Source organism: Columba livia, chromosome 3 (assembly GCF_036013475.1).
Source record: "Columba livia isolate bColLiv1 breed racing homer chromosome 3, bColLiv1.pat.W.v2, whole genome shotgun sequence".
Lineage (NCBI taxonomy): Eukaryota > Metazoa > Chordata > Aves > Columbiformes > Columbidae > Columba > Columba livia.
The window spans coordinates 77,660,861-77,904,653 of record NC_088604.1 but is presented as its reverse complement, the minus strand read 5'-3'; the positions used below and the strand labels follow the sequence as shown (position 1 = coordinate 77,904,653).

General features: G+C 39.6%; 1 protein-coding gene and 1 long non-coding RNA gene across 10 annotated transcripts; both read left to right on the top strand.

The window, feature by feature from the left end:
* The first annotated feature begins 337 nt into the window (after nucleotides 1-337).
* Nucleotides 338-137,431, top strand: SIPA1L2 (signal induced proliferation associated 1 like 2). Of its 9 annotated transcripts, none has more exons than XM_021296142.2 (23): nucleotides 569-825; nucleotides 30,956-31,030; nucleotides 57,659-59,365; nucleotides 65,208-65,341; nucleotides 66,706-66,894; nucleotides 72,662-72,836; nucleotides 78,179-78,282; nucleotides 84,829-84,986; nucleotides 86,499-87,075; nucleotides 90,525-90,799; nucleotides 101,200-101,457; nucleotides 105,672-105,755; nucleotides 107,050-107,153; nucleotides 107,538-107,641; nucleotides 110,397-110,785; nucleotides 114,282-114,506; nucleotides 117,065-117,218; nucleotides 119,954-120,173; nucleotides 126,975-127,106; nucleotides 132,423-132,476; nucleotides 133,428-133,551; nucleotides 135,243-135,324; nucleotides 136,192-137,431. In XM_021296142.2, the coding sequence occupies exons 3-23, from the start codon at nucleotides 57,901-57,903 to the stop codon at nucleotides 136,336-136,338; spliced, it is 5,154 nt and encodes a 1,717-aa protein (XP_021151817.2). In that variant the 5' UTR covers nucleotides 569-825; nucleotides 30,956-31,030; nucleotides 57,659-57,900; the 3' UTR covers nucleotides 136,339-137,431. The 9 variants fall into 9 exon arrangements, with proteins under 9 accessions (XP_064913839.1, XP_021151817.2, XP_064913831.1 ...); XM_065057759.1 differs by having other exon boundaries at nucleotides 135,228-135,324; XM_065057767.1 differs by lacking the exon at nucleotides 57,659-59,365 and having other exon boundaries at nucleotides 338-825; nucleotides 135,228-135,324.
* A 38,279-nt stretch (nucleotides 137,432-175,710) lies between these two features.
* LOC110363443 (uncharacterized) lies at nucleotides 175,711-234,817 on the top strand. Its single transcript, XR_002421534.2, has 4 exons — nucleotides 175,711-175,994; nucleotides 229,782-229,877; nucleotides 231,864-232,028; nucleotides 232,589-234,817. It is a non-coding gene; the product is annotated as an uncharacterized LOC110363443 (long non-coding RNA).
* The last annotated feature ends 8,976 nt before the right edge of the window (nucleotides 234,818-243,793 follow it).

The following is a 243,793-nucleotide window of genomic DNA, read 5'->3' as shown; positions in this document are numbered from 1 at the left end:
AGAGGCCTGGCGCGGCCAGGCGGCGTTGTCCAGGGTCTTGAAAGCGGGGGCGAGGGGCCGTGCGGGGCAGGGGCCGTGGCGCCACGCTGCACTGGCACCGCTCGGCCTCGGCGCTGCGCTGCGCTAGGGCTCGGCTGGGCACGGCAGCGGCTGGGGGGCCCCATCCGAGCAAGGGACCGGGGCGGCAGCCCGCGCTCACCAGCTCGTTGCCGGGGCCCTGTGCCCTGCCCTCTCTCCGTCCATCCACCCCACCTGTTGCTGCCTTCCGTTCACAAACTCGCAGCCCGGCCCCAGGCGCCCCGCTAAGCCCCGCGATCCCCTCTCGGGACGTCGCCGCGATGGGTAAGGGGTGGGGGGGGAGGGGGAAAGGAGGCGGTGGGCACGCCGAGGGGCGGGGCCTGGTTTTTTGGTTGCGCGACAGCGAGAGTGGCCAATGCGGAGTTGGCGTTCCCCCGGGGCCGAGCCGGCGAAGCCAATGGAAGGCGGGGCCGGCAGGAGGGGCGGGGCCGGCAGGAGGGGTGGGGCTTGAGCAGAGGGGGTGTGTGGAGGCGCTGCTCCCGCCCCTCCCTCCGCCTCTCCGCCCTGTCCGGCGGTGGAGCCGCACTCGAGACCCAGCGCCCGGCAGAGCGGGCGACAGCGGGACGAGAGGAGCGGAGAGGGCTCTGGCGCCCCGCGGGAGAAGCGGGCGCCGCTGGCGGGGAGCGACGGGGGAACGGAACGGAGCGGAAGGGAACGGAGCGGAACCTAGCCTGTGTGCGTGGAGGGGCCATGGGGGTCCCGCGGCGGGAGCAGCCGGAGCGCGGGCAGCAGCAGCGGCAGTACCAGGTAAGGAGCGGCGCTTGCCGTGTCCGTGCCCCGGGGTGGCGGGCGGGGTGCCCGGGGGATCGCGGGCGGACGAGCACTTTCCTTCCCGGGAAGAGCTCGGGAGCAGTTTGGGGAGTGGGGTGGTGGGGAGAGACCGTTCTCTCCCCTCCTCAGGTGCCGTTGGGAGTTCCCTTGGTCCCATAGTGGTGAAAGTCTCGGCTTCTCCGGGCTCCTCGGGAGGGCTGCGGGCTGCGGCGGGGAAATGGCGAGGAGCCGCGGGCCCCCCCTTCTCCACCGGCACCCCGTCATCGTCCCCGCCGCCGCACCGTCCCCGCCACGCCGGAGAGGGGTGGCTCGCTGCCGCGCGTCGCCTGTGTCAATAGCGTTGTGTTCCGCTACAGAAACAAAACCCCGGTGTCCGTGGGGCTAGGAGGTTTAAATGGAGTGTCCGTGGGGCGGGGGGGGTGTAAATGGAGTGTCCGTGGGCCGCGGGGTGGGGGGGTGTAGGTGGGGTGGCCGGTAACCTTTGGGGCGGTTCTGCCACCGGCTGCAAGAGCTCTGCGCCCGATCACACAGTTTCCGTGTCCGAAGCCCGCTTAAAGAATGCTGGTAATTGCGAGTAAGTTTGCTTGGATAGGTCGTCTCTGGGGTAGAGCTGGATTTCAGAGCGGAGATGGTGCGGTGGGGGCCGCCAGGCTTTTGGGGTAACAGAGGGGAAGATTCTTTAGCCCATGTATTTTCTTTAAGTGACTTTAATGCTATTTATTTACTTCTCGTAGACGAGGCGCCAGATTTATCTGTTTGCACTCTTTGTTTTCTTGTAACACTCTGCCGTATAGCAGCGTTTAATGGTCCGTTCTCCAAACTTAGGATCTGATTCGTTAAATGACGGTCAGTTGAGATCAACTTCGCTTTAGGTTTTATTCTTCTGGGTCTGTACCTCTTCTGTGGTGCTCCGCAGCGTTTTGCCGAGGGGGTGTATGTCCGTGTGAATGTGGAAGTAGCATTACGCAGTCCTGACAAAGACGACTCTGAAGTTGACAAATTTCAGAGGTGGCTATTAACGTTCACCAAGTAGGTCAGTAAACTAGCTTAGGACTTGCTGCTGGGTTATTTTAACAAGTTAGTAGTCTGAATATTTGCTTTCAGCCTGTCTTTTTTAGAGGAAACGAGTTTTAGTTTTTATGATGCAGAGGACATGCAAAGTTAAAGAGAATTGCACATGTAAATTTTCCCGAGCTCTTTTGTGCGCAGTTTTCACTTCTAGAAGTTAACACTAGATGGCTTTCTTATATCAAATATCCAACAGAGAAGGAAAGCATGTAATCTGTCTTTGCAGCCTACTATTTCTGTATTTGTCTGGGGTTTTTTTCCCTTCGCATGAATAGTAAACTGCCTTCTCGATCAGTTCTGCACTGATTAGACCAGAGCAGAATTTGAAGTTTGCTTACTAGCTGACATAATTGTTTTGATCAGCTCGTCTCAATGCTTATAGACGTTATTGTATATGTGTACTACCAATAGCTGTAGGAAGTTTGTTTAGTTGGAAGATAGCTTTGCAAAATATTTAGGTTGCTTTAAAGGAAGGCAGCTACATAAGGTGGGATGTTTGAAAATGGGAAAAAATGCACAATAATTCAATCTCTCAGTTACTACTTAGTTTGCTGGGCCTATTTTAAAAAGGACTGTAGTGCATTAATATTGTTTGTTCAGCTATTTTTTTTTTCATGGATCCTGTACCCTAACTATCTTAGACTGGAACATTTTGGAGTTCAGAAACGTGGTGCATCACAGCCTGCTGGATATAGGAATACCTAGGCCTGATGCCTTATTAAATCTATTTCTTGTGTTTTTCTGAAATGGTGCCTGTTGTCAGTGGAATGTGTTACTTGCCACCCATTTGCTTCTTTGGCAGTAGCTTTGAAATACTTCAATCTTAAATTTGATCTTAGAAATATCTTTTTATTAATAATGCAAAAATGTTTAAATCTTTAAGAGCTAGAATACATTGTGGATATTTAGACATCACTTAGGCTCCACAACAGTTGATTTATCATTTATGTGCCCTTCATATAAACTAGACTTCAAGGAGGTTTCTAAATGTATTGTCTTGGTTTTGCATGCCCAGTGGGTTACCTTACCAGGTTGTGCAGCACTTAGATGTAACAAGGAGGAATACTTACTTATAAGGATGCTAGACTGTTTCACCGGTCATATTGGATCGATTAAAGATCATGTCATTCACATATGCCAAGGGCATAATGTGCAACCTAGAACTTGAAACAAACCCTCAATTCTTTGTAGCTGGCATTTGCTTAATGTGCAAATCAGAGTATTTTTAAAGGTTTCTGTTCTGTGTTCCTGAAAGAAAGATTATGTGTTGGTTTTTTTTTTCTAGACATTTACTGACTTACCATTACTCAAGCGCATTGTGAAATACTTGCAAAAGAAGGGAGTTAAATGAGGAACTAAGCAAAGCAGTGGTCAGACAGGCAAAACCATCCCTTTCTTTTGCTGTTTGACCTTTACAAGTGAACCAAGGCAGTTCGTTTTTTCACTTTCGGCTTCATGTTGAGCATAGTAGTTGGGCATTGTACCTAAGCTTTTTATGTGCAGATCAGCTGTTCAAACTGCAGGAGAAAGTAAATATTTTCCCCTTGCCTTGGATTAAGATTTTATTTAGGTGGTTGGATGTTAAAATATTTTCAATAGGTTTGTGCCTTTTACTGATGACTGATCTGGTTTGGTGATATTGAGTGAGAAATGCTAGATTATTATGAAAATATAAGATAAATTACAGATTGTGGAAAGAGGGTGGGGCGTTGGGTTATCTAGTTTCTCACGTTAGTCATCCAAGATTACCAACAGTAGCTGTATTGACAGCTTGAAATGAAATCATGGTTTGACGAATGCTCTTTTTTCTTTCCATGCAATTTTTGCTTTGCAATTTAAAATGCTTTGCAATTCTAAAACATTTAGGCAAGCTGGCTTATGAATAAGTGAAATCAAAGGAGATGGCTTTTATTTTATGCATTGCAATATTGTACTCAGTAGAATTTTTTTTTGCTATGTTAGGTAACATAATTTATATCCAATTCTTTTGAACATTACATCTTGCAAAGTTAAGACAAAATTCAGTTTATCTATTTTTAAGGGAACTTCCTTCTTCTTATGCATCTGAAGAGTTCAGGACGTTTAGGGTATGGCTGTTCCTCACAGTCTTCTTCTACCCTGTTTTTTCTACCTGAATTATTTTGAGGAAACACTGTGAGGACTGTCTACCAAATCCACAAATCCAGTAAGAAGTCAAGAGGACTATTATGATGCATATCTCTGACTACAGAATTTGTACTTGGTAGTTTGAAAACTCTTTTTTTTAATTTTTAAAAATACTAGTTTTTTTACATAGATTGCATTAAGAATAATGTTAATTCCTTATGACATTCTGTGATGGTGCCATATGACTGGTTAGATTTTTAAGAATTGCCAGGGCTTCACAAGAATAGGTGTCTTATTTTTTTTAGTCTATTGTGAAAGGGCAAACCTAATGTTAAACATCTGATTTATCCTGACAGAAGTAAATGAAAGAGTCCTAGGCTTCCTTTGTAGTAAAGCACTGACCCCAGATTTAAAGCCATTTTCAGGCATAATTGAATGAACTGAAGATTGAGAAGGATTATTATAATTGGTGATACTCTTCTTGTTTTTAGCTAGAGACAGCGCAGCAGTAGGCAGGAATGTCATTGTGATTATTTTGCACCATAGTTCTTCCTAGAAGATATGTAGGCTCTTGTTTGGATCATGAAAGTGTAATTACATCAGCAGTTAGCTACTCATGATTTACAAGTGGATTCTTCTGGTTTTCTGGAATTTCTTAAATAGTGATCAGTTCATACATAATTAAAGGTTTTGTTTAAAAAATGTCTTGAATCCTTATGGAGATAATAATTGGAACATGTAATAAATGTAAGCAGCTGCTGTCACATCTTTTTGGATCTGCAAGCAACAGCTTTATTTGATCTGATGCTTGTAAAACATTTAAAGAAAAGTGAATGTTTGAAACGGAGAAGGCATTTGTTTTAGTTGCTGTTAACAGGGGATTCTTTGTTCCTTAGTAAATAACCTGTACTTTTTTTATTTTTTAAAGCTGAAAGATGTATTCTAGAAAGATACCACAGCTGTTTGGGCAGTAAGGGAATCTAGAAGGAGAAAAAGTAGTAAATAGATAGTCCCGTAGTAGCTGGGCTGTGACAGTAGCTGAAGTTGTCATGTTTCCCTTCCCCCTCAGCAGCTCAAATGAAATTCTGAGCACAGGACTTGGAGTTTTGCCATTGATTTTGAATCTTTTCTTACATAATGTCTTCATTTGTTGTCCTGGATCTTGCAAAGTGGCATCCAGCTCTGCAGATATTTGCATACTCCTGCTCTATTATTTGCCATTCCTTCCTTCCTTCCCCTCTCCCTTCACTGCTCACATTCTCTCTGGCACAGTGGCTGGGGATTGTGATAATGCCTGCCTGCTACCTCCTCTTTTAGGTAGGCTTTTGAATTGTAGGTATTTCACCATATGACCTCTAAGACTTAAGTTATATGAAAATGATTTAATGGGATTTGTGTTAGAGGACACATAATAGAGATTCCAAGCTCTTACACAACTCAACAGTTTGCCCTTCTGTTTCCCTTTTGGTTCACCAACCTTTATTTTAAACCTGATACAATCTGTGTTGGTATTACAGGACTATTTTACGGATTACATAAACAAGACATTATAGTACTTAATATTTATAAGGAAAGGTACTCTGAGAACACTAGAAGTACTGTGGCAGCTTAATTCAATTGGAATAAATTTGGGTTTTTTGTTTGTTTGTGCGTTTGTTTTTGGTTTTTGTTTTTAAAAATGTATGTGCTCTTGAACATCTTTGTAATTTTCTTCTGATTTTTTTTTTCCTGACCCTTGTTTCTTCCATAAATATATGAGAGGAAAAGGAGATTCTGGGTCACACTGTATTTCATGTGGGATTTCTACATTCACTTCAGTCCAATTTCATGAATTGTGAAGTTATGTGAGAATGAAATAGCAGTTAAGGTGACTAAGGACTGAATAAAGCTTTCTATAGGTGTTATAAATGCACATGCTGTTAAAATACTTTTGCTGGCTTTTTTTTTTCCCTTTCGCATGGGGGAGTAAAAAGCAATCTTACAATTAATGCATAGTTAGCAAAACTGTCACTGCAAAAGCATTTCTGTCTCCTATATTTTACGGTGAAGGCATTTGTGAAAGATATGAAATTTAAGTGTGTTATTTTGTTTTTCCTCCTTTTTTTTTTTTTTTCACCTGAGGGTTAAAAGTTAATTAATCTCACTTCTTCTGTGGTTGTTTTCACTTGTGGCTTTCTGTTCAAAACTAAATATTTCCTACTTCTAGGTACCAAAAGCACATTCAAGGAAAAGAACACTCAAGTATTTTTTAGCCTCTCAGCACTGAAGAATACCTGACATGTTTTAGCATGAAATCTCATTCCTGTATTAATGTGACACAAAGCATGTGTGTGTGGGAAGTGTGGCTGTGTATATGCATACATTCTCATGCATAATGTGCATATCATATATGGTGTGTAGGCAAGCATATGTATTTTGCTGTGCTGGTCTTGTTTATTGCAGTGGCCAGCTGCTCGTGAAGAATCAGGAGCAGTTCACGGTGGTCAGGTTATCCTTGCTGTTCTGCTGTAGTAAAGTGAGCCTTGGTTTTGCTTTGTAGGGTTGTCAGGACAACAGCTTATTATTATTGTTCCTGGTAGTTTTTCTCTATAGCAATGGAGGGAGCAGTTTCAAAGAGAGCAGCTGCCGTGCCACGTTGGGCTGCAGGATTGCCAGCTGTGATTTGGGTTCAGCAGGATGCTCTGGGTTTGTAATGTAAAAATTCTAATTGATGATGAATGCAAACCCAGTGTGAGAATAATTTTGTTCATTGGACTAATGCAAAACAACCCATTGTATTTGCAAACCCATGGCCTATTTTCTCAGCAGTATTGTTATTACTCCTCTGTTCTCTTCAGTCCGGGGCTCACAGAACAATGTTTTGTGCTTGACAGTATGGAATCTATGATATGAGTTGAGACAAGATGGGAATTAGTTGAGGCTATATTATGTCAGTGTGTTCCAGTCTGACACTGGAGCTAACAAGTGAAACCACTGGGGATTTCTGTTAGGTTTAGTTTGTGTCTTCAACAAAAACATTGTATGAAGTTGATGTTCAGTGATAAGCCATGCAATAATGTTTTAGTGTTGGCATTTTGAAAACCTCCTATTCTTGTTACATGGTAAATGAGAAAAGAATGACCGTTATTACATATAGCAAGATAAATGACTAAAAAGGAAAGGAGCTTTTCTGCCTGCGGTCATTATATGCAAAAGATTGAATAATTTCAGCTGACATAGCTTTTAGATGGTTGACCTGTTCAGGGGTGGGAAACTTGTTGGGACATTCATCAGGGAGAATTATATGAAGAAAACTTTCAAATAACTTTGAGGATTTTAAAAAAAAATATATATATGCTAATGCATGGGACTTGTTTTGACACTTCCATAATATACTTTATATTGCTAACATAAAGATATCCTTTAGTTTGATTTTTCAAATTCTTTGACCTGGGTTGAGCTGTAGTAGTCAATAAGTGATGTCCAGGTAGTTAAAATCCTTTATCAAAACAGTAACCTATTTCAGATTCTCTTTCAAGACAGCTGAAACAGCAGTTCATTCATAATGTGGCAGAGATACATAGACATCTGCATTCAGTTGTGAAAGTTGACAGACAGAATTAGGAGCTATTGGGATAAACCTGTCAGTGCTCAAAATGTCTTCTCCTTTACCTGGCTGCCAGTTTTTTGAGATCGGGCAAGTACTCAGAGGTGGGAGGTGGTTGTCTTGCCCCCTCAGATTCTCTGCTACTTGTTGCCCTCTCACTGACCAACTCTCATAGTGTATTTGTACATTGCTTTGAATTGAACAGCCTTGTTTGTGTAGGAAACCATTTCAAATGATTATTTTTAAAGCTGGTGAGACAAGGTGGGGTGAATACAGGGGTCATTATAATCCATAATGATGTGAGAAGAGGTTTGCTTATTTCCACTTCTCTTCCCATGTAGAATTTGACCAGTTTGCTACAGGAAGGAAACAGGATAGATGAGATGATCTGAGTTTGTCAAGAACTGTACAGCTTACACTGCTACACTGAAAAAACCCCAGGCTATCAAATAGAAATTGAGCTCCAACATTGTTTTCTACATGAGATGAGGTTTCCAGTGTTAGAGCAGAAGGTTTTTCAGGATTTTGAGCTTCTGTTGGTCTCTTACTCTGGACCCCTGAAAATCGTTATTTTTGGCGGTGATTTCTGAGTGAAAGGCAAGTAGTACTTCATTAGGCCGTGAGATTCTCAGATTTGATAATTTTGCTCATGTCAGTATTTCTCTCACACTTGGGATGCTTTGTGCTTTTTTTTTTTTCCTGTGGTTGTGTAACTTTTAAAATGAAGTTTCTGTGAGCATAATTAAAGTTTCTATGAGCATAATTACCCTTGAAACTTTATCTTCTGACTCAGCAAAATTTCAGATAAACAACAGGCTCAAAAAATCTCGAGGCAGAAGGAAATGTTACGCTGTGTGATTGCATAAGGCTTATTTCCTTAGAAAATAACTCTTAAAAATAGCTGACCGTTCTTTCCATTATACTGATCTACAGCAAGTGGATACTGCATTTGGTAAATTGTTTTGGTTTTACTTTGAATTTTACTGCTGCATTTTTTAAGTACTGTTAAATATAGAAGATTATATTAATACCATAAATGTATCGAGTGTACCTTTGTGCCTGGTAATGTGCATACAGACTGTCTTTGTATTCACAAATAGTTAATTGAACATCTGCCTTGCTTTGTGCCTATGAAAATATTGTGGCCAAGTGTTAAAATAGAATATTTACATATATGTGTAGTAATAGTCATTTTTACTGGGAAAAGAGATACTTAATGGTAATGTTTTTCTCTTTCTTATGTAGACTGTACCCCCCAGTGTCAATGTTCCTGTTCACTCATTTTACAACATCCAGTATGCTTGTAGGTCAGAAGTTTTTAAAGTTGCAAGTTAGAGATTCTCATGAACCACTTTTTTCCACACCAGCTGTCTCAGCCACATCTCTCAGTACAATTATATGAATTCTTTGTGGCAGCTACAGAAATCACCGTGGGGAAAAGTAATAATAAGAGACATCTCAAATATGTTGGATAGTCCTCTCTGTGACTTAACAACAGGTTACAAGGTTGAAAAAACAAATCAGACAAATAATTCTTCAGGGACTCTGAGCAAGTGCTGTCCAGACTCCCAGTCACCTGTAGGTCACTGGGTGAAAACTTGATAAACATTAAATCCCCTAAGCAGAGGTCAACATAGCTGTTGCAGCTGTATGTGAAATACTAGTCAATTGAAGTGATAAATAAGTTTAACTTTTGTTTATGTAACTCTTTGTATTGCTTTGTTTGTGATAGCGTGACGTCTTTTCCCTTTCATTGTTCATGTATAAGGGGGATAATGATTTTGGGTTTCCCGGCTTGGGTGGTGACATTATTTTTGATTTTCATGTAATATAGTTACAGATTCTGAAACTTAAAACCTTTCTGGTTTATGCATAAACGTATTTTTCTTTAGTCTTATGTTTTCTTCCCCAATATGAAGAAATGTAGTTCTTTTTTATTCTTTTCTTTGCATAAGCAGTAATTAGTATGGTCTTGTGTGGAGTTCTTGAGTATCTTTAATATGCTCATTGATAGTTCTGGGACCTTTCTGTATACTGCTGAAACTGTAAATGCCATCAGATTAGATTTAATATTGCTTATGACAGTTTGCCCATTACCTACCTTGAGTTTATCCAGGCTTTTAGCATGGTTTTCACAGCATCTGTATAACCGAGTTGCAACGTTCTGGTTTGGATGGGAGAACTGGCTGGATCATCAGGCTCAAAATGTTGGTTGAGATTTTTTTTTACAAGACTAAGAAATAGAGTATTATGTACTTGTCAACTGGTTTAAACAAATAAGGCACAAGTATTCCAAAATAAATTATTGGCAATTAAGTATTTTATAAGTACAGTACTTAATAGAAGAACGAGCACTTAAAGAAAGTAGCATCCTTTCAGGTTTGACTTCAGATGTACTATGCTCACCTTGTCACTGACTGCTAAAGCGTGATTAGCAATACTAGAATTTGAATGTGTGAACTTGTATTGAGTGATTCAGTTGGATCTCTTCCAAAAGACTGTTCTACTGTTAAAGGTCAGGGCATTTGAGTTTGAAGATGGCTCTCAACCAGTCAAACCTATATTTGTATTTAGTTCTTTTGCTCTGACTACTAATTTTAGTACTGTGAAACTTTTTATTAAAAGGAGCTCATCAGAAAGTTGGGGACGGACTTTTTAGCAGGGCCTGTTGTGACGGGACAAGGGTGATGGTTTCAAACTAAAAGAGTGGAGATTCAGGTTAGACATGAGGAAGAAATTTTTTTCACAAGGAGGGTGGTGAAACACTGCCCCAGGTTGCCCAGGGAGGTGGTGGATGCTCCATCCCTGGAGACATTCAAGGCCAGGCTGGACGGGGCTCTGAGCAACCTGATCTAGTTGAAGCTGTCCCTGCTTATTGCAGGGGGTTGGATTAGATGACCTTTGAAGGTCCCTTCCAACCCAAACTATTCCATGATTCTATGATCTACACTAGAGTTATCCATGTGGCTGGGGAAAAAAAAAAAAGCAAACTGTTATGATTTGTCCAATTATTTAGAAATCTAAGTGATTCAGCTCTGAAAACAGCTGCTGTTTCCACCTTTTTATGTTCAGTCTGAACCTCTTAGCTTCATTAACTGTAAACAAGAGGCAGCAGAACCTCAGAAGGCTGAGATGATTCCTGTTCTTGCTCATCCAACTTCACAGTAATTATACTTTTAAGTATTTCTATGTTTATGAAAGCATGAACCAGACCTTCAGATCCTTGTTTTTGTTTTTATAATCCATTTTATGAAGTGTTTAAAAATTCAGGGCTTTGTATGACATTCAGCTTCAGCATGAAAGAGGTTATAAATGCATGCTGGGTTAAGCATAACAAACAGGAAAGGGAATGGAAAGAATTTCCTTTAGGGTAAGATTCCTTAAAGTTTAAATAACCCTGATAGATAGTGCTTGTCAGTTGGCAGAGAAGGTTATGACAGCTTCTCAAGATCTTTTTTGTTAAAGGTGAGAGGACCTGGAGAAGCTCGGTCTGACATTCTTTTGAGTCATATTTTCAACAAAATGAGTTAAAACTTTGGAGATCCGTCACTTTAATAAAATCAAAATTGTTGAATTAAGGCTGATGATGGGTACAGGCGGATTGGAAGCCATAGCCTGAAACCTCCTTTGCCCTGAACTGAACTACTGGTATCCTTTCCAATCCAGTTGCTATAGAAAACAACTGAATCTTTCATGTCTTTCATAAGTCAGTTGCACTCAGTTTTGGTTTACTGATGGGCTGCTGTTATTTTGTTTTTATTTTGTTTTCTCTCATCTCGTACTGGAAGGCTGGTCCAGGGACTCGCTTTACTGAGGACTAGAACTTTCTGCTGCCTTTGATCTGAAGCACATGCTGAGGTTGCAGCCCATTTGTTTGATTTTTACCAGTATAATGTTCAACCTAAATACTTTTTCTTTCTTCCTGATACTTATAGACAACTTGCTCTGTCAGACCTCGTTTTTCTGAGGTTAATCTGGGCCAACTTTTAGCCAGTCTTTAAACAAGACAAACATTAGCTTCCTTTTGCACAGTACAGTGGATAGGGAACAGAAGACCCTTCTCTACACTTGTCCTGTTTGTGTGTTTTTGTTATGGCTAGTAAGAATTTAAGCAGCATTCTCCACAGGTTTGTCTGTGGCAAATAAAATGGTATTAACACTTTGTCCTTATTGGAAATACTGTGTAGTTGTGTCTTTGTGTTGAGTACAATGTCATGGTTATTCTCTTTCTGGTGTTTTCTGCTGATGAGCTACCAGACCGATCACAATTTTACACTGTAGTTCTTGAGGGAGTGACTCCAAACATAAAATAACAACAGAATGAAATTGTTCCTCAAAGCTTAATTTGTTTTTTCTTGGTTATATTTTTACCTTCCTCTGCAGTGGCAGTGCTTCTCAACTTTGTGTGGTATTCAGATTTCATAAGAAACTTCCACTTTGTGTCAAGGTCATTATTGAAAATCTGAGGCAAGACTGATTACAAGGTTGATCTTAGGCTTCATCTAAGAAACCTAGCATGTGTTTCACCTGAACATTTGAATGGTTTGCCTAGAATTTTCATAGCCGTGAAATGTGAGCATCCTTCCTCTGAACTGTACTTTTTCATTCAGTCCAACAAACCTCTGGATTTTATCAAGGCTGGCACACTTGCAAATGGAATATATAGGACAAAACAGACCTTCTTGGAACTTGTGTCAAACCAAGTTCTGCAGCTGGCCAGCACACAAATGAGGTAGAGTTGTTGCTTTTTATAAGTGTGTCTTCTAAAACTTTCAGAACAAAATCATTCCAAACAAGTCAATAAAACTCTGTGGACATCCAGAAAAAATGGTAAATTATGATGAAATATTATATTACAGAGAGCAAGGAGTTTTGTTTTTTTTTTCTAAAGCTTTTGACTTGGATTCTTAAGTCAGTTACTTGTGATTTCCATTCATTAGTAGGTTTAAAAAGTCTGTTCATTGACATTTTATTTTCAGAGAAGGACTAAGCTTTTAAAATTAATCTCCTGATCTTCCACTTACAAATATTTTGTTTACCCAATGGAGCAGTTTCAGAGAATGTCAATTATGTTCCTTTGCAATGAAACTGGCCCGAATAAAATGCTGACCTCAGCATAAACTGTATTTCTAATTCCGAATACTGTGTGACTGAGTAATTGAGAAATAGAAGTTAAAAACAACATGGATGAAGGTGACATGCTTTGCAAAAATTTTGAATGAATATGTGACAAGAAAGCAAATAGCAAAAGGAAAGTAAGTTTTTGGAGGAAACATTTCTAAGTATTCAGGAAATTTTTGGTTTGTTTTTTTTCTTGTTATGACTTGAATAGAATTATTAAAAGTATTGTCTTCATTTTGACCAGCTCACTAAAATTGAGTAAACTGAGATGTGGCTACTCAATGGTAAGGGTACTTAAACAAAACAATCTCCATTAAACCTCCCACACTACTAAGGAAATGTGATTGAGAACTGTTGTACTGGAGGTTTAAAAATATTATATCAGCAGCACCTAGTTAGTTCTTTGGGTTTTTTTTGTGTTATGTTTGCCTTTTTGTTTAAGGTTCATCTTGAGGTGGGAAAAACATGCATTCCTTGAGCTGTTCCCTCATCTATCTTGCCTTTTCCCCTTATGAAGTCAGTATGTGTGTCATTTAAATTATTAATGGAAAGAACACAGATTGTTGTCTTGTAATGGTTACTTTTTTCACTGTTTCTTTTTTTACACTTTTTGCTTGCTGTAGTAGTTTGACTCACAGATCTGATCACATACCAGTGTTTTGGTTACATACACCAAAATAAACACACAGCATTATATATTTTGCTCTTTACTGTCTTCAGGGTGGTGTTTTTTTTTTTCATTTAAACTATATTTCATGTTCATCTCATGTTCAGAAATTAATAGAACATATGAAATTTACTTGAATGATGTGGAACAAAATTTTAATTAAATATTATTTAAATAAAAAAGCTAGGTCATTATTTGAAATTCCAAAGATAACTATTTTAAGTGCAGTTAGAAAAATATATAGGTTCAAATCAGAATTGTATGTTTGATTGGGTTTTTCTTCCCTTTTCTTAAAGTTGCATAGTTTTAAGTTTTTGCACTCTGCTAACTTTGTTCTTGTGAGCATCTCTTTAAACTGGCTCGAAGGATAGTGGAAGTGACAATATAAATAATCCTTTGTAGTGTGTCCATGAACTGATAGCTTTGAGGTATCTGTGTTTGCTATTATGGGAAAGGACAGAGCCTTAAGGGAAAAATTCCGTTAAGTATTATAAAAATGCTTTATATAGGGGCTTCACCAGTAGCATAAAGCCAAACTCACGCAGAGGCTGTCAGGAGCCGTAGTTTGAGGCTCTGTGATTTCCCAGCTACTATGCAGACTGCAATATGACAAAATGAGACAAAGATCTGTTAGTTTTTGCTGTTAACATCTGAATAAGCTTTATAGTGGCAAACTATTCCTATCTTTGTTTATCTAAACATGCAGGTAAAAATTAAATGATAGGTTCAAAGTGAGAAGCCAAAGAGTTGAGCCCTTTGAAAACAGTTTGTGCCAAGAGAGGCTTTTATGCTAATTGTTGAATATCTCAAAGCAATTCATGTTGTGTGTTTGGAAATGGAGTAGGATGTGGCACCACATTGCCCAAGGACTGATGGCCAAAGTGGCAGCAGAAGTCTTTATTGGTGGTGGTCTGTTGTCTAAGTTTGTTCCTGAAAGATCAAAATCAAATACTCAAGGTTGACTGAAAGTGGTGTATTTTTGTGCTCACCAATACAGGTAACCATGGATAATAACTTGATTAAGATCTCATTTTTAGTTTGTTATCTGGAACTTCTGCTGGGATGAGAAAGGAACTCCTGTCCCGGTCCTTGATACAGCTCAACATCATGCAGTGCTGTGCTAACGGTGTGGTTTGTGACACCCCGACTCCTTGGCCGTGATGTGCTCCTAGGACAAACTGATTAACTTTGTAGAGTAATGGTCTGGTATAGCAAGTCCCATATTTGTAATGCAGCAGGAAAAACATGTATGTAGAAGATACCATTTCAGTGTTAAATAAAATTGTTTCCTTTGATTTCAATTTTCTTAACATAAAAAGCCTGTGGCAACTTAAAAACAAATAAACCAGAACATCTTACGTGTTGTGTTTTAAATGGAACTGACCAGTAAGATGTGCTGAATATAGGAAAAAAAAAAGTGTACTCAAAATCCCTGGTGCAGTACTAGCAAGCTTGGAAACCATTAGCATGTTTGTAATTGTGTTTTCTCACACAAAGCATATTTTGCCTTAGCCTTTAATTGCTATTACTTCCAATAGTGTTTTTTTTGTGCTGCTGGCTTTTTCTGCCTGTACATCTGAATTGTTGCTCCTGTGAAGGAGATCAGGGTACATTAAGCATTTTGGAGAAAAGTATCTCTGAAAAATAAATGCTGATAGAGAAGGTGGGATATTTTAGTGAAAAGTTTTATGCTTAGGCTTGGTTTGTGGGTTTTTTTGTGTTGTGTGTGTGAACAATGAGAAGACAAAGTAATCATAAACCAGTTTTTACACTAGGATAAAATTCTGTTTTCAAGGTACTGTTTCCGCAATAGGTTGAAGCTCCCATAGTGTGAAGTAAAATGGATAAACATTTTTTTAAGGACTGGAAGAATCATTTCAGTTGAACTCGCTTTTCTTTAAATTGTAATTTTCTTCCTCATGCTGCTGTATAAGAGAAGAGCACAAATGGCAAGACAATTTCTTCAGGTATTTTAAAATTCACAGCAGAAGGGTGTAGAAGTGGGAGACTATCCTCACTATACTGCTCCTGATCTTAATTGTTATGGAAATAATTAAAAGCAGCCTTCAAATAGAAGTGATTTATTTTTTCCTTGGCTCATAGATTGCTGGAGGAGGTAGAGAGGGACTGAAACAGTAGGTGAAGAATGAGGAAAGGTGGAGAACACTTGAGTACAAGGTGTGGGGTTGAAGCGTGTCCCTCTGGTCAACCATAGATGACTTTTAAGGAAACAGCTGTCAGTCAGAGCTCTGCTTTCTGTTCGTTCCCCAGGAAGCTGTTTTCTTCACCTCTTCTTTGAAAGGGGAATATTGGCACCCACATGTTTTATCTTGCTTTCAAGTTGTTTTATTTAACCATAATGCTCTGGGTTTTGGTTTGTTTCTACTCTCACCCCGAAAACTGATAAACTCGATTCAAATCCTAATGGGGTTACTTGGGACTAAACTGATAGAAACTGCTGTTCTAAGCCTGTTGGAGAGAAGATCTTAGGGAGTTGTGGATACGCTGTAACAAAATTGCAACTAATTGCCACTAGCCCAGCTGATTTATAGCAATAATATAAAAACGTTCATAGCTGAGCTGACCACAGTAAAACCTTGCAGTTATGAGATGTTATGAAACCTAACACCTGATCTTCCAATAAAACGTTCATGGCCTTCAACCTTTTTGGCAATAAATGAAAAAAATTGTTTATAACTCATTTTTTCCTTAAACTGTAATAACATAATTTCTACTCTAGTACATTCCTCCTCCCACATACAGTCTTTCATTCTACAGTAGAACTTTCCATGCCTTTCACTCGTGCTCTGCTCTGTCTCCCACACCCCTCTGCTGACTTGCCATTACGCACTTGTGGAACAAAAAATCGCTTCTTCTTGTTTCAAAAGCGTGGGCCAGCGGTACAACAGCATAACTCACTTAAGCCCTGAGTGTTTTGGTGTTGTCTCTCCAGAGGCTGGAGGCAGCATGTACCTCCTGGTGACGGACAGCTGGCTGTCAGCTCCCCAGTACCTTCTGCTGGGAAGTGTGTGCTCAGATGTGGCTCCTGCCTGGGAGGCGTCACATTCGCTGGTGTCAGGAGGACGTGTTCGCAGCCCCCGAGCAGGCCGGTGACACAGGTTGCACTTCGACCACTGGCAAGTTATTTTCCCAGCTATGAGTTTGATGGGACTTTTAGAGGATGTAACGTAGGAGATCTCAGAGTGTTGGTGTGTGTTTGTTTGTTTTTTCTCTTTTGTTTTTAAATTATTTTTTCTGTGATAGCATGTCCTTTCAATAAAGGAATATATGGTAGTATGGTGGTTTTTTTTAAATTTATGGAGAATATTTTGTCCTTTAAAGCCAGTTAGACTTTCAATGATTTTCTGTCTCATCACTTAGAGTGAATAATTGCAAGAGGTTCTAAAGATGAGGAAGCCAGTATATGGTTCACAAAGATAATGGGGGTCTTTTTGTTTGTTTATTCAATGGATTTTAAATGCCTAAACACTTTTCAGGATACAAATCTTGGCATTTTTCTGTTTGATACCCACAGGATTAGCACCCTTTATCACATGGATGAAATATTAAAATAAATAAGTAATCTGACATTCAGGTATGATGGTGATGAAAGCCTCTTGAGGTCTGTATGTCATCAATATTTCGAATAATTTGACAGATTTTGTCTTCTGTAGAATCAGGTGTGGGGGCTTTCTTGTTTTCTTGTTTTAACATCTTGCCTGGCACATACAGGCAGTATGTAAACTCTGGAGGTTATTCATAAATTTAATCATAACCCAGATATCCTTGACAGAGATTCCTTGTTCCTTCATTTTCTTTTTTTTCCTCTCTTCTATGTGACTACCATAGCCACTGGTATGTTTTAACAATATTTCTATAACCAAAGATGAGACATTTTTAAAACTTACAAACTACTAGCACATGGAGTAAGTAAGTTAATAAATATGCCATTATCTTATAAGAAGGATCAATAATGTTCACATTTAAGAGGTAACAAGATGTAAGGTTATGTTTTATGGGAAGTTAATATACTAACAGCAGTTTTGATGTGCTGTGGAATAGGTCCTCTTTTGTTTAGCTATCCGTATTTATATACATTGCATAAAAAGTGGGTATTTGTTGCCTTCATGATGCTCTTAAATGGAGAGTGAGAAGACCAAGTGAATGAGCACACATGTGGAATATGAAAATACTTAGTAAGAATACTCTCCATATGTACAAAATGCTCTCATTTTTTTGGTTATATTAGAAGAATTGTTCATCTAAAAAAAAAAAAACCCCAAACACTTCAAGTTTCGTGTTTAGATATTATGCTCTGTACAAGATGAAATTAGATAGTGTATTTTTTCTTACATAAAAAGAATCCCCTTCAGCTCTTTCCTGGCTGTTCTTTGACTAGTACAGATGGGAGTGCAGATCTGTATTTTGTGATCATTGATATTTTGAGTAGAATGTTTGAAAATTTGGACTCTATATTAAGCAAACCCCAAGGTTCCTTTGTATTTCTTTCCATATTTTCTTTTCAAGTCTACATTTCCATTATTATATTGGGAGCAATTTATGACAAAATGATGACCTATTTGTATAGGAGGTCACAAGTGGGTAACTAGTCTGAATGCCTTAACCTTGTGCCCCTAACAGAACAATAAAGATGTGTCTGAAACTTGATGCTATCTTTTGTGGTTGAGTGATATATGAGAGAAATGAAAAACTTGCCAAGTGAGCCTCTTTTTGTACAGAACTGTCACTGAGCTGCTCAGCTGATAGAGACTCTTTTCAGCTGTCGCTTTCAGTACAAAAGAGACAAAGCCTGTGCCTGGACTTACTCCTGCTCTCCTAGTCTGGTTTTCATCTAAAGTCAAGTCTGATGCCTGCAAGGTTATTGACCACTTGTCCCACCAGATTGCCAAGGTCTAGAATCCTGACTTTTCTGTGTTTCGTAAGTTCATTGCCAGTTTTTAAAGTATCTTTGTTTCAATAATCAACGCTAGATACTGTTTTTGTCCAGTTGTGAGGCATAAAAAAATTGTCAAACACAAATATGCTGCTCTTTTCGTACTCCAAAATATATTAGATGGTCTTTTCTTTTTGCCCATACATCTTAGAAGTATGTTAACTTGAAAACACTCTTGGTTTCAGCGAAAAGCAGTCGTGTACCTATTTTACTCTTGAAAGTATGAGCTGCTTAAAAATTCTGTAGCTGATAATCATGACTGCAACAAGAAATACTAATCCCTTTGTGGGAAGGGAGAGGAAGGGCTAGGTGGTGTTTAGGGTATTTGTGATAGCTGCAAAGTGTATTGCAATTCTACAGTTGTCTCAAGCCTTTTTTTTTTTCCACTACTGCTAAGTCTTGATGTGCTGTTGTCTTGTCAAGACAGTCTCAGCATTGTAGGTAAGTGGTAAGAATTTCTTGGGTCGAGTCTTCTACTAAGGAGGAATAAAACGAGGGTAAAGCTCTTGGGTTGAGGAGTGGGGAACTCTTTGCCAGGCAAGAGAGCAGTGAGTGAATGGGATGTATATGTCTGCATGTCTGTGCACACATCTGAAATGGAGAAAGAGAAATAAAATGTACTTGTGAGTGACTCTTGTATTGCCTGTTCCACATGTGCAAAAGAAGCAAAACACCCTCTGATCTGAAATAGAGCACTGGTTCTTTTTTGTTCTTTTGGTGATCTTGGTTTTGTAAGTCAACAGAAGGAAACAGGTTATCCTTGATCTGTGGTGTTATGATTTAGATTTTTTTTTTGTTGTTGTTAGATATCTGTTTCTGGTGGAAATGCTACACTACTTGACAGCTGGTTTTCATTGCTCTCATGCTATTGTAGTTTTTAGAATGGTATATCCTGTAGGTGTCATTCTTAATGGGTATAAATCTTTATACAAGTGCATTATTGAGGTAAAAATGTATGGTGGCACACACAGTTTCAAAATACTTAATAAATCAGTTGATATTTTACTCCAACCTTCTTCCTAGTAGCAGTTAAAGCTTTATAGTAGAAGAGTTTGCTTGGTTTAGTTTTGATTCAATGGTTGAGATAAAGGATGTGTTTTTAGAACTTTGGCAACCTTGGAAGTTTGTTTCAGCTCAGGCTAAATTCCTCTTAGTTACTTAACAACAGCACTGAAGATCAAGGTTTTGAATGAGTGAGGGAGACTTTTAAGGCAGAAGATGTGACGTGGGATGGTGCCAAACCTATTCAGCTTTGCTCAACCCGCACTAGTCAGCAGAAAGCATGAAGGTACGGAGGAGCCTTGCCGTCTTTCTCAAATAAGATAGTCTATAAAATGTTTGGGTATAAAAGATGGTGAGAAACTTTGTCCTTTTAAGTCCCAATTGAGGTACACAAACCTCATTACTTTAATTTGCACTCTCTCCTATTAACGGACTAGGAGCATGAACCTTAAGTTAGAGCTGTTATAACTAATGTTTGGGGGGAAAAAAAAGTACAACCCATATTTGCATTTTGTTTCACAGAAAACTTATTTGAATATGTTGAGCTATATTATCGGAATGTAGTTTCCTAATTTTATATTTATATTTATTTTGAAGCTCTTAAATAAGTATGTCCAAAACCTTGTTACTATTGTTTTATTTAGACGTAGGCTAGATCATATCTGAATCATGTTGAAATCTATTAATTCTCAACTGGTGAAGTTTTAAATTGATATTGTAAATGCCTGTTTAACACACTCTTTATTTCTGTGATACGTGCTGATTTCTGTGGAGGGGTTTTGATAGATAAAGATTTGTTGCTGAATTAGTCTGGCTCAAAGGAATCTCAAGGCCGCTTAGAGAAGCTGAGAACAGAATCTGCTGTGGGAAAGAGGGGCGTTCCACAATCACCGGGGTCCTGGCGTGGCGTGAACCATCGGACGTATCATCAATGAGACTCCAGAGCACGGACAGCCCACGATACTCATTTAGCGAATCCATGCTTGGAGCGTGGATGCGTGATTAGAATATGGTTACGTATATAAGGAGACTTGTTTCTGTAATAAATGGCTTTAGCGTGATTCACATTGAATCGACTTGTTTTGCTGAGTCCTTATTTCGCTCCAACAGATTTCCAAGCTGTGTGCAGGAATACGGGGAGTGCATTTAACTCTTGGCCAATTTTTTTTTTTTTTCCATGTGATAGGTGGCTGTTACTCCCGTTTCACAAATACTGAAGAGCTGTAACTGCTCCACAGTTAAGGGCACTTATTTAAGTTCAGCAGCAGATGGCCTTTTAAAATACATAAGCCCAGGGACTATCTTACTGAAGATGCAAGGAAAATTATTGTATATGGCACATAATGAAGTGAAACTGTTATCCCTGCTAATTATTCAGTAATTTAGATCTGTTGTATTTTTTTTCCTTTTCCCCAGAGAGCAAAGTCTATAAAAGTCTGACAAATACTGCTTTCACATATTTCTGGTACAGGAAATAAACCTTGCTCTTAGTAATTTTTTACTTCACGGGAGGCAGGTTATTATCTGTGCCTTTCCTCATCTCTCTTCTTGTGCAGTAGTGCATTTGGGATGCTTTTAGTTTGATTGGCAGGCTGGCATATTTAGGCATGTCTGAAATAGAGATTTTGTTTTTCATTCATAACCACACAAACTATGCCATGTTTCAAGTAAGTTACGTAAGCTTCATCTGCAACCATAATGGGTTTAAGATTTTTACCTGGAAATTTTGTACAATTAAAGTTCTGTGGGTTTTTTTTTTAATAGAAGAGAAAAAAAGACATCAGTCAAACATAAATGGAAAAGTAATCAGAATGAGGCAGTCCTCACCAGAAACCAAGTTTTACATTTCTTCCCTGACTCTTGTGTTTTGCCATTCAGTAAAGAACAAAGGCCTGGGAAGAAACAGCAGAGTGGTAATTGTATGTGCCCATATGAAAAATGGTTGTGAATGAGCCTTCTCTGCAGCTCTGTCAGGGAGATGGGGGAGGTAGGGGGCAATGGGGAACAACAGCAAAAAACCAAAACCAAACTAAACACAAAACCAAGAACTTCCTCTGCCTCCCAGCAGGGGATATCAATTATGTAGTAATGGTTCACAGAAACACTGGATGAGTGAAAGAGTGGTGAGTAGTGATTTCTGTTTATGACAAACCTTCTTTGACTTCAGTGAAACTAGAATCGACATTTACCCAAAATCTGTCACCAAATTATGTTGCTCTGTGGATATGGATTAATGGTATTTGGGGTGCTGAAAGTGTTGAGCTGATTGCAGTTTAGTACCTCTGGACCTGAAAGAGGGATAATGGTCTTGTTATCGTGTACTTATCAGCTCAGATACTCCTCAAAAGGATCATCATAAATTCTTTATTTACTATTGTGTATTTACCTTTTATACTCCTCTGATTTTGCATGTTGTGTGTGTTTAATCTGGCTTATTCCACTCTACTATTACATCATGTAATTGAGTGTGGACCATAAAAAGAAATGGTAGTAAATTGAGACTCATTCTTGGAATTAATTTGATGACCAATTATGCTGGGTTTTGTCTCTGATATTCAAAGGGAGAGAGGACTGTACAGAATTTTGTACAGGATTTTCAGTCAAATGCGTAAGTTTGTGTATGAAAAGAACTATGAGGTTACAATTGTGTTGAACTGAGAAATGTTTGCCAATTCAGAAATCAATTTGATCAAGTTTCTTTAAATTACTGGGTGTTTCAGTCATAGAGCTGGATGGTATGTTAAAGGTCTTGATTTATATTAAATGAAGGTGCCATCACAGAAACACAGTGGCATGACTTGCACAATGAGAGTGCTGCAATGGCTGGCTATCAACTCTACAGAAGGGACAGGGAGGAAGGAGAGGAGGTGGGGTAGCCAGGTATGTGAGGGAGTGTTTTGATTGTCTAGAGCTTGATGAGGGTGACGATAGGGTCAAGTGTTTGTGGGTAGGATTCAGGGGCAAGGCCAACAAGGCAAGTATCCTGATGGGATTGTGCTACAGACCACCCAGCCAGAGAAACTGAGAGAAGTCTCATGATCGCTAGCTCTTGTTCATGTGAGGAACTTCAACTTACCAGATGTCTGCTCTGAGCAGAAGGTTGGACTGTGTGACTTCCAGAAGTCTTTCTTAACCACTCCAAAACTTAAACTCATCCTCTAGCTGACTTTTTTTTAAAATCTGCTTTTCTGTGGATACCATCAATGATTTCTGCCTTGGTTACTAACTTTAGTTCCAGGCTGGTAACTCACCTTTATTATTACTGTTTTCAGCATTTACATTTACACAAGGTTACATTTTCTTTGTGTTTAGGGTGTATGAAAAGCACTACAAATGTTGTCTTGCTGTACTCTGAAAATACAAGCAAGTTAAGAGCCCCTATGTCTTTGGTTGTGGGGTGTGCTACTCAATTTTGCTGTGGATATACCAAGCCACTGACATTTAAGCTGTATACGTCTTCATTTCTGTGATGAAGTCTGGCATAGTACAAACTGAAAAAAAAAAAATAATAATAACATGAGAAATAAATGTAGAACTATTCCCAGCAGAGAAGGAAAAAGCAACAAAGACAGAATAGATCTGAAAGTGACTATACTATCTACTCTATATTATCTACTGTATTTTCCATAATTTGTGGCTCAAGCGTGATATTTTGCAATGCCAGAATTGATACTGTTTCATGCTCTCTTTGTGGTCTTGATTATTATATACTTTTGCTATGTAGTCAAAATGAGATGTTGCAAAGGCAGAAAAAAAAAATATCCCTGGAGCTGAACATTGTTTCATAGAAGAAGAATAAAAAAAGATGGGAATGAAGATAGTTTTCACATTAGGTATATGAATGGCTGTGTGTGAAGTGGCATGTTGAGAATATAAAGATTTTGGTTTTTACCTTCTATTTAAAAATCATTATGTTCCCTGTTAATTGCCAATATATTGTAGGCAAAAAGACAGCTAGCAAAATGATGGGGCAATGTGGTATGTTCTGTTCATTTCTCACAAAATCATTTTGGTGTAATGCACAAACCCTTTCCCAGTTGAAAAAGTTCAAAAGGTAGAGCTGTCTCTAGCTTCCATTTTCTGTTTTCATAATGAGGAATATTCTTTACTTGAGGTGATAATCAAAATGTTACAAAAGTCTTCCACGTTAGAGCAGGGCTGGTTGATTTTTCATATTCAGGATAAAGGTATAGTTATGTTTGAGTGTATTGAAGAAAATACGATAGCTTAAGGATAGACCTATTTGCACTGCTACTTATATTGGAGAGTTGAACCAATAGTGTATTTTGCTAAGAAATATAGAAGGTGGATGAGGCAAGTGCTCTTCATTATCTGTGTCAGAGAAAGGATCATCCAAAGTTACCGTTTGCTCAGCAGGTTCCATAAACATTTTTGCTCAGCAGTCAATCTGAGACTTAAGCAGACAAAAGCAGAATGGATATTGCTTTTCAAATTAGTACTGCTGTGTAATTAATTGCCCTTAATTAGCAAATCTTTCTTGAAGTATTCAGACTGCGGTGATGTAATTTGTTTTCCCAGGTAACTGATCACATAACAGGACAATTCAGCTTGCTTTTAACAAGCTGCTTTTAAGAAACTTCAAGTAATTACATGTTTGATTGAAAGTGTTTTGATTGAAACAGTGGTGGTATGTCTGACTCTCAAATCATCTTGGGCCCGCCTAGTCCTTCCAGCTTGCTGTTGCTTCAAGGTAGGAGATGGGTGTTTGGGCTGGGGGCTCCCCAATGACTGAATGCGGTTCCCTGTGCTACACTTGTCTTGATGCTGAGAGCTCAGAAATGCATCCACTGGGGAGGCACCTGTCCTTCGCTGCAGGCACAGGGACTGGTGTGTAGAACTGAGAACAGTGTTTACTGTGATGGTGAAATATCTCCAAACTGACCTGTAGCTGGTGATGTTAGGCCAGCCTGGATCAAATAAAGTGCACCTTCCATAGAAAGGCAAATTTAACTGTGTGACAGTATTTTTATATTTAATATAATTGTGTATTGTGACTATGTGTGATAGATGTGCTGTGATAGTACATGATAGTGATAAAATTCCCATTTTCCTTGTAAACTGAGTGGTGTGTGTAGCCTGTTATATGATTAGTGCCCTCATCTGCTTGACTTCTTTTAGAATTTGAATTTTCCACACACTACTGGGCAATAGAGAATTATAGATCTTAGTGATTAATGTAATTCTTATTATAATGGATGTTGGTATTTTTGAAACTCACAAACAAGGGTACAAACTGAGGTGCCAGCCATACTGAACCAACAGAGGTTATTTTTCATTGTGCTAGTGGCTTTGGTATAGCAGTCCAAGAAAAATTTGTAAACAAGGAATTCCACTTTGTTTTAAATAGACATTGTAACATTGCAACCAACATGTTCATTGAAAAAAGCTTGTCAAATAAGGGAAGTTTTGTGGGTTTTTTTGTAGTCAGAGGTGGCTGAAATGTTGATTTGTATATGTTTATCTGGGCAGCATAAAATTGAGAAAGAACTTAAGATGGATTTAGAAGGAAAACCCAGTTCACAAGTCAAAGTATGAAAGAATTACGGTGTCCCAAGCCACGGAGTTTACAATTTCAAAAGCAAAGATACAGCCTTGTATAGCTTACATTTAGGGTCTTGAAAAAACACTTGTGTTGTTATAGCAGTAGCTACACAGAAAGACAGAGGGTTGAGTTTGGGGAGAACTGGAACACAATAGAAAACAAGTGAATGCCCAATCAGGTATATCTGTTATTTTTCTTGAGTCAATGCTTTTGTTATATTTCACTTTCGAAGTCTTGGTGCCTTTTGTTTTTCTGTCTCATTATACACAGCTAAGGGGGGCAAAAATACATTGTCAATCTTGTTTATGGCTTATTTTTTGTATATCTTTGGTTTGTTTCACAGTAAAGCATGCTCCTGCTTCCTGAACCACATTGTTTTCCATTTCTCAGTTTGTATTTCCAAAAGAAGCTGTCTGTTTTCTCTCTGAAATGAAGAATTACAATAGATTTCATGTGTGAAACACCTGCACAGTAGGAAGTGAAACAGAACTTTTTAGCTCTCACTGTTTTATAGCAAGATTTCTGTTACCTTTCCTTCCTGTAAACAAAAGGAGTCACTTGGAGAGTGGGAAATAGGGTGTTTACAGGATATTTTCTGTATGAAAGGAAGGAAAAGTGCCTTTCCAGAGATCAGCCTATTGTGTTGGCAATATTGAAAATTATGTGGAGTTAAACTGAGTTTAGTGTTTGGAGGGAAATAAACTGCAAAACACATGTAATCACTAGAGTCTTGACCCTGAGAAGTCCTAGATGCCCCCATTAGTTGCTGAAATCAAATCAGGAGTTAGGACATCAAGTGTTGGTCCCAAATACTGTTTGTAACTTTTGATCATTGTAAGAACTTGATCAGATACAGACTACACTTCAAAGTAAAAGACAAGAGTTTATGGTGTGTGGCTTTTATTTAAAAACAAGGACTTTTGATACTTGCACTTTTAATTACTGGTTCAAATTACTTTCGCATACTTGTCTTCCAGCTGGCTATCTTTGAAATACAGTTGTCTTTGCTGGCAAAATGTCATAATTGGATTTTTTCATGAAAGTAGCGGTTTCAAATGTACATGTAGAGCATACATATTATCAAAGTTCTGCTTCACCTGTGAAATGTATTAACTGTAACTGTGGTGTGAATCAGGATATCTTATTCTTGCCTGTGTTATAAAACTAATTTCTCTGCATACTATTTGATTTTCATTTATCTTTTGTAGCACCAGCCAGAACCTTTAGCACCAGCAAGAATTGTGGATAAGGTATTTAAATTCTACTTAAGCACTGTACAATAATCTGGCTTTCTTGAAACCTCAGATATATATATCTGACAGAACAGATGATAGCTTTGCTAATAAAACTTAGAGAAAAATATGCATACAATATCACTTGTCACTAGCTGTATCTATTTTATCTGCAGTTCTTTAGTCACACTTGAAAATGGAAATTTATTGTAGCAGTTTTTATCATTTCTTTGCTCCATATATTAGAAGTAGTTACCCTTTCTTGGTGTTCAAGTATTAATTGTAACAATGGAAATGAAGAAAGTAAAAGTTCTTGGTTGCTTAATAGATATTGAACTCCACTTTGGGTTTCAAAATGGGTGCTTAAATACAAAAAGCCTTAACAGCAGTGTTCCCTGTTACAGAACTAAATTTTTTTCCTGCATGATGGATCCAGTTCCTCGCACAGAATATTTCAGTCTAATTTGGCAAATAACACAGGAGTGTGTATATGTCAATGGCAACTGAGAATGAATGATATTAAGAAATTTCTTGCTGAATGGAGCATGTGCCCTGTCTTTGTCCTTAGAAGAAACAGAATGGTTCCTTTGCTTGTGTTTTTGTGTTCTTCTGGGCCAGAAGTGTCTGTCTGCTTTTTAACTTTTCCTCTGTAGTTTTTAATTCTTTCTTCATTCTAGGTAGAGTGTTACCAAAAGAGCTACTGCAGTCACGAATGAGACTTTGTCTAGGTGTAGAAGGAAACATAAGATTTCTTCTTAAAAGTTTGGAGTTTTGAAAAAACAAATGCCAATAGTATCCTACAACCTAGACCAAATGGCTCAGCAAGGCATTGGCTGGTCTTTGTGGTGCTATGTGGAATTTATTTTGCTGGACTACTTATGATTTTGAACATAATATTTTTTCAAAGTGAATGTGATCTCGGATGTAATTACATTCTTGCCCTGAGTATTCTTTAATGAGGTAACTAGCAGGTGTAGATTTCACTTGTAATAAATTATTTCCTTATATCTTGGAAATGTAATAAATTGAGCTTCCTTTTGTATGTGTGGGAGTTTGAATCAAACTTTCCTCATAGATTTGCTGGACTTATCTTTCAGAGATTCACTGCTGTTTCTTCCTTCCCAGTTCTGTTTTCCCTCAGATATCGCAGCAGAAATATGGCTCCTATACTAGGAGTTGTGCATGTCCAGGGTACATCAGACTTACGGTATAGATTGATTGCATCAGGTTGATACTCTGGATGTTCTGAACTTGCTGTGGAGCTTATCTGTGCAGTGACCGTCTGTACAGTGTGTCAGAGCACTGGGAAGCCTGCTGGGAACTGGCCTCTCCTGACTGGGATGCTGCCTGTTCCTTCTGGAATCAGTTTCTTCTGCATGGCCAGAACTTTTTAGGTAGAGAAAAAAAACTTGCTTCCTGGAGAATAAAGCAACCCAGATGGACTCTAAGAACAGTAATAGATGGAATGTCCAGGCAAAACAGGTGTATGATAATTGCCTTAGGTACAGGAGTCTTATGGTGTCTAATGCTACAAATAAGTTTTAAAGTACACTTAAGAAAATGGGCATAATTTTTCCTGATTTCCAATTTAGAATTTATTAATTTACATGAGTTTAAAGGGTGATACATTACTTTAAATTTTGAGTTTGTTTTTTTTTTCCATTTGTAGATCTTCATGAATGCAAGGGCAAGATGTTACGAAGAAAACTCTTAGAATGCTGGTCAACTGATGTATTGTTTTTAAAATATATTATTATTTTTCTTTTAAATTATTTTTCCCCCTGATGCAGTGTTCTGCATAAGAATATTGGATTAAAAAATATGTGGACAAAGCCTGGTGTTTTCCCATTTGGCTGCCTCACAAAAGAATTACATAATCTTTTAAATCCTACTTTACTTGATGGATCAGTTGATTCTGCTTTCTACTGCCATAAACAGGCAGTCTGGAAATGGTCTTTGAGACAGGTAGTTTTTGAAGCTTGCTCTTCCAGTGATTTGCAATGTATGAAGACATCTTAATTTTTTTTTTTTTTGTGAGAAAGACAACATTAATAATGATAATATTCTTATAAAATTATTTCTAGAATATGGAAATGTTTGTTTTGGAAAATTGACCAGATTCCATAGCTATTCTAAAAAAAAAAAAAAAAAAAAATCAATTTTTGCAAATTCTTGCTTTTCATAGATGTACTTTTCTTATTTCCAAACCTGTGCTGAGTAATGGCTGATATTTCCTCTTATCCAGATAATATCAATATAATATATAAAACTAGAGGCTCCTATTGCAAAATAAGAATGGATTTTGGTTATTCTTACCTGTCTGGAGAGGCTTACTGAACATTTTTTGGTTTATATGTCTTTATTGTATATAAAAATATCTGATTTTTTTATTACTCAATTTCAGTTTTACATTGAAACAGATGTCTGTCACAGTGATGCTATGAGATTACAATATGGACTTGTACCTATATAGATGTGTGTCATTTATAAATTGTGATAACCCTTGTTGTAAGTTATTGTCTCCAGTTTGTCAGATTAGACTAAAATATGTGTCAGTGTACAATTTCTACAAGGATATGTAGTTTTGCTTCCAGTAATAATCTACTTGAGAAAACAAATCTCTCTTGCTGGACTTCTTTCATTCTTCAGCTGTTTCTTTTACCATATGCAAGGATTGTTTAGGATTTGGATACTCTTATTTCTTACAGGTTTTAGGTGTTGTTACTGTGTTCTCAGGTTCTTTCTTCCAGGGCTCATGAATAAAGAAGTTAAAATGTTTGTCTCTGGCTTTAGTTTCAGCTTTTACTTGAGTGAGGTTTGTTTGAAATCTGTCTTTGTCAGATAGTTTCTAGGTTAGGAATGAGATTTTTCTTAATATCCAGGTTTTTTTAATTGTGTCTTTTGTTAGCAAACAGATTAGCTATCTGATAACGTTGGTCAACACTACTACTGGTATGGTATACTTTAGTTTTGTTTTAGCTCTCCCACAAAAGCTGCACTGGCAAAAGTGTTTGCTCAAGCCCTAGGTTATCACTACACAGGGAAGTTTTTGCTAGTGTGAGCATACTGGTAAAAGTAGACTTAAGTGGCTGCCTAGTTTTGATTAGGCCTAAAATGAGGATAACAGTAAACTGTCCTGCATTCAGTCTCTGTGGGCTATTTTGTTCATGTTGCTGGTGTCTATAATACCTAGATTTGCAGCTGATATAGGATTTTGAGGCTGTGTTGTTTTCCATTGTATGCAGTATTCTTTAAAATTCTAGAATTATTTTTATCCCTCTGGTGGTGATCTACTATAGGAAATAACATCTGTTCCTCCTGTGTGTGCTTTCTTTTTCCTTTCTTTCAATATGAATGTAACATTGTGTATTTTGAAGCTAGACTTTACTATCTGAGGTCATGCTAAGCTGAACTCCCTTTGAAACTGTGTTAGCACAGATATAAAATAGAAAGCCAAATTGCCTTATTGGTACATGATATTTTTATGTTCTGTATCTCTATATGTTGATCCAACAGACCTGAAATATTTTTACTTCACATATACTTTTATTTTGCTTCATTCATAAGTACTCGTATTTCCCTGTGTGAAGTTGAGTTTTCTGTAGATCAGTTGCCTTTGTTGATGTTTCAACAATTTTTATTATTTTTTTTTTTTTGTCTATCAAATTTAAAGTTTGCAGTGTTACTTTATTTGCTGTAAATCATCCCACAGATTCTCATAGAATGTTTCTAAACTTTTTGGATGAACTGTTATCTTCCCTCAAAACGTTTTATGGAACTTCATGAATTTTTCTCATACTTGTAGTTGAAAATATTATTAAGCCACTTGCTTTTTATATTATGGCTCTATGAACCCTTTATCATGACCTTTGAAGCAGAGCCGTAATCAAACAGTCTGATGGTTGAGCAGCTACTGGTTTATGACCTCTTCCTCTAGCAAAGCTTTTTTCCAGTTATTGCCAGGACCTTACACAGTGTTGTGGTTTAACATGGCAGACAGCGAAACACCACACACAGCCATTCACTCACCCCACTCTGTCCAGTGAGATGGAGGAGAGAACTGGAAAAAACAGGTAAACTTCGTGATTTAAGATAAAGACAGCTTAATAGGACAGAAAGGGAAAATAATAATAGAATTTGTAAAAAAGTCATGCACAATGCAATTGCTCACCACCTGTCAACCGATACCCAGACAGTTTCTGAGCAGTGGTACCCTGGCTAACTTTACCCTAGTCTATATACTCTTTGGCCTGGGTGTCTATTAGGTTGTTTTGGAAATGAGTCTCGTTTTCTGACTCAGTTCTTTCTGAGGTGCCACATTGCCACAAGACTTGTTTTTCAAGGCCCAGAATAGTGTTCTGGGTGATGACACGAGACACAGCATATGTTTCCAGCCATCTCATGGCTGCTTTCACCATTGTGAGCACATGGTGCTTGCCTTGGTGGGTTATACCAAGTCAGGCATTGCTTAGTGACAACCAAAACATCAGTGTATTATCAAAGTTCTTCTCACCCTAAATCTGAAACACAGCACTATACCAGCTACTAGGAAGAAAATTAACTCTACCCCAGCCAAAAACAGGACACACAGATAATATTGCAACATGTACACATGGTCTGTGTTACACTAGGCTGAATTTTAAAGCCATTGAATTGCTCTTTATATTTTCATGTATAAATTAGTAGATTCTCATTTTACACAAGCGTTCATTGAAGATTGGTTGGTTTTACTTATGCCTCAGTATCATAAGCGGACATGTTCACCTAAAACCAAAAAAAGCTCAGCCCTTTCTCATTTGACTTGCAGGTATCTCCATTTTACTGATATCGAGGAAAAAAAGTGACTCAAGTTGGTATCCTTTGGGAATCCTTCTAGCCAAAGGTAAGAATAATTTCTAACCAGTCACAAATATATTTTTAGTATTTATGTAGCATTACCCTGCCATTTAAATAAAATGGCAGTTGTGCTACTGTCTTTTTTCATGCTTGACATCTCACAAACTGAATTTCTTTGGGATGTTTAAAGCATCTTAACAAACCCATAAGAGAATAATTTATATGGCCCAGCATACAAGTGAAGTTCAGTCTTTTTTTTTGAAATCTGTAACTTGGCAGGTTGCCTCTCATTAATATTAAAGCATATGGTACAATCACTTTGAGGCAATGGTTATTATACAGAGAGATGATTACATTTCTTAATGCATCAGATAAGCCAAAAATAAAATAATAATTTTGGTGGTCTGGAAATTCTTAGCTTGGTCTTCCTCTGGAAAAGAGCTAATATGACCAGAAATGACACTAGCATAATGTGTCCTTTGTGAAGGCTAATTAGGCTGCCTTTAGAAAATCCTGAGCCTACACTGGCCAAAAATCATGATCTCTTGATGTTTTGGTTTTTTTTTTTTTTTGCAAAAGGAGTTAGAGGTGCAGTCATTCTCCTATGCAAAACCCTTGATCTAATCCAACTCAATTGCTTTATGGTTCTAGCATATGGCTCAGGTTTAGAAATACTTCTTGTTGGCTGAACACAATCTGTCATCTAATGAAGACATCCTCCCTTCAGCACAGTGAAAAAATGAATAATTTATTAGAGAAGGAACACCTTCCTGTCCATGTGTCCATGCATGTTTACTTCTAAATAAAACCCTCTCTTGTCTTCACTGAGCCAGGTATAGTCATGCAAGTCCCATGATGGAGATCTACAGCATAGATGAGATATCTGAGTGGAAAGCCAGCCAGGCACAGGAGGCAGAGCAGACAGAGGACAGAATTTCTAATGGAAGCTGCTTGTGAAGTACCTGTGCCTATTGAAGACAAAGGACACCATCCCTGGAGGAATTTAAAAGATGTGTAGATGTGGCACTTAGGGACATGGTTTACTGGTGGACTTGGCAGTGTTAGGCTAATGGTTGGACTTGATCTCAAAATTCTTTTCCAACCAGACCAATTTTATGATTCTATGACAACTGTCTTTCCAGAGTATTCTAGGTGTTCCAAATTCATGCTTGAAGATAATTTTTGCTTTATACATCATAATACTCTACCTGCAATTGCAGTTTATTCTTTTTTCCACTGCAGTAGTTTTCTGTCTGTATCTTATTGATGACACCCATAAAACTTTTAACGTTCCTTTCCAATTACATATTGTCTCCAGGAGAAAAAAAAAATCTGAAAGAAGAATTGATTGGTTTTTAAATTTTATTTCAAATTTATTATGCATTCAGAGATTTGTGTGAAGTAAGATAATTGCTTTTGGATTCCGTGCAGGTTTGTCAATCTATTCAAAGAATCATAGATTTAGGAGAGTCTGAATGATTGACCTTCCTTGCCAGTGGCTTGGCACGGTTGGCTTATGCTTTGATGCAAGAAACAAAATTGAACTGTCTGTCCAGCCACCTGAGCCCCTCTGTGCTACAGCAGTTAAACTAGGTAGATGCTCAATAGCTACATGTTATTGTTTATTAGGTTTTAAGTGACTTCATTTGCTCACATCAACTTAATAGTTTCTTTCCCCTTCTCATCTAAGGCTGTTTTTCAATAAATGGTCTGTTCTGTAATATGAAATAAGATCATCGGCCTCCTCTGTTACTGAGCATGATGAAGCTCTGCTATATTAACCGCAGTGTAGAACACACCTCTGAAAATCTTACCCGCTACTTTTCATATGCATAGTGTGGCAGACTGAGGGGACAATATTGTAATGTATTTTGTGTCATATGTTGCCAAGAATACCTGCATTTGAATAATGCTAATTATGTAGTAAAAGAGAACACTGGTAAATCTAGTCTAGTATTCTGTGATAACCACTTCTAGTATTGAATTTGCTTTATCTTTTGGCTGTATAGTTAGCCAAGACACAGTAGCTGTTTAAAGAAATCTGGAAGAAGCTGAAAAAAGTGTAACTTGTAATTATCTTTTGCTCTTTTTCTATGGTTTGAATTAATAGTAGTTGTAATACAGTTTCTTCATTATGAGGGTGAGGAGGCACTGGAACTTCTCTTCCCAGAGAAGCTGTGGATGCCCTGTCCCGGGGAGTGTTCAAGGCCAGGCTGGATGGGACTTTGAGCAACCTGATCTATTGGAAGGTGGCCCTGCCCGTGGCAGGGGAGTTGGGACTAAATGATCTTTAAGATCCCATCCAATCCAAACCATTCTGTTGTTCTATGATGCTACAATAATGCTTTAGAAAGAATGACAATTACAGATGTCTAATCTTGCATGTGCTGATACATTTGTAGGAAAAGAGGAGAAATTGATGTGTTTTTTCAAAGCAGAAGAAAACCTAGAACATATTGATAAATTCAATGAATTAAAAAGATTAAGGTGTCTTGCAGCTCTTTCTTAATCAAGTTGTAGGGAAAATGCTCAGGCCATTTATTCCTTTGTTAATGAGCTTAGGTAGCAGGGTAATTTTTTTAGGTAGCATCAGAATTTTTTTCAGGCTCAGTTCATTAGGGGGGAAAGATTTAATGAGATTTTGGAAGCATTTTTCAGGGTCAAAATGGATTGTCTGAAAGAGCCACCAGTGCTTTGAATTTTGTGAAACTGACTATGCTTTAATATTTTTACCTTGTCTATGGAATGTCTGAGGTTTTGTTTTCAGTAAATTTCAGTCTTAAAATATTGATAATATGATACAGATGACCTCTTATATTTGGTCTTCTTTTATTTAGCCTGTCACATCCACTCCTATCTAAAAAATGTAGACAGCTTAAAAATAATCTCTTGCAGGCTGACCTGGTCTGGTTATTAACCCAGCACACTCTGAGCCCTGTCTATTTAGAAAGACCGTGGGGGGAGAAGAGGAGGCAAGGGACGAGAGCAAGAATCTAGTTGCAAAAATAGAAATCTCAGAAGTACTCTGCTTATCTTTGTTAGTCCACTAAAGTCATTCATTTGCTCTGAACAATACTTTGTAGTTCTTACCTGTTAGACTTTCTGAAGTGTTTACTTTGTCTTTCCAACTCACACCTGTCATTTAGCCTAGTAATCCGATTTGCTGCCTCATCAAATTCCTCCGTATGAATGGAGGGTGGACTCTGTCAGGCATGGCAGCCTGGCTGGGGTGGGGAAGGAGGAATACAAAATTCTCCCAGATCCTCCACTTCATCTGTTGTCTGCTTGCATGTGTTTTTTTCTCCCGTTTGCAGTAAGATGAAACAGACAGTGATATGGATGGAAAGTAATTATATTAAAAAAAGAGTGTTTTCTTGAAATTTCTTGAGATTTCTCTGTCATCTTTCAGACCAGTGAAATTAGCTGCTCTGGGCAGTTTCAGGAAGGGCAGGGCTCCATGCCAGCAAACGCTGAGGATCAAAGGCCACAGCAACAAAGTCTTCTCAAAAATATAAACTAAATTTGTAAACTTTTTTTTGTAGAGGTTATTTCTAAGAGAAGCAGGAACACATGCTTTAATTTCATGTACTTTGTTACGAATATATACTGGCTGTCTTCCTAGAAGAAAGGAGGAGTTCAGCTGTTTCTGTGTGTGACATCCTTCCTTTTGTCATTTGTCTCTTGGAGATTAGAGAAAAGTGATCTTCATTGTTGTTAATGATAATAACAGCTAATTATGTTTGGGTGACTGACAGATTAGATAGACTGCCTGTTTCTACTTCGCCTTTCTTTATTTTTCATTTGGCTCCAAAGCACTGTTCACAGATATTTACTTTATTTCTCTTACGCAGTGATCAGTGTTCCTCTTGTATCATGTTTAGAAGCCAGATATAAATAATATTACTTAGATTTTTGACTGTAATTGTTTTTATCTTTCTCTAAAGTAGGATTGTGTTTTAAGAGAACTTCTAAAAGTATTTTCCTCCTCATTTTAAAACTGAGAATACACCTGTAAATGTCTTGTTTTATTCTCTGTGGCAAGTTGGTTTTGTTTTTGACTCAAAGGTCAAAGTGGGCTGCAGGCTCAATTCCGAGCTATTTTCTAAGGAGCAGTTAAACTGATGTCATAGTCTAGCCGTTTTGCCGTTTTGCTTTACATATGCTAATTATTAGAGTACATTTGGCAGTTGGTAGCTCTGTCTGAGGAGGAGGAAGAATGTGGATGACAGCTGTATTCATTTCAGCTAACCTCCTCTCAATGGCATTTATGGTACTTTTAGCCAGGTAATGTTGGGTCTCTCTTACTTTGTATTTGATATAGTTTGACTTTGAAACAGTGTTCTTAAGCTGCACAATAGAAATAAGTGTTTGAAATACTTTTCTTTTTTTCTTGACGAGGTTAGTGTATGCAGCCATGACAGATCTGAAGTTACTGGAGTGTGATGTTACTGGATGAGGTGGAAGGAGACTTGTTCTGTCACAGGATTATTACCACTAGAATGAGTTGTTGCGATTGACATTTTGTATCAAGGTAATTGATGTAGCCAATAAATTAAAATGAAGGCTATTTTTAAATTTTAAGCTTTTTTTTTTTTTTTGAGGAGGGTTAGCAGAGTGACTCTAAAGCGGTAACTGAAAATATAGAAACTGACAGACTGCATACTAAAATTATGTTGGAGTTGGTGAGTATAGTTTATGAAATAAGGTGATTTTGTCTTGGGCCTCCATGTTTATGTTCCTGTTGGCCTTGTACTTTTTTTGTTATTAAGCTCACACAGGATAGTAAAATAGAATTATCTGTTCTGTTAAGTGTGTGTGGCTTACTATGAGGTGTTGTGTGCATGGCTTCTGGAACTATATGCTGAAGTAGTTATTTCATTGTTAGAAGCCTCAGGTTTCCTGGTTTGACAAAAGTGAACTAAAGCATAATTTGAAGTGAGATATGTTCCTCTGTCATGAACGTGACAGTTGCCAGTGTAACAACTGCAAGCCTACAGAAGGTATATGGCCTAGCAAAGTTATACCTGTGATGGTTATTTCTGAAGCAAAAATTGGAAATTTAAGAACATTTTGGTGCTGCTGTGATGCAAGGTATAGTTAATAATTTATTGCAGATATATGGTTTGTTAGTTTCTAAAGTAATCATCCAAAAAATTAAAATCTTCCTTATAGTTCAGGGAGATTAAAACTTAAAAGTTAGCTTTAAAATGAGAATGAATATATGTAAGTATTTTAGAAGGATCCTGTAGAAACATAAACAAATACTCTGGATGGACATAAGGTGTTTTGTTCAGGGTCATGTGAGGTATAGACCTTTCTGTAGTGTACTATCAGAAATAAGGGTATCTTGGAGTATTGGGATAAAATGAGTTCCAACCCAGTAAAAGCTCCATAATATCTTGTCTCTCTTTTTTGTGAATATCCAGCTAAAGTGGATGATGTAGTATTAGTGCTTCACTCCTCTGGTTGATTTAAAATTTGTTTGTTTTGTGGTGGTTGTTTTTTGTTTGTTTTGTTTTAAAACTGTTAATTTGGTGCTGAGAGAAATATGAATAAATCTTAACTAAACTGATCTTTTTTAGTTCTTTTGCCAGAAAAATTAGTCCCTCATGCTACCCCCTCCAGTGTGGGCCATAAGCTCAATGGATGGGTGATGACAGGCTGCATTCTATTGGGACATGCATTCTACTTAATACCCTTCATCGCCCAGATGCTCCCTTTTCTAGAGCTTTCTCGTACTCTTTCATTCTCTTTGTTTCACCAACTAATGTAATACTCTCCCCTGTCTTTTATGCCTTCCCTAAAAGAATTGTCCAACAGCTTCTTTTCCTTTTGCTTCAGCTAAGTCACAAGGTTATGCACACATGATCCACACAGTTGCTAAAAAGAACTCAGCTCAGTTGTATCACAGGCAAAGCTCCTGGCCCTACTGGTGCATACCTTTCTCTCTGGTATGTATTTTAGGCATATGTGTTCATGTGCTTCCTAACCTGAGTGATCAAGCAATCCAGTCTTTCTCAGGCCATGGATAGAAGAAGGGCTGCAAAACTGCTTTGTTTTGGATGCTGTATAGAGAAACATAAGTTTAGTTAGAATTAATTGGTAGTGCTTAATTTAGTTGTCTAGTCCTATTAAATTATTTTCTCTAGCAGCTCTCTTTATATTTAATTTACTTACTTCTTTGTCCTTTCGTGTGCTTCTCCAAACTCCCTGCCTGGACTGGTAACATAAAACTTAAGTTTTCTAACTGACAGATTTTATTTTTTTTTTAATTGCTCTTACTGACTTTTAAGTGTCAGCTTTGACTTGAATATACTTACTGTCCCCTTTCAACCCCTGATACCCATGCTGATTTGCATGCAGGCAGCAGCTGCCATTATTTTGATTCAAGTATTACCACCTTGATGCTCTGTCCTTTTTACATGGTACATTTCCCTTAAGTATTTGGCCTGGCAACCGCCCAGCTATGTTGGGCAAACTGCTCAGTGAAGATTTTGCTAAAATAATTTTTTACTTGTGTTTTCTTCTCAAGTTAGCGGAAGTAGAGCTAAGCATGGTATAAAGAGATGTTTCTCAATTTATGTTTAAATTATAGAATGTTGTAAAATGACCTTGTTCCATAGCAGAGAAGGAGGCCTTCCTGGTATCCCATTCCTCCTATGAAGCCTATCTGTATGATGGATTTGGGATGGGTGGTTGGTTTTGTTTGAGCACTTTTAACTCTTGTGTTCCCTTACAAAGGCAGGATAGAAGTGTCTGTATGTATTCTATGGATGAAACTTTGCAGCGTATCATTTACACTTAATTTATTCCATAAGGTACATGCTACCTTCTTTATTCAGTTGTTATGAAACCTACTTATTAATTGAATCAAAGGACATCTGGTTTTGATGCTGATTCATGTTTAAAACAAAATAAATCTTTCAGTTGACCACATATGTGGTTTGTCAAGTGGTGGTCATTCCTTCTTTGGAAGCAAACATTTCCAGGAACATGCTCCTTATGTGTCCATTGTCCAGACTCAGAATCTACTTCCATTGTCTCGTCTACAGTTAATTAGATGTCGATGACAGTGACAAATGGGAAGCTATTTTTTTTTGTTGTTACATGAGTATTCTGGTTTGAGTGTTTCTGTATTTGTTGAGGATGAAGTGGAGAACTGCAGACTTTCCTCTAGATGCCTCCCCACTTCAGAGTAGCCACTTGTTTGGTAGTTTAGGTATTTCACTGGAGTGTTCATTGCTGAGGTTGTTTTGTAGACTTATTGCAATAAGTTTTAATTTACTTCCCTGTATCAAACAAAAGTGAGAATTTATTTCTTACTGGAATCTGACATTGCAACACAGCAGGAATACATAGTTATATTAATACGTGTTGCTTAGAAAACAAGCTGTATATTGGAGAGGCTGTATTCATTATTTTAATTAATAAAAAACCCCTTTTTTCTAAAAACAAACACCTCTATTGCGCCCCTCCCAAGAAAAAAACAAACCAAACCCCAAAAATCCCACAAACCACCAAACAACCCCAAACAAACAAAAATCCAAACAGACAAGGTGGGGGGGCAAGAAACGCTACCACCAAAATACAAACTCAAATTCAGTTCCTTCACAGAGTATTTCAGGGTAGGAAGAAGTTTCCTGTGTTGTACGGTATGGCTGATCTCGATAATTTTTTTTGTATCTGTATTTCAGTTCTGCCATTTTTCACAAAGCTGCTTTTCTCCAGTAGACTCAGAATTTTTATGTTAATGTGTACTCTTTCCACAGTCACTTCACACTGTTACTGGGGTTCAGTGGAGTTCAATGGAAATAATGCCTGTCTTGTTTAGCTTAAGCACAATACACTACTGTAGTAGTTTTACTCAACTTTTTTTATCTGCAAAGCTCTTTGCATGGTATATTGGATTCTATCTCATTCTAATGTGGAGTCATTTGTGTGTGTAGGAACAATGGAATTTTTTTGTTTGAGTAATGTGTATTTTTTTTCTAAGTTAGTTTTAAATGCTGTTGCTGATGCCTGCTTTAAAAATCTGGTTTGTTTAAAATGTATTAAAAATTAAGATATTCGACAAATACTCATTAAAGTTATACCTTGTTTGAGCACCAAGTATGAACTGTTGCATTAAGATGACCTGTTTATTTTCTTTTGCAGCTTTTGATTGCCTTTGCCTAACTAGAAAGTCAGTTCTAATAACTCTTTAAGGCAGCATTCATCTACTGATATGTAGATGAACTTAAGTAGTTGGGAGGGAATTAGATGGACAAATCACTTCACCTCCAGATGAGTAGGCAGGTGTGTCTCACAGCACGTGGCCTTTAGGCAGGTGTGGTGTCAGCTGCTTGTACAGTTTTGTGAGGGAATTTATGTTCCTGGAGAAAACACAGTGGCAAAGAATACCGCTTCCTAATATTCTCCCTTGAGTGGTTCCTACACGCAACAAGATTACCTCTTATGTCCAGTCATTACTAAATGGCGTCCATTCAGATTAGAGATACTCTTTCATCTGAAATTGGGGAAGGTCGGGGGATGGAGTGAAACAAGGCAAATAAGGAAGGGTCAGTGTTTTACTTGGGAAATGTGACTATTGATTTGCTCTTAATATTCTGCAAAGACTAACAAATTGGTCTGCTACTTCTTGCTATGGCTAGTTAATTTAGTTCTATCTGACTGGCATTTATTGACAAGGAATAATATTTGGCTTAGTTTCAAATATTTTACGACTTCCATGATGATTGTTAGAATGGAAGAACTGATTGGCTCATGAGTTGATAGGCCTTTATTTCTTTCACTAAGAGTTTTATTGATAAGTGTAGAGAGCCCCACTTTCATTTAATCAGTGAAAGAGTTGTTTTGACTGGAACACTAAGTCTAGTCTTTACTATTAAAAGGTAATTTTGAAGTGTCTTAGCAAGAAGAAACTAAATTCCAGTTAATGCATTATTTCTTTTATAAAATGCAGGTTTCCAGGAAGATTTAGCAAAACAAAATAGCATTACCGTTTTCATCTTCTAGATGAGTTCTTGCATTCATAAAGTACTTTGATCAAGAACAGTTATTTTAGTTATTCTCTTGATACAGGTATTATAACTTTCTTCTTCATATGTTATCCATCTATTCAAACTATTTTGTGTCTTTGGTATGAATCTTAGAGGGTTTTACACAGTGATCTCAGTGTCTGAACTCAAAGATTAATTGAACACTTTTAAGTAGCTCTAATAAATTTCTGAAGTATTATTATTAAAAGCAATTGGTAAACATTTCTATTATATTTCCTATAGAAACAATAGGTGAAAAGTGAAATAGATTAGAAAAAAAAGTTATACTTAAAAATGTATGATACAGTACCACAAGACTACTATATATTGCTTTCCATATTAATGTCTCAGTTTATCTGTACTAAAAAAATGTGTAATTTGACCTTTAAGATCTTATTTGTGTTCACTCACTTTCTCACTAGGCTTGTCAGTTTTTGTAATTGCAGGAGGGTTGCTGACAGAGCTTCTCTGATGGGCTTTGTTCCTTGGAATTCTCTCTAGGCTATTATTTGAAGTAGGTCATTTGCTGACCTTAAGGGCACATTGAAGTATGTGTTTGTTTTGCCTTAGTTTTGACAGGAGGTGGATGGATGGATAAGCACCTAAGTGTAATGAATAGAACTAACTGTTGAGCATAGGTACTGACCCTTCTTATTCAATGGAAAACAAACAACATCTATATAATCATACAGCATAATGTATGGCTTTAAAAAAGTCCCATAGCTTTCTTGCTCTCCTGGAAAGAAGGATAAAGGTAACTGATGCTAGTAATGCTGTACAGTGTGTCATATGGCTGTCTTGGATACTACAAAGATGTGTCTTGGTAGAATAGAAAGGAGTGATAAATGACTCTTTAGGAAGATATTATTAAGAAGGAAAAAAACATTGAGATAGTGGAAGTGGCAGTAGAGGAACAGTAGAGACATCATAGAGGACAAAGCATTCAGTGAGGAAATTAATTAAAAAAATGCAGAATTAAATAGAACCTGGAGTGAATATTTCTAGATAAGAAGGGTAACCAAAGAGACATGCTTTTAAAGTCAGCTGAATTTAAACACTATATTGTAAAGCTGGACTTTTGCCAGGGTAGCAGGCCTTGGAAAGGACAGGGAAAAGTTTTTTTTATAAAAAAAGAGGAAGAAATGGGCTTGAGGGAAGACAGTGACATAGAATGTTTCTTTTGATTTCAAGGTGTTACAGGAGGCTGAGCTTGCCAGGACCAGATAGATGACTTCTTGATAACAGATGATTTTTAACAAGGGGTCAGAGTAAGTCTGAGTGTTCCAGGATGAACATCATCCTGGATCAGTGAGGCATCAGTGAGTAGAAACCAATTGATTTGGGTGGAAAACAAACAAGGTAGTGTGGACATGTGGGAGCTTTTGGCTGGTGATTAGCAAAAAGCTGCTAGCTTTGCCATCTCTGTAATTGCCTGCTAATTAAGTAAATGCGTGATGACAACCATCACCACACTAACTTTACCGGCATCTTAATTTACCTTATTGGCGTGTTTACAGTCTGAATAACTGTTATCTATGACCACACTCATTCCAGACCCAAGGGCTGTCATGGTCCTGGCACACATGAACTATCTGGCTTGTACTCCTTGAAAGGAGAATGATATAAGTATGGATTGAGAAAGTAAATGTTGCATAAACATGATTTGGTGAATACTTGGTTCCTAATGTGTGGAAGTAGAGAAAAGGGGAAGTGAGGAAGCACAGAGAGTCTTCAACCTGTCAGGTAAAAATGGGAGACTGAAAGACTCCTGCATTAGAAGGAGAACACTGGAATATATAGAGATGGGAGCTACATCGTGACAGGCAAAGGATTTCCAGTGTACGCAGAAAACGTGGTGTGCAGATGCACACCATCACTTTTACGGAAAGTTAACAAATCCTTGAAATGGAAGGAAAACCATATATATGCTGTTTGTTTTGTAAATATACATTTGCATAATTAAATCTTCCTAGTGAAATGTGGACAACATAGTTAGTGATGTGATGAAAGGCTGCTGTGTGCTGAAACAGCAGTTCTTGGGACTGGCACTGTTTTTTCCCTCAAGACCTGGCATTTTGGGTAGAAAATGTGAGTGGATTCCTGAATAAGACTAATATAAAAAACAAGACTGAAACTGTACAACCTTCTTTTAAGCAGAAGGACATGATTCCTTAAAATATAGTTTTAGTGAGTGTCCCCCATGCTCCCATTCTCAGAACAGTCTTCTACAATTTACTAGTTTGAATTTGTCGCTGCCAATGCAGGCCTCATGTTATCAAGCCTTCTCAAGTGCAGGTAGCCTTTTGATTTTTCTAAATATCATTTTAGGTGATTACATAGCAAGTGTGACCCCTCTGTTTTGGCCCAGATTGCTGCCCAAGCTTTTGATTTTTAACACAGTTTTCTAGCTAAGAGATGTGTAGGGGGGAAGTCTTCCTTCATGTAAAATCAAAACTGTTGACCAGAAATTAAGTCTACATTTTCAGAAAGCTATTTATCCTCTAGGAAGAAGACGTGTTTATCTTCCTAGACACCATAGACTTAAAAATATTCTAGAGTCTATAAAATCTCTAAGCTCAATTTAAGTCTATAAAACAGTTTTTAAGTAGTTAAAGAACAAGGTGAGAGGGAATCTGTGCTTACATTTAACTTTGAAGATAGTACTAAAATTTACATACACTTTTTTTTTTTCAAATAATTTTTAATGTGGAATTAAACTAATGGAATTATGGATGCATTTGTATGCAAAAATGTTTTTGCTTTATGCACACACTGTAGTGTGAATGTCCATATTGAGGAATGCAGCCTTGGACATGCAGAAAAATTTGTTCCTATACAGCTTGTCTGGAAGAAATTGAAACAACTCAACTGTACACTTGCATAGAAACATAAGTATTTATTAAAATTCTAGGTTTTTTTAAAGTGAAAAATAATTTACCACAACTGATGGTTATTAAGTCCCTGACTATTTTGCTTTTATTGCCTTTTGCATTACAAGAGACTACTGATCGTACTTTAATCAAGCCAATAAAAATTCATGTAAACTTATTGTATGTTTTTTTTAGTGCATCTTTAACTGCCTTGTTTGGGTTTTTTTTTTTAATTCTCTTGTATGTTAATTTGTTTAAAAATGCAGAAAAGCTAGCTGAGCAGATTCTGTAGAAAATTCTTTAAAATGACTTGCATTATGAATTGTCCTAGATAAGCACACTTTTCTTAAAGGGTCATACGTAATGTTGGCATAAATAGCTGAGACCTTTTGTAAACCATTTATAATTTGTTGACAAAAGTGTGATCAGAGTTCAGTTTAGGGGGAAACATTTCTCTAGGCTATAAAGAAAATAAGATTTAATTGATAATGTCCTGAATTTTGGGGAAAAATAATCTATAAATTTTATTGATAAAGTAGGTGAGTATGTATTAGGAAGGAGAAGGAATGCCATTTACTTGGGCTATATATCAAATGTATAGTTTCTCTTATTATCTAATATGAGCGTTCTCAGGGTCAGAAACTTAGCAATTGTGATTGTTCCTTTAAAAATTTGGATTTGGAAATAAATGTGTAGTTTCTATAATGCAAATATGCTGAAGAAAACAAGAGGGAGATACACACTGACACCAAGTAAAAACACAGTTCCAGAAATTTGCTGTCTGTATGAATGATATACAGTTTGTTGGCTGACCAGAAACTTTGTGCTAAATCAAGACCAATAATGAAATTCAGAAGCAGATTTTTAACAGTGCCTACACTGCATTGCTATGCCTGTCTGTGAACGCTTTGGATCGGTTGATTACACCCTCCTTTTTGAATGTTTTCATTTACATAAGGAGCAGAACTTGATAGATCAAATCTAAAATTCAGTGTCTGAATTATTGGATGGGGTGTTATGTAATCAGAATTTTAAAAGCAAAAGTTAGAACAAAGCTGGCCCTATAAAAGCAAACCATTCCAGAAAAATGTGAATTTATAATTAATGTTCCCCGTGCTTATCAACAGTGGACTGCAACTATATTTTTTTGTACTTCCTAACTGTGTTATTTCTTATTAGTGTATTCAGCGAGCTATTAAAATCTAAATTGCTGATTATTAAATTACTGAGTATTTCAGTAAGTCATCTTAAAGCAAGACTTCTTTTGCAAAATCTGTACCTTTTGGCCCTTTATCATAAAGCAGTCAGGAAGATGAAAGCATGCGTATGATAGCTTGTAGCTATCATTTCATGTGTCACTCCATACAATATTTTCTCAGAATCCTAAGAAAGATATAAGAATGAGAGTAGCACGGGAGATGGGGGTGCAAAGACATAAGATTCCTGAATTATTAAAAAATTATTTAGGATTGTAGACTTTTAAAGGCCAGTTTACTCCATTGTTGAGGCTTATAGGCATTTAATGTCTCAAAAAGGAATAGAATCTGCATTATCTAACCCCAGTCATGATGACAGCTTTGTCTGGAAGATGCATGTGTACAACCAGAAGTCATCTTTTCAGTTTAGGAAAATGAAGCTTGCTGATCTGACTTGGAATTTTTCAAAGATGTGTTTCCACACTATAATTTTGAAGACACTTATTTTCTTCCTGTTTAAAATGAAAATACATAGCATATTTTTCCAGCAGGACAATTCCAGAAAGTTCTCTGATATGTGCTTTAACTGAACCAAAGGCAAAACTGTAGAGCAATGTTTAAGCTATGTTGTTGAGGTTTTTTTATTTAGATTTTTTTTTTTTTGGGTGCGGGGAGGGGGGGAGAGTTGGGTGGGGTGATGGTGGTACAAAAGGATTTGTTCCATAGAGTTTACTTGAAACTTTAACCAAAATTATTTTCCATTATGACCCTTTAAAGTCTCATTGATAACAAGGTGGGTTTTTTTAGCATGACAGCAATTTGATTCTAGATAAGATATCAAATGATCACTGAACAGATGGCAATGACTTTTTATTGCTGTCAGGTTGTACTGAATTTGAGAGGACTACTGAAAAATGAAGAACAGTATTCTGCGAGCAACTCTCTTGTTCCCACTACTGTTCTTCTGTCTGTCTAGAATTTTGGGAAAATGTTTTATTGACTCTACAAAACTGTAGAGCAATTGTCCTATAGGTTGGCTGTTTCAGGGGTGCTTGTTTGCCCAAGCTGTATGATTTGATGCCAGGTGGTCCAGGCTCAATTCCATGTGCTTGGAAATGCTGTGTGACTGTGAGCTACCAATTTATTTGGTAACTACTAAGGTATTTAATGCGTTTTGTTAATATCATGAAACATTTTAACCAAATTTACATTGTAAAATTAAGAACAAAATTGATTTTATGTAGTAAGAGTGTATGAATTAAATGTATTGTGGTCACCGTAGATTTCAATAGGTTTTCTTTCATATGGAACTTCTACTCTTTTGATTCAGGGAGAAAGGATAGAAAAAAGTGAAATATCTGTTTTCAAAATATAATTTTAAAAGATCTTCTTGTGCAGGGATGTGAAATAATACTTTAAAGCTTTAATGTGATGCAAAAATATGTGAGAAGCTACTTAGTGACATCTGAAACTGGAGGACACCAGTCAGCTTGAAAGATTCAGAAAACTGGCCAGTGATATTATCAGTTTATGCTACCTCACAGTTCATGCCACTTAATAAAGAGCCAAGGTCAAACTAAAACAGTTTCCATAAAAAACAATGAAGATAAAGGCTAATGTTTCCTTTTTTTAAAAAAAAACCTTGGTTTAATTTAATGAGCCACTTCTTTCATTACTACTACAAATAATTCAAAACTATGACATCAGAGCCATTCTTCTGTCAAAGGACATGGCATAAAACTTATTTTCTTATTTTCTTCAATGAAAACATTAGGAACAGAAGCAAAGCTAGATTGTTGTTGTTGTTTTTGGTTTTTTTTTTCCATAAAATGTACCTCTGTGCTCTCCTGCTACTGAGCAGTTATCTTCCACACTAGAATGTTTTGAGTTTTTGAACACTCCCTCTGTTGTAATAGTTAGTGTTCAATGTTTGTTTATTAATTAGTAAGACACCATATCCTTTTAGGTTTTCTTCAATGTTGTGAACTTTTATGATGGGTGAGATTATTCAGATTCTCTTTAACACTGAAGTGGCCTTAAGCTCTTCTGTCCCTTAGAACTGAACTAACTTGAATTTTTAAAACTGCGTTTATCTACTTTGTGATTCCCTCTTTGCCCAGAGGTTGCAAAGTGTTTGAAAAAGTGGTAGCAGCCGCAGCAGCAGCTCAGTTTCTAAAGAGTGTGTAAGTCAATGTCTATGGTTGCATTTAGTAATTACAGATATTTTTTTTTTCACCCATCCTTGAGAAACGTGGCTGGTCAGGATAGCACCAAGACAGGACACATTTAGCACACATTTTCTCAAGCCTAATTTTAATCATTGCAGTTTCTTCTCACCTATGTACAGCGGAGAATGGGATAAATTAGTACGTGTAATAAAATAGGGTAACTCTGAAGACATAAAGCGTTAGTGTCATGCGAATGTTCTGTGCTATGCAAAGTTCTATACAGTTGATGGACCTTTGAAAGATTATCTGTAAAATATGTTCTTGTACGTGTGCCTTAAATGCAAAAAATCTAATTATAATGAGCTAGTAAGGTATGTTGCAAGTATGTATCTGGTGACCTGTAGTATGCCTTATCCATTTCTCATGAACATAACTGAGAAAAGGTTGGACTCTTGTTCTAGTTATCACTTACAGCCCTTGCCATTTATACATTGAAATTTCTCTGGAATGTCTGTTTCTTTTGGCACTAACAGTCTTATTGATGGTAATTTGTCAAAAAATAAGGTTTTTGGAATAGAACTCAGACTCCAGCTGTTGTGGTCCCATGATTAAAGTCCATGCACCCTCTTTTGTTATCTCTTTCTCCAAAGGATGTACTGGGTATCTCTCTTGCTTTAAGTAGGCTCTTTCTACTTCAAAAAACTAGATGCCCTTAAAAGTTACATGCAGTATGACTTGAGAGAGTATTTCTGGTGGAAGTAGCATTAATATTGTTCTAGCAATGAGTGTTTTGCTGTTTGGAGGAATTTGGTGATCTCTGGAGATTATGTCCGATGTATGGGTTTGTGAGCTCATGCCACGGAATCCAAGTCCATGCTTAGGACAATGCAAATGGTCTGACCTCTCCAAAGTGAATGTGGCAGGCTTGACATCTGCTGCTGCCTGGAGCAGCATTTTACTATGAAGCACAGTTGTAATAGAAACATACAAAAGAACTTTCTTGTTCCAGCTAAAAAAGGCTTTCTACATTTCAAAAGCTCTTTTGAGTCCTGTGTCAGAATCTGAAACCTGCTAGATGGAATAGGCAGCCTCAGCTGTTTAATAGATTTATTGTTTTATCTTTTTAGGGAGTGGATAAAAAAAGCTTTATTTTGGGCCTTACTGTAGTAGACCTATTAAAAATGGAATTGCCTCTTAGGATTTTTTGTGGCATACTGACTCTGAAAAGTCAAAGCTTGCAGTCTTCTCTCCTTATGAACAGTTTATCATCCTCCATTACTTGATTCATATTCAGCTTCAGTGCAGCCTCGGAAGCTGCTACCAAATTTCTACCTGTGAATGTGAAATAACAGTCAAAATGTTAGCACGTTTCTCCTTTCTCATCAACCTTTCATTAAAACCCATTTCTTCAGATACCTCAGGAGGCTCCAACTCCAATATTCTTAGGTTTTTTTCAGAATAATTGGAAGCAATTGTATGCCGTAAGTGAAAACAGCCTTTTATATCCCCAAGAAAGGTTTGAGATATTTTGTTTATAGGCCTAACACAGTCAGAAATTTATGTAAACATACTTTTCCCTTAAAAATCACCTTTTGTTCCTGAAGTTTTAAATTTCTGTAGGCTGATTTTTATGTGTATAGATAATGATATTTAACTACTACTAACTTCTCTATTTCGTCATTCAATCTGTAGCAAGTTGTTTTATGTTGCAAAGGCAAAAATTTTTACTGTTACTTTTTTCTTGTATGAAACCAGACAGCAAGACGTTTCTTAATATTATGGGGAGTTTTGGTGCGTGAGGTTTGTTTTGTTTTTTGTGTGTGTTTTCTGGTTTTCTCTGTGGCTGCTCTTGGCCAGAGTGCTTTTCTGTTGGAATTTTGGTAACCATTTTGTGTACCAGGTTTATTACAAAAAATAATTTCTGATGTGACTAATTCTGGGAGAAGGTAGAATATGTTCTTTTCATTGTTTTAAAATAATGGAATATACTTCCATTATTTCTTCTAAATTGCTGAGTGGCTCTTTGTTTGTGGCAGTATTTTACAAGAACTGTATTAAAAACTTCTATCATTCTTAGTATTTGTTAATGTGGTTTTAGAACCTGAAGGTAAAAGGTCTAGAAACAAAACACGTGCAGTATATTCCTTTGTCATTATATAGTATGAATATTCTACTTTCTGTATAATCTTCTGCTGTTCGGTTTCCAGATGTTGAATTTCCCTTTTGAGTGTTATCCCAATGCATACAATTGGCTGTCAAAAGCTCATTTTCATGCCACAGGTTATATAGCAGCTCCTGACTTTCTTTTTGGATTATGCAGATGGATACTGAGGGTCAATACCCTGTTGTCCTTTTCCTTGTGTTCGAATGATGCAAATGTGGTTCACATGTCCTATCTTTAGCTTTCTAAGCTTTGCCTCTGAAAGTGAGTTGGTACACTTGTTATTTACCAACTGGATTATCATAGTATTTAGCATCCTGTACAGTGGGGTCATCATGTGAGGATCCTGTTGGGACAGGACAAAGAAATAGTCCCTGCCTTGGGGATTATAAAATTAGAATTAGAATACATTTATTCAAGCAGGAAGGGGACATTCAATAATCAGTGGACGTGTGACAGTTTCTGAGCCTGTAGACGGTACTGTTTTTACTGTGGATTCAGAGGTTGTCCAGGTTGCTTGAGAAGACCACTGAAAATTACTTTTGTATGGAACTTGCTTCAATGCAGTATTTCAGTATTGTAACTGAAAGTGATTCTGGAAGACTAAAGATGATTCATTCATGCTGTGTCTAATCTGAACTCTCTTACTGAATCAGTTCTACTAGCTGAGGAAAGGTACATGTCACACAAACAACTTTTTACTCCCTACTTTGTAAGCTGTTGAACTACACTGGATATGTAAAGGATTATACACAATTTACTTGTGTTTATCTGCTGACTGATACCATACCTATATCATTATGTGTTAAAACTCTTAATTCTCAAAGATGAAACTGGAATGAATATTTTCTATTATCAGTATTTTAAGGATAAATACAGGGAAATTGTAATTACTATGAAATGTTGTATGCAGAGAGATAAGTACATCTAAATACTTCGAGGTAGGGAAGTGTTTTAAAATCATTCAGTCTGCCATACTTCATTTTGTCCTGAAAAGATAATCTGCATGCATGTAAATTATGGTCTGGATATAATTTCAGCCTCCCTGTCCGAAACAGATTATTTAATGCTCAATTAATAGGATTCTTCTTTTGTTGTCCTGCCCTTTGACACCTAGATTCATGAATAGGGAGAATGAAGGGAAACAAAGGCACTTTGGATTCTGTTTATTTAAAACTTTCACTGAGAAAAGAACTTGACTGACAGGTATATAGCTGCTATTTGCAATTAGTAAAGAATCAGACTGACAAAAAATGGTATTGGTTAACAATAATCTAGGAGGAGTTTGGTGCTTCTTTTTGTTTTATTCTCTTTCGTGGGTAGTAAGCAGTCAGTGCTTGCGGATGTTCTTTCAGCTTTTCCCTGGAAAAATTCCTTGGTCTAAGAATTTCATGTTAAGACCTTTTGCTTTACCTCATTAATTGCATTATGTTATAGGCTTTAATGTATTTTGTTAGGTTCCAGAATTTCAGTTAAAATAGCTGAACTGAATTGGAAGAGTGCAAAGGAAAGACGGTAGGTTTTGCTATTGATTTCAACATAGTGATTTTACTCTGCTACTTTACATAGTTCAGCCTGAACAAGATTTAACTTCAATTCCAGTTTCATAGTTAAACTCTGCATAGCCTGCATAATGGAACTGTTTATAACAGAGCTATAAGAATAGGAGGATATCCAGTTTGCTCTGGAAATCAAATTAGCCTTAATGTGTCTGTGTCAAAACTTGTGCAAATGGAACAATAGAATATTGGTATTAGCATTCTAAGAAAATACAGTGCTAAACCAGTCCCAAACTCATCTAAGCATATTTTTCTGTAACAGAAGGTGATTTCTAACAAATTTTAAAATCGGTGACAGTAATACTGTGATCAGTAATATTTTTATATAAAACATGGTTTTTCACTTAAAGATAACTTAAATTCACAGAATGTTAGGGATTGGAAGGGACCTTGAAAGATCATCTAGTCCAATCCCTCTGCCGGAGAAGGAGCGTCTAGATCAGTTTGCATAGGAATGTGTCCAGGCGGGTTTTGAATGTCTTCAGAGAAGGAGACTCCACAACCTCCCTGGGCAGCCTGTTCTAGTGCTCTGTCACCCTCATCGTTAAGAAGTTTCTTCTCATATTTAAGTGGAACCTCCTGTGTTCCAGTTTGCACCCATTGCCCCTTGTCTTATCATTGGTTGTCGCTGAGAAGAGCCTGGCTCCATCCTCATTTGCTTGAAGAAAAACTTGAACAATGTTTTTTAATGATACAACGTGCATTAAGATACGATGTGTAAGAGCAAATATTCAGGAAAAGTAATAGAAGATATGCTAAAGAGAGGCTGGTGGATAGGAAGTTGGCTGGATGGTCACACTCAAGGAGTTGCGTTCAAGGCTCGCTGTCCAAGTGGAGACCAGTGATGAGTGGTGTTCCTCAGGGCTGGTATGGGACCAGTGCTGATAGGCATCTTTGTCAGCGACATGAACAATGTGATTGAGCGCACTCTCAGCAAGTTTGCCAACAGCACCAAGCTGTGTGGTGCAGTTGATGTGCTGGAGAGAAGAGGTGCCATCCAGAGGGACCTTGAGAGACCTGAGAGTTGGCCCTGTATGAACCTCTTGAAGCTCAACAAGGCCAAGCGCAAGCTAATGCACATGGGTCAGGGCAACCCCAAGCACAAATACAGGCTGGGTGGAAAATGAATTGCGAGCAGCCCTGAGGAGATGGACTTGTGTGTATTGGTTGATGATCAAAGGGCTGGAGCACCTCTCTTACGAAGACAGGCTGAGAGAGCTGGGGTTATTCAGCCTGGACAATACTCTGGGGAGACCTTCCAGAACCTAAAGGGGACCACAAGAAAGCTGGAGAGGGACTTTTTACAAGTGTGCATGTAGGAATAGGATAAGGGGTAACTGTTGTAAACTGGAATAGGGCAGATTTAGATCAGATAAAAGGAAGAAATTCTTTACCCCGGGGTGGTAAGTCACTGGAACAGGCTGCCCAGAGAAGCTGTGGATACCCTGTCCCTGGAAGTGTTCAAGGCCAGGCTGGATGGGGCTTTGAGCAGCCTGGTGTAGTGGAAGGGCAACTCCCCAGGGCAGGGGAGTTGGAACTACCTGATCTGTGAGGTCCCTTCCAACCCAAACCCATTCTATGAAGCTGCTGGAACTTTGTGGTAGGTATTCTTTGGTATAAGGAATTATACCAGAGAACTACTGGAACTACTTTTTTAGTTCTTTTTAATAATTTACTGTAGTATATTAAAAAATAAAAAATAGTAGTGATTTTAGAAGTTAGGTGTGATTTATTAAATTTTCCCTGGAAAGTCCAAGATGATGGGGGGAATCTTGACCATAAGACAAATTCAAGACAAACGTTTTTGAGGGGTCTGTGTTTTACTGTTTAAACTTATACAGTTATTCTTGTTGTTGATGATGAGATATTTCTCAACCTGTGACTGAAGGAGAGTTGTTATGATTGGAGATGTCTCTTTCTTAAAAATAAAACACCTTTAATTGAGTACCGAACAGCTGTGGAACTCAGAGATCTGTTCTAAAGATCCATTGCTCCAAAATTACATGTTGCATTTCTGTCTCAATATTTACATGTATCTGCCATTTCCCTTGGAGATGGAAACCATATTTGAAGAGCAAACAGAGTAAAATTTTATTTATTTATTTATGTATTTATTTTTATTATTATTTTTACCCCAAATCTTGCACCAGTCCCGAACTAGTGCAATTCTGCTATTTTGATAAGGAATGTGATGGTCTTACAGCAGCATTGACAATCGTGTAGGCTGTTGTCACTCTTAGTTATAGCTCCTTCCATCAACCCCCAGATCAGATCAGCTGTAGTGTGATTTCTGGTTGATTATTCTGTAGATACATTTCTGTAACTATTTCATTTCAGCCAAGGATTTTTTTTGGTTTCTGCTCTTGCATTTCTCATAAAGGCAAAGACTATAAGAAGAAGAAGTAGAGCACAACTAAGGGAGCATGCAGCAAATATTCACTACACAGCAGTTCATATGTATTTCCATTAGTCCAATGAGGAGCTTCTCATCCTTCTGCCTCTTGTCTGTCTGCATATTAATCAAGTATCTGAAATATGCATATGATGAGTAACCATTTATACTGTAGCAGTTATAGCTTTAATTATAAATTTGATGTATAATAATTTGAACTATTTTTTTTGAGCTGTGCTCATAGTTTGTTCATTGTAATATTTCCAATCCATTTTCCACAGCTGCAATCTGAATAAGTGGCTCAATTATAGTTGGTGTTATCCTTTAATATTCACTGTGCCTCATGGAAAACTTTGACAGAAATATTCTATTTAAAGACAATTATGCTTAAATATCATGGTTTTCTAAAGACATTTGCATGAAAACACATGCTTGAAGAACTCATTTTCTTCTTTGATACTCTTGTCTTCTGTGTGACATCATCATCATCAACTGTCATATGATATGATATCACAGTTCAGTGAGACCAACGTTTTCTGGCTTGGACATGCAAATAAGTAGCATGGCTTGAAAATCAGGCATAGCCATCATTTTGCTTCTGAAAATTGGATTGTTCTGATTTAGGAATCATTAAGATATAAATGCTGTTAATAGGTATACTGAAAATATGTAAATCTAAAAACATTTACTGATGTAGTCTTCTTTTAAAAAATAAGCAAAATGGAACAAGTTTGAACTTAAAGTAAAAAAAACACCCAACTTTTTATATTATTTTCTTCTTTTTCAAAAATTACTTGCCCTTTTTCTAGAGACAACCTTAGCTTTAGGAAATGATACCTTGTGACCAGTTTGTTCAGTGTGTTATCTGGTCCAGAAATTGTGAAAATTCAGGCAGGTTATGAGCCATGTTCATTTCTCCTTTGCATTGTACTTTTTCATTGCACTCAAAAGTGTGGGCCCGAAGGCAGAATTTTCTTGCAAACTTTGGATTCCCATAAAGCAGCCATTGTGTAACTGCTGCTCTGCTGTACTGGCAAAATACACAACACTACTACCCTGTTATGTGTTCCTTTGAAGAGCGGAAAACAACCAGACTCTGAGCACACAGAAGATGTTGTGCAGAATCAATTGAATGCAAATTAAATGTCTGATCTTCAGCTTTTGGCATATTATTCCTGCCTATACGCCTATTTTATCAAATTGCACTTCCCATTTTTTAAGATTAGTAGAGCTTGAGAGTCATGGTTTATAGAATTGTCATCTTGATAAATCGTAGAGATTAATGCTTTTGTCCAAATTATGCATTCTTTTTAGGATGATAACATTACATAATAATAAGGGCAGATTTCCAAAGTCTTGATCAACAAAGTGATCACAGAAAGACTTCGTAAATAATTCATTTCCATCTATCAAGGCTGTCATGAGGCAACATTACCAAACAGCCTCCTTTTGACAGGATAGTCCAATAGTACACTTCTTATTCATTGCTGTGCTGCTGGCACAGGAACACTTGTGGGCACGTATCCAGGTCCCCAGGAAACTTGGAATTGTTCCACGTTAAAGAACTGTAACTGTGGCTAACAAACCAGCTGCTGTGTGGAGCTCAGAAGGAAGGCTTTGTAGCCCTGTGGAAGGAACTTCAGTTATTTGCATCACATCCAGCAGCCTTCGTGGGAAGGGTTGGCAGGAGCAGAATAGCAGGGTGTGGGCATCCAGCTTTTCTTTTCTGACCAAATCTATCAGTGATTCCATTCTTAAATGCTGGGATGGAAAGAGACAAGTGAAGAACTTGACCAAGAGGACTGTACAGGTCGGAAGAGAAGGGTGCTCATGATCACATTGGCAACATTCTTTGTGAAAGTAAGTTTGTTTACTTTCAGCAAACAAAATTGGTTGATAATATATAATATTAGCATCTATAGGGAGATGTTTGAGATGCTAAATTCTTACTATGGAGAGGGGAAAAACCTTAACAATGATTGCAGGAGAATATAGTGCTATCCATTGGCATAGGTCAGCTGTCAACCAAAATATGCTTTTGTACTGAGTTACGGGAATGGTAATTTATATTAAAAACAGGCAGATTTTGTCAATTAGGCCAACTTCAGATTTTTTACATAAATATTTGCTAGTGTACCTTAAATATACTGCATTACATCTTTACATCTTCAAATACTAACATTTCCAATAAAAAGTCAATCTACAGTTCCAATACAGGCATTTCTTTGGTCTTTTATCCTAACAGCTTTACACTATAAAGGCAAATAGTTATCTTATCTAGTTACCTTTACAATATACCTTTGTTTTAAAATACTCAGGCCATACTTCATGAAGTATTTAAGGTAATGCCACCCCCCCTCTGCCCCCCCCAAAAAAAAGCCTTGCTTTCTTGTGGCCTTCAGGCTCTCTGTCACCTTCCACAAATACAGCTGTTTGTGAGGCCAAATGGTCAATCACATTGTGGATCTGGATTGAAAGGAAATGGGGTGATAGTGTACATTTGTTACTCTTTCCTTCTGCCTTCCACCACCTCACCAGTAATTTAATTTCAACCTGGATTTTGTTCCTGGTCCAATTCACTACTTCTGCACAAATGCTTATGACAGAAAAAGGGTTAACACAAGGGAAGAAAATAATGGAATTTTTGGAGGATAGTCTTCTCTGACCTTATGTATTTTTCCATTTTCTAAGAGATTAATTTTAATTTTAAAAAATGCATATACTAATGACTCCTATGAATGTTGTTTTTGTAGGAAAAGGCAAGAAGGCTAAATGGTGTAATTCACCCTAATTTCATAGAAAATTTAATTAATCTTCAATAAAAAGTTAAATACCTTTCCTGATATGAAATTGACCTTTCTGCATTCTCACTATTTTATATTCTTGCAGAAACAGAAAAGGTGATTCTGGGATAGTTACGTTTCCTTCGGTGTTTTTATTTGGCAAACATTTCTCAGACTTATGCAATTGTATAAAGAACACTCTAAGACATAATAAAAGTGCTGTCAGCTGTTTGTGTTAATGTGTGTACCATGGAAGTTTTCTTGTATTCCATCTTTGGAATATTACTTGTGCCCCCAAAATAATAAGTGTGTTGATATATATATGAGAGCAGCTCTGCAGAGAATGACTTGAGTGTACTGGTGGATGAAAGATTGGACATGACCCAGCAATGTGTGCTTGCGGCCCAGAAGGCCAATTGTATCCTGGGCTGTATCAAAAGCAGCGTGGCCAGAAGGTCCAGGGAGATGATTCTGCCCCTCTGCTCTGCTCTGGTGAGACTCCACCTGAGTCCTGCATCCAGCTCTGGAGCCCTCAGCACAGGAAAGACATGGACCTGTTGGAGAAAGTCCAAAGGAGGCCGCAAAGATGATGAGAGGGCTGGAACAGCTCTGCTGTGAGGACAGGCTGGGAGAGTTGGGATTGTTCAGCCTTCAGAGAGAAGGCTCCAGGGAGAACTTTTTGCAGCCTCTTGGTACTTAAAAGGGGCCTTTAAGAAAGATGGGGACAGACTTTTTAACAGGGCCCGATGTGACAGGACAAGGAGTGATGGTTTTAAACTGCAGGAGGGGAGATTCAGGCCGGGTATGAGGAAGAAATTTTTTACAATGAGGGTAGTGAAACACTGGAACAGGCTTCTCAAAGAGGTGGTAGATGCCCCATCCCTGCAGACATTCCAGGCCAGGCTGGGTGGGACGCTGAGCAACCTGATCTAGTTGAAGGTGTTCCTGCTCATTGCAGGCAGGTTGGAACTAGATGATCTTTAACGTGCTTTCCAACCCCAAACCATTCTGTCATTCTGTGACTGATCTTTTCCTTTTTGTGTTGTATTTTTATAAGTCAATATTTAAAAATCCTACAGGCTAATTTTGAAGTACTGTTGCTCTGAACACAGTTGTTTAAAAAAGGAACAAACCCATTTTTTTTTAAATTTATGTTATTGGCCATCAAATAGGAGTCCTGAGGAATTCATATGTAGCGAAAGTAAGCTGTATTGTTATTGTTACCCATTTCTAATAACAGTCACATAGAAACAATGTTGATTGTGATGCTACTGTACCTCTAGCTTGTGTTTTTATTGACTGATTTTGGTAGAAGGGTCCTGAAGTTTGCTCACCTGCTTCACACTCTTGGAATTTTTTATGGCATAAATTATAGGTGGAAAAAAACCCCACTTATCTTCTGAGCTCCTTTAACCGCTTTGTATCTTCCCTGAAGTCAGAAGAAGATTCATATTCCAGACTAATTTGACCAAACCTTTTTTTTTTTTTTACCTCTAAATGCATAATATGCTTATTTGCAGCATCTTAAAACATCATTATGTTCTTTTAGTTCAAGGAACAAAAGCTGAAAAGGAAGTACATAACTTGCTTCTTATTTTAGTCTTAGTTTTGTGCAATGGGTTAAAGGATGGGCTCTGCCTGCAAATTAATCTTCACAGCATGAGTCATGGTCATTCTTAGGACCATTAAAGCCATTAAAGAATATTTTTATACCCTAACAATTCCAATTTTGTAAGCAAATTAACAGTTATCAATAGAGCTACTATTTTATTTGTGGAATACAGCGGATATGTTCTTCAGCACAGTAACTGAATTAACAGTCTAGGTTTCCAACCAGAGGAATATAATGTAACAGAAGAAACTATAACTGTTTTATGCAGCTAAATAACAATTTACACTCCAAGTAAAGGAATGTAAGTAAATTTCCCTTTGGGGAGAGTGAGAAAGAAAGAGCTAGATAGACTTATGCACCAAATTAATCATAGTGGAGAGATTACTTACCTTTAAAGTGTTCTTTTAAATGGGACAAAACACTTTTCTTGGTCTAGGGTCCTGTTTCATGTATTTTGCTTACATTACCTACCAGTCTTGCACCATAACTCCTGTGTGTGTTAGCCAGTTTTAAGTAAACTTGAAGAAGTTATCTTAGAGCTGGCTGTGCTATGATTAGATGGAGAACAGGGATCTAAATTGATTTCAGCATTGAAGGAAACACAGAGAGAATTGTGTGTGGCTGTTCTGCTTGGCAGGAGCTGGCCTGCAGTTCAGTGTGTGTGTACAGGTTCGCCCATGGGAGATACGCGGATCCTGTAGGGATCACATGGGAAACTGGGATTATTGCATTTGTTGCGTTTTAGGGAGGCAGGGGATACAAAACCATACAAAGCAAGTCTCATTAGTTCTAGTTTCATGGGGTGTTGTGTATATACAAGCAACATTGGAAGCTTACTGTTATTGACTATAAACATTTTAATACTTCTTTTTTTTTTTTTTTCTTTAATGAACAGATAAAAGAAATTTGTCTGGATTAATACTGAACTGAATGCATCTGAACCGAAGGAAATGTTTTAAGATTGCTCTCCTGACAGAAGTTGTACAAAAATGGTACACTGAGGTTTCTGCTTGCACTACTGGGAAGACTGTAACTGTATTTATATATTGCAGTTTATTGGCCCATAAAAGGCAATGTAATAACAAAAGTACCAGTCAATTTATGCAATAGTAGCGTTTCCTCTCCCACTGCCTGGACATGAGTGATCAAAGGTCTTTGCAAGAAGATAAGCACAAAGTTAGCAGAACTTCCTCCAAGTTCAGGGAGTCTTCAAGAAGCATGCAATCTGATGATTATTTTGCTAGAAAACTCAAAGCTCTGAATGGTAACATGGGTCCTCCTGTTTCTTCAACTGCATCTGGTAAAACTGAAAATAATCAAACAAATGGTACACCAGCTGTGCCTAAAATGGGTGTTCGAGCAAGGGTATCTGAATGGCCTCCTAAAAAGGATTGCTCTAAAGAGCTGAGCAAAGCTGCTTGGGAAAACAGACCTCCAGCCAGTTACGAAAGTGTTGGCTCAGTACTTCCAAATGGACAAAATGACCAAAGTGATGGACAGCAAGAAGAGCTAGAATTGGAATTTACAGAGGGAAAATATTCCATAGGAGATCTTTTTGTTCATTCACCTCAAAGGGGACTTCATCCCATAAGACAAAGAAGCAACAGTGATGTGACAATAAGTGATATTGATGCTGAAGACGTGTTAGACCAGAATGCTGTTAACCCAAATACCGGAGCAGCTCTTCATAGAGAATATGGCAGTACCTCTTCCATTGATAGACAGGGCTTGTCTGGAGAAAATTTTTTTGCCATGCTAAGGGGATACCGAGTGGAAAATTTTGAACATAAAACCCTTGCTCCGTTTGGATTTTCTGAGTTTTTCCACTGTGACCCTGCAGTTTCTCCAAGTCTCCATGCTGCTGCACAGATTTCCAGGGGAGAATTTGTCAGGATTTCTGGCTTGGATTACATGGACAGTGCCCTACTTCTTGGTCGAGAGAGGGAGAAATCTTTCAAAAGGAGACTAAAATCAGAAGCAGTAGAAACATCTCTATTTAGAAAATTGCGAACAGTTAAAAGTGAGCATGAAACTTTTAAGTTTTCGTCTGATCTGGATGATAGACTTGACAGAAATGTTCGTTCTTGGAACTATCAGAAATGTTTTGCACATTATGATGTTCAGAGTGTTTTGTTTAACATAAATGAAGCAATGGCTACCAGAGTAAATGTAGGAAAAAGAAAAAATATAACCACTGGGGCTTCAGCTGCGTCACAGACTCAGATGCCAGCAGGCCAAACGGGAAACTGTGAATCTCCTTTGGGAAGCAAAGAGGACCTCAATTCAAAAGAGAATTTAGATGCTGATGAGGGTGATGGGAAGAGCAATGATTTAGTACTGAGTTGCCCTTACTTCAGGAACGAAACTGGTGGGGAAGGAGACAGACGGATTGCACTTTCTAGGGCAAATTCAGCATCTTTTTCTTCAGGTGAAAGTTGTTCTTTTGAGTCCTCTCTGAGTTCCCATTGCACAAATGCTGGTGTTTCAGTACTGGAAGTACCAAGAGAAAACCAGTCCATTCACAGAGAGAAAGTGAAGCGTTACATCATAGAACACATTGATCTCGGAGCATATTATTACCGCAAGTTCTTCTATGGAAAAGGTAAATTTTTCTAATGCAATAGTTCTGATATACTCATGCATCAGATTTAAGTTGCTTAGTGAAGATTATCTTTTTTTCCTTCTTCTTGTCTATAGGGAAACCTAAGTATTACAGGGCATCCTGAAACTCTTTACTAAAATTAAGCCTGTTATTCTTGCTTTCCCAGGGGGATATTCAGCAACCAGTGGATTATATATAAAGTTATGCCATACTTGTCTAAGTTCACTGAGTGTGGGGTCATTTAAATTGGTATGTAAGTTAACTGCTCTGAACCAAACTTTCTCTGTAGGCAGGAGGAAACAAATACATTTATATCCAGTAAATGCATGGGAAATACCGATACCCAGAGTGGTTATCATTATTTCCTAAAAGTACCTCCGAAAGAGAAGGTTTTATTATTGAGGCTTCTGACTTCCTTCTTCTAGATTCTGCTGTCTTCAGGTGTTTCTTGGGGCCTTTCATACTGTGTGCATGCATACATACTCCTTAAACAGAGAGCTTCTGATGATATGTAGTTTTTCAGCTTAAAGAAGGTTGTTCTATGCTGTTCTCCGAGCCCTTTACCCTGTTCTTTTAGGATATGTTCACACTGCGAAGTGCCAGGGTATTCTTCGCAGCAGAGCGATTATCTTGACTTGACTCATTATTCGGATACACTGTTTCCCCTTTGTGATCCGCTTTGGCTGTGTTCAGTGCTGTATTCAGTATGTGAAATCTCCATTTTTCTGGGGAGAACCCCAAAACACCTGTCTCTGTTCTTTCTGTCTTAGTAATTACAGCTCAGTCTTTTTGCTGTTATTAAAAGAATAAAACAAGGCGTCCTTAAAAGACTGTTACTGCCCAAGTCTTCCTGAAATTACACTTCCTCTGCTTTCTATTATAATTATATTTGAACAGCAGGAAATAAGCTCTGTACTGCGCTCCTTCCTCTTGTGACTCTTCACAAGGGACTTGAAAGAGGATCCAGTACAGTGCTTGTTTACACAATCCGGTAGACACCTAGAGCATATTGTCTGCAAAACATTCTGTTTAAAAGGCAAGGAAGAAAATAATGTAGATCTGTCATGGAAGAGGACAAAAGAGACTCAGAGATATAAGCAAGGAATGGGCAGTAAATTCAGAGGTTCAAGATGGCTTTTAAGCTTGGCGGGTTGTAAAGGACTAAAAAGTGTTGAATGAGTTGAAGTTGAAGAGAATTAAGGGAAGTTTGTAACAAAAGGGTGGCATACTTTTTGAGGGACAGAAAGAAGGAAGGATTGACATAGGTGGAAATGAAAGGAAACTTTAGGAAACTTTAATTGTTATTGTCCTTTTTACCAATTGTTCTGTAGGTAGAGTTCTTCAAAAGTAAATATGATGTGGTGCATTTAATATCCAGTAATAAATTGTTACTCTCTCACCTTTACAATGACATATAAGCTGCGCCTTGTTCCACATTATTTCTATAGAGCTACAACAGAAGCTATATGAAAGAAAGCTGTATTGGATGGCTCTTATGAGACAGGGCAAACAGGTTGATGGAACTAAAAACTTAATTTTCAATACCTATTATCTCAAGGGACAAAGCATGTAAGGAATCTCCAGGTTACTTCCAGCTGAACACAGTTCTCACCGAAGCAAAATTTATTGTGAATAGAGGAAATAAAACAGGCATTTTGCCTTGGGCATCACAATGTCTTGCTGTTGTGTGGATCTCTCTTATAAGAAAAAGTGACATTTCTATGCATATTGAGTCTTACTTGATGCTCTTCCATGACAGCGAGCTCTCCTAGCTGATTGTTCATTGAATTGTAGATTCACTAGCACAGTCGAGTTTAGCAAAATAATTGTGGAAGCATAAAATAAAAATTTAGTAAACAAGAGTAACTTGTATATAGAGACATATGTAATACTACAGATTTTTTTTTTGCCTTTTGCAAAATATCTCTGGAAAAGAAATAACTTTCTGAATATTTTATTTAGTTCACAGTTTTATAATTGGCACTTGTCAGCATACAAATTTTCTTTCTGTTTTAAGATGCATGGAAGAAACACCCTGGCATGTGTGGCACTAATTATTCCGTTCCCTTTCAAGAAATGAGAGATTTCGAATTCAGTGTCTTCTGAAATGAGCTGTAGTTTTATACTGCATATTTATAAGCGTTGCAACTATTGTTAAAATCAAATCCAACATGACTGATGTAAAATATGTTAATGTTTATGGAAAATATCTTCTCGGTTTTCAGTTAAGGTTTGGAAAAGCCAGAATAATTTATTTTGTCTTATGGCTTTGATTTATTAATGGTGTCCTTTAGTGAACTATATTTTTGTGTGATAAAAAGGGATGAGAAGGAGAAAAAAAAAAGCTGTGTTGATTTTTATAAAGGATAAAAGAAATATGCTTTTATTGTAATTGATTTGTCCTTTTCCCCTTGTGCAATTATCCTCATAATACCTTGAGACTTGACATTTACTAACATGCTTTTTATTTGAGGGATTTTTGCAACCATTTAATATGTTATTGTATGTATCTGCTGATATCAAACTGAATAAAAATGTCCTGGAAGAAATGTACAGGCTTAGTAAGCTTTTAGTATTAACTCAGTTTTGTGTAAGACTTTTGTATTAGAAGAAAAGTTGACAATTGTTCCTCAAAAATAAGTAGTAAAAAAAAAAAAAAAAAGAATATTTTGCAGTCTTTCTTTAAACAGCTAGAAAATAGCACTACTTTTCTCTCCAGTCAATGCTTTTAAATCAACACAACTACATTTAAATGAGCTTAATGAGTTTTATGAGATTTGGGGAAAAAGAAAGTGCCTTGAATTCAAAATGTTTTTCCCAAATGCCAGAATATAGTCATGCTATTCTTTAATTTACTTAAACTTTTTAAATTTCCATTCTTGAAACTGTTTTATCTATTATTTTTTTAAAGGGCATAAATAATGTATTGGGGTTTGTATCTTTCATATTGTACAAGAAATAAGCAGGTATCTGCCATGCTTTTTTTACCTTTTGTCTAAACCTGAATATGCATCTGTGAGGAGTTTTTATGTTGTTGAAAGTGTTTGGCCCCCGACTCTCTCTCTCTGGTCTGCAAAATCCTGTTCCATTTGATAAATTTGCCCACTAAGACTCAAAGTTTTAATTGAACACTGGGAAGTCCATGAAGTATAATTCATCCATGCAGGTAGAATGCTCAGGCTGGGCAAAGAATGTAGTTGGTGAGAATGAGTGAATAATTTAATGTTTATACCCCTTGGATCCCAGGTGTTCCTTCCAGAAAAAGGTTACTAGTTGTAACGTGCTGATACTCATTGTCTCTCCACTGGGAGATGGGCTGTAACCACCAATATAGATAGGTTTTTGAAAGGCTACTGGACACTTCAGTTGCACTTGGTTTGTAAAAGAAGACTGTCATTTATGTAGAGATAACGATCTTTTTGTATCCATTCTAAGAATATGGATGACTTCTCAGTGCATGACATTTTGCAAAATCTTCCTTATAAATTTCTGTAAAAGCACTGTAAAAAAAAAATCAAGCTATATCAAATGTGCTAGCAAAATGTTTTCTCATCCAGACAATCTTAAAAGGAGAAATTAGTATATTACTTCATTGCTATTTGAAATACGGAATTATAGCATAAATTGTATTGGAGGACATTTCTGGAGGTTAGCCAGTCTAATTCTCTGTTTAAAGCTGCCTTCCAAGGTACATTCTGATAGGTTGCTCAGAACCTGTTCCCCTTTAGCTGTCTCTTTAGCTTTTGAGCATCTAAGGATGGAGATTTCATAAACTCTCCTGGCAACTTGTTCCTGTGTTTGATTCCCCTCAGTGAGGGGCTACATCTTGTGTTGGTTGCCTTGGAGAAGAGTCTGGGTTTCCCTTCTGTATAACCCTTCACCAGCTCCTGGGGTCCTGCAATTATTTCCCCCCTCAAGCTGCTTTTCTCTAGGCTGTGCAAGCCCATCTCCTTCAGCCTCTCCTCATCTGTTATATGCTGCAGCCCCTACTTGTCTTGCCAATTGCCTGCTGGCCTTGTCCCATTCTGTCTAAAACTGGACACTACTCTTCCTGTGGCCTCACAAGTGCCAGAGAGGCATAATGTCTTCTCCTGACCTGCTGGGCTGCTCTGGCTGGTGCAGCCTTCACCTCTGCCTGGGGGTTCTGCTGGCTGCTCTGCAGCCTGGTGCTCACCAGGGTCACCAGTCCTTTTCCACAGAGCTGCTCCTAAGGCAGCTGGTTCCCAGCCTGTGCTGTTGGATGAGTTTGGTCTGTGCCAGATGCAGGACTATGTTGGTCTCCATAAGATTTTTGTCAGTCCATGTTTTCAGATTGTCAAAGGGAGTTTGATTTGACGTGCTTCACGTGCAGGTCAGTTGCCCCATCCCAGCAGCTGCTGCCTCCAGGGGAAGCAGGGAGTGAGCAGCGAATACAGGCACCCTGCTGCTATAGGACTCTGCCTGTGTGGATGGATTAACCTCCTTTGCCTGCTTTCCTAAAATACTGCAGGGTTTATGCATTTCAGTATCTGCCCTATGCACATATTTATTAAAAGCATGCCAGTTATTCCCCTTCATCTGCTGCACCCATGTACAGCCCTAACCTCCAATACATCAACTGCTCTCCTTCAGCTTGGTCATGTACGTGAACTTGTTGCAGATGCATCCCATTCTATCATTTGGATAATTAAAAAAAAAATGTTAAACAGTAACAGCTCTACTAACCTTCTATAAACCTTTTACTAACTGGGCACTAATTGGAATTCGTAGTACTGATCACAGTCCTTTGAGGCCAGCTGGCCAGTGAGTTTGTGTTCACCTTATAATCTGAATGTCCAAACTGTGTATTTTCATTTTAGCTACACAGATACTGTGGGAGACTGTTTAAAAAGCATTGCTAAAGTACAAGTAGGTGACATTCATAGCTCCTTCCTTGTCCACAAAGCCAGGCATCTCATTGTAGAAAGCAATTGAGTTGGTCATGCATGATTTGCATTTGGTAAATCTATGCAGGCTGTTTCCAAGCATCTTTTTGTCTTTCTTGTGCCTGTAAATGTCTTCCATGAGAATTTTTTCCTTAATCTCCCTGGGAACTAAGGGTTATGGTGACTAGTCTATAGCTTCCCAGACCCTCTTTCTTGCCCTTTTTAAAGGTGGGTGTCAGCACTCACTGTGACCTTTCAGAGGTGATACAGAGTGGCCTTACAGTGGCACTAGCTGGTTTCCTCAAGATGCATTCTGCTTGGTCCCATGGACCTGAATGTGTCTAGTCTGCTTAAATGGTCTCTGACTTGATCTTCCTATTCCGTGGTAGTGCTTTGCTCTCCCAGGCTGAGCCAGGTTGCTCAAGAATGAATTTAACTATTCATCAAGGGCTGAAGAGTTACTAGGCTCAGTTTTCATTTGTTAAAAGCGAGTTGCTGCTTTGAATGTAAAGCTTTAAAGAAGAATAAATTGTATGAAATTAAGGAACCTATATAGCACTTTGTTTGAACAATGTTGGCATTTGTTGAAGACTTTATGTAGACATGGTTTCTCCAAAGTAGTTTCTTACAGCATCAAGCAAAATTATTAATTTCATCATACCAAAAAATGCAAAAAATATTATTTCATAGTAGCAGCAGGTGCAGTCAGTTGAATTATGTGCCATGAGTGATCATTCTGCTCATCAAAATTAACATTTTGTCATTTGTGTTTATTGTGCAGTTCAGAAGATTACAAGCCAGTGTATTTACAGATCTTATAGCTCAATTAAAAATAATACTTTTCTCTTGCTGCAGAAATTTTTAATAAGATGTGAATGTTTTCTAGGAGACTCATACTTCATTATTCTCTTTTATCTTCATTCACTCTTGTGCAAAAGAGCATCAGAACTACTTTGGAATAGATGAGAATCTTGGACCTGTAGCAGTCAGCATCCGGAGGGAGAAGGTTGAAGATGCCAAGGAGAAAGAAGGATCTCAGTTCAACTATCGTATTGTTTTCAGGACAAGTGAGGTAAAGTTCTTTTGGTAGTTCTGCAAAGGAATGGAAAAGTTCCTGTAGAGCTTTGGATACTAGTTGTTTGTCTGTGAATATGTTGCTAACTTTGAAAGTAAATCTGTTAATGGGAAAGGGTGGTTTCTTGTAGTGGTAGTACATGAAATTGCTTCTGCAACAGTGTTCCACTTCTGTACTGCATGAGCTTTTTCTCATTTTGAACAGGCATCCCTAAGAAGGTAATTTCCCTGAAAGTAACTGCAAGGGAACTGATGAAAGAACAAAGCTCAATAAAAGTTTGGATCAAGCTGCTTGACATTATGTTTCTAATGACAGAAATAAAAGATTAAGGAATGTAGGGAAAAAGGGAAGGGAAAAATGTGAAAGCGAGTACTATGAATTGCTTTATTTTTGTTCTGTTTCAAAATATTTTCTTAGAAGCTTTTTTGTGAGATATTTTTAAACACTTCTACATACATGATTTGTGGAAGGAATATTAATATGTTGATTAAAATAATGGTCTTACTTGAAAGAATTAGCTCGCTTCTGATTGTTGTGGAAAGACACGTCTCATAACTTATTTCAAGCATATTATCTCTTGCAAAACTAATTTCTTCTTTATCACAGCAACTAGCTTTGATTTGTATGAAAATATGCAATGTTATTATTGTAGCAAGCAACTTTAAATTTTCATAATCTTTAGGACTATTGCTTTTTATTGTGATTAGGACATAGAGAAGTTTTAGCTAGACCTGGTATCTCTGGGCTCGTGTGCTTTTAGAAACAGATACAGAAACATATATGTGTATATATATACACATATAATACTTTCTTAGGCTAGGTTTTTCTTTTCTTGCCAAAAAAAGCAATCTCTGTATGTATATGTGGAGAGCTGACTCACTTCTAAGAAATTACTCACTTCTCAGAAGTTACTCTCTTTGCCAGAGCCAATGAAGATAAAGGAGCATGGTTTAAAAAGTAGGTGGATGGGTTAAGTGAAGGTGCCGTTAGCTGTGGCTTACCTTACCTGTTCAACCTCACATTCAACTACTGTGTCTACTAGGGTAGTATGGCATTAAAATTATCAATTTTTAGTTTTCCTGGTGTTTTAAATATTTTTTCCAAAAATGTAATAGTCTTAGGAATTAGAATAAGTTCATAAGATTGTTGGTGAATTTCTTTCAATAAAAGGCATTTGTCACTGAGACAGTAAGAGCCTATCTCCTCTGTAAAAGTTATTTAGTAATCTTTTCACAGATTAAAAAAATTAAAAATAGGAATATTTTTCTTCCCTGCTTTTGCTAAAACCTGAATTTTATAACTTTCAAGGCCATTGTAGTATTAGAACTAAAAATGTTTTGTGCGTTTTACTTCTGCTGTAGCTTACTACACTTAGAGGAGCAATTTTAGAAGACGCTATCCCATCCACTGCTCGGCACGGCACAGCAAGAGGTCTGCCACTCAAAGAGGTGCTGGAGTATGTGATACCAGAGCTGAGCATTCCGTGCCTGAGGCAGGCTTCCAGCTCACCCAAAGTACCTGAACAGCTGCTTAAACTAGATGAACAAGGGGTATGTAGCACATAACTTTTCTTTAAAGAATAGTCATTAAAAAAAAAAAAAAAGTCTTAAATATTTTGGAGGTGATTTTAATAAACATGGATCTGTAATGCAAACCTTTCACTTTCATGGGTTTGGAGATGCCTGTGTATTTTCATAGATAATATGAGGTTTGCTTTACTAAGCAAATTCTTTTTAAAGTACATTGCTGCTTAGGAAAAAAATCACTGGTCTATGGAGAATCTCTTTAGATGAGTGAGAAAGATTATAACTAAAGTTTTAACATCGGTAAGACGTGATTTTAACAATCTGCATTTGCACTTTAATGCGCACAAATGCTGAATGCAAATAAAGAGACATCTAACATTTTATTAATGTGCATAGGTAAGGAGGCAAAAGGATATAACATTAAATCTCAACATCTAAAATTTTGGGTTGTTTTTTACAATAACATTTTTATTAACTTGCAGTAATCTTACTAGAATAGAATACTTTGGAGTTCAAATAACTGAAATTGTCATTGAGCCTAATGAATTAACCACATGGCAATGAAATATTAATATTGTTTACATTTGGAGAAAAAATGGTGAGGTGTATTGGGTTCTGTACAGCAAATCTGCTTCATTCAAAGCTAGTGATTAAATTTATAGCTTCTGAATATTTTGTGAAGGACAAGCTTGTGATGGCTTTTAAATCCATTTTTAAACCCATGTTTTAAAAAATATTCATTTAAAGTGCAAATTCTAGGCAAAAGTCTGTATCTCTCTGTTCAAGTTGAATCAGCTGCTGAATTCAGCTGATTATGATGGTGGTGTAATTAATTTTTAATGTTAATTCAGTTTGGAATGTAGTGATTGTGTCTAACATTGGTGGTATCTGTCAGAATTCTGTCTTGTGGCTATAAAAATAGTTCAAAACAGAGTAAATGTAGACAGGGGAAGAAAAATGCTTTTTTGAGTGGGATGTTAAGCTAGTTTTGTATATATATTTTACTACTTTTGTTCACTGTAGTCATTGGGGAGGACTTTTAATTGAAAATTCATTTTGCAAAATGTCTTTATTTTTTTTTCCCCTCCGTGTTTGTCAGTTTTTCTGGTAAAACAAAGGGAAATCAGAAGCACCAAGTTCTGAATCTAAGAATTCCTGATGTTGCTCTGTCTTTACTGTTTGAGCTTCAGAGTGAGTTGGGTTAATCTAGTAGATAATTTTCACTGCTTAGAGGGGCACTATGTTCCAGGCAGTCTACAGTACTTCTTTATTTGACTTGGCCTAAATATTTCCCAAATTCACTGCATTTTGCAGAAATTTCAAATGGAGATTGTCCATTTAACTGACCAAAATAATTCTTTCATCATCAATTCCTAATTTTGAGAAACAGCATACATAGCACTTCTTTTTGGTTTGGGTCATCAATTCTGAAAATTCAATTCTGTTGTGAAATGGCCTGTCACCAGGCAAAATGTAATATTAATGTGTGTTATGTGCTGCTTATTTTGAGATAATTACTTTGAACATAAACAGAAAGCTCTGCATAGAACTGGCATGAGATCCATTTATGCTGTTAATCCTCTTATGTACTTGGTGCTTTGAGTTTATTAATCAAGCAAATATAAAAAGAGTTATGCTTGGAACTGAAGGTGATGGCTGGCTGAAGTGTCATGAATTTAAAAATATGAATCTTAATCTAGAGGATTAATACTGTCACCAGGATAAATATTCATTTTGTATAATGGTGTATTGAATGTTTGCATAGTTCCTTAGGAGACTGAAGACTGGTGTTTTGATTTCATTTTCTACCTGTTTTGTAGTATTCAGTAAAATCTAGTATGGATTATGGAGACGTGGGTAAAACTGTGTCTCTAAAATGACAGTAGGAAGTCAATGCAAATTCGATGGTTGACCTAATTTGAATATATAAATAAATAGGCTGCGTTTTCCCAGTTTATTCTGGTATATGATAGTCAGCATTAGATTTGGCTGTAAAATTACGTAAAAGTCAACTGTCTGTAAGCTGGACAGGATTTTGTTTGGGTTTTTTGTTGTTGTTTTGCTTATTTTCCTCTCTAATTCTGCTGTAGTTCCTCCTCCCCATTTCTTCTAATCATTGCTTTATTATGCTTTTTGGCTCCCCTCACATTCCTCTGGGAATATTTACTTCTTTGTAGGCCAAAGGCTGAAGTTTACAAAAAGCCCCCCAAAATTAGGAGCTTTGGTAGCAGTGATATTTAGTGGCTGTGAGTGTCTAATCTCTTCAGGTTCCTTGCCAGGAAAACTCCAAAATCCTCACGTGATGAAAGTCGATGAGTTGTTGTTACATGATAAAGAATCTGTACTGCTCAAGACAAGATGGCAAGGTTCAGTATGAGTGATTTTGACTATAACACGGTCATTTTGAGTCAGGAAGGACTTCTGTGCAGCTTTAATACATATCTTATACCCAAGAAGCTGAATGGGTTTAGAAATTAATTTATAATGTCACATTATTAAGTTTTTCTCAATATCAAATTAGATGTAGAATTTCTAGTATAGAAATTACGAAATCAGAACCATGTCTGCAGTTTTTTACTTAAAAAGACTTGAATAAGCAGGCAGTGCCATTTCAAAACTGGGATACTTCATCAGGTTTAAATATTCTGATAGTTTTTTCCTAAGATCCTGCCAAAGCTTATTTGACATTGTGAAGGTATCTCGATTTCTGCTTCTGTTCATTGCCCATGGTCTTGTCATGAGGGTTCTTTTGCTTAATTCTTCTAATTTCACAGTCATGAAGGTTCCAAGCAGAGGGGTAGGCGGTTCAGATTTCTGCAGTGAGCTTGTAGCTGCTGCCTTGTTTAGCAATAGTGGTATTGGTAGAATCAAATTTGTACGCAAGTGCCTGGAGTTTACGGTACTTGTTCATGAAGTGAAAACCCTGGATGAATTCCTTCCTTGAGCTCCTAGAACAATGTTTGTCTCCTAGGACAATGTTTAAACCATGAGATGGTACATTGTTTTGGAAGATACTTCACTTCTGTTTGGAATTCTATTGGTGTTTTTGAACAAATTCAGGAGTGACTGGTCTCGTCAGAAAGAATGAAGGAGTGTAACTGTGTATTTCTAGGTTGAATATGTTGCCCGGGTGCTTCTTTACTGCTGTTTGTTTGCTCCTGTTGTTAGTGATTCAGCATTTAACGTCTCCACTTCTCAGTTCTAGTGTGAAGTCAAGGAAATTAACTTAAACTCCATGTGGTTTAAGCTAAGCTATTTGACACAGAGCGGGGGTAGAAGTGGAACTGTGGTCACAATCATTTTAAGTCTCTGCTGGGAAATGTCAATAACAGCACTGCTGCCTGTAGTCTAGTTCTTGTATGAACAGTTTTCTTCCAGTTTCCTCCATTACATTCACGCTAGCTTTCCACTGAATAAAATAGTCACCAGTGAGCAATCTGGAGCCTTTGGTTAAATACCCAGCTCTCTCCAGGCAGTGCTTCAAAATGGGCATCAAACAAGGAAGCACTCTGGATGGATGACAGCATCCAGTGCCAGTCAAAAGGAAATGACAAGAGCAAGCTGGTGTCTTCACCCTGCCCTTCTCCAGAGTTCCGTGGTCTGACTTGGGCTGCTCCTAGAGTGCATCCATAACCCAGAATCTCCTTTTATTTCACATGGTCCCCCCTGCCATTCTATACCAAACTTTGGCACAGCTCCTAGTTCTTCCGTGTTCTGTGCTGCCCAGGTGAAACCTTTTTGCAGCACCATTCATTCCTGTCCTTACTGCGTCTGTTCTTTGTTCGTGACTGGTGCCTGGTCAATGGCCTCCTGCCAGGCTATGTTCCACAAGGGTTCACCCCAGTATAAAGCAAGTTATCAAAGGGAGAAGATGGATTTACATCCTGGGCTCACCAGAGGGGTAGGAGGGTGGCCACCTTACATTACTGTTATTCCTGCTGAGCTGCAGGTTTTCTACACCAATAAACCAAATTCTGTAGTGTGCATTGCCCTGAATGTAGATCTGCTGAAATCACAGAGTTAGGCCTGTTTGTACAAGTTAAAACGAGAAGAAATTGCCCTACTGATAGGCTTAACTTCATAGTAAAAAATGAACTCTGGACCCAATTGATGTTTGAAGTGTTTTGCTATTGACTTCGATAGTCTAGCATTTCCCTGTTACTTCATTTTAATACATTTATCTTTTGGTCATGAGATTCTTAGTGTCAATGATTCTATCTATGGCCTTCAAAACTCCTCATTAACTTGGCTATGTTGGGGATTTTTTGTATGTTAGTTGTAGATGAAGGTAAATAGTTAAACCAGGAATGCTGTCAAGTTAAATCTTGAATTTAATGGAAGACAAAAAAAAGAATACTAGCTTAGAAAAGCAGTAGCATCATGAAAGCACTAGGTTAGTAAAAGCATAGTGAAAGCTTTTACTTCTTCAGGGGAGATAATGATTTGGATAGTGGGTTTTTTGTGTGTGTTGTCTTTTTGTTGTTTTTTGTTGTTTGGTTGGTGATTTTGTTTATTAATTGAGTGTTGGCAACTGCTTATATACAGCTCTCCACTTAAAATGGAGAAGCATACCATTTATTATAGAGGGAAGGTTAAGGATTATTTGAAGTCTGGAATGATATTTTTGACACTTTCTTCTTTAATGTGTGTATGTTTTCTTGACCTTTTAGTAATCTCATCTGGTAGCTTTTCATCAAAATTGCTGTGGTAAAACATTGGTGCAGTAACATGTCTAGGTATTTGGGTTTTACAATATGCTTAACACAGCAGACTGTTATGTATTTCTAAGGTGATGCAGACTGTTCTTGTCACCTTTGCTCTAATAGGAATAGAGTCCTTGCATAACATTCATTTTAGACTCTAATCCTGAAGTTTGATTAAGAGAATTCCGTACAGCTGGAGAGTTGATTTAAGTTGTGAATATAGATAAATGTCCTAAGGGAATCTGGTGTGACTGATGGTCTCTGTCAGTTTGTGAAGCTCTAAAAGTTGTCAGGTAAGAACAATAGGACTAATCCGTTCACATGGAGTTTTCCCATTTGTCATCTTAAGTATGTATAAAAGGCCAGTAAACAAGACAATACTCTTCTCAAGAAGTAACCATCTCTTTTACACTTCACTTTTTATGGTTTTTATACTTCTTTTTTAAACGAAGTATTCTATCTCTTTTTAATGTTCTAGAATTGAGACCTTAGTTTGTTTAACAAAATTATTCAACTGCAATCTTATTTCTAGCTCAAAGTATGCTTTTGAAAATGGGGAATAATTTTTAACAATGGACAATTTTATGGAGAGGGCAAAAGGTTACATACAACAGAAATTACTGTTCTGAGGGTCTGTTTTAACTGAACTGCACTGAAGTTTAAAGGGTGGAAATAAGAGATGATAAGCTCTTCTTGTTTTGAATCTGAGAGAAGACAGTTATACAAAAATTGCCAGTTGAAGTTGTCATGCTGTAACATGCTTTTATAAATAACTGACTGAGTTAAAAGTCTGAACGTCTTCATGTGCTGCTTTTATCTATCCGTGTTTGGATAGTGACAATGCATTTTTCTTTCAAGTTGGTTGTTTTGTGGGGTTCAGTTTTGTTTGTTTTTCTGTAGTGACTTAATTTCCCAAATCAGAACATGTATTTTTTTTCACTTTCAGATAACTTCTGCCAGGGATTTATAACAATGTTAATATTTTAATAGTTGATGTTTGTTCTAGCGATGACCTTTCTCCTGTAATTTTTCCTTTATTTTCCTTTCTTCCTTTTTTTTTCTTTTTTTATTATTTTTTTTAATTTCAGCTGAGTTTTCAACACAAGATTGGTATCCTTTACTGCAAAGCAGGCCAAAGCACGGAGGAAGAAATGTATAACAATGAGATGGCAGGACCAGCTTTTGAAGAGTTCCTTGATCTTCTGGGCCAGAGAGTACGGCTAAAAGGATTTAGTAAATACAGGGCTCAGCTAGATAATAAAAGTAAGTTATGTTTCTGATGTATGGTAGAAATATCCATTTGATCTTCTGCAAGTCCTATTCTGTCTTTTCAGGCTCTTGACTTTGGGTTTTGATTAGTAATATTACTTGATAAATGAGGAAGATGAAGCATATGATGAGAGCGTGCATCACACCTTGTCTGAAAGGTTATTTACATTAGTACAGCTGAAAATCAAAGCAACTTATTTGATTTGTTTGCACTTAGTTAAAATCATACTATGTGAGTGATATTTTTTATGTATTTCAGAATTTCCCAGCTACCTGGGTAATCTTATCCTTAAAAAGGCAAAAGAAAATACATATATTTCAAATATGGAGTCATGACGAGGTCCATTTTCCTTTTTCATCTAAACTTTTGTGCTTATTTCTCATCAACATATATGTCATTGTGTATATTTTGAGAAGCAATCAAGTTTTCTAGTTTCTCACACATACACAATAAGCATGTTATCATTTGGCAACTGATAAATTTTAATCTACCCAACCGCTTCGTTATTACTGCCATTTCCATAGGTCTTTCAGTTTCCCTAAGTGCAATAGTATAATAATTTAATTGTACAAATTTGGTGGGTTTGGTAGCAAAAAGAGGAGCTGAAGTATTGCTGTTAAAAAAGTCAGTATGTTAACACACTACTAGTACTGCTTTTCACTGGCCTATACTTAAACCTAACTCATTCTTAGTTTAATGCAGTTTTCACAAGATTTTGAACAACTGATCACTGTGAGCACTGATCTAAGGATATCTGGTTGTTCTTCTGCTTTATTGTAACATACTATTTTAATAGATATAAAGACTAGGCATAAGAAAGATGTTTTTTGCAATGAGGGTGGTGAAACACTGGCCCAAGTTGCCCAGAGAGGTGGTGGATGCCCCATCCCTGGAGACATTCCAGGCCAGGCTGGATGGGGTTCTGAGCAACCTGATCTAGTTGAAGATGTCCCTGCTCATGGCAGGGCGTTGGACTAGCTGACCTTTGAAGGTCCCTTCCAATACAAACCTTTCTGAGCTATGATATGATTTGTATCCTTATTTTTGCTGTAGCTTGCCTATAACATCCTGAAAATAGATAGATATATATGTACATACTGGATGTTGCCTGTGTGTAACAGAAGAGGGATATTTTTTTTAAACTACTAAATCCTGCTACTTCTGTGTATATGCTGCTTACTCTTCTAATCAAATGATAACTTCCTTGAACTGTTAAAGATAAGCTGCCAAGAAGGAGGCTTAGAAAGATGTACTTAAAGGAAATTAACAGAATATCTTATTTTTTTGCAAGGGATTTTTTTGCCTTTCAGATAATCACAGAGATCTAAGAATTTCCGAGTCCTATTTGGCAGGAAGTCTTCCTCCTGCCACTTATCCACCTGATCTAACCTGGTTCTTAGCAATCTTTTGCATGTTTTTCTACTTCAACATCAGTCTTCATTTAACTGGAATACACCTGGATTTTTATTTTTTTTTAAAGTAGTATGTTTGAACACTGATAAGTGTCATAGTCATAAGAGTATTTCTCTTATCAAACTGCTAGTGACCTTGATGGACTGTCATCTTCTGTACAGCATTAGAAGAGAGACTTAATGATTAGCATTAGAAATTTTTGGAAATGTCTGGTGTGTGTGCATTGTAGTTGGTGCCCAGTGCAGATAAACAGCCCATACACCCATCTACAGTGGGAAAACAGATACACAAAGCTGGTGAAAAAACCTTATGATTTCGCAGTGAAGGGAGACTGGCTTTGCAACTCGCTAAGTCTTTCACATTCTCCATCTCCAATAGTGGTCAGGAACAGTGAAAAAAGGGAGCTGAATCTTATGACAGATTCTAATTTATTACTTACAAGATGGGAAAGCTGCAATTCCATAGCCCTGTCAACCTGCATAAGCACCACATTCTTTTTTATTAATATTATTGTCTCTTTGCCTAAATCCATGCTTGTTTCACTTTAATAATGCAGGCTTGGTAGAGGCTATTGAATCCTATTTCAGTACAGAATAATAACTCATTTTTCAAATTAATGTGAGAAATATTCATTAACACACTATGGTTGTCAGATTAAATAGGGATGAAAAAGTCAAAGGAATAAGGGGTGTTTTGGTTTTGCTTTTTTTTCCCCAATCAGAGCACTACCAAGTATCACCTACTAATTTTTTCGTATGAAAAACATGTGCACATCTGTCAGCATATTCAGTTTCTGTGTTTGCTGTGGTTCAGTATGAATGTACATGGCTGATTCGTATTGTATACAAATCATGTAGTAACATAATTTTCATGTTTTGCTAATGCTGTGTGCCATTAATGATATTGGCCTGTCATACGTTCTCATAGTTTGCAGCAAACAGTAGAATTAGGAGAGTTCACACAGAAATATTAGTAGTCTTCAGTTCTGTATGTAAAATACTGACTTAATATTTTCTGTTATACTTGTTTTTTTAATGTAATGGCACAACAAGTATTACTGCATGTCATATTTATAATTGGATAATACATTAATCTGACCGACAACAGGTTCAGTATAGTGTAAAAATTTCATATCTGATAGCTACGTTTTTGTTAGGAATAATGTTTCAGTAATATTTTTCTCAGTTTTTATAGGGCTCACATTTATTAAATTTTTCTGTTCTCAAATGTTTGCTTAGTTGTGGTGTTTTTCTTTATTTTTTTTAAGTTAAAAATTTGGTCTGTTTATTTAATATTTTGATAGGAAATGAATGGGTCCATTTCTCATGGAATATAGAATGTTGCAGTGGGTTGTAAGCCCCCACCTACCTGCTTGTTTATGCCCCCAGCAGAATGGGGAAGAAAATCAGTAGGGCAAAAATGAGAAAAACTTGAGTTCAGATTAAGACAGTTCAATAAGTAGAAGAAAGGAAACACCCTTACCCCCTTCACCCCCCAAAAAACCTCTAAACACCAAGGAAAAAACACACCATGACAACAACAAACCAACAAAAAGCCCCCACAAAAATGTGCTGCAAAGACAACCACTTGCCAGCTCCCATCAGCAGACAGGTGCACAGCCAGGCTCTGAGCAACAGCTACCATGGAAAAACTGCCCCTGCTCCAGTTTTACACAGAGCATGACATTACATGGTATGGAATATATCTTGGCTCAATTCGAGATCCCACCTGTGTACCCCCAAGCTCTTGTCCCTCCCCAGCGTAATTCCCAGGATGGAATGACGAACAGCTTGAGAAACAGAGAAAGCACTGATGCTGTGCAATCTTGTGATTCAGAATGGCATGACATTAAAGCACACTAAAGAAGGGCAGAAAAGAGTGTGTAGTTAATATGTTCCACATGTTGTTCACATTCGCAAGATCAAGAAATAAGAATATTAGAGGAAACGTTACCAATTTGACACTGTATAATTTGTCTAGTACACGTTTTAAAGCGTATCTATTGATTAGGAATGAGGAATTAAAATATTATTTTTGGAACATTAATATTCTCATTTGTAGTGTTCACACTTTAGTTATGGATTTGGATTATGGATAAATTGAATTATATTTGCATTTAACTTTCTTATACCTGTAAAGAGAGAAATTAAGGTGACAGAAATGGAGGAAACATTGCAATTTTATCTACAGAGTGCTGTTTCACTTCCATTTGATAAAAGGTGCTTTTCTGCAAAAAAGCAGAAATGTTTCATGACTGAAAGTTTTGCCAATTTTTCTCAAACTTTGTGAAATAGAACTAATGTTTAGAAAGGTGCAAAAAAAAGTCAACCCAGATATCATTTTTTTTCACTAAAATTGTCAGCAGAGTAATGTTTATAGTAACAATTGTTATGTAAATTTAATTAGTGGTCCTTATTAGGTGTTCAGTAAAGCATCTATTGAGTTAGAAGTTTTCAGCTTGCTTAATATAAGGGACTATGTTTCAGAAGAAGAACTTGCTAGCTCATTTCTGAAGTCAAGTTGCTAAATCAAAAGTATTCAACTAAGTAGTGTGTTGTATCAGGAAAGCATTGATTTAAGGGTAAATAATCTGTCTTTCTGTAATAAGTAGTTAAAGGGACTGTTTTGTGTAGTATATGTTCAAGATAATTTGACTTCATTTAATATCTAGTTGCAAAAGGAGTTTGGGAGTAGGTTTGCAGAGATCAGTGTAGTTTAGGCAGATATTTGTATTTCCCAGTGTAACTGATTCCCTCCTTCTATCTCTTCAAAATAAAATGCCATGGAAAGGTTGTAAAGTAATTGTATTTTCAACAAATAATTTAAAATAAAGGAGTGCAATAATGTTTGCGGTTTTTAGCAACATTTAAGAAACAAACTTCAGTGGAAATTGTGCTCCGATTTTCTTATGTAGCTGCAATTTATATTACATCAATATGAATAAAGGAAGATCATTTTATTACTGTACAAATGTAACTGATGAAGCCATTTGTAATGTTAATGTATTCAGAACGATACACACACATAAATATTTTCAGATTTAGGGCAGCAGATACAGTACGGTCACTGAATTTTAGAATTAAGTGTATGTTTATATACTACTAACTGGAGAATTAACATGGCAAATAAATTTATTTCTGGAATACTATTTAAAACAAAACAAAATGCCCAAACCTTGAATAGTGTGTGGAAGAGGGTTCTGGAAAGTTTTTATTGGTGTAGATAATATAAAATCATAGAAAAAAATGAGTGAACATGGGAAAGGATAAGAAAATTTGATAGTTGTCGTGACTCAGCAGGGTGTTCCCCACCTCCTGCTTTAAAGTTAATTGTACTTAAGTCATCCAGACATATTAAAGAGGGTGAATAAAAAGGTGTAATTAATTAGTATGGAGTAGTCATCTAATTTGCTGTAAACATTCTGAAATGTTGACTCATACCAATAAAATGCTGACATTATACTACAGTGTATTATGTACATGTTTTATGTTTTTTAAATGTCTAATTGGCAGTATGTGTTTTAATTCAGATTTGAAGTAGCATTATCAGTTTATTTTTGGTAAAGTACAGGATTAGTAAATTGTCCTTATTAACGTTTCAAATAATGAAAACGTATCATATAAAACTATACTCAAGGAGCTAAGTGCTTGTTCTATTTTTTGAAATGCCAGTACATCAGAAATTAGATCATTTAGGCCTCATAGACAGCAAACTCTTTGGGCAATTTCTTGCAACACCTTTCTGTGTCATAATATGAAACTAAAGAGTAGATCTTTAGCTGATGCAAACTGTTTTTGTTCTATTGAAAAAAGTTTTGAATTGCGTTAGTAGATTTAAATCATAGCATAAAAAGAGTAGTGTCCTAAAAACTAGTATGAATGTTTTATTTTACTGACCTTCTTGTCATTAAATCCATTTTCAGCTGATTCAACAGGAACTCATTCCCTTTATACTACCTATAAAGATTATGAATTGATGTTTCATGTATCAACAATGCTTCCATACATGCCCAGTAACAGGCAACAGGTATGTTTTTTAACTTTTCATTGTAATTTTACATTATAAATGTTCGACATGGAGGGTTTTTTAAAAAGTAATGCTGATTTTAAACAGAATTGTTTTATATGAAGGCTCAATTTTATGGGTTTGTTTTGGTTTGGTTTTGTGTTTGTTTTTTTTGGTTTGTTTTTTTAATATTGTAAGGCGTTGGAAATCTCAAAGGATTTTTGTATTATGTAATTCAGGAACTTATCTCTCTCATTTCATGATATCATTATATTAAAAGGCAATGTTGCCTGTGGTAAATGAGTTATTTTTCTGTTTGGACTGGATTTACATCTTATGTGTATCTTAAACACTGAATGGAATGAAGCATGAATACAGTCTTATGGTTAAAATATGCATGTGGTAAGATTTTTAAAAACTATTCCAGTTAATCTTTGTATTACACATCTTGAAATGTTTATTAATGTGTCAGCTTAGCAATAAATGCTTAACTGTGTCTTTCAAGGTGTCTGCTTGTGAAGACAGAAAACTACAATTTATTTTATTTCTGGAGCATTCTCCTTGCTTATATAATAATTTAGAATATCTTTAAAGCATTAAGGATGGCTAAAAACCAGCACAGCATCCAAAGTGTGCAGTGCACCAGTAAGGTTGCTCTGTCTTGCCTGTCTTGGATATTTCTTGCAACTGAATTAAAAAGTACAAGCACATTTGGTATAATATATCAATATGAACACTCAGAAGAAAAAAAGGCAGTAGAATTGCTCATAGGTCAGACTGACACTAGTTCATAACGTTGTGCGCAACCACTCTGCAGTTTTCTAGGTCTGCAGAAATGTGTTGGATTTATTTGGTTAGCTTAAGAATATTCTCTCATTGCCATGCGAGATATAAAGATTTCAGTTATTTTGGAGGGTTTTAATGAAATAAAGATGTTATCTCTCTTTTTAAGCAGCGCACAAAAGATGGTTACTGATTGTTGAACCGTGAGTTGTGTCTTTCATATCTACCGTATCAATAGGTCTTGTGGAAGAAAAGAAGATGTGTCAAGGCAGAGAGAAAACGATAAAAGAAAGTCATTAAAATTCTTGAGAAATAAATGAAAATTAAAATAGAAGAAAGTATTTAATGTATTTATGTATTTTAAATAGTTGATGCCTAATGTTCTGAACTGTTTGAAGAACTGTTTCAAATGAACAGTTAAAACAACTGCAAATTGTACCCCACTGAACTTAGGATTTAGATGTGGTTTAAAGAAACTAAATTAGGTATCCAAAGACAGAAACTCTTCCCCATATGAATAATATGAATGTTTAGATGACTCGCATCTTAAAATGTGTCGCTTTCAGAAGACAGAATGCTCAGCTATATTGCACACTCAACTGTGCCAATAGCGAGTAATCAAGGTGTGGGATCATCATCACTGATTTGAGATTGCTCCACTTCTCTAAACTTTCACTTACACCTTATTACTATACAGGATTAATTTAGTAAACACACTAGGAGTTATTCTGTCTGTAATCAGTCATAACAAACTTTGACTGGAAAGCAAATGTGAATAGGGAAAATATACACTGTTGAGAAGATATAATACACTGAATGAGCTTGCCTTAAAAGGACAAAATGAATATTTTCATAGCTAGTCACAGGCACTGACAGTAAATATGGCCTTACTTGGAATTTGTTACTTTTTTTGTTGTCTTTCATGACTTGCCCTTGTTTGTGAGAACAGGATGTCCTCTTGCCATGATCCACTAATTTTCATAATTGTGTTTGCTGTTTGTCAGCTTCACTGCTGTGTTGCTCAGCTCCCCCACATTACTGTCCTTCACTTCTTCCTGTGCCTTCCTTTCATTCTTATAATTTCCTTATGTGTCTTTCTTTGTAGTGAGTTGTTGATACTTGTGTATAGCAAAATCTTCTGACTTGAACTCCATGGTTTTCCCCAGCAACAAGCACTCTTTTTCCCACAGTGTTTTAGTAAGCTGTCATCATTGTCACTTCAACAGGTTCAATATTTAGTAGAAGCACTGTGTTGTTATTCATGGCTTTCTTGGGATCAAAATAATGTGGCAGTTTTCCAAGTTGAAATAGTATGCTTAGTTGAAGACCCACCACATTATTTTTTTTTAGGTGCTGGGATCTAGCAGTATTTGCAAATCATGGACGCTGTCTTAATGAGATGTGACAAGTGCACCCATATGACCAGAATTTAGCCAGCCTTAATGTGCAAAAGGGATTTATAATCCTTGTTTAATTTTCTATTACTGTTCAGTTCCAAAACACACACACTGAAGTGTGAATGTATCAACAGTGCTATTTCTCACAAGCTAGGATAAAATTTGATTAGGTCTTTTTCCTTGAGATATTTTAGATGCAGAAGACCACAGATGCAGTTGCATCAGTTTTGCTAAAGACAGAAAGAGACTTACAGGTGCTGTGGAATATGAATGTTTCTTCTCTCTTCAGGGTTTGGCTCACTTAACTCTATGTACCCAAGTAAGGGGAAGTTAGGGACCATGGTGATTTTTCTTTTAGGTTCTGTTAGAAATGAAGACCCCCATTTAAGAAGGTTTTTTTTGCTAGCATATGGTGTATGTACTGGCAATGCGGTTATTGCATCCTATCCCTATGTCTCATGTTTGCTAGTGACCAGGCAAGGTACTGAGTCACTCTTCGTCATCTAGAACCACAGTCTTCAATGAGCAAGCACTGAGCATTGCTTGTGTTCCAAATACCTGTGAGCCAAAAATAGGCCACACCAGAATTGTTTGTTGCTTCTTCCAGGACATAACTACGCCCTGCTCGATCCCTGATCAGGACATCCCTCTAGTTTTAGAGCCAGCAGGAGATCCAAAGAGCAAGGTAATTTTCACTTTGACTGCAACATAGGCTGGGAGCTTTCAAGTCAGCTGCTCCTTCCCTAGGACAGAAAAGACTACCAGCCCTGGTGTGGCCAGTATCTTTACCTTTACTGGCCTTCAAATCATAGTTCAAGGCTTTCCCCTTCAAACTGTACCTTTGTGATGCCCCTTTCCAGATCATTCCTTTGCAAGTTTCCCGTTTGCACATTTACAGTCTGCTGTGTACACATGGTCAGACCTGATTAATCCAAACCAGTTTAAATAGTCAGTTTTCACTTGGTTTGATGAAAACTTAAAAATGAAACAGATATGCAATAATGAAATAAGCTTGACTTTAAGCTACTGTCAAAATGGTTGATATAAGAAGACATGGTTATGCCAAACTCCCTCTAACATGATCTGATGAAATATATTTTGCTGTTGGTTTCTAGTTTTTGTACTGCTTAAGAACACAAATTGAAAATAAAGCTTTTGAAACTACTTGTCTTACAAATGTACTAAAATACATTTGAAGATTTTTCTCATGTCTCAACATATCATCATTTAATTGAAGAATATATTTCACTGCTATTTCAACAAGAATCCCTTGTTGTTTCGCAGCTTGACTATACAATTAAAATTCCACAGAAGTGGGTAGATTTTCGTGGCTGGGCATAACCTGTAAATATGCTAAGTTTTCGGCCAGTACTTTTCTTCAGAGATGCATATCTGAACATTAAGAATTAAGCAGTAAAAATATCAAAATCAATATAGTAACTTGTTTGGTACAAATAATTTTAATGGAAACGATTCTGCTTTTCTAACATATTTTCCTTAGTGGACTCCCCTTTGCATGTCTTGAATTATTACATGAAACTTAACTGATTTCCTTTTGTCTGTTTATTGTACTTGATTGGGTTCATTTTCAAATTCTACCATGCCAATTTAGAGTGATACTAGAACAATCTCAGTGTGTTTGTCTCCTTACTCTAAGTAATCCTCTGTAATCTGTGCACCCTGTTGAGAGTTCTGATTGTGTTCTGCATTGGCATGAGACTCTTCGGAGTATGTTAGAAAGGCAGATTAAAAAAAACAAAAACAAACAAACAAAAACCAAAACAAACAAAAAAAAAACCTTCCAGGACCCCAAACCTGAGCAGACCTCAAAATGGGAGAGGAAGGGGAAACTGAGAACCTGAAAAAAAACTAGGACAGAAAAGTTGGGAGGAAAATCTAGGTTATAGTACGGAAACTAGGAAAGGGTTTCTTATAAATCTTTTTGCTTAGTTCCAGTTTCCTTCAATTCCTTTTTCATTTTCAGTATGCTATCCTTATCTCACATTTCCCAGGGAAGTATGTGATCCCTCCTCCTTGTCTGTTCAACACTTTATTCTTTTCCTGTTCCTTTATCCTATCCAGAGCACTTCTTTCCATCTTCCAGATCGCTCCACCTTACTTCTCTCCCCTTTCCAAGTTCTTTGCATTGTGATACTCTGTGCACAGCCCCGACTGTGCTTTGCCTTTGCATTGTGTTGAAGTTCACTGACCACTTATGCATGACAATTATTTATAATGGTATTACACTGATTTTATTTTAAAATGTTGAAGAAGCCACTAAGATCTCTGCAAGCTTGGTAAGGTTCTTAAAAATGATGACCTGACTATTTCCTGTTTTTGTGGCTCTTAGAGAATTCCTTTTTGTTTTGCAGTTTGACTAGACAATTATAATTCCACAGAAGCTAGTAGATTTTTATGGGAACTGTGGTAATTTTGAAAAGACTAATTTTGCTAGTAAATCTCACATTTCTAAAACGTCCCTGTTATGTCACTGCTATTCTTGCCTAAGCAGCCTATGATGGCAAGCAGAACCCACTAAAGAGGTCTACAAAAGGAGAAAATATTATTGAAAACAGTGACTATCTTGAGAAAGAAATATAGCTTTAAACAGGATGTTACTTTTGAATTTGTGTGATTTTACTCTGTGGATATGTATAGGCATAGGCATGAATCACTATAGCAAGAGCGTGTAATTGGGCAGTTATATAACGAAGGCAGAAATGAATTGCCTTGTGCCTCATAATTGGAGGGTTTCTTACAAATTTAACTGCGGTGTAAATTCTGACTTGGGAGATAATAATAACCTCTAAACATGAACTTGTGCTTCACTACTAAGATCTAATTGTATGGTTCACTAGCTCAGCAAATTAAAGTATATCTGACACAGTTCTGTGATCAGTTCGCCATAGTGTACTGCCAGTGTAATTTGTATGCAACAGGATGTGGATCTTAAATTGCTTAAATAGCCAGTTACTGTCATTGTAGTCCAAAAAATCTGAAGACTTGACAGAGCCACATGAGTTACACCAAATATTACATTCTGTTCTAATATCTGTTTTGAAGTGTCATCGGAAGTCTTATTTATTTGATCTGCATTTGGGATTTTGTTTATGTTTAAAATAATACAGATACAGTGAGAGCTTTAAAATAGTGGCTTTAGCCCTCCTTACTATCTTTAGAATACCATCCCTTGTCTTATTTTACTAGCAGGTCTTAGGCTTTAGCATGTGCAGCTTTGCTTTTTTTGTTGGTAGCTGACATACTAACTTTTATTGGAACTGAGAAAATATAAGCAAATACTCTTCTATAAGGAAGATTATGTTCTGTAAAATTAGCTCAATAGAGAAAATTTTACTTCTTGTTTTAGAAAGTTTTCAAATAAATTTTTCTTGTTTTTAGTTACACATGAGCTAAGGTCAAGGTTTAAGTGTCAGTATGCGATTAGTTGACAATGCAAGGTCTTTGGCAGACCTTAGGTGAATACTTAAAATGTAGCACATGCTAATCTGCTTTTTTCCATCTGGTGGTGATATACATGGATGTTTCATAAGCAAAGGTATTTAAGATAATAATGTAAACAATTTGAGAGGTACTATATACTTCTGTGAGGAAAATGGTCATCATGTTACTGTGTTGTTTTGTTAGGGTTTTTTTTGAGAGAAGTGGTCCCTTTTTGCTGGACATGTTTTTTAGTTTTTATGAAGTTTTAGCCTGTAACTATGAATCAGTTCATTTAAATTATTCCTTAAATATATTTGGATGATAAAAGCTACCAATAACAAGAATAAGTTTTTAATTAATGAGTTTCTAATAGCTGTTGTTTCTCCATGAGTATTCTGTCTCAGCTCTGTTAACAACACTTTAAATTTGTCATGAGTATTCATGATATTCTATTAAAAAAAATAGCATAATATTGTGGACAGTGTTAAATAAAAATGCAGTATGGAAAACGAAGGTTTATTGGGAAAGAAAACAATATTATATCTTTCAAATAGAGGCAAATATTACTGTTACGAGGGAACATATGTACAGTTCTCTGGACAGTGAGAAATGTCAAGTGATAGAAGATTTTTTTGTTACCGAAGTGATGCACTAAAGTAAGAGAAGTATATTTTTTCTCATAGGATGAAAGATAACTGAGCAGGAACTCTACAGAACTAGTGTGGGTGTGCAAGAAAACTCTCAAGTATTTTTGTGAACTTAGCTGATTTTCCTTTCCCTGTATTTTTGCAGTCCAGTCCAATATCCTTTATTTGTAGGTGTCCAGGATATGATTGATTAAGTTATTTTTTAAAAATTAAGCTTCATTTATTTCTTTTTTTTACTAAAATGAAGAAACTGTGATTATTTTTAATAACTAATTTTTCAATGCGTGTTTCTTGTCTAGCTGCTAAGGAAAAGGCATATAGGAAATGACATAGTTACCATTGTCTTCCAAGAGCCAGGAGCACTTCCTTTTACTCCAAAAAATATTCGTTCCCACTTTCAACATGTATTTGTCATAGTCAAAGTGCATAATCCTTGCACTGAAAATGTGTGCTATAGGTGAGTAGAGCCTTATAACTATTCAAGTTTGTTGTTAAGACTACAGTTGAACTGCCTCTTCTACCAGGTTTATATTTCCTAGAGATATTATGTATATAGTTCTAGAAATTCTGTTAAATTTTCTGTGAGTATGAAAACCCAGTGTCTCTCGTGCACACATCTAGAATGATGGAGCACAGTTTGTAGATGAAATGGGTATATGCAGAACTCTGTGCTGATTTATTGGCACCAAACAGAGATATAACAGGTTACTGAAAATAAGATTTACAAACATAGCAATGGAAATTAATTTACAGTTGGTATTGAACATTTTCAAAGCAAGTGATTTAAAATAAAGTATTTTAGAAGGCTATTAACTTGTATAAATCCCTGAGTATGACAGTATGATGTCAGGATGAGTCGTGGTCTTTAAGAACAGAAATTAGGACTTTTGGGGAGAGTAAACACATCTCAAATTCCAGATGACCTTAATACTTACGTTACTGCATCATGCATTCTAGCAAGGTAACCTGGGCAGAAGCATAATTATTATCTGAATTGGGAATTGTGCAAATACTGATATGGCCTTGAAGCATAAAGGTGCAGCTTTAGCATGTATGAATGTTATTTATTCCTTGTTTAGAATTAAATTGAACTACATCATGAGGTTGGGTCACATTACTGTCTTTCAGCTGTCTTGTAGAACCTAAGCTATCTTTTAGAACTTGATTTTGTTTCAGTAGCTCTTTTGTGTTTAATAATACCTGGCATGTTATGAGTTAAATTTTTTTCACATTACTCAGTGATGTCTGTCTGTCATCCCAAATGTGACTGCATTTCAGTCAAGCTCGTAGCCGTTGTATGTAGCTTGCACAGTATTTTAAAATCCTTTTTCGATTGAAATATATTATATAGATATAAATTGTAGGTATAATTATATCAATGAGAAAATGTTCCTGTTTTTTTTTACATCTTGCTGTAAACTGTCCATATGAAGAATTTCAGGTATTTTGAAACTTTATGAACATAGAGTAGGCAACTTAAACAGGTGCAGAATACTCCCATTATAGTCACATTTGACACCAATACTTTTTCTTCACACTTCATTGTAACAAAATGTCTGAGGATTAAAATATATTGTTTCTACTTATATATTTTTTTAGTTTCAAGTCATGCAACTGAGTGACAGCTGAAACTGATAGAAAAGAAATTTAAAATATTTCTCAGTTGTCTCACAAAGCATTTTTATATTTATTCAGTTAAAGAAAGGAGACAGGGAAACCCGAAAAAGTCATCCTTGATATTTTTTGTGTTAGTAAAATACACCCATAATGTCTTTTATATGTTTAAAATAAAAAAGTCATTTTAATCCAGACAATCCAGTTGGTTTTCTTTGGTTTTTCTAAAATATCTGACAACTGACATGTCAAGCCTAAACCCAACTGTGTAAATGGACTGCATAGATCACAGTTCTGCTTATCATCTGATCTTTTGTTCAGGCATTAACCAGTATTTTTTTCTTCCTGTTTCCAGTGTTGGTGTTTCACGATCAAAAGATGTACCTCCATTTGGTCCACCCATTCCCAAAGGAGTAACTTTCCCTAAATCAGCAGTCTTTAGGGACTTCCTTTTAGCCAAAGTTATTAATGCTGAAAATGCAGCACATAAGTCGGAAAAATTTCGAGCCATGGCCACGAGGACACGTCAAGAATACTTGAAAGATCTGGCAGAAAATTTTGTTACCACGGCTACAGTGGATACGTCAGCAAAGTTTAGCTTTATTACTTTAGGGGCAAAAAAAAAGGAAAAAGTGAAACCAAGGAAAGATGCACATCTATTCAGTGTTGGAGCAATTATGTGGAATGTGATTGCACGAGATTTTGGCCAGTCTGCTGATATAGAATGTCTCCTTGGAATCTCCAATGAGTTTATCATGTTGATTGAAAAGGAATCAAAAAATGTTGTATTTAACTGCTCCTGCAGAGATGTTATTGGATGGACGTCTGGCTTAATGAGCATAAAAATATTTTATGAAAGAGGAGAATGTATTCTTCTGTCTGCAGCAGATAATTGTACCGAAGACATCAGAGAAATTGTTCAAAGACTTGAAGTGAGTAGTTTCTAAATTGGAATTCTAATTTTTTAATGAAGAGTTACTTGTCTACATCTCCTTTGAGATAGAATTTAAAATGTCCTATTTTTATACTTCAGGAGTGTTTTCAGTATTCAGAGAGCATTACAAATAATCTTCATAACAGCATATGAGATAAGTGTTATCAACCCATTTTCAGTGATGAGGAATCTGATAGATTTGCCCAAGGCCATGGATGGTTTTGGTGTTGAAATAAGGATGGAAAGGCTAAGCTTTTGTCTTCTCTTGCCATAGCCTGTTCTCAAATCACACCTTTGTAGGTAGAAATATACCTTAATATAAAAATATACAGACTCTTAATGTGTAAAATATACTCACTTTGACTTTTCTGCTAATATTCACATGGGTTGTTATAAAATTCGTGTAAGTGGTTCTGCTGATTTGTTCCTCTATACTGAGTAACTGCAGGGAGTAAAGAAAATGAGACCCATTAAGGCCAGTTTTTACAGCTGACCAGATAAAGTTTTTCAGACACTTGACCCTGTTAGCACAACTGTAATGTAACTATTTCAGTCAATACAAATGAACTGACAGGAACTCCAAGGTCAAAGTGCTGATGCATCTACTTCATGTGCTTACACTTCACCCTTTGATTGTAATTTAAGTGATCTATATGGTTTCAGTTTTCTTTATATTAGAAAGCCCTGTACTGAAAATAAATCTTTATGCTTACCATTTTCACACTGGAACAGTTGGATTGTGGCTGATGTTTTAGGGCCTCTCTAGTTTTGCAGTCACATTTAGCATTGCTCAGTATCATGGTCTAAATAATTACCTTTCTCTTCCAAAGTACAGTTGATCTTTCAATAGATGAATGACTTTAAAATCTTCTTGCCACTGTTATCCTCTTCACTGAAGTCTTCAGTTTCACTTTCTTTACACAGATATTTCCCTTCTGAAAAACAGTTTACATATAGTTCACTCCTATTAAGTATTGCTAAATTAACAATATGAATTGCTTAACACAGATGGAAGACAAGATTCAAAGTTCTAGTGAAAACTTTTGCTGTCATCAGTGACAACAATTTCTTTTGCTGTTTTTCGTGGAAATATCACAGTTGCTGAGGATAGACCTTTAAAATTCAGTAATTAAAAATGCAAAATTAAATGGCTATCTATATTTACTTGAATACTTCCTTCTTTTTTATGGTCAAATTTGGGGTTAAGTAGTGACAAATTGGCTTTAAGCCTCAAATTTAGCATCAGTTACTGCCAAGTTAACCCAAATGTTAGCTTCAAGTGTCTGTTCCAAAGAACTCTGGCTGCCTTCTCTCTTCTAATACCACCTATGCAACTTTCTATATTGCTTAAAAGAATCACCTGTTTTAAAACTTTTTTCATCCTCCTTTCTTAGCTTATATTTTTCTCCTTTTCCCTGCTGCTTCTTTTCTTTCGAAAGCTGCATATTCATTTTATTCCTTAGTTGGTTTAAGATGTTGACTGTTTTCTAAAGAGTCCTTATATATATTTTGATACAGAAGCTCAGATTGACCATTAAAACCACTAAAAGAAATTTAAAACTATGATTCTGCACTTCATATGCACCCTTTAAAAACCTTTTAAGTGACTCAGAACACAGATAAGGTCAACAACCACATGTGTGAGCAGATGCTAAAGATGAGGGCTCAAACTGACGTAATATCAAACTCAGGAACCAGGTGACTAACTCTTTTCTGGCACTGGTAAAAGCATTTTTTAAAACCAGTGTGTAAAATGCTCCTGTTACTAAATGAAATTATCAAATAAATAACTACATTTTATTGCCTGGGTTTAAATCATGCAGGTGAATAGGAAACCTATGCAAATATTCAGATAAAGCAAAGATGTGAAAAGCTGAGTCTCAGTTTGAACTGAAAGAATCAATTAATGACTGAAAAAAAGAGCACCAAGAGCAAACTATAGATTAACTTGGTGGGCTGTGTTTAAAGGCAGAAAAGAAGCCGTGGTTCTGAGCTTTAGGGTAACAGAGAATAGCAGAGTGGTACAAGATTAAACAAAAACAGAGAATGGATCTGTAGAAAAGAATCAGATTAGACTCAATTTCCTTAGGCCTCTGTACTGAGAGCTCTTCACCTTCTTCATGGGACTTAAAGGATCCCTGTCTTTTCCTCTGTGCTTTCAGAGGAGCTGGCTCTTAGTTCATACGCAAGCACGTGTTCATGAAACGGCACCCAAGGAAGCAGAATGGCCTGTTCTAAGTGGAGCAGCACTATATTTTTTGTGGCATTACTATGTGTCATGCAGTGTCACCTTTTAGGGGATATACTTGTGGAGGACTTGATCTCCTGGAATCCTTTATGCTGGGAGTAGACGAATCTTTGGCAGGAATGTTTATCTTCCATCTCTTTTAACCTTTGAATATTTAACTAACGTGAAGAATAGATTCTGAGTGCTCTCAGTTGGGGAAATCCATATACCTTGGTGCATTCATTCTGCAGTATTTTGTAGTTGTGATGTAATAATAAAGAGGTGTCTGCCCTCCCCCCCAATAATATTGTGTAATTTCATAAAGATAAAATTCCATCCCTCAGCTGGCCTCCTGACTCTTAATAGCATGTTCTTCTTTTCACTGTATGACTAAATATTTTATAGATTTTGGAAATTTGTGACAGAAGTGTAGGGAAATGAATGAAGAGCTGAAAATTTCATTTTCACTTTTCTAGCTCATAAATTATGAAAGTCTTGTTGAAAATTAGTTATGACTCAAGGTGAACCTCAGAGCTGGAAAAAAATGAGTTAAAGCTTAGTGCTTCCTGCATGCTGTATAGCTCTAATACTATATGCACAGTTTTATAAACAGAAAGTTCTGTTTAAAAGGGAAAGCTTCTAAAGGGTACCAAAAACTCAGAGCTGAGGAAATAGCTGCTTTTTTTGATAGGAAGACCCAGAACATGATCTTGTATACAAAACCTCCAGAGTACATTTTGGACCTCTCAAGAATGACTTTCACATTTTAACTTAGAATCCTGCATCTTCAGAAATAACTGGAAAGTTTAGGAAGTTGAAGTGCTGCAGTTTAAGTCGCCTAAATTTGCCAGGCAGTGATTCTCAGACCATCAGATCCTTGTGAGATTTTTCTCCAGTGTTTCCCAATTTAGTGAAGATTAGCCCTTAATGAATAAGATATAAATGGTATTGTGCTAATGTTGGGCAAAGGGGAAGGATCTTGAGATGGGTCAGCTACTTCCTCTGGGGATGTAAGATTTTTAGCATTGTGAAACGTTCTGTTCATTTTGTTCTGTGCAGGAGCCTTCATTCAACCACAAATGTGAAAATATTTGTTAGTATATTAAAGAAATGCAGTGCAAAGCCACACGTGGCTTTATAGTGTTTGAAAACAGATCTGTTTGTGTGTTCAAAGAAGTGAGTGTCCTGACAGTAGCTTAACAATCTTGATACTTCTTTAGATAGTGACCAGAGGATGTGAAACCACAGAAATGACCCTTCGGAGGAATGGCTTGGGCCAACTTGGATTCCACGTGAACTTTGAAGGGATAGTGGCAGATGTGGAGCCCTTTGGTTTTGCATGGAAGGCGGGACTGCGGCAGGGGAGCCGCCTGGTTGAGATCTGTAAAGTGGCTGTGGCAACTTTGACTCATGAACAAATGATTGACCTGTTACGTACATCAGTGACAGTAAAAGTGGTGATTATTCAACCACATGAGGATGGAGCACCCAGAAGGTAATGAGCAACAATTCTCTATGTGACATTTGTATGTTTGTTTGTTGTGGTTTTGTGTGTGGTTTGTTATTGTTGTTGTTTTGTTTGTTTTTTTTCTTTTCTCTCTGCTACTGCTTAAATGATGACTTTTATTGAAGGCCCTCAGGAAATTGATGTTGTCTCTCATGTTTGGTGATAATATCATTGAGGCTCTTACAGCAATCTTTTCCTCAAAACCCCTGTTGGCTTGAAAGAGATTATAAAATGGGATCCTGTAAGAAAGTAAACTTTAGTGCATCCTGACTGAGCTCTTTTGAAAGCTGATGTGACTTCTCTTCTTCCACAGGAGGATTTTATATTTTATTACTAAAATTGAAAATTGGAAATCTTTCTCTGAAGAATGCTGTATCTGTCTTTTGACATTTCTCTGACTCTTGACAATTTAAAATGTCTTGGTTTATTTTTTCTTACGTTGAAATTTTAACAAAAGTGGTGAAATACTGGATTCTGGACATCTACAGTATCAAGTCTTAGAGTCCTTTTCACTTTCCACAGATATCTAATTTAGTGCTATTAAGTAGTGAATTACATCAATGAAAGCATCAGTTAAAGCAAAGAAATCTTGCTACAACATGAAATAAATGCTCGCACACTGAGGAAAAGACAAAGGTTTATTATAGTGACTGTACGTTGTTTTCAGGGATGAAATGCAATTTTCTTTCATCGGTGTTCATTTTGTGGTGACTAGAATATTTTTCCTCTTCTCATTTTTGAATGTTACGAGGTAGAGAAAAGTAGGGAAAATTTAAAACATTATACTTCATTTCTCACATATCTTGTCTAGGTACTGTTAATTTGCCTCATTATAAATGAGAACTGTACCGGAGTAAATTGAATTACTTGTCTTCTTGTAGAAGGCCAACTTTAAATCTCTTGTTGATTTTTAATTTAACAGAAAAAACATTAGATGTGTTGCTTTTGGCAACACAACAAGCCATAAAATTTTACGTAGCATGCAGCACTGTGAAGCTGGTGCCAACTGTACACGAATACTGTTTAATTGGTGGCAATTCTCCAAGTAGTCATTGGCCTGATGAATGATACAGAAGTGCCTCCCCCCTCCTGCCTCAACCTGCATGTTGAAGCATTGGGTTCCTTTCTGAAGAAAATGCCTGTGAATGTAGAATACCACCGTTTTGCTTAGTTGGATAGAATTTGCAATTAAGCCTCTCTTTGCTTAGCTTTGCTATTCTCACCATCTGCTTCTGGATATGAATTTTCACCGACTTGTTTGGTATACATTTCCAAGCTGTTTACAGAATATGAGCCTAATGAGCTGATCCTATTATATTGAAGGTAAAAACGTGTATTTTATGGGCCCTGGTAAAAAATACATACTGTATGAATTGTTTGTATCTTCTTTGATACATTTTTAGAAATAATATGTTAAAATCCCAAATCAGTGTGATATATGGCACTCACTCTGTGTGTAGGAGGAGTTTTAACTGAGTGCCACCAAATCTGCAAAACCGTTCTTGTTTATCATTTTTTTAAACTATGTTTCTATTCTAAAATATGAAAAACATCAAAGCATTTATTTTAAAGTTCTTTTAAGCCTAACCTCTCTAGTATAAAAAAGTCTCCATTAATGCCTCTTTCTCTTAGATATCAGCTTCTCACTGAAACAGAAAGCTCCTAATTTTTCCCCTTATATCTCCAAAATATGATTAATCATTTTGATTGCTCAACTTGAAAAGGATCCAATATCCAGAGAGTTTTGAGCTTGCCCTTTCTCGGTGTTTATTATCTAAACAGAGCAGATAGAAAGCAATATAGATATAACGTGACAAGGCTGAGAGTTTCGGTTGATAAATGTGACCTGTGACATTGTTTGTAAAATATATTAATGAGAGGGGGAATGAGGAGAAGGCAGACAGGCATAAATTGCCAGAGATTTGGAAAAAGAAGATAGTCTATCACAGCTTCTTACTAGTTAAAATTTGTGCAAATCTATCTCCTTGTCTGTTCCTCAGTTGCTTGTCTTAGCCATCTGCAATGTCTTATCTTGCAGAAACATAGAAACAGAGAATAGTTGAGGTTGGAAGGGACCTCAGGAGGTTCTTGAGTCCAACCCCATTGCTCAAAGCAAGGTCAGCTAGAGCAGATTGCTCAGTGACATGACCACTAACTTTTGAGTATCTCCAAGGATGGAGATTCCACAACTTCAGTTCCAGTGTTTGATCATGCTCACAGTAACAAATGTTTTTACTTACGCTTAAATGGAGTTTCCCATATTTCAATTTGTGCACCTTGCCTACTGTGCTTTCACTGGGTTCTACTCTGAAGAGTCTAACTCTGTCATCTTTTCTCCCAATCACACCATCAGGTATTTATATCATTGATAAAATCCCGCCTGAGCCATCTCTTTCCCAGGCTGAACCATCCCAGCCCCCCCAAACTCTTCTGGCGTTTGCAAATGCTCTGATTCATTAATCATCTTTGCAGCCCTTTGCTGGACTCCAGTATGTTCTTGTCTCTCTTGTACCCTGGTATCAGGTTTACCCAGAAATTTACAGGCAGTAGTTTTGCATGTAAAACAAGAGTATCTGGAGAACTAGAATGCATTTCACCTTTGACAAGAAATGTCACTGTCCTTGGAGAAACTGTGCATGGCTGTATAGGATAGAATCAGGTCTCAGAGTGATTTCCAATACGTATCTATGAGCAACAATTAAGGCAGGTGTGCCTGTTCGTCGGGAGAGAACTTATTTACTGTTGAGTAGCTCTAGTAATTATCAAATAACACTCACAACAGATGTGCAGATATTTCCTTCAAAATTGGGCGTTCCATCAGTCTTTGGTCCTGCACGTATAGAAGAATGATAGTTCAAAAGCAGGAGACAGCTTCACATGTATGCTCCAATAATTATTGCTTTCATTTCCAGCTGTTTTAGAGCTTTTCTTTCAAGAAATGATACTTAATTCTGTCTCTCATATGTAGAACAGTAGATTTGGAGGCTGAAATAAATACCTTGAAAGTTTGACTCATTGTACAGAGCGTATGATCTTCTGACAGTTGGGGTTTTGTTTCCTGTATTTCAGTGTTATTTCCCGGGGTAGATACTGGTAGTTTATAATAAATTTTCTGTTTATGCATAATTACTTTAAATGCCATAATCTGGGGTTTCAAGTTCAGACACAGGATTTTTGTTCACAGTGCATAGGTATAAAAATACTTTCATCTTTATTTCTACAAGGATCAGTTGTGTTAAAAATTTACATGCATTTACAAGACTGTAAATATTTTAGCAAAAAAATTACTAGTTTTATGAAAAATCTGCATGTATCTTTTTATTAATGCCTGTTTTTCTGTTACTGAGATAATAAGCTGATTTCTACTGCTTGAAAGAGTAGTTTCTGCTTAGCTCTGTCTGCTGGATTTTAGGAATACTAAGCAATGAGGACTTTCTCTTTAGGTTGCTTATTAACACTGGTTCCTTGCTGGGATCAAGTTCTGAAGTGAGATTACACAGACTGGACATGACTGCAATGGAGTGTCTTGGGAATTATACCTTTCAAAAGAAAATGAGTTTCAAGTGTGCAAGGGTGCTTGCAAAGCAGTCCCAGTGCCTTGGAAAAATATCAGCTGAAGTGGAGATCTTTATTCAAGCTCTTAACTTTATTTTTTTCTTTTCCCCCTCTCTGATAGCTTACCCACAAATAATCCTCAGTCCATCAGCCCTTTATATATTAAAAGAAAACCAATGAAGTGAAAGTAGGCATACACTGAGAATATTAACAATGAATTTTTTTTTTGCTGCAAACTGTCTTGTATTAATTTATTTCAGCATGGAAATAAATTATTTGGAATGTTGAAGGTGCTTACAAAGGAATGTTACAGAGAGATTAGGAAATGAAAGAGGAAAATTCTGCTCAATAAGTGCATTCCATTACTTGAGGTAGATTCTCCTACTTACAGTCTTGATAGCAGTATATGCAAAAGCAATCATGGAATAATCATGCACAAATTGAGAAATCATAATTATTTTCATGGCACCAGGCTGATATTTGGATAGAAAGAAGAAATTGCTATTTAATACGTGAATTATGTAAATTACAAAGCAGTCTTAGAACAAAAATGCTGGTTAGTCTATTCAGATCTGAATAAGTATACTTGTGTCATTTGTTTCTATTTTGTATCTTTCCCTTCAGAATTATTGATTTGTTCTCCTGTTGTTGTCAATATTACCTAGTACTGCAGTGCAGTAACTAGAATTGTACACATTTGAACAGGAGAATAATGATGTTCATTCTAATTTGCTTTCGCTGGTGATGTCACAGTAATGCATGAGGACACTGTATTTTATTTATATGTGTATATATATATATCAGTCAAATCCAATCAAGGCGTTCCAGTACTTCCAAATCCATTTTAAACTGTAGATTCTGCTAGAATCTTACCGCATTGAAACTTATGTGCCTGCCTTATTTCAACTAGACTTATATGTTAAGAAAAAACTGCTTAAGAGAACTGCTTAAGAAACTGTTTCTGGAAAGTTTGGAAAACAAACAAAACTTTAAGAAAAATTTCCAGGGATGGGCAAGAAACAGAAGCTCAGGTACAACCAACGTGAGAGATGTAGCAGCAGTAGTTTCCACCTGTTGGTCTGAACAGGTAACAGACTTTTTTCCTGCTGTTATAGGTAATTTTGGAAACTGAAATATTCTACTAACTATGACTGAAACTGCCTGTGGGCTGTTATTAAGTAGTGCTGCATTTCTTTTGAGTTTGTTTTATTCTCTTGAGCTTTGCAAACTCTTTCGTACAAATAAAATAGGTGTAATGACTTCCTGTATTTTCCAGTACTGATGCTTGTTGCTCCTAAATGATTGTGATCTTACTAGGCAATTATGTTTCTAGGGCTTTTTTTTAGAGTAACAGATAACCAGCAGAGTATACAATGGTCGGAAAAATGTTTTTAGGAAGTGAAAGGATTTACTGCGTGAAAAGTTCAAGTCTTCTCCTGAGGGTGTTTGCCATAAGCTGGTGGGATAGTTCATATGGCCTTCAGATTATTTAATTACGATTTTCTTTTAAATTAAGCCTTCTGAGCAACAATGCAGGTGTAGAGGCTCTTAAAGAGGCCTCTAAATTGTGTGTCTACTCATCAGTGCAAAGACTGTTTAAAACTGAATAGTAACGCAGATCAGAAGAACAATAAGTATATCTTTATAGAGGAGGGGTAGTCAGCTTCAGCTCTCCGAAGGGACTGCAAGGAAGTTGTCACTCACCTTAAACCAGGAGTGAGAAAGTGGGCAGCAGCCTGATCTGAGGTTGCTGTACACAATTGCATACATGTGTTGTGCTATGAAATTATTTTAAGGTGAAGCTGATCTGCTGTTTTTCAAATGGCTTCTCTTTTTTTTTTGATGCAATGTGACTACTGTTAATAATATGGAGATGTCAGAACTTGCAATTTTTGTCTTTCTGACCATTGGAATCTTATCTGGTGTCTTGAACTTGCACTGTGGGTGGTATAGGAGGCACTTCAAAGTGTCAGAGAAGGGGAAATGTATGTATGTCTCATTTAACTACAGGGTGAGTCTAAGAAAAAATAAGCTACTCAATTCTGCTTTTCAGTTAAGTCTCTAAAATTATGTTAACCTAATCTATATTTTATTATGTGGATTTCATAGGTTGCATGATGGGTCCTCAGGTGTGACACTTCATAGGAACCTCTGTAGTTTAAGAACAGATGTGCACTGTAGTAGAAGTGATTACTTTCAAACACAATGTTTGGGTAAAAAGAATGTACTTGTTGTACTCTTAGGTATAAATAAAGATTCCGTATTGAGCAAGATTAAGTGTTTTGAATTGAAATGGTGATAGTAAGGGATAATTTATCAGTGTAATGCAACTGCTGAACACCAGTGATTATTTCTCTATCCCTACCCCTGTAGTGGTTCAGATCTGTGACAGGCTGAATTAAAGTTAAATTGTAACCAGTTACACTAGTTTTGTTATTACCCTGGTAAATTGTTCAGGATACATGAAATCTGTAGATAGTTGGGCTCCAAATACCAAAATCATGCTTACTAGTTGGTAGTGGTATGATACCACTAAAAAGAAGGCTGTTGTGCAGTTATCAAGATGGCAAACTGCTGGTCATAATATATGAAAGCTTCTAGCTTTTCTGTGGAGATGAACATTTACCTTTTTTAATGAGGTAAATGTAATGTAGGACCTTCACAGCCTTTTATAGAACCTTTATATGGAATCTTAAACTAATATTGAACGATTTGGTTAATGTAGTTTGAAAAATGTAATGGACTGCTTGATAATTGTTTGAGAATATAATGCTCCTTGCAGTAATATTTCAATATTGCAGATTTTTATAGTGGACTCTTAAATTTTAATATGCACTCATAACCTACTGGCTGTATCATAGAGTCATGCTTTATGTAATTGTAGAATCATTTTTATTAACCAAATTTTTAATAAGGTAATATGACTCTTGAAACCAAATATATTAGTAAGAGTCTGTGCTTTGTTGAAGGATTGATTTAATTAATACCAAACTCTAGCGAAGGACAGGAAGTGCGACCATTTCTGATGTGTGGCTAAGACTTGGTCACACTTTCGTGATAAATAATGAGTCTGTTTTTCAAAGTGTTATCTAGAACATAATTGGAAAAGGTGCTTGATATCCTGGACTTGTTTAACATAAATTTAAATATCTTTTAAAGACCATGAGATATAGAAATGTCTTTACATATTATTTGAAGTGAATTAAAAAAAAAGTGAATTAAAAGCTATCAGTTAATACCAGTGTCAATGGATAGTCTTCATCCAGTGGAATAAGTAACAATATTATAAATTGATATTAGATAATGGGCAAATTAATTATTTAATAGGAAATTGCATTTCAGTTTGTGGGTTTGATCCATGGTGGGGGGTGAGGATCCTTATTGGATTGCAGGCATGAAGTAATTTCTTTTCTTTGTTTCTGATACAGGAGGTAGGTACAATTATGACTTTACATATCTCAATATACTGCAGTAGCTGATTTTTAGGCAGTGCTTGTGAAGCAGTGAAGCATAGTTTTTCATATAAATGTTGAACTGATTGGTTTGGCACTTTTAAATTAAAATTTGAAAGTGTGTGACAAAGGAAGCCATATAAAGTAGTTCCATTTTAAGCATGGAAATTTGGGGGGGACAGTTACAAAGTTCACATTGGATCTCTGTTTTGAATTTTAAATTAACATTGTTAGATTTCTATAGTGACTTGAAATAGGGTTGTTTTGTAAGCCTTTTTTTGCAGGAATACTGTCCTGACTAATTTTTTCATTTGTCAGAGGAATACCTTGTTGTGATGAAAACAAACACAACATTTTACAAAGTTCTAAATTCTTCTTTTATGTGGGAAACCTTGTTGTTTTTGGATTTTATATCATGCTTTAGTTATTCAGTTAGCAACTGAGTCAAACTAAACCATAGTAGCAGTCCCTTTTGCCTTCAAAAACCATGGCTATTTTTACAGCAACTTTTTGGGGGGATATCTAATAAGAGATGCAATAACAATTATGTGCTATAACTTTCTCAATTACAAAGATGAACTGTGAAGTAGATATCTTAATAATGAAAGTTGGGAAGGGAGTGATTTGTTCCTAACACTTAAGGTCTATAGGAATGAAGGAGGGAGTGAAACAATACTAAGAAGCTAGCAGAGGGATGATTGAAATTGTAGCCTACGTAATTGTTCAATTCCTAGTCAAAAAATGACAAAGTGTGTGTATATGGCCACATGAAAAATTATGCTGTGCACTGAACTAATATTAACCTTGGTATGTCATCTGTGCATTCTTTGTTCTGTTAGTTTTGTATATAAAGCTTTATGAAAGTCTTTAATTGAATAATCAATCTTAGGTTATGTTTTTCCTTTAAGAACTTTCTGCGTTGACATAATGTGGACCTGCTCTGGAAATGAATTGAGATTGCATGGCTGGAGGCTACTGTCTCCTGCACCTTGCTCTTATTTGTTGCAGGCAGTGAATGTGACAGGGAACTTTAGGAAGAGTAGAATGGTCTCGGGATATAAGTAGTTGAATATTGCGCTGGAGAAATGTATCCTCTTTATGGTTCAGCAATAGAAATGTTTGCACGATTGTATGCAACGTGCTAAACTTGGCCTTTATATGGTGTTCATCATTCTAGGAATCCGACATGTGCTTTGTGATTTTTCAGAACTGTGAAAGAATTTTTTTTAAATAGATACATGCACTGATGTAGTTTGAAGTGGTGGTTTGAATAACATTGGCATTTTCAGGGCAGGAGGAAAGCTATAGATGTATCAAATTGACCTTCTGAAATGAACTGATAGTTTTGTAACATTGGTTTCTGTGTAGCTCCATTTCTTGTCTGTGGAAGGAGACTATTGGGGTGGTCTTACCTCTACAGGGAGGCTAAAACCAGAAATTCATTACTGTGAAATTCTCTGTTGCTTCCAACATGTCCAGCTATGATTTGTCAGCAGAGTTTACACATGCCAGATTTTACTGGTGCATTTAATATTGATATTGCTGATCAGAGAATAACCTTGAAAAAGCAGGAATTCTGAGATCTGTTTTGGAGCATTCTAGTGGTTCCTCTTCAGCTCATCTTCATCATGGTGTCTTCTACTCTTCTTTGACTACTAATCTCCACTCTCAATGCTTTATCCTCTATTTTGGGGGTGTCAGACTCATTTTCACTGGGTGCTACGTAAGCCTTGCAGTTGCCTTCACAGGGCAGAGTGCAATTTTAGGACTGTATAAATGTAGGAGTAGCTGTGTAAATAAGTCTGACGCTCCTGCTCTATATTTTATAGTTCGTTCTTTACCTTCTTCATACGTTTGAGTGCCAGCAGGGACTGCGATTTAATGCTACGGGACATAAACAGTTAGCCTATTTAGTACCACACAATTCAGCAGCCTGAAGCATTTGGCTGGATCAGACTGGGTGTCTAGAACTTAACTGCTACAGTTGCACATGCATCTACTCTTGAACAACCTAGAATAACACAGTTAACGGTTTTATAATATCTATTTTGTTTAATCTGCTTATCAGAACACCGACAATGAAAATATTCTTTTGGGGTTTGGTTCAGAAGCTTTGGGGCACAGTAATTTAATGTATGAGAATCTATACAATTTATTTGAACTGCACATTGGTGGTGTTATTTGTGCCAAAACATTTTCAGGATTAAGAGAGTGCGTTACACACACTCTTATTACACTTTTTCCAGGTGATTTTAATTTAGTCGTAAATGGTGAATGTTGAGTTTTCAACAAAGCAAAACTTGATCAAGATTCAGCTCAGGGGATAAAGGAGAATTGTAGTTGAGACAGAGAAGCAAAGTTTCAGTATTTTTTACTTAGTGGATTGCATTAGAATAATTTAGGGTGTTTTTGTTATAGATGTTAATTTAGTATGCACTCCCTATCATACAGATAATGGAGGCAGTATGTCAGAATAGAAAATATCTGCAATGATAATCAATGCTGGTTTAAAATGGGTGGGAAGCTTCTGTTAACTAGTATCTGAAACAGTAACCCTTAATTCACATCCAGCCTGAGTCTACAGAAAATATCCCACAGACAAACTGATCATTTGGAGAACACTGTTGCTACTTTTACCAGACTTTACGCTTTCTGGGAATGCTGTCAGTATTTCACCATGCTGTAAGCTTCAAGGAGAAGGTGTAAGCCAGACTGGTTCTCCTTTGCCCCATACTTCTGCCTCTGCATTTCTCTTCCAGGCATAGAGCGCCCCAGGAAGAGAAACATTAGAAAGTACAGATAGAAAACAAATAGAAAAATAGTTGGATGCCACATAATCATTTGCATCACAGTGTATGTGCTCTGTCATTGCATGGGGACAGGGCAGGATTCTAAAGGAAAGTTCTTAATGCCACTAAGAAGCGTTTAGTTTGCTGCAAAGCAGTAAACGTGTTTTGTAATTTTGGATATGCAAATTTTTACATTAAGAAATTATTTGTATTTATGAAATTTAAACAAACTAAGGCTGTTATAGAAGAACTTGATGTTTGCTGACTTCTAAATATGCTTTGCTTCCGTTAGTTTTTATAATGTAGAATTCAAGCTGCACATTAATTTATAAAAGCTTAATATTTTCGCCTTTTGTAGAGCAAGGAGAGCGTTCAAAAACCTTCGAGCATATGAGAGTAAATCCTTTGTTTTGAAATGTTTCTTACCTGGTTGCCATGATAGTTTTGAAGCACTTGGAGAGCTGTACGATGCTGTATGAACCCCTTCAGGCACTTAGAAGGAAAATATACACACACTTCTGACTGCAGAATGCAAGATTTATTTTTCTGTTCCCTCCAGTGAAACTGACCAGCATTTTTATTTGTCCCACAGGGGTTGTTCAGAACTTTGTCGTATCCCCATGGTGGAATACAAACTAGACAGTGAAGGCACCCCATGTGAGTATAAAACCCCTTTCAGAAGAAATACCACTTGGCATCGGGTGCCGACTCCCGCTGGGCAGCCCCTCTCTCGTGCCTCTCCAATCCTAGGAACACCTGACAGACTGCCCTGCCAGCCGCTGCTCCCGCAGGCTCAGCCAGCCATTCCTCGCAGCACCTCCTTCGACAGAAAGCTGCCAGACGGTGCAAGGTGAGAGCCCATCCGCTTCGTCGTTGAATCATAGTATCGTTTTGGCTGGAAGAGACCAACAAGACCACTGAGTCCAACTCTTAACGTAATATTGGCACTGAACCATGTCCCTAAGAATCTAATCTGTGTATCTTTAAAACACTTCTAGGGATGGTGACTCAACCACTTCCCTGGGCAGCCTGTTCCAATTGCTGACAACCCTTTCAGTGAATAAATATTTCCTAATATCCAATCTAAATGTGCCCTGGTACAACCTGAGGCCATTTTCTCTTGTCTTTGTTACTTGGGAAAAGATACTGAACACCCTCCATGCTACAGCCTCCTTTCAGGTAGTCGTAGACAGTGATAAGGTCTCCTCTCAGCCTCCTTTTCTCCAGGCTGAACAGCCCCAGTTCCCTCAACCGCTCCTCATCAGACTTGTGCTCCCAACCCTTCACCAGCTTTGTTATCCTCTGAACTAGCTCCAGCACCTCTGTGTCTTGCTTGTAGTGAGGGGCAATGCCTGCCATTTTCCTAATGTGCCTTGCCCTAGATATCTCTGCTTTCTAGAACTTCAGTAAACCTTATTTTTAAGCCTTATTTTGTTGAGCTTTGGCAGTAATTGAAATTCTGAGGTGGTATTAAAGAGCCATCACTGAACCCAGTTCCCTCTACTTGAGGAAACAACTTCTGTTGTTTGTGATGGAAGTGGACTGGGCTGAGGACAGCTGACCTGAGTGGGAAACTGCCTTGTCACTTTTTGATCTACATAATGTCCTGTCTCCCACCTTTTGGGAGCCTATTTAAACAAATAATGAGCATAAATAAGATGAAGTCATTCCTTTAAAAATTAATTGTTTAATCTAATTACTTAGCTATTGGCATAATTTCAAAGGATTCTGTGACTCATTACCAGTCCTTATACTTTGCTTTGCTTTTAATTAAACAAAGCAGAGCTTGTGATTTGAATATGTAATACCTCTTAGATGGTGTGATGGTATCCTTAAATGTTAGCTCTGTTCTAATTTAATCATAATTCTTCATAAGACAAAAATTTATTTGTAAAGTTACTGATTGAACACAAATTTTTCGCAATGAGAACAATTAAACATTGGAATAATCTCCCTAGAGGAGTGGTGAATTCCCCAACAATGGACACTTCTAAGATTCAACCGGACAGGGTGCTGGAACGTCTTGTCTAGACCGTGCTTTTGCCAAGACTGGTTGGACCAGATGAACCTGGTGGTCCCTTCCAACCTGAAATTCTATGATTCTGTGATTAAAAATTTGTAAATACATTTGACCTTTGAATTGTTTAGGAAAACCATATATCTTGAACTGAACTCTCTGTCCTTTATTGTTTGCAATTATTTCTGCTTATATCCTTTTTCCATGGGGTGAAGTAGTTCTAATTTCCAAGGAAAATGCATGTTGAATATATCTAATTGATATGAAAATCTAAAGTACTAGTCTTAAATTTTAAAAAATTCTGGATGAAATAATGAAATACTGCTATTGCTATACTATCTAATTTAGTAGGAAAGAAGAATTAGTGAGTTTTACATTGTTTAAAACATATACAAGTAATAGTAGTACATATTTGCAAATATGTCTGGGGAAGCCTGACTCCCAGTTATGACCATTTGATCATTTTCATTCTTCTTGTCCTCAACTCACCTCCTCACCCCCTGAAAAAAGGAGAGGTGCGTTTCTGTAAGCATGTATGTATATTCCATTATCGGGCTTAAACTTTTCCTAATGTCTTGTTACTGAAATTCTCAGTAACATCTAGCATAAGGAGACAATGTATCAAATGTCTAGAGATACTTGGATTTATGGAGTTTTATTAAGCATACTGTACGTCTATACAGAGAAAAAATGAAAGCTTTCTGACATACTACTCATTTCCAAAAGCTTCACAAATGTAAGTTGTGCTTCTCTTAACACTCAGTGAAGCATGTGAAAAGATGTTAAGACAAAGGCTATCTCTTCCTGTGAAGAAATTCCTGTATCACTTAAACAAAACAAGTGCAATGTAGAAGTGCTATTCTTGGGAAGACATGGTACAGATTGTAAATAATGAAAAGAGAGGAAAATGATGAACTGTGATGTGTGGGTCTTGAAACAAGAAAAGAAAGGTACCCTAATTGGCAAGGTCTTTCCACATGGGAAGAGGCATAGTTGATGACTTGACAGAGGGATGGGCTTAAAACAAGAGGGTTTGAAGCAAGGTTGATTAGTACTTATAGGTAGTCTTGGAAGGGTGAAAATGTATACTCAGGCTAGGAAAATTATGAAGAGATTTTAAAGGGTCAGAGACCCAGTATCAGTTTAGACAAATTGAAGAGTGCAGGCAAGGAAAAGCAGGTTGATAAAACCAGGAAGATAAAGCAACTGATCTGAAAATGAGCTAGCACTGAAGTCAGTGATAAAATGGTTGTTTTTTAAGATAAAAAGAGGAAGAAGCAACAAAAATGTGTGCTAGATGTAGCAAAAGATTTAAGCAGCAGCAGTTCAACTGCTGTGACATGCAACAGTTAAGTGCCAACTCCCTGGAGTGACATTAAAAACTGGGAGCTGAACACCTATGCTCCTAGTGCAGTTCCTGAGAAGTGTTAAGTGCTTTGAGAAGGCGATTCAAAAGTTTTTGTGTTGATCAAGGGGTTTCCTCTAATTAGTCACTAAGAAATACAAGGATATACTTGACCCTACTTCTGTTTTGGCAAAATTTCTAGTTCTGTGACAGCTGCTCATAGCGATTGCCTAGGACCAAAGCTTCAGTCAGACTCACTTGGTTTTTCACACCAAGAAGTCTCTGTGTGCTTGAAAGCGAGTGCATCCTTTCACCTGGAGTCTAGAATTCATTCCTGAGAGCAGGCAGCTGCAGCCCTTCTGTACAGGACCTGTGTGAGGCGTTCACTGGCTGCATTGCTGTGGTTCTCCTTTTGTGACCACCTTTGTTTATCAGGTTAATGGCTAAACACTTACCCAGCAAATGGGAGGCTTGGGATCTACACATTCCTCAGCCTGGGATAGTACAAACCAATGTCCTGGTTTTGAGGACAATGTCTGTTTCCAGTCTGGAGACCAGAAACATACAGGATCATAACTTACCCATCTCTTAATGCTAATTCACTTAAGCTGTGCAAGACATACAACGTTCTTGGTGGCAAGAAGCAAGAACATGCAACTGCGTTCAACTGTAGCCTACAGACTAATGTACTTGAGAGGCTCAGTCCTGTCAAAACTTACCAGAGAGATACATGCTGAAAAATTAGGGACTACACTATCTACTTATTGTATGCATGTTTGGCTGTTAGACAAAATATAATAGCTAAGGTCTTAATTTTCAAGCTGAACACTAAAGTTGCTTATTGAATGTCATGTCCTTGGGAGAGTGTTGCACTTAAATCCGAAACTACCTCTTTTCACCTCGTCCCTGAGTACATACATTCATTTCTACACATAGCCTTTAAAACAAAACCAAAACAAAACACAAACAACAACACTAAATGAAAAAAGAAGGGAAATGCAAGGAAATGTCACTGAGGGAAATTGTGTTGTAGTTATGGACTGATATGCACAGAAGTGAAGGATAGGAGAATGATCAAAACCAAATTCGAACACTGCATTTCAACTCTCTGGAAATCCGAGGAGAGTAATTAGAGACATCATTAAGATGAGGCTAAAAAGTTTCAATAATCAGTACAAAAGAATACTATTCATGAAAATGTTTACTTATTGTTCTTCTACATCAAGTAATTTATAAAATAAAAAGATATTGCTGTTAATATTTCTAAATTACTATGTTCAAAGTTGCAATACATGCAAAGTGACTAACAATCATTTCTGATCCCAGCATGAGAGCTTTCCACACAAATGTAGAGGCCTAATCCAGCTCCTCTGGCTCCTGAATTATGCCATTTGTTCAGAAATAAAGTTAGGTGTAAGGAAAATAGGATTTGGGACTTAGTCTTTCTCTTTTTGTGGCTTTTTAATGTTTTCAGCTGGAAATATTTATTAATGATTAAATAAATAACATACTTTAAAAATATTTGTTCAGGTTTTATGAAATTGAGCTAAAACTGTAAATTCACAAAATGAATATAGTTAAGTGATCATACTGCATCCGCGTTATTTGTAAAAATGAATGTATTTGTACAAATATATTTCTTCAAATCTGAAGTCCCACAAATAACTTGGTGCACTGTTAATGACTGTGGTCAACATTACAGAAGTTCTCCGAGCAACCAGTCTTCCTCCAGTGACCCAGGACCCAGCGGGAGCAGCCAATGGAGGCAGCAAGTGGCATATGATGGGTATTGGTGAATTATTTTTTTTCATAACTCTCGCCATAGCTCCCATGCATCTTCTTTCTGAAGCAAAGTTCTGTAGATGTTCTATATCATAGATGTATTGGCAAAATCTGCTTCACTGGAAGAGTGTTCAGTTACAAAATCATCTTTATGGTCTTCAAAGGTTTTATTTCCTCCTGTTCTTATTCCAGTGGCATCCATTCCCTGATATCTCTGCTCAAAAAAGTAGTGGTCTTCCAGAGATCTCCCTGAAGGGTTGTTGCAATACACCAATGGGTCTTTCACATCCCTGTTAATCCCTTGGTGCTGAAGTTTCAGAAATTAGTTATCTGTGTATGTAAGACCACCCCAATAAACTGTCTATGTTATAAGAATATTATGAGAGAAGTGTTCTAAATTACTTTAAATGTATCACTTTGTTTTATAAATAACAAGCTGCCGAGAGCACTCCTGTTTATAAAATATTGAGCTATGGCAGGATCTACATAGCATGACACAAAAGCATTCCAGACTTGCCACTTGGCTTTTGGAAGCTACTTTTCAGAAAAAAATGTGAATATTGAAAACATAAGCTTGACTCCTTGTCTGTAAGCTTAATATTGCTTTGGCATGACTGTTTGTGGATAAGATTTTCCATGTAGCAGATATATATGCAATATCTTGGAGACTCCTCAAGGAATTTCAGAATACTCACTGAAATCTCTGGCAGCTAAAGTGATGCTAATAATTCAGATGAAACTATGACAATTTTTTTGACAGTAAACACATGAAAATGCATCTCGTGTCATTTTTCCAGTGTGGTTATTTCTAATAACAAGCTTGTTTTCAGTGTGTTGCTTTGTGAAATAATTTAACTTTTGCAATACAATGCAAGGCAATGGATCTGGTACCAGCTGATATGTTCAGAGTGTGCAAACCTGCAAAACTACAGAGATACTTTCTGTGGGGCTTAGTTCATAAAGCAGTTAAGCATCTGTTACCATAGTTTTCCATTGCAAAAACCTTTGGCTATATAGCCCCAATAATGCATTTCTTCTTAAAGTTCAGTGTCTTCTTGGCCTCTTCACACTTAAGATATAACAGTGTGCTGTTGAAGAAATTGCATGTAAATATTTCCTTGCAGTGTTTGGAAACGTTACTATACTTGGGCACATTAGGTAGGGATAGTGATTGATTGTTTAAACAAATCACTTACAAAATATTTGCTCTGAAGAATAAAATGTGTTGTTGTTCATCATGTAACTAGTTTCCTAGGGAAGAAAACCTAAACAACTTAATTTTCTGCTTATGTTAAAAGGTGCCAGTCCCCTTTGCTCCATGAACACCACCAAGGTTCAGGCTCACTGGAATGTGAAGGAGGCAGAGAACGAGAGGAAACTTTGGAAGGAACTAGGCATTCTGGTAATAAAAACCACTGTATCTCAAAAGTAATGTTCTTTGCTGAAGTGCAGCCACCTTCTGATGCGGAGGTTTGATACACAAAGAGCACATAATATGATGTGAAAGCAGACAGTCTAACAGAATTTGGTGTGGGATATTTACAAAATACTTGGAATATATCTCTTCTGAACCTTCAGAAAATGTCCTGAATGATGAAGAGCAGGTAGAACTTTGTTCAGTTATCATTGAAAAACTAGATCATAGGAAATTCTGCAGAGATACATGTCTCTGCTTCCAAAGAGTGTACAGGTTTGAAACCTGATGCGAAGCCATGTACCTTTTTTCTTTGTACAGTATACTCACGTTTTTAGCATTCAGAAATTAAAACACAATTATTTATGGCAGAAACCAAGTGGCATGCACCATCGACCAAAGTCCTGAGCTCCTACAAAGACCGGGCTTTACAGAAAGAAGGCAGTGGCAAGGAGTCGCCAAACAAACTTTCACATGTAAGTCTTTTACTTGGAGGTAATTCAAACTCTTTAAAAACAAACAAACAAACAAAAACCAAACAACAGCACCACCCCCCCAAAAAATCCAACCAACCAAAAAAATCACCCTGGACTCTAGGAAACACATGTTATAATACATTTTAGTAGTTTATGAAGACCACTGTGTGTTTTGGGAGGCAAAGAGTATGGTCATCTAGATGTAGGGGGATTGAGTATGATTAATCTATGTTTATAAACTAAGAACTGCAAGACTGCTTGGGTGTCGGGCACTGAGGAGATAAAACTAGAATAGCCTACACTCAGGTGTATATTTATAGCTTCATTTATACTGGCTTGCTTAATCTGTGAATTATTTAATGTCCTTTAAAAAAATAGTACGTTCACCGTACCATTTGTCATGTTGTGTGAAATACTCATGTAGTATAATTATTAATGAGCACTATAAAAGTACAGTTCGTGTGTTGAGAATGCCAAACAGATTTCTAGTCTACCTAGTTCAGTGACCTGTCTTCAGTAATAGTGAAATCCTCAATGGCTTAGCGTTGGAAGGTACACTAATGATATGCAAGCTCTTTTTCTATTTATTTTTTTGTATGTTTGTTATATGGAAAAACCTGTTATATATAACAGGAATCTACACTATTTGTAGACTTGTATGGGTAAGAATGAGGCCAGTTTCTCCTCTTGTGTACATTGGTATCTTACGAGAATCTTGCTTGATACTTCTCAAAGTACTACCATAAACAGAATCATAACATAGAATTATGCACATGAAGACAAAAAGACTTTCTTTGACCTTAAGCCAAAGTTGACAGGAAGCTAGAATCAGTATGTAACAATCAGTATTAAACAAAGCACCAATACCAAAGTTTAATGATGAGTTTACTTAAGTTAGTTTTATGCTAATGGCAGTTCTTGTGCTTTTAGAATGGTGAGGATCTGAACAGAAAATTTCATAATGTGCTTTTGTTTGTGTTTGCATGCATATGCATATGTATGGTGCAGGTGCAACGTTGTACAAAGTACAAACCAGCACTATTATAAAGATAATACTAACTAAATGAGGCTACTTTGTTGTTAGATGCTGTAAAAACGAACAGAAGTGGTCAGTACCTTGTAAAGGATCTTTTCGTGTTCTCTTGTGCATCTCCTTTTTGTTCAGCTCAGTTTGCCACATGAGACTCTTCCAGCCACTGGAATTCCCATTGAGTGCTACAGCAAATGTACAAGAATTCGGCAAAATATTTAAATATTAGAAAAAAGAGACTATATTGTCTTTTTATCAGTCTTAACTTGGTGGAGGGAGGGGGGGTGGAATTTCTCTGGCTGTCTTCAAACTCTTTGTTCTCCTAGAATAAATATCATATTCCTGCTTTTTTTTTTTTTTTTTTAAATCTTGCTCCATGACTGAGTCTTTAACCACATGTAACAATTAGGGTGCTACCACAAGGAAATTTGTAATATAATCCTAAACTGTGGCCGTAGTGAACTTTGAGCATTTCAAGATCTCTCTATCAGTAGTTGTTGTCCAAATTCCCTGCTGCTTGTGGAATCAGGAAGGTGCCTGTGTATGTTCAACAACATACAGGAAATTTTGGGGAAGGTTCATACATGCAATACATCTTCTGAGGTTAATTTTATGCCTTTGAGCTCCCTCCCCCACGACCTTGTTTCTTTCCACTTTGATTCCATTTTAAATTATTCACAATAAGAAGTGACATGACATTTTCTCCAGACACCTTCGTCCAAGTCCCTCTCCTTGGAAAAGCTGCTTGTTTTATTTTTATCAATTGTTCCATTGTTTCTAAGGTGACAGTCATCTTGTAAAGGTTAGAATTAATGAAAATGTGACACCCCTCCCCCTCGTTTTTTATAAAATAATTTTCTCAAATTTCGAGGCCTGTTAATTTCCATATGGAATAGGAGTATAATTTATGGAAAGGCTGCCTTGTCTAATTGCTTTAATTTGTGAGCAATAGCTACATTTATATACATCTGCTAGGACAGGGATCTTGTAAAAAAGTTAGTCACCCTTCCCACTTAAATTCTACCTCACAGAATTCCATCTGCCCTTATTGTGGCTACTCTGTCACATAGATAAGGTATTCCGACTCTATAAAATCTCTTTAAAAAAAATATCAAACCCAACTTTATTGACACAAATGCCTGACATAATTATTCCACTTCAATTGCTCTGCTTAGCTTAGGGCCCTGTGACTGAAGTTACTTTCATCTGGTACACACACACTGCATTTGGCTTCAGTTTGACAAGCCACACATCCAGTTGGATTTGATCCAATAAGCTGCATATTTCACCCACACTGAGGAAAAAAAACAAGGATAATTCAGTCTTCAGTGTTTTTCAGATTTGCAGTAGAACTTGTTTAAACAAATAATTACCAATGCTTCTAGGTTTACAAATGCTTACTTTAAGTGTTCAGAAATGCAATTTTATGGATGTTAAGCAGGTCCTATAATCAGAAAATTCAAGTGTGATTTCAAGATTTGCCACAGAAGATGGAACTAGAGCCTTTTTATTTGCGGTGACATCAACCTTTAATGTGTCTAGCCAGCTGGGCAACTCATTTCATAGACACTGGTGTTATAATAAGCTCTTTTCATACTTTGCAGTTATATTATAGCGTACTGTAAAAAATAAATTATTTTTAATGGCACAAATTCAGTAATTGATCAGAAAATAAATATTTTATTATTTAACTTGGGGGGGGGCGGTCTTTGTTTTCTTGTTAAGATTGGAGACAAAAGCTGTTCAAGCCACTCAAGCAGCAACACCCTATCCAGTAACACATCCAGCAACAGTGATGAGAAACACTTTGGTTCTGGAGATCTGATGGATCCTGAGCTGCTTGGATTAACATACATCAAGGGGGCTTCTACTGACAGCGGCATCGATACAGCTCCCTGCATGCCGGCTCCTCTCCTGGCCCCTTTGCACCTGGGTGGCAGCAGGTCCGGCGTGCACTGTCGTACGGAGCAGTGGACCGAGTCTTCTGAAGTTCCGGGGCCAGATGATGATCCAGCTAAAATCTACGCTGTTCATAGCTATGCCTCTGCTATTTCTGCCAGTCATACAGCTGAAGGCAGCATGGGAGACCTAAGTGAAATCTCCTCTCATTCCAGGTATGTTTCTTACAAATTAGGGATTATGGAATATAGAGTAACATAAAGAGAAGTCTCTTTCATTGTTGTTATTCCGTTTACCTTTCTTTGAAAGTGCGCTTAACTAGTTTTGTGGGTTTTTGTTGTATTTAAGTGCTTATATGAGCAATTTTCAGTCAATTTTTGGTGGGTCAGCCTAAAAAGCATAGCCAGTCCAACTCCCAGATCTGACGGAGACTTTATATGTGACCTTGTGCACATTGCATAGGTTTTTAAAGTCAGGAAAAGTCCCTTAGTAAAAGTGAAGTTTGCACCTAAAACTTGTTTGACATACTTTTTTTGGTTTTTATACAGTGCAACGAATTACCTGAGAGTTAATGCTGAGGGAAATCAGAAATTGCAACAGAAAATTTTTACGTAAAGTGGTGGACAATTTTTACATACAGTGAAACTGCGTTCCATACCATCCCCCCTAAATTATATCCTTGTGATGTATGCTTTACACTTTTGTTAGTTGAACTGAATTTCTGATTGATTTTCAGCTCCTCTTTTTGTTACAAATGGAATGTGTGCATGGTACATCTGTTGTAAGGCAAACTTTGAAAGAGCACTTTTACAGCTGGTTGCCTTTATCTCCCAGTTCCAATTTTATGGTGACTTTGAAGTTGAAGCTTTGGTCTATGTGTTAAGGTTTTTACTCTGTAAAGGATGGAAGGAATTTGTTAGTCTTTCCCTCTGGTTTTTCTGTTTTCAGTGTCAATCAGTACAGGAAAATAACCAAATAATATTTTCTGTCGTCATTTCTTTATATGCTTGACATGAATGAATTAGTCTTGTATGCTTCCTCTTTTTTCACAAGATATAGAAGATAGTGTAGACTATTGTATAGCGAATTTTGAGGACTGATTAAATGCTTTTACATTAAGCTTTTACTACCCCTGTGGTAATGTAAAAGCTCCAGACTTACTGTGTGTTTTGAGATTTAATTTTTTTTATATTGAGACTTCTAAAGTTCTAGAAATAAGCTCTATGCTTCTAGGACTTCATCATTATGAGCTGAAATAGATTTCTAATGGCTAGAAATGTGTATTTGCAGCACTTCTGTGACAGCTGTCATATTTAAAGTGCCATGTAAAATGCCGCTCACGTCTACGGAATCAACATTTTGCAGATTAATTAAAAAATAAATAAAAAGCATATAGATTGAGTGATTTACTCAGGCATTTCCAAAGTAGTAATTATTGTTGAAATACCGACTCACATTAGGATTGCCCAATTCCACTTTGGCAGTACCAATGTTTTCAAATGTTCGCCTTCCAATTTGTTTGCCAAATCCTTTTACTATAGAAAATGTCAGACTTATGTTATGTGACCTGACTGTTTTATTTAAACTTTGCTTAAATATCCATCAAATTATGTTGGAGTGATAAATAATTTTAGAGCTAGGTTTAGAAGCTGGCACCACCTATACAGGACCCACAGGCATACATTATTAAAAAATATCTCATAGCTGTGATGCTGCAACAGACTTCTTCAAATAGACAAAGAAAGTTGAGTTAACACATAAGTGGGTGATATCTACTGCTGTATCCTATATCTATTTTCCAGCTGGTCAGATGCAGAGTTTGTATTTCCTCATAATCTGTAACAATGAAATTTTCGCAATTTTGAGGCTTTCATTCACAATTATTTTATGAACGTTGAATAGTAAACCTGTTCTGCAGCAGCTAAACAGTGTAAAACTTCAAGAGACAAGCCCACAGGCTGGTGGGAAGTCAATGATCTATAAATGCACCATTTCTTTGTTAAAATTGCATTCTATTTCCTGAATAGAGTGCAGTGCACAGGAAAGATGTTGAAAAAATACTGACCTGTTTATCTAACTTTGTCAGATAAAGAAGCCCCTGAAAAAATGTAATACTGTAGCGTCCAAGTAAGATTTACAGAATTAAACTTGTTGTGTGAAACAGTATCTCCAACTACAAGACCAAGGAGCTATGCACAACATTGTCTCACAGCTCTGTTATTAATGGTTTTATCTCTCCTATTGTTTATTAATTATGCACATGAGTTGTTAAGTACCTTCATGTTACACAGCTGAAACAGCTTAGCTTCGTTGCCTTTGGTTTTGCTTTGTTTCTTACGTAGGCCATCTTTGAATCCTAAACTTGCATACTGAATATTTCCTTATTTAAAGCTACAGAATGAGGTTGGATGCCCAATTGTAGTTGAGTTTAGTTACAAACAGAAGTCTAAAATCCTCTATATAATGTCCTTGCTGTTGATCTGTGTTGTACATTGTGCTTCAATGTTTGCTTCCATTTTTTATTTCTTTTCATAACTGAGTTATTTTCTTCACCAGATCTTTACATCATTTCTTTGCATATTTGGAAGGATGGGAAGCAGAACCAAAAGCTTTTAGCATGACCTGCATTATTTTCTTCCCCCAAAACCTCATAATCTTGTTTCTACTTTTGGGGGAGAAAGAGGGAGGAGAGGAGATAAAATAATTCTTAAAAAAAATTTAAATGCATATGCTGTGATTGAAATTATTAATCCATTGCCTTAGCGATCCAACTTTCTTCCACAGTGGGCATTTTAATTTGATCTCATGACATCCATGCACATGTGTTGCTTGTATTTGACTCCACATGGACAGCAAAGTAGACATGTCTCTTACACTTTCAGCAACACCTTCTGGTCCTCTGTGAATTAATCCATTGCTCTTGGGATTAGATTAAAAGATAGCACAGTGTTTGGTATTTGTAAACCCACAATGGAGCTGCTGCTTCAAGTCCAAGGCGTTTGGTTTGTGAATGCTGCAGTTCCTTCAGCTGCAAGATGAGAAGAAAAAAAAATTATTCTTCAAGGAAATGTTTGCTTTAGTTCATTTTAAATCATTTTGAGAGTCATCAGTAAAAGGTTTTATTAGTCCTTACTAGTGCTATTATTCATAATAAAAGAGGCTATTAAAATTATCCAGAGGACTGGTTTATTTGAACTGAAATTTATTTCTGTTAATATTAAATTCTCAGTGGTACAGAATGGAAAGCACAGTTTAAACTGGCTTAAATTGGCAAAATTAACATGAAGTGAAAAGGCACAGAAGTTTAATAATTAGAGAGATATTTGAGGTAATTCCCTATGTAGTTCTTGATGTAAATGGAATTACACTGTTAATAATGTGTGTCCATATTTACTTAAATTGCACACACAAATTCTACATATGTCTTGAACTTAGTATTTTATTTCATACCACTTTGCATTGACATTTCAGCAAGTTGAATTATATACATTACTTGACTTAGAAACTCATCACAATCATATTCTTAGAGAGCTTTAATGTATATGCTGCTAGTACGTACAAGACTACTGCACTAACATTGCTACCTTTATTTCAACCATGAGAAAAACTCAACATTAAGAATTATAGCTTTGTACCAGATGAAACATTCCTGATTTGGTTTTGTATAGCAGATTTCATTTTTGCTTTTGTGTGTTTCCTTTACTTTTTCAGTGGGTCACATCATTCAGGAAGCCCATCAACACATTGCTCTAAAAAAAGTGGCTCCCTAGATACCTCCAAAGTCTATATAGTGTCACAGAATACTAGTCCACAGATTTCTGGTTCAGTTTCAAAACCATACCACAGACAAGGAGCAGTGAGTAAATATGTCATTGGATGGAAAAAATCAGAAGGAAGTCCTACACCTGAAGAATCTGAAGTTTCTGAATGCCATGAGTAAGAACTCTGTTTAACTTTGAGGCGGGGCGGGGGGGGAAAGGGTAATAGGAAAATGAGAAATTAAAAATTCCATTTAACTTTTAAACACTTGTTTTTTTTTTCCCTACCATTGTGTATCAAAGGTACATCCAAAAAAAACCCAAACAAAAAAACCCCAAAACCAAAACAAAAAATACAATAACTACACAGGATACTCTTTTCTTCTCTGTTCTATCCAGCTGCAACTTTTTCCCATGTGTCAAATAATGCAAGCTGATGGAAATTTCTGAAAATGTGTGTATGCAAAAAGTATGGCTATGTCAGACATTCTGAATTTCCATTTTGAATGTCTAGGAAACAAATAGGAAGGTACAATTTTATTACGGTTTTAAAGACCTTTTCTACAAATCTTCAAGAACTTTAGTTAGTTGAAAAAAGCTTTTACTGACATTTCTGCATTAAACATTACTACCTTGTTTCCTCAGCAAATACATTACAGATGAGAGAGATGTCCATAAACATATCAGTGATCTATGGTAGATAACTTTTAAAAGTTACTGCCAGTTAGGGGTATCTTACTGGTTCTTTGCTGTATTTTTCTGACTTTGTTTTTAATAAACAGCTAAATAGTGGTGGTTAGGACCCCAAAGAAAAGATTAAGTGTGGATAGATCTGATGCTCTCTGCGTGAGATTCTACAAAAATGTGTAGCCTTCAATCAAAAAATGTATTTTTCTAGCAAGTGATATTTAGACAAAAATATTCAGAGCAGTTATAATGAACAGCTATATGTACAGCTTAACATAGGAATAGCTCATGAGAAATATTGTCATCTTAGGCGGGAGAAAAAGGCTTGCACTCAAAGGAAAAGATGCACTATCTCAAATACACATGGATTATGCTGCTGCAGCAGTAATAAGTAATGTTTGAATCTGCTTTTTAAAACTAACCTTTAAATTCATGTTGTCTTCAAAATCGTCTTCTCAGATAACCTCCCTGCTTTTTCTGTGCATAAGCTATTCAGTTCTACCTCTCAATAAATCATACTCAGCCCTGTATATCTTGATAAATTGACAAGATGACATGCAGTAACTTATTTTTCAAATGTTTAATGGGGATTACTCTGTTTCATGGGAATGCATCATTTGCATCTAATATTACATACTGCATATATGTGCACATTTATGGCAAGATTAATATTTAAAAATATAAGCTAGAATATATGTGCTATGAGATATGATCCTGAAGTTAAACTCTTAAATTCCTAATTTTCAAAAGTATATGTTACTACTTTCATGTCCTGGTTATTTGTATTTCTTCGTGGCTTTGTACTGGAGATTTCATCCCACATCCCCCCTGCCCCAAAGTTTTAATTGCTTAAATCATTCAGTTGTAGTAGTATTTGCACTTAAAGTGGTAATTTCATTGATTCCCACAAGTTTTTGCATTTTGAACTGATTTATCTTTAATTTGAATGGAAGCCTAAGCCTTAAAACAAAATCGCATAATGAATCATGGTATTTAGAGTGAAACCACAGCAATTTAGAAAAGCATCTTCAAGAGCTAGTTCTATTTAAGAAACATTAATTAAATATAGCAGCGCTTCATATATCAGAAAATATTTTCAGATTTTTCCATGGCACACAGCACTGCTTCGCCTCTTTCTTTCTAGGAAAGCTTTCTGTTCATGACAGAGAGGAAATATCTTTCTGAGGTTAATTATATCTCTAATTAGTAATGATGGTGAAAATCAGGTCAATTGCTGAATGTTGTGCCACTATAGGATATAATTCACTGAGAATTACACTTTGCCGTAGTGAAGCTTGTTTTGTCTTTGCTGAAAACAGTCACTGTAATCAGTCACTGCTGCACTTGGCAGGAAGGAATGGCTTCAACTGTGTGTTCTGTGTGACTGGGAATCTCTGGTTCCTTCAATTGCATTTCCAGAGTAAACCTCTTAAAATTCTCTCTCTCCTGTCTCACTGGAAGGAAGCTAAAAGATAATTCCGTTTGACAGTCTTTTGTTGACTGTAAATACATTTTTATATGCTGATAATTAAGGAAGGCAGCTGTTTTTTTGTCTGAAGTGCTTTATGAAATTACTGATAATAAGACATACTTGGCACAAGGCACAATTGATTACCAATACACTCCAAATGCTGCCATTGATGACCATAGTCATTTTACCAGATTGTGAAGCTGGATACAATATCACAATATAAAATATTGTATTTCTTATTTGCTAAGGAAGTAAAATTTAAAATACTTTGTGATGAAGATAGGAAATATTGATATAAATACAGCTTTAACAGTAGAGTGTAAAAAAAAAAGAGGCAAGCTAGACAAAACAAGCATTATGTTTTTTTAAATTGTTCTTTAGAATTACTAAAATTGATTTTTTTTTTCATTGGTTTAATAATTTCATAAATATAAAGCAATCAAAGTGTTTTAAATAAGAGTGCTCTTTGTCAGAAGGTAATGCTAACAATTTGTACTTTGTGACAGAAAACGCATGCAGTCTTTCAAATCCAAAAGCACTGTTGCTTCCCTTGCTAAAAACACCAATTGTCTTAACAGAGTGTATGATGATATTGATGCTGTGTCTGCATCAAGTCCACTCCAAACTTCCGTGAGGACTGCCATTGTTGAAAGCCAACAAATCTTGTCCAAAGAAGATTTTCTGAAGCTGATGCTGCCAGACAGCCTCTCTATGGAGGAGGGGAGAAGAAAGGTGAGCTATTTTCTTTGGCTCTGTGTATCTCAGACACAGTTACCTTAGAAATTAATTTCTGGTATTCCCAAAATTGTTATAGAGAAGGCAATATCATTTTGGATAACCTAAGTATATTCCATTGAGATGCTATAAGTACTGACCTTAATTCCCAAAATATCATTTCCCACAATATGAAAATTATCTCTAGTTTGATGATTATGTATGAAACACAGTATTTGTTTAAGTATGTTTTTGCTTAGCTTGAGCAGAGCCAGGTGCAGGTTGAGCAACCTAATTATAATTTCAAAGATTAAAAGTAACATTTTCAAGGTTGGATGCCTAAATTTATACACCTCATATGATATTAAGTCACATGAATAAAAGTAGCCTGTTTTCTCCTACCCTGTGATACTTAGTACCAAAGATTGTATTTGAATTCTGAATCAGTTTCTTGTAGGTATCAGTGGCAACTGCTCAAAAGGCATATAATTGTCAGTGCTAGTAGAGAGCATACATCTAATCTTAATAGTATGAAGACAATAGTAATTTTTTAAAAGTTCACAAAAAGTGGATAGGGAACTTAAAATTTACTGCTCCCCAAAGTATAGATGATTCTGGATTTTGTGCTTGATGTGGAATAAAGCACAAAGCAATTAAATTACTTGAGATAATTGTCACACTTTGATAGTAACTCCATGCTCTCTTAACACACTGTGTTGATATAATGTACTAAATAATATAATCATCATGTCTGAACAAAAGTAACACATGGGAATCCTCTAAGCGCAGAGTTGAATTTAAAATGCAGATAATATATATTTTTAACATGCAGTATGTTGAATATGTATTATATGTATTTGAATTCTCATTAATAATGTCCTAGAGGATTTTATGATTTCTGATTGATACAATAATTAGTTCTCTGTGATGATTGCAAGAGCTACCGATGTTTCTGGCTATCTAAATGAGACACAAGGAGTGAGGAGGTGTGGCCATCTGAGATAAGTTACTGCTGTCTCCTTTCCCGCCCAAGATACCCAAAGCAAAGCTCAGTAAGTGAGAGAGACCATAGCCCCTGACTTGCAGGGGATCCCCAGCCATAGGACTCGACAGCGTCCAGTCTTTGATTGTGCCTTCATAGAGGATAGGGATCTTGGTACAGGTGAATCAGTTGTCTTTGACAGCAAAACCAGAAAGGCATTTTCTGAATATGTAAGATTGTACAGAATCAAATCACATGTTTGGTTTTACATTCTTCATAGATCAGGAAATAATGAGCTTTGCAGGTTATGTTTAAATTTTGATGCATCCTAAAAAGAAACTCTGTAAAGCTCCAATAATATTCAGATAGCTAGTGAACAACCTTTATAGGTAGAAGATGCAGTATAAGGTTGAGGAGACTCGCGTAGCAGCCCAGAATTGCAGCAGGATGCTTGTTGGGAATCTTGAGTGCAGGAAAGAGGATCAGAGACCCTCCAATTCAGAGGGTGAAGGCCTTTGCCCAGTGTCATCCCTTATTAGGCTGAGACTTTTGATATTTTTTAATCTCTGCTTATAAAAGGATACCACATATCCATTAATTCAAGGATGCTGTGTATGTCTATTGCTGTGATCATTTTACATTTGTGTTAAAATAAAGCTTTGCATGATACTTTTTCCCACAGCCTGTATCTATTTCAGGCAAATCTCTAGAATCTATGTGGTATTTCCCTTTATTTTCTCTGGGACACAGTTAAGCATTCTAACAGCTTAGTATATTCTGTATTGTCATCAAGACAGATGCTTTCCTGAACTAGCACTGTGAAGTGGTTTTAAGTGTTTTGTAAAGACTCTGTCTTGTGGCATGATTGAGTGTTTCTGCGTATTCCTTGTTGAACTATTCATCAGTGGGCAAATTTTTCAGAAATACAACAATGTAGATATCCTTAGTTCTATGCTATATTCACTGTTTTAAAAAGCTACTCCTCTTAAGCATATGTTCTGTGTATGGAGTGGAAAATTCATAGTTAATTACAATGAAAACAGGATAGGACATTAAATTGTGTTATGCAGGACAAACCAGTTAAAATAATTAAGGCAATAACTGACATTTGTAGATCTGAAGAACTAGATTTCCTGTGCTGAAGAATGACTTACAAAGTGGAATGGCCCAGTTTTGCAATACAGTAACATCTTGTTTTACTGTAGCTATTCAGGTTGTGATTTAAGGAACTTTTTGGAATGCACAAACAGTTTTCACTGAACTCTGTTATCCTCTTTCCTAAGCCTGTTTTGTGATATCTGGGGAGATGCAGTATCTCAAGTCACTTTTATCATCCTATGAATTATATTGTATGATATATCAGTTCAGAATGTTTAATGTTAAACCATAGTCATTTCAAATTAAAATCAAACAGTTTTCTGTGTAGTCTCGAATGAATGTTGCCAGAGTTGGTAACCTCACATATATTTCTGGAAAACATTGCTGTCATAAGGCTATAGAGGTTTCATTTAACATTTCAGAATTAATAAAACTGGACAGTATCTGATAAATTCATGGTGATATATTCCAAAATATCAAGAGGAAGTATGAAAACAGAGTTTAGTAACTCTTTTGAGGCCCCAGTGGATCTGATATGGTGGAATTCTGATCATCTCTATTAGCTCACCAATTCCAGAGTACCTTCCCAGAAAAACACTCTCAAGAACTGATGATGGACTGTGATCACGTGAATAGTTTTAACCTTCTTATATCTTCATATTTTGATGTTTAGTTTTCATTTTATGGAAACCTTTCTCCACGGAGGACACTTTACCGTACCCTGTCTGATGAGAGTATATGTAGCAATCGGAGAGGATCTTCATATGCCAGCTCCCGAAGTTCAATGCTAGACCAGGCCCTGCCAAATGATATCTTATTCAGCACTACTCCCCCGTATCACAGCACGTTGCCTCCCAGAATGAGCCTGACTCCTGGAATGGGGAATCTGAGAAGTAAGTGATTGTGTTATTGCTGAATTTGGAATATTTGTAATAAACAAATCACCAAATATTAAGTTCAATTTAACTTTTAAGGTGAAATTATGAAATGTCAAGTCAGCGTTTTGAATATCCCAGTAGATCATGTTTGGAGATAGCACTGACTCGACTTCCCAAAAAATTTCCGTGAGACCAGTGGTAGGCAACAAATACTTGTATGAAGATATTTCTTGTTATAGTTTTATTTGCCATTGGTGATGTAATTAAGCCAAGCTGGCCCGTCTTATTTTAATATTTTTGTTAATTTTTTGTGTGCACTCATATTACTGAAATATTCACAAGTACAATCAAAATAATAGCTAAAAGGGAGAGCTTATATTTAGGTGATCCTTTTGGCCACATCTTAAAAGGAAATGTGCAAATACTTGTCCTCATCTCCAATTTCAATACTGAATTTGCGGATATTTTTTTAACATGTTAGGAAAACCTTTGCAAATAACATTTAATTTTTAATGGCAGAAAAAGAGTAGTCTGCGGTGCCAAATTAAAACTATTTTATGAAGGTATCTCTTTACTTCTAAGGTCTTCATAAGTGAGATCTCTTTTATATGCTTACCTTGCAATAATTCCAACATGGAGTGATAAACTATAAAGTTTGTAGTAATTTTGTGGAAAAAACTGAATTAAAATTATGAAAATTACAAAAAAAAAAAAAAAAGAAAAAAGGAAATTGTGAAAAATATATATGCACAGCTAGATATACCAAGTATATATATATTTAGGCTACATATCCATATTTATATCTTTATCAGAGTTAATTATTTTTTTTCTAAAAAATGCTCAATCTCTTCAGCTAATTATTTTAGGCTGTGACCTATAGGGGACAGAATTAAAAAAAAGGCACTTTTAATTAGCTACTTTGACATTGCATCACAGCTGACCACAATTTGAAAATGTAATAGAGCACCTGTGGACTCTGAAGTCCATAGCCAAGAAGCTGTGGGTGGATTTCCTAAAAGCATTAAGGACTTTGTAGGCACATGTCCAGAGAGAATGCAGACAGGTGATTTAAAATAAATAGTAATAAAAAGGGCTCTGTTGTTCATTGTGTCCTTCGGGAACTAGCAATCACTTGCTAACTTTCTGAAGTCACCCTTATGTATTACACAGAACACTTTTCTAGATATAATGGCCTCAGCTATGAGACTGGGCTTTAGCCACTAGCCACCGATTAAACTGGTATCACAAACACGCACTAAATTCCTGCTTCAGTTGGGAATACGTGCTTGGTGGAGCTTTTGCCACTTGGGAAATATTCTTCTAGCAGAGTGAAACTCTTTACCATAGATTTAATATGAAAAGATCCTTTGCTTTTGCTGATAGAAAATGAAGACCCATTTTGTTTCATTTGTAGTCTGTGAAGGAGCTGTGTATATAATCAGGCATCCTGATGGTATTTTCTTCCTTTACGATGTTAGGCCTGTGTTTTTAGAGCCATTTCTTTTAAAGGTAGATGTGCAATAGAATCAAACCTTCAGTGTGGTTTTTTTTCTGGAGATTGACACAAATGAATTAATGGTGTGCACTCCAGCTGTATGCTGCTCCTCCAGTGGTGAAATTTTAGTGGTTTATGTATTAGTTCTGTCTTAAACACCTTATTTTCCATTCTTACTGCTTTTTAGATACAGAAAGTTATTTACACAGATACCTGGGAAAAAACTAGTATCATGTCAGTCAAAATGAAGCTAATTGTTGCTTTCCTAAGTAGTTCATGCTGTTTTCGTATACAACTTCTATTTTCTGCTTCTGGTTTTGTATTATAAAAGTGCCTTTCAATACCAGCAATATAGGATCTTTTATGATGGCTGTTTCAAAGAAGATTTAATTGGTTATCTGTAATTACACTCTGAAAACAAACACATCTTGACTTGCCCACCTTTGTTTTCAAAATAGGTTAGTCAGTATCTCCATATAAGAAACTAAATTTGGCTCTTGCTAGGAAGGTTTTTGCAATCAGTGTGTAGCAGGTATTTACATTCTGTAACAGTGGTGATGTGAGAGGTTTCTTTATAATTTTTAATTTTGAGATTGTAGTTTCAGATATCAGGATTCTTATCTGTCATAAGTCGCTTCTGTAAAATACATACATTTGTGATCTTAAAGCATTTTAATTTTACAGTTAGTTAATGTTTACAGAAATCAGTGGTAATAGTGTGGTTTTGGCTGGAATTCATATTTAGAAAGATATGTTCCTGCATGCTATTACCCAGTGTGTGGTACATGAAATATTGTGGCAGCACGAACTCTGGTGAGACCCCTCTAGCGAGGAAAAGAGTGTGATTAATAGATAAGCAAGGCCAGCAACAAAACCAAAGCATAGTAGGCAACCTGAAGGGTTTAATTTACTGGGAAATCAGAATTATTAGACAAAACAACCATGGGAATATGGAAACAGAAACTTCAACTGTATGCAATGTTGACTGTGGGAAGAAGATGAGAAAATGAAGCTACAGGATTTTTTAATTATTTTATCAGTTAGGGAAGTGAAATGAGAGTTGCTTTCAGTAAAGCCTGAATTGCAGACTCTGGCAGTTGAGTGCTATTCATTGTGCATAGTACACAAACGTAGAAGGATTTACTTTATTTTTATCTTATTTTTAACTTAAACCAGAAAGTAGAACTTGTGCAGCTGAGAAATCTGGAATTTTACCTTAGAGACATTAAAGATTTCCTGAGACACTACTGTTCACGTTGAGTGATTCTAGCATGCCGTATATGGCTGCAGGTACAAATCTATCCTCGTCTTGCAGGGAAAGAATGAAAACAATGAGAACCACTGATACAGAACTAGTGTACCAGCACGAGTCTGAAACTCAGAATGACATGTGGAGGCAGTCTGACTGACATTGCAGGCACCGTGGTCCACTCCTGTTACCAAATACACAAAAAAAAAAAAAAAAGGAAAAAGAAAAATGCCCTAAGTGATACACTGGCATGACATTACTGTGCTGTGAGGAAAGGAGAAAGGTGCAGGATACTTGTAGTGAAGAGGATTGTGAGGAAGGGAATGTTTTGCAATTATAAACTAACAAATTTTGAAAGTTCTCAGATTATGTATGCCATAGGGGAAAGGCTGTCAGAAGTGCAGGAGATATATCTGCAGTGATCTTATTAGATGAAAGCCTGTCTTAAAACTGGCTTATTACCACTGTTAGCTTCAGTCCAAAACTAACCTCATTCATAAGCAGTATTAAAATGGAAGAGCATCACTGTGTATTGGTGATGTACAACATGCACAATTCGGATATCAGTTTTTAGTAATCAAATAAAGACTGTTGATTAAATAATTCACACAAACAAAGGAGTATGTATGTTGTCTGTTACAGACCCTCATACAATGAATAATCCACCACACTAGAACATGAGACTACCTTCAATAACGAAAGTTATTGGGAGCACATGTCCACTAGTGTAACAGTGCTGTGAGCGTATGTCCATGAGAAAGTCTCCTAGCAGGCTGGCATCTTTGAAGGGAGACTTTGGGCAACCCTAGGTAATACTGAAGAAGGGAAGGGTTTGGCAGGCAGAAGCTGCTTTTTTTAAGAGGACCATAGAGAGCTAATTGCTGATTGCAGGAAAGAAGAACAGAAAGCAGATACTGAGCTTTATGTCTGCATATGACTTGGTATGTTCCTTCAGCTGCACCATCTTTTGAGAAGATCTACTTGTTAAATAGCATGTCTAATTTGAACACAGTGAGTGTGGAGTACTTACCAGATATTTTTGCATGATCTCCAGTCGCTACATAAAAGTAGCAGTTAAAATTGAAGCAGGATACTTGTCTTGGAAGTAGAAAAGGTTAAATCAGGTGAATCCTTCTTCTTTCTGTGTTACTAGTTACTCTTTGAATACAGAAGTATGTGGGATTGATGACAGTCAATTTGAGGAGCTCTGTTGGAAATGGAACTAACCATATAATTTTGGTGAAAATAAGGACTCTTCAAAATGCGTTATACTTGTATGTATCAATAATAAAAATAAAGAAAATTCCTAGGTGTAGGAAGAGAGTGACATAACTGAAAGGAACAGAAACCAGAAGATCAATGATTTTGTGCCAAAAGGAGTACAGCAAACAAAATAACCTATAAAACTGAAAGATAACTCATTGTTTCCTCAGAGTAAATAAGGGGTAAATCTGCTTCAAAACCAGCCTTGTGGGAAATGAACATAGTGGCCTACAAGATTAGGCATATTCTCCTGGACACACAGAGATGGGTGTGCTCAAGCATAACTTAACCACCTTTGCACAATCAAAAAGGAAGACCACAGGCAGCCTGCAGGTGCTAACGCAGCAGTCATACAGAGAAATACTGGAGGTAACAGTGCGGTAAGATGAGCAGGGAGGAAATGCAAATATGGGAGGCTAGAAATAATACATCTCACCCAGAGCATTCCTGAAATACAAACAATATTCTCTGAAATTCAAAAGCACAAAGAGACCTGTATCATTAGAGCTCTCTTTCTTTTAAAATTTATTTTTCCTATTCCCCCCCAGCCCCATTGTACAAGAACACATAATTTGTAACTTGAAAATTATTCTGTGGTGACATACTCATGCTTTTTCAGTTACTCCGCTTATAATTTCAGCCGTCAGCATTAGCACTTGCATTTTCAGAGCTATCAATATTCAAATCTCTGCTCTGACAGGCTTTCTGCAGTCGAGTTGGTCTGTCAGGGCTTATGCAGGACCAAATAGGATCCACCCTAAGGTGAACTGAAGTTCTCACAAAGACAATGCATAATGAAGGATGACTGCTGGTGAATGTATCGCTCCTACACTTTAATTTGGAAAGCCAGCAGAATTGCACTGGGAACAGGCATCTTCCTGACAGGTTTCACAATCAGCCCCCATAGGCTGATCACACAAAAGCAAGGGCTGTCCCTTGGGGCCTGCCTGCTGGTCTAGAACCAAAAGCTTGCTTGCCAGCCTTTCAAATAGGCATTCTGTCTATTTTCCACAACAGGGATGTAGAAAACATTTGTACTTGCATAAATAAAGTTCTTATAATTCCCAGGTCATACGCAAAAGTTCAGAGACTGCTCTGATGTTAAGCTTTGAATGTATTTTCACCCCAGGGTAACCTTAGGTAAGATTTTATGTATGTTTATAAGAAACTAAAAATAAAATCTTAGTACTAGATGTATGAGTAGAATATATTTGTATAACATTTTCCATTTCATATAACGTCCACTTTTGCACAGTAAGAGTGAGTATTGAGAGATGTTTCTGCAGAGTTTTATCAATCACACCACTTCCAATTATAATATAACAGTATTGTATCTTTCATGTAAGTTGTAGAACAAAATAAATTCCACAGTAAACAGGATTTCTACTTCTTCTGCACTGCTTTTAAGTTGCAGAATTCCCAACTTCTGACAGGATTGCAGACTTCCTTCACTCTCCTGTTCCCTTTTTAAAAAAAAAAAACAAACACCAAGCTTTCTGCAAATAATATTATATGCTCTAATCATTGATCTGTGCAGTAGAATGCTCTGTAACAGGTTACTGGTTTGGGATTTTTAGGTGAGAAATATTTCATTCAAATGGACTTGGTTAGTCTTTTTCATTGATATCAGGACAGTGACAACACACCATTTTCTTAAATTATAATGTATCTTCCACTTGTATGTGTGCATTTTTTCCTTCATTGATTTTTTGCATTTAGTGTTTTCCTGAAAAAATATATGCCTCATAAATGTTATAGTCTCTATCACTGAGATAACTAGATGGAAATTTCCTTCTGAAATATTTGAGGAAAAATTACAATTTTGACCTTTTTATTTAATAGAAGTAGATACATCTGAAGCAAAAAATTTTTCCTGACTATACTTTGTAATACAAGTTCAATATTATATTACTAACTTTATGGTTAAAACAAATTTGGATTATAAATAATATATTTGGTTTATGCTCAGTTTTACGAACCTCTGTGTGCCTGTTCAACAGTATTCATTTTACTGTGTTCACATTGATCAGAGTGAAGATTGCTATGGATTGATAAGGAAAATATAAAACTATTTGAGATAATTATGAAAATTAGCATCTCCTCTACTAAGATGTATGTTCATGGTACCTTTCTAAAAGACTGCATAACTCAAAGATGTGTTTGAACTAACTTTTTAGTGTATATATTTCAATTAACATACAGTCTACAGCATGTAATGTGCTACAGCAGACTGTGGAGCTTAGAGATTGGCACATGAGTCTTATGTCCTCGGATGTACTACAGTATTAAACTCATAGGGTATTATTTTCAATGTGAAAGTGAGTTTTGGATGTAGGCTAGAATACAAATGCATTGAAAGAAATGCAAGTGGTATATTTTAAAATTGCTTCTGGAACTGAAATATCCAAGTTTCAGAATAAAACTCTGCATGTAAATAGCTCATACACTGTTTCAGAGTCTTCTTAAAAATATAACTTTGTGTATCTAGCAACTTTTCTGCTCAGTGCTCAGGCTTAATACGTTATGCTTAAAGAATGCATGCTGTCTACTCAGCATTCACATAAAAATGCGAAGAGCATATCATGTGCAAAGTGACACAAAAAAAATCTTGAGAAACTTTTCCCATCTTATTCTACCAAAGTTTTAAAAATTGTTCCACCCATATTGAGTATTGAACAGGAAAAGGCAGAAACAAGAGAAATGATAAGCGCCCTTTGCTTATATATATTTTTACAGTTCGTTATAATAGCTTCAAAATTAATTGTACATCATTGTTATAGGAAGACTAATTATTGTGTTTATTGTTTAGATGAATTCTGGTTCTCAGATGGGTCCTTATCTGATAAAGCCAAATTCAATGATCCTGGCCTGATGCCCCTGCCAGACACTGCCACAGGGCTAGACTGGTCCCACCTGGTAGATGCTGCACGAGCGTTTGAAGGTAACAGGAAAATTTGAATAAAGATCAATGTTCAGTACACAAACATTTTTTTCTAAATATCTATTGTGTAACCATATTTTTAATTACAAAAATCCAGTGTTTGTTTCCATAGCCCTTTAGTTCTTTTGGCAGTATCACTTCTCAGTGTGGAACTTTGTCACTGAAAATTTGGGATATTCATGATACTTTCAGTATCTGTCTTAGGTGCAATTCATCCATTTAGGGGCCTAATTTCTTTCTGCAATTAATTGGAAAAATCAGATACTTTGAAAGACAGATTCAAATCATTTATGTTAGATGTTTAAAATGAAACTGGGAGTAGTAGTTCCCTGGGTTCATTGTTGTGTGTTTATAAACTTGTATGTGTAGTCCAAATGATGTTGCAGTCCCTCTCAGTTTTCATAATAAGCCCTTGAAAAACAGCAAAAATGCACACTATATTTTCCAGTAGCAGAACTTGAGGTGTGGGATATAAACCAGATTTGCATTATTAAATTATAAGACCTTATTGGCCTCTCTGATAGCTAAACCCACACAATGTATAAACACAGAAAGCTGGATGTTGGTTTGAGTGTCTGTATCAATATATGTAGTTGAATATTTCTGTTTTGTTGTTTCTGAGGGCTGCTTTGGTTAGGTCACGATGCTGTCCTAAAATTTCCAACATTTCTTAACTGGCATTACTCTCATTAGTCAATGTGTGGAAAGTCAGAGGTATCTGTATCATTGCCACTGTCTTCACTGTATAAGATACAGCTCTTAACTTTGAGGAGAACTGGTTGTGAAGATAATGACGAGATGTTCTTCTGTTTTTTTTTTAACTAAAAGCAACCATGGGAATCAGTTTTCTGGTACCTGATTCCTTCCCTAAGTATGAAGTGATGAGATTTCAATTTGATCAAAACCTCTTCAAACTATCTACTAATTTAAATGGTGGTGTTAAAACCCCAAAACAAACAATGTGCCCCGCCCCAAACCTTCAGTGAAAAAGATCACAAAATGGATAGGACTTGTTTAATACTGACTTCAGAAATTAATGTTAGATTTTTCTCTAGTTTGGCTTTGCCAGCCTGATATTTCTATGTTGTATTCTGTTCTAGAACCCCGATACAAGACTTAGTTCCATTTTTTTTTAATTTCTACAAGGTCTTTTCTTAATATCGGTTTATCAGAGTTACCAATCTGATTTCAAGGTCAAGGTTTTTCCCTGGTGATGTCTCTAGATTGTATGTTGACACCTTATATATTTTGATCAGTTCAGCATCCATAATGTAGGCCTCACAAGCCTTCATCTGTCTGTCTTAAAATGCAGCTGTATCTCCATTAATGTTAAATATAGCCTTTTTAAGTGCTTATAATGTTGGCATTAGTTGGATTAAGAGTTAAATATAGTAGCAAGACTTTTGCTAGTATCATCTGTACTCAGAGTTTACACATGGATGTAACAACAACAATGGTCTCATATTTAGCTTCCTTCCCACCCTCAGATGAAGAGTTGACTAGTTATTTGTTAATTAGTGTTTTCTTTTATCCAACTGAAGCCTTGGTCTTATGTAGAACAGCAATTTTTAAACTGTGGTCCATGGGGGTGGAGTAAGTAATTACTTTTTTTTTTTTTTAATTGAAAGTATGATGATAATGCTTTTCACTTTGTGAAGATGTAATTTTCATTGCTTTTGCTTGGCAAGAACTTTTGTAGGAAGCTGAATGTTCAAACTTTGCCTGAAAATCCTCTGTTATTCCTGAGAGCGGACTTCACAGTGCAATGGGGTTAAGTCCACAGGCTCCAGAAGCTACATCAGTGAGGGGATTTGCTGGAGCTGTGTCTGGTGAGGGTCAGTGTCCATGAGCTGGAGAACAGTGCAACGTTATTTTAGTTCTTCCCACTGCCTTCCTTTGCAGAACATAGTTTTAACTCTGATACCAATCCAGAGATCATCTTTAGCACGCATGCAGTCAGTAGCAAGGGGTGTTCTTCCTTTTCTGTCATATATGGATAAGCTACTTCCAGTTCTCTTATTTTATTCTGGAGAGTAGTCACGAAGCAATTGACGTGCTAGACATACATTGTTGTAGTATTTTTGTATCCATCCCTGAAGCAGACGATAAAGGACAGATAGAATTGGATGGGACTGTACAGCAAAAGAGGTAGGGCTTTAGGGAGTGCAGCTGAGGTGAAAAAGGACAAGAAGCAAAAACAAAGCAAGCTACGTGTTGGACTGAATAAAGACGTGGGGTTTTATAGAATAAATTGGAAAGCCAAATTAGAAAAAGGAGAACAAAGAAATCTCAGAAAAGAATAAAGGAGAAGGAGAGAATGTATTTTTTAGTTCTCTTTTTGTGTTGTCCTTTCAGTAGATCTCCAGGTTAGGGAAGAAGGACTGGCTTTCAATGTGTGTCTTATCCAGAATTAGCCATCAGTAATATTTTTTCGATGTTTTGGGGAACAAAAGGGGCAGCCTTTCTAGGTGTCCGTATCTTTTACTGTCATTATAGAAGATAATCGGTGCAAACATAAATATGGATTATTATTATTACTATTAGCTCTTTGTACTGTTTGTACTACTTTAAACTAGGCTTACTGTGCTTTAAAAAAGCTGCTCAGTATTTGGTAAATCATATTGTGGGAATTAACAACCTGAGTACAGTCCCTCTGTCTCTGATTTAGTTCATTAAAATAGGTAGTTTCAACTTCTGTGTTTTTTCCAGGTTATTTTTGTGAACATCTACTAGTGCCAATCAGCATGCAGTGTTCCTTAATGCCGATTTATCTTTGCAGAAACATCTGTGCTACTGCAATTAATATTATTTTAATATTCTTTAGATCCTAATGTGCGTAATGCTACAAATAACATAATGAGAAAGAAGTGAAGCATTCAGCATGAGAGAGAATTATTTTAACAAAATTAATATGTTAAACTCTTAGAAAAAGAAAAGAATGAAAATATTTAGTTAACATTTGGTCATTTCTAGTGCATGCGTGTGTAACTCTTTTTACTTCAGTGCATATGTCAGTATATGTTTGTGGGTAGAGTTTGCCTTAATAATGAGAGAGCAGCTTCATGCATTATACTCATTTTAGCCTTTTCTGCTCTCCAATATATCAAAATTGCCTGGAGTTTTTTCTGGTCTCTGTTAGTGGGCTGGAACAATAGAAATCCAGATTCAAATTCTTAGTGGTTACAACCACACAATTCTGCTCCTTTAACATGAGACATGAATTTTGTCTAATCTTTGGTCTTGCTAAGCCAACTGTTCCTAAAACTTTTGATATAGACATAAATACATTTTTGCAAGTATTTTTCTATGCATGGGTCCTATGTGGGGTTTAGCAAGGACGTCCCGGGTAAAAATAAGAGCTCTGAGATTTAGATATCTTTTCTTCTGTTTTGTATGCACATGTCACTTGATTTGAATAGGTGTCCTTGTAGCTTGGAGGAAGCAGAACTTATGTCTACAGCATCATAGTCATAAATACACTTCATTTTCCTTTTGAAAAATGAACTGTTGGTAAAGGTACCTTTGATTTAATTTTCTTAAATACAGAGTCAAGCCAATTGTGTTAAGAACAAATAAAACAAAAATCAGTAGGAAGATTTTGCTCTTTAGAGAACAAGTTCAACCTTAACCACAGCTCAGGTTTAAAAACAGTTCTGATTTAAATAATCGATATTGCTAAGCATGAATACTTGTAGGAGAGCAGTGAGATTTGATACAGTTACTGAAAATAAAAATATATCTTTAAAAGTATTTGAAAAGCATTCAAAGCCAAAATATTTTGCTAGTCCAGGATCTTCTTGATGTTCTAGTTACTACAGAGATTTGTTGGCTTTTGAAAATTAAGGAACTGCTCTTTGAAGAGGAATGCAGGAGTTTGCCTACTAAGTTATGTGATCGAAGATTTCTGGTTATTAGCAGCCATGTAGTAGTTTTATTCCTTACCTCATGAATGCAAAAATATTACTTCATATTTTATAAAGATGTGAATATTGGAAAAATAAGTTCCAGTTATGCTAGGAAAATATAAAAGGTTTTATGATTAATTTCCTACTATGTTAATATTATTTTAAAATTATGTGGAGCTGAAACTCATAAGCGATTACAGAAGGAAGAAAGAATTAATCCACCCATTATGCTTGTTTTTATATTTTTCTTGGTGTGTTGAAATAGTATGACAGTATTTTAAAATATTGTGTTTAAAAATGGCATCACATGATTTCATTAAGAGCCGTATGTACCTGTTTTTCCACCTGCTTTTATCCATCAAGAAAGAGATGCTTTCAAATGCTGCTGCAGAGAGCACACTGACAAAATGTTTCCTCACCTGGCAAAATAAACCAAACAAGCAGCCACTGTCTTTAATTAAGCTTACTCAGCAAAGGGAGAAAAATGCAGATTTTTCTTTTTTAATTGTTTTTTAATTACAGTAGAATTACCTCTGAGACACAATGTCACATATCACATGTTGTTTGCCATAGAAAAAATAGCAACAACAAAACATTTGTTGCTGGCATTGATTTCTTCTATCAAGTGGTAATGAAAATGTAAATAGTATAAAGGTGGAATCAGTAATTAGAGATGTACTTCAGACTGTTTACACAATCTTGTTTCTGGCCTGCATACTGTGTTTCAGTTGGGAAAGTAGTTTTAGTTTATCTGTACTAAATAAATCTATTCAACTTAATACGTTTAAAATCTGTACATGATGCCGTGGTTATGTGTTTAAAATTATATTCTTACCTTATTATTGGCACAAATGCAAAAGTCATGTTCATTTTTGCTGAGATCCATCACTAGACAGAAATAAGGATAAAAGCAAAGGAAATGAACTGTGGTCTTTCAAACTGGACAAAAAAAAAAAAGACATGCAACTTTTTTTCATTGTGTGATAAAATGAATTGTGAATCTTTGCTATTCCCTAAAACTATTCATTCAAAAAAATCTCTTTAAAGAGCCTTTTAGTGATTTCCTAGTTTTGTTTGGTAGAACTTTCAAACCAAAATTTCCTTTCTAGTTGAAATTGTATTCACTGCTCAGGTTCTTAGGGTATGTATGGAGGGTTGTCTTCTCCTGTATCACGCCAAGTTGTCATGATGTGTCACAATACTGGATGTTACAATTAGAAACACGAGGCACGACACCTCATGCTTCGCTGTAATGTCGGTGTTGTGCAAAAACGGGGCTGCAAGGCTGAGTGAGAGCCCACGTGAGTTGGACGGGGAGTGTTCCACTGTGTGGGCTGTACCTGAGGGCCACAGCTGCTCCAGTGGAGATGGGGCTCTCTTGTTTATAGGAACATTCTAAATCTTATTCCAGGTTTTGACTCAGATGAAGAATTTGGGCCGTTCTGTCCTCACACGCCGTTTCTAGGTGATGGTCTGGGATTGATGACTTTTACCTTTTGTAAACTTTCTTTAATATTTCCTATGTTTGCACGTTTGCATGATGATGCAAGCTTTGGGCCTGCGGGGCGGCAGAGCGAGGGGAGAGAGGGCAAGGCAGGCATGTTGTCGCCAGAATTTATACAAGCCTACAGACGTGGATTTTGTTTGACAGAAATAAGTTAAATCAATCTCCACAGAATATGGATTTATATTTTTTTTTTATTTAAGACGACAAATTAAATCATGATGAATGCATCATTTTTACTCCTGTTCTGTGCAATGATGATCTGCATGGCATATTCTATCATGTGGTGAGTGATGTATTTTGGCAACCACACTGTATATCCATAGGTAATTACATCTGCGCTTGTTAGATTATGTTCTAGTGGAATCCAGTGTGTAGATAATAGCGTGCCTTGGTAACATATAAGAAAAGCTCAATTGGTAAAAATAGTGTGAATTTATTGGTTTTCAAGTATGCAGATTACCAGTAGGTTCTGCAAATGCTTGAGACAGTAAAACAGTACAAAAATGAACAGTGCAAATTTGTGAGGAATCTGATGGCTTTAAGTCCATGGAGAATGCAAACCTTTTTGCTAAATTATTATTGTCACTGGTGGTGACCCTGAATTCTCAGCTGGTTTTCTGTGGATTTCATCAAGACCAAGTTACTGTTCATATCAGCATTAACTGGTCCAAACAAATCTATCGTACTCTGCTGATAGATACAAAACATTGCTTTGAGGTTGCCTTTGGATGCAGATGTGGGGAGGCCAACTGGTTGGAATTTACTTTACATCTGCTGATTATCTTCAAAGCTCTGGTGTAGAAACCTACATTGATTTCTCTAACTGAACCAGGACAGTGGCTGTAATATAGCCTTTCATTTTGTATATATGTCCAGCTTTAAACATATCCTTATGTTACTTTTTTGCAGATCAGAGAGTAGCATCTTTTTGCACCCTGAGTGATATGCAGCAAGCTGAGGGCTTGGAAGGAACACAAGAGTTACCTTTGGATGAGAGTCCCACAGATGGAAAAGATTTCCTTGAAGCTGCTGGGTATGTCAGAATTAAAGCATGTGTGTGTGTATATATATATAACAAACAAAAAAACCCACCTGCTTTTCTCAGTGTTGCATGTCAAATTGCCTGTATGCATATCCGATGGCAGAACTGTTGCCTGACTAATTACATCTTGTCTTTAATTTTGAAAAATGTTGTTTCTTGGAGTCAACCTCTGAGCAGTTCTTTCTAGAAAATGTGAAGTATAGCCAGATAAAACTCTCTCACTAGAGTAGGCCTCTAATGTCCAGTATGGTTAGGTGCAGAGTTTCAGCTAACCGATATTTTCACTGTATTCCTCCTATACAATAATAATGATTTGTGTTATGCTTATTTCTATTTTCATTTGAATACAATTGATAACAGGAGTTCAGCTCTGTAGCATGCAGTAACCTTAGCTGAAGCAAACATGCCAGACCTTGGAACAGGTGTTCCTGCCTATCTTTTGCACCTATTTACTACTTGCAAATCCATAATTTTTCATTTATACATAGGCAAATTTATCAAGAGAACCTGTAACTGAGGACTGCAGGAAACTTTTATGTGAAACTGCCCAATTTTTCAAATTCTTCCCAGTCCTCTGGGAGGGATTATTCTGTCTTCCCCCCGCCCCCCCCCCCTCCCACCCCCATCTTCCCTGCTGTGAGGAGTGTTCTTGTTAAAAACACAGATATTCAGCCCTATAAGCTGTCCACTAGCACACTTTAAAAGAAAAAACACATCTTTGGTTAGTTTTGCTTTTCAGCTGCAGAAATGGAAGAACAGGAAATGAAGGGAAGTCTTCTTGCTTGTTAGACTATCACATTTTAATTTGAACTAATTATACACAAATTAACTTACTTACATGGTGAAGTGCTTTGATTGTATTAAGTACAAAGTCCATACCTTTCCCCAGCCTAGTGTTCAGTAAGGAAGGATTGCGAAAGAATGTTAAAGATTTTCTACTTTTAGCATTGGCAAATCTGTCAGATTGATGCACTCGCATGAAGCAGCTGATTCAGCTTTGTATAAAGATTCTCTCTTCAGCTTCTCTTCTCTAGACAAAATGAGTCACGTGGTGAATTTCATCTATAACATAAAAGAAACTGTCTCCCACAGTGCTCATTGTCATACAGGAAACAGAAACTGTTCTCAGGATTTTCCTTCGGTCATGCATTTGATTAACCTGTGGCAATATTTCATACGTTTTGACCTTTAAACAAAATATTTGTCTCCATAAAGCCATAGGTTTTTCCTTTACTAGAAATGACACAACTGCAGACCACACAAAAGAACTCTTAACAGCTCCTTTGGTTTACATTAATTGCTGCTGCAGCTTGCTTCACATTAGTACATTCCTTATCAGAAAGCAGCTTGCTGACAATGTGCTGGGCCATTGTTAGCATTTAGCATTTAGCAGCAAGTTCAACTTGCACTGTGAGGGTATGTTAAAATAATTGTAAAACATTCCTCTTTAATCGTTGTAATTTCTGACTGATTTACGTGAGAGACAGTGTCATATTTCAAATATTACAGTTTATGGGTCTGCGTTCCTGTAATAGTCTTTTGCTGATGCTGGTTTTGTCTGTTTTCCTAACTATGCCTAAACTGATTTGTTTCCTTTGCTGTCATTGAAAGTGTTACTCTGTAAAAGCTGGGAGAGAAATGTTTTTTTACTAACGGAGTGAAGTTAGTGGTTTACTTTACAGGGAACATGTTCCAAGTACTCTGACTGGGAAAGTAAACCAGCTGGAAGTCATCCTCCGGCAACTACAAACCGACCTGAGAAAGGTAAGGGGTCATTAGTGATGTTATTACTCTCCAGTTTTAATAGTTATATTTCCATGCAGAGTTCATCAAGGGCTTGAAAAAAGCACATCAGTTCAAACAGTGTAATTAGTGAATGGTAGAGCCTAGTGGTTGATCAGAATGCTGAGGTGGAGAAGGTCCTGTGGGAATAGTTATGTGAACAAGCTGCCCCAAGACTAACTAGTTTATGGGTCTTTACTCCAGAATAACTGTCCTACATACAGTCACACCCCACAAAGGATGAGGCACTTGATATCCATTCATGGTACCCTAGATTTAAGAAGGATAGGGATATGGACATGGGCACTATTGCTAAGAAGTCAACACTCCAGATTTATCATCCTTGTTGCCCTGTGGTGTCTTGATCATCTGACAATGACTTGCTTTGTGTCTTATCTGCTATCTAATTTCTGAACTGGAGACAATGCCAGGACTGGTAGAAATGGGACTGCTTTTGGTAAGAAAATATTCATGTAAGGGAAAATTTTGAAATTCTATACTTTTCTTCCTTAACATATGTTTGAAATCAATGCAGTTGAGCTCTCATGTATGATTTGTAATAGCTAAAAGCTGCTTATCCTTTTAGTGCTGGAATGTTTTTTTTGTGGAGTCCTGTAATTTCTTTATTGAAGTAGCATCTAGTTTTCTTTTAAGCTGGCCATAATTTTTCAGAATGAACAAGGTAGTTGGAGCATATTTGGGGAATTAGCTGACAGTTAATGGTTGTCAGAATGGATTAGGGAGCTCAAGAAAATATAGCTGTATGACTTGCACAGAAGTATTAACAACAAAAATGAATGCTGTCATCACGACTACTCACTTAACTCGATTCATATGTTTGTTACCCAGGAAAAACAGGACAAGGCAGTTCTCCAGGCAGAGGTACAGCATCTGAGACAAGATAACATGAGGCTTCAGGAGGAGTCTCAAACAGCAGCTGCTCAACTGAGGAAATTTACAGAGTGGTTTTTCAATACGATCGACAAGAAGTCCTAATGACTGGGGCTCTGGCCCTACTTATTTGAACAATGTAACAGCTGTATTTTTTGAGTTAGCGGGGTAATAACTTCACTGTGTTCACAATCCATTTTAGGTGTTTCTGCTACATTCTCTATCGAGCTTTATTCATTTGAAAAGGAGAGACGACTGTGGTAATCTGTCTTTAAATTCATATGAAGAAAGCAGAGAATAGCAGATATTTGTTTGTGTGCAGATGAATGTAAAAAATCCTTAGTGTCATTTTAGACATTTTTAGAAGATGCTCTGGCTGGGGCTTGCCTGAAGAGGAATATTTGGGGTTTTAGTTCCTGCATTTCAGGTGTGCTGGTGAAGACGTTAAAGCAATTTACATTAGCTTGGGCTTCAGTATTGTAAGATAAAAAGAATAACCAGACGTATACTTTAATGTTTAAAAGGTGCTCTATTTTTTTGTATGTACAGTAGTTTTATTTCCACAGTCCACATTGTCATAGCAATAAGAATGGAGGTATAGTGAATAGTCACAAAGCTGTGTTTATAAAATGTTAGCACTGATGTGTTTAACACTAGTTTGGATGCAGATACATTAGAGATTATTTATTTGCAGGAACAAAATGGTGCCTGAATATAAACAGTGTTCTGGTTTTCTAAAAATACACATGCCTTGTAAATGGCTCACTGGGGTTAGCCCACTCCCAACTTCAGTTACTTTTGTATAGTTGATGTTCAGCTAAACAGTTATACTGCTTACCTATGGAAATCATGTATGGTGTGAGCCAGCCAATCGATTGTACAATGCTAAATTTGTTTATCTTTGTACAGAAGCTTTGATCAAGTGTCTTGTATTTAACACCTTTATTTAAGCTTATTTAACCTTAAATTGTTGTTTTTATAAAGTTTGTTTTATCTGCACTATGGTGAGGTCAGTTGGTTGCAAGTTGTAATATTTTTAGCTTGCCAAGACTGTACTGAGGAGTTCTAGAAAATTCTAACAATTGGATGCTGCTAGTACACAATTGATTTGTTTGTATGCTTTAACATTTTTAACTGTTTAATTTGAAATGAACATACATCCTGCTTTTTTAATAAATGTTAAAAATCTAAACCTGAATTATTTTATCTTGTATTATCTGTAACCACCGTCATCAGTAATAGTGTAGGTGTCTGTTCAGCCCCTCTCTAGGTTCTCAATCCAGAGACAGTCCAACCCCCGAGAGCTCTCATGAGCCCTTGTTACCAAGGAGGGATTGTCAACATGATCAGAATTAATTTCTTTGGTGTGTCTTGTCCTGTAACTGAGGAGGTAGCTTCAGGGGTCAAGGAACAAAAGCTGATTTAGCAGTGAACAGACATTGATTAGTGACCTAGGGAAGGAAGGAAGGAAGGAAAACAAAACCAAAACAAAACCACAAAAAAGCCACCACACACACAAAACAAAACCAAACAAACCAAAACCGGGCTGCTTTACCCAAAAACGTCCTACAGAAGGTTTTCGAAAGGGGTCTAGTTTTTGTGTATGCCTTTATGTTGGTTGTAGCGGCAAATAGCTTGTCATCTTCTTGTGCCTGCAACTGAGGATTTGATTGCAATTTTAGCATACGTGAGATGTTTTGTCTGTAGTATTGAGCTTAAAGTCTATGCCATAAAATTACAGTTTTGCAAAATGAAATGAAGCTAATGAGCACATTTGAGTTATCCTCTTGAGAGAGAAAAAAAAAAGTAGTTCCTGATCGTGGTTGTATCCTGGTTTCCTTTCAGCAGCTGGAATGCATTCAGCCAAACCTACAGAAAATTGTTGAATAGTTAAAAAATATATTCAACTGATACAAGTAAAATTCTGTGTCCATTGTTAGTGCACGTTGGCTAAGAAATGTTTTGTAAGTTGAACAAATGTCTGCCTCTGCTATAACAATTGCTCTGAGTGACTGCTCTTAGGAAAGGTTATACAGGGGCAGATAATCAAGGCCTTGGTGTCGTTACATTCAAATGAAAACCACTATTTTGTCTTCATATTTTTCATCAAAAACTCTGACTTTTACATACAAAAAAATATCCATTAGGCTCTATTAACAGAGTAATTAAACATGGCAGTCATGTGTTATACTAGATTCTGATATGAGCACCTTACAGGAGTCATTAGCAAACCCATCTGGGTGGAGAACTTGCCAAGTAACAGTGCTGAACAATTTGGGCAATTTGTCTGTGGACATGTTGCTGTGGGGATTGGTTTGTCCACTTTGAAAAGTCATGCTAACTGAAATGAACACGAGAATAAGCTTGTTCTGAGGGACGCTATTAGGTTTGTATGAGAGTTTATAAGCCAATATTCATTTTAGCTCTTTATCTCTCAGTTATTGAAAACAAGCATTATTATAGCTACCTGCACAAAAGGGATTTTCAGTAGTTACCATTCTTCTTTTCCTATTCAGTTGAAAGCATTTTCTTTCCAAAAGTGACAGAAAACTTTGTATACAAATCTCTTATTCCCTTTGCTGACAAAAGCAGTTGTGTTGGAGGCACATGGTTCTTCCTTAAGTAATTTTCACTATAAGAAAAAGTTTTTAGTCTGGCTGTTACTGTTTTAATGACATGCAAATACAATATTTATCAGAGAACATAATAAAGTTTTGGCATAGGTAAAAGACATTTAATTGGACAATTTAATTCACTGGTTTTTAAGAATAATCCTTTTAGAGACATTTTGCTAACAGAAATGCCTGTTTTAGTCACATGGAGGCAAAGGCTAAGTTTACATAAGCAACCAGTGTGGAGACCTGGGAAAATTTAGTGTGTTGCTAATCCAGGTTTTGGGGTTGGAGGGCAGATGTTTTGGTTTCTTTCTTGTCCAGTCCTGTGACTAGACACCTTTTTGTGGCTAAAACTGTATGTTAGGTGGACTCTGGCTTAGCTTCACCTGGAATGCTCTGTGCTCTAAGACCAATCCATATGAACCAAAGCCGAATCAGTGGGGATAATTGGGAAATTCTCTTCAAAGATGTCTTTGTGATCTGAACTAAAACACTAATGTGGAAGTGTTTTAATGTCAACAAAGTCTTCCCAGCACAGCAGTACTGAGATACAGAAATCAAACATGTAGGCCAACGCACGTGTTTACTTCTGTAAAAGGGACAAAGACAAATCATGGCAAAATTACAAAATGCTCTGCCTTAAAAGTGGCACCCTAATTTATATGTAGATCTTTATTGAAGGGATCTTTACTAAGAGGTTTCTCACAATGTGGACTGTATTTTATTACATATAGCTTTTTTTTCTGAGACCACTATTACAAACATAAGGGATAATTTTTGGTACATTACCTGTTCCTGAGAGCGTGTCATACTGTGATTTAGGCATGTGATAGCTTTATACTGAAGCTGTCCACGTCCTCTGTGTATTATTTAATATAAATTATCAAAGTAGTTGGTATTTTTCATGTGTGAAATCCAGTTATGTGGGGAAAATGTTTAAAATATTTGTAATACAAACTAGCTTATTGTGGGCCGTTGCTTTGGAAAACAATTTTCGGTCTGGAAAAAAAAGAGGAGAATTGCTAAGTGCATTATGTTGTTGTTGTAGCATTTCTTGATCTCTCTGTGCTGATTCTAAGAAAGTCAGTAAAACTCAGGAATTGACGTTGTACAATTTGAAATGATCAGAACCATTAATTATTGCCAAAACAAGTTATTCTTCACCCCAGCTTCTCTCTTCCACAGTAAACACTCAAGAAAAAGAATGTCTTTCAACTCGAAAGCAAACAAAAGGTTGCTTCTGTGTGTTTGGCAGCAGATTATGCAAACTGAGAGGGAAAGGTATACTTTAGCAATCCTGGAAATGAATTTGCTAGGAATATAAAGCTTCATCTCAGCTCTTTTCTTCATGCACACTGGTTGTATTTTTCATTCAACTCCCTGCACTTCCTTTATTTCACTGCCTCACCATGTTCCCTTGCTTTTCTCTCAAGAAGAATCCAATGGCACATGAGCCAGGAGGAAAACTTCTGCAGCAGATCCCTGGTCTGGACAGCCAGGGACAGCTCTGTGTGAGTTTAGACAAAGCCATAGAGAGGCAGGACCTAATTGTTTTGCAGTCTGTGCTCCTACCTTGTTGTTGTCAGTGGCTGCAGAACAGAAATTGAGGCAGGTACAATTTACAGACACTGAAGTCACTCACTGTCTTATCTTAGTACTAGTTTTCTGATTCAGTTTCTTAGGTTTTGCTTTGATTCTCCGTTCAGACAGACCACCAGCATTGGTTGCTTTTGCACCAACTTACAGGGACATAGCAGGACCAGAGAATGGAACGAGTAGGCCAAATTGCTCATAGCCTTCCATTTTAGAAATCACTAAAAGCTTTCAAACATATCCATGTTGGAATCCTATTTATTTTATTGTCTTCTCTAGGGAAAGAGATTTATGTCCTTTGTTCCAGTTTTTTTAACATGTAAAACTTTTTCCTCTGCTAACCATCAATATTTAAAGTCTTCTTTGCTACATAACATCACAGAATTAATCTACTAATAGTCATATTGACCTTGTCCTTATTGGAACAAACTGGGGCTGATTGATAGATGAAAAATACAAATGTGTTAGTCTTGCAGAAAGGCTATAAACCTATTTAATGTTTTTTTTTTATGTGTTCCTACTATGTAATAGCAAATCATTAGATCTCAAAATTGGAAAAAACAGCAGATGGGCATTTTCTGACCAATGTCATTTAAAAAAAATAATAATAATATGCTGTTGATACCAGTTCAGGTGTCCTTGTGTCTAGACATGAACTGGAGGTGTTTAATTCTGAGGACACATGATGGAAAGTAAGGAAACAAAAACATGCCATGTCAGAAAGTGGGACATGTGAAATGCACCTGTAGTGATCATGGGCAATATATGACTTGTGCTTTTGTTGATAGCAGATAACCCTGTGTCCTAAGACTAGAACTTTAATAAAATGGGTAATTTTCGTGTAGGTTCTTTTATCTTTTGTAAATCCGCTCTTTGGAACCCAGAAAGCAATTGTGAGAATACCTCAGGGGAAAAATGTTTGCCATGAGTTAGCCCTGACCAGAAATCTGGGAGAAGGTGTGCAGTATTCAGAGAGTTACGACTCAATGTCTAAGCAGTGGGACTTGGTTATACTGAACTCAAATTTAATGTGCTAGGAGCTTACTCATTTTGGTTTTGATTCTTATTTGGAAACGATGAAAGTGTGTGACTATTTGAGTGACCCAAGCTGATAATAATAGAATAAATAAGTGACCAAAGGGTTGTCCAGTAGTAAAAACTAGTCTAGCCGTCTGAGGTTCTTGTTACTGGTAACACTGTAGTCTTGCTTTTAGCTCAGGCATAACTTTGATAGATAATATTTTCTGAAGATTTTTTGTGGAAACCTGAGATATCTGCATTCTCATCAATGCTGTGTTTCTCCCTCTGCATAGACATTTTATTCAAGATGATGGACGTTTCTTTCACAAACCCAAGAAGGAGTGTTTCCTTTGAACAAGAAGTATTTCTCTTGTGTGTAAGTGCTCTAGGAAGTATATTCTAGCAGTAGTACAACTTTATTAAGCTGTTTGTGCTCAAGGTTGACTGTTTCTCTTCTGCCACACAGCTCCCAGATTCTTGGTCTTCCATTCTTTTGTTAAGAGCTTGGTTTCTCATTAGGGGTTTCAGCATAAATAAGCACAAAACAAAAAGCTGCTTCAGACTTGGAATGTCTTCATTTTGTAGGAAATACAGGGGATCTTTAACATAAGCGTTAATTAATACAGAATTTTATTCAATATGCTTTCACCCTGCGTGCAGACCAGAGGCAACCTTGTTTGTCCAGTGAAGGAAATGTCGTTCCATCAGTTCCAGTTCACAGTGGCTTGGAGAATGAGGAATGAGTTATCTGCCATTCAAAGGAGAAAGCAAACACTGGGGCTCATTCCTGTGTATTTTAATGTTGCACAGCCAACAGAAACTGTGTATCATGTAGCCAGAGAAAGCTCCAAATGGCACCATCAAACTGGACTGTGCTTTGTGGGCTGGGTGGCTGATTTCTTTGAAAATATCAGCACATATATTCAGTTCCTCTGGTGTAAATCACCTTTAATATCACTGAAATTGCTGAAGAAAATAAAACTGGGAAAAAGAATCAGTCTCTTTGTGTGAAATAGTGAATTACATCCAGACCATGTTTAAAAATTGAGGTCAAATGATTGGACCAAAAAACAGGATATGAAAATAAAATTGAAGCCTTTCTTTATTAAGCATGACCTCAGTAGTCCACAGTTTTTTGGCTCATTGATTTCTAATGTTAATGCGGTTTAAACCTCTTGCTAAGCTCTGAAGAATGTTCTTTCAACAGAACCATATCTATTAAATGAGTCATTTGCTCTCTAAAACTAGATAGCTTCACAGCACAGCGTGCAGTAAGCCTCCTAACGTCTCGCCAATTGTCCGGCAAGATTGTTGGTATTTATACAGAGAATCTTTAAAGGAATGCTGACAGGAGAGTTTCATCATCTTTAAATAGCCTTATTAAGGTTCATGCATAAAATCCTTTTGGATTCTTGAAGTGTGAATTCTTGCTAAGACTCAGTCGGTACCTTCCTTCCCAGTCTGTCCTAGTTTATTATTGCTGAACAGCCCAGTGTTGTTCAGCTGCAGATTTATTATTTTATCTTTTTTTTTTTTTAATATAAACCCCCAAACACAAAATAAAAGACTGAAAGAAACCTAAGGAGAAAAAGTGAAATCAATCTTCTGATTAGCACAGATGAGCATCCTTTTTAAGTGTTTTTATAACATCATAATGTTGCTTTAATAATCTTCTTAGAAAAAGAGGAATAGCTAGGCTTGCATATTTAACAGGGCAGTGTATAATTCCTGAATGCACCACAGGTTCTCTGTCCAGCCATGCAGACAGCAAACCACACTGCAGTGACTGACTAACAATATGGTAATAATGACCTGCCTCAATGTTTTACAAGAAATGTTACAAATTCCCTCCATAAAAATCACTATTTTTCATTTCTAGGAAGGTTCTCAAAAATATGCAAGCTGCATTTTTTTAAAAAATTGTTGTGGAAATACTCACTTACTGTTAATGGTATGAACCCCTTAGTCAGTGGTATGAACGAGTGAGGTTGCTGAACTGTGCTGGCAAGAAACTGAGTTGCTCCAAGGCAGATATACCCCCATCTTTTTCTTGAAGGGAATATGCCTGAAATATCAAAAGAGCTTCAAGTCTCTGTTGCTTGATTTGATGAGAATACAGATGAGAGCAAGGTAATTGCTGACAGAGAAACTCTAATCTTCTGACGGAGACAGATTGTTTTTTTTTTCCCCTTGTATTCCAAGCCGCATCTTTGCCCCTGCCCATGAGGGCTGGCTTTTTCCTTTTGCTTGTAATGTGGATTTAAAGCAGCTTCCTGGATTGCATGATCCTGTTTGGCACCTGAGGAAAGTGCTGGGTGCCCCAGCAGCCTGCAGGTTATTTCTCTTTTTGATACTGGCGAGTCTTCTGTTCCTTTCAGAGTCTCCAGCCAGCCTGTATGCTCCCTGCTCTCTATTCCCCCATTTCCTTCAGTGTCTTTCACCTGCCCATGTGCTGCAGCAAGCTGCTTGCTTGCATGCCAGAGTAAAGCAGCCTGCCTTTCTGCTGTCCTCCCGTAGCCTTTTAAACTATCCATATCCATACACCACATATGCAGTAAACAGTGAACAAACAAATAGAAGAGATACCATCTGTCCTTCCCACTTACCTAAGTGATTTAGAAACATTTGCTTGTGGTCATACAGTGATTACTCTGGAAAATCTGGTGGTACCAGTACTGAGTACAAACGGTGAATTGCACCTTGAAATGCAGGAAATAAAGTGGGTTTGAAAAAAATCTAAACAGCTTAGTCTCAATCAAGTCATCTGCAGGGAAAAGCAGTATGAGAAAGTTAACATATTTTGAGGATAAACTATATTCCTTGGCTAGATAGTCTTCACTGCCTAAGGAGGATTTTTAAAATAAATTTTTAATGTGGTTTTAATTTTTAACAAATATCACAGAAGCCCTGAGACAATTCAAAACTACATTGGAGAACTTTAATTAGTGGCAAACAGGTTCAGGTTCCTAGGTTATTTTGGGAGTAACCATAGGTGTTATATTTAACGTGCATAAGTATTTTTTCTGGTGTTTAAAGCAGCCAACTGTACAGTTGAAAATATATCCCTTTCCAAATATCTTCAACCCCCAGTATGGATAAGGTATTGTATTGTCTAAAAAAGCCCTTCTCTATGTTTGGGGCTTTATATTCCAATTCTGAGCAGGAAATATGGAGAGCTCCAACTTTTAGTGAGACTGCTTTTTGTTCTCTTCGAATTATCTGATGACCTTAAATTTGCTAAGGCAATATTTCCAGAAAAGTACATGCTCTCATTCATCTTCAAGTGCATTTTCTTCATTTGGACTGTATGAATTTGCAGGGTCTAGAGTCCATTTTTCATACATGCATTTTTTCCCTCCCATGTGAGCAAACACATTTCCTTTTTAAGCTGTTTCAGTTACTGTCGATTAACAGGATTTACAGTTTGTGACAAAAATGTTGACTGGAAGGAATGACTGGAGGTCATCCTGTCCAACCTCCTGAACTAGCACTGGCACTATGTCAAGTTAAGTATGGCTTTGTCTAGCCAAGTCTTACAAACTTCCAAGGATGGCGATTCCACAACCTCCCTGGGCACACTGCATTATCCCCCAGTAAAGATTTCTTTTCTGAATGTCCACTCAAGCCACAATCTGGGGTTGTTGCCTCTTCTTATCCAAGATTTTGGCTGTTTTGTGTGTGTAAATACCCTACAAATAGCTGTAAACTACTATTAAATCATCCCTTGCTCTTTTCTTTATCAGATTAAACAAGATTAAACAAGCCTAGTTCTATCAGCTGCCCCTTTTAGTCCATATGCTTAAGGCCCCTGACCATCTTAGCAGTGCTCTGCTGCTCTCTCTCCAGTTTATTACCATCAATCTCATACTGGGAGTCCAATACCAAACCCAGTATTCCAGTTGAAGCCTTACCAGTACAGTTAATTACCCCATCCATCCAGGGACACGCAGCATAACTGTAGTTTCTGCTTCTTTTTCCCACCAACCTCAGCACTCTTTGGAGATGCAGCAATGTTTTTTCTTTTTGTTACATCTGGGATTTTGTCTGGCTGTGGTTTGAGGACAGGAGATGCTTTGCTGTGTATGTCATCTGTGGAGGTGGCGACAAGGGTAAAGACATCTGCAGATGCACACATGGTCCTGATAGACACAGTCAGAAGTGTTGGTGTTGGGCAAAAGTTGAAGTAAAAAACACATACGTACACCTTCTGTGAGATCTACATAAGCTGACACTCCCCAGAGGAGTGTGGTTACTGAAAAGAAAATAACCTTTAGTTTAAGACTGTTTTCAAACATGCTGTTGCTATTTGCTGCAAATCCAAGAAGGGTGCTGGGCAGCAATTCTCTCACTTGTCTGTCTTCTGCAGATTCCTAAGGAAGAACTGTCTGGATGAAGACTCCTACATCTGAACGCATCCTGTACATTTTGTTAGTATCTGGAGAAGGAAAACAAGGGTTTGCAGAGGATGGTTCAGCTGAGCGGTATCATGGGGCTTCTCTGAAGTGAGTCACCCACTGACAGGGCCTCTATCTCTTCAACATGAGGGGAGCACCAAAAAAAGGAGCTCAGCTGCAGAGTTCTGCAGTACAGTCTGTTTTCCAGAGTTTTTAATTGTTCATTGCTTTTGTTGCCTTTAATGTTTAAATGATTTTTTTTAACGTCTTGAACAAAATGAAAATCATTGTGAGCTGCTTTAGCTAGCAAGCATGATCAGTGTTTGTATTATTTGAAGTTGGTCTTGGTTTGTGTTCTACAGAAGGTATTATCCCTCAAAGGTGATTTTTCATTTTGAATAAATGAGAACAGGAGATGTGAGATGCGCCCACCTAACTTATCTTGGCTGAAACAAGTTTGAAGCATTGTTGGGTGCCTCAGTAAATGATATATGATCATCTGGAAACAGATTTTTATAACCCAGGATTTCTATCCTTTTCAGACAGGTTATTATGAGGAGTAGAGTTCAGCTGGCTTCAGGCTGGTGTTAAAGTAGAATCTAGTAGAGGCTCAGAGTATCTAATGAACAAAGAGACATTGAGCCTGGTCTACCAGTGTGTTATTCTAGTTTGTTTCTAGAGTAACTCAATTAACTTAATGTTGTTATACTTTATATTAATTTCAAACTAGAGCTGCACATTGTTGAATCAAGTCCTGTGGTTTTGATCAAGATACAGAGAACTGTGTTTTTAAAAGTGCTGAAGTCTTTGTTTGTTTGTTTTGGAAGGTGTTAAAACATGTTAAAGAAAATTAGTTCTATGCTGAATATTTGTATGACAAGTTCTGCCTACAGCAAATCTCTATGACTGAGCTACAAACATCTAAAAATAAGATTTAAAATTGGAATGTTTATGCAAGTCCTAACACTTGTGGTACCAGTGCGTGTTGCCATAATAGTAAGTGGAATAACAGAGCGTTGTCACAGTACATTGAATTTCTGACCTCTGTTTCATCTTGTGAGACAAATTGATCTTCGAACATTAAGGCCATAAATGATTATCTGAACAGAAATATTTTCTGGATACTTGTAATGAAACTCAATATGCTACATGATCCAAGTAACCAATAAATGAGTTCATTATTATGATAAGTTTGTAAATTACATTAGCAGCAAAAAAAAACATCAAACAAAATAGTAGGCAATAACAGGGATTTTTCCCTATGCCGTTGTCTTACACTCCACAGATGGAAGTCTCTAAAGAGCAAAAATATACAAAACCCAATAACTGTGTGTGGATATTAACTCCTACAGTTTCAGAGGTTGTTACTTCTAACACACAGCAATGTGAAACAGTGAAACTTTTCTGTGTTTGCCCTCTCCAAAGGGGACCATCGATGGCCAAAGATAGCAATTGCAGAAAATGCGTTGAGTTGTGCTTTCTCTGTTACTGCAAGGGAGCTGGTGCTCAGAGCCCCTCCGGTGTGGGAGCCAGGGAAGAACAGTGATGACTGACATACGTCAGTACATTTATGCCCCAGTGGCACCAACATGCTGAATCACCTCTGAACCATTTTCATGCTCTTTTGATCCTGCTCCGGGAGTTGTTTGGATCGTTCTTCAAGGTAATGGAAATTATGCTGGGGAACAGAGCCAGGATCTCAAGAGCCAGAGTGGCTGAAACAGCAATAGCTCTGCTTGCCTCTCCTTCTTCATGCTCTGGGCTCCCTCGCTGCAGCCTGGGATATGTGCCATAGATTTGAACCCCAGGAGGCTGGAATACCTTAGACACGGATCTGTGGAGAGGTTGAAGGCTCCTGCAGTTGAACCACCCTTTCCCATCTATACCCATGGAAGAGTTTGTCTGGGAATGTGATTATTTTGACTTACTAATGAGGGCAGAGCTTGGGGCAGGCCACGTTGACACACGTTCTGCCCTGGTGAGACCACATCTGGAATATTGTGTCCAGTTCTGGGCCCCTCAGTTCAAGAAGGACAGGGAACTGCTGGAGAGAGTCCAGCACAGAGCAACGAAGATGATGAAGGGAGTGGAGCATCTCCCTTATGAAGAAAGGCTGAGGGAGCTGGGTCTCTTTAGTTTGGAGAAGAGGAGACTGAGGGGTGACCTTATTAACGTTTGCAAATATATGAAGGGTGAGTGTCACGAGGATGGAGCCAGGCTCTTCTCGGTGGCAACCAGCGGTAGGACAAGGGGTAATGGGTTCAAACTGGAACACAAGAGGTTCCACTTAAACATGAGAAGAAACTTCCTCTCAGTGAGGGTGACAGAGCACTGGAACAGGCTGCCCAGGGGGGTTGTGGAGTCTTGTTCCCTGGAGACATTCAAAACCCGCCTGGACACATTCCTGTGTAACCTCATCTAAGTGTTCCTGCTCTGGCAGGGGGATTGGACTAGATGATCTTTTGAGGTCCCTTCCAATCCCTAACATTCTGTGATTCTGTGACTTCATGAGTTCCGTCTCCTTTCTTCAGTGGCTGGAGAAAGCTACATTCCCCTATTCCAAAAACAGAAACAGGCATCAAAAGGCTTTGCCTTCAAGCTGGCGGGAGAGAGGATCATGCCTTTGATGTAAACTGGTGCTCTAGCAAGAAAACCAACTCAGCTCTGTAGAGCCTGGCGTTCTGTCATTCCCTCCAGAAACCAGAGGACAGAGCATCTTTGTTTTTGCTGACAGAGCCTCTTATCCCAGGGGTGAATGTACTGGTGCCAGCCACTGGCTTTAGGGGTACAAATGACCCATAAACCAACAGAGACTTTTGGAACAGTGTGTGTGATAACCTCTGTGAAGAGACCACATTTGTTTCACCAAAATGAGTTGCTTTTTTCAAGACTTCCCTTAGCCTATAACTATTCCCTTTTTTATGTATATTTCTCCTTACCTTACCCAGAGCAGGGTTTAGGAACAGTGATGCTATAAGATAGTGCAACAGTTTATATGTCAAGCCTCATAGGAGAATCTCCTTTTGGGGCTATTGTGTATTTCAGATTGCTTGGTCTTCCTTCCACATGCTCCACAGACTCAGAGATGAAGGACCTTTTGCACTTAAAGGTTTCAGTACTAGATCTGATAACCAATGCAGAGAAGGTAATCTTGTATTGACCAAGAATCTTAAGTAAACTCTTACATAATTTTAAGCAACCACAACTTAATGAGCTTCTAAAAGAAGGTTTCCGTTTTGCTCTGTTTTCTCTGATAATGTCCAAGGTACATTTGGGACTCTTAAAACTAGTGTAGTCTATCTTTCTTTGTTCTGCTCATCGCTCCACAGGAAAACCTTCACCTTTTGTCCTTACCCCACAAATGAAGTCCCAGTGCTCTCAGTCAGGTGATCTAGTTTGATTTGCTTGCAAAGTGAAATCAATAACCTCATTTAAAACACTTGCTGAAGGCAGGGAATCTCCCTCATATTGGACATGCTATCAGAGAACAATCTGCCACTCTGGGTGCAACCTGACCTCCAGCCTGCAAGCATAAGTAGCCTGAGAAAGCATGAGGGATTTAGTAGGTAAATCAAATGAGTAGAGAGATTCTGATAAGAACTATGTAAGGTTACTGAGGGGTTCCTAGGATTATACAACATTTCAGTTTTTCGGTCAGATGCTTTTTCCATAGATTTTCTAAACAATTATGTTCGAGCCAATGTACACAGGATGATGTAAGATATATATAAGTGAATATGTTGACACACTGAAAGCATAAGTAACAGAAGATGTGCTATTTCTGTTGCTTGCTTCATTATACGCAGATGACAGTCAAAGTCACAGTGTCTCTGTGAAGTCATGAGTTTCTTCGATTATCACTGAGAAAATAAGGCTGTTTCAGGCACTGCTGTTGAAGAAAGCCAAACCAGCTGAAGCCTGGATGCTATATTTTGGGTTCCAAATACAGAAAAAAAAATGTTGTAAAGTATGAATACACACTGCTCGTCTCATGGCAGAGGAGACCTGTTTTCAGAATGGGAAACCACACTGTCCCACACTTTCAGTCTATATCTGGTTCTTAGGCTTTAGGGAAGGAATACAGCAGTATTCCAACAGTAGATTTGGGACCAAACATGTATGTTTATAATAATCCCTAACCATATTTCAAAAGTCGTTTTAAAGACTGCAAGATTTCATAGTGACTTCATCTGTAGCCTTAAAAATGCTCACCGATAGTGGCACCATTACAGGACACTTGAAGATAAAGGAGAGTGCAAATTGAAAAAAACCCTGCTCTCTGAATCTGTAAATGACCAGACAGATTTACTGAGGTGTAATCTCTACCTCTCCCATTAATGTCTCGTGGGAGGGTGCAGAGTCCCATGCAATTCCCATGCTGCAGTTGCAGCCACACAGCCTGGGTGTCCCCAGGTGAGTAACTTCACCACATCTGTCATCTACCAGATCTGAGGTGCCCTGTGCTGATCCTGAGGAGCCATGTGAAGCCACATAGCACATGTTACAGCAGAGGCATTTGAACTCTGTGGTCCTCCTTGCCTAACCTCCCCTGAGCTTAGTGGAACTGGGCACCTCCCAGCTTTCTGGGACTTTGAGGTCCTTAATACATCACATCAGTCCTTGAGATATGGGGACAAGCTGACAACTGATGTAAACCAGTAGAGACACCAATGGGCAATGATAGCAGATTCCTCAGCAGAGAGTCATGGTTACATGTCTTCTGGATGTTCTGCAGTGCAAACACTCTGCCTCTGCTTTGCCTATCTGTAGAGTGCTCATCTGTTATTTGCTGAGCTGATGTCACACTTGCTAATGACTTGCATGAACTCTGTTATTAGGTCAGGGATTCAAGATGCTGAATGGTATTTTGTGAAGAGCCCAGTGGTTGGCAGGGAATGAGGGTTACATCACCCATGGCGGCAACCAGTGTGAGACCCTCTGGTGTTGCCATCATTCAGGGGAAATTAGAAAGTTATAGACTGAAGCATATAGAGAAAGCAAAGCATAATATTCATTACCTTGAGCATGCTTTTCATCAGTGTTGTTCTCAAATGAGCTAAGGTTTGATATCTGGGACATAAGGAGAAGTGGAGAAAAAAACACGATGATTCCCTAGAAACATGGTGAGACTGTGATCTCCCCATGAAGACTGAGGATGATTGATATTTTTGTGGCAGGAGTGGCATTTTCCTACCACTTAAGTAGAGTTGCTGCAGTGAAGATTCCTGACCTGGCTGCTCATACTGCAGACCACTGACTTCATCATTTCAGACATCAGCAAGAGTTGTGCATGCATGGGAAGGTCAAGGGACCTTCAAAGGCAGTTGGCTGTGAACATCTAGAGCTTTTTAAAAAACAGAAAGTGAAGGCTTGTGGGACATGAGTGCTACTATAGAAACAGGGAAGTGATGGAGAGCATGGGAGTGACAGGGTCTGTTCAGTTATTCCTCCTGGGGCTCTGGGCTGATGTGTTTTTACATCTGCTGGTGGTCCCATGTGGCTTCCCATTCCAGGTGGAGAAAAATGTTACACCTCCCAGGAGTTCCCAACAGGCAGATTGCCATGGCCAGATGTGACTCAAGCACCATCACTGTGCATGAAGGCATACCAAATTCTGTTTTAAGAATGAAAAACCGGTGACATAACTCATTAATGTCAGACATCTGACTTGTTTCTGGAGGTATACCTCTTTCCTGAGCAGCTGATTTCTACTGCTTCAGGCTGCAGACAGCTGGAGTAGGAAGGGTGGGAGCAATGATGTTAAAATGAATATTATCTCAATGTTTTCTCTGCTTGTGCAAGAGCTCTGGAAATCCAGAGCTGAGAGAAGGAATTGGGTTAAATTCAGCAGATGGGGGGACCCTCCTGGAAGCCAGAATCACTGCCATGTCTACTGTATATTCTGCTGATAGCGTGCTCCAAGCCTGGTCCTTAGACTCTCTCTTGACCTTGTAAAAGCCTTGAGTCAGACTTCGGTGGTTCCATTGGTCCAAGTGTGCTATTAAGGCTCAATCTGTTAGCAGGCTCAATGGCATTTTGATAAGCATTGGAGACAGGGAAACATTAAATTGAAATCTGTTTATTTCTTTTCCACATTGATAAAAGATGAACAACACATAACACTTTGTTCCCTCTCTAGTGCCGGAAGTGAACAACAAACTCAATTTCACCCGAGAGCAACCAAGAAAAAGGAGTTGAATTTGTCTTTGAAGCCTAAGCATTGATCATAAAATATATGAGACTATTACAGTTCATGCTTCCTCCAGGTGCATGGAGGGAGTCTCTGTAGCCACAATGTAAGGGATGTCCTGTTGTTTCTTGGTGATTTCATGTTGTACAAGGCAACTACTTCTATTTATAATGTGTGAAATGTTCAACCATGGGAGTTTTCTGCCCGGCTGACTCTGCCTTAATTTACAATGAACATTAGTCTTGTGATTTACAGACTGCCGGATTCCCTGAATAGGATAACTCCCTTGCAGAAAGCTTCTCACCCACAGTATGGCTCAGACAGAGTTTCACTTGCCTCTGCCAGCTCCAGCCTGGGATCTTGCAAGAAGAAGAGGTCAGGCAGGCAGGATGTGGCAGGTGAAGCTGCAGCCTTGGCACAGCAGATGGTGTTTGCTTTGGGTGAAAGGTCCAACATGGGTGCAATCCTCCCCTCTCTTGTTACTATACTTTCAGGTGCCTCCCTTGAACACATAGGTTCTGGCCAGCCCCAGATTGAAATTGCAGGTCGGTATTTATGCCTTTTGAAAATTTTGTATGGGAGAATTCATCAAATGGTTTGCACTTTTATAGCTCAAGGGCTCATCTTAGAAGCTGAAGTGGAATGTCTCCATTTGGGAGCCTGGATCTAAAGTCACTCACAGGAGGGCATTACCCTTGATTTACACAAGAATTTAAAAGCAGAGTCAGATGCCAGATCCCACAGCCTGCAAATCCTTGGGAACTAGTTCTCCTGTTTGGTTACCTGGTGTGGTGTCAGCATTGTGCTTTGAGGAAACAATGGCTCCAAGAGAGCACCACTCAAAGGAACTTCATCTTCTGTGAGTGATTTGGCAGACACAACACCTTTGATGACTTAGCATTGTGCTCAGAAAGACAATAACTACTTCTGGCTGAAGAATAAAGGATAAGGAAAGAGGAGCACTTAGGGCTTTGGTTGCACCATACATGTCTAAAGCAGCAGTCCTGCCTTCTCCTCCCTGCCCCACTCCTTGCACTCCTCCCTGAGCTTGTAGAGAGTGAAGAAAGCAGCAGTTTTTTTGGTAGCCTAGATGTGGTGAAGGCGGTATGTTGTCATACACCAATTAGGTACTTAGAAATGTCTCTAAAAGGTATTAATATCACAACTGATGCTAGCGGGGACTTCTGTTCTCAGCCTAGAAAGAGAGGCAAAAGGCTGAGTTAAAGAGAGGAGACGCAACCTAAATGTGCTTCGTCCAGTTCAGTCGTGAAATGTGATCATGGCACAGAGCAAGTGAACTCATACTCTGGCTGCTGGAACTCCATGTGTCCTGTGTGACTGTGCATGGTACTCCTGCGTCATGGCTGGTGTGGGGAGGCTCTCACAACCTCCAAACCCATGTCAGTAAAACAATACAAAAGTGTAGGCTGCTGGTGTATTTACCAGCCTAAATTCCTATAGCACTGAGAAACAGAGGCTCTGATCATATGTTTATGACTATTCATTGTAAGTGCATGTAAGAAGTGAATATCATGTGTCAAGAGAGATTATATCTGGGGTAGCTTCTCTTACTAATCCAGCTAAATGCAACCAGCTCACAGGAAGTTCTTGCAAAGCAGATTGCCAGGGCTATAGCAGGTGCCCATGGCTCACAGGACTACTTTGTAGATGAAAAGGCCTTGCATTTGAACACTTTGGGAAACGATATCACTTCCTCCTGGACATTTTCAGAGACTGAAGGGTGATTGTATACTTTCGATCACCTTACGTGTCCTCTATTTCCAGGTGTTTGAGCATCTAATGAGTCTCAGCTGAATGGTCTACCCAGCTTCCTGTTGGGAAAAAAAATGTTCATGATGGCCTTTTGCCAGATTGCAAAGAGCTTGAGGTCTGAGCAAACATGATTGCATGCCTAGATGCTGATCAGGTGATGGGCTAAAACATGAGGACACCAGAATGAGAGGTTGAAAACCAGAATATTTGCACTGCTGTGTTATTCTAATCAGACCATAAATGCCATGAAACTTGGAGAAAATTCTATTTCCAGCAGCTTTCCTAAACCAAGCTGGTGGGTATGCCTTGAAAGGATTTAATGGCCAACCTTTCAAAACTTCACCCATCTCTTTAGCTTGTGCTTTAACTGTGTTTTCATTGTTTGAGCAAGTTTTTACATCACAGGAACTGGATCTTATTAGAGTAGCTGGCTCATCCATGTGATCCTGTAACTTAACTGAATCACCTCATGTCACTGGATTAGGATTTGATAAACATTAGAAACATTATATTTTATAGGAGGAGCCCAAAAGTGTATGTCATATTGCCTATAGCTGGGAAAATTTTTCTCCAGGTGTCAATTATGAAATTATTTTCATTATTGTAAGAATGTCTTGATTAAAAAAAACAGGTTTTGAACAGGGCTATTGTCCTGTCTGAAGTAGCATCAAATGAGCAGATCTGTGCTGCGTGCCCTTTTTCTAGCCTGTATGTAAAGTATCCAGAGGTTTGAAACAAAACAATCAGCTACACACACAAGCCTGTTTTGGTGGACTTCAGCCAGTCCATTAACATAACAAAGAAAATATGTGCTTATTCAGGTTCTATTAATGATACATATTTCATAACTTCTAAAGAAGGAAGGGCTTGAATAATGGCAGTAATGATACATTAGTAACATTACTTGCTGTAATATTCAATGTGATCTGACGACTACAGAAAAATACAGCATTCTGTTCTGTTGAGTATCTTAAAGTGTATTTATGTTTGTACTGGGGGGATATGTGCAGAAAGGTACATCTGCCACAAATGTCATAGGAATCCTCACTAAAAATACTGTTAAATTCTTAGTGATGTACAGTTCACAAGAAGATTTTATTTTTTCTTTTTTTTGGTCATCTTCTCAGCTCCTACCCAGTTTTCTAGTTCACCACTTTGGACTCTGTCTGCAGACATCTCTGCAACAGCAAAAGCCCTATAGACTACATGAGGGTTTTGCCACCATGCACGTGCCTATCTGGGGTTTGAGTGACATAGCTTCCTGGCTCTTGGTGCATAGCTAGGGAGGTAACTGAAAAGAAGGCTATTGAACAAAGCCAGTGGGCTGCAATAAGAAGATTCACATACCCGTGACAATGCCCTGGAATAATGTCTGTATTCCAGCAAAGACAACATATTCAGTAGCTTGACTCACATTTTTTTGGAAAATAAATATCCAAGTAACTCTTCACTGACAGATTTTCATATAATTCTTCTACCTGGTACTGGAAACACAAAAACTAAAATAAAACAGAAGCTTTGTGAGGTGCTTTCCCCCTCAGTTTCCTAAGTTTTGTTTTAAATAGTACAGCCTGGGGGCTGCTGATATCTACCTATACAGTTGGGCTGTTGCCTGCTTTCCTGTACAAGAGATTGTTTTTTTAAGAATTTCTTTTTCTGTTTTTGCCAATAGCAGATGGTTGGAATTTGGCATCTGGAGTGATATTGATCTACAGATATACCTTGTCTTCACCCACAAAAATCTGTTTTAGAATTAGCTCACTTATAAACTGCTACAGATGTTATTTTCCATCATTAACCTTCTGCAAATTTGGCAGCATCCCAAAATAATAAGCTAACGTTGCCATTGTGAGGTGCAGGTTTCAGCACCTGCAGGTACAAGGAGTGGTGAAGGATGAAGAGAGACCTAGGCCTGCCCACACCTCTCAAACCTTCCAGGCAGCTGGGTTGTTGTTTGAGCATCTGGATTGCCTTTCAGAGGTAGCAGCATTTGCTGCAGTGGGGCATTGCTGTCCATGTTTTGTTTCAGAGAACACCACTCTGAATACATAAGCCCAGGCCCATGGGGGCAGATGAGGGGCGTGGGAGGTGAGGCTTACTGCTGTCTAATGAAATAAACTGTTTGAACCCTCTTCTGCTTAAAAATGTGGAAAACTGCATGTTTAAGCTAATAGAGTTCCCAGAAAAAGGACTGGCCAGATTTGGTTGCTTCTGCCCTGTTGGGGAAGTGAGTACACTGTGCTCTGGTCACACATGGTTTTGTGCCAGGACCTTTGCCTTCCATGGTGCAGTGGCTGGCTAGGTAAAAGCGCAGAAATAACATAGCTAAGGACAGGCTTTGTGTTTTGTTTCAACTTTTACTTACTTTGTGCTACAACACTGACAATTGTCTTCAACATGGCTTAACAGCATGCAGTATGGTAAAGTAGATGAAACAAAAAGAATAATCTCCAAAAAAAATCATCTCTCTTCCCAATCAAGGAGGTTCCTACGCAATACCTGAAGAGATACCAGTGAGATAATAACTATAATCACTGTTAATCCCTTACAGGTAAAATTTATCATGTACCTTAATAAATGTAAAGGCCTTATTTTTGTTCTTTCACTGATTCAGAATGTGTTTTTCTTAATCTATGAGGAGTTATTCACCCTTGTACACTGTGCTGCTTCTCAGTCTGGCCAGGTTCCAGGGACTAGGTCTCTCACCGTGCCAGAACAACTCCCTCAGGAAACTCAATCTGTTTTAGCTTGTACAGGATCTTCTCAATCCTCCTTTTGTAACAGTAGGAAGGATAGAGAGTAGAATTTGGGGAGATATTTGAAACAGGGGTCAGGCTGGGGTTAGTAGTTATGTAGACTTAGAGAATTTAAAACCACCAAAAACACTAAAAACACCCCAAAATAAAAAGAAGAGACTCCTTTGCCACCTAGTGTAATGGACACACAAAAATAGACAAGTAGGAAAAAGCATGCCTGTCTAAAGGAAACTGGTTTTATTTTCAGAATGGAAGGGGTGATCCCAACATAAATACGTATCGAGATCAACTGTACTAGACTTGGGTTCTGATTCAGTCCTACCCTGGATTACAGAGGCATTGTAGCCATAGATGCACTGTAAGGTCTGGTGTTTCTCCTTAGGAGAGGCCAGACAACAGCCTCCAGTGAACTAAGGGCTTTCCTCAGCATAACACTGCCTGCATCTCCATCAGGACATCTCCATCAGAATGTCTCCACTAAGACGTTCTGCATTCCCAGTGGGAGAGAGTAATTTCCCACAAGTGACTCATGTTGCTCTATAAAGGCTTTCCCTCTGCAGGCTGACCAGGTCTGGCTCTCCTTAGGGTAAGACTGCTGATTCATAAATGATAAAGCTCAAATGGAGAACAGCAGCTGCCATGTTTGACCTCCGATGTGAAACAGGGCCAAAGAGTTTCTCTTGCCTCAGGTCTGATGACCTGTGGTCAGTTTAAACCTCTGCTGTGCTTACAGCCTGAGATGATATGGCAGCTTGCCATCTCTTTTCCAAATGTGTACCAACATCTTCAATTTCTGATGTGTGGTATGACAAGACACGTTTATGCATGATGAGGCTTGTAAAGAAGGAAGAGGTTCTCCAAGCATTATGCTTGAAGGCATGCCTTACCCACAGCAATTACTTAATTATTGGGGAAATTGTGTGTACCAAGTCCATGTAATACACACTGAAAACTCTAGCTGGATTTGAACCATAAGTAATATAATCAACTTAATTTGATGAGGCAGAAACAAAGTCATGAAAAAATCAAGTAATATATTAACAATGCTACTGTGGGCATAATAAACTCATCAGAAAACACTGAGTGCAGATGATAACCATTTCTCCTCTGGAAAGAGCTGACAAATTTCTGTGCACTCAGGGGTTTGACAGAGGATACTGAAAACTCATAGGCCTGGCTGTTTTGCAGTGAGTCAAAAACGTATTTTTGGTCCTGGTTGCATTTAATGAAGAAACTCAATTTAGATCACCCTTCCACTAAGTAGTTTGAATTAGGGGTATATATTGCTCATATTACTCAGTTCCCTGAATATTACAGTTGAGTGAGTGCGTTAAAGCATGAGAAGAATTGCATTCAGAAGCATGTTGTTCTTATCTAAATGAAAACTTATTAAGCAATATTACAGCATTCTTTAAAGTAAAGATAATGGGAAAGATTAAAATGTTTAGTTGCTGCCACCTCTGTTATGAGGCATTAGGACACAGACGTAGCAAGATTTTTTTCTAAGAAGCTCCCAACGTCATCAGTTATGGAGCTGATCGTCCTGTGCAGGTGAGAAGGGGCGTATTGGACAGGGGAGTGATTGTCTCCACTTTCCTTAACTCCTGCTGGTGGAAAGAGATGGAGATCCTGCATCCCTTTGCCAATACAGCAAGAGAAAGAAAGGGTTGGACACTACTTCTCCAGGAGGTTTTTAAGGCATCCAGTCTGCCTGAGAAAAACAAATTTTGTCTCCCCAAGGCAAAGGTCTCGATTCCCAAAAGGCAAAGCAACTGGCCATGCAGGTATGCAGCAGTGCCTACGCCTGATGCCATCTCTGCTGAGGGCAGCAGTCAACAGGGTGGGGTCAGGTCTGTCTGGTGATATCTTTCTATTGGTATTGGGTAAATACAGCTCTGTATGATAACTAGTAACCAACAAACAGCAACCGAGTGTATGTTTTTATTGACTAATTAATTAATTACATGCCTGTCTCTCAGAGGAGCTCTCAGGCTGAGTATGTGAGCAGGCTGGCTTGTGCATTTGAGCTGGCTGAGGTCTGAACTGTGGCAGCTGCAGCAGTGTGCTGATGCCTGCATTACTTTCTTCACATCCCCACATGTACCTTCTCTTTATTCAACTACTTTGGCATTCCATTGCGCTGCCTCAAAGCCAAGCAAAGCTGACACAGCTGAGGACATGGTTGTGTTTGACCCCACTGGCTGCAGAGCATGCACCAGCCCAGGCGTGGGGAGGCTTTCATGCCTGTGCTCCTGCATTCCTCCTTGCATACCCAGGTGAGGCCTTGTGATCAGAAGCCTTTGCTCATTCAAAACTGATTCAGAGCACAATGTGGACTGAAAATAATTTCCTCCAAGTCTCTGATTTCAGCCTGATATAAAACAGGTGTATCTTTGCTGAGAAGAAGATCGTGGAAATAACAGAATGCTTGTGGTTAATACCTGTATGCTTTGCACTTCATAAGTGCAGGCATGGTAAATGTATATAGTAAAGAGGTGCCATACAGAAATATATCAGACCACAGTGGCGTTTTTTCACTCTGTTAACCCTCTGGATTCACCATGATTCTGTCCTTGTCACTTTTTGCTGACAGAAGGAATCAGAGGTACGATATCAGAGCCATTAGCTCAGGCTGCGGCTGTACATCTGACAGCAGGAAGCTCAGATCACCATCAGCTCCACTAGCACACCTGGCAAGACATGCATTGCACGTAGCACAAGTCAACATTTTAAATCGACAAGCAGGATCCCTAGTCCCTGTCACGGTGGGCAGGAACTTGTATCCCACCTAGCACTAATTGGCACCTTTGCTCTCTCACTCTTGCTCCTCAACTCTGCTCCACATCACCATGATAGCGAAGCACTGATTAATGACCTCAGTGGAAATGCAGGACCCTGTGTGGCATGCAGCTGAGTGCTTTAGACAGCCCCTGGGTGCCAGAGCTGAGGCATGCTGGAGGGGGTTTTCTGCTGCCCTTGGATACTTGATTAACAACAATGTCATTCTTTGAGTCTCTTAGGTGGGATCTCTGTGTGTATTTATGCACATAAGTTGGTAAGAACTAATATTCAGTCTCTTTTCAGCTTTAGCGACAGAATATGTGCATTGCATGTGAGGCTGGTACCTGCTGAGACAACTGTCATGTTTTTGTGTTTCTTAGGAATTTCTGATGTTTCCTGCCAATATTGTTAATAAACCAGAAGGGAATTGCTCAGGAAGTGCTGCCAGACATACAAATGGAGATGTTACTTTAAAGGATAAATGTGTGATGTTGGGATACATTTGTACATTCTGACAGTCGTTTTCCCCACCTTCACATGCAATACTAACCAGTTAAAAAGACTACACATGGAGGAAAATAGAAACTGGGAGAGGAGAGGAGAGGAGAGGATAACAAATGTTCCTGCTGTCTTTCCAAAGAGGATGTTAGCTACTGTTAAAATTTTTATTATTTTTCTTCAAAATTGCTGTTACCTGTTCTTCTTTGGTCTAATTGTGCTTCCTTCTCTCTCGGTATCTGTACAGCTACAAAGGCACCAAGTACCATTTAAAAATACCATCTGCTCCTCCCAAGCTCTTCCTAAGCCATTGTCCCCTCTCCTTCTTACCGACATTGTCCCCTGCAGAGGTGCCAGGCACCTTTGAGGTCACTGCTCCTTCTCTCTTCTGGGGTTTTCTGAGCTATGGCTTTGAAGCAAGGCCCAGGGGGACCTCTCCTCCTCAGGCCTGATGGCTGGGCTGTCACTCATACCTTCACTTTCTTGTTTGCCTCTCTGCAGTGAAACAAGACTCCTTTCCCCCGAGACCTGGCTTGTCACTCTCTCCTGGAAATCATAACAGTCCTTTGTGCTCATAAGGAAACGGCACTTCTCATGGTAGCGAAGAAAGTCCTCGGGAAAGGAAAGACATGAAGCACTAATTGAGCAGAGTTCGGGAACATGGGCAGGCTTTCTGCATCTAACCTCTGCACCACTGCACCAGGTGAAGAGCAGGTGAGCATTAGCAGGGGCTCTGCAGAGGATCCTCAGAACATTTGAAGGAGCTGCCATTACCTGGAGCTGGAGGTACAGACCAGCTCCTCGGGCAGAAGCAACATCATCATGGCAACTAAGGCTCTGGCTCTGTAAACATTGATGTCCTGGGAACAGCAGAAAAAAAGCTAAAGCTTTCCTCAGTTACTTTCTTTGAAATCATCAGTTGTTGGTGCAGTTTGCCCCACTCCTCCCTGGGACAGGGGAGGCTCGCGGAGAGTCAGAGGCTGCCTGCTCACTGCTGCAGCCTGCCCCCGTCCGCCTGCCGTGGGGCTTGGGGGGAAACACCCCACCTGCCCTTCCAAACACTGACTTTGCCTCACTGTCCTCCCTTCCGGGGACATTCCCACAGTCAGCACTTACCCTCAGCTCTGTTGCGGTGAGCTTGCCTTTCATTTATGGTGTTAAAAGCTTTCTAAATATGTTTTGTTTTGGTTTGTTGTTTTTGGTTTTGGTTTGTTGTTGTTGTTTTGATTTGGTTTGGGTTTTTTTCCTTGCAGTTTCCCATAAGGTAAACACCTCAATTTCAGTGTGAGTCATATCTCCTTATGCCACTTGTGCTGACATGCTGCGTAAGTTGAGTGAAGTACCTGTCTTTCTGGCTAGATGCTGCTGCCCAGCATCCCACAAAGCGTGAGAGCCTTCAGAATGATGTAACAGCCCAGGAGCTGAAGATATCAGGTACTTTTAAGACCGGGATGCAAACAACAGCTCATCGTGAGCATTGCAGTCATAGTGAAATGCCACACTGGTTCCCAAAATGTCACAGAGCAGGTACTGCTCTCCCACCCTGCTCTTTCTGCCTGATAGTGAGGACATCACTCCCAGTGTTTGCTTTTATTTTGCAGTAATAGCTGCTGTAGCTGCTTCATGGGGCTGTTGGCAGACCACAATAAATTATAGCGGCCTTCAGGTAGCTGTGATTTATGCCAGGGCATGGCGTTTGTCTGGGCAGCATGGGATTAAGGGTGAACAAGTGGCCTCTGACTGCAGCTTGAACTTTTCCTGCTTTTCTCTGTTTCACTGGTTTTGTCCACCCCATCAGTTCTCCGTTCCTTGATTTCCCTTATTTCAACTTGTCTTAGTCAAAAGCGTATTTGTTCCCTGCAAAGTTGCCTTATAACTGTGTTATGCTTGGGCCACTTCTGGAGGAGTTTGAAGCAGAAGTGTCTAGGACACAGGAGGTGCCCTAAGTGCAGCCCCATGGAAGGTGGTGAAACACAGTGCCTGCTGCTCCTCCTGTTGGAGTGAAAGCCTGCACCACTGGCCCTTAGGAGGGTGCACAAGAGGGAGGCTCCCAGTGAAAGATGTACAGTGAAGAGATCATGTCACCACCATAAAAGGCAGGTGGCCTGTTCTGCTTAGGTGTCTACACTCGGCAGCAGTACAGTGACAGCAAAACCTGGTGTAGCCAAACTTTTCTATGAAGTGAGTATTAGGTAGGAACATTAAGGAGCAGCTTTTGCTGCCTTGTCACCCTTCAGGAGACGAGAAATTACTCCATCTGTGTACTCAAAGCCTTGCTTTTCTCATCCCCAGTTCCTGAGCCAGCTCTTCCAGGAGCACCTTGGTGGTGTGCAGACCAGGGACTTGTCCACACTCTGCCTTGTGATAACTGTGGACTCATGGCAGCTCTTTTCTGGTCCCATGCACAGTCATCTCTGGCTATAGACTCAGGAGCAGCAATGTTATTACATTAGATCAATATTATACAGATTAACTCTGTTCCCAAGGTCTTATTTAGAGAAGGATTGAAAAGATTTTCATGCTGGCTTGTGTTTCTCACAGCTGATCTCTCACAGTCTGCTGTTTCTCTTGATTTCTTCACTTTCCTTGTGCAGCTGCCAGCTTTTCCAAGCTACCTCAGAAGCTAATTGGCCTGGATTTTGCCTTTCTCCTCTTAAGTAGAACTTACTGATGACTCTCCTCTCCTGGGCATGCCAGTGTGACTGCAATGGCAATGCAAAGCCCACACACGTTGCTCGCTTAAGTTTGTCTGCTGTGTGATGCCATTTTCCCAAGGCAAATAGGAAGCATTTTTGTCTGTCACTAACCCAGTAGGTATCCTGAGGGTTTCTAGCACGCAGAACAAACAGAAACCTTTTCTCTTTTCCTTGCTATTTATTTGATTTTGAAGTCATTTAATTGTTCTTCCTTCTGAGGTGCAGAAGAGAGTCCAACATATAGATCTTATTTTGTCACTCTATACTCACACCCCTGTGACAGTGTTGGTGGTCAGTGAAAAACTGGGTGTAGGTCTCAGAGACACAGCCTGTGTTTGATCTTCTTTTACCTACAGAGGCCCTTTTAACTTCTTGGATTTACTTTCTGACACTTGTTCTCTCACCAGCCCACCCAAGGTCATCTTCATAAAATAGGCTGTCAAAATGGGTGGCACATATTGACTTCTAGGTGCCAATGTCTGTCATTCTCCTATGATTGTTTAGAGTTCCCATGTAGATTAGCTAACTAAACCTTAAACCTCTAAAAAGAGAGAGGTGAATTGTTAGCCTTGAGTGCTCAGACCTGAGTGTCAGCCTGGCCTAGGGGAGAGGTGCTACCTCCAAGGCACAGGGGAAAGACCAAAACATGCAGAGGCGGTGGGAGACTGGTGCTTTCCCCATCTCTCCTTTTGTTCCTATTTGGTGTCCTTATCACTTCTCCCTTTGCTGTACTACTGAATATATAGTTTCAGGGGAGCTGTAGCTTAGAAGCTTGATGCTTGGAAACCTTTCAGCCCCAGGGGCCTGTTTTCCTGGTAGGAGTCACATGGCAGAAATCCTTGCTAAAGCCTTACAGCTCTTAGTTGGAGGAGTTTCGGGGCTGCAGTACTGTGTTTTTCCAGCCTTTGGCAACCTCTGATCTTCTTTGTAGCTGGGCACTAGAAAATCTAGATAGTAATTTGATTCTGTGAGATTTCAGTGGTGTTTTGTCTGAGACCATAAGGAGGTGCTTCCATTATCTAAATAGCAGATTTACCTCCTGTTTATTGAGTTATGCACATCAAATACTTGCTGAGCCACTATTCGGCCTATTAGACACTTGGCCCTGGGCTTGTTCTAGGTCTCTACTCAACTCGGTTCCATGCCCCCAGTGGGGGACTTGGTGGGCCCATGGGTTGCCAGGTGGCTAGTGGTGCTTCCAAGGAGACATGTGCATGTGTGGGGCCACAGAGGTAGGTGGTTCCCAGAGTGAGCAAGGCTATAGGTCTGTGGGTGCTGGAAGCCAGATCCCTGCAGCAGAAAGGTCAGTGACACTGCTGGGGCCATACAGTGGGTGTAAAACATACATGAAATCTGGATAGTGAAAAACAAATAAGTAAAAAGTGAAATGGAAAGCTCTTCCTGTGGAAGTGCTGTCACGCACCAATTTTATTCAGATTTTTTTCTCTTAATGCTCTTCTAACAATTAAATTCCTTTCTTCTTACCCTGCCAGGGCTGGAAGAGATGTATTTTCCACGCAGCAGTTCCCATGAGGTTTGGAAACATAGCCTGTTTCCCTGCTCCCTCCCTGCTTCTCAGCACATCCCAAGGGCCTGATCTTGTACCACGCTATGCACTTGGGTGCTCTGGGGGCAAAAGACAGGGTCCCTGCCTGAGTGGCAGCAAGGCAATGCAGGAACATTGATGTGTAGCTTTAATGAATGACAAGACAGAAGTAACATTTGCTAAGAATAGTCTTGTGACGCAGATTTCTGGTGTATATTTGGCTCATATCTGCTACAATAATGTAATGGATATTTGCCATTAATATACTTCTGTTAAAAAGGAGGAGGGGAAAAAAGAATAAAGGGAGATTATTCTTGGAAGCAAATCTTAGAATTTTCTATGCTTCTCTGCTGGCCACTTTATTTTCGTCCTGCTGAGGCAGTGATCTCACTGAGGCCATGGTGTTGACCAGGGGCCAGCTTGTGAGGCTAGCTAGAGCTGCGGCCTCCCAGAAATGAGCACCTTGAGGGAGGTTGGGGCATGAGCCTGCTCACCGTGTGCCTATCAGGCTGACAGTGGGGCAAGAGCCAGGCAACGTGGCACTGCCGAGCCCATCAGGTAGGGCTACGGTGGGATGTGGGGGCAGAGGGGCTGCAGCAGGACTCTCAAGGACATTGTTGCCTGGATATTTTTTTCCTAGCAAAACCGGTGTCTTTACCAGCAGTCCCACAATGTGATGAGACTGTAGCTCAGTTAAAAAAGCAGAGGTGGGCTGATGTAGTGAACTTGCAGCATAGTCTGGCTCCTTGCAGTGGCCTGGCCATGTGTGAATATCTTGGTGGCAGCATATAGGCATCAGTCTCACACAAGAGGACCAATGGATCAGCAGTTTCACTGGACACCCTGGTTGCACAAAGGGCTGTGTAATGGACGTTGCTGTAAACATAGTGTGGTCTGGATCCTGCCGCTGCCCTAGCAAAACTGAAAGGAAAAAAGAAGAGGTGCAAAACCTCATTGCACTGCATTGTGGAAGGCCAACATTTCTGCAAAGACAGAGGAAAGCAAACCTCGCCTTTCTCAGGTGTTAAGGGATGCCATCCCCCCTGTCTGACTTCCATTACTGCCTGTCTCTCCTTTGGCTTAAAGCCATAGGGTTTCCCTACTTAGAAGCATTGCTGTAATAGTATCTCTGGAAGGAATGATAAGCACAGCTGGATCCTGCCAGTGTTTTATGCACAAGCATATATACATGTGTGCACACACGTTTGCCCGGCTGTGTTTGGGGACGTGGCTGGAGATTTTTTTGCCATGGTTCCTCTTCTCATCCCCACCCTCTCACATGAGACGTGTAACACATGACAGGACTGCCACTTCATTGCATGATGATAATCCCTTCACATCAGCTCCCCTTCTCCCATTTCAACTGAAAAGCTCTTAAAATACTTAGTTGGGAAAAAAAAAATCAAGTCCTTTTTGCATGGGATGATACACAAATTTCAGCCTGTAACTAAAGGAGTAATTGCGCCATTTGTACATGACCTAACCCCCTCTCTGTGTTGCCAAAACAGTCTTTGCTGTGACCAATGTTCTCAGCTGCTGTTTTGTTTCCTAAAAAAAAATCTGAACCTAGGCAACACATTTCAGTCCATTTGGGAGCTGCCAAGGGTCACTTAGAGAAACGCCTGGAAGCTAGTTAAGGGAGGGGAGTTTGCTGCTGTTGTTTAAACATTTCTGGGCCAAGATTTTCAAATGCATTCAGAAACCTAAGGGTTTAGAGCAGGTGCCTAGGGGATTTTCAAGAAAACCTGCACTTCTTATCTGTAAATCACAATCTTTAGGTATTTCTGAAAATCCAACCTTAAGTCGTGGGCTGAATGAAAGCAGAGCCATCAGGACAGGCGTAGACAGAGCCTTGGTGATGCCTGGGTGTAGCATCATGAAGCAGGCCAGCAAAATTGTTTCCCTGTGGAGTTGCACAGCTGACTTTGGCTTGCCAGGATGAAGCACCACACCAAGGCAGGCAGAGAGTGAGGAACTGTGAGGGGAGAGCTTTTTTGATAATTTGGGAGGGGAGAAGTGTTTTGCGTCAGATCAGAGCTGTTGCATTCCTTGATATAAGGCTGGGCAAAAAGGGTAATTGTGTATTTTTAAATATAAACAATCAGTTCAGCAATTAAGCTGGTGTCTTAGCAGAGCAATCACAGCTGTCTATAGGTGGTTGCTTGAAAGCAGCATTGAGATCCCCGCAAGGAGAGGGGGGACCCTGCATCACGCTGCTGTTTTCCTGGTCTTGCCATGGAAGGAAGGCTGGTGTCTCTGTCTGGCAGTCTCAGCCCTCCCAAATCCACAGCACAGTCACTACACACTACCCAAAATGTATGGGAGCCTCCCTTTTTGCTGGATTCATGTATTGTTGCCGAAGCTGTGACACTTGGCCTTCTCCCTCCTCTCCTGCTTTGTACTTGTGCCTGTACTGCAATATTCTCAAATCACATCCCACCTGCTGTGTCCCACTGAGGCGTAGCTCCTGCTGACGTTTTCCCTTCCGTTCTTTTTTGACAAGGGCCAGCAGACCCTTGTGTGCCCCAGCATTAGCGCAAAAGCTCTCATGCCCTGATCCCCTGGGAACTGCAGGCGAAATGTAGTTTCCACTTCAGAGCACTCACTAGCTCTTGAAAAGCCTCTCTGGATGTTTGTCTGGGGTTTTGTTTGGAGGAAAGTCTTGGAATGTCGGGGAGCATGGGAGGAAATAATGGCCCCAGGTGTTATATGAGGAGCCTCTGCAAATGGAAAATCATTTGGAAATTATTATCAGTCCCAAAGGACAAGATTGTGGACTCGGCACTGGTGAGCAGCCACCAAGCTTGCACTGAGAGGTATGAGTCTTGCTACTGAGTGGAAGACAAATTGCTTCATCACCATCAGGTCTGCCTGGGGATGAGGGAGAAAAACAGATGCTCTATTTAAGCACTGCCAGCAAGATTTTTACATCCTGGAAGCACTGATTCATGTCAGAGTACTGTTACTCAAGCCTGGGCCTCTGAGAGCACCTCCAGGCCAGCAGGTCTCCAGCCGCTTTCTGCAAAGGGATGAGTTGCCTCTGACATCCCTCAGCCAGAGGCTTTTCCCTGGTCTGAAGTGCAAAGACACTGCAAGGCACATCTTGCTCTTCTTGCAAAGGAAAGGCAAAGTTTCCCTGTGAGCTACTTGAGAGTGGAGAGACTTATCCTGAATGTACTGCCCTGTGCTGGGTGTGTGGGCAGGAGAAGACACAGCTTTCCCTCCCATAAACTGCTCAGTGCAAAGCAAACAGAGCGCAACTTCCCACGCTGTCTGAGTGAGCAACCTGGGGAGTGTGTGTCAGGGGATGACTCTGCTACACGGCATCTTTTTCAGCAAAGAAAGCTAATCCTTGTGCCACCTGCAGCTGGCAAGGGGCAGGCTGGGGGAGTACTCGCTGGCTCAAGAAGAGTGAGCAGGAGGGCGCCTTGCTTGTGGGGCAAAGGGAAGCCCTGAAGCCTGGGGTGGGAAATGGGCTTGTAGAAACACACACAGGCAGCAGGGAGACATGGTGGGAAAAAAATAGGTTCTTGAAAGAGACGGGGTTGAACTCAGCAAACAGCAAGCAGCACAGGACAGAAAAATTCAAAGCCTCTCCTTGGAGTGTAAGAAAGCTGGAGAGGGGTTGCAAGGCACTTGTTGCCTTGGCTTGGATATTTCTGGTGTCAGTATTTTCCCCTTGCCTGGTGTCCTCTCAGCTGAACGAAGGGAGGGAGGTGGGAACACAGCCCCTGTGAACAGCACAGGCCCTTTTGTGTACCTGGCCACTGTGCATGACAGCCCATTTTGTGCATGAAGGCAGACAGGCTGCAGGAAACTGGAGGAAACAATGAGATTCTGCTTTGCTGGTGCAACAGCTTGACAAGTGGTGGAGAGGAAATGCAAGGATAACAAGGGCAGGGTGAGCCAGAGGCCAGAGGGCACGTTTTTCATGCTGCGAGGTCTTTTTGGTGTCAGCAGTGCACTCGCATAATAAAGCTCAGCACAGGGCAGTGACTGGCTGATGGGGTCAGCGCCTCTCAGCAGGGAGGGCAAGGGGTTCCCAGTTTGAGAACTGGGGAAGACTACAGGAAAAAAAGCCTTAGGTCTTGTCCCAGAGAAGGGACAAGCAGCTCCTGTGAGAGGTGACAATGCGTCCTCCTTGTGCAAATCTGAGCTGGAGAAAAATAGCCCCAGAAGTAATCTCCTAGCAAAGGGAAGAGGCACTGCCAAAGTCTGGTTGCAGGTCTGGAGCTGCATTCAGCACCCATCTGAAAATCTGATTCGTGCTGAGGCATTTTGGGGGGAACTAAATGCTTTAGAAACTCTAGCCTGGATTACAAGTGCCCATTTCCTTCAGCTCTGCCCCTACCCAGACTTCAACTTCCCCACACAGCTTGGGGTGGTATTATGAGGTTGAAATCATTGACATTTGTGAAGTGCCTTGAAGATAAGGTCTGAGGCCCACATTTAATCTTCCTTGAGCTGTCAGACACAAAACTCACCCCAGAAGTCTACCATGTGCTGTTCTTGAGCAGCACAAGGAGCTGCCCCCATTCCCGTGCACACACCTCCCTGCTGCAGCCCCTGCCCTACCAGCTCTCCCATCACAGCTCTTTCCCAGGCTGGCTGTAAGCCAGAGGGCTGAGATGATCCAAGTTGCAGTATTGCAGAACTGCAGCCTCATTAAAACAAAGAGGGGAAAACAGGAGGTGAAGAGGAAGATACATGAGAGCGGGAAGACTGGTGTGAGGTTTGTGTATGTGTTTATATCATCCCAGTCATTTAGGATACACATTGAAGTAGCCTCTGAAAGTTGTTTTCAGCTGGGGCTCCTGTTCTGCTCAAAGCTGTATCAACACATGCAATCCCCTGCCCCAAAGTGGTAGATGAGGCAAATTATGAATCTGAGTACATGAGAGGGCAGAGGAAGAAAGCACCTGTCAACAAGCAAGCCAGGATCCTAGAACACCAGCCTGCTTATTGCTGTCAAATTTCCTGCAGACATTGCAAGAAAGAGAGGTTTTAAATTGTTTTTACACACACCTGCCTGCTTGAGTACACAGAAAAGACAGAATTGGCTTCAGAAGCAACTGGCTGGTATTTTGTTCAGTATGTGGCCCCATGCCTTATTTGCAGTTTGCTGTGTAAGCGTTCTTGTCAAGTGGGAGCTCTTTGTTTTCTCCAGGCTTTTCTATGGGACTCATCACTGTGACATGAGAGGACTTCAGACATCAATTAAATTCTTTCCAGAACAACCCTGTGAGACTGAGGAAGGGGAAGTAGCAAGGAAAGCTTTGTTGCTCTGGGGGCTCATCTCTGCTGCAAACCAATCCAAATTTTCAATTTAGGTATGCAGAAAACAAGGAACTGTGATGACCTTTGGGTGAAGTGACTCACACAGCTTTGTGCAGGAATCCTGCGGCAATGGCTGGACTAATACCTGGTTCTCCTGACAATATTCAGATCAGTCAACTCCCATGAAATTGCTCTTTCTCCTCCTGAATTCCCTTCCCTCACTCCTTCACTACACAGCTTCTTCATCAAAAGACACTCCTTCTCTACCCAGCCATGATGCATCCACAAGGTGTCCATATACTGAGTACTACAGGGACTCAATAAATGCTTCTAAAGACTGTATGCAATTAACAGGTGAAGAAAAAGGAAAAACTGAGTTTACCTGGGCATCTTCTAGATTTTGAGTACCTAGTATTTATGCTCTGAATCCCTTTTCTACTGTACCAAGGGATATATGTAGTCAGGGGCCTGGACCACAAGTCTTATGAGGACCGGTTGAAGGAGCTGGGGCTGTTTAGCCTGGAGAAAAGGAGGCTGAGGGGAGACCTTATCACTGTCTGCAACTACCTGAAAGGGGGCTGTAGCATGGAGGCTGTTGGTCTCTTCTCCCAAGTAGCAAGTGATAGAACAACAGGAAATGGCCTCAAGTTGCACCAGGGGAGGTTTAGATTGTATATTAGGAAATATTTCTTCACTGACAGGGTTGTCAGGCATTGGAACAGGATGCCCAGGGAAGTGATGGAGTCATCATCTCTGGAGTTGTTTAAAAGGTGTATAGATGAGGTTCTTAGGGACATGGTTCAGTGCCAGAGTTAGGTTATGTTTGGACTCAATGACCCTGAGGGTCTCTTCCAACCAAAATAATTCCATGACTCTATGATTCTACGACTCTATTCTATGTGGGGAACATGTGTGGCAGAGCATCCACGTTTTTCAGTTTTCCTGTCTGCCCTGCTCCTTCTCCCAAGCAACTCTCCTTGCCCTTGGAGTTGGGCAGCATGCTCCCAGCCTCACATTGCCTGCACCCAGCAGTGACACCATTGGAGTTCTATAATAGCTACGCAACCCAGGGACATCTTCCTGCTCCTGTGGCTAAGAGGTACAGCACAGCTCACATTACCCACCAAAGATTTCTCTTGTCCTTGGGCTGGCCTTGCCTGTGGAGAGCCATCCCTGGCACATGCCACTGAAACACGCACGGGTACTGTTGGCCGTGGACCAACACTGCGCCAAAGAGCATGCAAATTGTTTGTGTGCAGATGATCAAAGGCCAGTATTTGAGCCCACATCCTGCTCTTGTTTCATACACTAACATAAAGGTAGCTGGAGAGGCCTGCAGAGGCAAACTTCTCATTTCTAGTGACTGTGACCCAGAGAAGGATGCTACCAGCAAAGTAAGCAGTGGAATAGCGACTTATAGAGGATGAGTGTCATCTGTCACAGCCTAGACCCCTCTTTCCCTCCACAGCACCAAGAATGTGCTGTGATCTGCGAGGCACTGCATGGTGTTGCAAGCTCTTCCAGAGCCACAGAGGTGCCTTGGAGCCTTTTGGTGCTTTGCACCAAAACCTGCTGTCCAGGAACTGTAACCTATCTTCCCTTCTGGGGCCACAGGGTGCATGGCAAGTGACTCAGCATGGGGAAAAGTACTGGCATAAGGCAACCAGATGTTGGAGGGGAGGACAGGGCTTGTCATTGCCCACCAAAGCTGCTGTGAGCACAGACCCACCACCACAGGAACTTCATGCTGTCCCTGGCCCAGACCCTGCCCACAGCTAACCAAGCAGCTAGCAGTCTTTAATGAGCTTCGTCAAACTGACATTATGGTCAAATTGAGGCAGCTTTTTATGGGAATGATAAAACGAAAATTGTCCCTGACAAAAGGCAACTCCTGCTGCAGGTTTTGGGCTTTGACTTTCAACTATGCTGCTCTGGGTTCTTTAAACAAAACCAAAAATAGGTAATTTTTAGTGGAATATTTTTGCTTGCCTATGCTTTTTAGGTTTGGGGTTTATTTTCCAAAAACAGATAAGATTTTTTGGCTGAAGTTCTTCCTTACTGTGGGAGACGACACAAAGGCATGGAAAACTTCAGGACCTAAGGGTTTAAAGCAGTTGTCAAACTTATAAACAGCAGACAAAAAGGGCTTGTACCGGGAAGCATGAGGTGGTTTCAACAATAAGTGATACTATCAGTTCAGCTAAAATACATCTAAAATATATTTTATAAGGCCTGTGTTTCTACAGTATTAATAATGTACTTCACCCTTGAGAGAAGTGTGTGGACTTCTGGCAGGAAAGGAAGCAAGAGCCAGGAGAACAGAATGTGAAAGAAGAGCTAGATGCCTTCTTGCTTTTCAATCAGCCAGCTCTCCCTGCAGCTGCCAAAAACTTTTGTACGACAATAGCAATAACACAAAAACCTGTTAAATATACATTCAACTGAATTTAAATCAAGAAGAAGCATCTATAGTAATTAAGGTTTGGTGGATGTGTCTTGAATATAGCATTGTTCTTAATTATCAAGCTCTGCACACCTGCAGGAAATATATTAAAAGAGAAAAAGTTTCCCAGCACACTGCTGCTTGCTAAGTGAAGCAAAAGCATGACAGCTCTGTGTGGTTTTGCTTTTACAAACTCAAGACAGTGAAAATTTACCAGTTCTGTCTCAAGCCTGTCACTTCCCAAGATGCCAGTTATGGCATAGGTCTCCAACACATTCCAGACTCTTTTGTACTTTGTCTTTAAAAAACCTTTACGACAAGGGACACAATGGCTTATCAAGATGCTCATGACTGTGACTATACAGGCTGAAAACTAGAGCTGAATAGAAATGAGAAGAGCCAGACTTTTTGTGTGATTTGGCAAACAGCAGCTACAGACAGTACTTAAAGCAAAGCTGTGTGCATACTTGAAACCCTTTCCTGGGGCTTTGCAAAGACCACCACGATGTGCTCGGGGGGTCCAGCAGTGCTGTTGGGTCTCCACACCAGGGGCAGCTTGTGGATGTGCTGGAGGACAGAGGGATGGAAATGCTGTGATTGTGCCGCCTCCACTCACCTCAAAGTCGCAGCACAAACTCTTTCCTCCCACCAGAGATGGGGAGAAGGTGACTATGCTTTTCCCCTGCTGCCATGGCCACATCTCCTGGAGACAGCCCTGCTTTCACCTTTGATGTCAGAAGTCCAAATGTCTGATGTGGAGGTGGTCCCCGTGCCACCAAGCTGTGTAGTCCTGAAATACCTCTCTGGGGCAGGCAGCATCTTTGTATCTACACAGACATAGCCACAGTTTAGTGTGCAAATTCCTGAGCCAGGACTGATGTAGCTGGCTTTGGTAATAGTGTAGCTGCAGTGGCACAGAACTTCGTGCTGGCCAAACCAATCCATAGGGAGGTCTGTTGCATGACAGTAACACAGATACACTCTTATTTTAAGAGTAACCCATAAATACATTTCACAGTATCACAGTATCACAGTATGTTTGGGATTGGAAGGGACCTCAAAAGATCATCTAGTCCAATCCCCCTGCTGGAGCAGGAACGCCTAGGTGAGGTCGCACAGGAACATGTCCAGGCGGGTTTTGAATGTCTCCAGAGAAGGAGACTCCACAACCTCCCTGTGCAGCCTGTTCCAGTGCTCTGTCACCCTCACTGAGAAGAAGATTCTTCTCAAATTTAAGCGGAACCTCTTGTGTTCCAGCTTGATCGCATTACCCCTTGTCCTATCATTGTTTGCCACCGAGAAGAGCCTGGCTCCATCCTCATGGCACTCACCCTTTATATATTTATAAACATTGATAAGGTCCCCCCTTAGTCTCCTCCAAACTAAAGAGCCCCAGCTCCCTCAGCCTTTCTTCATAAGGGAGGTGCTCCACTCCCTTAATCATCTTCGTTGCCCTACGCTGGACCCTCTCCAGCAGTTCCCTGTCCTTCTGGAACTGAGGGGCCCAGAACTGGACACAATATTCCAGATGTGGTCTCACCAGGGCGGAGTAGAGGGGAAGGAGGACCTCTCTCGATCTACTAACCACCCCCCTTCTAATACACCCCAGGATGCCATTGGCCTTCCTGGCCACAAGGCACAGTGCTGGCTCATGGTCATCCTGTTGTCCACCAGGACCCCCAGGTCCCTTTCCCCTACACTGCTCTCTAATATGTAATTTCCCAACCTATACTGGAACCCGGGGTTGTTCCTGCCCAGATGCAGGACTCTACACTTTCCCTTGTTAAATTTCATTAGGTTATTCCCCACCCAACTCTCCAGCCTGTCCAGGTCCCGCTGGATGGCAGCACAGCCTTCTGGCGTGTCAGCCACCCCTCCCAGCTTAGTGTCATCAGCAAACTTGCTGATAGTACACTCTATTCCCTCGTCTAAATCGTTAATGAATATATTGAATAATATTGGCCCCAGTACTGACCCCTGAGGCACTCCACTAGATACTGGCCTCCAACTAGACTCCGCACCATTGACTACCACTCTCTGGCTTCTCTCCTTAAGCCAGTTTGCAACCCACCTCACTACTCTATTGTCTAGACCACACCTCCTCAACTTAGCTGTGAGGATGCTGTGGGAGACTGTGTCAAAGGCTTTACTGAAGTCAAGGTAGACCACATCCACCGCTCTGCCATCATCCATCCATCTTGTTACATTCTCATAAAAGGCTATGAGGTTGGTCAAGCATGACTTACCCTTGGTGAAGCCATGCTGACTGCCCCTAATAACCCTCTTATCCTTGATATGCCTTGAGATGGCACCAAGGATAAGCTGTTCCATTACTTTCCCAGGGACAGAGGTGAGGCTGACCGGTCTATAATTACCCGGGTCCTCCTTCTTGCCCTTTTTGAAGACTGGAGTGACATTTGCTTTCCTCCAATCCTCGGGCACCTCCCCTGTTTCCCAAGACTTGGCAAAGATGATGGAGAGCGGTCCAGCAATGACTTCAGCCAGCTCCCTCAGCACCCGCGGATGCATCCCATCTGGACCCATGGATTTATGGATGTCCAGACTATTTAATTGCTCCCTAACCCAGTCCTCATTGACTAAAGCAAACTCCTCCATTGACCTGGCTTCATCCGGGGTCTCAGGGGTACAGGGCTCCCCAGGACAGCCTCCAGCAGAGTAGAGAGAGACAAAGAAGGCATTCAGTAATTCTGCCTTCTCTGTATCTTCTGCCACCAGAGCACCCACCCCATTCATCAGTGGGCCTACATTGCCTCTGGTATTAATTTTATCTGCTATGTATTTGAAAAAGTTCTTTTTGCTGTCCTTGACCCCTCTCGCCAGCTGTAATTCTAAGGAGGCCTTGGCTATCCTAGCTGCCTTCCTACATCCTCTAACAGCAGCCTTATATTCTTCCCAAGTGGCCAGCCCCTGCTTCCATGACCTGTAAACTCTCCTCTTCTGCTTGAGCATACCCAACAGATCCCTATTCAACCACGCAGGCCTCCTGGCTCCCTTCTTTGACTTCCTTCGTGTAGGGATGCTCTGATCCTGAGCGTGGAAGAAGCAATCTCTGAATGCAATCCAGCTATCTTGGGCCCCTTTTCCTTCAAGCAGTCTTGCCCATGGGATATCCCCCAGCAATTGCTTGAAAAGGCCAAAGTTAGCCCTGCTAAAGTCCAGGGTTGCAATTCTACTTGCTATTCTCTTCCTGCCACCCAAGATGCTGAACTCCACCATCTCGTGGTCACTGCAACCCAGGCAGCCCTCAACCTTTACTGCTTCGACCAGACCCTCCTTGTTAGTGAGGATGAGATCCAGCAGTGCACCTCTCCTAGTTGGCTCCTCCACCATCTGCATGAGGAAGTTATCATCAATGCACTGGAGGAACCTCCTGGACTGTGGCTGGCTGGCTGAATGGTCCTTCCAGCAAACATCAGGGAAGTTAAAATCCCCCACAACAACCAGGGCCTGTGACTGTGAGGCCACTCTCAACTGCCCATAGAAGGCCTCATCAACTTCCTCAGCCTGATCTGTTTTTTTCAGAGAAAACAAACAAACAACACCAAAACATATCGCCCCCCCCCCCCCCCCCCAAAGTATAATATGCTAAAAAGTAAAGGTTTACAGTAAGGTGTTCTGTGCAGGAGGCCCCTGAAACAACTCAAGACAGCCTGGCAGGCACGTGAACTCGTTACTCCTTCCATTGCCAAGGTTACTGCACAGAAAATACATGGAATAAGAATGAAGAATAAATGCTGTAAGTAAAAAAAATCTCATCCGACAATACCCAGGCCTGAAGCCATGTTTAAATGCATGACTTGCTTCACTGGAAAAGGCTTGGCTTCCCTGCCCCACCCCCTCCCCTTTTTTTTTTTTCAGTCTTTGCAGCTGATGGTGCAGGCATTGCTTGAGTATTTGCAGAAACATGCAGGCACGTTGGTACATGGACACTTCCCTTAGAAAAGAGTTGTCTCACCTTAGTCTGCAACAGAGTTGGGTCTGGTTTAGGCCACCATGCAAACCGCCAAGCCCTGTTATTTCTTCTGCAGCTCTCTTATGCGATGAGACCAGGGTGTAAGCCTTAACCCTCCTGTACAGGAAGAGAAAGCAAGCCCTAGAGGATGACTTCACTGGATGTGCCTGCTTTTCTGATTCCTGCCTCCTGAGCCTACTGCACAGGTGGGTTGGGGAGAGAAGAGGGGAGAGGGTGGGGATGTCTTGACTGATGTGTCTGCCTACAGCAGTCAGCAATTCTGAGCTTGGTAGTAGGGCTGGGCAGAGGGGAAAGCCGTTGCCACCTGGCCAAAGACAGCTGCAGAGTGGGCACTCCAGGGATCAGAGGCAACTGGGGAGCAGGCTGTGCCCTGGGGCACTTTCTCATGCTAAATACCACCTTATTTGCCCCACAGCCCAAGGGGTATCAGGACGATTGCTCATGTGTTGTGGCAGGAAAGAAGAATGAATAAGAATGATGTCTTGGGTGACTGCTTTCAGCCCAGCATCCTGTTTCTATTGCATCCGTACCTCAGTCTTTTCACCTGTGATTGCTTCTTTCACTTCCATCTGTATGCCAGATCATCTTTTATTTTTTATCTATATGGTGCTAACGATGTGGGATTCATGAGAAGAGCTGATGGGCAATCCAGAGATAGAATAAAAACAAGTATATTGTGGTGGCAGCATGAGGAACAGTGAAGGTCTCTGCTCTGCCAACTGGGGAACCAGTACAGCAAGTCAGTTTTGTATTTCCAGGTTATTTACAGGTGTGCTGAAAATCTTGTGCTGGGCTGTGTTGTTAACCTGTTTGGATACACTTATTGAGAAGAAATATGAAGCAGAGGCTGGTGCAGCTGCTGTTTGTCTGATTTCTGTGTGTCGTTCCTTAAAACAGAGGAACTGAAATTTGTGTTCACAAGTAGCCAGTTTATGGTACCTATGCACTTCCAGTGCTGCAAAGCTTCAGATATCTTACTCTCATCATGGGCACTGAAGGGCAATGAAGTGTGCAATGTATAGATTTTTCCACCAATTAAAAGAAAGGGTGGTGATCCCACTACTCTTCTTTATGATGATCCTGCTCCCTCAGTCTCTTAGGAAAAAACTAGAAGGAAGAAGAAATTGTTTGCAGTTGCCATCACTGAACATAAAGAGAAATTGTGGCAGACAGTGGGCCAGACAAAAGTCACCCATGACAAAATGCCATTGCATCCATCAGTGGCGGAGCTGAACACTCAGCTTTTCTTTCTTGTCCTGAAGTCAGGAATAAAACCATCTGAAGGAGGCTCCCAGGGTGGCTCTCAGCAGAGAGGTCCTCTGCAGACCAAAGAGGTGAATGACAATATAAAAATTTCCCGTGATCTATTTTGGAGATCTCCAAATGCTGAAAAAAGATGTGGCTGGTTCAGATCTTTTCCAAACTGTGATCCCTTGGTGCTTTTCTTGTCCTTCTCCCTTTCGTTCTCTCTTCTCTGTCCACCCACATTTCCTGCAGGGCAACATGAGGAGCCTGGAGTGGTGTCATTCCTCTTGAAACCTGGCTACCAAAGGCCATGATTAACCCCAGCCCTGTCCTAGTGGAACATTTGACCTTGTTGATTATTAACAGTGTGTTATGCAAGGGATAAAAATCTTGCCTCCTGGGAACAAGATCCCATGCCTATAAAATCATGCAGCCAGTGAGGGTGTTTCCCTCCCTACAAGCACGACTTGGCTGACCTATGGATATTTCTGATGTGCAGCTGGATGGCGAGCCAGCCAAACAGCAAGAGTCACCTTCCTTTATTTTTGCTTCATTTCAGAAAAGAAAGAATTGCAAAGATGTACAAAGAGCTTGGAGCTGTTGTTGCACTGACATTTCATTTTGCGAAGCAACATGAAATGAATGGTTCCCCCTTAGTGTTAGGTCTTTAAAAGCCTTGGGATTGGACATTTATGTGACTCTTAACCCCTCATGTTGTTACACACTCTGAACCCGGATAATTTAATAAGACTTTTAAAGAGTGGCTCCCCTCTTGGCTCCATCAGAAGGCTGCTTAGGAGAGATAAGGAGGGAGGATTCAGTCCCAAGCCTCACATTTACTGTGAAGGGCAGTGACAGGCACCTGGGGCTGCTGTCCTTGGGGCTGCCTGGCTGTTGAAGAGGTGGTGCTTGGCTCTGTGGGGGCAGAACTTGCCTCTCTCTGAGCTCAGCTGTAGCCAGCACGACTACTGACACTCTCAAAACTCTTCTCAGCAGTGGCTGATCCTCCAAGGAGCTCATTTCCACCCTCCCTATGGCTCTAAAACCACTGGGAGCTCCCCACTCCCAGCTCAGGGGATGCAGTTGGGCCACACTGGGCACGCACAGTGGCTGCATCTGATGTGAGATCCCACCAGCAGCCCTGGCTTGTAGGGACAGGCACATGCCAGGGCCACGCGTGCCCTTACAAGCTGCTGTGCCATCAACCATCCCTCGCTACAAGATGGCACACATCAGGCTTGGCAGCACAAATGCAGTGTTTTACTCTTATTTGTCTCATGTATATTTTGCAGTAGGAAGTTAAAGGCTTTTTTCCTGGCATTTGATATTAAACACATTTAACAAGGTGTTCCCTTTCTCTGTCCCACATGGTGCTCTTTGCAGCACAGCCCCTTCACCTTCCTGCCAGCTCACAGGCTGACAGTAGTGAAGACAACATCACCCAAATGGCACAGGAAGAGAAACTGGGCTGTTACTAACTGTGCGTGTGCTTCTCATGGCAAAACTGGGGCTATTACAGTTCCTTCCCTACGCTCCCAGTTTGAACATTTTCTTCCCTCTCCAGCTTTGGTAGAAACCAGCATTGTTTCCTGTGGCGCAAACCAACCTCACTTAAATCACAATCACAAAGAGCTGTGCACAACAATCCCAAGGCACAATGCTGAGTTGTGCCAAGGCAGGGCTGAGTTTTGTAAGATCCGAGTGTGTTGTTGCAGCAGAAGAATACCAAATGCAACGATTTAAGGAGAAAAAATGAGTTCTGACAGGTGATCTGAGCTCAGGCAGTGAGTCAGACTCCTCTGTCACTGGGGAGACAGAGCACCATATGACCAAATCGATATTCTGGACTTTGTGATGTAGTTATTTGGATTATTAAGATGACTGAATTTGCCCATTGGAGTGTACAAGATGAAACATATGGTACTAAACAAGCCAGCAAAGCAGTCAAGGGGCAGCTACATGAAGGGATATGTATGTAAACATAGTGGGGCAAGGCAAAAGCCACGGTCCTGTAAGTTAATTTAGCTGCATTTGCTGTAATGACAATGTAATTATAGGAGTGCAATTCAGGAGATTTATCTTTTTAATTAGTAAACTCCCATGTCCTTCAAAAATCTCCTTTCACAGCTACAAAGCCACCTGCGTCAAAGTGCAGCAGGGAGTCCTCGCTTACTCACAGCTCCTGTGCTCCGGCTCACCCCACGCCACAGAACTGCCACAGCTCCGAGCAGATGGTCCCACATCAAATGTTTCCTTCCCGCGTCACTTACTATTAATTAATTGGAACATTGTTAGTGTGCATCATAATTTCCTTGGACATTTCCCTCATGTCAGTATATTTCCTTTCAGTGGTACCTTAAATGCAAATACATATAAACCTATATTGCCTGGCAGTGGAAGTTTCCTAATTGTAATTACAGCTCAAAATATTCTTTTTCCTGAGAAACCTCAGTGCGTTAGCAGTGCTCCCTGAGCTTGGCATGCAGGAGCTAGCCAAACCCCAGGAGCTCTGCCAAGAACCAGAGCCCACCCCAATAAAACAGGAGTTGTGCCCAAGCAATATGTCCCTCTCTTCACAGAGAAGAGGATGCTCTCAGAGGGGCACTGTCACTCACATACATGGGAAGCCAAGAGACACACAGTCTATCTGAGCCCTATCCTGGGCATTTTATGTGACCCTGTGTGTGCTGCCTTCCCTCACTGCAGCGAGTTTAGCTAGATTGTGTGGGACTAGCTGGAAGAAAAGCCTAGCAAAACCCTCAGAAGTAGCATAATACTATCATTGTGTTTACAAATAGCAGCTGTAAACTTTTCTTATCCCAGAATTACAAAAGAGTAAAGACTTGTGACTCACCCTTGCTGTGTTTCTGGTGGGTCTCATACTCAGGGCACAGAGGGGCCCCAGTGAAGTCAGCAGGGACTCTGTGTGTGTGTGTGTGTAGTGAAGGATCCAGTTTGGTGCCTCTATCATAAGAAACTAACAACAGGGATGGTGATAAAACTTGGCACTCATGCAGAATTGCCTTGGTTAAAAATATGACGCTGTTACTTTGCTTCTTTTTATGTGCCAGGAGGGGAAGAAGGAGCTCCACTGTGCACAAAGGTCCAAAGAGACCCTGCGAATGGTCTGTGCCAGGGCAAAGCAACACTCACCTGCCCTCGGGGAGCAGCCCTGACACCTCACATAAGGTGCATGTTGTCCCTAAGCCGCAGCCCTTTTGGGAGACCTCGGGGCTGAGCAGATGTGTGGGTTTGGGTTCAGTGCATCCCCGCCAGCAGCTGCACCCAGCAGCTCCCTCTGTGGCACCTCAAGCCCCATTTTCCATGTTGGCAGGAAAAACACCTGGACTGGAAGGTGGGGAAAGGTGCATCAACTGGACTGACTGAAGCGGGTGCTTCCCCCAGCTTCACCAGTTGCCGGTGTGCCTGTGTCCTTACCACCAGCTGCAGACAAAAATGAAACATTTCCACATGCTTCCCAGCACTAACACTTCCTCTGGCGTGTTGCTGGAGGTGTCCTACCTGCACCAGCCTGCTGACAGCACTGGGCCCTCGGGAGGCTGTTGGAGCAAAAGCACCATTTAGGTGTTTCTAGCACTCAGGAAGTCCCCAGACTGGCAGTGACAGAGCACAAGAAGATGTAAAAGATAAAGACATAGCAGGAAAAAAGATACTTCCCAGAGCAAATCAACTTTCAGAGAAAACCTCTAAGCCTCGACACACACAGACTGCAACATCAAAAATGCAAATGACAGATTAGTTCAGAAAGGTATTTTGTTTTTCTTTTCGCAGTGTTTTTACTTACGGCTGAGTTCTCAAGGCAACTAGAGCTAACAACATGAACACCTATGAGGAATGAGCATATTAGAGTATGCCAAAAGAGAAATATATTTTTCAGGTGATGCAAGATTTTTCATTCATGCTGAGTTTAGCGCTGGTTTGAGCACAACATTTCCTCTGAAAGATAATCAGGCAGAGCTGCATCATAACAAATGGTGGGTGAGCTAACCTAACCTCACACATACCCACTAATTTCCTCCTCCTCAGGAATCTCAAAGCCATTTACAAGAGGAGTGAGGAGATGAATTGAAGAATTCAATCTTGCATAACCTTTGGGAGGTGGAGACAGGCAACACCGTTTTTCCATTTTGAAGGTGGCAATTAAAGCAGTAGCCTGTCACCAACTGTTTGTTTCAAAGGTGTCAATAAGTGGGAGCAGGGGAAAGCCTAGGTAACCTAACATGGCTCTTTCTCTCCATGGGGTATAGAGCAAGCCAAGGGCAACTAGCTCAGACAAGTCCAATGCCAGCAATTTTTTGGCTGATTTTGAATCCTGCCCCAAAACAGCAGCGAGAGGAGAAAAAGCTGAACTCATAAATGCCCCTTTCAGTTTTAATTAGGAAAGATACTCTTACAGGCCTGGCAGGGTAATGACAGCTATGTATGAAGTGACCAAGGGCTCTTGGTGTCTGTAATTAAATATAATAGATCTGCTCTGTGAGAGAAAGCAGCTACTGGCCAGGCAGGGAATGCTGGCCTGGATATGTCTGTGGTCCATCCGTCCCCATCACATCTAGCTCTGCCAGCTCACTCGTGTATTGTCAGCACCAGCAAAAGATCACTCCCTGAATCATGTGGGAGCACAAGCTGAAGGCGGAAGTACAAGAGCGACCTAGTACCTGTGTCACCTTCTCTGCTATGATATCAAAGGGGCTGGTATCACAGGTTTCTTCTTCATCTGAAGTCCACAAATTTATGCTGGAGGAGGGAAAGCAGAGACAGAGCCCAGGGCCAACCTTTTTGGGTTGCTTGTGTTATAAGAGTTGTTATATTCCCCCCATCCCCAAATTCTTACTAGAACATGAATATACCTTTCATCAGAAACATGGGCAAACTCAATGCTATGCCTGAGTTAAACATAAATATCTCCTATTTGACCACCAGCTACTTTAAATTATATTTGAGCTATAGCCTATGAGTACTGTGTGTTTTTTAAAAAGGCCTCCAAACCAAATGTTGCTTAAATTTTGTATGCTTTCGATCTGAATGAGAATCCAAATTTTGTCTTATTTTGTTTTAATCTGTTCAAATGGGACTTGCATTAATAAAGTGCTGTTTTGGGGCTGTACCTTGCCTTATGGTTAACTACAATCAAGCTTCAGTGAGCAGATATTTATTTTAAACATGAAATTCCTAAGATCTGTGCACCTCTAATAGCTAGAAGGATTTGCAGCATACTGGACTACTGCATGATACTGAGAAAGGCATTTTTCATTGCTTCCAAAAAGGCTATTAAAAATAACCCATAAGAAGATAAGTTGCTTAGAAGGTGTCTGTGTAGCAGAAGATTAAACATACCTCAGCCAGACAATGTTTCATGGTTAGACCAACCAGGCACTGCCTCTTCTCTTCATAAACCCCAATCCACTATATCATTCTTCTTTAATGTACTCTACCTGGCTTCCTGCTGAGGATGATCTATGTGCTTTGTGGAAGCAGAAACTAATATTATTCTGGGGAAGGGAAGAGGAAATAGAACTTAAGCTGATTGTTTGATTTTCATCCAGAAAATTTTGAAGACTGAACTGCTTTTTTTTTTTTTTTTTTTTTAGAAGAGATTGTGGCTTTTTCTCTTTGCTTTTACTGAGAATGTGATAAATGCACTTTTTCTAAGCTATATTTTGCATAATGGGATATATCAAAGGATAAAACCCAATGAACCAAATTTGCTTCTGGGAAGGTCATGTGTAACTCCAGGAAAACATGTGGAGATAAAATACACCTGTGGTTAAATTATCTGGGGAGAGGATTGAAGTGCTTACTGACATCAACGAAGTAGCCTTTTACAGCAGGAGAGTCTGTGGTCTGCAAGCTGCTAACTGAATCATACAGCTGGTGAAGCAGAGGAGCTCCATTGCCAGGGTGTTGTGGTTGCTTTTACCTTGGCACTGTGCTAGTTGGGAACCAGAAAAACATAGCAGTCTGTCCGTCCTCTGTGGCTTGCACCACCCTCCCATCAGCTGTGACCAGATGGGGTTCAATAAAACAGCAGCAAGGAGAGGTGACGGGGGAGTTCAAGTGACTTGGCCAAGGTGACAGAGGGGGGCAGTGGCTGAGCTCAGGTTGCCCAAGCCCAGCATCTGCCCCTTAGCCACAAACCCAGCCATCATCACCAGTGCTCTGCAGCTCATGGCCAGCAGGTTATAGGACCAAGGTTCAAGCCTGCAGGCCTCCAGGAGTTAAAGTTCTCAGTGGCTTTAATGGGATGAAGTCAATAGTGCCCAGCTCTTCCTTCAGTCTTTTTTATCCATGTTATTTAAAAAGACCAGATTATGAAAATAAACCTGTTTGTCTGAAAAAGGATTTCAGGTGTGTAGAAGAGAAGTAAGATGGAGATATAGTAAATGCTTCAATTTATGTGCCAAGGCTAGAGATTTGTGCCTACACTCTGTCTACAGTCAATGGTGAGAAGATTTCCTCCCAAAAGAGATTCAGAGCCCTCCTGCTATCTTCCTGCAGCTAGAGACTTTGATCACCCTGTGGCAGGTCAGCTCCCAGCTCGGTGCCATGTCCCTGGGCCACATCCATGATACATACTGCATCATCCTGAAAAGTCCCTGCCCTTCCTTTCCCTTCCCTTCCCTTCCCTTCCCTTCCCTTCCCTTCCCTTCCCTTCCCTTCCCTTCCCTTCCCTTCCCTTCCCTTCCCTTCCCTTCCCTTCCCTTCCCTTCCCTTCCCTTCCCTTCCCTTCCCTTCCCTTCCCTTCCCTTCCCTTCCCTTCCCTTCCTTTTCCTGCCCTTCCTTTTCCTTCTTCTCCCTTCCTGCATGCAGAGCAGTCTTTGGGAGTTTAGGGATCTGAGTTTAAGTAAGGTGCGTCAGATCTCTCTGATCTACTAATCATTGTTATTCATGTGTACCCTATCACCAAAGTAATAGTCTTTCCGGGCCACCTGCGCCCTTGTCAAGCTGTAAAGAAAACCATTATTCTTTTGGGCACTGTGATTAAATCACCTGAGTGAGCAAAGGCACGCACTTTTGCCAGCCTTGCCAGTCCTGCACAGGGTAGTCCTGGTGCGCATCTGTTGGACTTCTATACACTCTCCATTACAGGTGCTGTCTTTAATTTACCTCCCTCTTCATCAACATGGGGCAAGCAGGTCTCATTTGGCACAAATATTTCCACCCAGGGTCAGAAAGTTATCATACTAAGATTATTTTTCAACTGAAAGTTTATTTCTTCCTTTTTTGGGGGGAAGGAGGATGAGGAGTGAGGAAGCAGAGAAGATGCCAAAGAGACAGAGAATGATGGACAGCTGGTAGATAAGGGAAGCAGTGAAGTGGAAATGAAAGCTTCCATATCATTGCAAACAGATAAATTCATGCACTGCACTAGGATGTCACAGACTGTAATCATAAAAAGAATCGAAGATACATAATAGCACCATTACTGGAAAATATGAGAAAGACTTGAAAGATAAGGTATCATCAAAACTCTCTTACACCGAATATTTTGCCTCTGTTTTGTGCAAAAAAAGGCAAGGAAATTGCTCTTTCTGCCCCCTATTATAGGGGAGTTATTGCCCTTTCTCCACATATCCTCCGGTTTAAAGCACAAATAAAGGCAGTACCTAAGATAGAGCTATATGACAAATGAAGTCATAAAACATGATACCGAAAGTCCAATATTAGAAGAACATTTAGGTTTTCAAGGCTGTGAAACCACCTGCAGGGAAATAACTGTGATAAAGTTGTCCTTGGAGTTTTCACACCAGTAACTGTGGGTGTGTGTGTATATGTACCCCCCCAATACAACACAGATTTTCTCTACACCCTCACATAATTGTTTTGTCAGGACTTTTGCTGCTTCCTTTGAAAAGATGGACACAGCAGCTGTGCACTGAACAGCGTACCTGTTCTGGTTTTCTTTCTAACCTTATCAGAAAATGCATAACGAGATGCCTCATGCAGAGCCCTATGAAATGTCCATATCAGTCATCAGAAACTTCCTATGCAACCTTGAATATACCCCAAGTTGTGTCCTCTATTTTTATCTTGGAAGTTTCCATCCTTCTAGGACCTGAGACACCTTGAAGAGCTGCATATGTGGGTCTGTTTTCCACATTTTTCAGCCACAGCACTGAAACAGAGAGATGAAGTAACTTGCTCAGATCTACCACATTTCAGCCAAAAAATTTAATAACAGAGAAAGTTTTCAGCAATTAATATGATTTTTTTTTTCCAAATGGAAATACCTAGGCAGCACTTTCTGCAATGTATAATAGAAAAATGTACATATAGGTGTATATATATATATATATATATATATATATATATATATAAAGCTCTATGTCTGCAGGTTTCTCTCTGTAATCATGCACAGGCTACAAATTCCACCTAAAAGCTGGCAAGCAGCAAGAGCTGAGCTTTTAGAATAGAGGATAGTTAATAAACAATACAAACCAGCAGCAAAGTAGATTATCGCTATCCATAATCCTCCCACATTTAGAAAAATATGTGCTTGCACTGAGTGGATCTACTTTTCGAAAGCAATAAAGCTTTTCTGTATTGACAGATTAGTGAATTAGGTTTTAGCTGAGAGTTGTTACAACCTCTCTGACAGATTTACTAACTCCTGGGCTTCTTGTGGACAGATTAAAATGTTGAACAGGAATCTGCAGTATGAATTTTTCACTTTTGCTTCATGCTTTTCCAAAATCTACATCTTTAAAGCACCCTAGGTCTCTGAATAAGAGTTATCTCTTGGATGGGCTGATTTTTAACCCTCAGCAAAGATTTGCGATATTCTTGGGGTCACAAGAAGCTGAAATCAGAAATGTTTGGCAAGTAGCCCCTTCCTTTCCACACCAGTGATCCAGGATCACTTCCTGACTTTAAAGACTCCTCTGTGAAACAGCCCTAGCAACCTGATGGAGAAGCCAGATGGCTGGCTGGGTCCTTCCAGCATTTCCCAGTTACAGTAAGGATGAACCATGTCCTTGACTCTTCTTGCAGTTCAAGGTCTGCGATTCCTCCCGGAAGGGATGGAACCAAGATGGGAAATATGCAGGATGGCTCCCAGGGACCATCTGCAGTCAAGTCCTCAGGGCAGCAGCTCCAGCAGAGCTGCCTGGCTGTCTTCCCCCAATGCTGGAGATTTCTCACGTGGAGTTGGAGGTCAGCAGCTTACACAGCAGACGGGGTTATAACCTCTAGGCATAGGGAAGGGCACTTCCATTTGGGCTTTCACTGCTTCGTGGCTTTCCACAGATATGAAACCAGCTGACACTGCAGACATCACCTACATCCCAGACATACCCTCAAGGCTGCACTTCCATTTCTGTGAAATGCTGGTGCAAAAGATGAAGGTTTCCTCACAGCAAAAAATACTGTAATGGATAAATAGTGAGGAAACAGTTAACCGTGAAGAAAACAAAAGTTAGAGTTTTTGAAACTGGAGGCTAAATGGTAAGGAGGATGTTTATTTTCTGCTTTCTAGATTACAAACACAAAATAAGAGGCCCAAAGCCCACATAATGAAAAATAGTGTGGGTTTGGCAATGAATAGTTATAATTTAAGAAAGCTCAGCTCTCTGTTCAGACCCAAAGATTTCCTACATAAGAATAAGGCCTGGAACGATGCCTCTGACTGATGTATGGAAAGCCCCTTGTGTGGCATTAAAGTGAACACATTTAATACCATGTGCCATGCACTGCTGTGGGTTGGATGCATTTTCTTCATTATGCTTTTCATGAGGGTGCTCCACAAGCAAACTGGTACTGGTGGAAAGTGATCATGATGATTCATGCTGAAGTACTAAACCAATAAGTCCAGTGGGCAATAAGGATCCCTGTATAGCTGATGTTGCTGTTTGTCAGCAGAGCTGCAGAGCAGTGGTGTGGGAATGGTCATTAGTGATGCTCTGCCACACGTTACAGCAGTGTAACCCTTTGTCATTGAGACCCAACTGCACTCTCCTAAGATCTCCCTTCAAAATCGTGTAAGATTGCTTTTGTGTCCGGTGTCATCTGTCTCACTTTCCTGCCTCTCTCCCTGCTTCGAGGGCTGTAGAAAGGTGCTTAGCCCAATGCGCCTTGGAGGACTGCTCCAGATTATCAGAGAGGTGATATTAAACCACTTCGAGGAGCCCTCAAGAAAAGAGCATGAGAAATGCCAACTGTTGGCATTTCAGTGCCTTTGAAGGCTCTAAAGGGTGCCTTATTTGTGGTAACCTCAACTATTCTGTCCTAATACTGAGGCCACAGTATAAAACTGTCTAAATCCATATCCTCATCAACTCTTCTGTTCCTCCCTAGGGTTGACCTTTGCGATTAAATCCTTAGTTGAAATTGTTCCACTGACCAAAGAAGAGCCAGGACCTCCTCCAGTGTCTGCTGTAATAACCAGTCATACTACATGATGTATAGGGACTGTACAGCCCAAATGAACAAGATACCATCTGGCTGCATTACCGTAATGTGCTGAGTCCTCTGTAGTGATGTAGAATATAGGAAAATATGTATCATGCTGGAAACAGAGGAGCTGTTTCATCTATGGCTCCTCTCTCCTCCTCAATGCAGGTATCTGCAGCTTTTATGGGCCTCCTCATTATATTCACTAATTTGGACTTTGCTGTATAACTATATGTAACTGTACCCTGTTCAGATCTCCTTATTTACTTCAAAAGACATTTTCTCTGGAAAAAAAAAAAAGAGCTGGAGAGGCCTTGGTCATAGAGATCATGGATTGACAATACGCATCCCCCTAACTGAAATCTGCACATGATAAGATGGAAAGTGATGACTTTGAAAACAAACTGCCTTCAGGTTTTTTTAGCATTTCTCAGACTAAAAGACCTTGCACACATTATAAGAACTGCCGGCACCACTGCACTGAAGGTTGTGTCAGCAGCAATGGCATTATAAAACCTCCTTTTCCCCAGGAGCCTACAGCTCAGCTGTGAAATTTCCTCCAGGCTCAAGCTTCCTTTCAAAGTGCTACCTTGTTTTCATTATTTTTGACTATTTTTACAAAATAAACAGGAAGATGACTATATATAAGAGCAGAAGAGAAAGGCACATGTTTTTATTTAATCCACTTTGTTTTTCTCACTTTCTCACACCTTGAAAGACTTACATTTAAAATAGTATGCCACAGCAGCTGATTACATGTAATGAGGTCTTGTTTTTAATCACTGGGTGAGAAAAAGATTAAAATCTGAAAGGCTAGCCCAGTTCTGATCTCATGGATCTCACTTCACATATTTGACTTAGTGGGGGCTCTCTTGGTAAATGATATCAGAACCAGACCTAGTGCCTTGCAGAAAACAGTGGCCCTCCTTTATGTAGCATATTTAACCTGCAGCCCCTAATTGGTATAATGATTAAGTAGCACATTATTTTTCAGACACCCAAGCTCTTACAGATTAATCTCAAAGAGACATTATTTGTTTCAAAATCAGTATTAGTGATTTGATGGCTAATGACTTGCTATTAAGTTCCACTGGCACAGAGACAATACAACCTACCCTGGTAACAAAGCATCATATATGAGTGTCTCATAGACTTTTAATTATGATTATCAATCTTCTTTTCTGTCTCATTCTCTCTCTCTTGAGTCCATATGTTAAACTGTATGTTGCTCTCTAAATAATTGGGCTAATTCAGATACTATAATAAGGAAGCTGCTGTGATTTTCCAAGAGGCTAAGCATCTGGAGGCCCCAACTCACTTTTGAACAGGGGATGGGTGCTCCTTTAAACGTTTTACGCATTCTGTGGGGCATCTCCACCATGCTGCAGGAAGCAGGGCATGAAGATGAAAGTCAGGGCAGGCCCCAATTCCCTCTAACCCTCCATTTCTGAGCTGTGGCTCCAAGACCCTGCAGCCGGTGTCCACCTGAGTGAGCGTGCAGCCCCACGGCACTGCACTGTGTCTCATGGGGTGTGTGGCAATGTCAGGACTCTGGATGACAAACAAGCCTTGCAAATGCACACATCTTTTGCAGATGTTGCTTTATGCCACTGCCCTGAACTTTACGAGGGGTCACTCAACAACACTCTGGTTTACTAGCTGAGTGTTGATGAAGCTTAGACGGTCTTTTGGGTGCTTCTGAAGTATCCCAGAAATCCTGCAAAGCAAAATAACTTCTGGCAAATCCTGATGGTTAAAAAACAAGGTTAAGCAGGACTTTTCCTGCATATTTTGTAGGGTTCTTGTGTGTCTCTTTACCCTTCCTTTTTTTCTGCTAGCTGATCTCATTCTGTCCCAGTTGCGCTCACAGGTACCTTTTGCAGAGAGAGAAGAAGAACAGATGTTTAAAGATTCACTCATAAAACATATGTGCATTCGAATAGCATTAATTTGCAGTAAATCACTAGATGTTGCAAATTAGGAAGTGACTAAATGCAATATAAGAGCAAGAATCATGCATTATAAAACATACTCTTTTCATTTATTTGGACAGTTGTAGTTCATTTTTTAATTATTGATGGTAATACTCCTTAATGTGCTAGTAAATGTGCTATTTTATATTTGGTAAAAAATGAAGTCTTAGTAAAACATGAAGTCATTACAGAACTCAGCTGTTAATTATTGCTTAGGGATAGTAGGGAGACTACAAATTTTGTGCAGGTTAATGAAGCATGAATCAGCTGGCTCCTACTGCAAGGAACAGCGGAATATCTTATGTGTTACTGCAGATACACAGATTCTGCAGTATTTGTTTTTGCACTCTCTTGAACATCAGCACCTGAAAACAGGCTGTAAGAGATGCATTTCAGAACCCCTAAAGTCTGCCGATAACAGGGAAAAATCTGATTTCATCCAGCTCCCATTGAATTCAATAGGGCTTTGATGGACAGTTTGTGATGTCCATGTCTGGCCACTAAAAGTCAGTGATATTTCACTGGTGCTGTTTGGAGAAGTAAGAAATGTGGCTCATCCACGCTGAATTCAGCTTTACCAGATGGACTGATGATACAGTGTGCAACTGTCTCTTTCACCTTTGTGTGCATGCTTAGAGGTGTGTATGCCCAATCATTAAGAGCACGAGGAGGTGAAGCAATGAAGTTTGGATCCCCTCTGCTGACCCTCAGGTAGTAAGTGGGCAGAAAGGCTGGAGGGATGCTCACTTTGCAATGCTATCTAAAGCTACCACATAAGATTTTGACTATGCTGCTAACTTGACCATCTGCTTGGTCAAGCTTTTCATACAGCCTCTGTGATGATATTTCTTCTACCTTACAACTTGCTACCTTTTATTTAGTTGGCAAGAGAAACTCTTTGGTTAATGCAACGAGTATTCAAAAATAGCTGTAAAAATAAAAGCTGCTGACTCATATCGCTAGTGCCTCTAGTCCTTCTTATTGCCTTTTACAAGCATGAATGAGTTCTGACCTGCAGAATTACTTGTAGAAACCAAAACATCATAAATACCACCAGTCAAAAACTTGTGCCCACATAACCATGTTAGATTTACTCAGCAATTGCAAATGGAGAGAATGCAAGTCCTGGTTGCAATTGGGACAATCAAAGAAGAAACTGGATGGCAGCTTTGGTCACAGGTTTACAGCAAATAACTGCTGATGCTCAGAGCTATTAGCTCTATTACAAGCGATGAACTAATGCAAACTCTTGTAAAGAAAGAACATGCTTGTAAAAGGCACTTCCTCTTTGCGGAGGCTTAATGAATGGGAACAAAAAGTTGCATTCATTGTATAAATTAGTAACAGTAAATAATTCAAGGCACTCTATTCCTGAGCATTCACGTTAGAGGGAATGAAATCTGACCCTGCAGGAAGCTGCCAAGGGACCTTAACCCGCAGCCTGGGTCTGAAGGCAAAAAGTGGGGCTGCTGGGCTAGAGTGGGTAAAAGGACCACCCTGAAAGGTTTCGTGGGAGTCTGCTTACATACAACAGGATTCTCTGCCATTAACAGGCACCATTCAACTCCTTGTATTCATATCAAACTAGGCTGTTCATTGAAGGTAAAATATTTCCTTCTGTAGTTACCTAGCAGGCAGAGAAGTCACCTGCCACAGGAAGGTTCTACCACAGGGAGGTTTGCCCCTCATTATTTCATGGTGTCCCTAATGAAAGGAGCTGGTCTCTTCACACAAGCTGCTGGTAGTGAGATTTATGCAGAAAGACAAACTGCTGCTCATTATTGGCAATGTTAGCTGACAGTATCACCACATAGTCCTTGGTCTGAATAGAAATAAAAGAATATTTTTGCAAATTTTCTGCAGTTTATTTCCATGAGGGTTTTAAGCAATTTAGGAGAGGCAAGACCTCAGAAGAGAGGGTGTCATGTAAAATCAAGCAGCAATTGTTAAATATGTTAATTATTCGTATCAGCTGGTGTTTTCCTAATATTTTCCTGCTCTCTGAATGTGTTGTGAATGACATTTCCTACACACAGAGGGATGCTATGAAGAAACTTGAACTGTGATGGCTGAAGCCCCTCAGACCAGCCTGAACGTGTTGCTGGGTCATGCCCTTCTTACGTGATGGGATGCCCACAAGCTAGCAGTGCCCTTGCCATACAGTCTGAACATCCCTTGACCTCTGAGGAGTGATTCAGACCCTGAGGGCTGTGTCTGTCCCAGCAGTGGTTCTCACCCTGATTCCCGTAAAGCATTTTGTCAGGCTCTGTAAGCTGCAAAGACTCAGCTCCCATCAGGATGGGAACAGCCTGGCTTCCCACTCCCCTTTTCTTTTCTGATTTTGGGTATGCAGATGACTAGTCCTCATGACCCTGGGACAGAGCTTAGCAAGTACCAATGATGCAAGTCAAAATGAGACATTGCTGAGGTTCTGTATTTAATCTGGCATCTTCAGAGGCACTGCCTCTTGCATAATATGTGTCTGCCTTCTCCTGAGGATCAAGGGGTTACATTAGACAAAAAGATGTTAAAATAATACCTGTTTCTGCCCTCTCCAAAGCCTTCATCTGGCAGCCACCAGTCACGGGGATGCAACACATCTGGGACATGCTATTGAATAATCGTCTGGGGTCACATTGCGAAGCTTTCCTGGGGTTTGACAAAATCCGTCAGCAGATAAAATTCTGGCATCATTTTCCGAGTGAAAGGCAGAGTAAACCCTGAGAAAGAGCAACTGCATTTGACATGACTGTGACTTCTAACCAAACTACAGCTTTTTGAATTGCTTGTGCAAGAACCTAAAGAGGTTCTTAATTCATAAATGAGACAAAATAGGAGAAAAAAGGCATGGCTCTGGTCTTATGTTATTTATGTACTCCAAGTAAGTTACTTTAGCGGAGCCCAATTAGGCCTTGCAGGATTCATAGGAGAACCACTGCATGGAAGCTGGCAATGCTGGTGGTGAATTTGCTGTGGGAGTCGTCATGGGGGCTGCCTTCACAAATGAGAAGAGGTAGGGAAACATTTGGCTGGAATGTGCTCAGGAAGAGACACAATGACAAAACAAGGTTTCTTCCCCCATCATTACCTCTGCATCAGCTGAGTAGGCACGGTACTGTCTGTGTCGCCTGCTGTTGGCGTGCAGAATCTAATTCATCAGCCTCACTGCAGATGGTGTCATCCCTCGGGACTGCAGCGGACTTGCGATCGGTGCCAGCATCCTCATGAGGAGAGGAGAGGGGAAGCAGGAGCCTGGGAAAAGCACGTAAATGCTTCTGACTTGAGATGTGACCTGCTGCTGCCATTCCTCTTTGCCTTTCCTCCACACAGCTGGAAAGGGCAAAGCCAGTGCCACCATTCCCAAAGACTGTGGGGGCAGCTGGACTTTAAAGTCATTGTGAACTTATACACAGCTGCTGCTGTGCCTTCCTCAGAGCAAGAAGGTGCTCCAGGGACTGAGCAGCAAGCCTGGGTGTTGCATCCACTTCGCATTTGCTAGAACCTTGGTCCTCTCCAGTAGCCCAGGCAGCAGCTGTATTGGTGCCTGGCTGCAGGAGGGTGAGGAGCCCTGCACCAATGAGCACTGCGCTACAGGAGCTGAGGCAGTGGTGGTGGTGCTGCCTGCTGATGGTGTGGACACTGCTTGGCCAGGCAGATGTCTCCCCTTCACATTCACTTTATATGGGGGAAAGGCTTATCTTTTTTTAATATAAGCCCTTACAAGCAGGACTGGGAGTGAATGGAAGTATTAGAAAGAAATATGAAAATAAATAGCAAAAGTGGACAGTGGAGACCATCACACACATTTTCGTGGGGCTAATACAATTGGCAGATTTCTGTGTTGCAAAAGGCTGGGGGTGCTGTGTGGGATCAGATACTGTTCTTAAAACCAATATATGCACAAGCAAAGAAGCAGCCCCAAGTTTGCTTCCCTTATAAACTCCCATGGGAGAAAAGCGCTGTGAAAAGAAATCGGGGAAAGTTTCAATGAAGTGATTCTATTTGTGGGAAAAAAAAAAAAGCCTCATCCTTGTAAAGAAATATTTCCTCCGCCCCTTCCTCTCCTTCAAAAGGAATTAAATAGTTATTAAAAAGTACCTTCCTTTTAAAATGACAATGAGCATTTTGATTAAAAGGAGCTTTTAAGTATTTATATGATTACCTCTTTTGTCCCCCTGGCAGCATCTGTCTTGTTGACTGCTCAGCATCTGGCGTGTGCTGCCTCATGTCAAGAAGGCCCTGATTTCCCATTCAGACAGGGGGTGGGTGAGGGAACAGACGTATGTATACATGGAGAGAGTTTTGCTGAAAGAATAAGGCCATTTCCCTGGCTGCCACTGCTGCTGTTTGTTTGGCCACAGTACTGCTGGGAACAGCTCTCCTTTCTTCCCGCTGCAGCATACTGTGTGTACCAGATGGCCGGCTTGTCAGGGCAGCTCTCCATCAGCGTCCTTCTGTGTGCAGTGTGGCCAGACAAGGCATCTTAGGTTGCTAGTCCCAAAATCTCCTCTGCTTGTGGATGGGTTGCCTATTTCCTCTTACTTCCAAGCTTTCTTGTTTTGCCACAGATCATGAGGCAGCATGGCGGGACATCCAAAGCACTCAGCCTTGGCCCAGCAATCGGAGTTTTCCCTCCCGGGGCAGCAGAAGCAGGCTGAAACAGGTTGTCATGGGGCGCTTGGGAAAATCCCAGCACACCGTTTGGTGTGCTCACATCCACCGCACACACAACAGATCTTTGGGTTTTGCAGAATCAGCCTTATCTTGTGCATATTCTTTTCTCTAGAGCTATCTTTGGTAACATGGTTGATGACTCACACAAACATTACTCATACTTTGCACTGCGTATAATTCCTTGCCTTGCAGAATTTCAGAGTGTTTCAAAGATGATTTAAAATATCCACTATAGGTGAAAAACTGAGTGTAATAGGTCCACTTCAAGAGTAGGTACTTAATGAAGGCTGAGAGAGCAGCGACTTGCCCAAGTAAGACAGAAGTCAACTGTCAAGGCAGGAGTCCTGTATCTCCAACAGTTTGCTGGGTGACATGTACACTCCTTCTGCATTGTGCCTCCTCCTAATCTCATTTGACGATATGACATGTACAAGCAACCCTACTCAGAAGTCAGCAAAATAGTAAAAGAAGCCTTTTTGACTCCTACTCCATCATCCCCATGCTTATGAAGTTTTGCTTCCAAACTGAGAATTGCACTCCTACGTGCTTTCCCTCTGCCAAATCCCCAAGTGTAGAAAGCTGCTTGTTGCAGATATGGTTGGGCTTTCTTGAATCATCTTTCAATATCTAAAGTACACTGTTTCACTAATTCTCATTATTAAAGCCTTACTTTTACTGGCTTCCTCAAGATTTGGACAGAGCCCTAAGTCACATGCTGAAATACAACAGATGATTTTCATGGTCTGGCAGGGGGAAAGGCTTTGACCTGCGGTTGATTATAGGAGCCTTTTGACCTGAAGGAATGGATAACTAATAAGGTAACAACCCAAAATAGGACTATTTTGTCTGACTCGCTGTTCTATGACTCTTTCACGTGACTGGGGACCCATGTAACCTTGGTTGCATCTGTTGCAGCACAGGGAAACACAACAGGCTAAGGAACCTTTTTGACCTCTCCTCTGTTTTCACACAACAGCCCAATTAACAAGGAACAGCCGGAGGTCCCTGAGCTTTGCATGTGGCCCCTGTGCATGAAAGAAAATAGAAGGAAAATTCTGGAGAGTCCAGTTCATGAAGGAACAGGTGGCAAAGCTAATGTTTTCAGTGCCATTCATTCACCATGCTGTAATGGATATTACAGCTCGAGACTGGTTTTTTTTAACTATAAGTTTGCAAGAAATCTTAGGGCTTATTCTGCCCTTTATAGAGCAAAACTGCTGAAAGCAAAAGGAGGAAAATCTTGGATCAGACTTGAAAACCAGGTTAAAACGACAGAGAGTTTAGCACGCTTGGATCACACTTTTTAATGCTTGTTTTCCAGATGACTAGAAGCACAAACTTCTGGTTTATATTAAAAAAGAAAGATGGTATTCTGTTTTGTTTTCAATGCCCAAGGCTTCAAGAAACAGAACCTTGTGAGAGAACAGCAATAAGATACAAACAATTGGCAATATTGCACCAGTGATTTAGATATCTTCTCTCATTTTACCCATTGTATTAGAGAGCAGTGATCCACCCATCAGAACAAATAGCACAGCTGAAAAACATATAATGAAGTGATTTTATTTTACAGAGGTGAGGAACAGTCTCTCTCTTCAAATAATGTGCAATCCCCATTACAGTGCAACACAGGGAGGGATTAATTTAACCCAATATTACTCACTTTGAAATGAAGTATCTGACCTAAGTTAGTTGTCTAACTCTTTCTGCGGTCAATGGAGGCAGTGCCAGACAGTGATTCATCCCACCTACCTGTGTACCTGGCTTAAAAGGGGGTGAATCAGCCAGAGCTGCCTCTCGCCATTGCCCCTGGCTACAAAGGCAGTGCAGACACTAGTTCTGATGAAACACTTCATTTCTGGCCAGGTACATTTGGGTGAAGTGAAGCCCTTTGTGCTCTGGCTGAGGGGCCAGATTTACCCCCCAGCTCACAGGAATCTCCCTGGGGTTGCTGAGCCTAGGCATTTCCTCTGACTGAAGAAGCAGAGGGAGCTGAGCCAGACCATTGGGCCACCTAATGTGTAGGCTGACATGTCTCCCTGTGACGCATTGGGCCAGTTTCCTACATGTCTAGGAAACAGAGATGGATGCTCAAATGAAAAGCAAAATAGGCTCAAGAGCATTTCCCAGAGGAAGCACAATCTGCATGGGAGCAGAAGCCACATTTGGCTGCAGGCAGAGAAGACCAGGTTAATATAAGCAAGTAGTCCCCAAACTGTCAAAGCCTGAGGGTCCTTGATGGTAAAGGATACCATCATACTTACCCTCTTGGTTTCAAGCACAATGGAGTCAATACTTGTGTTCTGCGATTGAACTGTAGCTACTTACAACAGAAGTATTTCAACCTACCTGTGCTGATCATTGCCTTAGCCACAGAAACATGAAGCTGTGTATCCCTGCTTAAAAAGCTCCAAACTTATCTAATGTAACCATAAGTGGTCTTATTGTCTATATACATACCTAGACTCATTTTATTTACTCTAAAAATCGAGGTCTCAGTGATATTGTGTGACTAGATCTCTATCAGCTTATTATGGAAACTGCAAAACTAATGCTTTGTTCAGCAGCTTCAGATGTCCTATTCATCTCATATCCTGGAAAGCAAAAGAGAAACACCTGGTTTGCCTTCTAGCTATCCTTAATTATTACCTAGATCGTATTTCTACCGAATCTCTACCCTGAGGATAAGACTTATCATAGTTTACATGTGTTTTACCGCTCTGAGAAACTGCAATGAGATATTAATGAAAACAGGTACTCTTCCTTAGCAAGGATGTATAACAGAATTGGTACCAAACTTTCTGTGCTCCTTTGTGTAGGAATCTGTTCCCCAGTTGTACATTCTGGCTGTTGATGAACCTCATTGTCTTTGCCAAGCTTGTTAAAGTGGGGTAACATCAGATTACAGAGTAATTTGAGTTAACAATAGTTTGCTCCATTTTACTAATGCAGCTGCTAACTGCACCTCTGGAGACTTCTTAGACAAATGTGAGGTAGACTCTTTTTTCCATTTCCATCACCCCTTGGATTGGAAACAAGTTACAGAGTGAAGAGAAGGTAGGAAACACCAACAGGTAGGAGACAGAAAATAAAATAGATCTTCAAAGGATGTAGAGGAAATAATGGACAAGTCAAACAAGGTGGCTGCAGAGCTCAAGACAGATGAATCCAAGGAGTGGGATTAGGTTACTGGAAGTGAGATGCTGCAGAAGACACCCAGATGAGTGGATGCACGAAAACCCTGCAAAGTAAGGAATATCCAGGGAAAAGCTGAATTTACATTTGGACTTTATATTCAGATATATAAGGAACTCAGCTTATGAAGAAAAAGGGTAGCAGCAGAAATGAAGAGTAATATCACCATGCCTCCTGGTCTGTGAGAATGCTTTAGCATGAAGAAAACAGGAAGAACCTCCTCTGTTTGTGTCCATACTCAGTCTAGGCTTCGCTAGTTGTAATTTGGTCTCAGAAGGAAATTTATTACCAGCAATTAATAAGAAAACTGTAAAGACATCCAGAACAGGCTAAACCAAAGCGTGCTTTAGATGAGGGTTATTAGTTTACAAGGAAACAGTTGTGGTGTCTATCCAGTTTGACCCTTACTGAATGGAACACAAATAAGTAACTGACTTGCTTTTGGGACAGCATCTCCTCCAGAAAGGCATTAGCTAACTGATTGGATCCTTTGGGGTGTAACATCTAATTCCCTTTGGTGACCATTACCCAGTTGCTGACATTTGGCTAAAGAAGAAGAGCTTTTTAATATGTTTTCATGGGCTATTTTAATTCATGCTCATAATAATTTCCAGTGTGATTCATGTACTGGCACAGGAAGCTGGAATCCCAGAGCAGCAAGTTCTGCCTGTCTTGAGTCAGGGGCAACCCTGGTGAAGAGACTGGAGCTCAGACAGCAGCGAGCAGGCAGCTTTTCACTTGTGTGATGCCAGTGTGGGGATGGGGCAGAGGGGTGGGTGACACCATCTAGAATGATTTTCTATTTGAAAGAATAAATCAGCATTATGGAAGATGACTTTTTGAAGGGTAAGAGACATAAAGTGTATTTAAGGCTCAGAAGATTTCTGTGCAATGAAGGGAAAGAACAGCAAAGAGCAGAGCTCCCCTCCCAGGCACCCACCCACAGCTGCTGGCGGCAGCCCTGGTGTGGTGACTGCATCCTTGAAGTGAGCACAGGATGGCCTGAGTGCTAATAGAGGGGACTGCACGCAGTGGGCTCTAACAAGATAAATCACTTTGTGGATTGATTATCTGCAACTTAGGAACAAGTGCAAACTAAGAATTAGGAAAGTAATGCAGTCCCATTTCAAAATGATCTGACTGGTGTGAGTACTGTATGTTCCCTTCAGGAATTTGCCAAAATTTTAACTTAACCTGTAACAATTTCAGGCTTTCTAAAAAGAGATTTTTTCCTACATTTTTTTCAACTTTGTTTACTGTAATTTTCTGGATTTCAATCCCATGAAAACAGAAATGTAAATACTTACAAAGTCTACAAGTTTCAAAGCTCCTAATTCTGCTCTCACCAGAGTGGCTGGTGTACATGACCACAGTTCTGCCAACTCATTAGCTCCCTCAACCGAGGGTGTTACCTCCCTATCTCTCCTCACTGTCCTGCCAAAAGCTCCACAACTCCTCCAGCAAAAACATTTTTGACAACATGTTAAGACTGAATTCTGGGAACTGATTTAAGCTCTACCTGAAAAGGACTGTTTGTACCTGTGTGTGTGTATGTCTGTGTGTGTGGGTGCACACGGGAGAGGGGCCTGGATTAGATTTTCTGCTGACTTAGTTCATCAAGATGTGCTGTTCCATAACAGAGAGCTGGTCCAGGCCTGCATCCAGGTGCTCTTCAGCTTTGTGGAGTTTCGAGGCTAAATACAGACCTGTATTTTGGGACTGTCTGTAATCCATATTCACATCGGTATTGGTAAAACAGAACCCAATTCTGTAGTCCTTCCACGAGAAGCAGAACTCTGTCCGAGGAGGCAAGAGGAGCTACCATGGATATTTTATGGCAGCATGAGTAAAAGGGGCAGAAATGGCTTGTGGTGACAGCTCAGCCACGTGCCTCCTTCACACATTAACATATAACATTAAATGCTGAGATCCTAATGCTAAGTCTGGAGTGAAAATGGGGAGTGCACAGGCACACAGCAGTGAGCTACAGCTTTGGCCTATGAAAAATGTCTTCCACACTTAAAAAATCTTGGTATATCTCTTCAGGAAACACTGAATATGACAGTGGGAAAGTGGTATTAAAAAAGTAAAATGGGAAACATTCTGTATTGCCCTAGTAACCGTGCAGGCTTTGAAAAAAGCATCATGAGAATAAGTGACCTTCTGTCACTCCTTAGCCAGCAGTTAAATTTGGAAAATAACAGCATCCCACAAGGATGGGATAGGAGACACAGAGGCTTTCTACTTTCTGCCCTGTTTCTTCCTTTCTTCACCCTTTCTCCTTTGTGTTTACATGAAGAGGATATTGATTCCAAATGAGACGAAGAACAGATAAGTCAAAACTCCTCTTTGTTCTTTTGTAGGGAGGAGGTTACCCTCTTTTCAAATCCAAGGCTCCTGGTGCACTTTCCTCATGCTGCCTGGGAAGTCACAGAGTTAACTTCAAGTTGCATTTGCGCTAATGCCTGTTTTTCTCCCCCTGCCACCCCCTCTCCAAGCTTACTAAGCTTTTTCTTTCAGCATGACCAATAAAGCATGAATGCAAATAGGCCTGAAGTTTTTTCCCCTTTCATTTTTATTTTGCCACTTTTAGAAGTTGCTGAAGAAAATAGTGTCATTCTGTTCCAGAAGAGCTTTTATACCAAGCTGACACTGTACATTTAAATATGTATTGCTTCCTCTATCATTTGCATTTTAATGTTCCAAACCAATAATCATGAAGCCTTGTGTGAAAATGTGAAATAATAAGGATGGGGAGAAACTTGGATCTGATTCTAAATATCGCTGAATTACACCTAGAGGTGACAACTCAGCGAGAAACCCCTCTTAGAAATTTATTTAGACAAATGTAGATCTTCCGCGAGAGGCTGTGCTGAATCGCCCTGGGTGTTTGTACTCTTCCCTTTCAGACACTGAGGCAGCACAGCCTAGAAGGCTTTTTCCTATGAAGCTGGTGCCCTGGCAATGTGTCTTAACTCTGCTGTAGAATAGTCACCCTCCAGGTATGCTGAGAGTACAGAGTCTGCAATCATTCATTATTTGGCCAATTAGTACCGACAGCATTAGTCTGGTGACATTTCATATGTATGTAGCCATCTACCCAAAGTTGGTCTGAAAACAGTGCATGTGGTTAACATTGCAAAAACAAGTGTCATCCAAAGTTATAGTCATAATATTTTTGTGTTCTGCTTCATTATTGCCATCATTTAACTCCACAGCATAGAAAACAAGAGCAGAATATCCAAATCAGAATTTGCCCTGCGGACTTAAGAACTTCGTCTTACGTGCAAAGTTATCCACTTGCAAGAAACTGATCTATTGGAGACATCGTGCAATGTGAAAAAATGTTTTCCCTGTGCTTCTGTTGAATGGTCTCTGTAGGCGAAGGCTTATCTTGGAAGAAATAACTACTGGTGGCCCAGTTTTAGCAAAACATTTTTGTCTGCATTTTATTCTGCCTGTTTTTTCTTTCAGGAGAAAGAGAAATCTAGCTATAAAAGAAAAATACATTTCTTGTATCACAGCTGTCATGAATTTAAAATCCCTCTTGGATCCTTACCACGCAGTGTATCTTCACTGCAACATTTTGCTCCTTTTATAAGTATCAAATGCTGAAGAACAAGATATTGAATATTTGAGGTGTAAATCTGACAGAAGAGTTTTCTTCTCAGTCTTAGGATGGAATCAGAAACAAATGCAGAAGGGCAAACACCTCAGATTGCATAATAACGATATGGATGTTTACTTAGATCTGAAATGAAGCTCAAGCTATTTCTGATCTTAAAAAATGGCAACATATGCAATGGGTCTTTACATATGACTGCTTGCTTGTGGCTCCAGCTATGAAAATGATGCGGAAATACTGTAAGAAGATTATTTTCTGCAAATCCCCTATCTGACTGAAGCCAGGAAGCCTTGGAAAACACAGAGAAGCATCTGTTTACATCAGCTCTCCATCCACAACCTGACTAGATAAGACACTAAAAACTGAGATAAGTGTTTGAGCAATTTGAGATCCATCCATTCTTCACACACTCTCAATTAAACTGTTTTACTGGTTCTTTGCCTGCTTTAGCCTGTTTTCCTTCCAGGCTTTCACCCAGGTCATAGATCACCACTTTCACCAAGACCAACCTTAATATAAAGCTAAACAGAGCTTGCCCTGATACTGTACAGCTATGTGTGATCTATCTCTTCTTCAACATTTTCTCTCTCTCTCTCCCTTTTATCTCGGTAATGATGCGATCAGTTTCAGGAGATGAAAGTAAGAGGAGAGCAAGTAAGGGGAATCCTGAACAGAGTTAGAATAAGAAAAGAGTGGATACCTGAAATTTCCCCTGCTTTCTACCTACACATTTGCTTTTCCTATCCTTTGTATTGTATTTTATTTCCAGTAAGGTTTCTCAGACATTTTGAAAAGCTTCTATATTGTAATTAATTAAATTAAGTCTTTCTGTTTGCTGCTAACAAGATGTTATCTTCCTCGTTCTTGGAAGCTTGTATTTGGTTGTGGGTTGATGTGGCTTTGCCACTGGCACCAAAACATTTCCTGCATGAACACAAATTGCTAAAGCTCCTAGTTTCCTGGCTCAGTGTGACAGACCGCTCAACTCTTTGCATTTAGGTAATAGGATTAGACACACTGCTCCATCAGATGGGCTGAGTGTTGGCTGATAGCAATCTCGGCAGAAAGAAAGGTTTAGCTGGAGTGGGTCGGTTGCGCTGGGTGCGGTAACCTCAGGTGCCCTGCTGGAATTCACTGCTGGGATGCGCAGAGCTGGCAAGGGTTGGGTGCCAAGCATGAGCCCCGCTCAGCAGCTCCCGCCTCATCCACCCTCACAGCTCTATCTGGGGCTACATCTTGCACCAGAGCAGCACTGTGCTGTGACCTGTCTTCTGCCCTGTGCCCATGGCACAGCCTCTTGCACTGGAAAAGAAGCTCGGTGAAAGGTTCAAGCTTGTGGGGTGAGGCGGGCACTTGCAAATGGGATTTGTGAAAGCCAGCACACTGATCAGCCACTGCCTAAAAAAGGTGGTAGGAAACAAAACACTACAAAAGGGGGATGGATCTGGCATTAAACTTACTCATGAGCTCAGCCCTTGAGCAAGATTAGCCTCTTCTTGCAGAAATTGGTGGTGTTTATCTCCCTGTGAAGCACTCTCTCCAGGAACAAAGGTGTGCTTCCAAAGACCTCAGCACTGTGGCTCTCAATTTTCCCAGCTAATCCTCATCTGACCTCGCTGCTCAGAAGGGTGGAATATTTTCAGCATCTCTCCTTGAAGCTCTACTAGTCTACCCTGGCTTTCAGACACCCAGGGAACCAAACACTGACCCTCCAATGTCCCTGGTAGATCTCCTGATCAGGTGCATGGGTGAAAGTAGCAGTACTACAGTGGGGTCTTCAGCACGTTCAAGTCAGGGAGCCATGAAGAGCTGTGGCCATGCACTGCTCTGGAAGTGAGGATTCACTTGTCCATAGCACTGATCTCATGTGGCCAAAGAAGGTGATCATGTAAAAGGGATTTGTCATCACTCCACGAGGACTTCAGCCTCCTGAGGGTGTGTTTACTAGTCTTGTCTGTGTCAAAAAAAAATTGGGAGGGGGTATCAGCTTCCAAAAACAGCCAGAACTGAGACATTGGGCAGGATTTGAAACTCTGGCTTTGGAATGCAGGTGCTGGAAACATCAGTGAGACATCTGAGTCCTGCTTGGGAACCTGGGTTTAAACATTGCAAGAGCACATCTGAATGTTGTGCTAGCACATAATAGTTTTGCCAGAGACAGAGTCCCTGCCTTGATTTCCGCCTCCTTTCAGGGGCTGGAAGGACAGTACCTGGATTTCCACAGTTTACGTGAAATGCTTTGAGACGTACGGTATTTGTGCAGTATTTGTCTCACGTGTTGATCTACACTGAACTTACACTTCTCTGTAAAAAGTGGAGACTACAGCATATACTTAAGCCGAAAAGTTATGTGCTTCTGAAAAGGCTTGATGAAAGAGTTACCTTTGTAAATTCCATGCCAGATTCAAAGCTACAGAGAATCAATAGAGAGTTTGCTGCTGTGGTTCTTGGGTTTTCAGTCTGGCCTTTCAAGAGAGCTGATAGGAAATTGCACACCTAATGATGTGCCTGGAGGAGCAAACCCAGCAGTTAGACACACATGTGCACACATCCTTATCTGTCATGAGCAGGCAGTTATTCTGTGTGCCCAGGAATATAAACTTCTTTATTCACATGCCTGTGAATGCTTCTGTCTGCATGGTATTTGGCCATAGTCAGTGTAGGACTGAAATGATCCAATGTGTTCGGAGAATAAAGGGATCTGCTAAAGAGAGAGGGCCCTGGACAAACCACAAATGTCTGGGGCTCAGCTGTGAACTAAGAACAGTCTGAGCAGTCATACTGAAATAGGAAGTCTTGCCCTCTTTGCAATATAGACAGGAAGAAAGGAGATGAACAAAAAGGGTAGTGAATATGGGAAGTATTTTTAGGCTTCAAGGACATTGCCTTATCATGCAGAAGTCTGAAGTTCGTGAACATTGGCTCTGCACAGGGTGGGAGTCTTTGCAGTTTCTAATTGTCTATGGTGTTAGCTACTCTAAGAAAAAGGAGACTTGTGCAATACTATTCCGCATGCTCCTTATGACTGTTGTGCTTGTTTCTTTTTCTCTTGTATATGCAAGGGATAGGAAACAACAACAAAAAATGGTGCTATTTATATGTTCTTTAGGCTGCTGGCTATAAACTAGTTTGGATGTTTCCTTTTGTGTCATTTCCACTGAATTTGAAGATGGTTCATTACCCTGTTTCACCACTGTAGTTGCAGCCAAGCAAGACCCCTGGGATAGTTGCTGATTCCCCAGGTCATGCTTGTAATCCTGATTGTTTTGGAGAGGGAGAAAATATGTGAACATAGTTATTACACACTGTTGTTCTCTGATGGCTAGACTTACAGGGACAAAATATGAGTAATTATGAAGTTACTAAGTTATTAATTTGATTCTGAAACTCTTTCCTGCACAAAGCATCACAAAAAGTCTCAAGGAGGATTTCTGTGGAATAAGGTGCTTCTTAGTATGAGCCAAGACTGCAGATCTTAATATTCAAATTACATTTATTTTCTTTGAGGGTACACATACAGGATTAAAATCTGGTCCTCAAGGAAATCCATCTGGTAAAAGAACACATGTCACTCTGCAGTGATGCAATTGTAAGGTTATAATGGAGGTCTAAACAGACACAAATAGAGTAATTTAGAAAACTTCTATTCCAATTTTAGCTATTTTATCTTCAGCTTTCCTTTAAATTCTGTTTAAATTTCCCATCTAGGAGTCAGCTTGAATTGGAAACAAAAAAGAATCTTTTATTCAAAAACGAAACAATGCCATATGTCGTATTTTAGTAATTTGAAGTCTTCCCACCCCCAAATATTTTATCGTGTGTCTGTAGACATCGTGCAACAGACCCTCAGTAACAAGTTGGAGATTTAAGGAATCAGTCTTTTCAGTGAATAGTATTTCTTTCTTGACTAAACTTATTTTAAATCATTATTAAAAAATATAGTGATTAATAAGTCAGAAGACTTCAAGCAAGCACTTAAGCATGACGTTGAGAACATCAGTTTTTTTCTCCTTTGCAATTCCTATGTGATGTGTCTAAAAATGTATAGGATAGAGAATTTGGGTAGCCTTTTTGTGTGGTTAATGAAGAAGTCTAGCTATTCTGTAATTATTATAATATACAATAATGAAAAAATAATTTCATTCCTGCTACATAATATACTCTACCAGCTTTAATTAAACCTAACAACCTCATTAGTGAATATCATTTTATTTGCTTTAGGGAGGCAATACTATCTAGTGAATAAAGGATTATTACATGACTTCAGAGATTTGGCATTCCAGATGTGCCACTGCGCTGCTGTTCGACCTTGGGCAATTTGCTTGAAGTCTCTGGACCACTTTTTGCCCACTGGCCAAGTGAGAACCATGGTGTTTAGCATCCTTTGTAAAACACTCCATATTACATGGATTATGAGTGTCCTGTTAGGAGCACCATGTCTTTGCAAAGGAACTAACAGAGGCACAGAGAAGCCCTGCTTGACTGCCCATGTGGAGGCACAACCTGGCCACATGCCCACTCAACAGCAGAAGAGGGTGCGTCTGCCACACTGCTTCACACTTGTTCGTAAAAGGGGTCAGGCTGAGCTTTGCCGCTTCTTGTAATTTAATTGACTTTGTGAGTTTTGCCTAGACTGCAGCAGAGGGCTTTGCCTGACTGGCTGTATGCTTGTGCCAGGCAACATCAGAGACTGCAAAAAATTGAGAGGTTGAAGATGTTGTGACTTCAGAACAGGAATTGGAGCCATGTCACTGATGTGAGCAGCTCCTAAGTGCTTGCTTCCCAACAGAAAAGAAACATGTATTTTAAGAAAAAAGGCAAACAGGGCAGGACAATGTCCCATCAGGCTCGCAGCAGAACCTGGGGACCACAGGGGAAAGCACCATGCCACCAGCAGGAGAGAAGGCCTGAAGAAGGGCAGCAGCGAGTGGATACAACAATGAGGGTTTGATAACGTTTGAGCTACTGGAACTCACTTTTCCCTTAAATGTCACATATTTGATATTTGCTATTGTTACCAGCAGCAGGGAACCTGTTTCACCTGAGCCGATTTTTCCAGAGCCTATTTATTTCACCTCCCAAAAGGTACAGCTGGAGACCCCCAGTTTTGCTATGCTCTTTCTGAGATGGAAGACACTTCAAATATGCATTTGTGGGGCACAAAACATTTAGCTCCACTGAGCATGGCTCCTGGTGAAGCAGGCTACAAAGGCAAGTGGGACAGGGCTTCCAGAGTTGAAACCAGTGACTGTGGTGCAACATGTACAAAGACAATTGCACATACTGACATTTTTTGGCAGCTTTAAAGTGAGAAGAAGAACCAAGCGGGGCATAAGGATCATTGACATCCTTGGTGCTTGCAAGAATGACACTACCTGGTTAGCGGTTGCAGCAAACTGGCCATTCATTACCACTAATGGCTTCTAATGGCAGGAGAGCAGAAGGGAAATGTAGATTTGTCAGAAATACACAGCCACAAACTTCAGGTTATGAAAAAATGCCTGTCACATGTGAAATGGTTCATGGAAAAATTAACATAAACTGTTTGCACATTAGTTTATTTAAGATGGCATATGTCTGACTTTCTCCTCTTATTTACAGGAGTTTAAATCTCAAATATACATTAAAGTTAACCCATACCACTGGTGTGAAACTACAGTGAATTTAAGATTTGTACCTCCAGTCTCAGGGGGGTTAGCAGTGGAAATTGTGGATGATTACAGGTTGCAACATGAAGTTGCAATCTTTTCAGATTTACCCTCTAGTGATTTGAAGTGATTCATTCAGCATGTTGGTTCAGTCCCTGTTTTCTTCTGAAGGAAGAACATGCCAAAACAGAGGGTCATGTGAAAGTCTGTATACTTTTAAAGTTGGAGCCCAAGCAAGCTTTATCCAGTTCTGACTTTGATACCCCAGCTGGCTATCTGTGCTCCCAACTGAACCTATGAAATGCAGCTAGTAACATCATTGTTGTTATTATTAGATGTTAATAATATTCATATTTTGCGTAAAATAGATGTGAGCAGTCTGGGGTGGCCAAAGATGCTGAGACAAATTTCCACTAGGCAATCCCAATGCCCAATCCTCCAGTTTTTCCCATTGCTGGACTTCATATTAATAGGTTTGTAGCACAAGATGTACAACTAGCAGACTAAATGTCGAGACACACCTTGTGTGGCACAGTGGCAGGTGCTCTGGGTGCAGGAAGAGGCTTTCTTCTGTCCCCTCTGCATTCACAGGCTGCGCCGGTAACATGGGCATGTATCGGTGACAATTATCTCTGACAACTGCTGACATGCTAATGGAGAATCCAAGGGAGCTACATCAGGGAAAACCACAAGAATTCATGGATTACCTGCTATCTCAAGTGCAGATACAATGCCGTATCTCCATGCACCTCTGCCCTCCGCCTCCTGCAACAAGTCACAAGTTCATTGCCACCACATCTATCTCTGGTCTCTGCCAGCCTTTGCAGAGTTCAGCTTCACAGTGAAGGTTTTTGGAGCTTCCATTTGGAAGTATCCATTTGCTGACATGTACATATTTGACCAGTGTTTACAAACAGGTTTATCTCAATGTTAGCTTGGTTTCCTAAGAGAACAGATAAATGAGTTTGCAGCATTCATCCACCTGTCTATACAGCTGCCTATTATTATCCCAAAAAACTTTGGACCCCCTCAGATTTTTTTCAGCTACATTTGATGAAGCATTAGAGAGAGCTCTGAGACATTAAATTCCCATCTGTATTGTGAAAATCAGTGTGAGAGTGCAAGAGCAAGTTGAGTAAAGGCCCAGTGGCATCACACAGCTGTACCTGGGGCTTACCATCACCTGGCCCAGCAGCACACAGGTTGGCCCTGCAGTGATGGCATTAACAGCACCATCGCCACCACTGTGCACTGGCCGTCGCCCAGCCAAGAGCTGGGAAGAGGAAAACACTGGGAATAGTGGAGCAACTGGGGACTATAGGAAAGGGGTGGGATTAAAGGAAAATTAGCACAAAAATCCCTAGGAACCAGGGAAAAAGCTTTCTCTTGTTCCTCTGTGCAGAAGGCAATCTGACGGTTGTTAATTTTACCACATATTTCATTCAGAGTAATAGAACGAATTGCATTAGCCCATTAGACAGTGAGCTACATTTGTCTAATATTTTCTATATAGTACTGAAATCCAGATGGCTTTTCCTGGTAATGCTTTCAATGCCAGTATAAAGACTCCAGTTGCACATGTATGTACAAGATGCCCAGGTACATTATATATAATTAAAGAGGAACTCAACTATTTATCTTCTTAAATGTAAACTTTGCTTGTCCCTAAGATACATGGTTGGTGCACAGTTGCCTGATACATCCATACATTCCAGCAAATGCAAATACATTCACAGACAGTCCAGTCTAGGCAATGTCATGAACAGGTTACCAGCGAATTATATAACAGGCATTTTAATTTAATGGATCTTCGTTCTGGAGATAGTGTAGAGGTGCTGAGAGATCCCTCCAGTCTCCAGCCTGTCTCAAAGCATTGGAAACATTAATGAAATCATACTCATAGCACATCTGCATTATCTCTCTCTCTTGCCCCCTCCTCTGTGCCCCCCTCCACAGGAGAAAACTGAGGCATAAGAAAAAGGAGCCTTGAGCAAAATTGAGAGGCAAAATTCACTTGTGAAGATCGCACTGTTTACCCCTAACTCTGAGATCATCCTTCCATGACTCAGGAACTGTTTCATCACAGATATGCAGGGGATGAGAGAGAAACAGTCTGATACTAAGATTTCAGCTGTGACTGCAGCCTGGCCACAGTTTCTCGTGCTAGAGGTCATGAGTTTGACAGGTTCCTGCTGTACAAATCCCACAGCAGTACAGAAGCAAAAACCAGATGATTTCCATCAATTTCTTATAATTGTAAACAAAAGACAATGAGAAACATCAGGGAGTCACATTTCACTGGTGCATAGAGACAGTGGGGGGCATAATTAGCATTGGAATCACATCTGCATCAAATTGAAAATTAGTAAAAATAAAGAAAACTCTTCACTTTGCCACTTCTCAGATGAAAAGCAGCAATTCTTCTATGCATAGCATTTTTATTAAAATTGCTTTCTTAATACTTGCAAGATTAAAAAAAAAAAATCTGTAAAAATAGACAATTCATTTTTCCAGCCATTTGAGGGTATGGTCCCCACATGTGCTATTCATGCTTTTAACAAAGAAGAGTGGATAGATACCTAATTGCTTCTGGATTATCATATTTCAGCAGCAGCAAGATCAGCTTTTTTGCTCCTTTCTATTAGATTATGATCCCTTTAAGAAAGCTGATACAGGCAGAAGTCACACCTCAGCGAGATATGATGGAAAGCAGGAATTTGCAGATTCCCTGTTTCTCTTCTTCCCTTTGCAACCCAGACACATTGAGCAGGGCTCGGATGTCTGGACCAAACAGGTCTGGGGGGACATGTGCTCTCCTGCACAGAGCACCACCTTGTGATTCAGCAAACCAGGAGCTCTTCTGCCTCTGCCACTGGCTCATGGGTGACCTTGGGGAAAACTCACTTCAGTTCTCAAACATTGTTTTCCCTCAACTGTAAAATGGGGTCAATGATGCCCAAGTCCTATATTAATATTATGTATGAAAAGGTGTCATAAGAGCTGTTACTGCTCCCTGTTACAATGGGCGACAGAAGGGAGTGAAGCCCATGTAGATACTCTACCCTCCTTCATCAAAGATGTCCTGGGACCTAGGTGAGGTGCAGAGTGCCTGTTTAGGAGCACCCATCTTAGTCACAGGAATACCCCAATTGTTGGCGCCTATCCCTGTTGGAGGGCTCCCAGGGTAGCTGGCTGGGAGAATGAGAAGTCCCAGTAGGACAATGCGAAAGCTCTGTGCCCTGGCAGGGCCCTGCCTGGAGGCATCCAGCAAAGACACAAGACACAGGGATGTCCTTGGGCGCCTCTGCAACGTCCACCCTGGATACCTGACTCAAGGCGAGCACAAAGCACTTCCCTAAGCGCAGGGACTGAGCTAAATGGGGACTGGATGTGAATTGTAATTTAAAGCTTTTACCTAAGAACTCTTTGCTAGCATAGATCAAACAGTGGAAGCTGAGCTGACAGGTTAATCCCATTGTCAGGAGATTTCAGTATTTCCAAAGCAGGTTTTATCTGGATTTGGAGTGAAATCCCCAAGGCTGCCATTTGTCCTGGGAGGGAGCAGAGTCCTCATGAGCAGAGGAGCTGGTAGTAAACAGGACAGGGTTCAACCGGGCCTGCGCTCTGCAAGAGGTGTTCCTAAAATCAGCCATTTATGGAACATTTTGACCTTGTCAGCTGGCATTTCCAACAACAAAAATGCTTAGTCATTTCTTTTTTCCTGTTTTCTGAGCAGCTCTATTCTGACAATATGCAATACACACTTGTCCAAAAAGATATCTGCAAACCACTAAGCTTGCAAATTTGCCTCTAAAGACCCAAAAGCTTCACAATCTCTTTGAATATTTGAGCCCTTTTATTCTGCTGCTCTTCTGACAGTGTAGAGAAAGGCCCAGGTGGAAATAGCTGTTCTAAAACAGTTCCCAGCACAGGTGAAATGATCTTAACGTTGCATTTGAGCACCCGTCCTGCATACCTCCCTCTGATTCTAGGTCTGATCTGTATCCACACAAGCATGAGGCCAACCACTGGCTAAGGTTTGAATGCCACTGAAAACCCACAAGAAGTAATTGGTCTTCCTGAAAACAACTTGCCCCAGGTAGTGGAAATAATTTCATAATAGCTTTAAAGATTACAATTCTTTATATCCAAGCGCCAGTGATACAAGAAGATAATAAATCTCACTGAAGAGTAGCGTGTACTGTAACTGATGGGACTATATAGACACAGAATGTAAATCTCAAAGTACATGTGGGTCGTCTGAACAGGTGATATGTGCACAGTGAAGAGGACAGAACGGGGCATTTTGCACTAGGCATCCTTAACATTTGTTTGTCAAGCTTAATTATAAGCATAAACTCTAATCTCAGTTTTCCATCCTTAGTTTCAATGTAATCTACTGATTTCAGTAGAAATTTGAGAACCCTGATGATGATTTATGTGACTGAAAAGTAACATTAGGTCACAACCCTCCTTTCTCAATTTGGTGCAAATATGAACAGCATCTCTAGATCATCACTGTATCACTCCAGAAATCTCTGTATATGTGACACTGCAGAAAATCTGTGTTGTCTCCCTGGGCATCATTTCACCAATTACCACATGGCCAGCTGGAAAAAAATGTTGTATCCCTTTCTGGACAACAAAACAGTGAGAGTTTCTTTTTATAAGAAGATTGTAAAATGGGTTGAACAAAGTAATAAAACTCCACTTAAAATCAGTGGCGAATAGTTGTTACAAATGCAGAAGCACTTGGAAGAGATTAGCACACAAATAAATCATGACAAAAAATAGTTAGGCTTTCTATTGAAAAAAAAATGCTCTAAATCTCCCGGGTATTGAAAAATAATGTGCATTTTAACATATTTTCTTGTTTCAGAGCATATGAGTAATTATTTCTTACCAAAATATTGCATAAAAGAACCATCATTTGTAGCTGTAAATGAATGGTGGATCACAACTTAAATGAGATGGAAAAACAATCTGCTGTCTTTGTGAGTCTTTCTCTAAATATTACTTTTAAAATTTATAAAAGGAAATATTTTGCATCCAATAGGAGCAAGTTTTGCAACTACTTAGATTGATTTATGTATTTTTGCTTGACAAAAAGAAAACAATCTCATTTTCCTTGGTGGAAGGAATGGCTGGAGGTTGAATTCCATAGTGATGCAAATCCTTCCCTGCTTTTGCTTTCTGTCTTCAGGTCTTTTCTCTTTTTTTGATGTTTTCCAGCCAGCCAGGCAAAAACTGTTTCTTGTGTTACTTAGAATCTTCTGTTTGTCCTTCAGTTTCATCCGCCTCTGAGATGGAGGTTGAATTTAATACAGATGGAAAGAAGGACTGTGATTTGCAATAATGTCTGAGAGACTGAGGCACATTGGCTTATGGAAATGTCACAGACTTGTGCTTTTTTCCTTCCCTAGGGAACTCAGAAAACTCTTGATCAGTCATGTGAAGTCCTACCAGCACTGGACGACTCATGTGGTATAATTTTGAAACACTGTACTTCACCTCCTGGTCTTCTTAGTAGGAAGAGTTGAAAATGTGTCCACAGATATCTCACAATTTGAAAAAGTAAGGATTAAGACCTTTGAGCCTTTGGCTTAATTATCTCCTGTGATGTCACACCTATGGCAGATTCTGGGGGAATTAATGATTTTTCTTACTGTAGTTGTGTGCTGCTTTTTCTTACTTGAAGCTGTATGCTCGACAAACACACCATCAGTCACAGTGTCGAGCACTCCAGTTTCAGCCTGCAGCTTAAAAGCTAGGCCTGAAAATAATAAATCGTGTTAAGATAAAATATTACTTAATTTCTTTAAAATGAAAATTAAAAAAAAAGTTTGCGTAGAATATGCTGTATTTGCAAGAAGAAAAGCCTTATAATCAATCACGGCACATAAATTGTTTTAGATACACAGTTTAGGTGCTCTTTGAAGGTGAACATGTTATTATGCTTTCAAGACATTAAAAGAGTTTATAGTCTATCACAAATGTGCAAATCAGGTTTCTATTAATGTATCCTATGTTTCACAGTTTACTTTTCTTCACTTTAAAGATATCTGCATACAAAGAGTCCCTATTGCAACATCAAACTGTGGGAAATGAGTTTACAAATTGAGGTAGGTTTTCAAGGAGTGCTTGCATGGTTAGTGTTTGCATTCATGTTTTTCACAGATTTTATTAATGTATAAAGAGGATGTGGAATTGGGATAAAATAAGACATAATCAGATATTCTGAGAGTGTTTCAGTTCCTGGTAAGAGAGAATCCTGGCAGAAGACTTGATCTTGCTCCGAAAGCCACAGAGGACCTCATGCAGGGAAGGAAGAGAAGTTATTGTACATAAAAAAGGATGAGCACTCAGTTCCTGGGCTCCAAAGGCACCGTAATGCTCAGCCTCGCTGCCTCTAGCACTGATGGCTGACTTCTGTGGGACACAGTGATTTATGAAGGGAAAGTTCCTATAAACAAGCAAGCAGCCTTATTTACTGATTTATGACTTAACTTGGAAGAAGGAAAATAAGTGGAAAGAACAGAAGTTAAGTCTTGATGAGAGAGCAGAGCAAAGGCTTCAGCAGCTTCAAGGACAAAAAGGGCATTCTGTTGTGTGCTGTGGTGGCGACCTTAGCAGTAGAGCAATGCAAGTACACAGGAAACAAAAGGCATCACAGTTTGAAGCTAGGACTCATCTCTGCATCACAGGAAAGGCTTCTCACCTGGTAAATGTCTGATTGCAGGAATAACGCTGCATCTAATTAGATGTGTCAAAAAAGTAAAGCTTGCAAAAATCATTTCACAACTGTTCTGTTGTTTGAAGGGAAGAAATTCTTCCTCTGAATGTATTACAGCCCTGCTAAAGATGCACATGCAAACACATACAAAATGCCCTGCTTGGGGTTTTGGAAGCTTCAGTGTTGTGATTTCTCCTTTCCATTATTATTCTGTGGCTGCAGTTGAATGGCAGGCAGTAAAGGCAAACTCTAATACTGGAAAGTCAAGAAAAACAGAACTGTTGACCCTCGAGCCAGTTAGTAAATACAAATCCCCCTGGGCAGAGCAGGGAAATGCATCCTCCACCCAGCCTTTGGTTCTTTAAGGACATTAATGTGGGCTGATTTTCATGCAGTAACAGTTTGCTCTTGCCAGTGCATGTCTAACAGCTCACCCTGTGGCTCTGCTCTATTAGCAGTGATGAATTGCAGTCAAGAGAAACAAGTTAAGCTGCGATATCTCTTGAACTTCAAAACAAGACAGAGCATTAATGAGGAACATCACTGGCTTATCTCCATAGAGTGGTACCTGACACTTCCTTTGCTTTCATGCCCCCTACCAGTAGTGATTTGCAAGAGTTTGTCTAGAAATCAAACCCTCCTTTTCCCAGTGTTGCCCAGTGGTCCTAACAGACCCTGCATATTTCTGGGAATGACTTTTTGTTGGCTGTACCTGTACTAGTGGCCACCAAGAGAAGGAGAGTGCAGAGCATGGAGAGGGTGGCCTACCAGGACTGGCCATTAATTCAATAGCATGTGCTGGATTAACCACTCAAGGTTTTGCTCTCCACACTGCCACAGCAGTGGGATGTAGTGACCCATCTGCTTTCTGCTTTAAGTGCTTTATCTCCTGTTTATATTCCCAGCCCTTCTGAGAAATGTCTGAATAGGTTTGCTGGTAGGAGGATGAGCTGCAGTATACGTGTGTGTGTCTGTCTGTGTGTGGAGCTGGCAAGGTACAAAGGCATGCTGAAAACTCATTAGACTAAAAAAAAACCCAACTTACTCAACATAAAAGCTAACAGCAAAGGCCTAAACCCACCACAAAGGCTGCGAAACTGCATGTTAAGGCATAGCACCCTGTGCTTAACACATCATCCTGCCTTGGGGTGGCACTGTGCCATACACTGGAAAACCGCAGCATGCCTGTGGGAATGAACTGGCACTGGTAACACGATCTTCAGGTCCTGTTTGGTGAGCGGCTGAAGGGTTGGGGTTTTCTCCCATGCTTTGCCTCCCACTAGAGGAGCCCCCTGTAAACACCTGCAAAGTTACCTCATTTCTCCTCTTTCCAACCTATCCTCGTGTCCCTCCTTGGGCATAAGAGCCGCAGGGCTCAAGGCTAGCCCGGCAGCCCACCCAGCAGGCTGATTTGCAGTGTTTCAGCTTTTCCTCATGGAACTGATGTATCTGTTGCTTCTTGCCTGGCAGTTTGCCTGTTTGGGCTGCCTTTTGTTTGGTTTGTGCAGTAGCTGGCACAATAGGGTCCAGGCACAATATTTTTAAATAATGGCATCATGCAAATGCAAAGATAAATCCCCATTTGCCTTCTAACAGAGCAGCTGGTTCGGAGCTGCCTCTGCAGTAAAATTGAATGAATGTTCACATTTCTTGTGTTGAGGCATGTGTTATTTCCTAAGCAACCAGGCACTCCTGTGTCCTGTGCAACTGTCACATCTTTGGGAAAGTTGCACCACCTTTGCCCAGGGCAGAAGAACTCACTCTGAGTTGACAGGTTGTACTATTCTTCTGCTTCTCTTACTCATGCCCAGGGAAGTGGGTATGTCACACCAGACTTAATCAAGATGGATGAACCAGTACAGTGAGTGATAGCAAGGCCATTAAGCTCAGAGCTTAACTGTTGTCGTCTGGAGCATTAGAAGCATTTGGCTATCCTTTCTCTTTAACTTTTTACCCATTTTGTAGACCCTTGGGAGCTAGAATTTTTAAAGCCAAGCTAAATGTAATTTCCAGGTGAGCCAAGAAAAGTGTGTTTCTTGGCCTTGTCTAGTAGAAGGGCTCCTAGCTGTGCTGTGGACCTATGGAGTTTGGTATGAGTAACAATAAATGAACTTGTCATTTCAAATGGCTCTGTACTTTGCTGCAATGCCAATGTTTGTATGCCTTTCATTGCTGTTGCCTCTAAGACTTGAAGAAATCTATGAGTAGGAAGATGAATATCACTTGGAGGCATTTATGCCCTTTGCTGAAGTTTATTTTCTTCTAACATTGGCTGTCTCCCCCTGTGCTGGGCTTGATTCAGAAATCATGGGAATTAGCCCGATTTCAATGGACTTTGCGTTACTTTCTGGGGAACTGGAATATGAAAGGAGAAGAGAATTAATTTCATCTGATGTTAGCTGTATAAAAGTAAGACAAGACATCTCTTCTGAATCAGTCATTCAAGCCCTGCAGTTGCCAGTGGACAGCCACCTCTGAAGGGTGGTTTAGATGAATATAACAGCCAGCATTCCTGGCTCATGAACATCTCCTTTGGATGTGCTTCTATCCCCCTGTGCACTGTGGAGGGAGTCTGACTGACGTGATCATATTAAATATCTCACTTTTAGATCACTGAAGTTCTTCTTTGGGTCCATCAGTCCTGCTCCCAGTGCCTCTAGTGGAGCTGTTGGATCAGTATACTTTTGCTGATAGCCTCTTCCAAGGATGGCTGGAAAAGAAGCTGTGCATCTGGGTTTCTGTCACAGTGGAGTAATTTAGGGTTCTGCTTGCTGCAAAACAATGTTTAGTTTTCTTAAGGAGAAGCGCAACTTAAAATTTTGAGTTCAGTGGCGGGTATGCTCTATTATTTACTGCATATGGGAAATATGCCCAGCCTCTGCTTACCTTCTCTCCAGATGCCTGTACCCATTTGCGAAGCAAACTTTCAAGCACCTTCCCTTCCTGATAACTGTTCGGTCTGGGGGGCTGTGTCTTGGAGCTCTGGAGACAAACTTTCAGGCGAGGCCAGTATCCATCGTGGTGCAAACTGACTTGAATTCTTCTCTCCCTGATGACCGCTAGCTCCAGAGCCTGTATTTAGAGCTCTGAAGACAAACTTTCAGGGGAGGCCTGCAACCGCATGCAAAGCAGACTTTCAGGAGACAAAATTATTGGAAAAATAAAAATTTAATGGAGTAGAAGAGCAGGAAGGCTGGCTAAAGCTGGATACATGCACAGAGGTCTACCGAAGCATAGAAAACTACAAACTTCTATATCTTTACAGACCATTCACACCACGATTTAGTCCGATAGCAATATTTCACCACCAGGTCCTTTGCTCCCCATTGGACCATTTTTCTCTGACTCCACATGGTCCTTTGTTTCATTCAGTTGTAGACACAGTTTTTGGTCCATATCCTTGAAGGTGCTGTTTTGTTTGGATTATTCCTTTCTCCTCAGTGAAGCGCAAAATAGACGCTGCTTTGCAGATGTCTGTGATGTCTCTGTGTTAGCCTTGGATCTTTGTTTTCCCAGTCGGTTCCATTTTTTCCCAGCAAAATGCAAGCTAGACTTTATCTTGCAGGCATTTAGTGTAGTCTCCAGTTGCTTATGGTAAATATGAGCTTAAAATCTTAGCAAATCTATTCTACCAAGCAACATGAATCAAAGAGTATACTAAAAATCATACAACTTTATATCTCCAAATAATCCATTACATTTGGTGTGCATCTACTTAGGCTAAATGATTAATATTGAACTTGAATTGGGCTCATCCACTGATCTCTGAGTAGTAAAACGATTGCCATACAACCCACTTATTTAGCAGGAAGAGCTCAAAGTGGGCTCATCCAGACTGTTGTATTTATGGAATGAAATGGTTGAGTTGTAGTCAAACCACACACAGTAGGAAAAGTATTCACTGGACTCCCTGTGCCCACAAGCCACTGGTGTTCGGTGTGCCGTTCTGCTTCCCTGTGGGTCTCCTGGAAGGAGTTCTTGGCCTGGCTACGGCTCAGGCCCTTACCTCCTCTGGAGCCTGGACCAAACTGATGCTGGTTTGGCTGGGGAGGGCGTCGAGTGCATCTGCCACAGCTTCTAGCAATGCTTACTCAATGCACGCTGTGCCAGTTAAGATACTGCAGAGTCTGTGTGCAGGGCCTGAGCCGAGCCAGTGCCTCCAGTCAGGACTCTACTGTATTCCCACAAACAGAAGCTCTCTGTTTAGCTCCTGTTTGTTGTTTTTCAGCAAACGACAACTGTCTGAATGGGGGGAATGCTTGCTATTAGTATCTGATCAGGTCTTGTGGAGATGCTTACCTCTCACTCTAGTCTATACACAGAGTGTAGAATATGCTCACCACATCCATGGGGCAGCAGTAGGATAGGGGACTTTTGTGGCGAGGCTGATAGGTAGGTATAATGGGAGGATTGTGCTCTCAGCGTCTCAGCAGCACTGCTGGTGGGGTCTCCTGGCAGAGAGCAGACTTCTCCTGGGCAGCTCCTTTGCTCCCAAGGCAGCTACAAACCACTTGAAAAGTCTTACATTTTAATCAGAACTCAGATCTTACTGACATGGATAGAAAATAGTTTTGTGCCTTGCTCATCTTGTTACCACCTCTGACAGCACATGGGCAACAGGCTTACTAAGCACTCACGCTGACTGATCCTGGTCCCAGCTGCCTTGTTCCACACACAGCAGAAGTCAGCAGTGCAAAAAATTGGATGTCCTCCTCTTCATCACCCAGAGGCAGGATTATTCCTCCCTGTAATATAGACATTTGGCCCCTCAAAGACACAAGATTCAGGTAGTGTTGCTTATGCAGCTCCCTGAGCAAGCATTCAACAATTTAATCAATCTTGCCATTGCTATATTTTCACTGATATCTCCCCTGCATTCTTTTCATGCCAGTAGCTTGCCTGTTTTTCTGTGCCTAGGTTTTAATATGGTTGTTTGACAATAACTGTTTATAATGGGCATCACAAGAGATGTGGAGTTCTGAAAACCTTTCAGTGGAAGGAATGCAATAGCAGATTCCTCTACATAGGCCAAAGCCTCAATTGGCATAAATCAGCATAGTTTCATTGCCAAGCATGAAGCTTGCACTCATGTACCTCAGCAAAGGATACTTCCCTGAGAACTTCAGTCCCCTGTATAACAAGGTTAAATGTTTCTCTCTTCTTGTTTCTGAAACCAAATCAAATTTTAAGCTTTCATAAATCCAGCCCAGTAATTCTCATCTCTTTCAGTCAGAATTGTTGACAATCAAATTAATCTATCATGAACAAGAAGAGAACTTGAAGAGAGGTTTTCTATTTCAGATTTTTTTGGTGTCCTTTTCAGTGCCCTCCCTCAGTCCTAACTCCTTCCCTCCCTTATCTGAAATCCTTCATGCTGATGTCTCTGAAAAAAATGGAAAACAGAGTATGTTATTTTGTTTTGGCATTTTTTTCACCAGCCTTATTAGCTAGCACTGACTACATCATCATAATTGTGGTAAGATGCTGTCAGCATCACTGGCTAGTTTCACAGATTGCTCTGATGCTTTCCAAGCATCACTAAGAATAGCTCGAGACAATGATGCATGATGCAGAGTAGACAGCTGTCACTACAATGGCTCCTTTCTTCCCATGGACCTCTATCAAGAATCTCAAAAATGTCAGACTGGAGAATCTTCTTTGAATGTTCAGGGTGGAAGAGGTGGTCAAGAAGAAGCTGAGGTGCATATTCTGTGTCCCTTATATCCTCTGTCTCAGAGCAACATCAAACACGGATATCATCTAAAGCTGGTTATCAGTGTACTGTTTGTTCATTCTGAGCAGGTAGTCTATTTGTAATTGTTAATCTGTATTGTTGTAGTACCCAAAAATCGAAGCAGAGGGCATTTGCTAGAGTACTGACCTTGTGAAGAAAGAAGCACATTAAAGCTGGTGTTTATTGTGAAGGGTTCAAAAATAGATATTCCATACAATATTTCTTGTATCTTGCACTTCCTACAGAGACAGAGGCAGCAATAATTGCTGCATGGCTAGAAACCACACTTAGATATGTGCACACTCTTAAAGGTCTGCCGTCAACAAATTCAAGTTTTAGAGCCATGGATAGTTCTTGAAAATTGTGTAAAGGCTTGCTCTTTGTTACTTTTGTTTGACTTTTATGCCTATAAGTAAGAACAAAGCTAATTAACTGCAGACTAGCTGTCCCACTGTTGAAATCTGCAAACCTGCCACAGAGCTATAGCAAAAGATAGTACCTTTGGAAACAAGAAATGTATTGATTTTTTCCCACAAACTTCTTTTGTAAGAGCAAGCAGACAAAGACCAGCCTTCTACCAATACTTGTAAGCCTTTACTGATCTGTCCAAAACTTGTCTTTAGGACAACAGACTGAAGCATTAATGATAGAGTTCAGATTACTACTTTTTTTTCTCAGTCTTTCTCTTCCCTTTTGTTTCCCCTGTAAGAAAGGTACCCAGTAACCACCCTCCTCCTTCTTGGCCTTTTCTAGGTGGAGCAGTTCTGCCCTGCTGTACTTGTGGCACACATATCTCTGTGCATCATTTTCCTCAGAATAAGTGAATAAAGAAGGGTTCATTTAAAGAGGAGTCCTGACCACAGGGTCAGCTCCACAGCCTCCAGTGCTCTAGTCCCTCTGTCCAACATGGGGCAGCAGGGACAGATCCCAGAATGGTAGAGTTGGTGACCAGAAGCCAGTGTCCCCTCTGCGGTGGCAGGTGACTCTGGAGCAGGCTGATATCCCTTTAGCAACTGGGATGGACCTTCTGGTTTTGTTTCATCCCAAGGGACCTCAGCCCTTGCACTCAGATACTCGGTTACCATATGAACCTAAGCACAGCAAGGGTGAGTGTCTGGGAGACCAGATCTAAGATGGGAGTGTGGAGGAACTGCTGTGGCCTGTCTGAAGCAGCACTATCTATCATTTCTTTTCTTGTTATCTGGCTCTGGGTAAGCTTTTCCTTAGTCAGACACCATGCTTTGATTCCCAGGGGAGCCTGCTCCTTGCAGATGAAGTGAATGTGGTGGATCTCTATAGCCCTGATGCTGCCAGTGCCAGGCTGGGAGTCCTATCAAACGGCTGTACAGGGAGGACAGGAATGTTTATCTGCTGCTAACTAAACTCATGTCTGTAATGCTGTTTGTGACCCCTGTGTCAAAATTCACCCTATCACTTGGAAGCATGGGGAAGGGGCTCAGGAAGGCAGGGACACCACCGGAGGTTCCTGCATGCTGCCTCCAGTCAGGAGCCAAGGCACAGCCTGTCATGAGTTTTGGAAGGGGAGAAGGTTCCTAGCCCACACATCCTGCAATTAGGAGGGCTCATCTCCACCACATCCCTGGAGGCAGCCACAGTCTGCTGCTTCTCTGGAGCAAAACTTGCAATTTTCCACAGTAAATGCTCCCAGTTGGAGCAGCAATTCTTAAGTTATGTCATGTTTTACTAACTTTGCATGCCTTTTATACCGAGTCATCATCAAAGGCATGCATATGTCTTGATTCAAAGTTATTCAAGATGTGGAGCCTCAGGATTTTATCAATGGAAAGGAATGTGTTCACCTACAGAACTTTTTTTAAAAATGCATCTTTTAAAGTTTATTTACAAAGGCACGGAGATGCTCAGATGTGTTTCTATCTAATGCCTGGTTTAGATGACTGCAGCTTGAAAAATGCCGAACTCCACTCTCTTCAAAACTAGCTTTTGCTCTCTATGAAATCAATAAACAAAACAAAATCTCATTGAGCCTGAAATGTCTGGCCACAGCCATTGCCAGTTCAAGTGCCCACAGTTTTCAGTTTGAACCTGTATGAAGAAAAGTGCTTCTGCCTACACACCAGACAGGCAGGGCTCAAGGGCAGCCTGGGCTGGTTTGGTTTAGAGTCTCTAAACTGAACTGAATATACAAGGAAAAGGTCCTTCCTAAAATAGTTTATTTGATTAAACTATGTTTGCCTGAAAAGTGGAAATGGTCAGAGGGAGCACGTGGGCTTTTGTCAATGTTATCAGAATCCAAAACACACCTCCTTCACATCCAGATATCGTTGAGCAGCATTGGACGGTGGCTTCAAGGAGACATTGCTGGAGGGAGTGTGAGAAAATGTAGCTGACCCAGCCAGTGTGTTCCTGGGGTGCCCAGGGCAGCAGCTGGCAAGGGTCAGGGCTGCCGTGTCTGGAAGGATGCCCTTCATGAGAGGCCAGCGATGGTGGGTGGCACGGCTGTGGCTGTGACTTCAAGGAGGCTGCAGCAATGCAGCTCAGTCCAGCGTAGCCATTGATGTGGCTCTTGGCACCACATCTGAGCAGACTGCTGCACGGCAATTATTTCACCTCAGGCATTTTGCACTTTAAACAGCCAAAATTTCAGCTGGTGTTGAACTAAAAATACTCTGTTTCCATGAAGCTGTAGCCCCTCCCTGAGATTCGTTTACCCCACAGCAGCAATGGCAAAGCACTCAGAGGAAAGTACTACTTGGAGTCTAGGAGCATGCAGCAGATGAACTTTGTAGCCTGAGAACATCCTTCATTTCTCTAACTTAGATCTAAGACACACCCTGTATATCTGATAGAGGAATATAGCCCTAAGAAATGAAGCCAAGTGAATATACATGAAATTAAATATTAGCTTCATTTGATACTGTGTAACAGCAGACCTGTGTGCAAAAACACACTTTTGAGATAATCCTTTTTTCCTTCCTATCCTATTTCTGCTTTGGAGAATTTCATATGTCCTGTCCAAGCTCATGGTATTTTTTGGAGATAATCATGTCATCATCCAGTATGCAGTAAAAGGTATGGAAGGGAAAACAGTCAATATGTTTAATACAGTCTCACTAAAATAGATTCATTTTATTCTTGATGGTAACAATGTGTTTAATATCCTTATACAGTGAAGCATTTTGTACATGACCATCAGAAGCATAGTTAATGTGAAAGAGAAGCTTATACCCAGGGCTATAACTGTGTAAAACAGTCTTTCTCTCACCCAGCTCCTCAATCATACACTGAAAATTTGCCCCAAACTTCACATTGCAGCGTATCCCAGACTCCCACCACTTTTGTTATTCTGTGGACAAACACCAGGCTGGGCAGCAGGTGTCAGGGGCACAGGGGTGCCAAGGAGCCCAGGCAACCTCCCCATGCATTAGAAGCAAAGTAAAGACTGTGGTCCTGCAGAACTTCTCTCTGCGATCGGGGCAGGCAGAGAGTCCTTAGAGAGAAGGTGGGTGGGCTCACTCCCTGCTCCTAGGTTTTGACCTTTTCGAAGACACATCTACCAACTTGTAGATCAGAGAAAGCAGGGTACCAATGCATAGCAACGCACTCCTCCCTGGGTGCAGCTATCTGCAAATGCATGCACGCAGCCTGATTTTGTGGTTCTCAGTGCCCTAGAGTACACAGGGCACCATCTGAGGTGTTGGACTTGCACAGATCCATATTGCAAGAAATCAAGAAGATGGCTTTGGATGGCACATAATATAATGGTAGAAATAGCAGAGGAGAGAGGAAAACCTGGGATGTCTTAAATTATTCCACTCTAGCAAGTGTGGCATTGGTAGACAGCATAGAAAACAAAACAAAACAACAAACACCTGAACTTGTTTGTGCCAAGAAGCTGCTCTCAAAAGCCTTCAAAATCAGTGGTCGTGCGTTTTTTAATCCCATACATGGTTCTGAAAATATCTAGGTGGAAATATTGCTTATTCAAAAAAAAAATGGCAAATGCACAGAACAGCATATCTAGCTATTGTAGAGTGAGTCCTGCTCCATATGCCGAGTAATTTTGCACCCCAACTAATACGGACCCAAGTTCTCAGATGCCGTTCATTTTTCAGCCTTCAGGAAAGAATGTGAGTCTCTGAAAGACCGCCTAAAGCTCTGGGACAAAGGCTGTAATCTACACTATGCTCCTCTGCCCCAGTAGAACTTGTGGCAAACAAGGTAAAAGCCAGTCTTGTGGGAGACACAGCTTCCTCAAGGGTTAGCACAAAACAGTGGTAAGAAGCTTCCCTGGAAAATAAAGACATTGCCAGCCCTCATTCCCTCCTGTGCTTACAGGCAAGGCACATTTCTCTGCTGTTGCCTTCTTTCATATAAATACAAGGCAAAATGTGTGTGTATGTTTATATATGTATACATACATATTTACATATTGAAGTATGCACACACATACATATATATATATATACATATACACATATGTGGAATTAAAAAATCTCAAAAGTGAACACTGCACTGTGCGCACATCTTCCTATGGGGAGAGGATGAGAGAGCAAGCACATGACAGATGTTGGTTGTATTGCTTAATGAACTCCCATGAAGCATTACGCTCCTTAGTGTGGTGTAACCAGCATGGAATAAACTGGAATCGAACAGGCAAGACTGGGTGTTAAGGAGGGAGAGAAAGGGAGCCTGGGGAGAAAGGCAGCCGAGGAAGACAGGCTGTTGGTTGGGGGAGGAAAACAGCTGCGCAAAATTTTGTGTCACAGCAGCAGGAGAGCCGTTTGGGAGAGCTTAAGGAGGGTGGTAGGTTAGATAGGAAAAGAGGGTAGTAGGGAAGTGGGATGCAGTATTCAAAAGAGATAATGTGAAGGTGGAGTATTTTGGGGAGGTGATTATAAATAGGTAATTCAATCAAAAATATGTGTAAAGGAGGTAAGGTAGAGGAAGGAAAGTTTTATGCATACTGTGGAAATTATGTTGGAACAATGTTAATAACCACCTCCTTTACATCCTTTACAAGTCCATAATCTTATAGCAGAGTTGCCTGAGATGGGGTCAGTGTTAGAGGTAAGCAGCAGCCTGTGTGACCGCAATGAGAGGAGACCACCAGAACCTCAGGAAAGCCTGTAATTTTCCATCAGTAATCCTCCACCTTTACTCTTGCTCCAGGCTCAGCCATGAAACTGGAGAAAACATTTCCCGCAAGTTATTTAGGATGAAAGTAAAAGAATTGCTGGTTATAAATGGAACAGCATGACTTTTTTCATCTGCATATTCACAGTGCTGCAAACAAGCAAGAGATGAAGATGTAGTTATTGAAGCAAATGAACAGACATCACCATCTTTCAAGTTCTGCACATGAATATGGAGGAGGAATTAAATAAGGGACAATGTGTGATATTTTAACCCAAAACTACAATTTGTCCAGAATATATTCTTACAAGTGCTCAAAGAGGTTGCTAAGCCACTATCCATCAGAATACTTGGATTTCTGCTTCAACAAAGCCAGAATAACAGCATGACAAGAAAGCGAGAATAACAGCATGAGCTTGACAAATCAGTTCAGAATGACCTTCTTAATGTTTGTTCTCAGTCACACCATGGCCTGCTGCATAATGTGAATTTCATTTTAGTGTCAGTATGTTTCGCCATACATCACTGGGCATGATGGAGTTACCTCCTAAAAGGGATCCTGGTCATTTTATAAGCATCACGCGCAATAATCATCAGCTGTCTCCTGTAAGAAGTATCTGTTATTGGTAGCATCCTACTTTTATTCCTAATCAAGAAGATTTAGAAGCATGAACAACAATGCAAGTGTGGAGCACTTAAGAGTTTTTGTTTCCATCTTCATACATGGCTAGACAAGTGACAATGTCCCACAAAGACAATATACAGAGAGGCTACAAACTAGTCAGGCCAGGTCTTGAGATGACACTACTGGGGTGATAAAATGACTTGCTGTGTATCACATTAATTACATCAAAAGGCAGACAGAGATAAAAACTGTCTGCTAGAAAAATGATACTATAGTGCTCCACACTGCTGCATCACTCTCCCTGACTTTCAGATGAAACTCAATGGCAAACCCAAAAGCAGTTTTATTCAGCATTGGTAGTCCTGCAAATGAAAATAGGGACCTGTAAACCACTGATCCTCAGGTAGTTTTGTCACTGACTTCAGTAGAACCAGAATTTCCCCAAGATTTCTGAAAAAAAGTGAGTTGGTATCAGAGACTTAACCTCAGCCATCTCTGACTGCCTCACCTGATGCAGTGGTATATGCCCTGCTGATCAGGACTGGCAAAAGACTACACCTGCTGCTAAGTTTGCACCCAGTTGGTGTTACTCTTCGTTACCACCGTAGAATCTAGGCGACCTAGTTAAATCCAAAGCCCTGAGTTTTAAGAACTGAACATGTAAACATGCTTGAAATTCAACGTGTGCAAGCTAATACCAGCACTGCAGTGGCGGGGAAGGAGTTGAAGTGGCCCCAGGTCAGCCTGCAGCAGAGCTGGGGCTCAGGTCGCGGTGCCTGAACGCAGGTGTCAGGCTGGTCAGGCTGCCTGTCTCCCGGGAGAGCAGCCGCAGTCCACCGGGAGAGGCCAGAGCTCACTGGTGTGGTGCATCCCCAGGCATTTTCTGAGTGTAACTATAATTCAAACTGATGGGATTTTTGAAAAATGTTTTACCACCCCATCTATCTAGGTCTGATTTGATTCCATCAATGAAGTAGCTGAGTTTTCTTTTTTTTTTTTTTTTTTTCCTCCCCCCAACACAAATGCAAACTCTGTAACTTGCAGGTGTCAGGAAATCTGAACATAATGTAGCAATGGGCTGTGAAGGAAAATACACAGTTCCTCACCTCCTACACATTTAATAATAAGAAGAAAATAGTACAAGGCAGGGCAGATAATACTGATTTACTGCAACCCCATCTGCATGTGTATACATATATAAATATTTATACTTTTATTTGGACTTTATGATTTATTCATTATATACATAAAGAGATAATGAACAACACATCTGCATGCTATGAATCCAGGTTTCATTGAGGTTTCTGTTGACAAAGTAGAGACAAAGCCCCTGAGGATGAACCTTCTGCTCTCTTCCTACTATACTATATTTGGGATGTCAGGAGGGTTTTTTTCAGCTAATCTTTTATTTAAAGTAAATACACAGACATCATGAGATCAAGCATACTATCACACAGAGAGACAGACAGACAGGATATATCTTCAAGTTAAGAAAACACTTTTTTTGAGCATGAATTATACACCTGTTTTAGTTTTTCCTGTTACTGAGAAAATCAGCCAAAACAGGAATTTACTCATTAAAAATTACTGTAGCCATAGTTTTGCAAATGGCTTAGCGTAGTGGAATAAAATTCAGCAGTACAACTGTTCAAAACCTTCTCACAGAAAGTAGTGGTGATATATAGCTGTTAGGCATGATAATTTTCACATCAAGTTTTACTTGTAATTGGGTTTAATCCTTTTGTAGTGCAAATAAAATACTATGGGTGTTCCAACAATCAAAAACTGGAAAGCCTGTTGGGTTTGGGGAAAAATAAAAAACAAACAACACAGCCGAAAAATCTCTCTCTCCAATGTATTTGCTTTGTAAAATGTGAAACTGTAAAAACCACTTACCTAAATTTATTTTCAGTAAGAATTTACAATATCAAAACCAGATGTAGAAGCAGTTCTCCTGGAGAAATATACACAAGCCACTCTACTATAACCCAGGTGTGTGAAAACCTTTTTCCATCTCATGAAAATTTAAAACTTTTCCAGATATTTCAGCACATCTTGGAACCCCTGTGAATATAACATCTGATTGCCCAACACTTTCAGCTAAAAAGCTTTGCTAGGTTATTAACTCTGGTGCCTATACCAGTGGATACTATAATTTCCACAAATCCTCTGAGTGTGCCTGCAGAAGGTGTAGCTCTCAAAAGTATGCTTTCTCAGGTTGTAAGATACACTAAATGCAAAAGGAGAAAAAGCTCCTATGATTTCAATGAATGTTTGCCTTATCCCCCAAATGCAGTAATGTGATAGGTAAAAAACATATTGCCTGCAAAATTTTGTAATTTAGCCTACATTAAAAAGTTGTAAATGTATGTAAATGCAGAGTGTTCTGTATATTTATTTGGAAACATGAACATAGTGTCTAGAACCTTGTGGTCCTTGCAGCTGAGGAAGGCTGTGCCATGTCTTTTGTGGAAGTGTGGACTAGATGATAACCGAAGGCCACTTCCAACCTCAGCCATTCTGTTTCCAGTTTATCTATGCAAAAGAAGCTCTTAGTATATTAGACTTAGTTCTCTTGATGATGCTCCAGCTTGCAATAAAACAAACCTTCTACAGTCTCAGGTAAAGCCAGTGGAGTGCAGAAAAGGTACCTCTGTTATCCCAGAAGGTCTATGTCAGCCTCTGTGCTTTTATTGTGGCCCTGAATATTCAGAAAATAAAATATGAAGGGCACATAGTTTAGCAGAAGCATTGGAAAATGAGTAATCATTCATCAAATTTGCTTAGGACTGAAAAAGAGCCAGTTCATTAGAAAGAATGTGTTATATCTCTGTCTTGGCTGGTGGTGTAAGTTCTCCAGCAGGTCAAATTCAACCCATCCTTCAGTTCAGCAAGTGGCTGAGAAATCTGGTTCAGAAAAGCCTTTGCCTGCACAGTCATAAAGGGACAGGAACCATGGGGGAACTTGGGATACCCGATCTATTGCCGCTGCTTCTGTCTGTTTCTCTCTCAACAGCTGCCTTCAGCGTCCCTGTGCCCCGGACCTTGAATAGATTTGGCTGCCCAAACCAGCTCTGCTCACTATCTATATTGTTTCTCTTATTTAAGGCCCTTTAATCATCAACAGACAGTCAGACTATTCCTGCTCTCAGAAGAATATATCAGCCCCTGAAAACATGCCCAGAGAGCTGAGGGAGAGCATAGGCCTTTGTAGGGTGTTTCTTTTCATCTCCTGGCACCGCCTGCTCCTTCAGGGACAGCGATCCCATAGATTTCAAGGGGAAAAGAAAAGAAGCTCTAAGACATCTTGAGCCTCTCATCTGGTTTCTCTTCTTGCAACCTTTCCCTTTTCCAATGCTGTGGTAATTTTCATGCAAGGGGACCGGGGTGAAGGAACAGATGCTGCTCCTGTTTCCTCCCTGTTATCTTCCCGCTCCCAGTGATGCTCCCTGTAATCGTTCTATTGTACGGCTGCGTTTCCTATAAAGCTAAACAATGAATAATGGATGCACAAACTAAGTGGCGTTTCAGGTTCATTAGTATGCATATTGTTATAAATTCGTTTCAGTAGGTGCTGTGAAGCCACTCTCCTCTCTTTTGTATTTTGAGGTGTCACTGCTTCAGGCTCTGCTAATTTTCATTTTGTATTCATTCATTTGCGTCTGTAGTTTTACCTGGATTGTAGGCTATTGTTCTTATTTGCAAAGCTTGGATTTAATTTCCTGTAGGAAGCTTTTCTTTTGTCTCAGGGGCTCATTCTCCTATTATCATCCACCTTGAGAGTACTAAGGCACTGTCCTGCTGGTAAAAAATAATTTGTTTTGTAGTGTTTTAATGAAAATTTTACCACTTCTGTCCTGAAAAAAATAAAGATCAAGATTTTCCCACTTTCTCATTCTAGCTGTCAGTATCCAGGGTTCTCCTTCTCTTCATTTCTATTGCTGAATGCTAAAAAGCCTGTGAGCTCCCCAGCCACAGTCCTGCAAATCCTAGTTACCTTTGACCCACGTCCAGCTGCTGGCAGAGGCTTTGCGGTTAATACAGGGCTCCTGAAAAGAATTCCTGTCAGCCATGCAAAAAGCAAACCATGTAACAGTATTTTCTTATGAAGTCAAACAGAAGCTACTTCCTGATCCAGACCCCCAGCCCCTGTTAGTACATCTTGCAGTTATTCCCTCTATTTATATGACATACATATTTTATTCATTCTCATTAGGCTGCTCAATAACAGCCCATTATCTTTTAACAGATTCATAGCAGATAAAACATTCATATTATTGTCCTTATTTTTATTTCTGTTTTATTATATTCTCCCTCACACATTCAGACTTGTGCTTCCTAACAACAGCGTATCATTAGGCCTTGCCTTCAGCTATTGTTAACAATGAACTGATAAAATGCAGTAGGATGCTACAAAAAGTCAAGCTCATCCCAAGTCTTTTTTTCCCCTCTGGCCTATCAGTATTGGACCAATAGTGGTACAGAGCTGGCAGCTCAAGGAAGTACAAAATGAACTCCAGTGACAATGGAAGAAAGAGACAATAGTGAGCTATAGATGGGCTCTCCCAGGACACTTTGCACAAAGGAACAATTGCCCACAGCAGTCTCACTAAAATGGAATTTGCAGTGGATAATATTTAGTGTATGCACAGTGCATATAAAGTAATACAGTAGTTGCTGATAGCAGTTATTCTGTGTGTGAAGAGCATCTCTTATTGAAACTGTCTCTTGTCTTTTATGGTGTATGTAAAGCCTTCTTAACATTAGAAGCAGAACTGAGTGTTAAGGATAAACTATTCAGACCAGGCTGCCGAAGATAGTTGTTCAAACCTGAGTACTGAAATGAGTTGTCCTATATTCAGTACCAGGGACCAGTAGCCACATTTCAAAAATGCTGGTGTAAGATGAAGATGAAAAAGAAAGCCTGTAGCAGAGAAAAGAGTAAGTCCTCTCTGACTGAATTATCACCTTTGTTCTCCTTTTATCTTTGCACAGCAGTAAAATAGTCCAGCTCTCCCGTTCTTCAGTCATATGAAGCCAAAGATGAAAATAGATCTATAATGTTAACACTAGTAAAGGCTACAAAACCAGGTGAGTCAGGCTCTTCCGATGTTTCATTGGGACGCTTTGTAATGCCCAGAACGCCTTTTTCACTTGTGACAGCAGATGTGCATCCAGCAGAGCCTCCTTGCTAAGACAGCCAAACTGCAGATCCCTGAGAAGAGCATGGGTGCCCACAGACAAGCAGATGGCACAGACAATTGGCAGATCTAAGAGGTACAAGAGTTTGACATGTAGACGTACTGCATGAGGAGACAGAGATCAGTTGTAAGCAGCTCATTTCCACTTTTATTATGATAAATTGCCAGCTTATGGTAAATTGAACAGATGCTGATCTCTGAATTATGAAAAACTTAAATCTTACAAAAATATTCTCAGTGTGCGGGTCCACTATGTAGATTATCATGACCAAAGGAACAGGCATCTTCATAAGTCTCACAATCTCACACACTGTGTATGAGTGTTTATATACAGATATATACAAATACATGTAAAGAAACTCACACTTAGACACCGTAATGTTGTTAATATATAAATATATACTTATATATCTCTTTCTATATAAACATGCTAGTGTTGCCACACGTATGCAAAGGCAAGCACAAAACCATATGTATGTAGTTACCTTAACAGATATGCATATTTATCATGGTCTTTTTTAAACAGGTTTGCTCTTATTTATATTAATATCCTATCTTGCATTTATATTTAAGGCACCGTACTCAGCCTCATTTTAGCTGGCAAGGGACATCTCCAAGGTCACTTGCTGTTGGCCTGTTCCCTTTAACTTTTCTAAGTATGGTTTTGCAGTATATTTCTTTGGGAACTTGACTGTGTAATAGGAAATAATCAACTCTTGTATAAACTATGTAAGCTCTGTTGAAATAAGTGGCATGGGGACTAATTAAAATCGGGGCTAGGTTTGTCCATTTGAGTCCAGCCATGCCAACATTCAGGCACCCTAGAACCTCAGCAGAGGCAAAACTGAGTAACTGAGAATAGAATGCTAGAATGTCCCAAATGTTAGAAAATCTCCTCTCTAATCATAATTTACATGTATTGTAGACCACAAACCCAAGTACCCGATACTACTATTTCCTCCCTTACTTGTAGCTTGGTGCTTGTACCACCCACATGATGCCCTCTTCTCCCACTTGGTTTATATAATTCCAACACACTGGTGGGGATCTGGGGCTGAACACCTCCAGGAGACACATCCTTCACCTACACCAAGTGAGGAAAGGTGTATATTTTGCTGTTAGAGTTGTCTCAAGTCCGTGTTACAGCCGCAGCTTGCTGAGGTGAGGATCTCGCTGTGTTTGCTCCTGATGCAAAGGGAGCCGTGATGTAAACTGGCTTTTGGAGGTGAGGACAGAGGCCTAGATGTAGAGGGAGGAGAAGGATGCAGCTCACTAAAACCCCAGCCTAATTCTCAGCCTGCCATGAACAGCTGGTGAAGGACAACACCAGCAGAGAGAATTGAAATCTCTGAAGGAATGGAAGCATGACAGCACATTTTCATTTTCATGTTTTGCTCCCAAAACGACAGTGCCTGCAAATGGGTGATGTGTTGTGCTGAGGTGCAGGAGGAACCCAGTGGGACTGGGCTCCATCCTGTCCCTTCCCGTACCTTCCCACCCAACCGCTTGCATGGTAGGTCCTTGCTCAGGCCAGCAGAGATGAAGAGCCTGAACACACTTGCACCTCCAAGATGTTATTTCTCTGCCCAGAAAAATTGGTAAGGGAGCTTCCCTGGCCTCACAGAGGTGCTGTGAGGACAAGCACATCTCAGATTGCATATACTTGGATATTATTGCAACAGAGGCCAGAGAACAGACAACATACTCAGGTTTCAAGTATACAGCTCCAGTTTGCAAAGCTGAAAATGAGCATGGTAGTTAATGTGATCCCTTTTCTTTCTTTTCTCTCTTGGCAACTTGTTCTTTGTTCTTGTAGTCTACTTGATTCTAGGGATTTTTTGTTCCAGTGAAACATTTAATTTTTCTTTTAATACAGGCCCTGGCACTGAGCACCTGCTGCAATTAAAGCAATGGCATTTGGCTGCTGTGAGGTCTATTCTTTATGAAGTCTTATTTGATTGTAGACTAATGAACCCATCAATTCATCACAGCACTTCTATTACCCTACTGCTGTTGTGGGATATTGTATCGCTGAGCTTGGGTAAGAGGACCAACCCTCTCGCTACTGCTCCAACTGTTTCTAAGGATGTAAAAAAAGTAAAATAATCAGAATTTCAATACAGCTGAACTTTGTGGCCCTTCTGTGGCATGTTGGTTCCTCCTATGCTAGGTCTTTCTCATTTAAAGCAAATCAATTTTAGCAATACTTGCTGTTCAGAAACAGTAAGTCTCAAGTTGGATGGAAGAGGGGAAGAGACTTGATATTTTCCTGGGAAACAGTGGGGGATGTAAAAACGAGTTGGCTTTTTTCACTTAGAGAAATTGTCTGGAGTGGGGCATCAGCAAAACCTAGATAAGCTCTAGATAAGTAGAAACAGCAAGAAATAGTTTCCACAGCAATAGCAACAGCAGCAATATTCTTTTTTCCTTCTGCATCAGATGCTAGTAATGCTTTTTTTAAAGGCAAGTCTCAGATTATATGTAGCAGATTTATTAATCATTCCATAGATTGTCTTCTGTTTTGGTTTTCTTTTATTTTGTTTTTTTTGTGTGTGTGTGTGTGTGTTTGTTTTTTATTGTGTTTTGTATTTTTTTTTTCAGATTGTCTGGCATTATGTTGATTCAGCACAGAAATGCACAATAGGAACTGGGAAGAAAATAAAACCCAGGACCGTAAGAGGAATTGCCTTTAAGGTATCAATACAAAGTTTGAGCAGTCAAGAACCAAATATGATAATACTGACAGTCTTCACATGTTTCTTGAAAAAACATTTTGGTGTTGAATTTGGACAGTGAACACTAACAAAGGAACATACTGAAAATAAAAGAAACTAGACTGTTCTTTGTAATTGTGTCAGAGGAATCACAATGTCTATATAAGTATATAAACAGAGGCTCTGCAAACACAAACAAGAGGAACAGAGATGTCTGAAATAAATAACATGCTTATAAAGAAACACAGTTAACAGATAGGGATGAATACAACCTTGTCAAATTACTATTCCTTGGAAAAAGAGTTTAAAATTCCCAATACTAGCAGGTCAACAGAAGAAAGAAAATTGTTTAAATTTAGGCAACACAAGTCCCTGGAAAAAAGTTTCTAAGTTCCAAAAAGTTAAACTCCTTTCCATCCAGCACAACCTCCGTCTGAATTTAGCCACGAACTCATTCACTTTTTTTTTTAAGCCAGCTGTTACAACACATGTAGTACTCTGATTATCCAAGCATCTCAGTTCTAGGACAAGATTGTTTTTCTGAAGTGTGTAATCTGATGCCACAGTGCAGACAAGTGATTTGGGCAGCCTGGGCATTTTAATACCGTGTCCATCTGCTGCACATGTACTGACATGAGTTCTTCTGGATGTGGGAGATGGAGCATCTAGAGCAGGTGTAAACTAATCTTTAAAAACAAGGCCAACAATTAGCTAGTAAACAGCGGTGCTGTAAGTCTAATTAATTAATGTTTGAAAATGTTCTGAGATTCTTCAGATAGAACATATTACAAACATGAAAAATATTATAAGTAATCTTAACTGATATATTAATAACACAGAAGGTAGGAATGCAGTCTTGTTCCAAAAAAAGCCTCGTGAAGGGTTTCTCTTGCAGCAGGTTTACTAACAGAAGCAACTGACTGCAAAACAAGTACAAAGCTCTGCTCCTAGCTGTGGTGCCCCAGGAAGGCAGCAAAGCTCGTGCATAGAAGCAATTTTTGTTGCTGTTTGCTTGCAAGGGAATCATGTGCTCCATCCACGTTCAGACGAGTCCCTGGAGGTCTGTGAGCCTTTGGCTTCATTCAGCCTGTCTCCTCAGTGTCCACAATGAGATCTTGTCACTGCTCTGCTGCTGCAACCCACAAAACAAGCAAGTGGCTTAATAACTAAGAGAAATACTTTAGCTGAAGAAACTTCTGGATTGGAGTGTGACTCCTTCATTGCAGAGGGTACAGGAAGGGCAGCAGAAGACCACCAGCCCCATGAGACTTGCTCTACCATGAATATGGGTAACAGGATCGTTGTTTGCCCTTGGTCTCTTCTGGGGTCATGTTCAGGCATCTTTCATCTCTGAATACAGTGATCCAGCATAAAAGATTTGTGCCCTCTCTGAAAGCTTGCAGACTACCCTTTCCAGGGAACTACCATCCAGGTACTCTCCCTCTCACCCAGTTCAGCCCTGGAGGGTGGGACTGAGTAAATGAGAGTGAGAGGGTGAGGCAGAAGATGGCGTTCACAGATCCTTTCTGCAGCTGGAAGTCCAAGGCATGCTGGAGGAGATGTTGAGGTCTGACAGGGTCCCAACATGGCGGAAAGCCGGTGGTTTTGGTGATACGTTGCAGAGCACAACAGGATGATGGCACCTCTGCAGAATGACTTCTTGCGTGTTGCATACCAAATACGCTGAGAAAGCAAATAAACTGACAGTGACTGGGAAATGACAGATCCATGCCCAAGCTGTGAAGAGCTGCCGTCACTCCTGTGTCCTCATCTCTTCAAAAGCCTGCTCAGGCTTTTGAAGTGTTGAGGTCTTCCTGTTTTCTTCCTCGTTTGTGCCTTTCTGCTTGAATCGTGGGGACCCCCTTGCCATGCTGATTTGGAAGGAACTGATGCCTGCCTGGCTGAGCAAAGTGACCACATGTGGGCACTCCCCAGCCAAGCAAAACCCCAGAAAGGCTACCCTCCTTACACTGACATTCACTCATCATTATTCAGAACTAAGCAGCTGTTTTGGTAGAAAAATAAACCAGCAGTAACAAAGTTGGCTCAGAAGGGCATGCGGGAAGGGGGTAGGAGCCCTAGCTCAGAGCAGGGGCATGGATAGAGAAGTGGGTAACCTCAGTGCAGAATGGGGGAAGGGGTGTGCACGGTATAGAAAGACTCATTTCATGCTGCTGTTACAAAGCAGAGCGTTGGTAATGGAAGCAGCAACAGGGCCTTCATGTGGAAAGCCACCCACAGGACCTCTGAGCGCACCAGTGTGGAAAGGCTGGGTTATTTCCTCAGTCTGCTTTTCTTGGAACTATGAGCTGTGAAGTGAGAGCTTTGCACAGCAGAGTCCTGGGTGGCTGCAGCACACCCTGTATATTCACATCTAACAGTGCACCTGCAAACAGGCACTGTTGCACACTGCACATCATGTTTGCTTTGTTACTGTGGTTGCCACTGATATGAATGAACAGACACACCCTGTTTCTTTCTCAGATCTTCTGATAAGATACATTCATGCAAGCTTAAGGCTTGTGGGAAAGTCTGCAGGCATCTATGAATGACACTTATTCACAATGAATGCAGGATATGCAGGTCTTTGTACCTGCTCTCCAGCTTCTTTGCCTGTGTCTACAGTTGTTGTATTTTTCCAGCACGTTTCTTGCAGCCTCCAGAGAGATCAATGAGGCTAAGCAACTGCAGACATGGAAGGTCAATGCACAAGCTCCTTTCTCCCCCATCATGAGGTGACTGCAGTATTCAGAACTAATTACACAATTCCATTACCCTGCCACATGTTCAACATTTGCCACAGAACTGGCAAAATAAACTATGGGCTCTCAAAAAATATGCCCTTACTGCCATGGAGAATGGGAATTAAAATCTCTGATTAAGTCCTGCAAGCTGTGAAGTTATGAACACTGACTGTAAAATGTGAGCAGCAGAGAACGACTGAGAAATACTCTTCCTTGGTCTCTGAAACTTGTGGGACATCTTGTTGGAAAGCTTGTGTTGTGCTTACATGGCAGCCCAGCCTTGCTCCTGAAGCCATCATCCAGCTACACATCCCATACCTCTCTCCCAGGGCTTTCTACTACCTCAGACCTTCACATCCTTCTTCCTTGACTTTTAAACTGAACCAGATGAGGAACTGTCATTCTGAGTGACTTAATTATTCCATTTCTTTATTCCATTCTTCATGTTTGCTGCAGAAGCATAGCCCAAAAGGCCTATCTTCTCCCGTCATGGAGGTCCCTTTTGGTCATCTCTGCCTTTAGGAAAAGAAACCTCAGAACGGCATCTGCCCCTACACTACCTCTTATCATTCCTCAGGTTCAGGAGGGCTACCACTGCCTTACAAAAGCACAGCAAATCCCTGCCCATTTCCATTACAAATCTGTTAGCCATAAAAAGCCCCAGAGTCATTTTGACTTATTTCCATGCTTGCACACAAGGGCTTTCCTGCCACCTCTATGACACATTGCTGTTCTAGTGCGTTTCCAAGAGCAGTCAAATCCATCATCACCACCATGATTAGATGCTGCGCCTCTGGACTGAGCTCATCTGCTCCCACACAGCATTTCCTTTCTGTCGCCCTCACTCCCTGTGTTTTACACGGAGAGCTCGGAAGCAGCTCCCTGCTTTTGGGCTTTGCAGCCAGTTTTTGGGTGGAGCAGCTGATGAGCTCATTGGGGCTGCACTGGTCCCCATGGGGTATGGTGTTTCTCTTCAGAGAGAACAGCTGAGATACTTTAACCTTTGCGCACATTTAGACCCAGAGGAGTGCTCAGACGCTTTGGAAAAAATGTGTAATTAAACTAATTGTTCTGTTCAAAAATACTAAGTGCTGTAAGATCTACATAAGTAATTAGAATTGCCACACCATTACTATTAAAAAGCAATAACGTATTCCTTATGTAGACATTAATCTGATAATTACCTCCTTTAACAGAGATTAGATATCAGTGTGTTAGAGTTGGGTTTTTTAATCCCCCCAGTGCATGAAGGGTCCAGAAGTGGGGATAAAACCCCCAGTTTTGGGAGGCATTTGAAGGGCATGACTGTTTAGGAAGGGTGAAGTTGCCCTTCCTCTCCCCAAAGTTCCCTTTCCCCATGAAGTTCTGCCCTGCTCCCACCCCTCAATCCTGTCCTCTCTCTCTAACAGAGACATACATATACATATATACATGTGCATGTGTGCATACATGTATGTGAAATCAGGGCTTCCCGGGAAGCTGCTAGGCCCCTAGGTTCAGAGAACTTGTGTTGTGTTCCCTGCTCACTCTTGGCTGCTCCCCAGTAATGAACAGTAAATGGTAAGTTTGCAGAATTCACACTTCCACTTCCCAGCTGATTCCTTCAGGTCAGGCATTAAAACACTCTTAACCTATAATTTTTGAAAGAATCTTGATTTGTATCATAACTCTTGAAAAGTGACCAACTTTTCTTACACATACGGACCAAAGACAAATGTAGTATCCTAAAGCCTGGATAAACTGCATAAGAAAATGAGGATGGGAATAAGTATGCCTAAAATGGAGGTGGGTGGAGTGCTAATAGGTAGTTAGCTTTCTTTAGATGAAATCAGCAAATGCAGGTGTGCCTTAATTTTGAAATGCTATACCCAGATGACTGATTATATTGGTCTTGGAAAACTCTCAGGTAAGTGAGTTCCCATAAAATGAAACTAACAATTGCTGTTCAAGAAAAGAGTCAAAGTTTATCTCATGGATCTGTTGCATGAGGCATATCATAGTGGAAAATGGATGCAGAAAAGAGAGATTGTGTACTAAATGTTGACACAAATATTTTCCTAGAAAAACCTTGTTGTCCACACCATACTCACATGTCCATGTGAAATAAAAAACAAAACAAACCCCAAAAAACCCAACCCAAACCAAACAAACAACCCAAAACCAAACAAAAACAAAACAAAACAAAACAAAACAAAACAAAAACAACAACAAAAAAACATACTTCAGGCATTGCAACTTTGAGAGCAGTGTTAAGTCTTTTTTGACCAATGAGCTTTCTTGTTTGTTTGGAAATACAGGTTCAGAAAAGTGCTGACAGATACCTTCCTGGAGTAGATACCTTGTGTTTAAAGAAAATTAAACTTTCTTTTTTGCTTTCATGTTATATTATCACACACAGATAAAGCCAGCTCTGGTATGCTTTTGTGTAGCTATGAACCTTTATGTAAACATCCACTTGTCGGAAACAAAGGAGCTTTAATTTGTGAGGACAGTGCTTTCTGATATTTGTGCAGAAAATTTTTCAGAAGAGGTATTTTTTCTCCCTCTGAAAGTACCACTCCTGGTTTTTGTTTTTTCTTCTCCCTCCGTAGTCATCCCATCACAGCCTTGCTGAAGTGGGGTTCCCACAGTGCTAAACTCCAGACTCTGCAGCACTAGGATGTTCCACAGAAAAATTATCAAAAAATCCCCAAGGCATGCACTTCTTCTGTTCTCTTCAGCCAACCCCTTGCACTGAGAACAGGCTTACCCCAAAATGTGAGATTAGATTTCTAGGTTGACAATATTAGTGAACGTTAGCCAAAAACTGATCCTTGAAACTGAAAACTTTTGAAAAAAAATTTCCATAGGTTGATTATGACCATGTAAAGCTGAACCCACCCCCACGGCTTTGGTCCTCTGTTGGATTGAGAAGTGGTGGAGAAGGTGAAGCTTGCAAAGGGATGGGCCTTGGGGAGCAGGTCACATTGTTTTTTGCATAGAGCTGAATGCAGCTGCAGCGTAAGAAATCAAATGAGAAAAGCTCCCATGGGTTGCACAAGACTTCCACCCAAGGTAAGGGTATCCTCATGAGACTGAATTTTCTGCTGTTCGGTACATTTTTTTTAACACTCAATTCCTCACTCTTTAATCACCCATTTTGGTGTGTCCTAAAAATCTAATTACTTTTGTTTAGTAGAGACAAACAGCTTGATAATTCACATCTAAACAAAGTCATTAGTAACAGAAAATCATTTGTCTGGAGACTTCTTGAAACAGCTTGTGTAAAATGAGTTTGTCATCTTCATCTAGCCCTTAAACTCTGGCATAATGGAATTCAGTCTAATTTGGAAAACATTCCAGGCAGGAATATATTATGACTTACTCCAGAGAAAAGTCTTTACTGGACGAATAATTCATATTATCCAGAGAAAAAGACAAAGGCTTCAAGAGCCTGCCTTTGTTCGCAAAGTGCAAGCTGGAAGGGGACAACTTTCCTATGCTGGGCTGGGAAATACCAGCAAGGTAAGACCATGTGACAAATAAGTCAGCACCTGCTGCTGGTCATAAATTTGGGAAAGAAATAAGAGAGTAGTTGATGACAACTACAGCAACGGAGCAGCCTTATAGGAATGAAAAATCTTAAGTAGTTTTAAGGTAGTGTTAGGTCTATTTCTGAAAGAGAGTCTGTGATGTGTCTGTCTCTAGTCCATGCCGCATTCCCAGTGGAGCAGGTATGATTAGTTGGAAGCCACTCTCATCCTTAATTTGGAAGTAGTCATGGATGAGCACTTCTCATCTGCTATAAAGCAGATAAATCCCAGAGCCCAGTGTTTTGCCTACAGGAAATGGATCTCCTCACAGCCAGTACTTTTTTTCCACTCTGATCATGGAAACTGAATACTGGTGGAGCATGAGAGGAACAGACCACAGAAAGTGGCCAGTTTGATATGGTCTTCCAAACTAGCATTGCCCAGTGCCCCTGTCATAACCTGCGTGCTGGGCAGAAGGATCTGTTGCTCTGACCATGTGCAACATTTCTTACTTTCCTTTATGCTCTTAATTACTTTCTTACCCACAAGAGTGAATCCTCAGAATTAGTTTTGCAATCATATTTGTGGAGCAGTATCAGGAAGTCTTATGTCGGATCTTCTGGGTTGGGTGCATCGTACCCTGCAGCTTTTTTGAACTACTTGCCACATTTCAGCAGAACACAGATGAGGAAATATCATCAGAATGAGGGTGGCAAGTCTCAAAACTGTAGTGATGAAGAAGCAAGACAAGGGGAACATGAACTAAATCGCAGGTGGGCACAGTTATGTGCAAAGGAAGAGAGATGTTTGAAGATAATGAGGATTTGGGGGGACAATGCACAGGAAAACAGATGCAAACTTTTTTTACAGGGTTATTCAAGGAACAAGGAATAGTACAGGGATGTCTGGAAACCCTTCCAGCTCTATCTTGTATGACCGAATTATTTCTGTGACTGTGGTTTGAAAGGGTAGCTGATGTCAGACAAGTCAGGCTGCAGGGGAGCAGAGGATTTGGATGCCATTCATACTGTTCCCAAGAATAGAAGGCAAATCATAATCACAGTCAGACACTTAAGTCTGTGGCTGCTGAGGTGTCTGTGCAGATGAGGGCAAACAGATTGAATCTGGTGTGACTGGAACAAAGAGAAGCAGCACAAAGGGTGAAAAGGGAAAGAAATGTCAAGGGTAGAAGTGCTGGTAGAAGCTATTAGAAATCACAGTTGTCTCTGGACAAAGCTGTGAGGTGACTAGTTATCACAAAATACAATATGCAGATTGGAACACGCTGCATTTAGAAAGCACAGTAACCCATGACCTGCAAACACTGAGACAGTGAGTGTGACGGACAAGAACAACAGGGTGACGCTGCAGTCACGGCTGTGTCTCATTTCAGGCAGAAACATGTCTGCAAAGGGTGCAGTCCAGTCACGAACTCAGAAGCATGTTTGCACCCGCGCTCATTTATTCATCATCAACAGCATGTTGCAAAGTCATAAGAATGGCGGTTACTTGCCAAGGCACAGAAATTTCTCACATCTGTCACTTGAGCTGGGCACAGCAGTAACAGTACCAGATTCCAGCTGTGTGCTACATACAGCTCAGTATTTGTGAGTGGAGGTATTTGTTGTGCTCCCATTCATCTGGGTGCAGCTAATACAGCAGCAGCAGCGTGCCAAGCCCTGGAACAGCTCACACTGGCATGGTGTTGGAGTGACTGGGGGCAAACAGAGTCTTGTGGCCTCCTTTACAGCATGGCACCTAAAGATGAACACAAGCACTGAAAAGGATTAAGTGGCACCTGTGCTAAAGACACCCAAGAAGTAGTGGTACAATCTGTGATGTATGTTGTCACCTCTATGTGCTCATCCAGTTAATAGGAAAGCCTACAGTAAGGTCCTCCTGCTGTGCTTTTGTTTTTCATCTGTAGCACAGCAGCACTTTGCCACCCATAAAAAAGCTCAGGATTTCACTGTACTAGAAGATGTACAAACACAGAATGAAAAAGTTGGCTCCTGTACTTGTCATCTCACTTCTTGGTGAAATGTCACCATCCATGCATGGCTATTTGCTGAGCAACCTGTCTGTCATCTCTACAATCTGCTAGACAACATGACCATCAGCCTTGCAACACCCAAGCATTTGTACTGTTAAAGAGAATATTCCTCCAACCTCTCTTGCATCAGCACTGTGCATTGTCAACCATGTGTGGCTCCAAATTACCGAGTTTCTTGTATACTAATGTTTTCAGGGGACATCATTTATTAAAACTGATACTTGGCTGAAGCAGCAGCTGCAAATATTCTGCAAAACTAACCCATCAAGTGGTTTCTCTGTGTTCTGCTGCAGAAGACTGACTAACAAACTTGTCTTATTCAGAACCCCAAGAACAAGAGGAAGTGTTGGTGTATGTTGGAAGTGTTGAGTAAGATTTTGAGGTGCCCAACTTGTATCCATGCTACAAGCTTCCCAACCTGCCTGTTCTGCAACTCTCAGTCCAACTACTCATTTCCTTCCCCAAAATGTAAACATGATTCTTTATTCTTTCTTATCATCCAGGTCCATCTTTCCTCTTTTTTCTCTTTGGCACCTCTGTGCTCATAGACCAGCAGAATTTAGGGACTTCTATAGGAAGTGCCAAAGGCATATCCCAAGTCAGGACACAGGAGCACAGGTGGTGTTTCAAGATCTCAGTGGAGGAGCCAGCCTCAACAGGAGGGGCCAGGAGCCACAGCTGTGTTCCTGCCTGCAGAGGTACACAGGCGAAAGGGCACCCCAGGGCATCTGTTAGAAGTCATGAGACAGTAAGTACTTAGAGGCGGAAGAGGAAGATGAAGGGTGGAAAGGATCATGGCATGACATCAAAGGCTTCGTTAGGGTAGAGCATCACAGATGCAGAGCATAGCTCACTTCATCACAGGTCTCCCAGCACAACTGGTTACAGACCTAGAGCTTCACTGGTGAGACAGCAAAAGCTCAGCAAGAGAGGAAAGATGGGCTGGGCAGGGAGGTGCCCTTCGGAGTGGGAAGGCAGGAACTACAGGAATAACATAAGGGCAAGTTCTCACTGGAGGCACAGGGCACAAGCACTCTGGGAAAGAAAGGCTAGATGTAAAGCATATGTGAATATGCTTTGTGTGAGGTTAAGAGGATAGAAGAGGAAGGCACATTCAGCCATTGCCACAGGAAAATCATCTAAGGGTGAGAGACTTCCCCACCCATCCACAGGCCAGCACAGTTTTGACAGTGCCTGCATTTTTTTCCTGCTCTTGACAGATTTCTGATTGTATCAGCCACACTGTGCCAAAAACAGCGCTGGTAAATTAGTTGGAATTGAACACACTTATTAGTGTCATGGCAGAAAACAGATAGAGTCAGTGAGGAGAGGCAATGCTCTGAAGTTTGTACGGAGGACTCCAGCCCTCCATGCATTCCATTTAGGAGTAGCTTCCGCCACCCTTATTCATGCTGAATCATGTTTTACTGCAAGAGCAGTACCATTGCAATCAGCAGTTGTGAGGTGCAAACACTTCTTCCAAGCACTGCAAAACCTGGCCAGCAAGGATGATATTCTTTGCTAAAGCAAATGCAAAAGACCCTCTTCTGAAGTGAATGGTGCTGTACCCCTGTGGTTTTATATAATGAAGCCAGAGTACTGTTTAAAATATAAACTTGCCCTGGAGCTCTTTTAGCCATTCATCCCTAGAATATGAATCTGGACATTTCCTGGACAGTGTAGCCCAGCGGCAGTATCTGGGCCCTGGAAGCTGCATTTGATGAAGCAGTAAAACAGCTGAATTGAACAGATTCAAATCTGAGTAATAAAAATGTTCCATCTTGTCTTTGTCCCATGCTGAAAGCTATGCAATTATCTTTTTTAATAGTTCCTCGTACTTTCAATAAAAATAACCATTTAAAAAAATTAGCAAAACAGGAGAACTGCTTTGTAAGACACCTTAATTGATATTCAGAAGTAAATTTTCATAGTTTATTATCAAAACTGATATGAAGGAATTATCTCCTGTGGTCAGTCAGGGGAATTGGTAGGTTTTCATATTATTTTTTTCCTTTTCAAAAGATAGAGCTTTGAGCTTGAATTCAGTGTAGTACTCCAGATAATTATTGGATCGGGTAGCCATTCCAGCCAATAAATGTGCAGAAATTGTAATTGATATTTTATAATTAAAGTCCAAACTGAGAAGGAATAGTAATAATTAGTGAGGAAAGCACATAATAAGATAAGGAATGACAATATAGCTGAGAGATTTCCATTAGGCGAAGGAAGCAAAACACCCTTGAGCTTTGTTAAAGCAAAATCAGTTTCTTGCTTTTGGGGAGTGTTTTTTATTTTTTTCATTTGAAGTACACTTCAGACTCCAATAGCCACTAAAGGGATGATACATTTGTCTGAGGAAAAGTTAATAGTCTCATTTGTATTGTCTTATTCCCAAATGTCCCAGATAGGAGCTGCTCATCCTCACTGCTAATTGTTGTGCAAATACAAAGCAGGAGAGAGCATCTGCCCCTCTGGGATTCCTAGACAATCTGATAGCTCAAAACACAGAGAAGGCTGCAAGTGCTAATAAGAATTTTTCAACTTCCATCTCTGAAGACTTTACCTTTCCCCGCTTCCCCTCATTAAAAAACCCTGGCAAACATTGAGACAGAGCTGGTGACCAGTGACAATCTGTGCAGCATGGGCTATAATGCCTGGCCTGGCACAGGGGGGTACAGTGACTTCAAGCCAGTGGATCCCTGGGCAGATATATTCTGGGCTTGGACATTTTGGTGTTCTCCAAGCTCATCTCATGTATCTGGGGTTCTCCTTGCAAACCTGTT

Bases quoted from the DNA above. Each gene is read 5' to 3' on its own strand.
- SIPA1L2 (XM_065057759.1), top strand. From the start codon at position 57,901: ATGAGTGATCAAAGGTCTTTGCAAGAAGATAAGCACAAAGTTAGCAGA. The intron at 84,987-86,498 runs GTGAGTAGAGCC...TCCTGTTTCCAG, and splicing joins ACTGAAAATGTGTGCTATAG to TGTTGGTGTTTCACGATCAA. The intron at 120,174-126,974 runs GTAAGTGATTGT...TTTATTGTTTAG, and splicing joins TGGAATGGGGAATCTGAGAA to ATGAATTCTGGTTCTCAGAT.